The sequence below is a fragment of the Suncus etruscus genome, chromosome 1, assembly GCF_024139225.1.
Source record: "Suncus etruscus isolate mSunEtr1 chromosome 1, mSunEtr1.pri.cur, whole genome shotgun sequence".
NCBI classification, from domain to species: Eukaryota; Metazoa; Chordata; class Mammalia; order Eulipotyphla; family Soricidae; genus Suncus; species Suncus etruscus.
Genome location: NC_064848.1, coordinates 73,855,421 through 74,126,507, shown reverse-complemented (window position 1 = coordinate 74,126,507; position 271,087 = coordinate 73,855,421). Strand labels below are relative to the sequence as shown.

Sequence of the window (271,087 nt, the reverse complement as noted above, 5' to 3'; positions counted from 1 at the left end):
TCATCAGTATTTACTTTTAATAGTACATCTCCTTATTGTTACATGTTTATATCTCTTTTATCTCCTCTAAACTCAGTACACTTTTGAGTTAGGAAATTGAATATGTGAGAAATTTAATAAGGCAAGAATTTTATATGACACTGCACACATAAAATACCTCTCAACTCAAGATTCTCACTGTTTAAATAAAAAGACAACTAAAAAGTCAAATCTATAAATATTAATAATCCTATGAAAGCTTTATATATTCACCTTAATACATAACACCTATGAGTATTCACAGAAAATGGTACCATACATATTTGTTATCACTATGCCTTCTGGAAAATAAAAGTTAGTGTGCCACCTTTTCAGAGAATGAATATACAACTAATAGGCTCAAAATCTGAGACCAGCCAGGAAAAAAACATAGTTCAATAATTTTGTAACTGAAAGGTCATTCCAGTCAACTGCAGAAACATACATATGAACATTTATAATATATCTGCACACAGGCATATGGCATAAAGCCAACATTAATTGTTCTGATTCTCATCACAATTATTATTATCATCATTGTTTTTATAATACTGTCTGAGGACTACAAATATGTCATTAGAATAAAAAAACAAATCCCAGAATTTATAAGCTTTATTTGTTATTTGAAGAGGGCAGCAACATGAACAATGCACCAAAGAGCAAATTACTTAACATGGATCATTATTGACTAAGAATTAAAATGAGGCGCTTCTTCATGGTGGAAGGAGCTAGAAAAAAATTAGGTCCAGTTGTCTTCAAAAATAAATACTACTTATCACACATAAAATGATGTATGATAGAAATAATAAAGACAAAGAAAACTGATCAAATAAGTTATATTTTGTAAGAACAATAAATATTAGAATGATTAAATTTTTAGGAATGCAATATGTTGCATAACCATTGTTTTACCCTCATTGCATTCCATTAAGTTTAGAAGATTGTTGGTTGGTTATGCTGAGTGCATCCTTTCATTAGCCTTAGAGCACAAATAATAAGTTGATTTTCAAACTGCAAATGTTTTCTTTTTAATCATGCTTTTGCCAGAGTGAAGTTTAAGTTCAAGAGTTGTTATTAGTTTAAAAATCTGTTTTAGCAACACAAATCACTATGGTTTCTAAGCACCCTATTGCCTCCAAACTGTGGTTAACATGTGCACCCAGAGACTTGGGTGCTGAGCCAAGTCTTAAATATAAATGAGAAAGAGAAAAAAGTTTAATGACTATAGATAGAAAAATAAATACTGTGAATTCCCTGGTTTAAAACTTTTTGTTATTTTTAAAGCCATATAGACAAATAATGTGAATATAGCTTTGACAGATTTATTCTTAAATTGCCAATTCTTAAATTTATTTATTTATTTAAGATTATTCTTATATGACAAAAACATAAAGAAAATGAATATCTGCATGTATTCCAATTTTTTTTTTGGTTTTTGGGCCACACCATTGACACTCAGGGGTGACTCCTGACTATGTGCTCAGAAATTGCTCCTGGTTTGGGGGACCATAAGGGGATTGAACCGCAGTTCATCCTAACCCCCAAATTCCTCTTTTTGAAATAAGCTCATGTTTACCTCTAAAATATTCACTAAGGAGTACTGGAACTCAAATTAGACACTACATAAGTTCCAATTTTTCTTGAGTTTTAACTTTGCACTCTTTTATCATAACAACATATGGAAATTAAACCAGTTTCACATTAAGCTGCATGCAAGGCAAAACTCCCTACTGCTGCTCTTGCATGTATTCCAATTTTTAAGAAATCATAAACAAAAAGGCTTTTATTTATATTCTAAAGAGTAGGTTTTTGAAGAAATTAATAATTTTTACATTTAGGAGATTACAAATAAATATTAGTAACTATGAATTTACTTGGGAGATTTTAGAGTAACAGGTGAGTCAATAAATAAAACAGGAACCCACATAAGAAATTAAAATTAATTTTAGAGTATCTATAGTATTCTCCCCAAAATTCAAAATATGCTATACTATATTTATGATTCAATATGATACCTGACTAACACTGAAAATCTTATACCGGTAACTTTAAATTCTGATATTGCAAGGTTCCTTACGGTAACATCATTGGTTGCGATTTTGTCTACTTACTAAATTTTTATAACAAGCCTGAGAAATAGTTGCTCTAACTCCAATATTCTAAAAAGCATGGAAAATAGTGCTAAGACTACTGTAACTAAAATTCCTTTTTTTAATTTCTTGGATAACACCTGGTGATACTAAGGAGTTACTCCTTTCTGTACTCAGAAATTACTCTTGGCATTGTTATGAGGACCATATGAGAGGTTGGTGTGGAACCTGAGTTGGCGTCGTGCAACACAAGTGCCCTACCTGCTGTACTCTCTCTCTCAGCCTCCAAATTCCTCTTTCTGAAATAAGCTCAGAACCTCTAATGCAGGGGTGGCTAACACGGGGCTCTCGAGCGCATGCGGCTCCAGGCCAACATGAATGCAGCTCTTTGCCTCTTATCATTATTTTGTCTACTGTGGCTCTTTATTAAATTTGGATTTTGTTCTGCTGCTTTTGAGGAGGGACCTCTGAGGAGAGATCTTCGAGCAAGCAGTCCCGCCCCCAGGCTGCGTCATCCCGTGTCCCATCCCTCGGAAACAGCTGTACGGGCCAGTGGGGGGGGGGGGGGAGGACCTGTGTTTCACATGTTGGGTCACATCTTGCTGTTAGTTCTTAGTGTGGAGGAAGCAGCACACCCTCACTAGCACTGCAGGATTTCGACCCTCACTCAAAATGGCAAAATGCAATCTGTGTTTAATATATTATTGTTAAAATTAGATGCTTTTGTGTGTTTGTTTTGGCAGGTCACTGCGTGGTGTGGCTCTCTGACTCTCACAGTTTAAAATTGTGGCTCTTTGTGTCGAACTTGTTCGCCACCCCTGCTCTAATGTTTACTTCTAGAATAAAGATTCACTAAAGAGGACTGGAACTCTAACTATACATAAGTTCCAATATTTTCTTGAGTTTTAACTTTGCATTCTTTTATCAAAGTAGCACATGGAAATTAAACCAGTTTCACATTAAGCTTTTACTTGCCTCAAAAAGATATGATACCTCTTTTTTTCAATTTCTTCAGGGTAGTTAAGCAGTCTAGACAAACACTCCTGGGTGTTAATAGAAAAACAGTGTCCAAAAACTGAGTCCCTAGTGGACAATGTTCTTTCTGCTCCTTGTATTCCAAGTCCAGCAAGATATTACTTCACCTCTCCTTTCTACTTCCACATTATTATATCCCAGGCTCATCTGGGCACATTTTAGGACTGAAAAGCGGGACTGCAGGTTTATGACGCCTACAAAACACTAGACATCATATTGAGAAAATGGGGGAGAGAAAAGAATGATTAGGAATAACTTCTGGGAGCCACGATGTAAAATTCTACGTGGTATCTATAAAGTAGTGCTCCATGACCACATTTGATGTGAAAAATATGTATTTCATTAGCATAATTAATCAGTTTACTCTAGTATATATGATTCATGCTGTTAACTTTCAAATATATGTCTTCTGTTTTCTTCAACTGATCTCTCTGTCATAACTTTATTCATTGGCTTTTCCCCAAGAAATTTCTAAACATGGAAAGCAGAACCTATAGCATCCCGACCTTTGTCTCTTGGATAAGGAATAAATTGTAATTGCCATTGTATTTAGAGTCCTATTTAGTTCATTTTAGGATAGTGATTGGCCTTCAGTCAGAAAAGTACTATCAGGTACAATCAAAGTAATATCTAAGAGTTCACATAAATATTGAGAACCAATGAAGAAAATATTTTAAATCATGAGAAATTGAAATTGAAATGTTGAAAATTTGAAATATTGAGAACCATTGAAGAAATTATTCTTAAACCTCAAAATATTAAGTACATACTAAACACCCTAAAAATATAAACACAACAAATGTAGATAAAAATCATGGGGCTTAAGGCCTGGGAAATTCAAAAACTTTTGCTGAATGATTATATGTAGCTTCCTAATCATCAAAATCCATCTTGCCATGAATATGATATACAGTCATCAGATATATTTCTATTTAATATGCCTTAACCTTGTCTTATAATATGTCTAAGTCTTGTCCCTTATATGTACATAAAAGCCCATAGCTGAATTTTTGGCATCTAGCTTGTAGTTAAAAATGTTAGCTTTTATTATAGGAATGCAAATGTATGTGAAATTTTCCCATAAAAATAGGTATCACTTTTGAGTGCACACTATGTGTCAGAAACTTAGCTAAATTCATTACATGGATCATTTAATTCAATGCTCACAACAATCCTGTGAGTTAGGAATTATTAGTTATATCATCTTATAGATGAACAACTTAGAGAAGTCAAATAAAATAACTTGCCCAAAGTCACAAACTTTTAATTGTAGTGAGTGATATTTCAAGCTCAGCACAAACTTCAAAATTGAAATCAATCACTGTTTAATACACTACTATCTTCTAGTTTTTATTAGTTCTTAATAAACATATCAGAACTCAAAAAACTTTTAGCTATTGTACCAAAACTGATACTCCAAAATACTTAACAATGACTTTACTAATAGATTACTTATTACTTAATAAGTATTGTCAAAATTGTCTTAAGTACATTTTTTCTATTTTAATTCATTTATTTCCATGGGCTGAAACTATTAGTGCCAAATGTGGAATCAAGGTTTTTTTTCCCAAAATAATATCTTTATTTAAACACTATGACTACAAACATGTTTGAAATTAGGTTTCAGTTATAAAAAAGAACATCCCTCTTCCCAGTGCAACCTTCCCACCACCAATGCCACTCATCTTCCTCCTCGCCCCAACTCCTGCCTATATTAGAGACAGACATTCTATTTCTATCACTCACTAACATTGCCATGATAGTTATTATAGTTGTTAGTGTAGTTATTTCTCTAACTGAACCCAACACTCTTTGTGATAAACTTCATAACATGGGCTGGTCCTTTCAACTCTCATTTCTATTGTCCCTGTGCATTATTACAATAATGTCTTTAATTTTTCTTAAAACTCATAAATGAGTAAGACAGTTCTGTGTCTATCTCTCTCTCTGACTTATTTCACTCAGCATAATAGTTTTCATGTCCATCCATGTGTATAAAAATTTCATAACTTCATCTCTCCTGATGGTTGCATAATATACCATTGTGTATATGTACCATAGCTTCTTTAGCCATTTATTTATTGAAGGGCATATGGGTTGTTTTCAGATTCAGGCTATTGTAAATAGTGCTGCAATGAATATAGGTGTGTAGAAGGCATCTTTATATTGTGTTTTTGTGTTCCTAGGGTATATCCCTAGGAGTGGTATAGCTAGATCATATGGGGACTCAATTTTTAGTTTTTGAGGAATATCCATATTGTTTTCTATAAAGGCTGGACTAGACAGCATTCATTCCCAGTGAATGAGAGTTCCTTTCTTTCCACATATCCGCCAGCACTGATTGTTCTTGTTCTTTGTGATGTGTGACAGTCTCTGTGGCATGAGATGGTGCCTCATTGTTGTTTTGATTTCCATCTCCTTGATGATTAGTGATGTAGAGCATTTTTTCATGTGCCTTTTTGGGCCATTTGAATTTCTTCTTTGATAAAGGGGCAAGAAATGCAAAATGGAGCAAGGAAAGCCTCTTCTACAAGAGTTAGCACAACTTGTCAGCCACATGCAAAAAAAAAAGCTAACTCAAAACTCCATCTAACTCCATGCACAAAGGTCAAATCCAAATGGATTAAAGACCTTGATATTAAACCCAAAACCACAAGGTACATAAAATAACACGTAGGTAAGACACTCCATGATATTGAGACTAAAGGCATCTTCAAGGAGGAAACAGCACTCTCCAAACAAGTGGAAGCAGAAATAAACAGATGGGACTATATTAAGTTGAGAAGTTTCTGCACCTCAAAGGATATAATGACTAGGATACAAAGGTCACCCACAGAACAGGAGAAACTATTCACCCAATACCTATCAGGTATGGGGCTGATATCTAAGATACACAGGGTACTGACAGAACTTAACAAGAAAAATCATCTAACCTTTATCAAAAAATGGGCAGAAGACATGGATAGACATTTTCTCAAAGAAAAAATACAAACGGCCTTAAGTACATTTTAATTTAGGGCTCACAGTTTAAAAAAAAAAAAAGTCAGTAAGACTTTTGCCTTGAATGCTGTTGACCCATGTTCTATTCCTGGCAGCACATCTGGTAGGCCAACTGATGCCAAAAGTCAGCCCTGATTACAGCAGAATATAACACAAAAAGTCAGAACAAAATAAAATATTTTATTTTGACCTCATTGCAATACTAAGTCTAGGACCATCTTGTTTACAAAGGAGGAAAATAAAGCATAGAAAAGTTAATTGAATTCCACCATCATAGAGAGATTTTTATTTTTAACCTATTTATATGGTTCTAGTTCAAGATAAACTTCTATGTGGTAATTCTTTTATAAATAATATAGTAATATAATTATAGATCATTATTTTAATAATGGGCCATTGTTAAAAATTCCTCTAGTCACAAATCAAGCTCTATATATGAACATGTTTCATATTAAAATGAAGACCATAATTTCAAATTTAGAAGTTAGAATCCCTCCAGGATTGGAACCAATTGTTTTTCCAATTCAGTACAGATAAAATAACTTATATTCAGAGACAGAGCTTTTGAAAAGTGAGTGTCCTTAAAGTAAGAATCATTTCAGATCAATAAAGTGTTCACATTATAGGAAGTTAAAGGGAACTGAAGCCAGCTCAATGAATAGCAATGTAATACTTCCCATTTGATGCTTTCCCCCAGGGTATAGACCCATTGAATGAAATGGATTACCTGTACTACTAAAATTTTACTTTTTGGTCTCTCTTTTGAGCTTACATAATATGTTTTTATATTCACTGGAAAGTCAAAACAATGTTTAGAGAAGAGTAGTCTTTCATAATTCATTACACTAAAACTGCAAGTGTTGCCATAACTGTAGCAAGTTCTTGAGGATTCACTAATATTCCTTTGATAGCTACACTGTTTGTCTTTGACAAAATTTAAGTTTCTTATTTGACCATAAATTCTCAAGAGCAGATATAGTGACTGTCCTACTAATCATTTATTCCTCCAACAGAATAGCTAAAATCCAAATGAATTAATTGAAAACATTTTTGATTAATGAAAAAAGGTAACTACTTATGTTCTTTTAAATTTAAAATATTGGTGCAATGTCAGATTAATCTACACTATTATGTAAATGAATCTTCACTGAGTGTGATATTCTTATCAAGATGACATGAACGATATAATCTTTTAATTTCTTTCATCTTTGCCCATCAAATATTTTAACAATTTATTATAGAAAATATTCAATAAAAGTAAGGTGACAGACTCAATGGTCAAAGTGCCTAAATTCACTTGTCTTGCCACTTATCTGACCTCTTCAGTTTCTTTATCAGCAAAATGGATAACACAGTAATTAAAACTAGCATATCTCAAGTTTAAATGTAACCAGATACCATTTTAAATAGTGCATATGATTCAATTCATTTAACATACCCAGACAAATTTTGGGTTTGCGTGCACCAATTTATGGATCATGCTAATATAGCACAGATATGAAGCAAGAATGAAGCCAAGTGAACACTTTACCTGGTACTTTGACTCCAAAGTATGTATGTGTAACCAACCACATTCCACTGTTTCTGATAGTGTGGCCAAGTTTAAAGCCAACAAAGCATTTAGGTATCATTCCCAAGTCACTATTCAGTGACTGTTAGTTTTGATGATTATTAATGATGATAATACAATAAGTGCATGCTCCACTCAATCAACAGGGCATGGTAACTACACCCTAATTCCCCTGCAGGAAGAACTCCTTAACAAAGTAACTAGAAATATTAATTCACTTCCTGAGAAATGCTCTCTAAAACAGGGAGCAATCTCTCATTGTGAGACCTTTTCCATAGTCTGTCTGATAAGTGCATGCTGAAACAGATTCTGGCTCATTGACTAAATTTGGAACAACTCTAGAGTAGTACCTGTCTAGAAATTCTTGTAGATCTACTTAGGCCTCAATTGCAGCTGCATCACTTTCTCCCACTTGCCAATTTGACATTCTCTTCTATATAAAGTGGCTAATGTCAAAAATATTACCGTATTTTCAGGCGTATAAGACGACATTTAAAACAAAGAAAAGTAAACTGAAAATAAGTCCTCTTATACGCAGAATATATCCCGAAAAACGGCTCGATATGCTGCTAAACGAAAATCACCTGGATATTGCCACAAAACTAATTTTCCAACTCAATCTTGCACCTATCACTGCAAGGCTGCTCAGATGCCTCTCTAACTCAGCTAATCCAAGCAGAATTTTTATGCATGCAAATTAGACACTGTTCTTGAACCCGAATCTACACTGTAAAAAGCCTGCTCAGATTGGCCAGAGTCAAAGAGGAAGTCTATTACAGTATAACCTTTGAACCTTTGTTTGTTGTGATTGGCTCACTGTGGTACATACAGTTGCAGCACAGGAATGTTCTGTCTTATACAGCGATTATAGGCCTAAACCTATGTTTTAACTGTAAAATTAGGGGGTCGTCTTATACGCCGGAAAATTGAGTATAACTTTTAGTTGAACTTGACATAAAGCCCTAAGAGAAGACTCCACAATAGCTCACAGATTCCTGCGACATTCCTGGCATATTTGGTTTCTCACCCCAGATTTTACTTGAGCTCATACCAAATTCTTCCAGGGTGAGCCTGCCCTGATTTTGTCATCATGTTTCCTTCTCTGTTATATTACTACCCTGAAAAACACTTTTTTTTATTTTCCCTTTTCTATAATAAAACTGTCGTAAGTTTTTTCATTTCAAAGTTGATGATAAAATATATAAATTATTTAAACATGAAGCCAATTAATCTACACAATAATAACAATTTAAAGCATTAAACACATCAAAAGCAAGGTTTTCAAGGAAATTTAGTACAATTTAACATATCCACTTTATTTAAAAGGAGTGTTTTGTTTAGTTATTGACCACATCCACTAGTTGCTCAGGGTTTACTCCTAACTGCTGAGGTATCTATCACTCCTGGCAGAACTACAGGACCATATGTGGTGCCAGGGATAGATCTCTGGTTGTTGTCCTATCTCTTTGGATCTAAAATATCATAATTTAAAAAAAAAATTTTTGTTAACTTGGAGTCTCATTTCCAGTAATCTAGATTGGACTTCAGCATAAATATCAAGCTCTCATGTTTATAATCCAATCATCAAAGTTATTAATGAGAGATTGGTAATAGTCTTTCAAATTTTCTTCACCTCAATGTAACCATTTTGCATTTTCTGATTTACTTAAATTGAGTTTCTCAGCTCTGTGTCTATAAACATACCACCTTGATATGTTATGCAAAGAGTTATGCCTAGGTTAAGGCAATGTTTTTCAACCTTTTTGTGCAAAGACACACTTTTTTCATGAAAAAAAATCACAAGGCACACCACCATTAGAAAATGTTAAAAAAAATTTAACTCTGTGCCTATATTGACTATATATAAAGTAATTCTCTTGAATAGGAATCAAATAAAGACAAAGAAATTATTTTATAATTACTTTATTATGAAATAATAAAGTATTTTATAATTGTTCATATTTCTATTTACTTACTCAGTGCGAAGCCTGGGCCTGTTTGACTGAACACAAAGCTGATATTCTGGCAGGAATAGAAGAAAGACATACACGTAGCTCTCAGTCTCTCTCTGTCTTTAGTTTTTATAGTTTGTTATATGTGTTTCGGCTCACAAATAGACCAATCATGCCGAAGCCGCATGTTATGAATGAAATTGAAATTTTTCCCAGGGCACACCAGACAATACCTCATGGTACACTAGTGGTTAAGAGGGTGAGTTATGATTTAATACTTGAATTTGAAAACACAACAATTCACTCTTAATTCCAGTAGAATAAATATGTGGGTCAGTGTCAAGCTTTGACAGGTGATATTGTCTCATCTGAAAATTAACCAAATTGTATTTTTACCCAGGTGTGTTGGGATATTAATATTTGAGTAACTTTGAATTGGTAATATTTCAAAAATATGTCTGTGTATTTATATCTATATACAAGCACCTCACATAAGAAAATGAAGCAATTTTGCACTACTAGGCTAACTGAGCATGTGCTATGCCAATGCTTCTCAGTTATTTTTCGTCATGCCCCCCTAGGAAGAAAACATTTTTCGCACCCCCCCATGTGACTGTAAATAGTATCTTTATTTAAAAAAACTTAACCTGCAAAACAAAAATATATAAAATAATTTGAGCTGATTTTCTAATCAGAGATGATGTCCGGATTAATGGCTAAAATGAGCATGGTTTGCAATGCATAGCTTTTTGAAGCTGGGTTTGAAGCAGGACACTGAAACTCTCAGCTCCAGAGACATACAGAGACATAAACACCAGGCTTAGCTTGTTATGACAGTGTATGCCGAGGTCAAACGCACCCCCATTTACAGAGCCCAAGGGAGCGTCCCACTATTTGAGAAGCACTATGCTGTGGAAAGAGATACTAACACAGCATAAACACAAGAGAAGGAAAAGAGCAAACACAAACCACCCTCCTATGATTGCCAATTTTGAAGAGAGACACTTGTCAAGAGGAAATGTTCATGATCTTTAAGACTAATTATGTACTGGAATAAATTTAAAAGTGAAGACCACCAGGGAAAATTTTGCATTGGGTTATCTATGTATGCAAAGGGTGATGCAGAGGGTTATTTATAGTCTGAATATTTGAGACACATTATTGATATGTTAAAATTCTAACCATCAAAGGTGATAATATATGTAGAAACATCTTTGAGGATGAATTCGGTTGAGAGTGAAAACGTCACCTTTCAGAGCTCCCTCACTCCTGACATGTGAGGATACATTCAAAAGTTTGCAACCCAGGAAAGGTCTATCACCTGATTATGTTAGCGCGCTGAAATTGAATGTCTAGCCTAAAAGACATTGTAAAGTATTGTTCCATTGTTTATAATCTATTGACTGTGGCATTTCATTACAGCAGTCCAAATGAACTAAAGCAGGATTCGTTCCCCCACCCAGAACAAACCCTTTCACTCTTCTCAAAATAATGTCGTGAATCTTTTCTCCCTTTCCTTAGGAGGGAAGGGAAATGTCACAACCATTTACATGTGACTCAAGTTTTCTTAGAAGGCAGTGTTTCCCCAAGACAAAGCTTCTGAAGTCAATGAATCAGGCAAAAAAGTGAAGGAAACAATGAAAAGTATTCTTCCACAGAAACTAATAGGAGCCTCTTCTCTCACACCGTCCAGCAATCCCAGCTGTGATGACTGCCCATTCCCCCACTGTACTAACTATAACTGGTAGTTTTATTTAGTTGGCAGCTACTTTTATGATTCAGAAGTCCCCAGATTGTCTGTTAGGTGTTCCAAAGCTGCTAAACAACCTTTCTATGTTGTCTGAAACTGATAGTGTGATGGGCAAAGTGGGATGTAGATGATTCACTATGACTGATTGAGCTTTTGTTAGTTTTTAACAGCTAAGGTCATACAAGACCCTGAGTTTGGAATGAACAACTTAACAAATTTCTAGGACTTGTATTTTTTTCATTTAAAGATAAAAATGATAAAAAATAAAAGATTCATGAATCTGGCTTTGAGTTTTTTGACTTACTACATTCCGAACTCAATCCAGTTTACATGGATGAAGTAAATTATATTACCTCTGATCAAATATTAGAAAAATTTTCAATGGAACAAATTAGATATTCGTTTTAGATAGTGTAATGCTCTTCCCCAGCATTCAGATAAATGTAAATAAGTTAAGAACTAGTAATGCAAATAGGCTGTAGAGCATTTATGATGTTAAAAGTTATGAGAAAAATGAAAGATAAAACTATCTTCACTTTTTAGTTAAAATTATTTTATATGCTGTGTTTCACATTATCTTTACTGAATAATGATACCTTAATATAGGTGCATGTTTAAAGATGCTTATTTATCACAAGATTAATTAGATGGATGATATGTTAAATTGTAGAAAACAGACAAAATCTGAAGTTAAGAAAAACACATAAAATATAAATTTTATTTAAGAATGCATTAACTAAGTAACCTCAGAAGTGCTCTTAAACAAAAGGTCTAATACTCAAAAGATCTCTGTATTTTAATTATTTTCCTTATAAAATTTGGTAAATTTAAGTGAATGCTTAAGAGTTTTTTTACAATAATCTTTCCTCTCTCACTGTCTCTCTCTTTCTCTCTCTTTCTTTCTCTCTCTCTCTCTCTCATACCTTTTTGACTTTTGGATTTCATCCAGAGGTGCTCAAGTTTTACTCCTGAATCAGTACTCAGGGAGCACTTCCAGTGTGCTCAGAGAACACATTGGTATCAGGGATCAAACCTGGGTTGATCATATGCAAGGTAAGCACTCTATCCACAACATTATTTTTCCAGCTCTCATACTTCTTCTTAAGTAGAGAATGCAGACATTCATTATTGAATGGTTGGATGATTAATTTTGATCTACTATCTTCCATAAAAGATTTAAGACAACTGTTCAAAAAGACCCACAAAATGCATCAATGGACTTTCAAAGCATATAAAACACAAAATAAAATATAGTAGGGATATACCTCAAGAAGTAGAATATATGCTTAGCATGTACAAGGCTCTTACAGCAACCCTTGGAACTACAAGACAACCCCAGAATTAATGGACCTAAGCAACAATACAGTGGGAACTGTTGAACTTCCGGCTTCCAGCATAATTAAGAATCCGAACTCCTCTCTGGGATATGGAAGCTTCAGCAGGTAATATGGGGACAGCGTGGCTATATCCTGTAGGCTTTTGGGGCAAGCTTAGGGAAAGATGCGCCTCTGGCTGCCCCCCACAGCCTTCTCTCTCCTTCCTCCCGGACCCCAGGGGTACCCCAGGCCACCTGCTGCTTGGGATTCCAACCAAGTAGATCCCCTCGAGCATTTTGAGGGTAGCCCCAGCCTCCCCCATCCCCCACCCAGCACCAGAGGCGTGTACTGGGGGAGGAGACTGGCGAACTTCCCTTCCCACTAAGTCTCATTCTCAAACCACGCAGGGGCAATGTAGATTTATAGGATATCACATAGTTTTATCCACTTTGTGTTATACAGTATAGATAGTTAAATAGAATATCATAGGTGTTCATCTATGTTTACAGTATAAAGAATGTCTATGTTGTATTATTCTCTTCCCCTTTTGGCTCTACACCTACAGGCTCATTTCTAGTTCTTTACTCTCACCCCCACTGTCTATAACCCCACAAGTAACCACTTGTACCCTCAGGTCTTCACTCCTTATGAAGCAGATTAATATCCTCTCTCAAGCTAACACCAGTCAGCTCCCAAAATTAAAAAATAGACTCTCAGCCTGAGAAGAAACCCATACTCTCTTCCTATCAATTTAGTATCTACGAACTTCATCCTCCAACTCCCTTCACTGGGCACCTGTCCTAGCTACCATAATCAGTTTCCAGACATCCACTCAAAGACATTTCCTGAGATGGGATGCAGGGAGCTGTTTACAAACTCCAGATGGCCAAATCAAAGACCAAAGTGGTTTCCCAGAAACAATACCATACCCCCATGACTATTCTAAAACATAAAAGAGGCATGTGTACCTTCTTTGTATATCTTTGATGTATTCCCTTGACATCTATAACACTTTTTGAATATCGTCTTATACAATGACAATTTTGCCCACTGGTTTTGTGTTTGTTTGCTTGCTTGCTTTTTCCCCTTTGACATCTGTTCAATAAGCAATGCTGGTAGAAGAGTATCTCTGTATAGAATTCATGTTAGAACCAAGTTACAGGGACTGTTGGTCTTGCTCCCTCAGCCTCCAGATGCACCAACAATAGCTTGTGACATTGTTTCTCTTTTGCATAGGCACATTAAAATGGGAAAATATTACATATTCAAACAAGTTCTTATCTAATAGAGATGGGAACACACATTTTGTAATGCAGTTAGGCCTTATACCCTGAACATTGGCATAATGACTTGGTTCAGGCCTCCGAAGAATGGGCATTGCCCATACACCCCTGAACAATGAATACCATCAATCTAAACAACCACAATTGACTATAACATTACCAGGACACAATCCTCTACCAGGGAAGACCCTACCACTGCTCTGACATTGATTTACTCCAAAGGGTGCTCTTAACACCTGCTTGAAGGGCAGGTCTCTCTGCATCTAATGGTGAGGTGAAACTAGAGGAGGCTTCACATCAGCCTGACTTCGATGAAAGAAATGCACAGAATCCAGAATCTTTGAATACAGGAACCTGACACCAACAACAGCTAAAGTGCGGAAAAAGCATCACCCGGGTCCATGGAGAATGATTCAGAGGTTGGACAGACTAGTATGCCTGGAGCCCAGAGTCGGTCTTATGCCAATAAACTTCTGGACTGAGACCTTCTTGTAATCAGACCAAAGACTTTTTTCCAGTTTTCTGCACATTTTGCTGGGCCTATACAAATAACAGTGATTGCCATTTTCACACCTTTACTACTGTATTTGTTTTAATACATATCCTTTAAAGAAAATAAAACAGCTTAATAAACTTAAAAAAATAACTGCTGTAGAGAGCCTGTCTCGAATATAGGCAGGGGATGGGAAGGAGGGAGGAATTGGGGGTGGGAATGTTGCACTGGTGAAGGGGGTGTGCTGTTTGTGACTAAAACCCAACTACAATCATGTTTGTAATCATGGTGCTTAAATAAAGTTAAAAAAAAAAAGAAAAAATATACAATTTAGGCTGAAATACCTGTTAGGACCACACTATCAGATTGGAATCTCAGGGAGTGGCCCCCACCCTACTTTTCCCAGTAGGTTGCTGGGAATGATTGCTATTAAAAAGAAACACAAGAAGGGTGTGCAAAAATATACCTGTCTTACCTGATTTATAAGTTAACATTGAACTTCCTACTAAAGATATTAAGAGGTAATTAGAAACAATTATATATATCACAGCTAGAAATTGGGAAATATAATTTTAACATTTTTCTACATAATATCTATAACACAGTTACTTATAAAAACATGAGTAATTTGAAAGTAGAGAAAATGTTCAATCTTACTTCTAGCACATGTTGCTGTAGCAATTATAATAAAAAACAAGTGGGTACTTTAAATGCAGTTTGTTGTTTGTAATTATTCAAAGAAAGGAGAAAATATAATTCAAAATTTCAGATTTGTGATGATTCAGTCTACCTGAAAAAAAAGGGATAAGGTGATCTTTGCCTTTAATTATACTCTATTAAAATATAAAAATGTGTGATAGAGTTTGCTACCAACCAAAGTCCTATTCTTTTCAGAGATGTTTGTATGGCACATAGAACTTGTGGCTAGTCAATAATATTAATAATGAATATTAAGTTTATGTCATGTGGCAATTCAGGAATTCAAAATATATACATTCAATATGTGAAGTTTCTTCCATACAGAAACCTCAGAATCCAGTTTTACTCTTTGACCCATCCCTTTGCTGCATACACCACTTAGGTTTATGTTCCATGGATTTTCCAGAGTCGCCAGTATCTCTTCCCGCCTTTGATCAAATCACCGCCAAAAAAAAATGTATTAGGACAATTTAATCTAAGATTATGTTCCAACTGTGGCTCAATTGTTATATGGCCATAGTCGTCCACTCATCAATATGCCATGAAAAGGAAGAGAAAGGGCCCGGAGAGATAGCATTTGCCTTGCAAGCAGTCGATCCAGGACCAAAGGTGGTTGGTTCAAATCCCAGTGTCCCATATGGTTCCCCGTGCCTGCCAGGAGCTATTCTGAGCAGACAGCCAGGAGTAACCCCTGAGCACCGCTGGGTGTGGCCCAAAACCAAAGAAAAGAAAAAAAAAAAAAAGAAAAGAAAAGGAAGAGAAAGCTTGTATTTTAATAGGACTATTTTCTACATCTGTAGGCCCTTGTCTAGTAAATTCTGCCAGGAGCTTCTTTGTCTTCTCTGTGTGTGAGTATTTTTGTTCTGCTATTATTCTGTTGTTTTTGTTTATATTTTTGTCTTTTCATTATGTTAGCTTATGTTTTTATATCTTAATAGATTGACAGTGGAGAGTGATAGAATCAAAATAGAAAATTCAGTGGCTCATGCCACTTATTGGCATGCCTATTCCTTTGATTGCTAGAAAGCAAGTACAGTATGGTTGATTCTGCAAGTAACTAATCTTCTGTGAGCATGATGACTTTATTATACTATTAGTTATTATAAGCAAATGGAGGAGGTACCAAGAGTAGAGTTCTTTATTATTTTATGTAATAAATTCTTTAACTAAATAACCATAAGATACAGTTGCAGATTTGTTCATGATTGAGTTTCAGTTATAAAATATGTAGCACCGGGGCCGGGCGGTGGCGCTAAAGGTAAGGTGCCTGCCTTGCCTGCGCTAGCCTTAGACGGACCGCGGTTGGATCCCCCGGTGTCCCATATGGTCCCCCAAGCCAGGAGCAACTTCTGAGCACATAGCCAGGAGTAACCCCTGAGCGTTACCGGGTGTGGCCCAAAAACCAAAAAAAAAATATGTAGCACCCTTCCTCAGTGCACATTTTCCACCACCAATGTCTTCAGTTTCCCTCCAGCCCTCCTTCCATTGTCCTCTATCCTGCTTGGCTTTGAGGCAGAAATGTTCTCTTTCTCTCTTACTTTTTTACTTTTAGACACTGAAGCACTGCACCATTGAAGTTTGCAGAACTAAAAAGATATCACGCATTTCAACTTACTTAATTTCAGCACCCAGTTCTTGTTTAGAGTGATCATTTCCAACTATCATTGTCAATGTGATCTTCCTTCTCTAAATTAAATGCACTCCCCCACTATTTGTGGCAAGCTTTCTACCATGAACTGGTCCTCCTGGCCCTCATCACTATTGTCCTTGGATATTAATACCATAATATCTTTTTTATATTACACAAATGTGTGCGATCACAGGTTCTTATGTATTATCATGATCACTGATCTCATTAGTCACTCAGTCAGACTTATTTCTCTAGTTTGAAAACTCACTTATTAAAACAAAGATATGATTAAAAATCAAAATAGTGCATTCAAGATAAGATAATAAATTCTCAGTGTGTGTGACATGGCCTGGTCTATTGTAGTGTGGTATAGCATGTACATGTATATGTATACCTACATATATATGTGCTTCTGTAAGTGCTAAAAAAATATCCATCTCTTTCCCTCATCAGTCTTTTTATAGGGTCAAGATTATCTAGGACACTAAAGCATTTTAGAAAATATCAAGTATATCATGAAATCAAAAGATAAAATGAGGGGGCCGGGTGGTGGCGCTAAAGGTAAGGTGCCTGCCTTGCCAGCGCTAGCCTTGGACAGACCGCGGTTCGATCCCCCGGTGTCCCATATGGTCCCCCAAGCCAGGAGCAACTTCTGAGCGCATAGCCGGGAGTAACCCCTGAGCGTTACTGGGTGTGGCCCAAAAACCAAAAAAAAAACAAAAAAAAAAACAAAAAAAAAAAACAAAAAAGATAAAATGAGAAAATATTACATGAAGTCTAAAGCTCACTTCAAAGGGGTATCAACTGACTCAAATGTCTGTAGATCACAGAAGATTTTTTTCTCAAAATAAAAGCTTTTTATGCTGATCTGTTCAGGGTTTAATCTTCTAAATTACATGATATAAAGCAGCTGAAGTAGAATACCACGTGTTTTTATTATAGAGATGTTATAGATAAAATTGGCAGCTGTAGGTGGAAAAAAGTTTCCTGTTTATTTTTTTAATTCCATGATTAAAGTGATAATCCTGAAGGTCAAGAGCTGTGAAGACTTTAAGTATCAGGTTGTTCTAAAATAAAAGAAAGCAGAATCTTTACAAATGTATGAACATTGAAGCTATTTGCCATTAAATAATGTCAAATCCCAATGTGAATAGATAATAATCTATCTTCAGTGTAGTTTATATATCTATTTTAAATGGTAGCCCATGTTTACTGTAAGCATTTAAAATGTTCAATACAAGCATCACATGCTAGACACAAAGATTTAAAGCTTTTTATACAAATATCACATACTACTGTCTAGATACTATACTAAGCATATTTTCGATATTTTTCATTTCATCATCACAAGAGTTTTTCCTGTTCCTTCGATCTTCAACTTCATAAATCAACAAAGATTTAAAAGTTTCCAATGGCAGTTAACCCAAAAGTAATAACAAGTATGACTATTATAAAAAATAATATTTTGACTTTCTAAGCTGGTACACAATCAAATGTTGCTTTTCACAAATTGTAAGACAGAGAAAGCAAAGAAGGTAGATATTAAAAATATCTTAATTTAAAACACTCAACTTTTGGGTCTGGAGCAATAGCATAGCAATAGGTCATTTGCCTTGCATGTGGTTGACCCAAGACTAACGCCAGTTCAATCCCCCAGGGTCCCATATGGTCCCCCAAATCAGGAGCAATTTCTGAGCACAAAGCCAGGAGTAACCCTTGAGCCTCAAGGGGTGTGGCCCAAACAAAACAAAACAAAACAAAAACAATTAAAAAAAAAACACCTGGGGCTGGAGAGATAGCTTAGGGGTAAGGCTTTAGCCTTGCATGCAGAAAAATGGTGGTTAGAATCCCTGCATTCCACATGGTCCCCCGAGCCTGCCAGGAGCAATTTCTGAGTGTAGAGTCAGAAGTAACCCCTGAGCGCTGCTGGGTGTTACCCCAAAACCAAAAACAAACATCTAACTTTTTAAAAATTTTATTTATTTTGGGTACTGTGGTTTATAATTTGTTGTTAGCATTATTTAATACATGAACTATTCCAGCATCACAGCCTCAACCCAGATATCTGCTTTCCTCCACCATTGTCTCAGTGGCAGAAAATGAACACAATGAAAGAATATCTCAAAGTTTGTGGTTTTGGTTTTATTTTCTGCATGTCCTTAGTTTAAATTTTAATAACTTTTAATTGAATCACCAAGAGATACAGTTACAACGTTTTGATGATTACGTTTTAGTCATACAATGTGCAACACCTTTCACCAGGGCATATTTCCCACTATCAGTGTCCCCAGTTTCCCTCCCACCCTACTCTCAGCCCTCTCCTCTTGCCTGCCTCTGTGGCAGACATTTTTCCTTTCTCTGTCTCTGTCTCTGTGTCTGCTCTCTGTCTCTTTCTATCTCTCCCTCTCTGTCTTCCTTTTTATTTTACTTTTAGACACTGTAGTTTACAATATTGTTACTGAAAGGGTATCATCTATATCATTTAACTTTTTAGCTCCAAGTTCTTATCTGATATAAATAAAATTAAGTAAAGCATGTAGACGTACTATATATCATACAAGTTATTGTATGAATATTATTATTGTTATTAATTTTCTCAAGTTAATTACCTGTCTTCTGATTTTATCTCTTTAGATAGGCTATAAAATCAGGTACATTAGAATGTACTAAGTAAATGTTAGAAGTAATTTTTTCTATAAATAAAATATGTAAATTTTGGAATGTTGGCATTCCATTTATGTTTCTTTTCTTTCTTTTGTTTCTTGGGTATATATTTATTTTTTGAATTGTAAATATGTATCAAATATCAGAACAAAATAAATTATCATTTTACCTACTTCTTTTTATGTTAAAATGTGAAAATAAAGTATATCCATTTTTCAATGATAATCATTATACCTTAATATTTTTCTCCAATCTCTTCTGCTGTATTGAGTTGTTCTGCATTTGATCTTCCAGTTCACTGATTCTGTCCTTGGCTGTTGTTACCCTGCTGGAGAGGCCGTCCATTGAGTTTTTCAGTTGAGCTACGTGTTTTTCAGATCTGTTATTTTCGTTTGAAGTTTTCTGATTTCTGTCTTTGTTTTCTGTTCAGCTAGAGCTATGCTTTTTTTGATTTCCATGAGAATCTTCCATATTTCTATTCTAAACTCCTTATCTGAGAAGTTAATCGGATGGTTGGTATTTTTTTGGTCATTAGAGCTATCATTTTCACTCTCTATGTATGATGTTTGCCTGCGAGTTTTCCCCTTTGTCAAGCTTGCAGTGTGATTTTTTTTTCTGCATGTTGTGGTGGGGCTCATTAGTTAGAAAGAGTGTGCAGCCATGAAGCGAAGCGTAGCAGCCGGGCTCTTCTGGGGCCTCCAGGAGACAGTTTTTTTTAGGAGGCCCTTCCTAGCCCTATGAGGAGAGCTTCAGGAGATCAGAAAAGAGAAACACGCAAAGCTAACAGGTCCCCTCAGCTTCTCCTAGTCAGCAATCACACAGCAGGGAGGACTTCTCCACAAAGGAGTTCGCTCTTTGCCAGCGTACCTGATTACCTGTTTTCACTCTGTCTTTCTTGGCCTTTTGGCCTGAGTGGCTCCAGGAGACAGGTTTTTGTTTTTTGTTTTTTTTGTTTTTTTTTTTTTTTTTTGGGGGGGGGGGGCCTTCTTAGTCCTCTGAGGAGAGGAGAGTTTCAGGAGATCAGAGAAGAGAAACACGCAAAGCCAACAGGTCCCTTCAGCTTCTCCCAGTCACCAATCACACCTTAATAATTTTTTTTTTTTTTTGGTTTTTGGGTCACACCCAGCGGTGCTCAGGGGTTACTCCTGGCTGTCTGCTCAGAAATAGCTCCTGGCAGACACGGGGGACCATATGGGACACTGGGATTCGAACCAACCACCTTAGGTCCTGGATCGGCTGCTTGCAAGGCAAGCACCGCTGTGCTATCTCTCCGAACCCCTTAATAATTTTTTGATTTTTTTTTTTTTTCTTTTTGAGCCATCCCCAGTGACAGTCAGGGGTTACTCTTGGCCAGTGGTCGGCAACCTGCGGCTCGCGAGCCACATGTGGCTCTTTACACTTTGAATTTGGCTCTTCTGTGTGCAGGGCAGCCTCTCCAGGAGTCAGGACTTTGCTCCTAGCCTCTGTCAGTGCGCGCCCTGTGTTATCAACCCTAAACAAAGGTGTTCCCCCAACATCATCCTTTCTTAAACCTCTTCCTTTGTTTTTTTGTTTGTTTGTTTTGTCTTTTGTTTGTTTTGGGGCCACACCCGGCGGTGCTCAGGGGTTACTCCTGGCTGTCTTTATTTTGCACAAGAGTGGGCATCTTCCATGAAGGGATTCTCAACCCAGAATTTTCTTTTCCGTGGATTCTCATGTTCAGAATGCTCATGATTAAAGTTGTGAACTAATGCCCTTAAATGCTGTTTTCATGTTGATTATGATTTTCTGCATAATATAAGTGCCAATCAGAAATTTTTTGCAAGAGTGGAAACATTTCAATGCTCCTTCTCAGACACAGCTATCCCAGAATCAGATTCTTTTTTTGAACACATCCATCTTATGTCTCACTATAAAACTACTTGTGAAACTCCCCTGCAGAGAAATATTAAATTCATAGAGAAAATGAACACTGTCTGACAAATACACAAGCTTAGCTACCCATTCCTTGTCCAACTGGGGCTGTACAAAGTCAGAGTTCTGGTCTCACAGGAACTGCACTACTTCTTCCCTCTTGCCAACAAGGCTGAGAGCACCCTTCCCCTGAACAGCCACTTCACTTCTTCGTGGAGAAGTTGCTAGTAGTGGGCATCCATACTCTCACCCAGGGTGATGAATAGATTGGATTTAATCACAATTGTGAATTTCACAAATTATCTTTACTGTGTCATCTGTCACAGAGTTTAGTTCAACAGGGAGTTTTTTTTTAATCCAGTCTATCATACAATGAGTGGATACAATGTACAGGTGTGCAACTTCTGTTTCTTGTGACTACAAAAAAACACTGAGCCATGCACAGTGCATCATCTGTGCATCAGATTATTATTCTGAGTGAAATGAGTCAGAAGTAGTGGTGTAGACAGAATAATCATTTGTGGCATATAAGAATAATAAATGGCAATATGGTAATAATATCTACAGAAATAGGGATGAGGGGCAGGAGGACTAGTCCATGATAGGAAGCTTGCCATAAAAAGTGGTGAGTTCAGTTAGAATAGAGAAAGGTACATTATGACATTGATAGTTGGAACATATCACTCTGGACAAAAACTGGACGCTGAACATGGATAAGTGACATGAATGGTACCCTTTAATTAACAATATTGCAAACCACAGCATCATAAAGAAAATCTTGCAAACCTCAGTGTCATAAAGGAAAAGAGAGGTAGAGAGAAAAAAGCAAAATGCCTGCCCTGACATAGGCAGAGGACAGTGAAGGGGAAGGAAATAAGGGACATTGGTGGTGGGGGAAATGCACTGGTGAAGGGTGGTGTACATTCTATGATTGAAACTCAAGCATGAATAATTTTGTAACAAATATGCTTAAATAAAAAATTACTTTTAAAATGTTTCAGGAACTCTATTATAATTCCTTTATGATATATCATATGCCTTTAACAAAGTGCCGTTTTTGTTTTTGTGTGTATTTTAGTTTGGTTTCTTGCAGCACACACTAAAGTGTCAATAGATTTTTTTCCTTTCAGTGAAAGCACTACTTTTCTCTGGAACACTGTCCTTGCTTTTAAAGATTATTAAAAGGGTTTTCTCTTTTACTTGTTTCATCTCCATATTGTAGGATTTCAAATTTTCAGCATATTTTGGTTATCAAGAGAAAACGTTTTGAAACGTTTTGCTTCCTTATTATCAGAAATCAAAGCATTTTCCTCGAGATGGGTGTTCACTATCCAGCAATAACAAACGATCAGTGGATTCAAAAACTGTATTTCATGGTGGATGTTACTTCACATCTAAATCAGCTTAATCATAAACTACAGGGGAAAGGAAACACAATTTTTTCTATGTTAGAAGTTATTTAGTTTGAAAACAAATTATCTGTTTTTGCTTAAGATTTTGACAGAGAAACGTTGATTCACCTTCCAAGCCTGTTGAAACATCGCCAAGAAAATAATTCTGATATTGACATTACCTATTTTAAAACAGCACTTTTAAATATGAGGGAAGCTTTTCTCAAGAGGTTTAAGGATATCAGAAACAGCAAAGCAATGTTGGCCTTTTTTTTAAACCTCTGGATGCCACTGTAACAGAATTAAATTTTTCTCCCTTTAATATCGACATTGGCAACTTTGAAATATAATTGCTGAATTTAAAAAAAAAAAGAACTGTGGAGCTCAAAATTAGAATGTCTTTGTGCTAATTTAGAAAGATTGGAGAAACACAAATTTAAACTTAGTTCACAGCACAAGTGGTCTGCTTTGAAAGATCTGGAGGAGGAAGATATGTTGATTTTTAACACCTGGAATAGTAGTCCTGACTCATATAATCAACTAAAAAAGCTAGTGTTTGCTGTTCTTTCCTTGTTCGGGTCTACATATTTATGTGAACAATCATTTTCAAGCATGAATCTTATCAAGAGTAAATTGAGAAATCGTCTCATCGATGAGAACCTGGAATCGTGCCTAAAATTAAAAACAACAATATACAAACCTGACTTACTCAAACTATCCAAGGAAATGTGAGGCCAATGTTCACATTAGTGTTTGTGACTTTGTCAGTCATTGTCAGGATGTAATTTTCTCTACAATGTATGGCAAATTTTATGTAATTTAACATTATTGATAAATAATATTGTTCTAAAGTTTTTGTTTTATTAGTTGTGTTAACTGTTTCCTCCCAACCTATGTGGATACCTGCAAGCAGAATATTCTCAATAAAAACTTATTGAAACTATAAACAGTGTACCATCCCTATGTATTTTCGGTTTTAAAAATGTGGCTCTCGGGGCCATAGAGATAGCATGGAGGTAAGGTCTCTCATGCAGAAGGTCGGTGGTTCGAACCCCGGCATCCCATATGGTCCCCTGAGCCTGCAGGAGTGATTTCTGAGCATAGAGCCAGGAGTGACCCCTGAGCGCTGCCAAAAAGCCCAAAACAAACAAACAAAAACACAACAACAACAAAAATCCAAAAACCAAAAAAAAAAAAAAAATGTGGCTCACAAAATAAATTTCAATCGTAGTTTTGGTGAGATTTGGCTCAGTTGAATAAAAGGTTGCCGACCACTGCTCTTGGCTATGTGCTCAGAAATTGCTCCTGGCTTGGGGGACCATATGAGATGCTGGGGTATCAAACCGCAGTCTGTCCTGGGTCATCTGTGTACAAGGCAAACGCCCTACCGCTGCACCATAGCTCTGGCCCCAATATTTTTCTGATCTTCGATTTATTTATAATCAATATTCCTGTAATACATTCTTGATTTATTTTTAAAAATGTAGGTAATTTACTACTAAAAGCCAAAAATTTTTAGTATTTTTTAAAGTTTTGCAGATTTTAATTTTCTTTCTTTATGATGTTGCAACAATATAAGATATATTTATTAATCATAGTTTTTTTTTAAAGTAAAATCAAGTTTGTTTTTAAGAATTCTAAGGCAGGGGCAGATGTCTGGCTTCTGGTTCTCCACTGAATCCTCTCTTGATCTCGAAGCTAGCTCTTGCCGGCATGGGGTTTGGGGAGACCCCAGGCCAAATGTCTTCACCCTAGTTTGGGGTTGCTGGGAGGCTAGGCAGGCCCCCAGCCGTCCACCTCTTCTTCCCCCAGTCTCCAGGCCTTCCCTGGGTGCCAGCCCAAAAGGTCAGAAAGGTGGGTTCCAGGCAGATTACTTTATAGAGGTCTCCAGGCTATCCCCGCACAGGGAGGAGGGCGGGCAGATGTCTGGTTTCCGGTTCTCCATCTAATCCTTTCTTGATCTGGAGACTAGCTCTATCTGGCATGGGTTTTGGGGAGACTCCAGGCCGAAGGCCTTTTCCCTAGCTAGGGGGTGCTGGGAGGCTAGGCAGGCCAAGCTGGGTTGCTGGGCTGCGCTGAAGCAGTCAATGGCAACTTTTTTTTCCTCACCAGTCTACATTTTCAAAATCGCGGCGGCTACCCCCCCCCCACATACAGTATTTATTAATAGTAATAATGTGATTAATGTATGTTTTGAAATGCAGAACGTCCATCTTGTATATTGCCCTTTCTCATACCCCTACAAGCACATTTCTAGTCCTTCACTCCCTCACCTCCAACCATTATTACTCCACATTTACTCTTTTTTCTTTCAGTACTGCACAGGCCAAATCACTGACCAAAGTGATACACCGGATATAACACCCCCTCAACTATTTTAAAAGACTTAAAAGGGGCATGTATATGTCTTTTGAAAATTTTATGTGTATTTCTTAACAGCTATAACTCATAGTAAATATTCTCTTATACAGTGACTATTTTCCTCACTATTAGTCTGTTTTTCCATTTGTGATCTGTTTAATAATGAATTCTGGTAGAAGAGTCTCTCAGTTTAAAGTTTATTTGAACCAAGTTAAGGGGAGTGTTGTACTTGCTCTAGCACCCCCATATGCACAAATAACACCATGTGGCATTGTTTTTCTTTTGCATAGGCACATTAAAATGGGAAAATACTATACATACAAACAAGTTCTTATCTAATACAGATGGGAACACACATGGGAACACACAAATCTGCTAATACAATGGGACCTTACACCCTGAACATTGTCATAATGACCTGGCTCAGGCCTCAGAAGAATGGACATTCTTCATTACCCTTGAACCAGGGATGCCATCTACAAAACAACCAAAGTTGTCTATAACATCACCTGGGAGCAATCCTCTACCAGGGAAGACACTACCGCTGCTCTCACATTGACCTACTCAAAAGAAACTTCCTTTAATACCCAGAAGACTTAACACCAACAACAACAACGACCTGCTTTTAGGACTGGGCTCTATGCATTGCCCTCTAATTGTGAGGTGAAGCTTGAGGACGTCCCACAACATCCTGACTACGATGTAGGATATGCACAAATTCCAGGTTCTTTAACTACAGAATCCTGACACCACCAACAGCGACTTTGTGAAAAATAAAAGTGTATTGGCACTACAGACAATGACTTGGGTTAGAGAACCTAATATGCCTGGAACCTAGAGTTGGTCTTATGCCAGAAAACTTCAGGGGTAAGGTCTCCTTGTATTTAGGCCAAGGCTTTTCCTTTCCATGCTTCCCATATTTTGCTGAGCCTATGAAAACAACAATTGCCACTCTAACACCATTTTAGCTGTGCTCCTTGGACTCTAATCCTTAAAAAACCACTTAAACTATGGAGGTTAACTTAAACAAATATGCATGTGCATGGAACTGTTAAAAAAAATACTATGCCTTCAATGTAAAGGAGTTACATAAATTTTGTGGATTTAGATTGTTTTGTGTAGGGCTAAGAAATGTTATAATGTACTACAATCAGGGGACTTGCGGGACAAAGTAATTGTGCATGGGTTTTGTTTTATTTTTCTTAATGCTCTTTGGCTGAAAGTTCAAAATTAAGGTTCCAGCAAGGGAATTTCTTCTGAGAATTCTGTTTATGGGTGATTGTCTTCCCACTGTAACTTTACCTTGTCCTCTTTCTTTGCATCTTTGATCTCATAATAAAAAATATTAAAATATTAATTAATATTATATATTATATATTATATATAATATTATATATAATATTAATTAAAAATTAATTAATTAAAATATTTAAAAAATTCTAAGGCAGAGAAATGGAGGCCTGAGTGATAGCACTATGGCAGAGTGTTTGCTTTGTATGCTGCTGACCCAGGTCAGACCCAGGTTTGTCCCCTGGTATTCCATATGGTCCCCAGAGCCTGCCAGGAGCAATTTCTGAGTACAGAGCCAGGAGTAACCCCTGAGTACCTCCAGGTGTGACCTAAAAACCAAGCAGAGGAGTGCCTAGTGCACATCTCAAGAGAGGATATGAAGATGGCATATGCATGCAGTCACATATGCATGTGCCTGGGCTATCACCACACATGTGCACCAGATTCATTTTAATAAAATAAAATTCACTCCTTGATCTTTCAAATAGGAAATGAAATATACTCTAAAATTTTAAAAATCAAATTGGTAAACTGCATCCTGCTTAGCATTTTTTAATGAATGAATAAAAAGCATAGAATTATCATACAATAAATGTGTAACATTTAAATATTTCTTAAATCTTTTATATTTATTTGTACTTTCTTTCTTAAATATTTTTATTTCTTTCCAAATTTTTACTATGTTCTAATTAGTTATGAGATATCTTTTTGCTTACATTTTTGGAGTTTTTCCTTTTTTCCTTCCCATGTCCTTTCCTTTCTTTAGTTCTTCATTATTTTTTCAGTATCAACTTCCATGATTCAGATTATTTTATTCACAAAGATTGTGTTATTTGACCAACTATATATGTCTTTGTCTTGAATTCACTATAAGCACATCATTTGGTTGTTTTTTTTTAAAGCAACCAAAACACAACCTTGATCTATATGTTCTAATTTTCCTTTGTAATTATATTTAGCTTTTTAATTTAACTAAAGTATATTAAATAGAAAGTGTGCTTTCTCAGTGTTGATGACTTGCATACTTTCAAGAGACAGTCATTTAATAATAATAGCATTCCCCACTGTTTTTATGACTATGGACAAGAATTGTATTTTGAAATATGACCTTATATGTGTCTTTTCTTTATAATTAATTTCTAAATTCTGCATCCATTTCAATATTACTCCTATACAGAGGGAATAAGATTTTCTACTTAATTTAAAAGAAGACAGAGTATAAAATCAATTCCTAAATAGTCTTCTTAAAAATTATAGCAGAGATAATCATTGTCTTTTCCCAAAACTCAGGCTTAAAAAAAGAAATTGGGGGGTGGTGTGATTCTAAAAATTTGAAGCAACCAGAACCCAAAACTTAGAAAAATCATAAAATTTATCATGAAATGATTAGAATAAGTATTTGATTTGAGAATTAGCAAAAGCAATAGTGAAGTTGCCATTTGATATGAAAAGGAGAATTGAAGAATATTACAGCTTTTCTGCAGAAGATCTCTGAAAGTACCTTGCTCTCATTTTATTTGGGTTGGGATGAGTAGATTTATTAATTCCCACCTTTGTGTCCATTTATTAGATTAATTATTTTCCTTGAATAAAGACACAACCTATGACTTGATTCCAACCAATAGTAAGTGACAATTAAACAGTATGTCACACCCATGATTAGAATATATTTTGGCAAAGATGATTGGCTTTTAACCCAGTGACTATGTCTTAACCAGATGCTATCTTTATTGTTTTAGGAATTAAAGCAACCAAATTAGAGAAGTAGATATTAAATTGCAGGGTTCTTGGTAGACAGACTTGTGATCTCTCAAGTTAGAGGACAGCTAACACCTAACAGCCAACAGCTCCGGATCAGAAACATCAGCCCTACAGCAAGACGGAACTAAATTCTGTCAACCAGAATGCGTTTAGGAGTGAATTCTTCCCCAGTTAGGCTATCAGATGTGAAAATAAGTTTGTCAACATTTTAATTACAATTTGGTAAGATTTAATATGACTTTGCTTAGTCTTTCGCTAAGGAAAGTGAGATAATATATGCATATTAACTTGTTTATGAGACAGAATTGTGTTTTTTCTTTACCATAAACAGAAAAATTAATACAGGGTTGAGATTCTCAAGGTAGGAAAAAAGGTGGATTAGATAAATTTCCAATAGATTAAGGTAATTTTACATCAGAACATAGTCCCACTATAATCTATGAGATATGAAGCATCAAGACGATTACAGCCAAACTAAGACTAAAAGGCCTGAGAACAGCCTTCTCAAATGTTATACCCTACAGTGAGAGTTACATCTTTTTTTTTTTTTTTTTGGTTTTTCAGGCCACACCTGTTTGATGCTCAGGGGTTACTCCTGGCTAAGAGATCAGAAATTGCCCCTAACAGCTCCGAGTGTTACATCTTTAACTCTCAGAAATTTTTGCCTCCAGAGTGCTAAAATAGGCAAAAGAGCACATATCCCAAAGAAGCTTGAAATTGTATTCAGGATGGCACAGAAGGCATGACCTTAAGGTTTCAACAAAGATGCAGGTCAATCTTAGGAATTATCAATGGAAGCCAGAGTAGAGATATAAGTGCTCCCAAAAGCTTATACTACTCTATCCTCAGGACAACCTCTAGTCCTATTTGTACCCCTAGGAAAGTAAATGGGGGGAAAAGGAACTTTAAGAGGCGATGTTAAATTCAGACAAAAATTCCTTAAAGCAGCTTATTTAGGTTTTTCATTATGCATAGAAATGAAAATCTGAAAGATAAAGTTTAGTTACAGAGAAGTAAAATTGCATACTTTAAAAACTAAAACTGTTACCTATTTGGAGGCCATAAAATTTAGAAATCATAATATTTAATAGAAAAAGGAAAGTTATACATTTATGTGAGTGAAAATGAACACATAACCTTTTAAGGCTATATTTTACCTATTAGTACTACTTAATGACTTGTAGCATATGCTATATTTTTCTGTTATTGAACATTTTCTTGTTATTTGTTCAGGTTTAAAATTTATGCAAAAAGACCAATTGCAATGCATGAAGTATCTTTCATTTCAAGCTTTATTCCTAATATTTTTCCAATGTTTTATTGGAATGGCAAAATTATCCAACACTCATGAGATCTTAAAGCAGGGGCCTTTTTATTTGTGTCTTCATTCTATACCTAACATTTATCATGTTCCAACATAGAGCCAATTTAGTTTCCACAAGTCATGTGTCAACCATTATTATATTATGAGTGTTCCCTGCCTTTATTTTAACTCAGGCCCTAAAGAAATTTCTGGCTTCATGTTCTCAGACTCCTGACAACTAGATAGGGCATCTTTCTCTTGGAAGCTGTTATGCAGACTCAGGAAGAAAGTCAGAAACAAAGAAAGACTGGCAAGCCATAGATTTGCAAGACTTAAGGAGATACTCAAACAGGAAAATATTTTAGGGCAGTTTAAGATGAGAGAATATGAAAACAGTTGCATTGTATAATAAAAGTGATGAGGAAAAATTAGTAAATTTTTAATTATTACTCTTGTGTATGTTTCTCTCTTCATGCTATTAGAAAAATGCAAATAAATTAGTTATTTTTAATATAGTCTTATAACATTCATTTTAACTTTCATCCACTTATTCTAGGCACTGTTGTTAATTACTTATCAGAAATATAAAATTGTTCTTCCTAACTATATGCTAAATATGTTCAATTTCATGTTGGTTCATGATCCCTGTTATGTTAGGTCACATAAACAATGTGAATCTGTCCTGTATGAGGCTGCAAGAGATTAAATTGAATGTGGGCTATCTGAAGAATATACTCAGAATACATTAGAGGCTTTGTCTTAACCCGTAATTTTCTGGTTACTTTTTTTGAATCAAATTAAATTTCGCTTACATGTATTTAAGTGTAATTTGTATGTATATATGTGTGTTTATATGTTATACATACATTTATATAATATATATCAGTCATCTTGCTGCATAGGAGATCATCCAAAGCACTTCAGCAGCCTGAAATATAGCATATGTGCATTGGGATTCAGCTGAACTAGGCTGAGATCATTCGGACTTGGCTCTGTTCCACAGCTGGATCCAGAGCTGTGTTACACTTCCCTTAGGATCTTTGGACCAGCAGTTATCCAAAGAATGTTTTTCTCTGAATGAAAGAGGGAACTCAAGAAACCAAGCCCAACTGTGAATGCACATTTCAAGTCTTTATTTTTTTATCTTGGCACCTAAATTACTGTTAGTAGGCCAAAGTAATGGGTTAGCTAAATTCCAAGTCAAAGATTAAAAATACACACCCCATCAAGCATAAAATTATAGTACTACTACAAGAAAATTGAGACTTGGAACTAATTATTTAACAGGTACATGGTTCTAAATTATATTTTAGTACACATACATTATGCATTATATTATGAAAGAGTACATTGCAGAGCTGGAACAATAGTACACCGGGTCAGGGACTTGCCTTCCATAGAGCCAACTTGGGTTCCATCCCCAGCATCACATATAGTCCACGAGTCCACCAGGAATGATCCCTCAAGGTTGAACCAAGATAATCTTTGAGCAAAGCCAGGTGTGACCCATCCCTCCAAAAAGAGTACATTGCTACAGTTTTTGCTAATACATTCATAGTATAATGAAGAGTACCATTATCATCATATTTTCTGATATTAGGAAAAATAAAGTTAAATATAGTTTTACTACTTTATTTTCTTAAGCTGTTTCCCCTAGGTAAGTTGCTAGTATAATAAAATTTTATCATAATAAAATCATGAGTGGGTAACCTATAGATCTTGTAGTGACTTAAAGTTTTGCCCTTCCCATATACTTATAGATGCCTATAGTTCTCATTCTGGGAGATAATAGGAATAGGTTATTGGATACCTTATTCTATAGTGAAGATGATGAATTTTGAAACTGAAGAAAATACCAATGGGGGGAGGTAGAAGGGGAGACCCTGTAATAGCAAATTTAAGGTACATGATGGAGAGATAGATAAGCTAGGAAAATCACAGCTTGCTTTAGAAAACTGCAGGAAAGTATTAGGGAGACTTAAGAGGAAGATTGAATAGCTTGTACAATAGAATAGGAAATTGCATTTGCCAAAGACCATTTTCAAAACTCTACAAAAATGACTCTACCACCAAAAAGATGAAAATCTTCAGAAAGAAACTCTAGAGAGGAAGAAGACAAATGTGAGTCTCTTGGTATAAAAACAAAAATAAAATTTTAGCAAATATGACCACTATAAACAAATTAACGGAAAATATGTTTACCTGGAAAGATCAGTTCACCTTATTGTAACCAGATGGCAATCCAACTTGTAATCTTTGGCTAGAAAGAGATCATATCAGCCTCTCTCACAACAGTACCTTCATCCTTGATCATAATAGTAAGCTTACTTTATTTTGACCACTATTTTCAAAAAAGGGAGTTTTCGTTTGCCTAAAATTATAGAATCTTGGAGTGTCCATTTATTGAGTTTTGGCCTGAGGCATCACTCATAATCTGTTTTAAAATATTCAAATATGTTACTATGTCTGCTCTCTTTAAAATTTAAAGCTGGGGGCCGGGCGGTGGCGCAAGAGGTAAGGTGCCTGCCTTGCCTGCGCTAGCCTTGGACGGACCACAGTTCGATCCTCCGGCGTCCCATATGGTCCCCCAAGCCAGGAGCAACTTCTGAGCGCATAGCCAGGAGTAACCCCTGAGCGTTACCGGGTGTGGCCCAAAAACCAAAAAAAAAAAAAAAAAAAAAAATTTAAAGCTGATGAAAAAACTTGCAAAAACAAAAAGGTATCATTTCAAATACAAAGTTATTAATTTCATGCTGTTTCATCCTAATCAGTCTCAATCCTACCAACATTTTAATGGATGAAATGTTTTCCAATTCAGTTTTTGGTAGAGTTCCATGTGATCATAAGCTGCTTTTTTTCTGAGACTTCTGAAACTTGTTCTCCTCTCTCTCTCTCTCTCTCTCTCTCTCTCTCTCTCTCTCTCTCTCTCTCTCTCTCTCTCTCTCTCTCTCTCTCTCTCTCTCTCTCTCTCTCTCTTTCTCTCTCTCTCTCTCTCCCTCCTTCCCTCCCTCCCCCCCCATCTCTCTCTCTCTCTGCCTACAGTGATAAAACCATCTTGTTGGAGGAGTGCAATCAGTTTTGTTTTGCTTTTTTTTTTTTTTTTTTGTATCTCAAAAGATAGTATGCATCACTTAAAGCACAGAGAGATGGCATGGAAGACAAATATGTTAACAAAAGCTCATCCATTGCATATTAAGTATATCCAAATACATTTTTGAGTCAGCTATCTTAAGTCATGCAAATTGTTCAGTCCTTTGATCAAGGTAGAAATTTTGTCAAAGTGTATGAAGAGACTCCAGTTTGCTTTATAGAGAACATGAATTTAACTTTTCCTATGAAGAGCATTATAGAAGTGCCATCCTAAATCAAACAGATATTCACATATTTAATTATCCTTTGATAGTATTAGTATCCTGTGGTTATTGAACAGAGATCCTATGGAGAATAATGAGTTGCCAGGTAATATTTCCAATGACATTTAAACTGCAGTCAAAATAAGAATCAATTTGCATATAAAATCTCCCAAAGATATCTGCTAAATATTTTGTGATCTAATAAGAGACAGAAAATAATGATTTATACTGATTTATTTAATTAAATAATATGGACAGCATTTGTTAAGATCACATTAAATAGCAAAAAATTTAGAATTGCCATTTTTATATTCCAACAAGAAAAGAACAAAGAATTTTTTCGTTGTATATTAATAATTAATTGCTAACCCAGTGCTTAGTAAATGACTAGATGGAAATAATATTAAATGCCATATTCTGAATTTTAGGACTGTCTTTTATGCAATAGTAGCGATTTTTAAATCAATTTTAAAATGGAAAAAAAATGTGTTGACCTCAAGTTAATATATACAAATAATAAGACCAAATGGTGTCCTCTCAAATAATTGTTTAGACTCAATTGCTTGAGATCTTATGCTATGAGACTTTGAGTAAAACACACAAATAACTATGTGGATGGAATTGGTAGAGCATTTTTGGGAGCTCAATTTGAATCAGAAAACAATCAAGAAAAAGGAAACAGATCAATTTAGAGGAGCAGATTCTGTGGGATCCATATCTATCTAAAAGATCTATAGATCTAATCTATAGCTTTATCATAAACACATTAAGAATAGTACTATCGGGGGCCGGGCGGTGGCGCTGGAGGTAAGGTGCCTGCCTTGCCTGCGCTAGCCTAGGACGGACCGCGGTTCGATCCCCCGGCGTCCCATATGGCCCCCCAAGAAGCCAGGAGCAACTTCTGAGCGCATAGCCAGGAGTAACCCCTGAGCGTCACAAGGTGTGGCCCAAAAACCAAAAAAAAAAAAAAAAGAATAGTACTATCTGTTCCTGAAGACAGAAAATGGTATATTTGAAATGCTTGACATGTAAAAGTCACTTAAGCAAAAGCTCTTAAAAATGAGAAACTTTTCATTCCTGTATACCTTTTGAAAGTTTTTGCTTAGTACCTCTTTTGAAGATAGAAAGACAATTTTTCATGAGTAAAATGTGAGGTATGTATTGCCCAAGGCAAATGTCTTTAGAAAATTCTAATTTTTGTTTTGGATACAGTTATGAAACTCATGCTACACACTAAGCACTCAAAAAAGCTTTTAAAATTGTCACAGTGCATGATGGGCCAAGTCTTATTTCATAACTCATTTGGTTAAACACTAAATTGTAATGATTATTAGAGAGAAAGAGAGAGAATGAGAGAGGAGAGAGTTTCCTATTGGCCTCTCTGAGTACTACTTAAAATCCTGGCAGTATGTGATTTACAAGAGGAATCAGGAAATCCAAATATTCAGTTTATACTTTTAGTAGAAGTTGGAAAGGCCAAATATTTATCACAACTGATAACTAACTACTCCTTCAACAATTAGAATGATGGCACTAAAATGTTCCTCTTTATAGCTGAAAAGTGAATGACTATTTCTAATTTATAGACAGGTAATAATCCAGTTAGATGTGGGTTTCCTTGGTATAGATGATCATATGTTGCAAAAGAGAAGACATTTTCTTTAAAGTTTCTCACACAGCTCGTTCATCAAGACTATCTTCTTCCAAAAACATGTATCTCCTTGTTTATCTCTCTCTTTTGTTTCCACTTTGGAGAAGTCTGGATCCTTTCTTGAACACAAGCTTCCTTCTTTCTCCCTGCTCACATCTTTCTAAATACCGTATTTTCTTTTTTTTTTTTAATGCATAATTTTTTTTATTTAAACACCTTGATTACATAATGATTGTGTTTGGGTTTCAGTCATAAAAGGAACACCACCCATCACCAGTGCAACATTCCCATCACCCAAGTCCCAAATCTCCCTCCTCCCCACCCAACCCCCGCCTGTACCCTAAACAGGCTCTCCATTTCCCTTATACATTCTCAATATTAGGACAGTTCAAAATGTAGTTATTTCTCTAACTTAACTCATCACTCTTTGTGGTGAGCTTCCTGAGGTGAGCTGGAACTTCCAGCTCTTTTCTCTTTTGTGTCTGAAAATTATTATTACAAGGATGTCTTTCATTTTTCTTAAAACCCATAGATGAGTGAGACCATTCTGCGTTTTTCTCTCTCTCTCTCTGACTTATTTCACTCAGCATAATAGATTCCATGTACATCCATGTATAGGAAAATTTCATGACTTCATCTCTCCTGACAGCTGCATAATATTCCATTGTGTATATGTACCACAGTTTCTTTAGCCATTCGTCTGTTGAAGGGCATCTTGGTTGTTTCCAGAGTCTTGCTATGGTAAGTAGAGCTGCAATGAATATAGGTGTAAGGAAGGGGTTTTTGTATTGTATTTTTGTGTTCCTAGGGTATATTCCTAGGAGTGGTATAGCTGGATCGTATGGGAGCTCGATTTCCAGTTTTTGGAGGAATCTCCATATCGCTTTCCATAAAGGTTGAACTAGACAGCATTCCCACCAGCAGTAAATACCGTATTTTCTAAAGAAAAGTCAACTGAAAATAAGTCCTCTTATACGCAGAATATATCCTGAAAAACATCTCAATATGCCGCTAAACAAAAATCACCTGGATATTGCCACGAAACAAATTTTCCAACACGATCTTGCACCTATCACTACAAGGCTGCTCGGATGCCTCTCTAACTCAGCCAATCCAAGCAGAATTTTTATGCATGCAAATTAGACAATGTTCTGGACCAGAATCTACACTGTAAAAAGCCTGCTCAGATTGGCCAGAGTCAGAGAGGAAGTCTATTACAGTATAACCTTTGAACCTTTGCTTGTTGTGATTGGCTCACTGTGGTACATACAGTTGCAGCACAAGAATGTTCTGTTTTCTACAGTGAATATAGGCCTAAACCTATGTTTTAACTGCAAAATTAGGGGGTCGTCTTATACGCCCAGTCGTCTTATACGCCGGCAAATATGGTAAATCTCAATAGAAAATGATCTTGCTTCACCAAAATAAAAAAACTAACACAGCCCAAACCTAAACATCTGAAATTGATAGGATCGCTTCATTTTTTTATTTCTTCTCTTCATTCCATTTGTTTACTTTCTCCTTGATCCTCAGGTTGCTCAAAATTCCTTTCCTAAGATCCTACGTAGTCACTTCGACAGCTCCAAATTCTTTTATAACACAAAATAAATTTTCTTTTTCTCCTCCTCCCACCAAATTTTCAGCAAGATATTAAGTTTACAACAATCAGAGCAAAATAATTTATACTATATGTGTGATGGATAGTTCCATAACCATGAGAGTTATTTGCATTTCTAAAATAAGATGCTTACTGCCCAAACTAATGCCTCATTAGTAGAACACAGGATAATGTTACAAGGTATAAAGTCAACATGGGTTTTGTCTTTTTAATTGGAGGAAATAAGAAAAAGAGTAATTAGGCTTCAGATATATGATCCCACAGAGTCTGCTCCTCTAATATGATCTGGCTTTTTTTTTTACTTGATTCTTTCCTTATTCAAATTAAGTTCCCACAACTTCTCTACCAACTCCTTCCCCATAGTTATTTGTATGTTTTACTCAAAGTCTCATAGTACAGGATCTCAAGTAATAGAGTCTAAATAATTATTTGAGAGGATACATTTGGTCTTATTATTAGTATATATTAACTTGAGGTGAACACTTTTTTTTATTTTAAAATGGATTTGCAAAATCATTACTATTGCATAAAGGACAGAGCTCAGATAGGGAATGTGGCATTTAATTTTATTGCCATCTAGAAACAAAGGTAAATTTATAAAAAGTTGAAATCTGTCAGCATATAAGCAAATTAAAACAAAACGAAAAAGGATTTTTTCAAACTATTAGAAATATGTGAGTGAGTAGATAGCACATAAGAAGCCTCCCAATGTCCAGGGAGCTTGAAAGTGTTCAGAGTCCACAAACTACCATGGAGACAGTTGCCAGAAGCTTGTCACCACAGTCTTCTTACAAAAGAGGAAGTTTGAGCTGCAGGCTGTGCTGAGAATAGATGCCTAGATTCAGACTCTGCACCAACTCTCATTGCAGACCTGCTGAATGTCTCAGTTTTTAATCCAGAATTGGTCCCAGGCAACACAGCTGTGCACAAATACACATTTTAAATGGCGGTATTTGGATTTCATTTTGTTTATTTGACATTCCAACACAGGTATTGAGATCAGTAGTTATTTCAAATCAAGTAATAAAAAAATTCTTCATCTTCCCTGGGCTGGGCAATTTTGAAATTCAGCACCTCATTCTACCATCTATGCAGCTGCAGTGAACTTAGAATTTCAGATCCCAGCTGCCACCCACTACTTGATGGCTTTATACAAATAATTCAACTTTTCTTAAATTCAATTTCCTATCCCACAGAATGGGAATGGGAATACTAACCTGATCATGCTTTTGTGACTTGACAGTTATGTTGTTTCTCATGTGGATTATTATGACAGCCTCAAAGCTGGTATATCATCTACCTATAACATCTCATCTATTATCAACAGAGCAGCTAGTAAGATCCTGTTTAAAACTTCACTCCTTCTGCTTCAAACCACTTCCTCAGTGCTTCTCATTCCTTTTAGAATTGAAGTCAGCATTATGAATTGGCTTATATCATCTTCTCACTGATCATTTTCTCTCTGACTTACATACCTGCCACCACTTTGATCATTTGGGAACAAACTCTCACTAGTCTTCAACCATACCAGAAACACCTCTCTCTACACTACAGTCTCATACTTCTCAAAGACCTTTGCAATTGCTCTTTGCTCTGCTTGAAAACTCTTGTCTTGAGCATTCAAGTGACTCCCCTCTCCCACTTTCAGCTCTTTATTTATCATCTTAGAAAGGTTTTCCCTGGCTCCCCTCTCAAAAATGGCAATCTCCTCTCCTCTTACTACTTTATTCTGTGCTGCTTATCTTATTCATGTCAGCATCAACTAACATATAATAGATTAATTGACTCATATTTTTTTGTTATCTGTCTCTGCGACTAGAACATAACCTAAATATTCTCATTTAATTCACTTATTCACTGTGATTTTGGAGGAAGAAAATTCGACTTCTCTTAAGCTTATGTATGTAATGCCTGGCATACTCAAGATTAGAAAAGAGAATGTAGCAGCAAAGGACAAGGAAATTGGAGTCTTATCAAAAAGTCCAACAAAAGAAATTGCAGGACTTTTTCTCTCTCTCTCTTTTTTTTAACCATTTATTCAGTATTTGCCGACTGACACTAATGTCTTCTCATGTCCTGAATCTACCTGGCACCATGGATCATCCTCCTTCTTATAATGACCAACTAAGTCAGGGACTTGTGAGAAGTGTAACAAATAAACGTGCAGCAACCTTAGTGTAAGAGTAAACATCAGACACATCTGTTCTTCATCCCCAGTTACTTTCTTAGTACTTTGATTTGGACATTTATGTAATACCAAATATGAAAGTAGTCACTCTTTGATTCGGGTCCTTATCTGGAATATTCTACTTCTCCATGCACATTCACACACACAAACTCACCCCCTTACTTCACAACTCATCTAATCTGGACCAATGCACCACAGAATCAAGCACTTTTCTTATTCAGATCTCCATAGTGGGGTCCTCTCAAGAAGGGAGAATTTCAAGTTGGCTAGATTAGTTTATTTCCATGCTTACAACTCTCTGGCGCCTCCTTTTCATTTAGCTGTTCACTCCAGTGTTTTTCACTATTCCCATTCAGTCTCTCTGGTGCCCCGGTCTTGCAAGAGCTAATTTGAATGTCAGGTAAGTTTTATCCTGCTCTGCCTTGAAAGGTGTGGTCTGAGTAAAACAGCATTCCATTTGCAACAGTCTTGGGGGAGGGGGGTCATTAGCTTCTTTTCATCCCAAGGACTTAAAGAAGGATGGGAACTTTAACTCAAGAATCAAAACAAATCTCCAGAGCTAAATGCTAACGTATTTGCATAACAATCTAGCTGATTCACACAGCAGGGCAAGGTCACGTGAAATCAATTGCCAAGGGCACGCGTGGTTCAGAGCAATGGTATTGGAATTCAGACGTGCTGATCCCTCATGCTTGTTGGGTCTCATAGGTGGGCTTTCCCCCTCTCCTAAATCTTAGTAAGACTAATAAATTATTTAAATGTAGTGTCCGTGGGAACCCACTGACAGTCCTTTAATTTTCTTTTCCTTTTGATTCTTGATCATTCAGACCACGGAGAATAAAAAGTAAATCCTAACCTACTTGACCTCATTGTATTTACCATATAAATAAAATAATTTACTAGAAACAGTAGTCTGAAGGGCTCTTGATCTAACTAGGAAACACCTATGAAACTCTCAAAGTCTTCTCTCCAGTTACCCCCATCCTTCTATTTTCTTGTTCAGACAATTGCTTCAAATGTAGTCTTTTATTTGAACACTAATACTAATAATAACAATAATAACAACAACAACAACAACAACAACAACAATAGGGGATGATTTAATATCCGAAAAGGCCCTGTGGCCAGAGAAGGAAGCTGAGATTTAAAGTCTGATGGATTCTGGCTAGAATCCCCTTGCCTAGAAAGAAGCCCCCTTTAAAGCGACACGCCCAAGAGAAGCTGTCAAAAATCCCAGCGGCTTTCCCCCCCCTCGCCGCATGCACCACTGGATTCGGTTCCTCCGACGCAACTCGGAAGACGAATTGTGCCTGGTTCCGCCGGCGTCCTCGCCCTCTTCGGAGGAGAGGAATTGTGCCAACTCCGACGCCTAAGAGGACTTGGAGGGGCGCGGGAAGTACCACCCGGGAGCCTCCATCATCAGTGGGCGTTTAGCGCAGCCAAGCGACGGGCTGGCGCCAGGGCTCAGCAACAGGGAGGCGCCGGCTAAGGCGGGGAGAACTTTGCGCTCCGAGCAGAACCACCCTTTGCTGGCCAGTCGCATCGCCCCTCCAAGGAAGCCGGCGGCGGCGACTGGGAGAGGCAAGAGGACGAAAGGAAGAAGCAAGAGGGGAAGTAGCGGGGGGACTAAAGCAAATTGCAGCCAGCACTGGGGGAAAGCCTCTGAGAGCTTGGCCCACGGAGGAGCGGAGAGCTTTGGGCTTCTTTTGCGCTCGCAGGGCGTGAATCTCTTCTTCTCTCAGCAAGACCCCCAAGGAAAGAAAGAAGTGGGGCTCGCCTGGGAGGCAAAGGAGAAGACTCCATCCAAGTGAGCGCATCGCCTGCCTCTCCGAGCTCCGGCTGGTTTCTCTCCGCCCAGCCTCCTCCGCGGGACCCGACGCAGCGCAGTGCCCGAGCCGCCCTGCAGATGGGGTGGGCAGGGAACGGGCGCCTAGGACGCGGGTGACAGGCGCCGGCCCGCCCGCCTGCCGGGCTCAGTGCGGGGGGACCGGGCGGGCAGAGGATGTGAAGCACCGGGACAGTGAGTGAGAGCGGGCTCTGAGATCGCCGAGGGAGCGCAAGGGTTCCAAGTTGGATGGCCCGCAGCCGGCTCCAGCTCCAGCTCCCGGGACCGCTCCCCCGCGTCTAGCGGAGCTCCGCGCGGGACCTGGGGGGCGGAGACCTTAGGCTGCGGCTGCAGGCGGACCAGCCGGGCGGGCGCAGGAGGGGGCGCGCTTTCTCCCTGCGGGTCTCAGTAATGAGGAGACTGAGTTTGTGGTGGCTGCTGAGCAGGGTCTGTCTGCTGCTGCCGCCGCCGCCCTGCGCCCTGGTGCTGGCCGGAGTGCCCGGCTCCTCCTCGCACCCGCAGCCCGGCCAGATCCTCAAGCGCATCGGGCACGCGGTGAGGGTGGGCGCGGTGCACTTGCAGCCCTGGACCACGGCCCCCAGCCCCGCCAACCGCTCTCCGGACGGCAGCCGGGCTGGCGTGCAGCGAGATGAACCCGACCCGGGATCTTGGCGGCCCCCGGTGCCCTCTCCGGGCGCACGCTGGTTGGGAAGCGCCCTCCACGGCAGCAGGGGCCCTCCAGGCGTCCGGAAAGCTGGGGAGGGCGCCGCGGCAGAGACCCTGTGGCCACGGGACGCCCTCCTGTTCGCTGTGGACAACCTGAACCGCGTGGAGGGGCTGCTGCCCTACAACCTGTCTTTGGAAGTCGTGATGGCCATCGAGGCGGGCCTGGGCGACCTGCCGCTCCTGCCCTTTTCCTCGCCTAGCTCGCAGTGGAGCAGTGACCCTTTCTCCTTTCTGCAAAGCTTGTGCCACACCGTCGTGGTGCAAGGGGTCTCGGCCCTCCTCGCCTTCCCCCAGAGTCAGGGCGAGATGATGGAGCTCGACTTGGTCAGCTCCGTCCTGCATATCCCAGTCATCAGCATCGTGCGCCACGAGTTTCCGCGCGAGAGTCAGGTAAGTGAAGTCTGGAGCGTGCAGTGGAGACGGGACGCCTGGGGAGGTGGGAGGGTAGTCCTTAGCCAGAGAGGAAGATACTGGGGGCACGTCCGGAGGGACTCAGGGCGTTCTAACTTTCATAAGAGTCATAGATAGAAAAGATAGTCATAGATAGATAGATAGATAGATAGATAGATAGATAGATAGATAGATAGATAGATAGATAGATAGATAGATAGATAGATAGATAGATAGATAGATAGATAGATAGATAGATAGGTAGATAGAAAGACCCCAGTAAAAGTCAAATATGTCAAGATATAAAAATGGCAAATAACTGATGGAAGAATGAAAAGGAACAGGCAGAATAAGTGAGGGGGGTTTGCTTTGTGTCCGGCGGGCTCTGGGAAATCTAGTAGATTTCTGACGTCCAAGTTCAGTGTCTTGGGGAGCTCTCTAGGTTCTGAAGACTAATATAGGAAATGAGGGAGACGAATCTCTGGCTTCCCTGGAGTCCTTTCCCTTGAGTTACTCGGAGCCTGTGGCGCAAGAGAGCTACATCTGCTCTCTGACTTTAGCTGTGCCTGAGCCTTAGTATAAGAAAACACTTCCCTCTGTCTGCTTTTGAGTGATTAAGACATTTGCAGCGTGCACAGAAGTAATATATAAAGAAAAGTGGTTATTTAGACTTGGGTAGTGGAATGCATTAGAAAGCTTATTTAGTAGCATAAAAATGGATGGGGGAGGGGAATTCACTGAAGATAGTTTCTTTATCCACACCTGCTTTTTTTTATGTAATATGGGTTTAGAGACTAGCTACATGTAGCTGCTAGGTTCTGTTTCAATTATTTACAACTAGAGAAATTAAAAATCAGTTTCCTGTGGGTTAAAAAAAATGCATCTACTTTCCAAAAAGTTATCTATGAACTTGTGTGCTAACAATAATGATAGTACCTAAGAAAAAGGCAGAGTTATTTTAGTGATAGATAGGATTTTTCTGTATGTTGTGCATTATTTTTTTCATCAAAATATTAAACGTCATCAAGCCTTGCACAAAGTATTTCGAAACTAGAGCATTATTGGTATTGATTGGCCCTATTTGGTTTGGTTTGGCTTGGTTTGGAGGGCACACTCTGTGGTGCTTAAGGGTTACTCCTGACTGCACTCAAGAATCATATCTGACAGGCTTAGGGGACCAGATCATATGCTGAGGATCCAATCTGAGTCGACCACGTGTAAGGCAAATATCCTACCCGCTGTACTATCACTATACCCTCACCCATTTTATAGATTGAAAAACTAAGAAAAATCTCAGAACTTGATCAGCATTGGTCAATGTACAAATAAAAAATCCAGACATTAGGGAATATCTATTTGTGTCATTTTATTCTGTCCCTTTAGCTGGAAAAATATTTCTAATCAAGTGGATGAAGAAAGATTAGAAATATATATATATATATATATATGTATATGTATATAACCTAAAAAGACTAAAGGTAAATGCAATTGAAATGTTTGCTAGAACCTATGAACAGAATATCAGGAGAATCCTTAAGATTTCTTATTCTAGGAAAAATGACTTATGTTTCTAGTTAGAAAGGGAGAACCCATGCTACTTTCAGCAGCCATCTATAAGATTTCTATTCAATGTTGAACTCTGGAAATTTGATCTGCAGAGTGCAGGCTAATTAACTTTTATCTGAAATATTCCCATCACCTGAATCTGAATGACTGTAGGTAGCAGATGGGAAAGCATGAAAAATACAGGTGTATGATGATGCCAATGACCAGAGTGTTTTCAAAATGAAATTGCACTCACAGGATGCACCATTATAAATATGTATGAAGAATCAGATCTAACAAGATGCAAGAGTCAGCATCACTTGCTTCTCATCATTGCTTCTTTATTACCTAATACTTCATAAGGTGCCAATAGTGTTCACAATCTCCAGACTCCTTTCCATTTGTAGATTGGTTGGCAAGAGTCTTAAATAGCAAGAATTCTACCATCCCCAAATTAGTGTTCCTTAGTTAAAAGGGAAATTGTCTGTTTCATGATAAATTTGTATAACACAAAGTGTATGATATCAAGGAACTAGTAATAGCATAATCATACAGAATCATACAGAATTAGTAGATTTTTTTAAGGCCTTAGGAGCCCTAAGCACATAACGTCTTAACCAAGGACAACATTTACAAGCTCATAATAAAATAAGTACTCTGCCAAGCACATTTATTTCTGTAGTTTTATTCAGAAATGTATTTTAAATCATTGTTGTCATTGTTACTTTTGTAGCACATATCTTGAAAGGAAGATATTATATTAAGCCAAATCTAATTTGCCCAACTGAGAACATTTTCTTTCATTTCCATTTGTATTTCAAATTCAGACATTTCAAACTTGTCTTACTTTTAGTTATGTTATCGAAATATTATGTCTAATTCCCATAGTTAAGAATGTACAACTCAAAGCCAAGTCATAGCATTCATATCTTCTTTTCTGGAAAGATCTTGTTTTAATACACTAATATAATTTTTTAGCCAACTTTTAAAATGTCAAAGTAATTTCACACATTAAATAAAGCTGCTTTAATTTTAGCCACTGTACTCCCTGGATTCCACTGCCCAATGACCTAATTTATTGAATGTGCCAGCAGTACCAATAGAACCATTCTTTCACTTGCTTTGAGCTGCTGATTTCTTTCATATAAAAACTATAATTAATTAACAAGGATCTGACAAGATCTTGCCACAACTCCTTAATAGAAATAGATACTAATAAAATAATCAAACCTCTAAGAAAAGAAAGCATTGTAGGTTTAATTCTATCTATCAAATATTTAAAACAACCATGGAAGATCATCAGTTGAAAGAAATCAATTACTTTCATGGAAGGAACATTCTTAAAAGTAGCATAGTCAAATGTCTCTCTTTGGAACCATGTGAAATAGATACTAATAAAATAATCAAACCTCTAAGTAAAGAAAGCATTCTAGGTTTAATTCTATCGGTTATTTAAAACAATCATGGAAGATCATCAGTTGGAAGAACCCAATTATTTTCATGGAAGGAACATTCTTAAAAGTAGCATAGTCAAATGTCTCCCTTTGGAACCATGTGTATTAACACTATAATAAAAAGTTTAGTAGAATATTTTACATAGGGTCAAGTTACATTTCCATCCTACCAAAAGTAAAATCTAAATCAATACATTTAGATGATAATTTCAAAGTTCTAGACTCCTATAGTCTTCTAATATTATGCTTCAAATGTATCTTTTTAAGTTTGCTTTATTACATTTAGTTCTTACAGTTTTTTTCTCTGCCTTCCTTAAACTACATTTTTAAGGGGCTTTGTATATTTTTTCCAATGTAAACTCCTTAAAATGTATGGTAATAATTTTCGAAGACAATATAGAGAAGGACCAAGAGGACTGGTCCATGGTAGGAAGCTTGCCATAAAGAGTGGGGCAATTGCAGTTAAGGGAGAGAAGGGACCACTTTAACACTGATAGTTGGAAATGATCACTCCAGCCAAGAATTGGGTATTGAAAGAAGATAAAGTGATATGCATATGCATGATACCCCTTCAGTAAGAAAATGCAAACCAGGGAGAGAGAGAGAGAGAGAGACAGAGACAGAGACAGAGACAGAGAGACAGAGAGACAGAGAGAGACAGAGAGAGACAGAGAGAGAGACAGAGAAACAGAGAGAGACAGAGAGACAGAGAGAGACAGAGAGACAGAGAGAGAAGAAAGAAAAGAGGCAGTCAGGAGCAGTCAGCGAGGAGAGCAGGTGTAAGTATGACAGAACAACTGGGGTCATTGGTAGTGAGACCCTAGTGAAGGTGTTGAACATGGTATGACTGAAACTTTGAACAGATTTGTAACTGTGTATGTCACAGTGGTTCAGTTAAAGAATTTATTTAAATATATTCATGTGGGACCAGAGAGATAGCTGGAGGTAGTGCATTTGCCTTGCATGCAGAAGGATGGTGGTTCGAATCCCAGCATCTCATATGGTCCCCCGAGCCTGCCAGGAGTAATTTCTGAGCATAGAGCCAGGAGTAATCCCTGTGTGTAGCTGGATGTGACCCAAAAACCAAAATAAATAAATATATATATTCATGTAAAATATATATAAGTATATGTGAATATATAAATATATATGTATATATTTAAATATACCTTATTTGATATATTATTTATTATTTAAATATATAATGAGGTAGTAGCAAGTAGTAACAAGTGTATATTTTTGTAAAGGGCTTATTTTTGTAGGGGCATATTTTGTATCAGGACTAGAGAGATTGTACAAAGGGTAAGACATGAAGGTAGCTGGCACTGGTTTGAACCCCAACACCACAAATCGTTATTTCCCAAGCACCACCAGCAGTCATTTCTAAATCTAGAACCAACAGAAAGACCTGAGTAAGGTTGGGTGTAATCCAAAACCAAAAAAGAATTTTTTTTTAATAAAGAAAGGTAGATCTCATGCAGATACTACATTGGTTCTTATTAAAATTCCACATTAGTTACACTGGGCAAAGTTGATGAAGTAAGATATTTTACTTAGACTCAAAACCATACAATTAAATTGCTTCTATTTTAACTCTTGAAATGTTGAATGTATCAATCATGATTTGCCTGACTCATGAACTATATATATGTTAAATTATTGGTATATATCTGCTGCCATGGAAATTTGAGTTTGGGGAGCTCTATTGTCTCTGACAATATATGAGAACTTGCTAGAATTTTGCTAGTGTAACACCACTTTGCTCTGGTACAGGTGACATAAAATTGATACCACCACTACATAACTTAGGTGTCTCATCAGGGGACAAGTAGACAAGTAAAGGACATTTATTTTTAATACATCTGCCTCAAATGAGTTCATTTTCCTTGACCTTCTCCATGCAAGCACTAGTCTCTTTCCTCTGTAGGAAATGTTTTCTCTGACTTATGATAAATGGTTGATAGTGGTACCTAATTGTTGCTGACTTGAAGATAAATGATTTCAAATTAAATATCAGGTGATACAAAACTTTTGTTTGGGGTGATCTTGAAGAACAGAGACCTAGGTTTAATTTGGAAGTTTTTATTTTCGATTTTAGGGATTTCTTTTTATAATACCTATTATTTGAATAGAGCAGAAAAGCAGACAACATTCAGTGATCAATTAATCTGTCTCAAGTTTTTCTGCCTGTTATAATAAAACATAAAGAATATTTTATCTTAATCTTCTTTGTTATATCTTATAGCTAAGTTATAATTTAGTTGACTAATCTAAGTTTTGAATCATATGGAGACTTCTTTTTTTGTTCATTTATTTGGGCCACATCCAATGGCGCTTAGGGGTTACTTCTGGATCTGTGCTCAAAAATCGTTCCTGGCTCAGAGGACCATATGGGATGCATGGGATCAAACTCTCATCCATCCTGGGTCAGCCACATGCAAGGCAAATATCCTAACACTGTTTTACCACTCCAGCCTCCTGGAGACCATTTTCAATGTATATTTCTTTAGTGTTTTTCCCCCTGATTCTTAATACTGAAAAAAGGCCATTTTTTGTGATATTCCATTATTTCCATTTATTTGTGATAATGGATTTTGTTTTCCTAAATACTTTCAGAATTCTAACCACATTGTTTAACAGATCACAGCATAATGGAAAAGTATATTAAGTAGTAGTCAAAGACTTCTGTCCAACTTTGTCTCTTACTCCCAATAAAATCTCAGACAAGTGTTTGTATTTCTAAACCTCTCTGATACTGTGAACCGGAAGTTGTTCTGTGAATCAAATCAGAAGTTGTGCTTTGATAAGAATTAGTCCTTAGAGATCGCTCAAAGGATTCAAAGACAAACTTTGCATATGGGAGTCCCGATTTTAACATCAGCACTACCTGTCTCTTACTGGCCTCTAATTACTTCACTAGAAGTAGCCCCCCCCCCAGCACAACCATGTAACCCCAAGAATCAAAATAAGTGTCTCATTGCCATAGTAATAGCATGTGATTCAGTATAAAGTATCTTTATACTCCACTTTACTCTCTACCCTCTTTTTCATTTTTTTTTTCTTAAAAACTAACAATAGGGGCCAGAGAAATAGCACAGTAGTAGGGCATTTGCCTTGCACCCAGCCAACAGAGCTGGATTTGATTCCCAGCATCCCATATGGTCCCCTAAACCTGCCAGGAGCGATTTCTGAGCACAGAGACAGGAATAGTCCCTGAGTTCAGCTGGGTGTGGCCCAAAACAAAAAAGCAATAATCAGTTATGCATATTCCAAAATAAATCCAAATTAACTATGCTTCTGAGTCAGTTTTACACTTATCTATAATGAGAAATTATATTATTTCTGTACCAATGGCAACTTCTTACCAATGTTACATGTTGCACAGCTGCTAGTCAGAGGTGCTGTGTTAGAAAATTCACAAAGATTCCCAGATTTTTCCAGAGGTGTTGGTCTCTTACAATTGTAGGTTTATCCTGTATGCAAATTTAGCGAAAATCACTTTTTTTTTTTTGGTTTTTGGGTCACACCCGGCAGTGCTCAGGAGTTACTTCTGGCTGTCTGCTCAGAAATAGCTCCTGGCAGGCATGGGGAACTATATGGGACACCAACCACCTTTGGTCCTGGATCGGCTGCTTGCAAGGCAAATGCCACTGTGCTATCTCTCCGGGCCCCTAAGCGTAAATCACTTTAATCTATTGCTATATGATCCTGATGCTCACCCTCACTCCGTTTACTATTCAACTAAGCACACTGCTTGACTCCTCGTATATTTTTTTCAGAAGCAAGCTTGTAAAATCACCCCACGCACCATATTTCCAACCCCAGGTGAATATGTCTGAATCAGGGTTGCTCCTGAAATAGTCCAGACCACACTGGGGATGGGGGTGAAACACAGATAGTCTGGCAGTCTTTTACCTAATATCTCCACCAAACTGCCTGCCAGATTGTTTTTATTGAGTCCAAGGACCACTCCTAGGTGGGGCAGCTATCCTGAGCTATCCCGCCCAGGGACATATAAGACAGTCTTTGTTTTGGAATAAATCCAAGTTGTAAACAAACATACAAAGGAACCAGGGATGATCTTTGTTTTTGGTAAAATAAGGTGTAACCTAATACAAGCCTTTGTTTTGTTTTGTTTTGTTTTGTTTTGTTTTTGGGCCACACCCGATGCCGCTCAGGGGCTACTCCTCACTATATGCTCAGAAATCTCCCCTGGCTTGGGTGACATATGTAATGCCAGTGGATCGAACCCAGCAAGTCAGACGCCTTACCACTAGCATCACGACTCCGGCCCTGCCTTTTTGGTTTTCTGCACTTCACCTTTGAACTCAATGATTTGGTCCTCAGCAACTGCTATTCTTGTGATCTCTTTCAGTGAACTTTTCATTTCACCTACCAAGTTTTTCAGTTCTGTCATTTCTCTTTGTATTTTTCTCATTTCTGCTTTCGTATTTTATTGGCAGTACATTTATTGTTTCTTTGAGCTAGTTGAATGTCCTAAGCATTTCTACCCAAAAGCCCATTTTAGAGAGATTATTTAGGGGTTTACTGTTGATTGGATCCTCATGATTACATTCTTCACCCACAAGTATGGTGTTTTGTACTGCTTGGTCATGGTTGCTTTTGTGTTCTCAAGATGCAGGTTTTTTTTTTTGTTTTGTTTTGTTTTGTTTTGTTTTTTTAATATCACCATCAGAGCCTTCTCCATTTCCAGGGAGGTCTCTTTATGTGGGTGGCCACTGATCTGTGGAGTGGTTGGCTACAAGTCCTTTTGTTCTGGCAAATCAGATTGCTCCCATAAGCCTGTCTTGATGATGAACGTATTATGTTTGTCCTACTAACATAAATTCCTTATCTCATTATACATAAGTAACAAACAATTTACAGATCAGGTATTTGAAAACTATTGAAAGTCTTACACATGTATGTGGGATTCCCTAGTGTGGTTCTGCTTGTTTTGTTGGTCCTATTAATAGGAAATGAACATATTTTTGTTTTCTCATCAACGTCCCTAGCTCAAACCACACTTATATACTTATGTAGAGGAACTATACAGCACCAGAAATATGTTATTCCTATAAAGACAAGGCAAGAAGGAAGAAAGAACATCTCAGCATTTGCTTTGTTGTTTTTTGTGTGAATTCATGAGAAAAAAAATAAAGGAGATATTTAGACACCTTGTCTATATTTCTCAAATTTTTTAGAAAATGTGGGAGAAAAGAGCAATGATGAAAAGTTGAACAAAGAGTAATTTGGCTATCTGGCCCCAAGTTTGCACACTGCCCTTTTGTCCCAACCAAATTTAACAGCTAAATAAAACTCTCACATCTGAATATATAAGACTGAGATACTTTCAGGAGAAACCATTATCTATTTCCTAATATTAATCATCTTCTCCTTAGGGTAGCAGATGGTTAATATTCACTTGAGCTGGTATTGTATCAGTTGAAGTAATTCCAACACTGTGAAATATTTGGTTCAGCAGAGGTATTCTATTTATAAAGCTGAGATATCAAGTGTTCAAGTGGTAAATTAATATAAGTTATTTTTTTCTGATTGAATTATGCCACATTTTATACGAGACATAAACTTGAGGTTTGAGAGATAATTCATATGTATATAGTAGTGTTTTGTTTTCAAGGATAGAGTATGGTGCTCATATAATCTTAATATTATTGAGGTTTATGGCTATATATAAAACTACATATATATGTGTATATATGTATACAGATACATACATATTTATTTATATGTAGCACTGGGGAAATAGCACTAAGACCTTTCATAACCTAGGTCCTGAATTCAAACTCCAACACCAAATTTTGCTGCTAGATTGACCTTTGTGACCACAGAAAGAAAGGAATGCTGGGACAGGACTGAGGTATGGAAATGGAGAGACCTTCAAAATTAAATAAAAGTAGCATAAGAACTAAAGTCTTCTACCATACTCTCCAGAGTATTTCTTGGTAAATATGTATCATTTATACTGGTGGAGCTGAAGAGGGCAAGACAGTTGACTTATATGTGGTCCACCTGGCTTCGGTCCCCAGCATTTTCATATGGTCCCCAGACCCCTCCCAAAATTGATCCTGAGTACAAAGGCAGAATGAAGCTCTGAGAACAATCAGGAGTTGTAAGAATAAAAAACAAACACAATTTGATTAGATTAAAATCATATTTAAAGGATTAGTTCTAATTCCCAACCCTAAGGAAAAAAATGAAGATAAACTCTACTAAATTGAAGCTCACTTAGTTTCAATGTACTCAAGTACACTTCAAGTGAGGAGTGTATAATATTGTTTAGCAAATAAATGATCTTGAAGGCCCAGTTTCAACAAATTGTTCCTTTGTCTAGGTAAAAATAATTGAATCTTTTGGACAATTAGGTCACAAATTAGTGTTCCACTTTAATAGTATTGGTAAGAAATTTACCAACCTTAGCTTATCTGACATCCTAATTTCTCATAGAAAGCCTTTATGATCTACATTTAAGGAGTAATAGAATATAAATTACGTCTTTATTTAATAAAGAAATATAATGATGTCCAGTTTCGATATGTATGACTTGTTAGGTTAGATGCTTGGGCATTTGTTTATTTAGAATTTATAATTTCTTTATTTTTATTTTTAAAATTTAAAATTTGTGATTTGCAAAGTTATCACAGCTGAGTTTTAGACATACAATGTTTTAGTACACTACCAGTGTCAACCTCTCTCCACCAATTTCCCAGAATCTATCCCATTCCAACACCCTCTTCTCCAGCATGCCATCACAATAGCTCCTTTTAAAGTTCGGTTCTTAAAGTTTGGATCATGGTTTCATTGTTGATTATGCAACGGCTTTAGTTCTATTCTTTCTTAATACCACCAATACACCTGAGTCCCCTTTGCCCCATCCCTTGTTATATCACATCTGTTTTTCTCCTCCTCCACTCAATTTCTTTCTTTCTCACTATTCATCTGAGGCCAAGAGTGTTCTAGAAAACACCTATTTAAACCATTGACTATTTTTGTAGTTATTCTTAATGGGGGAGTTTAGTCCATTGACATTTAATGAGATTATTGACAGAGAAGGTTTTGTGCTATTATATTGTTTGGGTTTTTTGTTGTTGTTGTTACAATTGGGTGTTTGGGTTGAGTAATTGATCTCTAAGTGGTTCATTTAGAGTCAGTTTGGTTAGTTCAAATGTGAGGTGTTTTTTTTTTGTTTGTTTGTTTTGTGTTTTTTTTTGGTCTGAGAATGTTTCTAGTCCTCCCTCCCATGTAAATGAGAGTTTTGCAGGGTAGTGAACTCTAGGTTGGAGGTTTCTTTAATTCAGTAATTTAAATATGTCATTCCACTGTCTTGTCTGAATTGTTTCTAATGGAAGGTATAGTTTGATTCTTATGGTCTTTCCTTTGTACTTGAGGTGTTTTTTCTTCTTTATTACTTTGAAGAATTCATCTCTCTATTTTTTTGGCACTTGGATTGCTATATGTCTAGGTGTTGATCTTGTAGGGTCTATTTTATTTGGAACTCTTCGCCTCTTAGATTTGTACAGGTGTCTCTTTCCATAGAGTGAGGGAAATTCCTTGATATTATTTTCCTCACTACTTATTCTTCCCCTTCCCCTTTCTCTTTATCCTTTCCTTCTGGTATTCCTGTAAGTTGTAGATTATTTCTTTTGTCTTTGTTCATTAAGTATCTTACATTTTCTTTCAATGTTCTGTCTCTCATTTCTTTATTGACTACATTCTTGCTGGCTTGCATTTTGTCTTCAAGTTCATCCATGCAATTCTCTATGTGTATAATTATGCTACTGTGTCTTGCTAGCATATTCTTTAGTTCCCTTAGTTCCATTTGTATGGACTCTCTCATCTACTGAGAGTTCTTTTTTGAATTGTATGAATTGTTCATCTATGGATTTCTTAATCTCTTGCTTAGTGATTTGTTGAATCCCATTGCTAAGAGATTAAATGCTGATTTTAGGTCCTCATCTATGAAGTTTGTGCATTTTGGAGTACTTGGGAATCTGCGTGGATTCCTCTCCATGTCCCCCAGCTGCTGGTGTCTTTCTTAGTTTCCCATTGTTCTTTGCATAGGGTGGGTTGGGTGCTGGAGTTTCAGGGTGTTTTTATCAAGTGGTTCTGTTTAATTGTGTAGGAGGTGCTTGGAGGTAGATTTGTTTTAGAACTTATTTATTCTACATAAGCAAGGTTACCCAAAAATGGTAGAGATGTTGTAGTTTAGTGTTGGGTTTTACCTTTGACTTAGGGGCTATATATTTTCTAAGGGAGAAAGAAGGTGGGCCTAGTCTGCCTAGGATTGCCTGGTATATCCTGAAATGTCGTCTTGTGGGGCAGCGGGACTATGGCCAGAGTGCATATGTGCAGATACCACTGAACTATCCTGATCAGAAGGCTGGGCTTCTGACTGGAAGAGGCTGAGGTGCAATTGGGGAAGAGGCCATTTACACGTAGTCTGATTTTAAAACCTGTTTTAACTTTGCTTCTCAGCCACACTAAAAGAAAATAGGGTCTTCAAAATTGGGGTGATGAGAGCTTATGGGGATCACACACAGCTTACCTTTGCTAGAGGGAAGAGAGCTTCTGACTGGCAGTGGCTGGAGGATCAGTTGGGTTGTACGGTTATTCTAAATATTACATATAAGTGATATAATTCTGTTTTTATCCTTCTTCTGGTTTACTTTATTACCTTCCAGTTCCATCCATGTTGCAGCTAATTGAATGATTGCTTCATTCTTTAAAGATATGTACTATTCCATTGTGTGTGTGTGTGTATATATATATATATATATATATATATATATATATATATATATATATATATGTATGTATGTACTACATCTTCATAATCCACTCATCTGTTCTTGGACTTCTAGGTTGATTCCAGCTCTTAGCTATTATACTGAATGCTGCGATGAGTAGCAGTGTGCATATGCCTTTTTGAATAAATGTTTTTATTTCATGGGGATACATACCCAGTAGTGGAATTGCTGGATCATATAGCAGCACGATTTTGAGTTTACTAAGAACCCTCCCATACTATTTTCCATTGGGAGTGGACCAGGCAGCATTCCACCAGCAGTGGATGAGAGTTTCTTTTTCACCACATCCCAGACAACACAGATTATTCCCAATATTTTTGATGAAGATGTAAGTATACTTTATTGATTCTAAGTCTTTTTCTACTACCACTGTTTGGGCAAGTGAAAGAAGAAAGAGGCTAAATATGAGGGAGAAGAACATGCATGGGTCTAAGCTAAGGTATAAGAGTTGGCTTATTTTGATGTGGTAGGCTATTATTTTGAGGTGGAACGCTCCTCTTATCAGAATTCTCTGAATCTGTGTCTGTGATATCCAGGACTCTGTAATACCAACTACTTAAGCATCATGAGATATGGAGGTTATATTGTATTATCCCAGGAGACTTATGATGCTGATAAAAAGAATGATACAAAACCAGATGAGAAGATGATAAGGTTATATGATACAAACAAAAAATAGGAGTAATACATAAAGGGATCATATTCCAAGGAATACAAGTAGCTTCTAGAAGCTAAAACACACAAACACTTACACACATACACACAAAGACAAATATTATTTCATTAGAAGTTTTGGAAGGCTAGTCAATCTCTCATGCACTGCAAGAAGCAATTGGCATACTCTGGGGGCAGTAGATAAGGCATTTGCTTTGCATGCAGTCGACCTGGGATGACCCGGGTTTCATCCCCTGCATCCTGTATGATTCTCCAAGCCTGCTAGGAAGTATTTTTGAGTGCAGAGCCAGGAGTAACCCAAAAAAGGAAGGAAGGATGGAAGGAAGGAAGGAAGGAAGGAAGGAAGGAAGGAAGGAAGGAAGGAAGGAAGGAAGGAAGGAAGGAAGGAAGGAAGGAAGGAAGGAAGGAAGGAAGGAAGGAAGGAAGGAAGGAAGGAAGGAAGGAAGGAAGGAAGGAAGGAAAAAAAGGAAGGAAGGAAGTCCTATAACACTTTGACTTTATTTTTTTAATTTTTTTAATTTTAATTATGTGAACAATGATGCAAAGAAAGAGGACAAGGTAAAGTTACAGTGGAAGGACAATCACCCAAAAACAAAATTCTCAGAAGAAATCCCCCTGCTGGCACCTTAATTTTAAACTTACAATCAAAGAAAGATAAAACAGAACCCATGTACAATTACTTTGTCCCTCAAGACCCCAGATTGTAGAACATTATAAATTTTCATAGCGGTACACAAAGCAATCTAAAGCCATAAAATTTATGTAACTCCTTAAACTTGAAGACATAGTAGTTTTTTACATTTCCATGCATATTCATATTAGTTTAAGTTAACCTTAACAGTTTAAGTGTTTTTTTTTAAGTTTTAGAATCAAAGGAGCACAGTAAAAACGGTATTAGAGTGGCAATTATTATTTGCATAGGCCCACCAAAGTATGGGGGACATGGGAAGGAAAAGCCTTGGCCTAAATACAAGGAGACCCTATCCCTAAAGTTTCCTGACATAAAACCAATTCTAGGCTCCGGAAAACTAGTTTGTCCAATCCAGGTCATTGTTTGTAGTGCCAATACTGTTTTATTTTAACACTTTGACTTTAAACAGTTTTCAAACAAGACTTCCAAATGTTTTAAACTACTGATCATGATAATTTGTTAATACTTCTGCTCACAAGACTTAGACATGGTAAAGAGGTAAATAAAAGTAGGGTGTAATGCAGGTGTTGTGGTTGAATTTATTGTGCAGTCAGTCACCTAGTGCTCTGGAAAAATTTAAAAGCAATACATTTTGTGTCTTTACAGAGATCACTACATACTTATAAGCATCATCCAACTGATATTTTAGACTTCTTGGAAGAGAAGGGAGTTGTTTTAAAAAAGATAATCAACTTGTGGATGAAAATTTTTAGAATTTTTGCCTCTAGAATAGACTATATATATTATTAATGGAACTGATTTAAGGAGCATGTTAGTTTAATGTTTAAAAGACAAATGTACTATTATGTTAAGACTTATAGCAAAAAGACTTTTTAGGCAAATTTTTATTGAGTTCTGACTGTTAAAACTGATCTAATGTGAGGCACTTTATAAATGCATGTTTCTCTCTGAATATGAAAATAAATCATATTCACCACTAACCCTTAGGGTCCACAGATATTCTTTAATAGAATTTTTATGTATTTTGTTTTCTTGGAGCTCATGGTTTAAATATTTTAGAAATAGTTGGGGCCACAATTAGCATTAGTGTCACTTCAGCTGAGCACTATTTATAAAAGAACAAGAAAAAAGATAACAGAAAATATTTGGCCATTTTCTTTTTCACAGTAAAAGGTTGGCAAGACTTTTGAGATGATGGTATTTCTGTATTAAATATGAGATTCTGAGACCAGAGAAGTAGTACAGAATAAAAGTGCTTGCACTCAGAAAACCCAGGTTGGTGCCCTGGTAATGCCTATGCTCTCCAAGCAATTCTAGAAGTCATCCCTGAGCCTACAATCAAGAGTAAACCCAAAATACTGCTGAGCATGGCCCACACACTGATTGTTCATATTTGCTGTCAAGTTTATATGTTCATCATTTACCAAGTGACTGAATCTAGAGTTGCAAACAATAACTTAATCTGAATCATTTAATCATTTAGTAGCATTCTCAGGAATGAGGCAGGGGCTTCATCTGCTCTGCTCTCAAGAGTAGTCATAATGATCTTTCTTTCACTAAACCCTTTAGTGCTTGTACAGCCTGCATATAACCTAGTGATGTTTTTAGTGTTGAAGGCATCAGCTCAAAGTCAAAGAAGATAGGCTAGGAATTTCTAGATTAAAATGAGAAATGTTATTTCCACGAACAAGGTTAGGATACTTAGTGTGTCTTTCAATAATAGAATCATTCTGGCTCAGTTGTAGAATTTTATTTTATTTATTTTTTTCTTTTCAAATAACCATAGATACTCAAAGAGCAATTTAATTCAATCAGCAATTTTTTATGCAGATGGTGAATTTAATAAAGGCAAACAATGGTCAGTTATTGTGGTGGTGTTATAAGGAATTCATTTGAATGATATTATATGTTGTGCTAATCATTTACAGAAATGCTTCAGTGTATACCTGAAAATAAATGATAAATCCATTCCTGAATTAATTATAGCTATATGCCATCCACTGGTTGCAGTCACACAGAGCCATCTAGTGGTCTTAAAAATACAAGTTTAAGTTAAATCATGCTAAGATTCCAATCTCCTGAAATTGGAAAGGACAACAAATAACTTTTAGTTTATTTTCTGATAGAAGATTAGAATTAATTCAGTGGAGAAGAAAACTTGTTCTGCCTTCAAAGACTGTTCAATAATCTTTTCTGCTGCCTTAACTCTAATTGCAGTTACAAAACTTGAACTACTCAAATGTGCAGAGAAAGAGGTTAACAAGGAAATGGGAATCATAATTCTTATTATCTTTAAAATATATAGTGGTTTAATAGTTTAGTAGCTGCATTTGCCATCACTGTAGTCTCATAATACAATACAAAGATTATAGCCATTTTATTCCAGATAATTTTGAAAGTCAATAAAATACCGTAACAGAAAATAAAATCACTTATAAATATATAATCCAGGGATTTAGACTTATGTCTATTATTAAATTTGGACCATGCCATTTAATAATTTTTAATTTTGTAAATACATGTTTTATATATGTGTGTGTTATGTATCTAAAGGCATTATAAAACATGACATGATTTCAATAGTTCCTTTATTTTTAATGACTCAAAAATTTCCCGTTAAATGCTTGTTTTATGACTTGTTATACATATATTACTTCATATTTATATTTATTTATATATTATTATGTTGTATATAATTTTTATATTTATATATTACATATATTAGTTTAATCCAGGTATTTTATTAAAAAATTTAATAAAGTCAATCATAATGAAGCCTTAGCAGACTTATCCTCCTAAAATCCTTATAGTGCTGTGGAAGACATCTGCTTGATATTATCATGGTTTTTCTTTTTTCTGTTCTTTCACTGTTTATTACTGTTTATGCTTCAGGATTTTGACTTTTGATGCTAATAATTATGATGGAATCAATGTGTTGTCCAATGTGAAAGCTCTATATGAATCTTAATTTTAAATTATTTTAAGCCATATAAAAATGCCATTTTATTTCTTGAGAATTATAATACCAGTTTGAGTTCTCAATTGCTAACTACAGCTTGTAGTGACAACAAAATATTGTGCCTCATTAAGAAGTTTCTATCGAACAGATGTCTTGTTGTCAAAGGGTATACAGTAGTAAGGAACAAAACTCACTTCATGGAGCTCAAAGAAAGAATTTATTTTTGAAAATTATAAGAAAACAATAAGATGCAAAATTTAGAAGATACAATTGGACTATAGCACTGAAAACTTTTCAAGAATAAAGTTACTCACTTTATTATTCTTTCCTCGGTAGCTCCTTTTTTTCCACTCAGTAGACATTTTGTGATTTCTCACTTTACATCTTCTTTTTCCTCCTTTCTGGATATCAGCATCTTCAGCATCATAGCAGCATTATATCAGCATCACCTTTTTGACATAACTTTTTTTTGTGGTGTTGGGGTGAAGAACACATGCAGTAATCCTTGGGCTTACCTCTGACATGAGGCACAGAGTTACTCCTAGCGGTGCTCCCTATGCAGTGCCAGGGATCTAACAAGGATTGGCTGTGTATAGACAACCTGTACTATCTCTTTGGCCCAAACTTATATAACTTATATAACTATGATTATAATTTTAAAAGATAGCATATAGCCTTGGTGCCATGTGACTTACAACTCATCCATGTTTCTTATATCTTGATTGACATTTTCCAGACAGCTAGCTGACTGACTTCCATTGTTTTATCTTCCACTCAAGTTGTATATCCTCCTTTAATCCAACACCAGTGACCAGATTACCCCAGGTAACTGCCTAATATAAAACTTAGAATATCCTTAAGTTAAATAGCAAAGTTCATTCTACTTACAATCTAGCAAGTAAAACAATAACAGATGTAAACAAATCATTCTCTGGTATGATTGTAGAATCAAGTAGAGGAGAGAAAATTATAGCAGAGCACAGAATTAGAGAATGACTATGGTTAATCAGTAACATCTATCAAACAGGAAAGTACATGAAAAGTGAATCATGCAAATACTTGAAGAAAGAACATTATAAGCAAAGAAGACAAAGTTACAACCCCTTGAGGGTAGGGATGTTTATACTAATAAATATATGCTGGTGGCCTCCAACCACCACCGGATTGCCACTGTAATGCCTAGCCAAGCACAGAACTGTAGGCCCTGGCAGAACATCATTTGACATCACCCTATATTAAAACAAAAAGTATATGACTTTTTTCATTGCTAAATGAAAAAATATTAAAAAGTACATCTATATTAAATATCTATATAGAAAAACATACATAGCCAAGTTGTCACAATCTGTGGATGATTTAAGCTCTAATTCAGATTGATTTTTCCATTGAAACAGTGTTTTCTGTGACTGTTAAGACCTCAGACCAGGACACAAAAAGCTCTTTGACCCATAGTATAGTAAAATTCTGACATTAATGGTTCTATTGATACTAAAAGCTATATGAACAGCCTCTTTTTATTTCAAACCCAGAGGAGGAAAAACAAGGAAGAAAAGCATGTCCTGACTCTATCTTTAGTTTTTGACTCTAAAAATCATCTTTATTGCCTTGGAAAAACTCTGAGCCTCAGTTTCCTTCATTATAGTCACTCACTGAGCTAGTTTTGAATGCCCACTGTGATTATGTTATAATTATGCAAGTTTCAATGAGTTGATATTAGTAAAATGCTTTGTAGATTCAAATTTAAAAAATTAGTATTTCTGGGCTTGAGCAGTGGCTCAAGGGTTAAGGCATGTGCCTTGCCTAAGCTAGTCTAGGACAAACTACAGTTCGATTCCCAGCGTCCTTTATGGTCCCCAAAGCCAGGAGTGATTTCTGAGCAAATAGCCAGGAATAACCCCTGAGCATCACCTGCTGTGGCTCAGAAAAAAACAAAAACAAAAACAAAAACAAAAGTATTTCTATTAGGACATCTTTTTCTTGAGAAAACTAGTTCCCTTTGGTGAAGGGATGGGTATTGGAACATTGTATGACTGAAACTTACCCATCAACAACTCTTTATACTTTTGTGTCACATGGTAATTCAATTAAAAAATTTAAATACTAGTTCCAGTTTTGGAAAGCCAGGAAACATCATTTCTAATTTGGCTGTAGGAATAACAGCTTTATTCTGTTCTCATGCAATGAACTATGTGGCCATATGATTTCTTTGAAATTGCCAGCAACTGGAGAAGGATGGAGAGTAGAATTTTATGCTTCTCAAAGAAGACTTTAAAATAATTTCTTTTTTTTAATTAATATCTTTATTTAAACACCTTGATTACAAACATGATTATGGTTGGGTTTCAGTCATGTAAAGAATACCCCCCTTCACCAGTGCAACATTCCCATCACCAATGTCCCAAATCTCCCTCCTTCCCACCCCACCCTCACCTGTACTCTAGACAGGCTTTCTATTTTCTTCGTTCATTCTCATTGTTAGGATAGTTCTCAATGTAGTTATTTCTATAACTACACTCATCACTCTTTGTGGGGAGCTTTAGGAAGTGATCTGGAACTTCCAGCCCTCCTCTCTTTTGTCTCTGAAAATTATTGCTAAAATGTCTTTCATTTTTTTTTTTTTTTGGTTTTTGGGCCACACCCGGTGACGCTCAGGGGTTACTCCTGGCTATGTGCTCAGAAGTTGCTCCTGGCTTGGGGGACCATATGGGACACCGGGGGATCGAACCGTGGTCTGTCCAAGGCTAGCGCAGGCAAGGCAGGCACCTTACCTTTAGCACCACCGCCCGGCCCCGTCTTTCATTTTTTTTTAAACCCATATATGAGTGAGACTATTCTGCATCTTCCTCTCCTTCTGACTTAATTCACTCAGCATAATAGATTCCATGGACATCCATGTATAGGAAAATTTCATGACTTCATTTCTCCTAATGGCTGCATAATATTCCATTGTGTATATGTACCACAGTTTCTTTAGCCATTCGTCTGTTGAAGGGCATCTTGGTTGTTTCCAGAGCCTGGCTATTGTGAATAGTGCTGAAATAAATATAGGTGTGAGGAAGAGGTTTTTGTATTGTATTCTTATGTTCCTAGGGTATATCCCTAGGAGTGGAATAGCTGGGTCAAATGGGAGCTCAATTTCCAGATTTTGAAGGAACCTCCATATCGCTTTCCATAAAGGCTGTACTAGACGGCATTCCCACCAGCACTGGATAAGAGTTCCTTTCTCTCCACATCCCCGCCAGCACTGCTTGTTCTCATTCTTTGTGATGCATGCCAATCTCTGTGGTGTAAGGTGATACCTCATAGTTGTTTTGATTTGCATCTCCCTGATGATTAGTGATGTGGAGCATTTTTTCATGTGCCTTTTGGCCATTTGTATTTCTTTTTTTTTTTTTTTTTTGTCAAATTGCCTATCCAATTCTTCTTCCCATTTTTTGATGGGATTAGATGTTTTTTTCTTGTAAAGTTCTGTCAGTGCCTTGTATATTTTGGAGATTAGCCCCTTATCTGATGGGTATTGGGTGAATAGTTTCTCCCACTCAGTGGGTGGCTCTTGTATCCTGGGCACTATTTCCTTTGAGGTGCAGAAGCTTCTCAGCTTAATATATTCCCATCTGTTAATCTTTGCTTTCACTTGTTTGGAGAGTGCAGTTTCCTTCTTGAAGATGCCTTTAGTCTCAGTGTCCTGGAGTGTTTTACCTATGTGTTGTTCTCTATAACTTATGGTATTGTGGGTGCCCCTGCCTGCAGGGACACCAGTTAAGAAGTGGTTATTCTTTCTTGGAGGGAGATCACGCAAACACAGACAAAGACAGACATGGAGACAGATAAAAGTGGGAAAAGGATTCCAGCCAAATCCGAATCCAATTCCATTTATTGAAACTCAAGGCCCGGCTTATATACTTTTTGTTGGCACAGTTCTGCTCATTAATATGTCGATAGGAAATAGATACATAGAAAAAGCCATATTGCCCAGATAACAAGACCTCATCAGCAAGTAGGATGGAATGTACAGATAATGGGATCCATCTTCATTAGGCTGGGGTGCACTGATAATGGAACCCATGTCAGGCAGGTCGGAATGTACAGATAACGGGGACCTCATAATTTAGACTCAGTTTCCCAGGACCAAAATTCTGTGCCTTCTTTGTTTCTGTACAAGCCTTAAATCTTAAATGTTTACATTTATTTCTCAAGGCTGCCTGCTTTTAGCATAGTTCTTTGCTTGTTGCTCTCCTGTGCCTTACAAGCCTTAAATCTTAAATGTTTACATTTATTTTCAAGGCTGCCTGCTTTTAGCAAAGTTCTGTGCCTGTTACAAGGCCCTGCTTTTTAGCTAGGTTTTCTGCCTTTTCTTAAGGGCTCCTATCATGGTATCAGGTTTGATAGCAAGGTCTTTAATTCATTTGGATTTTACCTTCCTACAGGATGTTAGCTGGGGTTTTGTTTTTGTTTTGTTTCTTTCTTTCTTTCTTTTTTTTGGTTTTTGAGCCACACCCAGTGATACTCAGAGGTTACTCCTGGCTTTGCGCTCAGAAATTGCTCTGGCTTGGGGGACCTTATGGGACGCCAGGAGATAGAACCGTGATCCGCCCTAGGCTAGCGCATGTAAGGCAGACGCCTTATCACTTGCACCACTGCTCTGACCCCTTTAAAAATTTTTCTTAGCATAGGGGTCGAAGTGGAATGTTGAGTAGGATGTTAATTAACATGAGAGAACTTTGGGAATTAAATTTAAAGGTTATTACATGCTTATATATATAGTTAACATTTTGAGATTGCATTATTACAAAATGCCATAAATGGATGGATTCTTAGAAAATAACTGATAATTAAATTCCCCTTTAATCTTTGTTTTTTCAAGTTTGCTTTTAACATTTGCTGCTGAGCATCTATTATTACTAGATCTTTTCTTCCCTATCTGGATTTAGTTCTAGCCAAGGCCAGGATAATGGGTAATGGGTATGATCCCTTTCAGACAAAGTAATACTAGGAAAGGTCATGTATAAATACACAGACTAAACATTGATCTCACCATTTCTGCCTACAATATTCCTACAATATTTCAAAACCTCCTACCTGGCATCTGCTCCAATTTGTGACTTCGATATTATATTCTTCAGAGTACCAGCTGCTTGTTATGGAGAAAAGTGCCAATGCTTATTGTAAAGAAATGACAATTTCATAGCATTACCTTTTTGAAAAAAGAAAAGTCTTTATTTCAGTTTAATCAACTAGGAGACAGGAAATAAGACTCAAGTCTGTCTCCTTGTCAGTTGATCTATAATAATACCTTTATTTTTTTTTGTCAGTGCCTAGTTTTGGCTTATAAATTTATTTGGCAAGACTTCTTGCTTCAAAAACAACTATAATGACAAAGCAGGAACTTCAATCCTCAGGGACCAAAGTCCTGTTACAACTTATTCAGTTTTATGATCCACAAGTCCCTACATCTGATCCCAAGTAGCCATCTAGATAACTTTTTCTATAAGTTTGGTTGTTACTTTCTATCTCTCTACCATGATATACTTTATTTCCTTGGACAGGTTCCATGGAACCTCAGTCTATGGAAAACTGATATTCTCTATGAGTTATTAATACTGCTAGCAGGTTCGATTGCTTGCTGCCAATGCAATAGAGCCAAAATTGGTTAGAAAAATTAGAGATTTTAATTGTGTGATTATTTAATTGTGTGATCAAAGACCAGACTCACATCTGTCTCTACAATCTTGGGACTGAAATAGGTCAGATAAAAAGGCAAAAATGGGCAATATACAAAAATGTTGTTTTGGATGAAGTTGGTCTGTGGTTTTTTTAATTAGTGTGTATAAGGAAATAAGCTAGTTCTTTAAGCTATGGGACTTCTTTTTTTTTTTTTTTAATAGGTAAAGGGCTAGTCTTTTATTTTATGTTTAACAAAGGTTTGGAGGTACTGAGATTTAAGGTATTTTGGTGCAGGCATTCTAACTTTTAGAAACAATGTGTGTAGTAGAAGCAGTCCGCTTAGATCCTATTTAAATTTAGTTTGGTTAGGTTTTTTTGCTTGTTTGTTTTGTGTTTTTGTTCATATTTGAGGTCATACCAAGGAGTATTCAGGGCTTACTCCTGGCTCTGCTTTCAGGGACCATATCTGCTCTGGCAATAATACAAGTTTTGACTCAGTGTTTTCATAAAGAGAACTAACTAATAAGATAGCCTGTTTAAACCACTTTTTTACAACTTTCTTGCACATAATTACTCTGGTTTAATCTCTGGCATTGTTCCTCTGAGCACCACCAAGAATGACTCCTAAATATTGCCAGGAATAGCCCTAAGAGTACTTCTTTATCAGCTATTATTATTAATTTTAATTACCTTATTTTATAACATAAACATATTTAAAAATCTTCTGGGGTTAAGATAGATGGATGAGTGGTTTTAGGGAGACACTGAAACAGTAGTGGAAGAAAGTGCAAACTTTGGTGTTGGAATATTTTATGCATGAAACCCTATCATTAAAAGCATTGTAAAGTGGGGGCCGGAGAGACAGCATGGAGGTAAGGCATTTGCCTTGCATGCAGAAGGATGGTCGTTCGAATCCCGGCATCCCATATGGTCCCCCATACCTGCCAGGGGCGATTTCTGAGCATAGAGCCAGGAGTAACCCCTGAGCACTGCCAGGTGTGACCCAGGCACCAAACCAAAACAAAACAAAACAAAAGCATTGTAAATTGGGACTAAAGCAATGGTACAGGGGATTGGGCATTTGCCTTGCATGTGGAGAACCTAGTTTAATTCCAGACATCCTATTTGGTCCCTCAAGCCTGCCAGGACTGATTCCTGAGTGCAGAGCCAGGAGTTACCTGGGAGTGTTTCCCTTCCCAAAAGGGCAAAATAAATAAATTAATAAATAAGTAGAGAGAGGGCATTAAAAATCATGGTACTTAAAAATGATTTTTAAATAATTTTTAAAATTACTTTTTATTGTTACAGTGAAAAAAGTATCCTAGCCATAAATGGAGGTTAACTAAGAAAATAAATGCACAATGAAAGTAAAACTAGTTATTCTAGCTAGGTAGAATTACCTGTGCCCTTTTTCAAAGGGAACATTTCCAAGTCTGAGAAAAGTGTTAAAGAGTTGCTGACACCAAACTGAGGTTTCTCCTTGAATTAACAGAAGGATTAAATGCTAATTGAAAAGGGATTAACTTTCTCACTGTGTGATTTAGTGTTCCTTAATGTCAAGTCCCTGAACACCAAAAGTTCTTTCTTGAACCACCCACACTCTGCCAAACTCCAACCTATAGGATGAATTCCAAGCAGCTACGTGTGGCATTCAAGACCTTTAGTTACTTGAGTCTTACTGGTAACTTTTCTCATTTACTCTTAACACTCATCTTAACCCTTTGCACTCTGCTCAGCAGTGCCTCAATGTACATACTGTTCCAAGCCTAGAAGCCTGTTCTGTTCACATTGCCCCTTTCTTTGTATCTACCTGAAATTCCTAGTCAACTGACCTTTGTTCAAACTTTACTTGTATATAGAGAACTGTCCACTTCTTCTTAATGCAAATATTTACTTAAATGACTGTATGAGTTTCTACTCCCTACATTACTCTTTATTGATAGATCCCACAGCATTTAGTGGAGCTCATCAGGCCTGGATCCCTAGGTACATCATAGTGTTGGTAAAATCATTTATCTTTAGCCAGACAGGCAAGAATCAAGAATGTTTATTCAAGGATACTTTGGTAAGAGAGTTACACATTAGAGAGACCTCAAAGAAGGAGTTTCTGTCTAGTATACTTTTGGGAAACTCTTTATTAGTGTTTTTAAAGAAATGCTATTTTATGAAGATCATGAGTTTGGGATTTCATGTTAAGGGTTTCAGCAGTAACTAAACAAAGAACCTGTGTTTGGGGGTCTGAAGTGCCTTTTGACTGTTGTTAGCTAATTAAACTCGGGAGAATCTGTGCAAGTTCAATTTTTTCCTCCTTGAAATATAAACTCTAGTGGCCCAGAATCTGTAACAGTTTTACCTTCATGTAAACTGGGGTCCTTCACAGGGTCTGAGCTAAGTCATATGTGTCAGTTGGAGAACTGGCTATGTCACAGCAGTGCAGTTATTTGTTAACTTGCATGCCTCCTCCACAAACTGAGACCCAGAACCTAACAGAAACTTGGTGATTATTAATTAAACTGAATTCATGATCTAATTGCATCCCTTCCAGTGTATCAAAACTAGGTGAAATCTGTGAAAACATACCATCTGTTAAGGTGGGCCATGTGAAGCTGAAAGCTTACCACCTGTCAAAGAGGCTACTTATTCACTCTGGGTAGAGTTTATGACCACTCACAGTTTACTGTAAGATATATATATATATATATATATATATATATATATATATGTGTGTGTGTGTGTGTGTGTGTGTGTATGTATATATATACATATATATAAAAGTAAATTACCATGAAGAAATTTATTTATCTATTTATTTATTTTAAGAAATAGGAGAACCCACTTAAAGTACTTTGTTAATTCTTTCATATATCCTTTATTGTCTCAAAATTGGTTTTCAACTTCAAAACCACAGTGAGAAAACTGGCATTTTTCTTATGTCGCTGAGTCAGTTTCCCCCTCACCATTTCAGCAAATTTCACTATATTGTGCTGCCAATGTATAAAATGTAAAAAAAAAAAAAAATACTTAGTTGTAAAATTAGTAAACTGATGAAAAAGTAAAATAGTATTATTAGCAAGAAAATTTTTGAAGTATATTTTATATTGTTACCTATTTTGAGTAAAATAGGAAATCGGGCCCGGAGAGATAGCACAGCAGTGTTTGCCTTGCAAGCAGCCGATCCAGGACCAAAGGTGGTTGGTTCGAATCCCGGTGTCCCATATGGTCCCCCGTGCCTGCCAGGAGCTATTTCTGAGCAGTCAGCCAGGAGTAACCCCTGAGCATCGCCAGGTGTGGCCCAAAAACCAAAAAAAAAAAAAAAAAATAGCAGGAAATCAGAAGAGTTTATTTAGATCTGGTTAAAATTAGCCAGTTCTATTTCTAGCATACATTGTAGTCACTATCTTTCTTTATCATGTATGTAGCAGTTCCTCAAATAACATCATTTTATTGTAACAAGTTTGTTATAATATCTGATAAGGGAAACAAAATTCTGCTGAACATGAATAAGCACAATTGAGGGCCTGTTTTTGCTAGCCCTTATTTTGCTTAAAGGTACAAGTTTCTAAGAACTATCATTTATCGTAAGAGAGAACTTAGTGTAATTTCTTAGACTTCTAACCCTCTGGAGTGGTGGTCATTTGTGCTTTAACACCCACTAGGTCGCCTTTCAAACTGTAGCATTCCATTCAAATCAGTACTTTGAGCATAGAAATGTATTGAACATAGTTATAACTTTGCAGATAATGCTGACATCAAATTTAAGGATTATATGATCCTATTTCCTATAATGTGATTTCAATTTGTATCCATAAACTTACTGAAACGAAGTCACATTGGATACTTTTTGTTAGCTCTGGGAGAGCACACCCAAAAGTAAGTGCTCAAGGCTTACTTTTGTCTCACACCTGGTAGTGTTCAGGGACCATTTGGGATGCTGGGGATCGAACGGGTAGGACACATAAAAGGCAAGAACTCTACCTGCTATACTATCACTCTAGTCATACATAATTTTAAGTATGAATTTTTCAGCTTCACTAGGTCTCAATAGCTCATCTACATTTTCTAAAAGGTACTCCCCCAGATAATTCATATATTCATAATACATACTGAGAATCAATGACCTGGGCTAGAGGTCTCAAATTCATATGCCTTATAGAGGCCAAGAAAATAATGGAAATGTGAAAAATAGCCCCAAATATTACAATAGGGGATATTAAAAGCGCTAAGTAACCAAAAAGTTTCTGACCTTTCTTAAGGAGGCAGCCAGCCACTATTCAAGATCATAACACTACAATGAACTATTTATTACTCAAGGGGATGTTGCCAGATATTCTGAATTTTCAAGATTCTGACTTTTTTTTTAAATACAAACTTTTCCTTAAATATGGACAACACAACACCCTTTTTCAGAGATACACTTGATATGTAATATATTTTTATGGAAATATATTCAACAAATAAAAGTAAGATAATGTATATAATGGGATATGTGATATGCCTAATAAGATTTCATCCCATTGCATTAATTGAGAACTCTGGTAAAAGACATTCTGGTAAAAAAAAATATCTGTTATAGATGATAATCTGTGGCCCACTGATTATCTACACTGAGTCTACAAAGTCTTATTTTTGGAGTAGGAAATTTTTTAAACATATGTTGCAGAAAAGTATTAACCAGAAATACCTTAACAATTAGAAAAAACCTAGTTCATAAAGGCCAGCACTATCAATGACTCACAGTTCCTTTATGACACATCTACAAAGAACTTGAATAAATACTTATGGAGAAATGGCCACAGCAAAAGCAGGTGTTGTCAGTAAAGTCAGGACTGGTAATGACTGCACAAGTATAGCTTGCTGTGGACATTGAGGTTCTGAAGTTTCACTGAGGTAGCCATCAAACAGCACTCAAGACCAACTTGATCTTCATAGCCTGGGAGTTAGTCCCTAGACTCATATTTTCAGGGAATTCTGTTTCTCAAGCTGAACTGAGGTTATGCTCTATGGAAAAGAAATCTGTTCTAGTCATAGATTGAGTTTCAGATTCCTTGCAGAATTAATATCAGGACATTGTTCGTGAAATTGAAAAATTTTGTTGTTACTATTGCTATTTTTAATGAAGCACAATGATTTTCATTACTGTTAATGATAAAGTTCCATGCATATAATGTTCTAATATCATACTTGTATCTGATTGCCCTCAAAACATCCCAAGATTCCCTCCCATCCACTCCCCACCCCACTCCCTTGATAGGCAATTTTCAGATTCTGTTACCTTTAGTCATTTGTTATTTCCTCACTGTGTTTTTTTTTTAATTCTTCATATGAGAAAAATCATTCTGTATTTATCCCACTCCTAACTGACTTCACTCGGGTTCCATCCACAGAGAAAAATTGCATGAATATTTTTTTCTTTTAATTGAGTCGCATTCGTGGGGGGGGCAGAGGTGAGTGTGTGTGTATTTTGTATATTGTCCAGCCGTATGGCTGAAAAATGAAATGGGCTGCTGGTGGTCAAATAGCTTCTTGATCAGGACTACTTCTGTTTTTATAACCTATCCTATTGTCTGATCTATGTGACTAGGTCCATTTGACTTTAAGGAGGGTAGGTAATCAGGAGGGATGAAAAGAATGGGGAATAGTGCCAGCTCAGATGGCCAGAAGTGGGTTCAGGTGGACTCTTAGTGGTCCTCAGGTTCCCCCCTTCCCTCCGTACTCCAGCGGGGAGGTGCATGGGGAGGAGGGCAGGCAGACATCTGGCTCCCGGTTTCCTCTTTGATTCTGGAGAACAGCTCTTGCCAGGTATGGGGTTTAGGGAGGCCCCATACCAGAGCCTTTCTCCCTAACCTGAGGAGTGCCGGGAGGCTTGGCAGGCCCCCAGCCGTCCTTGTTTTTTTTCCCTGACTCCAGGCCTTCCCTGGGTGCCAGCTCAGATGGCCAGAAGTGGGTTCAGGTGGACTCTTAGTGGCCCTCAGACTCCCCCCTCCCTCCATACTCCAGGGGGGAGGTGCATGGGGAGGAGGGCGGGCAGACATCTGGCTTCCGATTTCGTCCTTGATTCTGGAGACCAGCTCTTGCCAGGTATAGCGTTTTTCTTCCCTGGACTTCAGTTTTTCCCTGGACACTGGTCTAGGTGGACTCTATAGGGGTCAACAGGCTTTTCCCCTATCTCTCCCTACACTAATGGGAATGCACTCTGGGAGGAGGGCAGGCTGTTCTAGCACTGGTTTATATTGGGACAGTCAGTGGAAGTTTTTTCTCTTTCTTTTCATATTGATAATATTGTGTGCATATATTCTATATATCCATAATATCCATCTTGTATTGGGACCTTAATACTGCCCTACAAAGCTCATTTCTAATATTTTACTGCCTCAGTCCCAACCCTTATTTCCCCCCATCCTCCCATATAGGTGCAGCTAATGACATGAAGCTCACCACATAGAATGATAAGTGCAGTTAGAGAAATAACTATACTGAAAATTATCATAACAATGTGAATGAATGAGGGAAAAAGAAAGCCTGTCTTGAGTACAGGTGTGGGTGGGAGAGTAGGCAGATCTGGGAAATTGGTGGTGGGAATCCTGCACTGGTGAAGGGGGCTGTTCTTTACATGACTGTAATCATACAACTACAATTATATTTGTAATCACGGTGTTTAAATAAAGATAATTACATTTGAAAAAAAAGAAAAGAATGGGGAACCAAAGCGAAATTTTATTTTAAAAAAGAAAATGGGAACAAAACTAAAGATGTCCCTACTGTATGGAGACAAACCATATTAAGTTAAGAAAACAAAAGGTTGGGCCCGGAGAGATAGCACAACGGCGTTTGCCTTGCAAGCAGCTGACCCAGGACCAAAGTTGGTTGGTTCAAATCCCGGTGTCCCATGTGGTCCCCGGTGCCTGCCAGGAGCTATTTCTGAGCAGACAGCCAGGAGTAACCCCTGAGCATCGCCGGGTGTGGCCCGAAAACAAAACAAACAAATAAAAATAAAAAAGGTTGAAAGTAGAGGAAAAGCCTGATAAAGAGACCTAAGCCAGATATTTGCTTAAGAAAACCAAGGGTGCAAGGGTGTTTGCAGTTCTGTCAAATTTTAATGATTATATTGAGAAATGTGGCGTCCACATGGCCATGTGTGCCTGGCTCCATGTCATTTTGTGCAGGCTATTTCTAAGGCTGTTTCCTTATTTCTGAAACATTCTCATGGATGGCCATACCAAGAATGCTGGGTTTGTGTCAAGTCTAGACTCCAATATATTTTTATGTACATTTCTTTAGTTGTTTATCTTTTTGTAGACATTTGGTTTGTTTCTAGTTTAGAGCTGAGTAATAATTCATTTTATAATATACTCTCTATTTTTTTATTCACTCTATTTTTATTCACCTAATTTCTTTATTCACTTAAGACACTTGGGTTGTTTCCAGATCTTGGTTATTATGAATAGTACTACAATGAATATAGGAGCATGCATACCTTTTCAAAGTTAATAGCAACTTTCTAAAAGAAAATGAAAAGCAAAAAAAAAAAAAAAAAAGAAAAAGAAAAAGAAAAGAAAAGAAAAAGAAAGAAAATGAAAAGCATCTAAGAAAGTAGAGGGCCTTAAATCACCTGGGGTGGGTGCTATATGTGGATCTTTTCTTAAACATCTGTGTCATGTGGTTGGTTCTCTGTGAAGACAAGTGCCCTTGTAAAGATTTTGTCAAGGAAGAGAACTTGGAACACTGGTGGTCTCTTCATTCTAAGGGTCTTTGGTTCTGATGAGTTCTAGCTTTATTTTTTTCAACTGGCAAATTTTTAGGCTGACAGCAATAATTTCCTGCTAAGTCATTTCTTCTCCCTCCCTCTTGTTTTTATGGTTTTCTTTTGTTTGTTTGTTTTGTTGTTGTTGTTTTTATGGTTTTCTATTCATTGCTGAGTCTCCTCTCTTTTCCCACACCTGACATCCCACTTCATAAAACAAGAGAGTAAGAGAAAATTGGCTGATGAACATAATCCATTCCAGATGTGCCCATAAGTGAATCTTACAAAGTTTCATCATAAATAGAGATAATGGGATATTGAGAACTACTCTCAGTGTTTGAGACATTGATTATGTGAAATAGTTTATATGTAATGCACTAGCAACATTAACATTCAGCAGTAACAGATTATAAAGTGTTCTTGGATCTCAGCACTGGGTTTCTTCCCTCTAGTATGGATTCTTCCCTCTACTATGGTTATAAATGCAAGGGAAGTTGGTTAAAAATATGGCCTATTGAATTCTTGTTCTGGAAAAAAATAGTAATATTCTTGGTCTTTTCTTTTTGTTTTAATTTCAGTGTACTCTATTATTCATGGACTGTTTTCTTAAGAAATATTTATATAATATTAATGTAACAGTAATAATTTCACAGTTTAAACATACATTCTCTCCAAAATTTTATGTCCTCATTTTTTCATTTTTATATGGAAAGTTAATTTTTTCTGCCCTCATAGTTTAAATCCCCATTACAGTATTAACTCAAAATTTTAAGGAATAAGTGAACTTCTGAAATTGTAAATAGGCAATTGATTTTCTATCTAGTTCACACACTTCCATCATGTCTTGACTCTTGTAAGTATTCACAGACTTCAAACAAATCTTTTTTGTTGAGTTACTTTGCCTAAAACTTAAATAAAAATTAAAAAATATTTTCTAATAAAATTTAAACTACAACAAAAATTAGAAATAAACTGGTACGACCTCTATTCAGAACCAATTACTTTTTACTTGCTTAGATTTTCCCCTACATTTATATAAAGCATTATGTAATTTATTTCAGAAACTTTGATGTAACATTGACAATGTTTTCCTTTGCCAGAGGAAACACATCAGCAGTATTTTATTAACTGCCTAGAATATTAACATTAAAATTTTTTTCAATTGTTTTTAACTTTTTGCAATTTTTGTGATAAATTGTTCCATGGCAAAATTAATATTTTTAATTTTTTTATTTTAGATCATTTTTGTAGAGATTCTATGAAAAAGGAAAATAAATGCTAGTTAATTGGAATAGATTAAGGATCTTTTTCATGTGAGCTATATGACTGACCTATTTTTTATTATTATATATTCTAGCATATCTTATTTCTCTTACAAAAAAATGAACACTTGACAGCAGATAACATTCTTTTTGGGGGGTGACTGCACCCTGTGATGCTCAGGTGGTACTCCTGGTTCTGAATTCAGAAATCACTCCTGGCAGGTTCGGGGAACCATTTGAGATGACGGGGATCAAACCCAGATCAGCCACATATAAGGCAAATGCCCTGCCCTCTGTACTATCACTCCAGCCCCCAGATAACACTCTTTATAAAATAAATTTAGTTATCATCTTCCTGCCTTTGAATCAAAACTAGAAGCTTATGTCTGTGATAAATATATTTATTTTTTGAAGGTTACAATTTTTCTTTTCTTACTTTTTGAATGCTTGTCCATTTTTAATGAAAACATTTTGCCAGTTACATCTAAGTACAGTTAATTTTGTTGATTTTGCCAAAAATAAGATGATTTTATCAAACTGAGAAAAGTTTTAACACAAAATATTTTCTTCATATATGTCTTTGATATATTTGTCTTATCCAATCGGGGTTCTAGTCTGTTTTATAGGTACAGCAAATGTACCTAGGCTGATGCTATTTGCTTTTATCCCTCATATTTTATTGGCCATTTCATTCAGATTCCAAACCAGGACAAGTTTAAGAGCATAAATGGGAGTTATAAGTGCTTACATGCGTTGGTGGCATAAAATAGGCACTGTCTTAAGTCCACACTGAAATATGGAGTCACCTACCCTTTCTCTTTTCATTTCTTACAGTTCTCCTTTTGTTTATATCCCAAAGGGTTTCTTAATTTTCTCCTTCATAACATTAATTCAGTGTTTTGCAATGTCAAACATGTCTTGTGTTTCTAACACCTATTTGGAATCTTTTATTGGACTGTTAGCCTCCCTGTTTCTTTTCAAATAGCACTACTCCTTTTAATTCTACCCCATTATTATTCATCTCAACGTGTTCTAGTATTCTATTGTGAATTACTCATGTTTATTTCACAAAGGTCATGCGAACCTGCTTATTGTTAAAATGTCAAAATTTTTTGAAAATTTTTTCTAATTTTTGACTTTTAAAATAAACTGTTTTCAGGTTTATTCTTTTAGTTTTTTTTTTTTAACCATTCTAGAGTTTTTGTAAAGGGCACAAGTTATTTTGGGTTTTTAATTGGGTAAATAAGTAACTTATTCTTGAACAATAAGAAACCTATCCATGCTATATATACATATATAAGTATGTATAAATATGCATACATGTATATAATTACTTTATTTAAGCACCTTGGTTAAAAATTGTTTGTGCTTGAGTTTCACTCATACAATGCATACTCCCTTCATCATCAGTGCACAGTTCCTGCCACCAATGTCCCCAGTTTCTCTCCCACACTTACCCACTTTCACCCTTTCCTGCCTCCAGAGCAAGCATCTCTCTCTCTCTCTCTCTCTCTCTCTCTCTCTCTCTCTCTCTCTCTCTGTCTCTCTCTCTCTCTCTCTCTCTCTCTTCCTCCTACTCTTTTCTCTCCTCTTCTCTATTTTTGACACTGTGGTACGTGGTATACAATCAAAACCATTGCTAATAGTATCACTATTAGCATTTGGGTATCACTCAAATCACTTTATCCTCTTCTAGCATCCAGTTTTTGTCAGTTCTACCTGCCATTGTCACAGTAGATGGATTATTCACTGCCCTAACTGCATTCACCACTCCTTGTGGTGAGCTTTTACCATGGACTGTTCTATCCATAACTTCTTGACAACAAATAGGCTGCTCAAGTTATGAATGCCTTAACTTTTGAGTCACTTACCATAATTGAATCTATTCTTAAAAATACAATTAGATATTAAGTCATTGTGAACTTTACCCAAAACAAAATTTCAGTCCCCCCCCCCAAGTGTGGGAAACAAAAAACCTACTAAACTGTGATTAAGGGACTGAAAAGTCATACATGCTAGGCATCCCCCATTGCAATGCAATGCAGTATTGTTTGATCCAACATTGCTTGGGTTTCTCCCAAAGGAACTGGCAGGGGCATGCGCCATCAGAGATCAAACTTGGGCTGACCTTTTCAAATTCCAGTAGTCATCAAACATATGGTATTGCTGACTGAGCTGGTATCTGATTCTCCCCTGCTGATTTGTTTTCTAATATGAACTATTGAATTTTAGTTTTCAACTCTGGCTCAAAATACACACTATATTCTATAGGAGACTTTCTGATTCAGAAAATTAGGAAAGATATCGGTTTATTTGGGTTTATTTGTGTAAATATTTTTCCAGGTGTGTCTGAAAGTACCTTCTTGGCCAAACATTGCTAGGGTTGGGATCCAATTGCTGATTTTCATATTGACTCTAGCAATTGCTGATTCTGCTGTCTTAAGTGGTGTTTTACTTGCACTCCTCTTAGATGTAATTTCTGTTTCTGGTAGAGAAGGCAACTGATTGAATATCTATGAATATTGAATAACTATAACTAAAATTTTTATGAAATCAAAGAGCAATAATGAGCCTCTTCATTGCATTGTAAGAAGTAGAAGTATGATCATTATTAAAGGAATTAAGTCAGATGATCCAGATGACATGAGTTTGAATCATAATTTACTGGTTAAATAAAATTAGTTTTAAGTCACTGAATTTCGCTATGCATTAGTTTTCTTATAGGTTAGTTAATAGAATCTAGCTCATTGAGTTTTAAGAATGGTTAAATGACATATAGAGAGGTTTTTGTTTGGTTGATTTTGAATTGGGGGCCACATCCAATGGTACTCAGGGATTACTTCTGGCTCTCTATCACTTCTGGAAAGGCTCAGGGGACTAGATATACAGGGTTCCATACATTGAACTACATATACATCTCTCCATCCCCAAATTTATTTTTGTTGTTGTTTTTTGTTTGTTTATAATGCCTGTTTTTGTTGATGGGAAGAAGAGAAAAATGTAAACACATTAAGTGCTGAAGAAATCATAGCTACTGTTACTTTCAAATACATATTCATTTTCACCCTTCTGATATCACAGTACTTTCTGTAATTTTAATTCTAGCAGCAAGTACATTGCTAACCGATGTTTTTGTCATGTTGAGCTTTCATAGTTTAATTTTATTTGATATTTTAGTGAAAAGTTTGGGATTACTGAACCCAAGTCAGCCACATGCAAGGAAAGTGTCCTACTCACTGTCTGATCTCTTCCTCTACTCTACGATCTTAACTGTCTGAATGATTAAAGAAACCATCAGGTACTTGAATGTGTAATTCTGGGCCACTCAAGAGAGAAACACTGCTTCAATTATTAGAGGAAAAAAATTTAAGTACATAAGGGCTTGGATAACTAAAAGGATAATAACAGCTTTGTAGTATCATGAAGATAGTAAGTTCTAGAATCAATTATGTTTTGTAACTGAGGCTATGATAGAAAGAGGCTTGATATGTTAATACTTAGAAGCTTAAAGGAAGACTTTACTGAAGCAGAAATGCAAATGTCTGGGAAAAAGATATTCTATTCATCTGATGCTGTCTCTGAGGTCCAAGAGGGGACCTTAAGAAACTCCCATTCACACATCACAAAGAATGAGAATAACAGTGTTGGCGGGGATGTGGAGAGAAAGGAACTCTTATCCACTGCTGGTGGGAATGCCGTCTAGTTCAACCTTTATGGAAAGTGATATGGAGATTCCTCCAAAAACTGGAAATTAAACTCCCATACGATCCAGCTATACCACTCCTAGGAATATACCCTAGGAACACAAAAATACAATACAAAAACCTCTTCCTTACACCTATATTCATTGTAGCACTATTTACCATAGCAAGACTATGGAAACAACCAAGATGCCCTTCAACAGACGAATGGCTAAAGAAACTGTGGTACATATACACAATGGAATATTATGCAGCTGTCAGGAAAGATGAAGTCATGAAATTTTCCTATACATGATGTACACGGAATCTATTATGCTGAGTGAAATAAGTCAGAGAGAGAGAGAAAAAAACGCAGAATGGACTCACTCATCTATGGGTTTTAAGAAAAATGAAAGACATTCTTGCAATAATAATTTTCAGACACAAAAGAGAAAAGAGCTGGAAGTTCCAGCTCACCTCAGGAAGCTCACCACAAAGAGTGATGAGTTTAGTTAGGGAAATAACTACATTTTAAACTGTCCTAATAATGAGAATGTATGAGGGAAATGTAGAGTCTGTTTAGAGTAGAGGCGGGGGTTGGGTGGGGAGGAGGGAGATTTGGGACATTGGTGATGGGAATGTTGTACTGGTGATGGGTGGTGTTCTTTACATGACTGAAACCCAAACACAATCATGTATGTAATCAAGGTGTTTAAAAAAAAACTCAAAAAAAATCACAAAAAAAAAATAAATGTAGTTAAATCAAATTAAAAAATAAAAAGAAACTCCCATTCTGGTGAAGTGTGATGTTCTTTGCATGACTGAAACCCAACTACAATCATATTTGTAATCAAGATGTTTAAATAAAGATATTAAAAAAAGAAACTCCCATTCATATGTGATTGATTGGTTAATGTTTATTTCTGTAAGGATGCCTGATAAGTGTTGGGGGTAGTACAACAGGCAGATTACTTGCCCTGACACCTTATATGATCCCTTGAGTCCATCAGGAGAGTTCCCTGAATGCAAACTAAATAAACCCTGAGTACCACCATTTCTAACACAAAAAGCAAGAAGAGGTAGAGGAAAAGGAGGATTAGAAGGAAGAAGAACAACAGAAACATCAATAACAACATTTCAAGAGTGATATTTAAAGGAACTGTAAATTGACAGAAAACACAAAAAAGAGACTAGTTAAAAATTATATTCCATGTTAGCTGAAGTTGCTCTCCAGAACAAGTGGAGACTAGACCTAGGCTCGGGGGGGGGGGGGGGGGGGGGCGGACGACAATGTTTCTATGCTAACAAGTCAGAAATCACCCATGAGACACTGACAGGTGAAATCTAGTTTGGAGGAGTTGGAAAGGAGACAGAAAGACTGCCACCTGGTATGAACAGTGAGTGGTTCAATAACCCAGGAAAACATCCCTTATTAAGATGTTCCAGTATGTGCCCATAAGTAGGGACATGGATGAGGAAACACAAGTAGAGTCAAAGATTTGATAAGAAGAGGAGGAAATGTTGTGACCTGAATTCTGAAGGAGGGACGCCATTTTGTAAAGGCCACATGGCAGGGCTTCTCAGGTTCTGAGCAGGCAGAAATGCCATTTTGTGAGAATGACATTGTATAAACTAAATGCTAAGTCTTCACAAGCCTGTTTCCATAGACCCCACCCCAAACTACCTGGCCGTACCAGGTAGCCTATCAGGAAAGAACAAGGGAGCAGTAGGAAGATATCCCTAGAAAATAGCCAATCATTTTAGAGATCATCAGAAAGCTGGAACCTCCCTATATCCTATAAAATCTTCTTCATGACCTTGGGCAGGGCTCATCTCCTTTGGGAGATGGCCTTGGCAGGCCAGTGTGGGAGTTTTGTTGGCAGATGGATTAAAGTATTAAACTTAAAAAAAAAAAAATTTCAGGACAGGAGCAATATCATGGCAGGTAGGGCATTTGCCTTTCAAGTGGCTGATCCAGGCTTGATCCCTGGCATCCCATATAAAGACAGAGTATTGTATAGCAGGTTGGGTGATTGCCTTGCATGCAGACAACCTGAGTTATATTTCTGGCATCTTATTTGCTCCTAAAGCACTGCCAGGAATAATTCTTCAGTGTAGAGCCAGAAGGAACAGTGAACACTGACAGGTGTGGCCCTACTGCCCCTCAGAAGCACATCCCCCCTGTAACCCAGTCTTTCAGTCTTTATGCCTTGGTAGTTTACCAAAATGTCTTTGATGAATTGGAAAGATGATTCATAGAGTATTAGTTTTATATTCCAATGCAGAAAACAGAAATCTTAACTTGGAACATAAAGATAAAAGCTCCAAGACAATTTGCCCCAAGTATCAAAAAAATTTTAGTAATAATTGTAAGTTCAGTGTACTATCACTCTATGGCAGGCATCATGTGTGATCACATTTAACTCTTAAAACTCATATAGCTATTTTTCCCCTCATATAACTGGTGAGCAGGTTATTTACTTAAAGCCTCTTATATAAGGACCTTATTTATTTGTTTGTTTAGTTAACCAGTAAAAGCTACAGCGAGGAAATCAAGATCAATTTTTGTGCTCCAATACTAAGTGTTGCCTTCCCGTAGTGGTGAAGAACAATGTTGATACTATGGTTCTTTCATATTCTAACTGATGTGCTGTCAATTATTATGTCCTTTTGTTCCATCTTTAATTATGCTTTATTTTTTTAATGAAGATTGATTATTTCACAACATTTAGCTTTATATTTTAGGCATGTGTGCATAACTACTGAAATTTGTTGAGACTGGGCAATTTTCCAATTCATTTAAATTAAACAGATATTTTAATCAGAAAATTTAAAGTTAAGAAATTATTAATGTGAATTATTTACTTTTGCCATCTTTTATCATTCACATTGCTTGGTACATGGTTTGGTTACCAATTGATTTTATGCCACAAAATGCCACTTCAATTGGCAAAATTTCTTTCGGGGTAATTTATGACCCAACTGTGACATTTTGGTAATTTCTTCTTTAGGAAAGCAACTTGGATGAACCAACTATATAATGACCCCCAGATAAAAATCTTTAAGTTACAATCTAGATCTGCAGAATGAACATTTGGAAAGTATCCAACTATGCTATTCTCCAGAATCATTGAAACCACTATTTATATATCAAATTATTGCTTTTGACAAGTGGAATTACCAAATGATTGAATTGGGATGTCAGTCATATGCCAGATCTCAATATAGCCACTGATTACTAATATTTGCGCATATTTGACCATTCTCCGTATAAAATCAATGATCTTTTCTTGATTTGTAATTATGTTTGAAACAAAAAATTTCTATAAAGAGTTCTCTTAGAAAATTTAGTTCTAATAGTTCTAATTTATTATTATTTATTATTTAAGATATTTTGGTAGTTGAGAATTTGATCCTTAATTATCATGTTTCTTAGTTTGCATTCACCTATCCCCTATTCTGCCCAGACTCCCAATTCTCATTTATTCATAAATACTTCTTCAATTTTAAAGACTGCTAGGATTTCATAGAATCACTTTAGTATACCTTCTTCTTTCCCCCTGTTCTCAATACAAGGATTCATTTCAAGTTACATAAAATAAAGAATTTTATGAAAAGCAATTTTAAATAGTAATAGTAAAAGCTATAGGATAGATAAAGGATAAGTTTAAAATTGAGGCTTCTAAATAAGATCTTCTGAATGGGAGCCAGAGAGATAGCACAGCAGTAGAGCATTTGCCTTGCATGTGGCTGACCTGGAATGGACCTGGGTTCGATTTTCTGCATCCCATATGGTCCCCTTAGCCTGCCAGGAGCGATTTCTGAGCGCAAAGCCAGGAGTAACTCCTGAGTACTGCCAGGTGTGGCCCCAAAAGCCAAAAAGCCAAAAAAAATTGTATAAATGGCCCCTTTGACCACCATATTAATAGATTATTAAAAAATATAAATACCATTCCTATTCTCTAGCAGAGGCTTTTGTATCTGAAAGCAGATTAAATATATCATGAAGCTGAATTACAGTGTAATTCCCTTTGAGTCTTAAGTGCATGGTATGAGCCCCTTTTTATGTCTGTATAATAAAAGCAATCACTCCTATTTGATGAGGGCTTTACAACTTACAAGGTAATTTTAGTTCATGGCTTCTTATACACATGATAACTTACAAACACTCTAGCAGGAAATCATTACTTTACCAAACTATCAAAGAAGCTTCAGGTAGCTTTTACAAGTACTAAAATGAAATTTTCTAATTTTAAAACAGTTCTCTATCTTCAAAATCAATTCATTTAGAGGTTCTTCTTCTGAGCACATAGATAGACATAAAAGCTAGTATGGCACCAACTTTGGAATACAGAGGTCCTGACTCTTCTCAGGATCAACAAGCACAGCTGTCTCAACAAAAAAGAATATTCTACTGAAGATTCCGTAAGCAGAATTGTGCTATTTCATTAGGTAATATATCTTTAAAATTGCCTTTAGATTATTCCTTTGGCATCTTAAAATGCTATCTTTTGTCATTTGAAACTGCTGCGATGAATAAGTTATGAATCTTTTTTCTTTACAGAAAAGATCATTTGAATTTTCTGAGACCTATTTGACCATAAATAGGTATTATCATATCTGTCCTTAGTTTCCTATACTCAGGTCCAGCTTCTACAAGTCTTTTTTTTTTCTTGGTTTTTCGGGCCACACCCATTTGATGCTTAGGGGCTACTCCTGGCTAAGCGTTCAGAATTGCCCCTGGCTTGTGGGGACCATATGGGACGCTGGGGGATCAAACCAAGGTCGTGATCTTTCCTTGGCTAGCGTGTGCAAGGCAGACACCTTACCTCTAGTGCCAGCTCGCTGGCCCCAGCTTCTACAAGTCTTAAGCAATCCACCTTCCTAAGGAAAAAATCTATTTAAAAGAAAAAAAACTTAGGCATAATTCAGTTTATGGCTGGAAATATATGAATGAGTACATATAAAAATATATATTAATATATTTATTTTATATTTATAACATATTTATGATATATTTGGTTAATTATTAATTATTAATGTTATATTATTGTAATTAATATTATAATTTTATCATTAATTATTATTAATGATATAATTATTGTAATTATGATTATATTATATTAAATAATGATGTGTAATGTATGTATAAGTATATGATATATTTTATATTTCTTTATTTAAAATAAATATAATCTCTATATATGAGTGAATCCAGGTCATGTTCAAACTGGGCTGTTCCATAGACTCACATCTTTCTTGAGTGAGCTGTAAACCAATTTGTGAAAGATCATTAGTACACTGATACATGCATCAGAAAGCATCTCATTAGGAGATGGCAGGCCATTAGGAAAGGGCAGGCCATGCCCATGCCTTGTCAAAGCCATGCCTGATGCCTCCATTGCTCAGCATCACTGTTTTCCCAATGGCCCTGCCTCATCGCCCATCTAAAATTCTCTTCAGGTATCCCAATATGACAAAACTTCAGGTACACCAGGGCTTGTCTGAGTGAGTGTATGTATCTTCACCCTGCCACTTCCTTCTCTCACTCACTACCATTGTCATGAGAGCTATGAGTGTAGTTATAACTCTAACTGAACTCACCACTCTTTGTGGTAAGCTTTATACTGTGGGTTGGTCCTTCCAGCCCTCATCTCTATAGTCTCCGTGTATTATTACAACAATAACTTTTGTATTTCTCAATCCCATAGATGAATGAGACTATTCTGTGTCTTTCTCTTCTGATTTATTTTACTCAGCATAATAGTTTCCACATTCATCCATGTATAGGAAAATTTCATGACTTCATTTTTTCTGATGGCTACATAGTATCCCATTGTGTATGTGTACTACAGTTTCTTTAAGCCATTCATCTGCTATCAGGTATCTGTGTTGTTTCCAGATTCTGGCTATTGTAAATAGCACTGCAATGAATATATGTGTGCAAAGGGTATTTTTGTATTGGGTCATTGTGTTCCTAGAGTATATCCCTAGGAGTAGTATAGCTGGATCATATGGGAGCTCAATTTCCATTTATCCATTTCTTCCAGGTTCTCATATTTTGTGGCATAGAGTTTCTTAAAGTAGTCTCTTGATTACCCTTTGGATCTCTGTATTATCTGTAGTGATCTCTGCCTTTTCATTTCTAATCTGCTTTATTAAGTTTCTCTCTCTCCCTTTCATTGTGAGTTTTAGTAGTTGTTTTTCAATCTTTTTTAAATTTTCAAAGAACCAACTTTTGCTTTTGTTGGTCTTTCAGATTGTTTTTTAGGTTTCCACTTCATTAATTTCTGCTTTAAGCTTTGTTATTTCCTTCTGCCTACTTATTTTAGGTTCATTTTGTTGATCATTTTCTAATTTTTTAAGCAGTATCATTAAGCTATTTATGTAGGCCCCTTCTTCCTCAGCAAGAAGCTATAAATATTTCTCTTAGTACAACTTTTGTTGTGTCCCATAAATTCTGATAATTTGTGTCTTCATTGGCATTTCTTTCTAGAAATTTTTTGATTTCCTCTTTTGTTTCATCTCTGACCCACTGGTTGTTCAGTAGTGAGCTGTTTAATTTTCAAGTGTTAAAGTTTTTCTTCTGTGTCCCTATGTAGTTCACTTTAATTTCAGTGCCTAGTGATCTGAGAAGGTAGTTTGCATGATTTCTATCCTTTTAATTTTATGGAGGTACATTTTATGAGCCAGCATGTGGTCTATTTTGGAGATTGACCCATGTGCATTGGAGATGAATGTGTATCCAGTTTTCTGGGATGGAGTGCCCATATTTATCTACAAGTCCACTTTCTTCCATTTATCCTTTTAGAGCTAGTATGTTCTTGTTAAGTTTCACTCTGGTTACCCATCAAAAAGGTGACAGGGTTTTGTTGAGGTCTTCATGATTATTGTGTTGCTATCAATGTCTTCTTTTAGATTTGTCAATAATTTTTAAAAATAATTAGCTGGTCCCTCATTGGGTGCGTTTATTTTTAGGAATGTGATTTTTTTCCTGCTGTACATATCCCTTGATTATTACAAAATGTCCATCTTTGTCCCTTATCACTTTTTTTAGTTTAAAGTTTGTGTCTGATATTAATATGGCCACTTCTGCTTTTTTTTTAGGGGGTGAGAAGGGGTCACACCCGGCAGTACTCAGGGGTTACTCCTGGCTCTACACTCAGAAATCAACCCTGGCAGGCTCGGGGGAGTATATGGGATGCCGGGATTCGAACCAATGTCCTTCCGCATGCAAGGCAAATGCCTTACCACTGTGCTATCTCTCTGGCCCTCACTCCTGCTCTTTTTAAGAAAGTTGTTTGCTTGGATGATTGTTCTTCAGCCTTTGATTTTGAGTTGATGTCTGTTCTGACTCTTCAGATATGTTTCTTATAGGCAGCAGAAGGTTGTATTCAGCTTTTTGATCCATTTTGCCACTCTGTATCTCTTAACTGGTGCTTCTAGTCCAGTGACGTTGAGAGAGATAATTATCATGGGATTTAGTGTCATCTTTGTGTAGGAGTTTGGTGTGTCTTTTATCTGCCTTGTCTTAAAGACCTTTCAGTTTTTCTTTTAATGCTGGTTTTGAGTCTGTAAAATTTCTGAGCTGTTTTTTTTTTTTAATCCATAAAGCTATGTATACTTCCTTCAAACCTGAAAGTGAGTCAGGCTGGGTGCAGTATTTTAGGCTAAGCATTCATTTCATTGAGTTTTGTCACTATATCCCACCACTGCCTTCTGGCCTTGAGGATTTCTTGCAACAGGCCTGCTGTTTATCTTAAGGATACTCCTTTGAATGTAATTTTCTTTTTGATCTTGCTGTTTTCGGTATTCTATCCCTACCTGTGGGATTTGTTATTGTGATTAGGATGTGTCCTGGGGTGCATTTCTTTGGGTCTTATTTTTTTAGCTCGTATTCTTTGGGCATAAAGGATTTGGTTGCGTGCACTCTTTAGCTTTGGGAGTTTCTCTGTAATCATGTCCTTGACTGTTGATTCTTTCTGGGGATTTCCTTCCTGGGTCTCTGGGACTCCCAGGATTCTTGTGCTGTTTCTGGTTGAGTTTATCAAAGACTTCTATTTTGATATGTTCATATTCTTTAGGAATTTTTTCCATTGTGTGATCATTTGTTTAAAGACTCTTTTCCATAATTTTTTGTTGTATGGAGTTTTTATGAGCTTTATGTTCCAGCTCATTGATTCTATCCTCAACTGCTGTTACTCTGTTGGTTAGACTTTTCATTGAGGTTTTCATTTCTTCTACCAATTTTTTCAGTTCTGTTTTTCAGTTTGGAGTTTTCTGATTTCTATTTTCTATCCTTTTCATTCTTGTTATGGTTCATTCAGCTTGGTCTATGATTTCTTTGAGTTCTATGAACATCCTTCATATTTCTTCTCTAAATTTCTTATCTGAAAGGTTAAATAGGTGGTTGGCACTTTTTGCATTATTAGAGCTGCCATCTTCATTCTCTATCCATAGTCTTGGCCTGCATTGTTTCCCCCTTTGTCATACTTGTTGTGAGATATTTTTTTCTGTGTGTTGTGCTAGGGTTCATTGACTGTGAGTTGTGCACAGCCATGGAATGAAGCAGAGTGGCCAGGCTCCTCTTGGGTGGTGACAGCTTACCTCCAATCACATAGCTTCCACAGAAACATCTAGGTGGGATTGATCCCAAAAGCCACAGCCTCTGGTCAGGCAACAGCTGCTTGCAATGGCATTCATCAGCAATCAGGCCCCTTTCAAAATATTTTAGAGGCATTTACGATAGTTAAACTTTTAATCTCTTGATATTTTCAGTATGAAATTTATTAAATATGTCCTGTGACATATTTGTATGTTGAGGATTTACTGAGAAACTTTTTGTGACAATCTTTAAATTTACTTTAAAAACCTTTAATAAACATCTGTAAGATTTTAGTATAGATGTTATCATTTTGAAGTTAAGTGATTATTCATCTGTCAGGCTAATACAAAAGTACATAGGACAAATCCTTATCTCTCTGTTTATCCTTCTTGTTTTTGTTTTGGGTTCATATTTTTCTATATTTAGGGCTTATTCCTATCTTTGTAATCAGGAATCACTCCTGGGAGGGCTTGAGGGATGATACACATTGTGCAGAGATAGAACCTAAATATAACAGCCATGTGCAAGGAAGCTACTTTTTTCTCTGTACTACAACTTGAATTACATTATTTTCCTTTTTCTGAAGATCTGCTTTTGAATAGATGAAAACTTTAGTTCTGTATTTTCAAATTAAAATATCTATTGTTAATTGCAACTGAATCATGGATTAATCTCAACAGTATCATGGTAGCTAGCATATAGGTAATATCTAAGATATATCAGTAATATCAATGATTTTTAATTTACTGAAGGGCTAAGACACAGTTCTACATCTCTATTCTCACAGAAGTTGATGATGAAACAGATGATGATTTAGCATTACTGGCACATTGGTCTCTATTACTAATGTAGCAAGATATGTTTTAACTGGTTCTATAAAGTCATTTCAAAAGCGACATTATTTTTTGTAAAGATATTAAAAGACACATGATTTCCATACATCTCCACCATTGTAGAAGCCAATGTACACAAGAAATAATGCCAAATCTCTGAAAATTAAAATATCCAATTATCTATTTAAGCATAAAAATGAGATTGTGTTAGTCACTTAGTGATCTTTGAACTAGTATTAGGCTAAATCACTGGCATCACCTCAGAGACCTTTAGAGTGAAAAATATTATATTCTTATCAGTTCTTTTTTAGACTCTATTCATTTAGTAACATTATTCTCATTTTCTTTTATCTACATCTGTTACATTTTCAATACCTGGAAATACCACCTATTCCCCATTTTTCACATTGAAAAACTTCCTTATTTCTTCACTAGTAATCATCAAGATGTAATAGGTCATATCAAGGAAAAAATCCTTGCCAAAGAACTATAAAAAGAGATAAGAGAAATTTCTAACTTCATGCACTGCAACTGAAGAAACTTGAGTTCACAAATTACACTTGAAAAAGCCTCCCTTGCCAGGAGGCTCCAAGCATTTTAAGAGTTGGATGCAAGTTTACTACCTAATAGTCCCAGATTTTTAAGATGGGTTGCCTGAACACTAAAGGATAAAAACAGATGTCTTGATATGGACTAAAGAATGTAGGCACATTATTTGCAATGTTAGCATAAAAAAGCAAAAAATCAAAATCAGACAAACAAAAGAGAAATGTCTTAAAAGTGCCAATGATATGCATGCAAGATAAAACCTAATCTTTTTGTTTGTTTGTTTGTTTCTGGGCCACACCGGGTGACGCTCAGGGGTTACTCCTGGCTATGCGCTCAGAAGTTGCTCCTGGCTTGGGGGACCATATGGGACACCGGGGGATCGAACCGTGGTCCGTCCAAGGCTAGCGCAGGCAAGGCAGGCACCTTACCTCTAGTGCCACCGCCCGGCCCCAGACCTAATCTTAAATAATAATAATAATCTAGTCCTAAAGAAGAGTAGCCAAATGGCTTTGTCTAGGATTGGTCTTTGAGTTTTGTCATTTAACCTTATTAAACATGAACAACTATTGGTGGTAATAAATTAAGCTAACCACTGTGTCCCCTTTAGGTTCATTAACAATTACCACAGACAAACAGTGAAGAAATTCTGCTGATGTAGTTATAATCCTGGGGCTACTTATGGCCATTGTGCATAATGCTACACTCCATAAGACAAAATATACTGCTGGGAAATTTTTTGCAGCATTTTTAACATACTACTTCCACAGTTGACATTTCAACATCATGATTGTTTACTCTCTTGGGAGATAATGGCATCTTTTGCAAATTTCAGGGACTGTTGAATAATTGCTGTTGGGATGTTTCTTGCTTCTCGTTTGCTGATTTAGTCCCACTGGCTCATTACAAGTTTTGTTATTCCTTTTCTAAAATCCGAGATTCATCAGCAAGTGAAAACAAAAAAAGCAGGGTTAGGGTGAAAATGGGGAGATCAATCCTCTTAGACTTGAGAAACTATAAAATGTGGTCATTTGGCAACACATTCATTCTTTCTCGGGGTGCAGCACTCTACACATTTAGGTGAGTCATGAGGTGAAGAATAAAATCTGTATCCAAGTTACAAATTGATGCTTCCTTGCCTATCTAGAAATTAAATGAGCTGTTGCTTAAAAAGAACCTATGATGACTTCGTGGTAATCTCATGCTACATAGACATTAAATGATGTTTTCCTAATAGCCTGCACTAAAAAGAGAGGTGCATTTCCTGAGATAGCTTGGTCTGTCACATGTTATAATAAATAGAGTAACACCAGTCTTTCTAGCAATGTACTTGCTTAATTTGATTACAGTGCTATTAAATAATTCTTATCAAAATTGTAACTAATAAACACCTAACTAGAATAGGTCACAAAAGAATAAAGTTAGCATTATTCATAGCATTTCTTCTTAGGGTTGTCATGAAAGATGTCACATTTATATAAATTTCATACTACAGTCATTCAGAAAGTTTTAAGTCTACCTGACTGAGATTCATTTGTCCCTTCTCTACATTTTGGTAATCAACAGTAAAGATAAATTATATTCATAAGTAAAAAGATCAAAAGGAAGAATTAACTATCAAATTGTTCATGAGGAACATCTACAGTCCTTTGAAAAGAAGGCTCTAATAAGATTGGGTAGGGTAAAGAGAAAAGAGTAAAATACAAATTTATTAAATTCTTCCTATCTTGGATCTGATATATCATCCATAAGAAAATCTCCCTCATGTATGAGAGTTGTTCACTTGGACATGTATGTTGTTGATACCTTTTATGCTCACATATCTTAACATTGTAATTATGGATGGATTCACTTGGGTTCACTTTGCCTTAATTTAAAAACTACAGGTATTTATGAAAGTATGACCTCTAGAATCTGATTGTTTCTTAATTTGGGGAGCCATACTCAGTAGTGTTCAGAGGTTACTCCTGGTTATGTGCTCAGAAATTGCTCCTGGCTTAGGAGACCATATAGGATGCCGGGGATCGAACCTCCGTCCATCCTGGGTCACCACTGTGCCATCACTCCAGCCCCTAGAATCTGATTTTGAGTTTCTGTGTTTGGGCCACACCCAGCGTTACTCCTGGTTACTCCTGGCTGTCTGCTCAAAAATAGCTCCTGGCAGGCATGGGGGACCATATGGGACACCAGGATTCGAACCAACCACCTATGGTCCTGGATGGGCTGCTTGCAAGGCAAACGCTGCTGTGCTATCTCTCCGGGCCCTGATTTTGAGTTTCATCTTAACTTCTTAATTTAGTTTAAACCTCTTTTAAATGGGGTGTTAGTAGTGTCATAGAATTATGATAAGGATTAATTGATGAAATATTTGAACACTGCCTATCAAAAATAACTATTCCATGTATTATTTATTATTATTTTTAATCTTATTGTCTTTTATTAGTAGATCTTACCCTTATGAACACTAAGCTCTATGAGAACAAAAGACATATCTGCCTTACTCATTCTAAAAAAAATTATCAGTCTGATATGTTATAATGCCTAGAACATGGTAATAAATTAAGAGGAAAAAATCTATCTAAAATTGCCTTGACAGGGTTCAGAGAGATAGATAGCACAGTGGTAGGGCATTTGCCTTGCAAGCAGCCAATCTAGGATGGATGGTGGTTCAAATTCCAGCATTCTTTTTTTTTTTTTTTTTTTTTTTTTGGTTTTTGGGCCACACCCGGTGACGCTCAGGGGTTACTCCTGGCTATGCGCTCAGAAGTTGCTCCTGGCTTGGGGGACCATATGGGACACCGGGGGATCGAACCAAGGTCCGTCCTAGGCTAGCGCTGGCAAGGCAGGCACCTTACCTCTAGCGCCACCGCCCGGCCCCAAATTCCAGCATTCTATATGGTCCTCCATGCTTGCCAGGAGCAATTTTTGAGCGCAGAGCCAGGAGTAATTTCTGAGCGCCGCTGGGTGTGACCCAATTCACCCCGCCCAAATTACCTTAATAATAGAATCTGTAAACTCATCTCTGAACTGAATTTATCATTGTGAAGAGATAGGAGGTGGGATTTTTTTAAAGGGGGACCCTTAGACAATGATGGAAGGAAATAGACCTTGGTCATGGTGGGTTTGAGTTGGTTTTGGAATGTTGTGTGCATGTAATTGTGTCACTCTTAATAGTAAAAATCATGGTGACTGACATAAAAATAAAATAAAATATATTGCCCTAAAGTCCTAGTTACTGTGGAAATGAATGTAATCTTAAATAGTGTAGGATTAAATTAAGCCTCTATATAATATTACATAACTTAAATAGACTAACTCTCATCTATTAGGACATTCTATATGACTGTTAGGATATTCTATATGAATATTTTATGAAACATTATTTAATCCAAAGTGATATCCAGTTTTACAGTAAAGAATTTTAACATAATGAGTTTATATATAATAGCTAAAATAGTTCATCTTTTAATAGGAACCAAAGCAACAGAATAACTGATATGATGATAATGGTTTCTAATGTTTCATAAATATGATCACTTGCTATTATTATACTTGTTTTAAAAGAACTTCTTTGTTTTATATTTAAACAAGAGATAAAGCTAAAGAGTGATGAAGGAAGTAAATTTTCAAATAAAGAAATTTTAAGCTCAAGAGAGATCAAATACTAGACAGATTTTTTTAAAGTGAGATAAAAATCAAAGGGAGTTTAAGACTAGCTTAGACAGAGAGAGAGAAAAGAAATATTTCCATATATTAGTATTTTTAGACATTCTACTAGAATTAGTTCTGACAGGTGTTTTATCAGTAAAAATTATATGTATATATATATACAGAAAGAGAGAGAGAGAGAGAGAGAGAGAGAGAGAGAGAGAGAGAGAGAATCCAGGAGATGGGTCAAAGGGTTAAAAAGCATGTCTTATGTGTGGAACCCTGAGTTTCATCTTCTAGTACTAAATGGTTTCCAGAGTCTCATTGGGTTCCCCCTTGCCAAAAAAATTAGTTTTGAAGCTATTTTAGAAGAAACATAAATTTTAACATCTCATAAGCATTCTGAGGCAATGAGTTAGTTAGGTAACAAATACCATTAAACATTATTTTATTGCATGGCGGGCATAGTTTCTGGATCTTCGAGCAACAGTCAACAAACTCAACAAACCATTAAGACCTATTATTTTTTATTATCTTTCTATTATTTTTTATTATTGAATAGTGCTCTAGAAATAATTTTTTCTATACAAAAATGATAGATTCAAAGGTGGGTGATATAATACAAAACATAAGTACTGATTTGCTAATGTAAATAGCAACCCTGAAATTTGACCTGAGTGTTGACAAAGAATCTTCTATCTGGAAGGAAATTATTTCCACTTAGCAATAGATTGTATAAGCAGCAGACACAAGACTTAAGCCTAGTATCTTTGAGATAACTTTGTGGTGTAAATATAGAAAAATAGCTGGGTAACTTAGGACACAGGTAAATATTTTGCTTTATTTGCAGTGGGAAGCTAGTGGAGTGTTTTAAGCAAAGGAATAGCTGTAAATTTAATTTTTATTTTAATGATTCCTCTGCCTATTGTATATAACCTAATTGTTGACAGTCAGAGGCAGTGACAAGTAGACTAATAAATAAGGTGGCTGTCACATTAGTTCAGTTGAAAAATTATGGAGACTTGCTTTCAAACCAGTGAGATGATAAAAGTGATATATATCTTTTGGAGTGAATTATTTTGACCATAGAATTCATAGATAGTCTTCAAGTGATTGGGAGGTACTTATGAAACAATGAGGTAAAGGAGGAAAATAGAAGAGATAGCCTGAATGGGTTTGAATAATTGATGTGGGTGATGATCACTAGTGGAGGGATTTGATTATGTGATTATAGTGTTAGGGTCCAGAATCGAAGGACGAGACTACACAAATGAAATAAAGCAAAGCAAGACTTTTTTATCAGCTACAAGCAAGCTGGCTGTCCAGAGACTCCTCCCAGAGAAGGTGACCCCTGCCAAGGTCACAGGCCAGTATGTATAGAGAGGGGATAAGGAAGTTCTAGCTTCTGATGATCTTTTAGACAATTGACTGTTGTCTAGGAGGGTACCTTTCTATCATTCCCTCATGTCTTTTTCAGATAGGCTACCTGGTATGGCTAGGTGTCTAGAGGTGGTGTTCATGGAAACTTAGACTTGAGAAAAAGAAGCCTAAAATATCTACAACATTTTGTCCAGACCTAGAGATCCACATAAGAGAAGGATTTGGAGTAAGAGGGAATATATTAACTGAAGTAAGAGGTAACACTTTCAAGTGTCTAAGAGGAGAATAAAATGTATGTCTAATTAGAAGGTGACAGATATGTTATTGCTATTTTAAAAATAGAACACTCTTATTTAATATGATTTGGTGGATCTTTTTTATTTGGGTTTGGGAAGGACTTGTTTTTTTCTTATAAATAAAGGCCATACTATTTTCAGAACCTCAAAATAATTATCCAATAATACCAGATAAATATATTCTACTTTCAGAACCAGAGAAATAATATAGTACTTGAGAACATTTTTTCAGTAAGATCTCTGACACCAATGTGGTTCCATTGAGCATCACAAGGAGCAACCTCCTAAACACAGACAAAAGTAGTCCCTGTGCACATGTCCCTGAGCACCATGTAATCCACAACATTCCAACCCAATTATTTTTTTTACTCTAAGGACTGATGTAAATCTATATCAAGAGAGCCATTAATAAACATGTTACTTGTTAGGAAATTAAGGATATAGGTGGTCCTTAATTTAGTAAAGAAATTTTGAAATGAAGAAAATAAATGGAGATGCAAGAGCAAAGTCCTGGGAAACATCAAATTTAGAAAAATGATAGATTCTGAAGAGTTAATGTGATGCAACAAGAAAACAAGGCCTTTGGGATGGAATAGATTAGAGAATAAAGTGTTTCAAGGAGAGACAATTGTAATGGTCCTCAGAGGTATGTCAGATGTAAAACAAAAATTGCCTTTGGTTTCAGCAATATTTTGTCATACAAACTGCTTTTTCTAGAAGTCATTTCCAGAATAGTGAAGATGAATGACTAATTGGAGAAGAATTATGGTTACTGAGGAAGTAAAGATTTTAAGAATTTATATCTTCATACAGGTGCTAAGGACAAGAAGTAAAATCTGGAATTATTGCTGGAGGAGCACAGTGGAAGTGATTAAAGATAACTGTATGCTAATAAGAGATCACAGAAAAAAGAAAACAATTACTAATGCAAATTCCAGAGAAAAATCATTAGCGGGGTGAGAGGCAAATGAACATATTTCCCATTGTTTCTCTAATTAAAGTTGCCCTACACTTCAGAAAATCATTCTGGACCTCCCTAGCTTCAAGTGGTGACAATCTGCACTTTATTTCCTTAAGGAAGAGTGAGGACCTTTGCTCTTCTGCCTTATTCACTAAGGGGCAAAGTAGACTAATTCTGGCCAAGGAGAGGGCAGGGTTTGTACTAGAGGCTAGTTATTCATTTTACCCTCTCCTCATCAGTCATGGTCTGGATTTCACTATACAGAAGCTGGTTTACTTGCTTCTCTAGTAAAATGCTAATCTCTTACACAAAGTATTTTTAGAAAGTTTGAAAATCCTGATAAAAATTGGGGTTTTGGGGTTGTTGTTTTTTTGTTTGTTTGTTTGTTTCTTTTGGAGGGGCTACCCCCGGTCACACTCAGGGGTTACTCCTGGCTATGCGCTCAAAAATTGCTCCTGACTTGGAGGACCATATGGGATGCTGGGGGATTGACCGCTCATCAACCTGGGTCAGCCCGTGCCCTACTGCTGCGATGGCTCTGGCCCCACTTTTTATTTTTACACTCTTCTTTCCCTTAACATCTTCTTCCTTGTCTTTTCCTTGCACTTTGATCAGTGAGATTTCAAAGATACTTTTCTAATTCCATAATGGTTCCTCCTGTGGGGAATGGGCTCTAACTCAGTAAAACATATGCCTCACATGTATATATGTATAAGGCCATGAGTTCTATTCTTGATACCTCCCTCCCCCCCAAAAAAATAACAGCAAAAACTGAAAAGTAACCTCAAAAATTGATATTTGTGTCTATTGTACCACATTGTAAATGCATCGGTGTTGCGCACTTAAATTCAACATGAATAATTTATAGGGCTCAATAAATATTTCCCCTACAACCATCTTTAGTATAAAGAAAATGACTGGCACGAATTGAGCTTCCTGTATCATGATTCACTTGTATTTCTAAACAGTGCCCCAGGCATATATGTGTGGGAGCAGATCTGTCAATCTTCTCAGCATCCAGGTGTCACTTTTCTGATTGACATCAAAGAAGATTTGTGTCATCTGGAAAGAAAAGATTTTTATGGAAAAGTAGATAATAATTACTCTCGCCTCTAGAGAAATACCACATTAGTCAAATAGGAAGGAAAATGACTCAAAGAATAAATATGCATCTCAGTTAAAGGTCAGTCTCTTCTGACAAGAGCCAAACTAAACACCATCAATTCTTTCAATCAACAAATTTGGGTTAGGAGGCTCTTTTTAGGAGGCCTATTACTAAAGATTTTTCTAGGAAAGAAAATTCTCAGTCCCCAAAATAGCCCAGTGAAGAAGAGAGATCTCTGAGTGAACTGATATTGACTATATCGTATAATATATGTGTATGTTTAATAAAAATGTATGCAATAAAAGGTAATGTATGGTGTGGGGGGCTACCATTGGGGTACCAAAAGAGGGAAGAGCTGTGAATAATATAGCTGCAGGGTCAGACAAGTCAAGAAAATTTCTCTGGAGAAAGGAAGGCTTACACAATCTTGAAAGCTGATTGGAAGTTAATTATGTAAAGGAAAATTGAAAGTTTTCTCTGCAAAGAAAATGGCCTATCATCACTGTGGAGGCCAGAAAGCTTTGAGCACTAGGGAATTTCAAGTTTTGGGAGAATATTTCCAAAATAAAGAAAACCAAGGTGTGTGTAGACAATTATATAAACAAGAAGACATCACTACTGTGTTTTAAAAGAGATTTTCTTTTTTGAAATGCTATAAAACAAAAAGTTTTAAGTCTATTCTGCTATGCTTTTCTTGATCTGGAAAGAGTGTAGGAAATGGAGTATCTGAACTGACCAACCTAATCCAGGAAACAGTAAAAAGAGCTCAAAATTGGGGCACAGCAGTGTTTGCCTTGCAAGCAGCCGATCCAGGACCAAAGGTGGTTGGTTCAAATCCCGGTGTCCCATATGGTCCCCCGTGCCTGCCAGGAGATTATTTCTGAGCAGACAGCCAGGAGTAACCCCCGAGCAATGCCGGGTGTGGCCCAAAAACCAAAAAAAAAAAAAAAAAAAAGAGCTCAAAATCAACAATATAAAGGTGAATTTAGGCCATTTTATGTAAAGATTGGGTTTATAAATGTTTTTATTTTTCTATTTTTAGTTACTTTATTAAAACAGCATTGTTACAGAATTGTTCATGATGAAGTTTCAGTTTCAGTCAGAAAATGTACACCACCCTTCACTAGTATACATTTTCTGCCACCAGTGTCCCCAATTTCCCTCCCACCCTCTTCCCCCTAATTACTGCTTTTGTTTTGGCCCATAGATTTTGGTTATTTGTTTCTTTATTATCATTAGTGTCAAGGAATCTCTTTATTTCTTCCTTAATTTCCTCTTTGATCCAACTGTTGTTGAGAGTCAACATGGAGATCAGGACCTATGGATGTTGAAGCAGCTTGGGCGAAGATTTTGGAGGTAGCACTGACTGCATTTGATAGGACCCTCTGGTCCCTTTCTCTGCAGACAGATCTGAGATGAGGTGAAAGACAGCAGGGAGATCAGTACCTATCACGGAACTCAGAAGCAGCTTGGGGGAACACTTTGGAGGCAGCTCTGGCTGCTTTGATTAGAGGGTCCCTCTCTCTGCAAAAAAAACCTGAGAAGGGACTAGAAACAGCAGGGGGATAAGGACCAATGGTGAGACATAAAAGCAACTGTGGCTGTAATTCACTTCTATTTTTAATACATCATGGTCTGAGAAAGACATCAATGCCAATACAATAATGGTGGGAGAATTCAACACTGCCCCATCACCTCTAACTAGATCAACCAGGCTAAAACCAAGGATATACTGGCTTTAAAGGAAGAAGTGAAAGAGAGTGGCTCAGTAGACACATATAGGGGTTTTCATTCTGTGAAAGCTGAATAACCATTTTTCTCTAAGACACATGGGACATTCTCCAAATACTGGTCCATAAAACATACCTCCATAAAATCAAGAGGATAGAATTATATTAGCTATCTTCTCAGACCATGATGTATTAAAAATAGAAATGAATTACAGACATGGAGAAATAACTTTAACAATAGGAAATTAAACATCTCACTACTGAACAACTAATGGAACAGAGACAAAATAAAAAAGAAAATCAAAATATTTCTGTAAACAAATGAGAATAGAGGGTCCAGAGCGATATGATGCACTGAACCTATCATGTGGTCCCTGAGTACAGAAAGAGAAGTAAGTACTGAGCTCAGCCAATTGTGGCCAAAAAACTTAAAATTTTTCAGGAAGTAAAATAAAATGTAGACATTCATAAATATAAAATATAATCATACTCACTAAAGACTGTGATATAACAGACTATCTCAATTAAACTACTTGCCTTCAAAAAAGAGAAAGATAAATGCTTTTAATTCATTCTTACTCCTTAAATTATGGAATTCCATAATCTGAACAAGTGTTAGATGATCTTTAATTTTTTTATTTAATATTAGGTAACTTACTTTATAACTTTTAATTTACTTTTCTACATTTTTAAATTTTTTAACACTAGAAATACCAATGTATATATCAAATAATGTAAGTGAAATAATGCTATTTTAGTAATTTAATTTTAATTAGTGGATCTCAAGTTATTAAATAGATGCAAAAGTAGAAATTTACTAAAATACAGTTTAATAGAATGGTATTACTATTTCTAGTGCTGAATTGGTCAATGTCAGCTAGCAAACAATGAATGTGAAATAATTTAAATTATTTCCAAATGAATGAGGCAACCAATATGTAGTTACACTGATTTTATATTTACAAAATTATTTGTAATATGTTACAAATAATATCATTTGGGTTACTAAACATAAATATATGTATATATTAATGCTTCTTGCATCACAATAAGTTGATTTACTATTCAAGTATATAAACCATGTACTTATATTAATAAAATATAACTGTAGGACTGAGAAAAAGGTTTATGTCAGCTGTGGTGACAGTTTAGAGGGCATTTATAAATAGAAACGGTCAGCATTTAGCTGAGTTTTTATTCTTGACATTATTAACCAAATTAACATGTGACATAAGCCATCTCTTAATAATAGTGTCAAGCTGCATTGACATAAAGTAATCTAATTTCCATAGGAAATTTAACTTGCATGCCAGAAAGTTTAATTATACTATGTACATCTCAAGTTCCCATTATAAGAAAATATGGATAGTTTGCCACTTTGAGTGTTGGTAACAATAGGTGGAATACTTTCACAAATTTTAATTATGTTGTAAATTATCTGCCCACTGATACATATAAATGTATATGTACATTTATTCAAACATCATATGACCAGAGCCTGGGTAGCAAAATAGAAACTAAAAGCAATTTTAAATCGGCCTCTTTTTCTAAAAAGTTCATGAAGTATAATAATCGACCTTTGTGAAATGAAGGTGAAATATTATATATAAAATTTTAAAAATGTAACTGATACATTAAAGTGACCCTAAGCAACAAAGACAACATGGGAAAAAAAGGTGACTTTACTGCAAGGCCTTCAAGATGACTTCAAATAATTGAAGAATTTGGATAAAGCTGAAGCTCTACTTTTGTTCTTAACAAGCATAGAGCAGAAACTTAAAGCACAGGATTTCAAGTCCTATACATTTGGATTTTGGATCCAAATTCTATTACTTAGCAGCTGCACAATCTTGGAAAAATTACTGTCTTCTGGAGCCTCAATTTTGTCGCCTATTCAAGGAAGCTAATTATTGTAGTAAGATCATGAGGCTATTGTGAGGCTAAAATAAGTCTCTGAATATAACACTAGGAGCATCAGTAGGTATTAGATCTTTATGTATATTATTATTAGATTATAATTTCTGGGCATGGACTAGGCTTTATGTTTGCCATGATTCTAAATGCAAACATGAAATTTATTTTAAAGCATGGGTTTCTGAGAGAATAAGCTTTAATTTTCAGAAATAAAAGGCTTCTTTCTACATAATAATGGTCAAATGAGGCGTGAGATATTGACTACCAAAAATCCTCCTGCAATCTTTGGCTGAGAAGCCACAGCAGCAGAGTGGTGGTTCTGAACCCGTTGAACACGATTAGTAATAAGCAGTAATCCTTGTGAAAGAAAATGTAATTTCGTCGTTTTTATAAATACTGAAATATTGTGTTTATTTGGCTTTCTGAACTTTGGTCCAAAAGGCAAAAATTGGTTGCTTTTGCTTGCTAAGGAAAAGTTGCAAGAAATCCATCTTTTCTCCCTTTTTAAAGCAGACCTGGCATTGTTACCTACCTCTTATCTTTTGTTAGGGAATGTCTCCCAAGTGTCTGGCAGGTTCTTTTCTGCTGTTTATTCCTGTTTGAGAGGAGGTAGGGTTCTCATTTTACACACTCTATGTCTTCATAGTGACTGTGCAAAGCATCAATTCAGAATCCTTTTCATGTCACAAAAACAGTCCTGCTTTTGAAATTTTTAGTGATCTAGAAAAGAGCTAAATCTGTTCTCAGTGAGCACAGATGGATAGAAGCACAATATTTTGGTAACACAGAATTGGCACAAAAATTTCCTGAATTTGTAAATGATCCTGGAACAAGTTACCAAAGAAAGAAGGATTGAGGGCTACTATGGGATATGCTGCTGTAAATATAATGTCTCCCAAATAAATTATCTCTCTCTGAATGTAATAGAGGCATAACTTTCCTGTTATAAACCATATCTGTAAAAGGTTATCAGTTGGAAGGACTATTGTGTGAAAATAGTCAAGAGAATGATAAAGGAACAAGAAAAAATTGGACTGCAATCGCTTTTGCAAACTCTTCCAACACTATGACTTATCTCTAAAGCAAAATCTAACTGTGCTTACATTCTGTGCCAAGTACTTTCATACATTATCATAGTTTCAGATTTAATCCTCAGAATGGATCTGTAAGGTAGGAGGTAGTAGTATCCTGTTTTAGAGGTGAAAAATGTATGACTCAAAAATACTAATGACAGAGTTAGAATTAAGTCATAGAACTGTCTACTGACTACTAAGTCCTATTAATTACACTTCCATGTGCCTCATAAAATGGGAGAAAAACTTTATTATCTTATCTTACGGACAAGTACTGCTTAGGATGTAAACAAGAATATTGTATATTGCAAGAGAGAATAATGAAGAATCACATGATATAGAAGAAAATGAGTTAAAAAATTTATCCAGAACTAGAAAGACAGTTGAAGATTGATGAATAGTCAGAATGAGACACTTTATTTTATTTTATTTTTATATTTTTTATTTATTGATTAAAATGCATCACATAATTGACATAACTGATCATAATACAGTTGTTTCAGGAAGACCAAAAGCAACATGATTAAAAAAATAGAAAATTGAAAGAAAACCAAAAGGGATGGGAGAGAAAGGAAAGAAAATATTCAGTGGCAAGTACATTTTTGAAAATTATTGAATCACCAATGAACTCATTAAATCACTAGCAGACAGTTTAATAAGCTCTTTTTTTTTTAAGTATGAAAGTTAAAAAAGTACAGTAAAAATGGTATGAGTAGCAATTGTTGTTCGCATAGGCCCAGCAAAATATGGGGGAAATGGAAGGGAAAACCTTTGGCCTAAGTACAAGGTGATCTTACCCCTGAAATTTTCTGGCATAAGACCAACTCAGGGCTCCAAGATATGAGGCTGTTCAGCCCCCAATTTGTTCTCTGTGGTCCTGGTAAAAATTTTTCACGGATATGCTGTTGTTGGTATCAGGTTTCTGTAGTTAAAGATTCTGGCTTCTGTGCATCTTCTTCATCGAAATCAGGATGATGTTGAGTGTCCTCTAGTTTCACCTCACCATTAGCAGACAATGCGGAGAGCCCTGCCCTGCAAGCAGGTTGTTGCTGTTATTACGTCTACTGGTTATTAAGAGAACCCTCTTTAAAGTAAGTCCATGCCAGGCCAGCAGTAGGGTCTTGCTTGGTAGAGGTTTGATTCCTGGTGATGTTATAGACAATTGTGGATGTTTCTGTAGGTATCTATGGTTCAGGGGTGTATGGGCAATGCCTGTTCCTATGAGGCCTGAGGTAAGTCATTATGACCATGTTCAGGGTGTAAGGCCCCCACTGCATTACAAAATTTGTGTTCCCATTTCTATTAGTTAAGAACTTGTTTGCATATGTAATATTTTCCCATTTTAATGTGCCTATGCAAAAGGAGGACAATGCCACAAGGTATTATTGGTACATATGGGGACCGAGGGAACAAGTCCAACAATTCCAGTAACTTGGCTCTAACATGAACTCTAAACAGAAAGGCTCTTCTGACAGAATTTCCTATTGAACAAATTGCAAACAAAACAAAACAAAACAAAACAAAAAACAATGGGTGAAATTGTCACTGTATAGGAGAATATTCAATATGAGTTATAGCTGTTATGGGAATACACTTAAGATACTGAAAAGAGATATGTCCCTTTTATCTCTTTGGAAATAGTCGGGAGGACTGTTAAGTCTGGAACATGACTTTGGTCTGTGAGTTGGCCTTCTGGAGTCTTCAAAACTGCCCCCAGCAGTCCCATATCAGGAAATGTCTTTGAGTGGGGACTTCTCAAAAATCGAGTAAGGGAGCAAGCACATGTACACAATGAAGGGAGATGGAGGAAAGGAAGCCCTTGAAAATAGATCAATAGCAATAGAGTATTGGTTTCTTCTAAGTCTGAGACTCTATTTTTCCACTTTGGGAGTCATTCGGCAGCTGTCTTGAGTAGGGATAATGATCTGCTTGTGAGGAGCCAAGAACTGATGGTAAAAAGGGGTAAATGTGGGGTAATAGGTGGTGGGATGAGTGGGTAAAGTACTAGAAATGCGCCTAAAGATGGTGACCGAAAGGGGGAAGGACAGTATATTTTATTCTGTATAATGCAAAGTGGATTAAACTTTATGCTAGCCTATAAATCCATATAAACTTTACGTGCCGGGGCTATCACCCCCTCGCAGTTTGAGAATGAGGATCAGCTGGAAGGAAAGTTGCCATCGACTTCCTCAAGCACTCCCCCCTGGGTGCAGGGTGGGGACTGGGGAGGCCTGCGGTCCCCTTTAAGCTCCTCCCCGGCACCCATCTTGCTGGCACCCTGAACAGGCAGCCAGGGATAGCCCTGGGGTGCGGGAGGAATGAGAGAGAAGGCTGTGGGGGCAGCCGGAGCCCCACCTCCCTGTCTCCCCTAAGCATGGCCAAAAGGCCTGCAGAATGTAACCATGCTGCTTCCCATGCTGCCTGCTGAAGCTTCCAGCTCCCAGAGAGGATTTTGGGTCCTTAATTATGCTGGAAGCCGGAAGTTCACCAGTCCCCTCCCCAATTCACCCCTCTGGTGCAGGGTGGGGACTAAAGGAAGCCTGGGTCCCCTTTAAACTCCTCCCTGGAACCCATCTTGTTGGCACCCTGGGCAGGCAGACAGGGATAGCCCTGGGGTTTGGGATGAAGAAGAGAGAAGGCTGTGGGGAGACATTTTTTAAAACAAATTTTTTGTTTTTGGTTTTGGGCCACACCCAGCAGTGCTCAGAGGTTACTCCCGGCTCTATGCTCAGAAATTGCTCCTGACAGACCCAGGTCAGCCCTGTGCAAGACAAATGCCTTACTGCTGTGCTATCTCTCTGGTCCCTAAAATAAACTAATTGGATCACCATGAGACATAGTTGCAATGTTGTTCAACACCCATCTTTTTACCAGTGTACATTTCCTGCAACTAATGTCCTGATTACCTCTTCCTCTTCTCTCCCCTGCCAACCTCTATGACAGACATTCTCCTTTTCTTTCTCTCTCTCTCTCTCCAAAATGAGACATTTACTTAAATATATGTTTGTATAAACCATTAATCTGTTTATTAGCATAAAATAATAATTTTATGCACATCTTATTTTTTCTAAAGTTCCAATTTATGCATGTACAGTATAATTTGTGACTTAATCTCCTGATGTAATTATTATATTTGTCCTGAGACACTTTTCAACTATAGTATTACTGTGCCTTATTAGTTTCATTTACAGGAATAATGTAACTTATATTACATTTTGAATACTTACCTGTATATTTTCTGCCCCTTATTCACACTTTTTTGTTTTGTTTTGTTTTGTTTTTGGGTCACACCCGGCAGAGCTCAGGGGTTACTCCTGGCTCTATGCTCAGAAATGGCTCCTAGCAAGCTCAGGGGACCATATGGGATGCCGGGATTCGAACCACCAACTTTCTGCATGCAAGGCAAATGCCTTACCTCCATGCTATCTCTCCGGCCTTCTTTACCCACTCTTTAGTGACTTGGAAATTTCTTACAAAGCACATAGTATAGTGCTTAGTATAGAAGATTAAAATTATCTTTCTTTTTTTTTTTTGTTTTGTTTTTGTTTTTGTTTTTGGGTCACACCCGGCGGTGCTCAGGGATTACTCCTGGTTGTCTGCTCAGAAATAGCTCCTGGCAGGCACAGGGGACCATATGGACATCGGGATTCGAACCAACCACCTTTGGTCCAGGATTGGCTGCTTGCAAGGCAAACGCCGCTGTGCTATCTCTCCGGGCCCTAAAATTATCTTTCTTAAGGCCAGAGACCCAGAACATAGGATTTGCATGCTGAGGGCCCATATTGAATCCTGGTATTGCATTGTCTTCTGAGTATTGTAGAGAACCAAAAGTAACAGCGCTACCAGGTGTTGACTCAAAAATGCCTTCCAGAATAAAAATAGAATTTTTGGGGGGGAGGGGAAGATGTTAGAAAATATACCGGAAATCTAAGCCCATGGCCTCATACATATGAGACATGTGCTCTCCCACTGAGGTACATACCTGGCATCAAAAATGTTTTTTTGATTGAAGGACTGGCAGTCCTCAAACTTTTTAAACAAGGGGCCAGTTCACTGTTCTTCAGTAAAATAAAAAACTATGAGCAAATTCCCAGGCACAGTGCACATATCTTTTTTTGAAGTGAAGAAACAAAATGAAAACAAATATAATATGTAGCCCACAGACTATAGTTTGAGGACCACTAGTAGACAAATATTTTATTTCTTTATTGATTAGTAAATGTCCTTTATACTTTGTGAATGTATAGTATATTTTAATTAAAAGTATTACAAACATTCTATATTATCATATTACTTTAATTTTTTTCACTAAAATGATAGATGTTGGTCCAGAGTTAGTACAGAGTTTGATACAATTGCCTTGTATGCAACTGACTCTAGTTGAATACTTAGCACTACTTATGGTCCCCCAAGCACTTCCAGGAGTGACTCCTGAGCATTTTCTGGGTGTGGCCCAAAACCCCATCCCACATGGACAGACTCTTAATACTAAAGGTACGTTGTTATATAACATAAATCTTTTTAATATTTTTAAGAATTATCTTTTCGTTTATGAAAATATTTACTATTTTGTATCTCTTCTAATGGTATGTTATACCTTTAAGTGGTCTGAAATTTGTTTACCTATTTAGTTTATTTTTTATTTTCAGCATTACTGAGAATTGAACTCAGGGTGTCATCCACATAAATATGCAAGACAGTAAGAATTTTACCATCAAGCTACATTCTCAGTTCCCTGAAATATATTGTATGATGGAATTAAAATTTTTTATTTGGATTGGAAAAATAGTGCCAGTGGTTAAGACATCCCAGTTCAATCTCTGGCACTCTGTGGTTCCACCCCACTTCCGATCTCTCCGCATCTCCAGGTGTAGCCCCAGAAACTCCTGAGAACTGCCCAAGTGGCCCATATAATCCCCAACAACAGTGCCTAAGCAGTACAAATTATCAGACCCTAAAGCTGAAAACTGCTAGCTGAACACTTCTTGAGAGATTCCCAGCCAAAATGAATATGTATGCTGTTTTCCCAAGTAATCTCTTTTCTCAATGCTTATATATATTTCTTTTATACTCATTTAAAATTTGCAACATTTAATTTACTCATTCAATCAATGTATTTATTTACTTATTCAATCAATATGCCATACATATTAATATCTGTCCTAATTATTCACCTCATACTTATAATTTTATTAACACTTCCATATTTTATAAAACAATTATAATTGTTTTTATAAACTTGCATATTCTGATATGTTTTGTTGTCTTTTTTTTTTTTTTTTGGTTTTTGGGCCACACCTGGCTTTGCTCAGGGGTTACTCCTGGCTGTCTACTCAGAAATAGCTCCTGGCAGGCACTGGGGACCATATGAGACACCGGAGTTCGAACCAACCACCTTTGGTCCTGGATCGGCTGCTTGCAAGCCAAACGCCACTGTGCTATCTCTCCGAGCCCGTTTTGTTGTCTTTTAAGATGAGGCCCACTATATTTTTCTTTCTCAGAACTCTTGCTTGATGTTTCAGTGAATTGATTTTTAACATATTAACTATAGTGATACAGAGCAGGTGAAGTAATTTTCTATGCATCACTGAAAAATTATTTGGGATCTTGGCATGCCTTAAATGCTGACAACTGGGTATATCTCAGCTGATCTGCCCTTGGTTTGTAGTGATACCTTTCAATAATTGCATTTCAACCTTGCCTTTATTTTTCTGTAAAATTACAAGTCACATAAAATTACAAACATTCATAATTGGGTTTCATACATACAATCTTTCAACACTAATTCTTTCATCATTGTTTACTTCCCTACACTATTGCCTGTGCCCCACCCTAACGATTTGCCTTCGACCCACAAATCTGCTTCTAAGAGAGTTTTTTAAATAAGTTTTTGCACTTTAGCTTACAGTACTATTGCTGTCATAGTTTCATATATTTAACACTACCACATTTTATCACCATCTCCTCCTACTTGAACTCTTTCCTCCATCATAATCCTTGCCTCTCCTATTCTCCAGTCCCTCAAATGGCATGTTTCTACCAAATATCCATTTTCATGTTATTTGTTTTCAATGTCTTCATTATTCTTCCATTATGTTTCATTATATACTGATTTTGAGAGAGTTTATTCTGAGTTGCTCTTTCTCCCTCTGACTAATTTCACTCATAATACTGTCCAGGTCACTTCATGAGCAGAACATTTTATGATTTCATTTTTTCTTATTGCTAAGTAATATTTCATTGTGAATATGTACCCCCAAAATAACAAATGCTGGGTCCTTTCTTAACAACTGAGGCAGAACTCTCTATTTTTGAGAAACTGGACATTAGAGTTATTTAGGATTTGGTAGGTGAGTGCTGGAGGAGGCATAGACAGGAAACAGATTTCTTATGTCTGCTCTTTCTTATCCCACCTCTACCTGGAGATTGTCTAATGGCCTCCAACCTGCATGCATCCCAGGACCAGAGCTAGGAAAAATGACTTTAAATAAAAATGCTTTTTATTTTTTGTAAAGTTTAGTCAGTGTCAGATATATTTGATATTAACCATTTATCAGATGAGTGTTGGGTAAATAATTTCTTGCAATCTGTGAGCAGTCTTTGTATTCTTGTTATCATTTCCTTTAAGATGCAGAAATGTCTTAGTTTAATGTAGTCCCATTTTTTTTAAATTTTGTTTCCACTTGCTTGGTCAATAGTATTTCAACCTTAAAGATGCCTTTAGCTTCAATGTCATGAAGAGTTCTACCTATTTTTTCCTCTATTTACCTTATGGTTTCAGTTCTGATATCCAGAACTTCATTCATTTTGATTTGACTTTTGTGCATGGCATTTAGAAAGAGATCTGAGGGTTGTTTCGGGTTTTTTTTTTCAACTTTATTTTTTTTATTATAAATATTTAACTACCATGATTACAAGCATGTTTGTAGTTGGGTTTCAGTCATAAACAGAATACGCCCCCTTCACCAGTGCAACATTACCACCACCAGTGTCCCCTTCCTCCCCTACCCTTACCTGTATTTGTGACAGGCATTATATTTCTCTCATTCTTTAAAATTGTCATGCTAGCTGTTAGTGTAGTTATTTCCCTAACAGTGTTCACCACTCTTTGTGGTGAGCTTCCAATTGTGAGTTGGTCCTTCTGGCCCTTCCATCCCTTAACTCTATTGTCTCTGGACCTTATTATAGTTATGCCTTTAATTTTTTTTAAAACCCATAGATAAGTGAGACTATTCTGTGTCTATCGCTCTCCCTCTGACTTATTTCACTCAACATAATAGATTCTGTGTACATCCATGTATAGGAAAATTTCATGACTTCATGTTTCCTGACTGCTGCATAATATTTCATTGTGTCTATGTACCACAGTTTTTTTCTTTCTTTTTCTTTTTTTTTTTTTTTTTTTTGGTTTTTGGGTCACAACTGGCAGCGCTCCTGGCTCTGTGCTCAGAAATTACCCCTGGCAGGCACGGGGGACCATATGGAATGCCAGGATTCAAACCAATGACCTTCTGCATGAAAGGCAAACGCCTTACCTCCATGCTATCTCTCCAGCCCTGTACCACAGTTTCTTTAGCCATTCATCTGTTGAAGGACATCTAGGTTGTTTCCTGAGTGGTTTTTTTGTTTGTTTGTTTTTGCATGCAACCTGACCAGTTTTCCCAACTCCACTGTTGAAAGGCCTTTCCTAGCTCCATTTCATATCTTTGTTACTTTATTGAGGATTAACCTGAGGTTCTGCCATATACCTGAGGATCTATGTCAGGATATTCAACTCTATTTCACTGAGCTGAATGCCTTCTTTATAACAATACCATGCTATTTTAGTTAATAATTCTTTGTAGTACAGTTTGAAGTTGGAAAAAGTGATGCCTACCATCTTCTTTCTTTCCAAGAACTGCTTTTAGGGATAGGGCAAGTTATTGTTTAATATGAATTTCATGAATATTTCATTTATTTATTTGAAAAATGTCATGGATATTCTTGTAAGGATGGCATTGAACCTGTACAAATACGATTGTAGTTGGGTTTCAGTCATGTAAAGAACACCCCCCTTCACCAGTGCAACATTCCCATCACCAATGCCTCAAATCTCCCACCTCCCTACCCCATCCCGCCTTTATTTGAGACAGGCTTTCTACTTTCCTCATTAATTCATATTGTTATGTTAGTTGTCAGTGTAGTTATTTCTCTAACTGCACTCACCATTCTTTTTTTTGAATAATTCTTATTTTGACCAAAGTGGATTACAAATCTTTTATAGTAATATTTTAGGTACATAGTGACATTGAATCTGGGGCATTCCCACCACCAATGTTGTCCTCCTTCCACCCCTGTTCCCAGCATGCATCGCATATCCCCCTCCTTTGCCCCCCCACCCCACTAGTATAAGTGGTCTCCTCTGTGTCTAGCTTGTTGTAGATTGGGTATCGATTTGTTGTCAGTGGCTTTGAATTTGGAGTTTAAGTCTGATTATTTTTTATTTCTACTCAATGTTCATATGGCTGTTTGGTCTTGGTACCCTCCATTATTTCCCTCCGCAATTTATGAGGCAGAACAAGATAGTTCAAGTTATGTGGTTCTGTTTGAAGGGAAAAAAAAAAAGCAGGGGCGAAAATCAAATAAGCAAAAAACGGGAGGAGTCCTTCTAGAAGCTATAAATATCAATTTAAGAGAAGAGAAAAAGAAAGAAAAACAAAACAATACAGAAAAAATAAAAAAACTATCTCTTTTCTTTTGTATTATTTGCATATAGCAAAGTCATATTGTTACTTTTGTAGCCTGCTACTTTACTATACAAATATAGGAGTTTTTTGCAGCATCTTTAAGATTTTTCATATATAATATTATGTTATTCATAAATAGAGCTTCACTTCTTTTTTGCCATTCTGGATGTTTTTAATATATTCTTCTTGTCTATTTACTATGGCAAATACTTTCAGTACTATAATGAAGAGAAGTGGTAAGAGTTGGTAACCTTGTATTTTGTCTGATCTAGAAGGAAAGAATTGTTTTTCTCAATCCAGAATGTTTTCTGTGGACTTTGACTATGTTGAGGAAAGTTCCTTCAATTCCCATTGTCTTGAGACCTTTTTTTTATCATGAGTGGGTACTGGATTTTATGAAGTGCTTTTACTATGTCTATTGATACAATATATGTTTTTTATTTTTCTTTTATTGATATGGTGTTTTATATTGATTGACTTGTTTATGGTATATCACAATTTATCTTGGAATAAATCCCATTAGATCATGGTGTATTATCTTTTTGATAAGCTGGTAGATTCTATTTGCGGTATTTTGTTGAAGATTCTTGCATCTTTGTTCACTGAGAATATCAACCTAGAATTCTCTTTTTCTCTGTGGTGTCTCTTTCTGCTTTTGATATCAGGAAGATGATTGCTTTCTAGAAACTGTTTAGTAGTGTTTCTGTTTTTTTCAATTTCCTAGAAAAGTCTGAAAATCAATCTGGCTATTCTTGATCAAACTTTTATTCTATGATTTGTTTTTTTTTTATTTCAACCTTCAAAATAACGTAGAAATAAATTATTATGGGAACAAAGACCTTAGAAATTTATGAAGCTGGGACCAGAGAGGAAATACAGAAGTTTAAATGCATGTTTTATATGTAATTGATGTCCCCAGCACTACATGGTCACCAAGCATCACAGGATGTAGCTCTAGAGGTCCCAATCAATGCCAAAGTGACCCACCTCGTTCCCAATACCACACAACCCAAAATAGCACTGCATCCTTGGTCTCTTGCTCTGACCAACCAGCCAGTTATCTGAGAATTGCCAGGAGGTAGCCCCAATTTGAGTTCCTCTGGGAGCCATCTCCCCAAAATAAACAAATATCAGTGGAGTGGAGTGGAGTGGAGTGGAGTGGAGTGGAGTGGAGTGGATCACTCTGTTCACAGGGAAATTCAAAGCTTGAATTCAATGTATAGGAATTTATACATATATATCCAAGAAGTAACTCTCCAGAAGTGCTCAGGAGCCAGGAACCACTTTTGTGTCATGCAGCCAGATCATACAGTCCTGATGCCTTAATGCTCAGAGACAGTGATGTGGTGCAACTTGAACTGGTGGTGTTTGGGGGTCATATAATACTAAGGATTGAGCTCAGAACCTCATGTATGCAAGGTGTACAATTTGCCACTTTTTTTGTTTGTTTGTTTCTGGGTCACACTCAACTGTGCTCAGGGGCTGCTCCTGTTCTCTGTGCTCAGAAATCACCCGTGGCAAGCATGGGGACCCTATGGGGTTAGACCCAGATTAGACCACCATTCGTCCTGGCTTGGCTGCGTGCAAGGCAAACGCCCTACCGCTGTGCTATCTCTCCAGCCCTTTTGCCACTCCTAACCTTTCTCCCCAGCCTAATAAAAATCTTTTTAAAACTCTAAAATTATCTATTTAATTTGGCATGTATGATTTTGTGTATACAGCTAAGTATAATAATGTATAATTCATAAGGAAAGTACAGTAAGTCATATATAATAAAAAGTATACTCATTTAGGGCAATGAGAATTATCAGAACTATTTAATTTTGTACTTTCTCTTATTCTCCTTGCACACTAAGCTGGTTTATTTTAATTTATATAAATGGAATGCATTTATGATGCAGTTTCATTTTCTCTGCATGGTAGCACTAGCTTCTTGACTCTGGCTGTTCTGTCACTGAAACTCTTATTCAGAAAGTTATGTGAGAATTTGTTTTAAATTTGCCTTCTTCTTGATTTGGATTTGCTCTTTCACAAATAGCAAACTATAAGTTACACAGTTTTGTTCATGTTATAGGTTCGTTTTCTATAGTGCAATAGATATCGTAAATATTTTTGTTTCAGCTTTTGATAAAATATTTACTCTCAAGTTTGAGTTTTACTGTTTTAGGTCCTCCCTCATATGCTCTGTCTTGTGAGAGAGCATCCACACATTTATCATCAAATATATAGACTTAGGGAGATACTAAATTTGAGGCTACTACAGAAATGGTTTGTCACAGCTTGTTTCTAATCAATCAGTGCTTGTTTGAGGAAGTGTGTCCTTTAAGTCTCTGAGAGAATTGACTTCAATATCTAAATTTCTTTTTCTTTTTAATTTGTGGTTTGGGGCCATACCCAGTGACACTCGGGGGTTATTCCTGGCTATGCTCTCAGAAATCACTCCTGGCTTGGGGGACCATATGGGATGCCAGGGATCAAACCAAGGTCCCTCTGAGGTCAGCTGCGTGCAAAGCAAAAGCCCTACCACTGTGCCACCGCTCCAGCTCCTAATATTTAAATTTTTTATAAAAGTTTTGTAGGAATGAATATGATTCCCTGTATTAAGTCAATATATACTTAAGGCTTCATTTTCTCCTGTCACTATTATCAAAGACATGCTCACCTTTCTATTAGACAAAAGGAAAACATGTTCATTCCTTTAGAAAAGGCTCCTTACAGAGTGATCTAGTGAGTCCCTCTGTAGGAAGTATGTGAATAGTTCTTTCTTTGTTCAACTAGGCACAAATGATTAAACCTTAAAGCTTTGCTAGAAATAATATTCTCCATCCTTAGGTGAAAAAGTTATGATCATGACCCAAGAAATGGAGCTTTGTTATGAAAATTCCATTTGGCAAATAGTATCTTTGGTTAACAGAATTGTGCTGGAAGAAACAATTGAGATATGGTCTTTAGGTTTAAAATGTATTCAGTCTAGTGTGGGAGTTAAACATTTACCCTATAGTTAAACTATGACCGGCTTTGTATAAAAAGGTTGAATACTTTAATGAATTACTTGAATACTTTTGTTTGCTTAGCACTGGGAGGAAAAAAGTCATACAAAGTCTAATTTACCATGCAAGAAATCTATAAAAAAAATACTATGAGAAAACAAAAAACAACAATAGCAAGTTGATTAAATAAAATCAACAGAAAGAGTAAGCATAACATAAACAGTAAACAAAACATAGCCTAGGTTCTGGAAATCTACATGGAAGAATTGCGTCATGAAGAATGAACATAAAAACAGGCAAATATATTCCCAGTTGAAGACATTAGCAAATTAAACTTTTGTAAGTATAAGGATAATTCTCTGAAAAAGGCAGACAAAATGTTTAGTATGGCTTGTGTTAGAGTACATATTTGGAGAAGTGGAGGCAAAATTAACAATTACAAATGGCCTTGTAAGCAACACCTTGATTTTGAGATTAGTCCTATGAGTGATTCAGGTGTTGTGATGCAGAAGAATAATACAGTTGTTTTGTAATTTTTTTTTAAAATCTGGCAAAAGACTAGAGAGCTAAGGCCAAGAAAACAATTGGGAATAATTTGTTTCTTATTCTCCAGTAGGTCTTATCTTCCCTTTTGGAAGAGGAGTAAGGGTAGAGAAGAAATAAAAGCGAAAAAGAAAAGGAAGAAAATTAAATAAGGAAGCTTATACTTTGTGAAAAAATCATATACAAATCAAAAAGTATTAATTTTCACTCTCCCTGTGACTTACTGAAAATTAATGATCCTCCAAAACCTTTTTATACTCTAACATATTAATTAATACTATGCAAGCCCTGATCAAAAGTTCAATTTGAAAGGAGAGTCTTTTATTGTTGTTTTAAATACACAGTGATTTACAAAGTTATTCACAATAGAGTTTCAGTCATACAATGTTTGAACACCAGAGCCACCAAAAGTGTCAACTTCCCTTGATCAATATCTCCAGGCTAATAAGTTATTATCCTACCTACCTTCATGGTTGTTCTCATATAGTTCGTTTGGTCCTTAAAACTTAGGAGTACTTGGGGCCAGAGAGATAGCATGGAGGTAAGGCATTTGCCTTTCATGCAGAAGATCATTGGTTCAAATCCCATATGGTCCCCCTTGCCTGCCAGGAGTGATTTCTGAGTGGGAGCCAAGAGTAACCCAAAAACAAAAACAAAAACAAAAACAAACAAAAAAAAAAAAAACACTTGGAGTACTCATTCTTTATTCTACTTCTATCCAAAATACCTTTAATCTTTCAAAGAATGCAAAGCTCAACTCAGATTATAGCTTTTTTTTATTAAAATATGTTGATCTGTACACAAAACATCAACTATATTGATCAGCATAATTTAGCCTGTATGGAGTGAGAAAATAATAATAGGAAAACAACGCAATAACTAGATATGACCACTATGAATGAAGAAATCAGTTAAATGAAACTTTGAATTTCTAACCTAACATTGTGTTTGTAAGTTCCTCAATTTTGAATATTAATTGAAGTGACTAGAATATGATTTTATTCTGTACACATTAGTTTATAAATGATGGAAGGTAAAAATACATTTTCACTACTGTAGATATTCTTTTGAAATCCTCCATGTAAAACAGGATTTAGCATATAAAATTCCATTTATTACATATTTTCAGGGGGCAAGTGGTAGCCATTTTTTATTTTCACAAGTGTGAAACATTATTGATACTGTGTTAGTCCTTCTCATTTATCTACATGTATTATTGACTTGAAAGTTTGGCAAGTTCTCACAAATAGTTGAGTCTAATAATTTCCATTGGCAAATTGTTCAATTTGGCCAATATTTCTTATGCACCTAGCATCTATAAGGTATTATGTTACAAAACGTTTGCAGGATATGTTAAAAATAAATGTGTAAAATGTTTGTAGAAAGGAATTTGCTGGTCCATTCCAGCTGCACAGATTGTGCAGTCTCTAGAAAAAAATTTTATCTATATTTCATTTTCATTATTTATGTTCATAATAATATATATTTCTAGCTTTGTTTCTGTTTTTGTCTGTGGAGAGCTAAAGTTCAATCCAGACTTTTACACAATGCAAAATATGTATTTTACCACTGAGCTTCATCCCTGGCTATATTTTTGCTTTTTATCTTTTACTGCGAAAATAAAAATCTTCTGGAGCTTTTTCTTTGAAAAAAATTACTACTAGCCTTTGGTAAAAAATAAATTTACTTAACATAACTTTTCAAATATCAGGGTATACCTGTATATATTACTAATGACTACAAAGGTCTTAATTCATTCTGTTTTGTTAAAAAACAACAACAACAACAGGAATTTCTTTTTCATAGTTCTAGCTTCTAGAAATCTAAAATCAGTATGCTGGTTGGTTGAGGATACTCTAATAAACAGATTGCCAACTTCTAATTATAACCTTTTATCGTGAAAGAGGCAGGCAATTCCTTTAAGCCTTTTATAACTACATGAATCTCTTTTCGTGGGGTTAATAATCTGATAGCTTCCCAAAGGCCTTGACCCTCATATTATCACATTAAATATTAATATTTCAACGTATGGGACCCTCATTCACTGCTCTTGAGAATGTTGAGAATGTCCTTTTGAGAAAACAATATGAATATTTATTAAAAATAATACTAGGAATTGAGCTTCTATATGAGTAAGCAATCTACCCCATTCGCATCTACCCCAAGGGCACAAATCCACTGTTTAAAAAAAATTCACAATAGCTCAAATCTGGATGCTATACAAATTACCATGAAAAAAAATGACTGAATTATAGTACATGTGCACAATGGGATACTATTTGGCTATAAGAAAATATGAAATCATGTGATTTTCTGCCAAATGGATAGACCTGGATTGTACCATGCTCAATCACATTTTATCGGAGGAGAGGAACAGATACAAACTGTTCTCTCTCATATGCAGAATATAATAAAAACATAGTAGAGTAAAACAACTACCCAAAGGCAGCAAATACTGAGAACTGGTCTCTTGGATTGGACTCAGACCACAGGGGAGGAAACGTAGGGACAGGATGTGGGGAGGATAACGAGACAACAATTGAGGAGGGGTGGTTATCTGAGGGATAGTGTTGAGCTGAAATGTGTCAGGCATGAAACCCTATTAGTGACAATATTATAAACTAATGTGTGTGTGTGTGTGTGTGTGTGTGTGTGTGTGTGTGTGTTTGGTTTGGGGACTAAACCCAGCGATGCTCGGGCAAGGCTCCTGAAAGACTTGGGGATGCCGGAAACCGAACCCAGTCGATCCTGGGTCAGCTGTGTGCAAGGCAAACACCCTGCCACTGTGCTATCACTGTTCTCCCCGCCCAAATGGGGGGTGGGTTTTTTTGTTTTTTTATTTGGTTGGTTTTTGGACCACACCTGGTGATACTCAGGGGTTACTCCTGGCTCTGTGCTCAGAAATCGCTTTTGGCTTGGGGAACTATATGGGACGCCAGGGAATCGAACCGCAGTCCATCCTAAGCTAGTGCGTGCCAGGCAGATGCCTTACAGCTTGTGCCACCACTCTGGCCCCAGAAAAAAATAGTTTTTAAATTGCCTGTCATAGAGACAAGCTAAGGCTGGGTGTAATGAGAAGAAAATTGGCGACAGTGGTGGAGGGAAGTTTACACTGGTGGTTGAACTGACGTTGGAACATCATTGTATGCCTTAAACTCAACCATGAACAAATTTGTGAATCACAGTGCCTTAAAAATAAATTAATTGGAAAATATTTTAACATATGTATTGTAGCAGAATGCGAAGTATTAATACACATAGATTAGAAGCATTTCTTCAGTAGCTACAAATTTAAGAAACTATGATGCATCCATTTTTTCCATACCATCTTAATACAATACTCTTTATACCATGTTTTCCAGGAAAGCAAATGTAATTTTTCCATCTCTACTTAGGTAAATCTAAAAAATAAATTCATAATAGTAATTGTTAGAAATTGTATACATAGTGCCCGGAGAGATAGCACAGCGGTGTTTGCCTTGCAAGCAGCCGATCCAGGACCAAAGGTGGTTGGTTCGAATCCCGGTGTTCCATATGGTCCCCTGGGCCTGCCAGGAGCTATTTCTGAGCAGACAGCCAGGAGAAACCCCTGAGCACCGCCGGGTGTGACTCAAAAACCAAAAAAAAAAAAAAAATGTATACATAAAAAGGAACTGTCTGTATAAAGCTTAAAAAATTTAAGATCAAGTGCATAATATGAGACCATTCTTTATTCTTGTGTGGTACCCTTAACTAAAATAATAGAAATAAATTGTAAGAAGCCAATAGTTCCTTTAGATATGAAACATGATTTTCCAAATTGTGGGACTGTAAACCCATATACATTTGACTATCACCGGGGAAAGGCTTGCATCTTATAAGAAAGCAAAAGTACCCTGTTATAATCTTTGGCAAATGCTTTCTAATTCTTCTTTTTCATATCTTTAAATACAGAATCCCCTTCACCTACAACTGAGTTTAGAAAATCCATTAAGTTCTGATGCTGATGTCACTGTCTCAATCCTGACAATGAACAACTGGTACAATTTTAGCTTGTTGCTGTGCCAGGAAGACTGGAACATCACCGATTTCCTCCTCCTTACCCAGAACAATTCCAAATTTCACCTTGGGTCTATCATCAACATCACTGCCAACCTATCCTCCACTGAGGACCTCTTAAACTTCCTTCAAGTCCAACTTGAGAGCATAAAGAACAGTACATCTACCATTGTGATGTTTGGCTGCAACATGGAAAGTATTCGTCGGATCTTTGAAATAACCACCCAGTTCGGGGTGATTCCCCCTGAGCTGCGTTGGGTTTTGGGAGATTCTCAGAATGTTGAAGAACTGAGGACAGAAGGTCTGCCCTTAGGGCTCATTGCTCATGGAAAAACTACACAGTCTGTCTTTGAGTACTATGTACAAGATGCCATGGAATTGGTTGCAAGAGCTGTAGCCACGGCCACCATGATCCAACCAGAACTCGCTCTCATTCCCAGCACTATGAACTGCATGGATGTGAAAGCAGCAAATCTTACATCAGGACAATACTTATCAAGGTAGGATGCAAATTTGGGTCTTATCTCCATTCAGAGCACTGTGGCAGGGAGTGTAGTTTCCTACCTATCTATTTGGCAGACATATTAATTCTGAATAGCTTTATATTCTAATAATATTTTTGGGATAAAATATAGGTTCTAATGGCACATCTTACTCATATGCCCAATGCTTTTAAAAACTTTTATTTAGTCCCTTCCTAACTGTTTGTTTGGGGGCTTGTTTTATTTTTAGAATTCCAGGATTCATTTCTTAATTGCAAAGTAAAATCATATTGACTAACATTGAAATAAGATACCATAAAATTATATGTGAGAGTACCTAACACTGTGCCTGGTTCTTAATAGATGAGAAACAGACATTTCTGTCCCTGCCCATTCTCTCCAATATCAACAGACTAGGACAAATCTCTCTAAATCTATAAAAAGTTAACCAAGGAGTAAATAGAATTTTCTTTCTCTTTCTAGGTCTTGCTGCTTAAGACAATCTAGAGTAATGGTTAAAGGTACAGACCTTGAGGAATCAGTCTCTGAGAGTTTGGATTTTACCTCTACCATTTACAACCTACATCTATTGTTCAAATAATTTAACTTCTCTGAGCATTACTTTCCTTATGTAAAGTGCATATGAATTAATAGATAGATGAGTGGATTGAAAGAGCGGTGGATGGATAGGTGGATGGATGTAAAGATGTTCTGTATAACAGGCACTTATCAGACACTGACTGAAGTTGGCATAGGACAAAGTAAAGGGGGAGTTTAATTCTACCTTACATTATCTGTTGAGTGGTTGCTAAATAAAATTTTTCTAAAAGTTTCTCTTTTCCTTTTGGATAAAAGTTAAGTTTAGTGAATAACCTCTGCCCTTGTGGCCGACTATTTCCATTTGTTTATTCCACAAACGGTGAAAGTTATAAGAATGTGAAGTTCAGAACACAGCAGCAATTCACAATGTATAAGGGTCAGTGACAATGTTTTTTATCTCCATGGATGTGTTGGAGAATGAATTCAAAGAACTTCAGGAAACACACAGAAGAGTCTTAAAGTCCCAGGGGAATACAGTAAAAGAGAAAGTTTCAAAGTGTTCAGGAAAGGGTCAAGGGAAGTGAGCAAAACCCTGAAGGAATCTTTATAATGAATAACTGAATAGCTGCCTTAAGCCATAAAACATCTGTGGATTTTTCATCATATATATTTATCTTGTTGAATACAGACTTTTAGAAAGTGTGTTATTCTCAGCCCATAAGTCACATCTGCATACAGTAATTTCCTTAATTGTTCCTAAATTTTGTGTGGTTGACCCCACTCCCTCACTGCATAATGAAAGTATTGAAGATAATGAGCCATGAATAGTAAGTGTCAGAGTTATGCAAGCTTTCATTTCTCACACAGTCATTTTCAGTTTGGGCTGACAGAATTGTTAACATTTTTAAATGTTAATGAAATCACCCAAAACATGGATTTTGCAATATAGGCTACAGATTAGAGAGAACATTCCTCGTGGCAGATTACAAAGATGTGATTATAGATATAAGGAATTTTATTTTCTTGGGCTCTTCATGCCAGAGAAAATGTTCATCATAACACAGTGTAAAAATTTTTACTTGGGATTTAAGGTATAGCATTACTTTTACAATTTATTTGCATGTTGTTTTATTAAATATTATTTTGGACAACTATATCTGATATGTTTTAGTAAAACTCTATAATTCTTTATGTTTTTGCTTTTTGGGCCATACCCTGTGACACTCAGGGGTTACTCCTGGCTATGCGCTCAGAAGTCACTCCTGAATTGAGCTCTCAGATGATCCAGCTATACCACTCCTAGGGTATCCTAAGAACTCAAAAACGCAGTACAAACACCTTCTTCACCCTATATTAATTGCAGTACTATTTACAGTAGCCATACTCTGGAAACAACCAAGATGCCCTTCAAAAATGAATGGCTAAAGAAACTGTGTTATATATACACAATGGAATATTATGCAGCTGTCAGAAGTGATGAAGTCATAAACTTTTCTTATACATGGATGTACATGGAATCTATTATTCTGAGTGAAATAAGGCAAAGGAAGAGAGACACAGAATAGTGTAGAAAATAGAAAAATAAAAGACATTATTGAAATAATTCCCAGAGATGAGGGCCAAAAGGACTGGCTCACCATATGAAGCTCGCCACAAAAAGTGGTGAGTGCAGTTAGAGAAATAACTGCACACTGAGGACTATCATAACAATGTCAATATGTAAGAGAAGTAGAAAACCTGTCTCAAATACAGGTGGGGGGGAGGGGAGAGAGTGAAGGGGGCAGTGGTGATAAGAGTGTTGCACTGGTGAAGGGGGGTGTTATTTTTATGATTGAAAGCCAACTACAATCATGTTTGTAAACACGGTGTTTAAATCAAGATATTAAAATTAAAAGAAAAAGTCGCTCCTGGCTTGGGTTGACCATATGGAATGCCAGGGAACAAACCAAGGTCTGTCCTGGATCAGTCACAAGCAAGGCAAGCACCCTACCACTGCACTATTGCTCCAGCCCCATAATTTATTTTGAGTGTCTTGTACAACAGTGGCCACTAGTGGTCACACAAAGCATAGACTTATATTCTGTAATTTTGGAGCAGACAACCTAGAAAATAAGGCTAAAAATTAAATAATTACAAAACAATGAGATACAGAATTCCTAAAATTAGAACTTCGCAGAGAAGGAATGATAAACTTCTCAGGTACATATTGGAAAAAGAGAAACAAAAGCATTGGGAAAATATCCAAATGATAATGGGATATTGGTAATTGAATAGTTTTCTTCTTTGATCAAATCCACAAATATAGAAATGACATATGCAAATTTACCTACTTAAAAGAGAGTCTTGTACAGTTGAAACTTATATTGTCAATGAAAGGATGTGGTATGCTTAGAAAAGTAATTTAAAAAAAAGAAAATGTAATTAACTTGATAACATGTCACATAGGGACAATTATAAAGCTAAGAAATTTATACCTTATAATCATAATGAATGTCACTTGAATGGTAAAACATCAGCAGTGACATATTTATATCAAAATCCAAGTAATCAAAGTAAATAGCATAAACCACACAAGTTATGCTTGTCACTGGAATAGAAAACAGTTTTATTTCTAAAAAACTGAAATAGAGGTTATAAATATATAAATATAGCTTATGCTTATATGTAATTTTATTTCTGTAATTCCATTTAGTATTCCAACACTTCGGTGAAAGTGAGTAAGAATTTAAGGACCTACTGGTAATTGCTATTCCAAGGGTTTGCCCTTATGTGAAGGCTTAGGAAACAATCAATCTTGCACTCAGGAAAAAAAAAATGTAGAGTTAAACAGAGCCTGGTAAGGTATAGATCTATTCTTTAACAATTCCAGGAGCCGAAGCGGTGGCGTGGAGCAGTAAGGCACCTGCCTTGCCAGCGCTAGTCTAAGACGGACCTCGGTTTGATCCCCCAGCAGCCAATATGATCACCCAAGCCATGAGTGATTTCTGAGCGCATAGCCGGGAGTAACCCCTGAGCGTCACTGGGTGTGGCCAAAAACAAAACAAAAAAAAAAACAAAACAAAAATTCTAAGAGTCAAGTCATTGATAGAGCCTTGTTCTTATAAACTTAAGTATTATCCTTAATACTTAATTAATGATAGTCCTGCTAGTTTATTAAGTTTTCAGGTTAGCTGAAAAATCTTCCTTTTCCATTTTGAACAGTTTATAGAATTCATTTCTCTATGTAGACATTGATTACTTCATTTATTCATGCACATTGATTGATTACAGTTTATAAAGACTAGGTCATGTTCTTCTTAAGACTAGAAGCATAGAAGGCATTGCCCTAATCTCTGGAATCAGATACTCCCTATTATTCTCTTACGAGGAGACTAGATGTTCCTCTAATCGTCCATATTTTAAAACCATTTTCATTGACCTGATTATTTGATTATCATTTTATAATTACAACAGTACCAATTTTTTAGTGATGATCCTTTGTCTTTAGCTGGCATTTCATAAGTTGACCTTGAAGAAGTTACAAAACACAAGTGATTCTTTTCCTTCTAAACTATGCTCATCTATATGCTTATAAAAATGAATGACCAGCAAGATTTACTGGCCTTTTATTAATTGTAAATGAACTTCATCTAATAATTCTGGAACTATTATATGCTAAGTTGTAAAAGACTTGGAAAGTTTCCAAATTAAAAGAAAAAGAAAGGAATATCTATTTTTAAAAACCTCAAGATCTATATTGATAATAACCCTCAAGTCATTGCTGGAGATTAGCAATATCCCAGAATATCCTAATGTCACATGATAAAATTCTAATTCTGGATACTTCCTTCTGCCATCACAAAAATTTGCTGGTGCCATGCCCCTGCCAAAGGTATTTAGTCTCTGGAAATTTTAATTTTCTTCAATATAAGGACTCATAATTTGAAATGTAAAATGGCCTGCATAAGGTAATTCAGTTAGTGCTTTATAAGAAAAAAGATAAGCCAGTTCATCTCAATTCATATTACAGGACTTTTCAGAATTAATATAAATCTTCCATAATTTGGATCACATTATATTCATTCAGCCCAGAACTATATAAATCAGGAGACATGATTACTCCTTGTATTCTGTTTCTGAGGAACTGTACATAGCAGTTATCTAAAACAAATGCAGTATTTCTGCAGGTCAGAGTAATAGCTCAACCAAGTGCATGCTTTGTATATAGGAGGCCCAAGTTTAATCCCCAGCACTAAATATATTTCCCTTTGAGTATCACAAGAACTAGTCTCTGAGCCTTGCCAGGTGGGGTTTTCCCTGTAACCTTCCTGCAAAATAGAAATGCAGTTGCATTGAACATCAAAACCAAATGTTGGATGTTAATACTATTAGTTCCCTAGATCACGAGTATGATGCCATTGTTATGGAGGTGACTTACTTTGCCTCTCTTTTTGCACATATGTTAAGTTACCTTGCTAATTTATAGAGTTATGGTATGGAGTCAGTACTGATAAGACACATGTCTTGCCATTATGAATCATAAAGACTAATACAGAAGGCCCATATTTTTAAGTATTTTCAGTAAGAATTCCTATCATTGAATTAATTTCACTAAAATACTTAGAACTTGCCTTTCTCTGTCACTTAAATCATGCCAAGAGCCAACTGTGAAAGTTCCACTAAGCCATGGGACCTCAAACAAGGAAAATTAGAAAAATGTGTCTCTGTGGGACTCTATTTTGATGAAAATGGCTTTAATTTGCTGAATCTAGCATCCAGGAAGTTTTAAGCTGTGGAATTTTTTCAAATCGGGAGAGCTTCCAATTTTTTATTTGTCTAAGAGGAAATTGTGTTCTTTGTTGACATTTTTACTTTACTTTCCATAAAATTTGCAAGTGTGTCCGTAAAAGGGATGGGTTCGAATTGAAGGCAGTACTGAAGCTTCAGTTTGAATTCCAGATCTAGCTCTTAGGCTGCTTCAGTTCCCAGAAGTGTTAGTTCCTCTAACTCATCAGATGTATGATGTTCTAGTCACTGAATAATGTCCCATTGCCATAGCATTATCCATTGAATATGTGAAAGGTTAGTGACACCTGGAGCAGTGCTTGAATAAGATCTAAAAGCTAGGACAAATTAAATTCAGTACTATGCAAAATAACCTGAAACAATCCAGAACAAGATAAGAGACCTTAACTGTGGGGTCTCAAGATCCTAACCAAAAATCAAAAATAAATGAAAACAATCTAAATGTATGCAACAGATCTGTCAACAGATTTACTATATGAGAGAATAATAAAAAAAGGAGATAAATGAGGCCATAGAGATATTATTAAGGTAAGATGTAAATTCCTTGCATATATTCTACTCCAGTTCAATCTTAAGATCCACAGTGAGATTGAAGAATTGCTAGGTATGACACCCAAACACCTCTAGAGTGGCCCAGGTCAACCAAAATACTACAAGACTCCAACAGCACCACATCCTTGAACCATTGCCTGGTTGAATCAACAGGAGTGACCCCTGAGCACCCTGAATACCACCTGCGAGGTCTCTCTAAGTGGAGAGAGAGGCTGGAGAGTTAATAGAGTGAATAGGCTCTTGCCTTACACATAGCCAATTCAGGTTCAATCCCTGGCACCATATATGCTACCCCAAGCTACACCAGGAGAGATTCCTGAGCACAAAATAAGGAGTAAACCCTGACATGCCAGATGTAGCCATAAAACTAAACTAAACAAAAACCATTAGAAAGGTCAGAGCAATAATATAGTGGGTAGATGCTTGCCTTGAATGCAACCACCCTGGTTCAATCATAGCACCACAATGGTCCCTCAAGCCTTACCAGGAGGGAATTCTGAGTGCAAAGTCAACATTAAGTTCTGAGCATCACTGAGTGTTGCCCCAAAACAAAGACAAATAAAAAAAGAAAAGAAAAGAAAAAAGAAATTGCCAGTTTACTGGCAATCCAATAAGGTGGAAATAAAATAAGTACTATATCAATATGAACCTTTCACACACACCAGTAAAAGACCAAATTATGCATTCAAATAAGATGCATCACACAAATTTCTATATTTTACCTCTTGGCAGTAAAAATCCAAAGAAAAGAAGTTTTTATTTTCATTTTATTGTGAAGTTTTCCTTGTAAATAGCTGGATTTTGTAGACATTGGAAAAAATATAGAATTTAATGAATAATATCTATGTGTGTATGCACATTTAATGTGCTATTAAATTGCTGTTGCCCGTTAACTGATAGAAGTCTGTCAAAAAGATGTGCCATCTAAGTTATTCTAAAAGAATCACAATCAGTGATTAAAATACGTGGAACCCTCAGCTCTGCAGATTGAAATTTAGCAATCTCCTATTCCTATTAAATTTCTTATCATCAGAGATTTTCCCATTGAACTCGCTTCTATCTTCGATACCATCTATTATGCAGGGGGAAATGTATTGGAATTTTAATGCTTTGGACAATCTCTAAATTGGAAATGCAAATAGTGCCTGTGTGATTGAACCCCATTCTTCTGACAAAGTGATGAAAAGCTCTTTAAGAGATACAGGAGCTATAGACATGTGTTTAATTGCATTTACCCCACAGGCACTACTGAGCCGTTTCTCTGGCCAGGCACTGTGTTGTGCCTCAGATCCAAAATGACTCAGTGTGGTAACATGCTTGGATGAACACTGAAGACTCTTTCAGCTTAACAGCCTGCAGGGTGGTAAAGGAGAGCAGTGGGAGAGGGAGATTTTGTTCATTTTTAACAGCAACTCTATGGAAGAAACTGCACTTAGAATGTGAAGAATGTCAAAATCCATGCTTTTGAGAGTCTTATAGACTTCAGAAATCAAACATGGAGTTAATTAGCTGCCAACTGCTTATCCTTTAGGGTACTAAGGAGGATTGGAGAGGAAAATTAAGGACAGTTAAGTCGTTTTATGTGTAGCTCATGAAATCACCTACATTTAATGTTTAAATTGGAAACCTGTACCATACATAAAGAACAAAGGTAAACCAATGCCGTCTGACATTGAGTTTGGGTAAACTCTGTGGCTAAGATGGCAAATTCATGTATCAGAAAAATGAGACAGGTATCACAGAAGATGGTGTCAGTGAAACAGGACACAAAGTGAAAGCTGAAGTGGTAACCGCTGGTCACAATAGACCAGTTATATCAGAGTTACTTTTTTAAGGATGAGATGAAATATAAAAGATATATTGAAATAAAAGATATCTTTTTAAAAAAAGGAAGTAAATAGAGGTTGCCCCAGAATGGCAACAACAACAAAAAATGAATTGAGGGCGGTCAAGTTGATTTAAGATACAATCTCTTCTTAACAGGATAGAATATTGATTTCCTTTGTACAAAGTCTTCCAAAAGGAAGGGAAGAAGAGAAGGTAGTTTAGAAGAGAGAATTCCAAAAAAATAAAACAAGAGAAAGAACATAAAAGAAGTGATGAGAAGAGCCGGGGGTTAAGTTCTTGCTCTGTCCATGGTTGACACCAGTTCAATCCCTGGAATCACATATGATTCCCCAAGCAGCTATAAGAGTGAGCCCAGAGTAAGGAACCTGAAGTAAACCTGGAACACAGTTGGGTATAGACCAAAAAAAATGAACAAATAAAATGATTTATTTAAAGAATGATGAGAAAGCCATATGTTAAGCCGCCTGCCAACAACTATAAAAATTTCTCTAAAAGCAAGAAGTAATCTAGGGGCCAAAGCAATAGCACGTGGTAAGGTATATGCTTTGCTCAAGGCTGACCAGGACTAACCGAGGTTCTATCTCCCGGCATCTCATATGGTTCCCCAAGCCAGGATCGATTTATGAGTGCATAGCCAGGAGTAACCCTTGAGCGTCACCATGTGTGGCCCAAAAACCAAATAAATAAATAAAAATAAAAGCAAGAAGTAATCTAGAAACCGAGGATGATTCAGAAAATGAGAATGGTTTAGGGGAAATAAAGGATGAAAAAAGGTCTTGACAGATTAAGAAAAATGTTCCAAACCAGAGAGTTAGTATATGGGTTAATTTGCCTGCCATGCACAAGGTCAATGATGTTTCCTGCCCTGGCATCACATATAGTCCCACACCACCAGGTGTGACCCCTGAGCACTGCTGGGTATGGCCTAAACAGAAAGCAATAATAATTATAATAAATTACACATGAATTAAAATCAGCATGTGAAAGAAATATAGTTCAAATATTTGAAGTTGTGATAAAATTAGAAGGTTGTGTAAAGATAAGTCTTGGGTGTAAATTTTCTAAAAGACACAAGGTTATTCGAAGAGAATGTTTTGGGGATCTTCATAGTTAAAGAGAGGTGTGAAAAATATGAGGAATATGTAAGGAATATGTAAGTCTGAGTTTATTACATAGAAGTATATAAAATTAAATATATTTGAGTTTATGATAGTTCTCAGTGTAATTATTTCTGTGACTGCACTAAATGATCCCTGTGGTAAGCTTCATGTCAGGAGCTGGACCCTACCGTCCTCCACTATTTTGTCTCTGAGAATCATTACACAAATGTTTTTCATTTTTCTCAAAACCCATAGATGAGTGAGACCATTATGAATTTATCTCTCTCCCTCTGACTTATTTCACTTAGCATAATAGATTCCATATGCATCCATGTATAGGAAAATGTCATGACTTCATCTCTTCTGATGGCTGCATATGTACCATAGTCTCTTTAACCATTCATCTATAGGGGCATCTAGGCTGTTTCCAGAGTCTGACTATTGTAAACAATGCTGCAATGGATATAAGTGTGAGAAAGAGATTTTTGTATTGCATTTTTGTGTTCCTAAGATATATCCCTAGGAGTGGTATAGCTGGATCATATGGGAGCTCAACTTCCAGCTTTTGGAGAAATCTCCATATCGCTTTCCACAAAGGTTGACCAGACGGCATTCCCACCAGCAGTGAAGTGAATAAGAGTTCCTTTCTCTTCACATCCCCACCAGTCACTGCTTGTGACTGAATGAGGGAAGTAGAAAGCCTGTCTAGAGTACAGGCTGGTGTGGGTGGGGAGGAAGGACACTTGGGATGTTGGTCATGGGAATGTTGCACTGGTGAAAAGCTTATATATATATACATATATGTATATATACACACATATGTATATATATACATATATTAAAAAATCAAAAAGAAAAAAAGAAAAGATAAGGCCTCCCAATTCTTACCACAGACTGTGTTCTTTACATTGACTTATAGAAAGAGGAGGTACAGTAAATGCACCCCATATACACCTCAACCCAGGCCGTTTTGCCTGGTCTGTATTGTGAATTGGGGGACAAAAAGAAAAAAAAAGAAAAAAAATGAGCTTATGGCACATCCAAAAGTGTAGCACATTGGAGGATGTGCATTATTGCATTGAAAAAATTATTACATGATTGTTTATGAATCACAGGGAAAAAAGATTGACTTTCCAAACATCTGTGGGTCTCCCTTTAAAGTTTTTCTGTTTTTATTGCATTTTACAATACCATTAATGGAGTTTCATGAAGACAATGTTTTGATATATGTTGTGTTACTACTATTCAGCAGGCTTACACCAATACCCCGTGGTCCCGCCCACCCACCTTGGTAGACTCATTTACTGAGGCCAATTCTCTAGTCTCTTTAAATTCTTGTTTTCAGTGATGTGTGGGTAGTGGAGCTACAAGCAGTCTATTCGGGGCTTACTTCTGGCTCTCTGCTCAGGAATATGGAATGTGGTTCCAGGGATCACATTATGTTAGCCATATGCAAAGCAAGAGTCTTAACTCTCTACAATCTCTTCATTTCCCTTTTTTTTAAATTCTTAAACTTTGAATTTCTCCTACCAAAAAAAGAATAGAAAACCTTAAGAAAATTTCCCTTTGTCTGGACTTGAGAGATAGTACAGAGTTGGGCATTTGCATTGCATAGAGCCTGATCCAGTTCATTCAAAGCCTCCAAATATAGTGGACTCCAGAGTTCCACACGTAGCCCCTGAGTGCTGCTAGATGTGTCCCATCCCCTTACTCTCAAAATAATATTGCTATATCTGATACTAATATTTATATAATACTGATTTTTATATTTTTCTTTTATTATATCAGTAGTCGATAAATTTGAAGCAAAAATGAAGGTGGTTTATGTAAAATTGAATGTTTCTATATGTATGCATTTTTTTTAAAATTCAATGCAAAGGCACAAGAATTAGGTAGTGGTCGTAGTGGTGGTGATGATGTTAGGAGGGAAGATGAAAGAGAATGTCATAACAATAACAGCAAATGATTTTTTAATCAGGCAAAAGGAAAAAATCAAAATAACTTTTCATAGGCTAAAAAGTTTTATGAAGCTTTATGGAGGATGAGAAAAATCTATCACTCCTCAGGGGAGAAATTTTTTAATGATGAGATGATTTTGGTAAAGAAATTTAGGTCATTTTTCAAGATAGAGGAGAATGAGGATACAGATTGTTTTAATGATACAGTGAATGTTCCCAAAGGGCACTTTACAGAGCAAAATAGATATTCCCATATACAGATATGATTAATGGAAGACAACAACTGGAGATAAAGCAACGATAAGAAGGCAATTTTAAATGAAGTATAGAACAAGAGAAGTAGATATAGGACAGCTGATGGGGGGGGGGTGTCAAAGTAGAATTGGATGCTGAAGATATAGTAAAGCAGGTAGGGCAGTAACCTTGCATTTTACCTGGTTCCCCAAATCTTCCAGGAGTAATTCCTATGTGCAGAGCCAGAAATAACACCTGAGCATTGCCAGATGTGACCCCAAAAGAGAACAAAATAAAAATACCCAAGAATAGGGGACCGAGAGATAGCACAGTGGTAGGGCATTTGCCTTGCATGGGATGGACCTGGGTGCGATTCCTGGCATCCCATAGGGTCCCCCGTGCCTGCCAGGAGCGATTTCTGAGGACAGAGCCGTGAGTAACCCCTAAGCGCTGCCAGGTGTGGCCCCCCAAAAGAAATCAAAGAATATAGGATCATATAGGGTGCTTTCGATTGAATCCCAGTCAGGCTCATACAAGGTAAGTTCCTTACTCATTAACTTTCCTGTTCCTAGATTTTTGGCCATTTTATCATTTCTGCAAGCATCTAGAGCAGTTCCTAAGTGTCATAGTATTGTGAAGGGAATAAGGGATTGAATGGATGATGATGTGTTATTTTGTTTCATATTTCGTTCATTTTTTAAATGAGTAAGAAAATCATTTGATTAGTATGTCAAATTCTGTGTGCAAATGTGCTTTCTAAAATATATCTTAAATATATTAAGCACTGATCCTGCTTATACTGTGAACCATTTCAGAAACATTTTGTTACATAATTTTCAAAATTTACAATTTATCTCAGCTCCTAGGCAAATCAACACATTCTTAATTAGTGACTTAATTGGAAGCTTTTTACTAAAGTAATAAGTTACCTTAATGCAAATTAACTAATGAGCTTCATTCTTTCAGGCAGAGTGGTACCTTGGGATATTTGCTCATACAAAAAGAAAAACACAGTGTATGCCTAAAAGTTTTGTCCAGCACTTAGGGTTTGCGAGGTGCAGTGATAAACTAGATTCCCATACTTTGAGATTCAGTTCCTTTTTTATATCATGGCAAAGATATATTATTTGTCTATGTGGTCTCCTGGTTACTGTCTGTTCCTTCCTCTACATAAATATTTTACCTATTTCCAGATCGATATTACTTCTCGTGAAGGCTTCTGGTTTTATCATTACTCAGAAATCTTCATGGTTTTCCCTTTTAAATAAAATCCAATCTCATAAAGTGGATATTGTAGTCTTTTTGTAATCTAGTTAACATTCACTTTTTTATATTTTTTTCATCTTTTCCTATCTTGGTCTCCAAGAAGATTGTTGTGCGGATTAGCTTTTAACCATCTATGATACTTTCTAAGGTACCTTTTTGCCTTTCCTCTGAACATTTCTGAATCTAGAAAATTGATTTGATTTTATGTCTGGGGTAAAGCAGTCTTATGATCAGCTCAGGGTGTAGCAATAGCCTTGATCCCAGTAATGTAGACCTAAATATCTATTTTAAAATTTAAAAGATTAATTTGATCCTTTTTATATTCATATTGTTCAATAGATGTACATTGGGCTGATGTTCAATTCAAGTCTCTAGGTCTTATGTATATAACATTCCATCAATTTGGGTTTCAGACACCCTTTGTATGGTGAACTGTATGCATGTGAACTGAAAACAACTCTACATATGACCCTCTTTAAATCACTTTATTTTAAGACTATATACATTTTGATTATGTCATTCTCTACATTTCTATAGCTATTACTTTAGTTCTGACTGCCTGAGTCCTCTAATAAAATAAATGGAGAGAAAGGAAGCAAGAAAAGGAGGGAAGAAGCATTATTCCTTATTTGTGAGACTGCTCAGTCTTTCTTCCTTCAAAACCCTTTCCTATATTTCCAGTGGGATATTTCCTGGGTAGAAATAAGATGCTTTTATTTTTCACCACTGGAATTTTGTAATTTTGTAATATTTTCAAATTTTGAAAATTTCTGCAGCTTGCACACTGCTTTCTTTTGCATATGCATCTCCCTGGCTGACACCATGGGTTTCTTTCCTAGCTAATTGTAATTGCTTCAGAATTCAATTCTAATATCTCCTCACCTAAGAATCATTTTTTTTCACTGCTATAGTAAAATGTACAAATACCATTGTTCTCTGTTCCCAAGACACCCAAGTTTATTATGTCAGCTTAGAATTGCCTACTCATTGTACTTTCTCCCCTTTACTAGACTTTGAGCTCCATTTGGGGGGGGGGGGCACACCCAACAGTGTGCAGGAGTTATTCCTGGTTCTGCACTCAGAAATTGCTGCTGGCAGGTTGAGGGGACCATATGGGATGCTGCAGATCAAACCTGGGTCCATCCCACGTCAGCCACATGCAAGGCAAACACTCTATCGCTGTGCTATTGCTCCAGCCCCAGACTTTGAGCTCCTTGAAAACAATGAATTTCACTTCTGGAACTCTATCCTTAAGAACTATGCCACATCCCCTCCTCCTCGGTGGTGGGAATGTTACACTGGTGAAGGGGGGTGTTCTGTTTATGACTGAAGCCCAACTACAATTATGCTTGCAATCATGATGCTTAAATAAAGGTTTTATATATATATATAAAGAATTGTGCCACCTATTTGTATCAGTTTATCTTACCAATAAAAGTATTCTTCATAATTCGTTTTCTTGTTCATCCAGGGAAAGTCCAGAACAAAACTTAAAAAGAAATTGTAGAATTTTATTTCCTATATTTCAGCCAAAATAAGATTTCAACCTTTGATCTTTTAGCTTATAGAGCGAGCATTTAAGTCTTGTTGCTATTGTTGCTACAATATAAAGAAGACATAGAAAAAGTAACTATAATTAAAATCTCTCAATGACATTTTAACGTACCTACAAATTTACTTCAAAACTAAAAATAATTTACTAATTTTCTAATGATTTACTAATAATTTACTAATTTACTCTAAAACTGAAAATAAAATAGAAAAAATAATAATGGAAGTTCTCTGAGAACTATTATCCTGATATTTATTACATAGTAACGCAAACAGTAGAACTTCGGGTTTGGGAAAGTTGAAGGTATTTTGATATTAGATAATTTGCCTTTCTGTGACAAATGGATGCCCTAAGGATAACTAAGTATTGATCTCCAGTGATGACTGCTCATGAATATTATTTAATGCTGTTAATGAAAAATAGGTGTTCATGGAATGTATCAATATAATCTCAGAAAGATTTCTGAAGATTTTTGCATACTTTATGTGTGTTTTAAGGATGTTAATTATCTATTTACTGTGTGGTCATCTTTTCAGGTTCAATTTATTTAAAATTTTATAATTATGATTCAGCAGATATTCTTCAAATAATGAAGGTCTATTCTTTCTATTATTTTGCTTTCCTGGTTCCTAAATTGATCAAGAGACATTAACTTTGTTTACTACTAATCATTTTATTCCTGAGGCTATGTCAGCAAGTGTGTGTATGTTAACAAATCTACAGAAAGGCTATTTAGAAATACAATTATAGTCTCTCTTCCCTTATAGTTTCTAAGTAACTATTAATTGATTAATCTGTATATTTAATGATTTGACTCCCTACATCTCTAAAGAAGCAGAACTGTTTTAAGTCTAAGATAATTAAAGTTTCATTACTTGTAACAAAATGGAATTACTTTTAAGTATAGAGACCCACTAGAAATGTAACATGAATAATTACAAGTACATTCACTTTACCAAAATGAAGTTGCATTGCATTTAGTTATAATAGCATCTACCAAGGTGCCTTGCATATATACTGTAATGAAAAGTAATACATTCTTCATGCTTTCTCCTTTTTTCTACATCACTTTTATAGTAACATCACTTCTTATTATTTGTATTTGCCTTTTTAATTGCAGCAGGCAATAGCTGAACATGATTTGCTGAAAGCCTAAGTTTTATATCCTGATATTCTGTGATTTCTTAATAAATATCATTCCATTCTTTATTCCAATTGAATTATTTTTATTTGAAATGTGTTAAAAAAAACACTGAATGTCGGAGCCAGAGAGATAGCATGGAGGTAGAGCGTTTGCCTTCCATGCAGAAGGACGGTGGTTCGAATCCCGGCATCCCATGTGGTCCCCCGAGCCTGCCAGGCATGATTTCTGAGAGTAGAGCCAGGAGTAATCCCTGAACACTGCCGGGTGTGACCTCCAAAACAAACAAACAAACAAACAAAAAACAACACTGAATGTCATAATACAATAGTCAGTGTCTCCAACTAGAAATGTTCTAGTAAAAGACTTGAGGATTTTTTTATTTTAAAAAATGGGGGTGGGGTGGTGGAGCAAGCAGTATGGCTTTTGCCTTGCTTGTGGTAACTTAGGATGGACCGATATTCGGTCCTCCAGGGTCCCATATGGTTCCCCAAGCCAGGAAGGGAGGAAGGGAGGGGGGGAGGGAGGGAGGAAGGAAGGAAGGGAGGGGGGAGGGAGGAAGGAAGGAAGGAAGGAAGGAAGGAAGGAAGGAAGGAAGGAAGGAAGGAAGGAAGGAAGGAAGGAAGGAAGGAAGGAAGGAAGGAAGGAAGGAAGGAAGGAAGGAAGGAAGGAAGGAAGGAAGGAAGGAAGGAAAATCTCAAAAAACAATAAATAATAGCTATATATCTGGACTGTTTGTTATGCATAATGTGTGATAGTTGCTTTACATATGTAACTTCCAGTCATTAAAATGGAGGCAACATTATTTCCCCCATATTGCTAATGGCAAAACTGAAGATTTAGAGTTTACTAAATTAACCAAGGACAATGTCAGAAGGTGCTAGACAAATATTTAGACAGAGATGTTTCTTATATCAAACCCTGGCCTTTTATCCTGACATAAGATCTTAATTGAGAGTTCAGAGGTGTCACAAGTTTATAGAATACCTCCTGTTATTTTATATTCCCAGACTAAAAAAAGAGGATCTAACCAAATATTTTCCAGTCTCGACTATATTGGCAGATGCAGGACATTTCTCTGGTTCACAGGGTTACGGATCGTTATATTCCATTGGTAATTTTCCTTGCTTGGACTTCTGGCAGAAATGCTCTCTAGAGCCAGAGCCAATGTTTTTCTCTAAACACTTAGAAAGGGAAGGTTGCCTGAGGCTATCCTGAGAGTTTCAGGTCTATTTATCATCTTTTCCTTTGTTCCATGGATGATATCCAACATGCAGCTTTGACTGGCCTCATGGGGACAAAAATGGTGATTGTTTCCACTGTACTAAGAGAGATGTCGTTAACAAGATTTGACTCTTCTCAAAAATTATGAATGCATTCTAAACAATTATAAAAGTATATGCATCTTTATTGCATTTTCCTTGTACCAAGAAAAAAAATAACTTGTTAAAATTTAATTAAAATTAAATGTAGAAAATAGTAGAAATGACACATGTTAAAGATAGAAATCCCATTGCTTAGAAAGCTTTAAAATATGGAATTAAGAGTGTGCAACAGGAAGCAACAAATCGATTAGGAGTAAGACCTAGAGTCAAACACCAAGCTAGGGCATTAGACCATGGAAATGTTACTGCATTTTCTCAAGGAAATAAAACTCTGGGAAGTGTCCCGCATATTAGTTTCTACAAAAATTATAGATGATTTCTTTTCTAAAGAAAATAAGTTATTTTTGGTGTGAAAGATGAGCACTGCCTTAGCCTCACCTTTCTTTCTTTGTGCCTCTTCTTCTCTTTGTTAGGTTTCTAGCCAACACCACTTTCAGAGGCCTCAGTGGTTCCATCCGAGTAAAAGGTTCCACTATCATCAGCTCAGAAAATAATTTTTTCATCTGGAATCTACAACATAACCCCATGGGACAGCCAATGTGGACTCGCTTGGGTAGTTGGCAGGGAGGAAAGATTGTCATGGACTATGGAATATGGCCAGAGCAAGCCCAGAGGCACAAAACCCACTTCCAGCACTCAAGTAAGCTGCATCTAAGAGTGGTTACATTGATAGAACATCCATTTGTCTTCACACGGGAGGTTGATGATGAAGGCTTGTGCCCCGCTGGTCAACTCTGTCTAGACCCCTTAACTAATGACTCTACAATATTGGACAGCCTTTTTAGCAGCCTCCATAGCAGTAATGACACTGTGCCCATCCAATTCAAGAAGTGCTGTTATGGATATTGCATTGATCTGCTGGAAAAGCTAGCAGAAGACATGAACTTTGACTTTGACCTCTACATTGTTGGAGATGGAAAATATGGCGCTTGGAAAAATGGCCACTGGACTGGGCTGGTTGGTGATCTCCTGGGTGGATCAGCTCACATGGCAGTCACTTCCTTCAGCATTAATACCGCACGAAGCCAGGTGATAGATTTCACTAGTCCTTTTTTCTCCACAAGCTTGGGCATCTTAGTGAGGACACGAGACACAGCAGCTCCCATTGGAGCCTTCATGTGGCCACTCCATTGGACAATGTGGCTGGGGATTTTTGTGGCTCTGCACATCACTGCCATCTTCCTCACTCTCTATGAATGGAAGAGCCCCTTTGGTATGACTCCCAAAGGTCGGAATAGAAGTAAAGTCTTCTCCTTCTCTTCAGCCTTGAATGTCTGTTATGCCCTCTTGTTTGGTAGAACAGCAGCCATTAAACCCCCTAAGTGCTGGACTGGAAGATTTCTGATGAATCTTTGGGCCATTTTCTGTATGTTTTGCCTTTCCACATACACAGCCAACTTAGCTGCTGTCATGGTAGGTGAGAAGATCTATGAAGAGCTTTCTGGAATACATGACCCTAAGGTAATCCTTCTTTTATTCTCACTTTTCTTAATTGTCTGTTATAATTTAATATGTTGTAACTTATGCTATAATATGTCTTTATTCTTGCATCTAATAGGACAATATGTTCCATCATATTTAAAAAAGTACATTTTGATATAACAATCTTTGAATTCTCAGGTATCTGAGATGAGAGTATAACTCAAGTATTAAGAAAAGGATAAGATATATAATGGGCTAAAATATAAGATGATGAGTTCAATTTTATACATGGAATTTAAAAATAGAGTTTGGATATCCAGCTGAAGTCTAGATTGCATTTTCAAAGCCAGAGCTTAGGCATGAACTAAAGCTAGTGGGACTCCTGGGTGAAAAGTGACATTATTGAAGCTCTCAAGGAATATAAAGAAGGTGTTAAGGGTGGAAGTGCTGGGGAAAAGCAACAGCATAACTAACTCACCAGGTACTGATATATAGGACATGCTGAAAAGAAGGAAAGATCACAAGGAGATAAAAGTGCCCTACAGCAAAGTCATGCAGACCCTTGAACGCCACTCTGTAGACTAAAATTTAACTTTCTAAGATGAGTGCTGGTAGTGGGTTTTATGCCTCTGGGCTTGCTCTGGACACATTCCATAGTCCATGACAATCTAAAATTAACAATATACTACCTCCATGCTTCATTTCTTCCCAGTGCTTTTGAGATGGCAAAAGTTCATCAGTGACTAATTCAAAACATGAGAATTAAAGTTGAGGGTATGTGTGCATGCCTGCACACATGTGTGTCTATGTGTATACTTAATTTTGATAAAAATAGGGTTTTGTAGTTTGCCTTTTCTTCCTCCTCCCCCCATCCCATAGTTTGCCTTTTCTTAGTAATTTTCTACCTCTATTTTTATTTTACAAATTCACTTGATAGCATTTTGTTTCTGATTGTTAAAAACATTGTTTATAAAATAAACATTGTGAAAATAGAGGTTTCTGGTCTCCTGTGGGTCTATTGAAACATTTTATTTTCTGCTGTATAGGCAAAAATAGTCTAAATCTAAATGAGAAGTGATACAGATGGAATCTGAAGACTCTTCCACCCTTGCTCAAATCTTTCATCTTTTTGTTTCCCTTGGCTTGCTCAAATACTGTATATCAGCCCGGCTCCCATTGGACCAGGGGCCATTATCATCCCATTTTCCATAGTCCTATCTCAGTTATTAACTTAAGATTTTTTTTTGCACCACCACATTAATGCTTTTAATTGTCTGCCTTTTTCCCTTCTCAAACTCTTTTTATTTATTGTGAGATAATCTCCCATGTTTTCCATTATAAATATATTACCCAAATTTGATGATAATAATCCCCAGACTTCCTAGAAGTATTATTTAAGAAGAGTTATTCTAGAAATTTATATATCTATCTCTTTCTTAGGGCTCCATCTAACCAACCACCCCAATCTGCAACAAAAGGGATTCCCAATATTTCTTTCCTCATTTTCCTTAAAATAACTTCTCTATCACATATATTTTACTTCATGACATTTTTTATTGTTTATGTAACTATTTCATGCTCAAAATTTTACATTCACAGAAATTAGATCAATATTTTCATCTAAACACCCTAAATAAAATAGTTCTAAAGGAAATAAGTTTGGATAAAATCCTATTGTCTTTTTTAAGTCTATATATGTACACAGTCCATCAGTTGAGTGCTGACTGCACAATTATCTATAATTGAGATCTTAGATAACTGAGTAATGGCTCCTTTTTTCTTCTTGGTTATTATTGTTTAGCCTGCTGGCTATACATTTTGCACAATTAATAGCATTACTAAGAGTTAACTGTATAAACATTTGATCACCATTTCAGAGTTGAGATTCAATGGCTTCAACCAACCACTTTGAATCAAATAAAAAAATGCAAAAGCTATGCAGGGATTTATGATTCACTATGTGTGGCAGTCAGGCAGGTTGGAATACTATTTTTCTCTTAGGCTGTAAGGGGTTGGAGGGAAGAAATAATCTTGTTGCTGGCTGCTCCTACAGATAACCCTAAGGGAGAGAGATTGACCTGCTGTGCAAATGAAATTGAAGATGGTCTACCCTCAGTTAGCTGAACTATTTTTGCTGAAGTAATTTATTTTACACTATAAGTAATATATGTAGCTTCTCACAGGCTCCCACCAACTCTTCTTGGAAACAAGCACCAGGCTTCAAAGCCGGTATTCTCTTGAAGCATGCAACCATGAAAGTAAGAATTTATGACTGATATATTTAATAGAGCTTATCTGGAAATTTCTATGACATAAAACTAGCTCTACTCATTATAGGCAATGTAGAAAATAGAGAAAAGTAGACAGATGGAAGCAAGCACCCATTGCTTCATTATGTGAAGTAATTTCTTTTTGGCATTTTGGAGATGATGGACAGATAGGTGGATAGAAATTGCAATGTTATTTTTAAGCAGTGATGTTTTCATCTGAGCCTATGATCTAAGGAATAGCTATAGTGTTCTTAGGACATTCTAGCCATTGATATCTGATTTTATGAAATATAAGACAAGATAAGAAAATCACTTCATAAATTTAAGGTATACTGAAAAATAAATGGAAGCTCCACTTTTCACAGGACAAATTGGCTGAAAGGATCATCATTCACAACAAGCTACTTGTTGGTTATTAAGAACTTTTCTTAATTTTTCCTTTTCCAGTTTCTTACATAAAATTCTACCTTTGCTTTAGCTTTATGTGTCTGACCTATGTATTTTAAAGTGTCTTTGAGTTAAAAGGAAGCTAATGTCATTTTTGTATAAGCTTACGGTGCAGCTGCTTTAGAGAAATATTCCTAGTAAACATTCAAGTAAATACAAAATGTAAATAGATCTGCTATGAGGGCAAGAACAAACTTTAACCAAAAATATTAAAGGCAATGATACTTGCACTCACTTTCTCGCAGGAAATTATAAGCATTTGCTTCAAATAATAAAAAGCTTTATTGATACTCCTATAACAGCATGTGGCTGACTAATAAAAAACATAATTCCTATAATAAAATCTGATCTTGAAGAAGGGAGGACTGTCAAAATGCCAAGACAAATAAGACACTGAAAATGAAGTTTGAACTGAAGGGAAAGAAAATGGAAGTACACCTAAGTTCATTCATTCTTTCATTCACAAAATGTCAGCAATTTCAATTCTGAACACCAGGCTGAATGGCTGGAAATTTAGTAGTGAGAGAAATAGACCATATCCTTGCAGTAAGTACGGTAACAGAAATAAATCAAAGGAGCAACTAATTTAGCTAATGAATGATACCACGAGAAATTACTCTAAAGGAAAATACATCAGAACCCTCATTGGAGAGATCCTCATTGGAGATCTAATTTGACTGGAACATTAGAGAAGAACTCCCCTAAGCAAAGAAACTTTACCAAAATTTGAATATGAATAAGTTAAGCAGAAAATGGAAGGGCTGTTCAGAGAGGAGTCATCAGAGTGATGTGGCTACATGCTCAGAATATACAGGTCTTCTGAGGGAAAGGTATTTTACGACTTCTCCATCATGACCTACAAGATCAGAAAACCAGAAAAAGTGAAACAAGAATGGGATCTAGGAAGCCAGGGATTTAGCTCGGTGATATAGCATGTGCTTCACTTGTCTTAGTGTCTGGATTTAATTCCAGGCACCCAACAAGCCAACAACAAAACCAGAAACTGACGGGTAACAAGGTACTGTTTTGATGAACTATCTACATAGAAAAATTCTCAAAAGAAAAGAAAACCTGGGGAGGGAGCGATAGCGCAACGGTAGGACGTCTGCCTTTCACTTTGCTGATCCAAAACGGACCTCAGTTTGATCCCCGCGTCCCATATGGTCCCCCAACCCAGGAGCGATTTTTGAGCGCATAGCCAAGAGTAACCCTTGAGCGTCACCAGGTGAAACCCAAAAACCAAAAAAAGAAAGAATAGAAAAATAAACAAAGAAAACCTAAATAACACTGTAGTTTAGAAGAAATGCTCTTTTCACAATCTTCATGTATAGCTAGACTGGGAAAGAACAGCAGGAGAAATATTCCATTCACTCTCACAACAAAAATTTATAGTGGAACAGCAACATATTCTCTAAAAAAAAACTTCAGTAAACTAAAATAATTTTAACGAAAAAGTACAAAAGATTGCTTGGATGAGAGCATAAAATGGAAAAAGGGTACTTAACAAATATTTTGGGGAAAACTAGATTACAGAGAATAAAACTGATCACAACCTCACATGCACAAAATTTAACTCAATGGATTAAAGTTTCAGATATTAAACCCCAAAATAAAAATACTTTGAAGAAGATATAGGTAAAATAATTCCATAATATCAGTTTCTATGAAATGAAAAATAAACAAATGGGATTACATGCAACTAATATTCATCTAAACAGCAAGTGAAACTATTATTTAAATAAAAAGATATCCTACTAAATAAGAGAAAACACACATTTGTACACCATATTTTTTGTAAACCATACATTTTACATTGAATTAATAGCCAAGGTATTTGAGAAACTCACAAAATATAATAATGTAAAACAACAACTTTAAAAAGAAATGGGGAGGGGAAGAATGAATTCAATCCTCAGCTGAATTCCCCAATTATGCATATGTACCCTGAACACAAATATAGTCCACAATTTCCCCAAAAAAATCATAGAAAAATTAAGTACATATTTCCTCAAAGAAGATTTGCAGACAGCTGGTTAGTAGGCACATGAAAAAAACGCTTAGCATTACAGATTACCAGGTAAATGCAAAATAAATACAAGAATAATTATGAGAATGGCCTACATTAAAAATACCAGGGGCCAGAGAGACAGCACAGCAGAAGGCATTTGCCTTGCATGCAGTGGACCCCGGAGGGACTAGGTTCGATTCCTAGGATCCCATATGGTCCCCCAGCCTGCCAGGGGCAATTTCTGAGAGCAGAGCCAGGAATAACCTCTGAGCACTGCAGGGTATGGCCAACAACCAACCAGTCAATAAATAAATAAAGTTAAAAAATTCCAGAAGCTTACATAGTTGCAGGGATGTAGTAAAAAAGAAACTTGGAGGTCGGAGTGATAGCACTGCCTTAAATGCAGCTGACTCAGATTTAATCCCTTTATTCCATATGGTGCCCCCTGAGCCTGTCTGGTGATTTCTGAATGCAGAGCGAGGACTAACTCCTGAGCACCACTAGGTGTGGTCCAAAAACAAACAAACAAACAAACAAACAACAAAAAGAAAGAAACTTTCACATTGAATGGTAATTCAAGTCAATTCAGCTACTCATATAGTAGGGATATCTCAATATATCCAAAATATAGTTACAATAATATCCAACAGTGGATACCAGAAAAATCCTATGTCTACTATCGATCCACAGAACACAGAAACAATAGCTCAAGGGGCCAGAGTGATAGCCCAGCAGTAGGGCATTGCCTTTCACAGGGCTGATCCAGAATGGACCTTGGTTCCATCCCCGGAGTCCCATATGGTCCACCAAGCCAGGAGCAATTTCTGAGCACATAGCCAGGAATAATCCATGAGAGTCACTGGGTGTGGCCAAAAACAAAAAAATATTAGCTCAAAAGATGTATTTATGCACCCATTTTTACTGTAGTATAATTTGTAAAAATTAAGATATGGAAGCAGCTAATGGACAAATGATAGATGAGTAGATAAAGGAATTGTGGTGTATAATAAAGAAGTACTTAGTCATGTTAAAAGACAAAATCTTATCATAACAAAGATGAAACTGTAGAAATTGATACTAAGTGAAAAATGTCAAGAGAAAGACAAATCCCAGAAAATCTTTTTCTTTGTAATTTTATTAATAATAGGATTTCATGTATATCACTATTTGACAGCACACCATCCCCATGTGTCTTCTTTCTATTACAATTGTCCTGGTTCCTGTTTACCCTCCTCCCTTCATCTCTTCTTTGTGGTAAGCTTCCTACTCAAGATTTCTTGTTTCTTTTGCCTGTGGGTATTTATTATTCACCTATTTTGTTTCTTTCTTTATTTTATTTTGTTTTATTTTATTTTATGTTATTTTTGGTGTTTTGGGTCACACCCGGCAGCACTCAAGGGTTACTCCTGGCTCTATGCTCAGAAATCGCTCCAGGCAGGCCCTGGGGCCATATAGGATGCGAGGATTTGAACCACTGTCCTTATGCATGCAAGGCAAACACCCTACCTCCATACTATGTCTCCGGCCCCCCTATTTTGTTTGTTTATATCTCACATATGAGAGTTTGTTCTTTGTCTCTCCCTTTCATTCTGATTAATTTCACTCAAAATAATACTTTCCAGTTTCATACGCATAACAGCAAATTGCAAAATTTCCTATTTCTTAAATCGTCAGTCTTCTTCCTCCTCCACTTCCTCCTCCTTCTTCTTCTCCTCCTTCTCCTCTTTCTTTTCCTCCTCCTCCTCCTCTTCTTCTTCTTCTTCCTCTTCTTTATTTCTTCCTCTTATTCTCTTCCTCCGCCTCTCCCGTCTTCCTCTCCTCCTTCTCTTCTTCCTCTGCTCATCTTCTTTTTATTATATTTTCTTCTCCTTTATCTGATTCTCCTTTTTATTTTCCTCTTCCTTTTCCCCCATCTCCTCTTCTCCTCTCCATCTCCTCCACCCCCTCCTCCTTCATCTTTTTCTCCTCCTCCTATTCTTTTTCTTTTTCTCTTCCTCCTTTTCCTCCTCCTATTCCCTTACTCCTCGTCCTGCTTCTTCCTTCCACCTCCTTTCCTTCCTCTTCCTCCTCCTTTTTATTCTTATTCATTTATTCGTTGTCATCTTTTCTCCTCCTCCTCTTCCTCATTTTCTCTTCTTCAGCTTCTTTGGCCTCTTCTTCCTCTTCTTTCTTCTCCTCTTTTTTTCTCTGTCTTTTCCTTTATTCTGCTTAGTCACTGTGGTTTACAATATTTTTTGAAATAATATTATGAATATCAAGCTCCATTCCTTGAGCTGCACAGTCAACAAGATATCTAGACACAGAGGTCTGATTTTACCATCCAAGACAAATCAGAAGTCTTCCATACACCACGAAAGCAACAAGGGGAGAGTAAATGATCATGCAAGGAGTCTAGAGTTAATCCCATGACAGTATACTTCAGGGGTGGAGAAACCCTGTATCTCCTAAGCCAAGGGAATTCCCTCTATAATATCCCCAATAGTTACTGTGCCTATGCAGGGGGAAAAAAAAGGGGGGGGGGGGAAGCACAAAACAATCATTTTTCAAAATATTGATTGATTGATTGATCTATTTTTGACGTCTTTATTTTGGTGTAGAGATTGAAGTTGATGTCTCCAATATTATTTTATTTTATCTTATCTTTCTCTTTCTTTTTGCACTCTGGCATGAGTTGATTTCAGAACCGAGACTGTTGTGTGGTGCTTGTCTTTATTGCTATGGTGCTCACTGGATATTTAATTTGATATTTCTTTCTGTATTGTGGTGGTATTTCAATTGCCTTTTTCACATCATCTCTCAAACTGAGGTTGGAAGCCTTGGGACTCCACCCATTTTCAGCGTATTTGAATTCTTTTTTTTCTCTTATTTTGTACCCCAATCTATTGCTTTTCTTTCCTTCAAACAAAACCACATACCTCGATTTATCTAGCTCTGCCTCTTAAATAGAGGGGGAAACAAGGGAGGGTTCCAGGACCAAACAGATATTGATCACTAATAGTAAGCCAGACAAAGAGGGGTCCACCTACTCTAGCAGCCCGGGGGGTGATGGTGGGGTATATGGGTTGTACAAAGGAAACTGGGACAGGGGTAGGACATATTTGGTGATGGGTTTTCCCCTGATTCAATATTAATAAGTACCTAAAATACTGCTGTGAAAGATATGTAAGCCATTATGAAAAAAATTTTGTGTTTTAATCAGAAACTTTCTTTGACTTACATGTATTATTATATTATATTATATTATATTATATTAATTAGATTATATGTTGTGTTACTATATTATGTTATGTTAGTTTACCTCATGTTAATCAATTTTGTTTCTTGAATAATAAATTCTTACAATAAAAATAATGTTATGAATATCATATATCTCCCTTCAGCACCCAGTTCTCATTCAGAGTAATTATTTCCAACTATCATTGTCATAGTGATCTATTTTCTGCCCTAACTGCACACTCCCACTCTTTGTGGTAAGATTTCTACCATAGATTTGTCCTCTTGGCCCATATCTCTGTTGTCATTGGGTATTATTACTATACTATCTTTTTTTATATTCCATAAATGAGTGCAACCACTTTGTGTCTATCCCACTCCCTATGGCTCATTTCACTCAGCATACTACTCTCTGTATCTACCCAAGTATAAGCATATTTCATGACTTAATTTTTCCATTTGGTAGATGTACCATAGATTCTTTACCCACTGTCAATTCTCAGGCATATTGGTTGTTTTTAGATTCTGGCTATTGTGAATAGTGCTGCAATGAACATAGCAGTGCAGATGACTTTTCAAGCATTGTGTTTTGGGGCCCCTAGGGTGTATTCTCTGGGGTGGTAGTTCTTTTTCTATTCGAAGCTTAATTTCTAGTTTTTTGAGGAATGCTCATATTGTATTCCAGATAGGCTGGACCAGTTGGCATTCCAACTATCACTGAATGAGAGTCTCTTTCTCCCCACAACCACCCCAGCACTGGTTTTTCTTATTATTTTTGGTGTGTCAGTATCTGTAGTGTGAGATGTATCTCATTTTTGTTTTGATTTGCATCTCACAGATAATTATTGATATGGAACATTTTTTCATGTACCTTTTGGTCATCTGTCTTTTTCTTTAAGAAAATTTCTGTTCATTTCTTCTCAACAGATATTAAAATTCTAATGAATTTTTTTCTTATTAAGATCTGCCAGTGCCTTATTCCAATACCATACTATTTTAGTGACTACTGTTTTATAGTACAGTTTAAATTGGGGAAAATTAATTCCTCCCATCTTTTGTTTATAAAGGATGCTTTACCTATTTCTAGATGCTTAGTGCTCTTTAAAAATTTCAGGTGTGTCTGATCCACTTCTTTAAAAAAAAATGTCTGGTTATTTTATAAGAATTGCATTAAATCTGTATTGTACCTTTGGAAGTATTGACATTTTAATGATATTAATCCCCAATCCATGTGCAGAGTATATATTTCCATTTCCCTGTGTTCTATTTCTTGAAACAGTGTCTTATATTCTTCTTTATATGGGTCTTTCACCTCTTTAGTTAAGTTGACTCCAAGGCACTTGATTTTCTAAGGCACAATGTGAATGGGATTGATTCTTTTCATATCTTTTTCTTCTCTTCATTATTTGTGTATAGAATAGCTATGGATTTTTGCATATTAACTTTGTAGCTGGCCATTTTACTATGCAGGTCTATTGTTTCTAGAAGCTTTTGGTGGAGTCTTTAGGATTTTCTAGATACAGTGTCATCTGCAAACAGCAAAAGCTTCACTTCTTCCTTTCCTTGTGGATGTCTTTTTCTTGCCTAATTGCTATGGCAAGTAATTCAGTACTATAGTGAATAGAAGTGATGAAAGGGGGGCATCCTGGCCTTGTGCCAGATCTTCATGGAAAGCTTTTAATTTTTCCCTCTTGAGTAATGCTTGTAATGGGTTTGTGATAAGTGGCTTTGACAATATTGGGTAAAGTTCATTCAATTATCATCTGTTAGAGCTTTCATCATGAATGAGTACTGGACCTTGTCAAATGCTTTCTCAGCATTTATTGATATGATCATATATGTATTTTCTTTTATTGAAATCGTGTATTATATTGATTGACTTGTGTATGTTAAATAGTCCTTACATCCCTGTAATGACTCCTTCTTGGTCCTGGTGTATAAACTTCTTGATGAGTTGTTGGATTGTATGTGCTAGAATATTGTTGATTATCTTTGCATCTGTGTTCACCAAGGATATGAGTCTTTAGTTCTCTCTTTTATTTTGTGATATTTTTGTCTGCTTTTGATATCAGCTTCATAGAAACTATTTGGGACTTTCACCTCATTTTTTGATGGGGTTAGATTTTTTTCTTGCTAAACCCTACCAGTGCCTTATATATCTCAGATATTAATCCCTTCTCAGAATGGTATTATGTGAATAATTTCTCCCAATCCATGGGTGCTTTGTATCCTGCTAAAACACATTTTATAATTTTATAGGAACAACTTGGATTTTTCCATTAATAATTTCTTAATTCCTTTTTCTCTGACTATAGTTTACATTTGTATTATTTATTTTATGAAAATTTTAAAATATAATATGACACAATTATAATGTTATTGTTCATTTATATATGGAAGTTAAGATACTGCTTATAAAAGTATTCATTTTATCAACTTGCAATTGATTTAGAATTTTTCAGAATTTTAGTTTAGCTTTATATAGCTCTATTCATTTATTACTTATTATGTAGGTATCAACAGATCTATTATAAATAAATTTTAAAAAGACATCTCCCATATGTCAGATAAAAAGAGGCATAGTAAGCAAACAACAAATGATCAAAGTCATCAGAACTGGAGATTTTGTCTATAGAAATCCCAGTGTTGCCTGGGAGAAGTATTTGAGATCACACAAATTTTGTCAGTTTTCTAAAACTGTTGAATTTTTCACTTTAAGAAGTGAATTGGAATATGAATTATATGTCACTGAAGCTACTTTAAGAAACAAAAGGCTCAAATAGTATTGGTGCAGTTAGGGAAATAATTTCACTAATGATTATCATGACAATCTTAATGAGTGAGAGAAGTAAAATGCCTGTCTCAAGTACAGGCAAGGGTTGGGAAGGAGGGAGGGGGACATTGCTCCTGGGAATGTTGCACTGGTGAAAGGGGATGTTCTTTTTTTTTTTTTTAATTTTTATTTTGATCATAATGGCTTACATATCTTTCACAGTAGTATTTTAGGTACATATCAACATTGAGTCAGGGAAATACCCATCAACACATTTGTCCTCCCCCTATCTCAGTTCACCTTCTGCAACCCATATACCCCACCATCACACCCCGGACTGCTACAGTAGGTGGTCCCCTCTTTGTCCAGCTCACTATTAGTGATCATATATCTGTTTGGTCCTGGTACCCTCCCCTGTCTCCCCCTCTGTTTAAGAAGCTGAGCTAGATAAATTTAGTTATGTGGTTTTGTTTGAAGGAAAGAAAATCAATAGATTGGGGTACAAAATAAGAAGAAAAAAAGAAGAAGAAGAAGTCAAATATGCTGAAAACAGGTGGAGTCCTTCCAGAGGATTTCAACCTCAGTTTGAGAGATGATGTGAAAAAGGCAATTGAAATACCACCACAAAAAGAAATATCAAATTAAATATCCAGTGAGCACCATAGCAATAAAGACAAGCACCACACAACAGTCTCGGTTCTGAAATCAACTCATGCCAGAGTGCAAAAAGAAAGAGAAAGATAAGATAAAATAAAATAATATTGGAGACATCAACTTCAATCTCTACACTAATATAAAGACGTCAAAAAATCGATCAATCGATAAATATGTGGAAAAATTATTGTTTTGTGCTTTTTTTTTTCTTTTTCCCCCTGCATAGGCACAGTAACTATTGGGGTTATTATAAAGAGAATTCCCTTGGCCTAGGAGATACAGGGTTTCTCCCCCCTGAAGTGTACTGTCATGGGATTAACTATAGAGTCCTTGCATGATCATTTACTCTCCCCTCGGTGTTTTCGTGGTGTATGGAAGACTTCTGCTTCGTCATGGATGGTAAAAATCAGACCTCTGTCTCTAGAGATCTTGGTGACTGTGCAGCTCAAGGAATGGAGCCTATGATGAAGTCTTTCTTTGTGGTTCTAGCAGTTCTGCTTCTTCAGTGTCGTTTTAATCCATCTTCTGTAGTTGGTGGTCTTGGTCATTTTGTTGCTCCTAGGGTGGAGCCTGGGATAAAGTCTTTCGTTATGTTTCCGGAAGACCCGTTCAGTTGCGATTGTCTCAGTCAGACCTCTGGAATTGGAGCTCTTGTTTATTGAACAGATCATAGACCAAAAGCTAGGCTAGAGTTTTTTGTTGCTGTTGTTGTTGGTCCCTGGATGTGTATTGTCCCGTCCTGGTTGTAACATCCAGTCAACTGTATATAGCAATCTTGGCTTTTGCACAGATCAAAGGGTGACATGCTTGTTATCTGATTTTGTGTTATCGAGGGGGTGTTCTTTTAATGACTGAAACCCAACTACAATCATGCTTGTGAAAAAATAAATAAAAATTATATACCTCCCAAAAAAAGAAACAAAGGGGTATTATACTAAATTGGATAAGGTATATTTAAAGATATCAGATGCTCACTTTGCTCTTTTATAAGTAGAAAGCATTATTACAATTCTTTGGGATTTTTTTTATTGATTTGCTGCTGAATCCTCTAAGATATGTATGTGTGTCCGCAAAATAGTAATAATAATAGTTATAATAAATAACAATCTAATACTCATTGACTACTTTACATGCCAGATGCTGCTACAAATGACTTTAATTTAATACCACACCTACCAAGTAGACATGGCTACTAACATATTGCAGGTTGGCTAGCACATTGTCTGACACCTATGGAGCACAAAACAAAAATAAAAATAGTACAAAATCATACCAAATTTTAATATCAATTTAATATATTTATCTTGAAAAATCTTCTCTCACTTCAATATAAGCTAAGTGAGTGGCAAGTTTTTCCATTTCATTTCTTTATTTAGTCACCATGAAATTACAAAGTTAGTTATGTGGCTTTCAGGAATACAATGTACGAACACCACTACCTTCATTAGTGTCCTCTTCCTACACCATTGCCTTCCTACCCCCTTTTGTTTCCCACCAATATGCTTTTGATGTAACTTTTGTAAAACTTGTAGGCAGATTTCTTGCCTACTGGTAGTGAATTTATTGTCAGTTCCATGTGATTTTAAATTTCTTTCCTAACATTATAATGCTTCTTTTTTAACTTCATCTTGATTTATGTTATCTTACATTTTCCATTAGCTTGAAACTGCCTTAAGTCTTTTCAAGAAGGGAGCAAGGAAAACATTAAATATTCTTAAGATAATAAACATTAACAACAATACGAAAAAGAAGCAAGCTTAAAATGTTAAATCAAAAATGTTATTAGAAACAATGCTGTGATGCTATTTTTGTTGTTTTTTTTTGGGGGGGGTACCATACAGGATTTACTCTTGACTCTGCACTCAGAAATCACTCTTGTCATGGCTCTAGGGACCATAAGGGGATGTTAAGAATTGAAACCAGGTCAGCTATATGCAATTCAAACATTCTACCTACTGTGCAATTTATCCAGCCCTGCGATGCTATTTTTACCTATAAAATAAGGAATATGTTATTGATAGTTCTCAATCTTATTGGAGGTACATAAAGTCTAGCCCTTGCATGCATTATATTGGGATGGTAAATGGATATAATATGTTCAGAAAATATTTTAGTCTTTTGTATCAAGAGCTTTAAAAGGGTTCATGTCCTTTCACCCTAACTTCAAGTCTAGGAATCTATCCAAGGAAAGAAACTTAATATATGAGCATTTTATTACAAGGATTCATTATAGTCTTACTCAAATTAGAAAAAAAAAACTTGGAAGTCATTTTCATGAATAAAAATAGCACAATAAATACATTTTCTTATTCTTCGGTTCTTTAAAAATGTAGCAATAGTAGCAATAGACTTTATTTCTAATTTTGTAATGGACATATAAAGAAAAGTACCCAGAATAAAATATAAATATCACATCATATTACAGTACTTACATCTGAGTAGGGTCATTACAAGAAAATTTATATTTCTACTCCCTCTTTTCTCTTGTTCATCTATTTATACAATAAGAAATTTTAAAACAAGTCAAGTGTGAATTAGATTGGTTTAGACATGAGACAATAATCACAACAGCAATGTTATTTGTCTGCAGCCTTTCAAGTGCAGGGAGAGTAACTTCCTCTGAGCTGCACTTTACATCTTCAAGATATTATGCATTCCATGAGGCTTCCAGAACTAAATCATTCCATCTCAAATAGTCTCTTTATAAGATTTAACAATATCTGAAAATGTCATGTTTTATTTTTTTTATTTTTATTACAGTTTAGATAATATAGTTAGAATAGTGTTAAAGTATATGCTACTGACAGATGCACTCTGGGAACTGTGGTGGAGAGAGGTTGACATTGGTGGTGGGATTGGCCCTGGTATGTTGAATGTCTAAAAACTCCACTATGAAGAACTTTGAAAATCAACAGTGTTTCAATAAAATATTTTAAAAAATAGATCGTATGAGGGCTGGAGTTTGCCTTGCAAGTGCCTACCCAGGACCAACAATGGTTAGAATCCAGGCATCCCATATGGTCCCCCATGCATGCCAGGAGCGATTTCTGAGCAGAGAGCCAGGAGTAACCTTTGAGCGCCTCCTGTGTGCTCCCCCCCAAAAAAAAGCAAAACAAAACAATAGAGTATATGCTATTGAGGTAAAAAGTCATTGCACCTCATCACCACCAAATTGCCCAAGATTCTTCTTTATTTGTTTTGTGTATTTTATATTTGGGTTGGGTGGTTTTGGGGCTTGAATCACACTCAGTAGTGCTCAGTAGTGTTTACCTCTGGGTCCATGTTCAGGCATTATTCCTGTAAACACAAATGTACTGTCAGGGATCTAATCTTACTGGAAGTGCATTAAGACTAGCGTCTGCATCTATCAGGAAGATAAGTCAATACAGTACATTCAGAAATATCCTATGTGGTGTTAGGGATTGAATCCTGTCTTCCATATCCAAGTCTGGAGAAATAATATAGGTGAATGTTAAGGTACTTTCCTTTTATAAAATTTGCTGATCCCTGGAATTAAATATGGTCCCCTGAGCCTCACTAGGAGAGATCCCTAATCAGAAAACCATGAACAAACCATGTGTGACCCAAAAGCCAAAAAAACAAGCAAAACCCTGAACTATCTCTACAGCCCCCTTTTCTATTTGTTTACTTTTAATTGTGTCTCTGTATCTTGCTCACCACTGGGTTCTCACAGTGCTGGGTGAACAGTAAATATTCAATAAATTTTTTAATTAAAGGATGAAAAAAGTGGTAGAGCATTCTGCAAAGATTACTTTTAAATCAATATATTTGATCAGATCATTGAAAACCATCACACTAGATACTATGGAATAACTATGAGGAAAGGCCCAGTGTAAGGCATGTGACACAAAGGGCAAAGTTCTGGACAGCTCAGACCCTGATGTAAGCCTCAGTCAGTCATAAGTTAGTTGCATGTTTAAAAAGTCTCATAGACTCTCATCACATTCTCAGTTTTCATTTGAAACGATTACAGAAGATAACTGAATTTTATCTACTACAAAATTATAGTCAAGTCTATGGAAATGCAGTTTAGATCTATTTTATAACCTGTATTTTCGGAGCCCAGTTATATGGCACTTGCTCATGTCTGAGTATCAACTAAGTAATGAACTTCGACATGAGGCCAAGTAGGTTTAAATTAAATATATGCCCAAGTGTGTTCCAAATTAAAGACTGACTTAAAGCATTTATAGAGTCAAATTCTAGAGCCCTTAGAGTCAGATTATAAATTTAGAGAGTCAGATTATCAAAGAAAATCCATCTGTATGTTAGAGCCACCAGCAAGAGAAGTAAGATCCTTGAGGTATCAGAGTTATATCTCAATGGGCTGGAACACATCCTCTGCATGAAGAAAACCTAGGTTTGATTCCTGGTACCACATTGTCCCCTGAACACCAATCTGCAAGTAGTGCCTGAGCACTAAATGGAACTGAATATGGAGCACTAACTAGAACTAAATATAAGCACCACCAAGATGTGGCTCAAACACACCCACAAGTATGAGTGAAGTGGGAAGGAGGGAAAAGGAGAGAATATAAGAGCTTTAAATGACAGCATGAAAGAATATTGCTGGGCCAGCCTGATGACTCTGGGTTTAGGCTGTGGACCTGATCAAATATGTGATCCAAAAATATTCAATTCCCTGGGGTGGTGAAATCACACATTAGGTCCATGACACAGTAGAAATAGAAAAATTGAAAATTTTATCTAAGAATTTAAAGCCATCAAGACTTCACTAATTCAGGAAATAAATTATGGAAAACTGAATAAATTAGCAAGTGATCAGTTTTTTTCACCTAGTTTCAAAATAATTTTGAGATGATGCTTTCTACAATTTTTAAAATAACTATGGCTTTATTACTTTCAAATAGTACCGTAATTCATACTGGCTGCAGCAAAGTGTTTTCAATTAGACACCCTGCTGGATTTGCTTTAATGAATGTCTAAGATCACTTCCTTTATTTGAATACAAATAGAGAATATGCCTAACATTTGAAAAGCCTTCTCTTAAATTAGTAGAAAATTGGCTTACAATCTTGTTTACATTATTAACCTGTTTAGCAAGCACTATCCTTTTTAATTTATGTTTTATTAAAGCACCATGATTTACAGTTATTTATAACTAAGTTTTAGACATACAATATTACAGCACCAAAAACTACCACCAATATAAACTTCCCTTCACCATTGATCCCAGGTTTTTTCTATTCCTACCTCTTCTAGCCTCTCATTTTGAAAGACATCTTTTTTAAGTCTGCTTTACAACATTTGGGTCTCGTGAATATAGTGTTGACTCTGTGGTTTGGATATTTAGCTCTGTCCTTCCTTATCATTAAAAATGTTCCTGAAATTTCTGGACCTTTGCTCCCAGTTATTTGTCCTTTGTCTTTCTCCCCCTCCATTTATTTCCTGTCTTGTCTTCCTTATGCTCTGAAGCCAAGAGTGATATAGGCAGCCCCCTTTAACCACTAATTGCATTCCCTCATGAAATTATTCTAAATATCACATATATCGGGACCAGAACAATAGCACAGTGGCAGGGCATTTGCCTTGCACATGGCCAACCCAGGATGGACCCTTGTTCTATCCCCGGCCCGGCATCCCATATGGTCCACAGAGCCTGCCAGGAGTGATTTCTGAGTGAAGAGCCAGGAGTAATCCTTGAGCGCACTAAATGTGGCCCAACAACAAAACAAAACAAAAAATAGTAAATAACACATATGATCCTGTGTTTACCCTTATTTTTTGGCTTACATCATTTAGCATATTTTCCAGTTCCAAGTATTTTCATTATATAGTTTATGCTCTATATTTATATATAATATATATCATAAAATATCTCAAATATTCACATTTTATATAGTTCTGAAAAAGTTTTCAGTAGTCTTAACTGATAACCAAGAGTCACACACACACACTTTTACATAATTATAAAAGATAGTGTTGGTCGCCATCTCGCCACCTCAGCCTAGGCAGTCCTGGGAGACCATGAGTCAGGGGTACCAGGGACTAGAGGGGCACCATGCTTGCCCGGGAAGGCAGGGAGGAAGCGTGGGAGTCGCCATCTCTCCACTTTGGCCAAGACGGCTCTGGGGACACTGAGTGTAAGAACCAGGAAACAGACAGGAACCAACTTCCAGGCCTGGGAATGCCCCCGTCCCCCGCTGAACCCGCAAAAGGCTCAGACTTGCCTAACTTATACCATATAGATCTATTCAGCCCAGACCAACACCCAATTACCTCAAATAATCCACAGCCTGTAAAACATTATAACAAAACATTGTACCAGCTAGTAATATCCCTATCATACTTAGACAAGCCACCTGGATAGGAAAAATAAACTCCAAATCAAATATATCCTCAAGCACCTCTAATATCTAATACCATTAGTACAGCAGACCACTGTATTAAACAACCTGTAATCTCAACTTTTAAAATTACCAAATACAAAGAAATATGGGCAAACTAAGAAAGATTCTAGCAGCTGAGGACATGGAGAGAAACACTATCAAGTTACGAAGTCCACCAAAATGCATGTGCCCAAATAGATGAAAATTTTAAAATGGCAATGTATAATATATAAAAGATAGTGTTGGTTAAAGGAACACATAATCATTGTCAGGGACAACTAAACTTCCCCAGGACACTCATACATAGTGTGAAAATTCTTAATTTTCCTACCCTCTGCCTCTATCCTACTAGACCCATCTTTACCACACAATCATTTAAAGCCATTTTCCCTAGTGACAGCAAACATCTGGAAACAACCCAAGTATCCAAAATGGATGAGTAAAAAAATGTATATATTTACAATGGAACACTTCTCAGCTTTAAAATAAGACAAAAACCGTGCAGTTGCCACTACATGTTTACCATGCCAAATGAAGTCAGCAAGAGAAAGACAGATTCAGAATAATGTTTCTTCTGTATAAGATATAAAGAAGTATAGTTTAAGCTAGAGCAATAGTGCAGTAGATAGGACACTTGCTTCACATGCCATAGACCCAGCTACATTCATGGCACCCCAGATGGCTCCCCAAGTCTACCAAGAGTAAGCCCTTAGAGCAGTTCCAGGCGTAAGTCTTGAGCACTGCCAGTTGTGGCTCAAAAACAAACTAACCAAAATAGCATATTAGGCATTTAACAAAAGGCCAATAATCTACAGAATTGATACCATAGTAGTGAGATGGGCAGAAGATATTTTAGGAAGGGATGAAGGCAGGAGTGAGGAGAACCTTTAGACAATTATGGATGCAAACAGACACTCTGGTTGGCAATGGAATGTTGGGCTATTGCATTCCTGAATCCTTGTCATTGGGAGTATATAAAATTATAAATCAAGGTTGACTAAAATATTTAAATCAAAAAATAAAATCCATCTCAAGGTAGATGGTAACTAATAAATGACACCATGATGCAAAGCAAAAAAAACACCATGAGTTGGGCAGACTTAAGTTTGTTGCATCTTAGTTTTGATAGTTTGTCCTCTATTGCATCTCATTTTCATGGTCAATAAATATCTGTGCCTGAAGAAGATATAGGCAACCTTAAAACTTTTTTAATCTAAACTACATATTTAGTTCCATGAGCAATGAGAAGTAAGGTGAAGATTGAATATTTATGATTTTGCTCCCTGAACTTGACATTTTGATTCTCATTCAAATGAGGAAATAATCTGATCTGACTCCACTGGTCTATCTAACAACAGTTCAAGAAACATCAGTTCAACTCTATTATGAGCTCAGTCTGAGAAATTCAGCCAGTTAGGCTCTCAGTTTTCATGATTCAAAATGCAAGGCTAGGAAGATAGTACAGTGAGCAAGGCACTTACTTGCCTTACACAGCTTGTCCCCAGCTCTGCATACAGTCACTAGAGTACCACTATGAGTAATCTCTGAACACAGTCAGGAGAAAGTCCTACCTGATCATATCTGAGTATGGCCCAAAGACAAAACGGTGGAAAAAAATGCAACCAATCATATATATGTATATGTAAAGATATTATTTATAACTACATTTCAGGAAAATATTATACCATAACCATTAATATTTTTTAAACTCAAGAGATCATTACTATGACATTTTATAAGGAAGATGCTGCCTAAGACAAGTTAAATGACAGAAAAATCCTAACAATAGCAACCAAATTATATTTGAGTTAGAATTTCTCTCACGCATGATCTGAAGACTTAGAGTTCATGGAAATGAACCTACTGGCATATAAGAAAGTTCATGAATATAGGTAAATAAGTAACTCCTATGCCTTACACTTTAAAATAAAAATCGATTAACATCCTGAATCTTGTATGAACTGCTTAACTTCATGTTAAGAGCAAAGAGTAATTAAGAGCCAAAAATTTTTTTATATATAATAATGATGACACTGACATGTATCCAATATTTGATGTTCCAGAGACTATACTATACATACAGACTTTTTCAGCACCTGAGTGATAAGAATACATCTAAAAGGATAAGCATGAAGTATATTATTTGACCAAATTTCTATAGGCAGTAAATGGTAGAGTGAGGAATTCTACCCAAGTATTTTAACTGTGACTTGTTCCTACTCAGTGTTTCATTTTTATATGCAGTAAAATTTATGTGAACCAGCCTCTCCCCACCCCTGAACTTAATCTGGGAAAGCTTCTCACACACAAAGATAATTCAAGGGCAGAGACTGATGCTGAGGCTGCAACATTTGAATTGTGCACACGTAGAGGATTCAGCATGAAACAGAATTGGGGAGGAAGAAACAAGAAGGCTATGCAGAAAGATAGCTTTTCTCTTCATCCCTTACCACCATCATCAGTACTGTTCTCCCCAGGGAAGTGTTGCAGTAAGGTACTATCTTGGTACTATCTAAAGGAAGGAGTTATATGTCTCTTTCATGCCTTCCATCGAATTGGGGAGGAAGAAACAAGAAGGCTATGCAGAAAGATAGCTTTTCTCTTCTTCATCCCTTACCACCATCATCAGTACTGTTCTCCCCAGGGAAGTGTTGCTGTAAGGATATGCCCTTCTTGGTACTATCTAAAGGAAGGAGTTATGTGTCTCTTTCATGCCTTCCATCCATCCATGTGGTGGGACACTATTACAGTGTCAGGTGCTGTTTCTTGGTATCTTTTCCTAAGGAAAGGTAGCTTCTAGGATCTCTTCACTTGCAGCTAGAAATCTCTAAATGAAGCAATAGTATTTGGGTATAATACTTAATCATTCTAATGAATCACTTCCAACTAATCACTCACTGTTACAATTCTCAAAAATTGTTCCGCAACTCTCTCAGAACTCTTCACCTCATGTTCATTTTGTTTAAAGAGAATAGAGCCATCTCTGCACATCATTTATACTATTGAATTACCAGATATAATCCACAAACATTAAGAGTGAAAAGATTTGAGTAGGGTACATTCTTTCATTGGAATATAATGTTGCTGATTTAAAAAACTAACCAGTTGTATTTTTTGAAGTTAAAAATCATATAAGCTACACATAAATTAAGGTAATATGTAATAATATCCTACTGATATGTTCAGTTTTACTGACTTGCCACTCACGTAAGAGCATTGTTTGCTACCGGAAGAGATGGATATTAGAGAAACCTCAAATCTTTCTTTCTGCTGAAGGTTCTAAAATTCTCACAACAGCCATTTCTTTGTATTAAGAAATTTTCCTCCAGAAGCCTCCCTTTATATACTGCAAACATTTCAAAAGAAGATAAATGTTCCCTGAAACTAGTGAGACTTCTGTTATTTTCCTATATGGGTTATTAATTTCTGCTACATGAACTGCTTTCATAGAGAACAAGAAAAATATGTACTACTGGGCAGTTTGATTAATTTTAGAAAATGAAACCAGCTCTCAGATTTGTGGAGGAAGAGATCACAGGAGAAGGCAGCCAGCACAGCTTCCTGCCAAAATTCACCTACTGTCATGTCACTGCTATTTGAGACAACTTCTCCTTCGTGCTCAGACATAGCTCTTCCTTCACTTTCTTCCAACTAGGATTAGAAACTAATTTTTTCTCACACATAGAGAGTTTAAGATGGGCTGTTCTACATCCTTTCTCCTCAAACGTGTGACTCAAATTTTTTTAGCATCTATAGGAACTTGTGGGAAATATATCATCTTGAGCCTAATCTATTTTTTATCTATTTAACCTGTCTACATTTATTTATTTGGTTGGTTGTTTGGTTGGTCAGTTGGCTGGTTGGTTGGTTGGTTAGTTGGTTGGTTGGTTGGTTGGTTGTTGATTGGTTGGTTGGTTGGTTGGTTGGTTGGATGGTTGGTTGGTTGGGGGACCATACCTAATGATGTTCAGGGATTACTTCTTGATCTGCATTTAGGAATTATTCCTGGAGCTGTTTAAAGGACCATGCTGGGAATTGCACCCAGCTCAGCTTGCACAAGACAAGTTCCTTACCTGAGTACTATCACTCCACACCTCCAAATCTACATTTTTACTAGATTTCTGGGTATTTCATTTGTACAGCACAATTGGAGCAGCCTTGCTCTGGATCAGTTTCCACAGGATCTAGATTCAGGTTGTTTTGCTCCTGGCCCCACTCTTACCTTTTACTCTCAAATTAGTGACATTTGGAAGAATAAAAATTTACCTCCAACTTATATTTGAAATTTTACCCTATTAATAACTTTCATGTTCCTGAGGCTTTCATACTTAGAAACTGCTTACCTCTGCCAGCATCTGGAAGATGATATGATTCAAAACTCTAGTTTGCCAGTTAGACATATTTTATAATAGACAAAAAATACAGTTTTGTTTGTCATTGTTCGTCATTTGTTTGTCATAATTCTATCTACAATCAAATTGATCTCTATTATTTCCATGTCTTCTAGTGAGGAACTAACTCTAATCTGAGTTCTAAACAACTCCATCTCTGGTCTTCATTTTTGGTCTACTCAACTTCGTCTACTACAATGAAGTTTCTTTGTTTAACTTTATAATTCTTTTTTACTCTGACTCTTTTCTCAATCAAGATAATTATCAGTTTATTAACTTTATTTGACCTTTATTAACCTACTATAGCTCATCCTTCTCTTTCCATGTTGTAAGTCAGTTGACAAATGATTGGATGCTGAAAGAATGAAAGTATTATATATGTTACATATAAAAATTTGTTCTGACTTATATATTTTCACTTTATTCTTTTAGAAAATGACTTTCTAGCTTCACAATGTAACAATAATAACAAACTATTGAAAAACAACTTAATTGAGTCACAATTGCTTTCTCTCTGGCACCTCAGTTTATCTGGGAGTCTATACCATTGCAAAGTAGAAAAATAGGGGCTGGAGAGTTAGCATGGAGGCAGGGCATTTGCCTTATATACAGAAAAATGGTGGTTCAAATCCCAGCATCCCATTTGGTCCCCGAAGCCTGTCAGGAGTGATTTCTGAGCATAGAACCAGGAGTAACCCCTGAGCACTGCTGGGTGTGACCCACAAAAAAACAAACAAAAAAAAGGCAAAGTAGAAGAAAAAATATTTTAATATGACAAAATTCTGAGGCTCATGGAAGTAAAGGGATTTTTCTAAAAGTTAAGCTGCTACTTTAATATAAGCTTTCTAATTTTAGATTCATCTCAACTTTCAATGAAATGTGCTGCCTCAGATTAAAACTATTAAAAACTTGGTCAACATTGATTCAAGTATGGTTGCAGCTCTCAAAATTTAGTTTAGCATTTTGGATATATCATTTGAGAAAAATACCAGTACAATTAAATTTATAATATGTTCATTTAATTACTTCTCAATATATGTTTAATACTTATTTTTAAATATAAAATTTTATATTTTACAAGGATAAACTTTTATATTTTAAATGGTTTAAACTTTCAGGGAGTTGAATATTTTGCAAGTCAAATATAGAATAAACAGCCAATCTACTAAGAGCCAAACATAATTCCAGGAATACAGAATATATTTTGCTTTGTGTCATGTTCCAAATGACTAATAGTCAGCAAGGGATTTCAGGGTTATAATTTTAGCCCAAGGTTCTAGTAACTACATGAAATACTTGAGTGGTTTATGATCTCATATGGTGAAATTATAGCTACCCATGGGCAAAAGTTGTTGAAATGTGTTCAGCCATTGAGTACCATAACAGGCCAGTCCTCTCTAGCAATTATAGAAAAAACTATATTAAATGCCTCATCATAATGACTAATGATTCTAGATATAGGAATTGTGCTTCAGAATAAGAGTGGAAGACATGTCATTTATCCATCTATTTCATCCAAAGGTATTCGTAACTGCATGTTTGCCACCAAGGTAGAAACTGGAGTTACAACAGATAAATCAGTTTCCTAATGCTCTTCTCAATAATCATCTATTTAACAAAGAAATCAAACACCAATTGACACAACTATGAGAAAAAAAAGTTGTAATGATGCACAGAATATTATGCCAATATATATTTTAGCATGTGTTTATTTTATTTTCCTTTCTCTCCATTTTCTTTTTTATTGTTGATGTTGTGACAACTGGGTGTCACATCCATATATGGCTATGATGCCCTTTGTAACCATAAGGTTACATATCAGACTGTGATGCTTTCAAACTCAGTTGTTGTTTATACTTCTTTAGTAATATGGTACTTACATACTGGTTCATCATGTTACGTGCTCAAAATATTATCTAGAACTTGGGAGTTCTCTTTATATTTTAGATGGTTCAGACATTTGGGAACTTAATGTTTTGCAGGTCAAATATAGAATCAACAGCCAATCAACTGAGAGCCAAACATAAGTTCAGGAATGCATAATGTATTTAGTTGAAACACACGCATTCAGTTTTTAGTACTCATTGAGTATCACTGCTCAGTCACACACATGCTTACCAAGGGTCACATTTCCTGGTCATGGTAATTGCACATTTTTATAGTTGCAATCATTACTGGAGGTCACACAAGCCACACACACACACACACACACTTTTTAGAGTTTGCACATGCACTTGGCAATGTAGTTCTTACAATGGCAGACAGCATAGCTACCAGGTTCAAAGAATAGAGGTGACAGAATGTAAAGGGAAGATAGGGCAGCACCAAAGTTTGAATTTAATAGCCTATACTTGCAAAGCTTATGTTCTAAATCTCTAAATTATTCCTCTGGGCTCCCAAATTTGCTAGTATATTAACAAGAGCTTAGCAAACTGGGAAGAGGGGACTGCACAATCATAAGAGACCATCTTGAAGAAGTAAACACAGCTGAAATCAGAATGATGAGTCAGAATTTTGAAGGAAAGCAAGGAAAAGTTACCCTTAGCAAGCAAATAGAAAAAGAATGAAGAAGCATCTTCCACAAAATGGAAGTAGGGAAAAAGGACAGAATTGGAAAATTAAGTAGACTAGAAATTTATCTATATATGCATTTAATTGTGTATATGCATTAAATATATTGTGCATACTTTATATAAAAGATATGAATATCACAACATAATATGCGATAATTTTATACTATGTGTCCAATATGATATTAAAATATACATATATGTATCAATGCACATATATAAATATATGCACGCCACAACAGAATTTGCAATAAGGAAAAACCAAGCCACTTCTTGTAAAATGTCTCCAGTCACAATAGGATAATTCAAGATTCAAGTATCACAGAGATATTTTCAAAGGCTAACTAATTAGGATAACAAAATCAGATAAGGTCTGAAAACATTGTGTTGAATGGAGTCATAGATAAAAGAGTCTAAAAGTGACTAATGGGCAATTCAGAGTGAAACATTTACCTAGTGAAGTTCTTATTCATTTTGGAAAAGAATATGGAATCTAAATATCATCACCAAGTAGAAAAGCCCAGAGTTAGTGGCTATACATGTCACTTCTCATTATATTTTGTTTTCACTTTAAACAAGTAATTATATTAACTTAGTTTGTGCCCTTTCAGAATTTACACAATATTTTGTCTGCTTAACATCTAGGTAATAACTTTGAGTAAGATTAGATATAAATAACTTACCTAAACTCATATACATCAGGTGGGGAAGAGGGAGATTTGGGACATTGGTGATGGGAATGTTGCACTGGTGAAGGGGAGTGTTCTTTACATGACTGAAACCCAACTACAATCATATTTGTAATCAAGGTGTTTAAATTAAAATATTAATTAAAAAATCACTAGAAATGGGAATTGAGACCATGGAATAAATGTAAAAGAATTTGAAACACTGGTGAAGGTATTATATTGAAGGTATTGCATATTGTATATATGCAACTATAAAATAATGGCTTTGATAATATTAGAAATTATGACACCATAGTTAAAAATAAAAATAAAGTAAATAAGATTATTTTAAAAACTCATATACACCAAATAAAAATATGCAAAAAGATTGTTTCAAAATATCAAAGTACGTCAATAGTAGGTGAGAAGGAAGAACAAGTTAAAGATGCAACTCAATGGAAGAAAGCCCTAAAAGTGTTCTCTATAAAGTTACCTAAACATAGAGTTGTTTTGGAAGGTAATGATTAATAGTTCTGTGCCCTGAAATTTGTTTTCTGAGAAAGTTACATTCTTTAGAAAAAGTCTCAAGAGTGTGTGTGTCCTCTAAAAAGAGTACAATTGGGGCCAGAAAGATAGCATAGCAGTGGGGCATTTGCCTTGCATGGGACTGAAAGAGTAAAATTAAAACAATCAAAAACTTTTTTAAGTTTCATTAATACAGTTCAAAATCTATGGAAGAGTTTTGGGTAGTTGGAAAGGGGAAATAGTTCAGCAGGCTGAAGAAAAAGCTTTGCGTGCAGAATGCCCAGGTTCAGTCTCCTGTACCACATCACCCAGGCACAACCTGAAGTAATTCCCCCAAATACAAAATTTGTTTATTCAAATATATATGTATATAAGAGGTCTTATGTATGTTGTCCCTTTAAAATTATCATACATTTTTCAAAGGTAAACTAAATATTTCCTCTTCTAAAAAGCTAAGTGTAAACCAAACATTACAAGGAAACTCTGAAAATAATGGAATATTCAACTGTTTTTGTACCTAATACTAAATGTAGTTCTATAAAAAAAAGAATCTAACCTATGGGAATTGTAATTATTTTACAATCTTCTGGTGTCATTTCTGAAAGAAGAATTGAATGCCAATTCAATGATTGACGTCTTAGAATTTTTGTGTATCAATAATTGTTGGAGTAAAAATGAACGCCATTTTCCTAATACAATGACTTAAAAATAAATGAAGACGTTTGTGCAAATGTTTTATTTTTGAAAATCACCTTGGGCTGAGTCAAACCATGGAAAATTTTAGCTCAGAGAAAAATTTTCCCTCCCCACTTCTAAAAAAATCACAAGAATGTGAAAAGGGATTATAATGGAAGCTGTCTTGCAACATTAACTGCTGTGTTCATTCCCTTAAAAGCCATAATTCATGGCTGTTCTACAGCCTTTTTTTCTTTCAGCAATTACGTGTATTAGGGGGAAGTTTGAATATATAAAAATGCTAAAATGCTAATAGAAAACTAAGTATCATAAAGATACGTTTACATTACCAGTTTGTAATGAAAAAAATTATAAAAGCTACTAACCTGCTTAAGTCCCAAGTGTCCCTGGGCGAAGGAAATGACTCATGAAAAGCCTGAATACCACAACTGCAGGGTGTTGCAGAGGGTTTCCTGCAGGGACCCCTGAGCAACCCATTGACTGACAGTTGCTGCTTTACTGGACAGTGTTTTCTGGAGAGGAGGATGCTGGAATTTATTGGTTTTGTAGGGATTATAATGCAAAATCAAATTTTATTAGTAGATAAACTATTACGTAGGATACTTCTAGTCTGTTCCTCCTTCTTTCATTTTCTTTTCTCTATTGATGAGACTTATGGAGTGGCATGGAAAACAGCTCCTTATTGTTGCTCTATGTTTCTTAGAGCACCTTGTATTACTGGTATTGTACTGGTATTTCCAGTACTTAGTACAGATCCTGGCACTTTGAAAATACTTGCTGGAAAAAAAAATGGAAATATCTGTAACTGCTGTTTCGAGTCAGAAATCTCTTGTTTGAATCCTATTTGAGGAAAGGGGTAAATAGGTGTTATCAAGTAGAATTTATGGGACTACTGGAGCTACATTCAATGTTACTGGAGGTGGGGCATGCAGTGCTAGGGATGTAATTAGTTAAATGCTCATGTAAGATGTACACTTGATCACTATCTCTCCAGCCCATTTTGTCTAATTCTTGTCTGCTACACAGCTGGGCTTTGTAACCTGTACATGTTACATAAATTTTAAGAAGGAGAAATGAACAATAATATCTACTTGGTACTGTACTTAGAAAGTTATGAAATGAAGTATTAAAAAAAAACGAACTCTGAGCACAGTGGCTGATCTGTATCTAAGTTCCCTAAATGTGTTTTTAAATCTAAATACTCCAGTTGAAAATGACTAGATGAATGAGGAAGGGAGGATAGACTTTGTCTTATATAAGATCTAAGGATTCACTCCACTTATTTTTTCACATACTTGTAACAGAACTTGGGATGAAACACATCCTTGACTTTGCCAAGAGAATGACAACCACCACTATTGCATTTGAGATTTACACTTTGACATACATCCTTAAAATAATGTCTTCTGGGGGCCAGTGAATTGGCGCTAGAGGTAAGGTGTCTCTGCCTTGCAAGCGCTAGCCAAGGAAGGACCGCGGTTCGATCCCCCAGCGTCCCATATGGTCCCCCCAAGCCAGGGGCAATTTCTGAGTGCTTAGCCAGGAGTAACCCCTGAGCATCAAACTGGTGTGGCAAAAAAAAACAACCAATAAATAAATAAATAAATAAATAAATAATAATGTCTTCTGAACATTTTAAAATAGGAATCTTAGAAGTGCAGAAGTCACAGAAAAAAAATATTTCATTTTTTTCGAATTTGCAGACTTATACTAACCTCCTTTCAAGTAACATACATTTTAAAACTGAAAGGATAACACACAAATGATGAACTTACGGTGCCCTTCATTATGATGTTAATAAATCAACCAGCATTTTTTTTCCTCTGTGCTTTCAATCTGTAGAAGATATAAAACAGACACAAGACATACAATCTTTGTACTCAAAAAATCTATATCCAGTTAATATTAAAATGCTGCAATAAAATGAACAGTGGAATTATGTTTGCCATAAGGTACCCAGTGAGGATTTTAATATCCCTGATCACTCTATAAAAATTAGCCTCCCCATCTGACTTTATCTCAGCATAACAAATGTTCTTTAATTTATCACTATAATTATCTGGTATGTGTTTTGTTAATTGCTTTTCTTTATAGAAGTAAAGTTCCTTTCTATGTTATTCAGGGGGATTATCAACTGGTACACATTATATATAATATGCCTATGCTTAATCCTTTGGTCTTGCGTCCTTCACCTGACTCAGGAATACTAAATTAGGTGATAGATGAATCCAAATTAGAAGTATGCTTGAGTGTTTTAGCAAGAAATCATTCATCTTCTCTGGTCTTACCAATTAATTTAATTCTAATATTATTGAGGCATAATGATTTTTTGAATAGGATTCAAAGCAATTCATACTCCCTTGAGAAATATGCTCTAGTAAGCAACGAATTATACTATACTGTAATTAGTAAAATAATAAAATAATATGTAAAATGAAAACGGGGCTTACGCGAGATAGCTGACTCTTTCTTGGGAATATCAGTGAGGGCCTCCAAAAACAGATGTACTAAATCCTAACTTTCTTAATTAATCTTTTGAATCACAGTGAATTACAAAGTTATTCATAATTTACAATATTCAAGTGCCAACCCCTTCATCAGTACCCACTTCCCTCTACCAATGACCCCAGTTTCCTTCCTATCACTCCCTCAAACCTGCCTCTCTCCTTTTTTCTCCTTTTTTCCTTTTAGTCACTATGGTTTTCAATACTGTAATTGACATGGTACTATTCATACACTTTACCGTCTTTCAGAACCCAGTTTTCATCCAGAGTGACCACTTCTTCCTATTATTGTCCTAGTCACTCTTTCCCTGATTTATATTCCTCTCCCCACAGTTCCAACTTCCTATTAAGGATCAGTTCTCCTGTCCTTCATTTCTACAGTCTTGGACATTATTTATTCCCCTATTATATTTATTTTATTATACAAATAAGTGAGATCATTATTGCCATTTGAGTCATTCAAATCCCTTGCCGTTTGACTCATTCCACTCAGTCTGATACTCTACAGATTCATGTATCAGCAAATGTTATGACTTCATTTTTTTCTAATGGCAATGTAGTATTACATTGTGTATATGTATGATAGCTTCTTTATCCAGTCATCTGTTTGTGATCACTTGAAATCAGCCATGAATACACAAGGTACATAAAGAAAAACATAGACAGAACTCTCTATGACATTGAAGCTAATGGCATCTTTAAGAATGAAAATTCCACTGACCATGCAAGTGAATAGGACTGCATTAAATTAAAAAAAAAATTGCACTTCAAAGCAAAAGAAGACCAGAATACAAAGATAGCCCACACACTGGGAGATATTATTTGCTCACTCATCTGATAAAGAGTTAATACCAAAAATACGTAAAGAACTGGACAAATTTTATTAGAAAAATCTAATGCCATCAATAAATGGGGAGAAAAATAAACAGAAAATTACTCTCAAAGAAATATAAATGGCAAAAAAGTACATGAAAAAATTCTCTACATCACTAATCAGGGAAATGTAAAAAACTATAATAGCAATGAGATATCGCCTCATACTAAAGAGACTGGCACCATTAACAAAGAACATCAATAACTGGTGTTGGAATTTTTACAGGGGACGTTATTAACTGCTGGTGAGAATGATATAGACAATTTTCACAAGTGTAGGAATTATGGGGCTAGAAAGTACAGCAGGTAAGACACTTGCCTTGCATACGGCCAGCCCCAATTCAGTCCTAAGCATCCTATATGGTCCTCGAGCCCCATCATGAGTAATTTCTGAGTGCAGATCCAAAAATATCTATCTCCTGAGCATTCCTGGCTGTAGCCCCAAAACAAAAAAACTAGGAACTGAGCTTCCATATAACACAGCAGTTCCACTACTATATTTTCTAAGGGCCCAAAAACAACATTGCAGAGAAGACTACAATATTCACAATATTCAATCTGGATTTTAAAGGAAAAGCAGAAAGATGGAGATTCCATGCAGAACTAATAATAGCAGATGAAGATGCAAACAAGATAAAATGTATACAAGTACTACCCACCAGTCTCCCAGCTACCTGGTTTCCCAAGAAGTTTTGCAACATGTTTCTCTATCACATCTTTAAGCCACTGTGCTCGGTTCAAGCCTCTGGCTTCACCATTTTTCAGGTCATGTAATCTTCCGTTTTCTCTTCCAACACCTATCAGGGCAGGGATTGCTCCTAGAATTCTGCTTATAACTGCTTGTATCCTAAACAATTTGGCCATGTCTACCCATAAATACCTTATAATGCCAACATGTACCAAGCCCACAGGCTTGGGGACAGCTCAGATTGCTGCCTAAGACTTCATGTGATTAATCTTATTTCTAAATCTATCTACTTATTCCACATAATTTCCCTTGCAAAACTATAAGAGTAGTATGATATCATAGAAATTTAACTTACACTCAGAGGAGAAGGAGGCCAACATATCATTGAAAGTTGTCATATAATTCACGCTGGGTCTCAAAATCACAAACCAAAAATAGTAAAGAGTCACCAAGAGAGAGCTAGTTATTGATGTTCTTTGTTAATAGAGCTAGCAGGGACGAAAAGAGTTGCATATCTCATTTTTTGCTTTATAAGAGGCACCTGACCATAAGATGCACATAGTTTTTAGATGCTCTCCTCCCCTGCACTCAGGTTTCAGCTCCAGGCAGAATTTGTTGGGTGGGGTGCTCCTAAGGTATGAAAAATATGGTATATCCTAATTTCTCAGAGAGCTCCAAAATAGGAAAGTTAAAATGATATGCCCTTACAGCAGAGTAGACATAATGGGAAGAAAGTCATGTCGAAACCCACCAAGTTCAAGAACTGAAGATAATGTCACAGAAATACCACCTACACCAACCAATTCTATTATGTCTCAGTTAATGACTTGAGACACCATGATGAGGATATATAATAAGCTCAAAGAAACAATAATACAGGTACTCAGTAACGCATAAGTAAGTATTTGAACAGAGTAGCTGAGGGAAACATAGGTGAAAGACAAGATGAGTTGCCAAAAACCTAGAAAACAATGGAACACAGAAAAAAGTTTGAAAATAAAGTACACCAGAAAACTAATGGATGAACTCAAGATGAATAAGGGCATACAACAACAACAACAACAACAACAACAACAAATAATAATAATAATAATAATAATAATAAAATGTGTGTAGCAAGAGAATTTGCCAAGTTCAGCAGACCTAGGCCGTACTCACTTGTATCTGCAAGTTGTTGTGTGATCTAGGTGTCTTCAATAGCTACAAAGTGCTAAGGAATTAAACTAAAGTGCTAAAGGACATTATTTACATGATGATGCCCTGAATCTGATCCCTATCACTGCGTGACTCCCTTATATCACCAGGAGAAACCCCCAAGTACTGATTTAGGAGTAGCCTCTGAACATTGCCAGATGTGAATCAAACCTTATGCAAAGGTCCTTATGTCCTCTTATGCAAATATATATATAATTATATATACATATATGTAATATGGTTTTGTTCCATATCTCCAGGCATGCTCTTAATGGCGCTAACAGAAGGACTTTATATAGCAAAGCAGAAAGATATAATAAATGTTTCCAAGACTGCTTTTATTTTGCATACTAACTAACATTTTACTAACCAAGGTATGTCACACGACTGAGAACATAATCAAAGAGGCAGGACACTCCAGGTGACATGATAAAGATTGTGAATTGGAGTGGGATGGGTGAAGATAAAACAGCCTTTAATATAATCTATAGGTAGTACCCACCTAACTTTGATATAGTCTTTAGTTTCCTGTACTATAAATGGATAATATAACTCCTCTCCCTGACATTCCAGGATTTGAGGAAAGGTGGACAATTTATATAGAATATTCTTCTAAAAGTTTTTAACTGTTGTTTTTATAAATAACAAAAAGTGTACTGTGGAAAGCTAAAAAATTGACATCACTCTGTGGATGGCTAGCATATCAACTAGCCATACATTTAAAGTTACATATATTGGGGCCGGGTAGGTGGCGCTGGAGGTAAGGTGCCTGCCTTGCAAGCGCTAGCCAAGGAAGGATCGCGGTTCGATCCCCCGGCGTCCCATATGGTCCCCCCAAGCCAGGGGCGATTTCTGAGCACATAGCCAGGAGTAACCCCTGAGCGTCAAATGGGTGTGGCCCAAAAACCAAAAAAAAAAAAAAATAAAGTTACATATATTTGTTTGTTTGCTTCATTGTTAACAACGAAAGGATAATTAAACACCAAATTTAGACTGTAACTAAAGGAAAGTTAACTTAAGATATATATATATATATATATGAAATTATATATAAAGTTAATGTAAGATATATATATAAAGTTGGGATAGAGGGAGGACAACACCGCTGGTGGGAATGGCCCTGATCCATTGTCACTATATATCTTAAATATTATTGTGAAAGATTCATAATTCACTTTGATCCAATAAAAATTATTTTAAAAAGATGTACATATAAAGATATATATAAAGTTAACAACATATGTAATTCCTTATAATGATTAAAAGGTAAGTAATAGCTACTTCAAAGTAGACAGTGATATTAAGGAGATAAATAGATATTATACTGCTCTATGATAGAAAACTTACTTGCATTTTACAGTAGAATATATGTATGTACTACTTGTGGCATTAAATAAATGAAAAATTTTGTAATGTAAAACCAGTTATGTTCTTTGAAAATTTCGACTCCAGTAGCTTAGATATTGATCCAGATTTTAGTGTTTCCTATTTTATATTAACCTTATCTATTCTTCATGCTTTATTTTTTTATTCACATGACTCATGATCTCAAGGGTCCATGATACTAGGTTCTGGTCGGAACTTTGCTCTCATCAAGTCTTTGACCTTGTATGAGTCATTTAACCTTGGTTGACTCTCATTCCTTCATCTACAAGTTAACAGTTATGAATTAAAGGGTTCTAAATCATCAGTCTAGCATATTATAATTCCAGAAAGAAATCATTTGTAAATGAATCTGTTGATCTGAATATTATCAGACAGAAAATAAACAAAGTTGAAGGAGGAAAGGCTCAATTCTGGTTTTAAGAAGTAAAAACATTTTAGGGGGCAGAGAAATAGTTTAAAGTTTGCACATATAATTTGCATATGGGAGGCCCAATACATCACTGCCAGCACATGGTTCCCCAAGCTCTACAGGGAGCAACCCCTAGGGACAAAAGTCACCTCTGAGCACTGCAGAATTTTTGACCAAAATGCAAAGAACAAAAGAAAGTAAGCACATCTTGAATAAGTTGTTTTCCCTATATACTTATTACTAATAGAAATATTATTTTAATATATATTGATACAGAAATATATTAAGACAATCAGGTGGCTTCTTAAATTTTTTTAAAATAAAGAGATAAATTTAGCTTGTCTTTAAAATACATGTTATTGTGCTTTTTAAAAATTTTTATTGAGACTGTTATGAATTACAAATCTTTCACAGTTGTATTATAGGCATATAGTAACAATGAATTAGGGCCATTCCCACCACCAGTTTGACCTACCTCCACCATAGTTCCCTGAATGTATCCCATACCTCCACTCCTAGCCCCCTGGACTACTGGTTTAACAGGTCCATTTTGTGTTTAGCTTGTTATAGTTTGGATCTCTCGATTCTATTATTGTTGACTTTGGCTTGGGTATTTAGATCTGACCATTATAAAATGCATGTTTTTAAAGGGCATCATAAATCATAAAGTCCATGAATTTTTGGGATCTGAGTCAACTTTCCTGTCTCCCTTTCTCTTAAGGGTAGGTTCATTAATTAAGTGCTTCTTCAGCATTTACTTCTATTCCCTAATTATTAGAGACAATAGTGAATCTGCTCTTGCAGTTTGCAACGGGACATTTTCTGAGCATGAATTTATAAAAGCCTATTTCATGCTCCTGTTTGTTTGCCTTGAGGAGTATTCAAAACAGTAGAATCAGGATCTATATTCAGGTTAATTTCCAGAAGCAACATACAAGCTCAGTACATTAAATATGTGTGTGACATTCTTCCACTTAACTGTCTCAGCCAAATTGTTTAATCTTGCTGATCCTCATTTTCTTCATATGCAAACTTTATGAATCATTTCAGCGTTGGTGTTCTTTTTTTTTATTTTTTGATTGCTGCATGAAAATTTTCTTAAATTTTCTAAGGAAGGAGAAAGGAACTGCCTTTTCAACTCAGCTGACTGCTGTCTTCTGCTGCTTGGCTCACAAAGCAAAATGCTCTTTTCGTTGTGATGCTCTTGTGATTCATTTAGCGCCGGAAAATGTGCTGAACTGAAAAGAAAGATAAGCAAACACTAGCTCAGAACTAAACTGGGAGATGGGGCTCAAGTGGAAAAGCTGGGAGCTGTGCTACAAGCAGTCTTCCCTGGGGGCGGGGAGGGAATTGGAGGCATCTTCTCGCCAGGATGCTTTTTTGCAGAATAGATCTTGAATCCTTGAGGGCTGGGCTGCTCCATCATTGTGGCTCACTCACTGATTCCCTGAGCACTTCAAAGTGAAGACGGATGGACTGTTCAGCCATGGCAAACAAAATTATTAGTTTTGTTTGTTCAGCTCAACTCATCCCCAAGGGCTAGCTCAGGAGAAAAATAGAGCAAGAGGAAAGGATTTCTCTTCTTAGTGTTACTCAGTTGTTTCCTGTTTTGCTCCAGCAACCAGCCTCATGCCCCTCCTAAGACTGTTTGCCTCATGTATAATGTGACTGCTGACCTTTACGCAGAACCTCCTTATTGGTATTTTGGTACCCAACCCACCCAGAACCAAGGCCAACTTAAACATGCTTTAATAGTTCATTTTTTTCCTTGAGTTATATAATGAAATAAAAGCTGGCTTTTTAAAAAGCTCCTATGCCACAAGGATTTGGGTAGAGTTGTGCCAAAAAGCTTACATCACTAGATTGCATATAAATTTCTAGCTGTTTTCATTCATTTGCATTTAATCAGCCCAGAATTGCTGACTTTCGGTTCAGCAAGGACCTTACCGCCTGCTCAGTCTTCAAGGTACAGTACAGCTGGTGATGGGCAATGAGTCAAGTGAGAAGTTTGATTGCCACAGTCCATGGCTAATTTTTCACCTTGAAGTTTGGCTGGATAGCAAGTCAATTATAATGAACAAAAAAGCCAGGTTTATTCTGACGTGGTACACTTAAAGAAATACTCCCTTTGTTAAGAGGCTTTGATTGTAGCCTCACCCCAATTCTGACAATATTGGAATAACCTCTGAAAGAGCATTATGATTCCTAAAAATTCCACTGAGGAAAGGTAATATATGTTGGATGCTAGAGTTAGCTCATACGCACTATATAACAATTAACTCCAACAGTATGGCCTGAAGATTCTGGGGAGATTATTTCATGTCCTGGGCTTCATTTTCGCAATTGTCAAACTAAAGTTATCATCAAAGCTATATCAATATGGCATGGCTAAAAGAAAGTGATCAATGTGGAAGACCATGGAAATAATCATTACCATAAATGATAGCTACTAGCATTAACAGATTGTTAGAGGCTAATTAAGTTAACACAGTTGACTGATGGACTTCATGTGCAATGACTAAACTTTTTCAGTTAGCTATTTTGCAGTTCAGGAAATAGGATTTCAGAATAGTTAAGGAAATAACTGGTAAAGTTCAAACCTTTTGTGTTGTGTACAGAACTACAAGAATGTACTATTCTCCTTAAAATACTATATCAGGATTATAGTGATCTAGTTCATAAATAACAATAAGGCATGTAGTTGGCTCCAGCAGTTTGAACTCAAGGTCTTAAGCTTTCCTGGTAAATGATTTAAGTTATTAAATGACCTTCCTTAGGTCATCCTGACCACCCAAAAGCTGGGGAAAATAGAAGGAACATAAACATCAAAACCATGTGACAGGCTGCCTGCTCTCTCATTCATTCACTGGCTCTGTAGCTTAGAAATTTAGTTAGTGACATTCTAGACACTCTGCCTCAGGATTCTCATCTTTATAATAGATGATAGAATCATGCTGATGGGATTATTTTAAAATTTAATGTTTTAAATATTTAAACCATACCTACTAAACCACATCATTATCACTACTAATTATTATTATAGCTAATCTATATTGTTTATTCATTATGTTTAAGGCACAGAACCCACAAGAACCCTCTTGTGTCTTCTGAATGCAATAATAAACATGTTTTGTGACCAGAACAGAACAAATGTTGTGGTTTTATTACTGCTGTGATTATAACTGTGGTAAACACTTTCTAAATAATGAAAGGGTAGCTTTCCTGTATTTCCTGTAGTGTTCCTGTATTAAGCTGGAACTGACTGTTTGGATTTAATTTACCATTAAAATGGATAGAAGAATACCTGACTTATCTATAGTTGCTAAAAGAAGAATCTTTCCAGAAGGCATGATAATGAAAGATTAATTTTTAAATTCTCAGGTTTCTGGATTCAGTTCTTATTTCTGCCTCTTACTGTCTGTATGGCCTTAAGAAAGTTGCTTGACCACTTCAAACTTCCATTCTTGATCTTTGTAACAGGGATAATGATTATATAGACTGTACAAAATGTTCCTGCAAGGACTAAACAAAGTGTTAAACTTAAGGTTTTGTAACTAGTGCCCGAAATATGGACATTTAATCAGGATTTGCTGTTCTTGTTGTGTTTTATTTTATTCTAATTTCTACTTTAATTCATATATTTACAATTTGTTAAAGTTTATGGTTTGGTTTCAGATAGCATTATAAAGCAACAAAAAAAATAATAGAAAGAATCAATAACTCCAGAGAGAGCAGATACAGAAAGCAAAATGGAGGAAAGGCCAGGGTGATGAAATCACTCAGCTATAGACTGTGTTACTTGCCAGTAGTTCTGATAACCTCAGACCTATGGAGGCTGCAGCAACAGCACCTGCCCTGCGGATACTGGAGTTAGCCCTAAGCCATCACACTAAGGATTCCATTTGAAATTTTGTGAACTTAGCTTTTCTACTCCTGATACTAGAGAGAAGCAAAAATAAAATGTGCTAGGTAGAGCCTCCTGTTGGAGAATTGATAGTCAAGAAAGCTAGCTAAGAATGTCATCAAAATAAAATCTATATCAGGAAAGGGCCTGATTTTTTAAATTTATCAAACCTTCCTCTCTTCATTCACTTTCAAAGACAGTGTCTCATGAGACCATGGCTGATTTAGAACAGAGGAAAAATTTAAATATAGAAGTCAAGGAGCTAGTTAGGTCAATATTGTCTATACCAAAAGCTGATAACACTTTCTGTAATATATTAGGCTTTGTGAAATCATGGTGATTTTTTTTTACCTTTTTTGTTTTATAGCCGTACTTCTATAGACTGGTTTTGTTACTTAGTTCTCAGTCCTTAACACCACCTGTGAACCTGAATCCCCTCCCCACCATTATTTCTCATCTGCCTTTCTCCTCCTCCTTTCCCCCACTCTATTTCTTTTCCTTCTCCTTATATTCTGTGGCCAAGGATGATCTATCACCACTTTCCTCACCTTTACCATTGCATTCCTTCATCCAGTTATTCTAATTAACACATATAAGTGATCTCATCCTGTGCTTTTCCTTCCTTTGGATATTTTCCAAAGGAAAATCCATGTTGCATCCATGATGCAGCTAATTTCATGATTTAATCATTGCTTATAGCTATATAGTATTTTATGGTGTATCTATATATACACCATATATATGCAATATATATATAGCATCTTCATGCTCTACCTGTTGTTGGGCAACTGGGTTAGTTAAAAAAAAATCTTAGCTATTATACTGAGTGCTGCAATGAATAATGGTGTATTTATGTCCTTTTGAATGAATGTTTTTCTGTCCTTAGAATAGATTACCAAGTGGAACAAAATAGGAATAATATAAGCAAGGGGAAGAATCGCTATGTAAACAATATTCAATTCATACTAGAACAATATTGGGAAATTAGAAATATTTAGAAACATTATTTCCAGTCTCATTCTTCTATAGTTGAGCAGAATAACAGCTCTACGAATACATGACTCTGCTACTAGGACCAGGCCACTCTATGCTCCCTTAGTTATAATCAGCAGTGTACCCTTTTAAAGAAGTGTCCTAGTTTCCAATATAACTTAAAAAGCCACATCTATAGTAGCCAAAATTATTTTTAAATTGTAACACAAATAGGTACAAATCATTTAAAGTTATATCCAAAACTTGGACATACCATAGCGCAAGTTAATAAAGGCAGAATGTTTTCTAAAATAAGAGTCAAATTAAAATCTTAATTTATGGCTTTATGCTAGTATTCAGCATGCTGATATTCCCTGAATCTCAATTCTTCAGATTTAATCATTTAAACTAAAAAGAGAATTCTCATTATATTTTAATTTGTTCACATATAGTATATTGAAAATAGTAGCTGTTATGGGCTGGAGTGATAGTACAGCTAAGTAGAGCGTTTGCCTTGCATACAAACGACCCAGGACAGACTTGGGTTTGATCCCTGGCATCCTTTATGGTCCGCTGAGGCCGCCAGGAATGATTTCTGAGCACAGAGCCAGAAGTAACCCTGACTGTCACCTGGTGTGGCCAAAAACAAAAAACAAACAAAAAAATGGTAGCTGTTATTTGCTTATTCATATTGTTAAAATAGGTTCAAATGCACAGATTTGTTAAGTTCATACACAAAGTCATCCAATTCATGAAAAAATGTGATATTTAACATAGGAGACATTCAAGCAGAGACTAACACTTAAATAAAGTCATACCATAAGTTTGGTTCATGAACTAAGATATCAGCATCAACCAAGATCATGTTAGACATGTAGATCTTCAAACTCTAACTTAAGCCTGATGGATCAGAAACTACATTTTGAAGCACTCCATTCGAGATATGTAGCTTTCCTAGAAAGGAAAAGCATTAGTCAAAAAGTTACTGTAGTTGCAAATGTTGATAATCTGGGAAGAGTTCAGTTTTATATTAACACCAAGCAATTCACATACAAATAGATAGTTTAACCTTACATACCTCCCCAAGGATTTAAGAAGTTGGCAGAAAATAAGTAGAATAGGAAGAACTAGTGAAACTGTAAAGAAATTCCTTCTCTGGGACTTCCCAGTAATGGTTATAATGCAGTTCAATTGCTTTAGCTCTTTGTACACTTTTTCCTCCCTCCTTGATATAGACCTTTAATGACCCTCACTGTTTGAATTACATATCACATAGTTACAGAGGGTGAAGTTTGCTAGTCCCTCAATTGCATTAAATACTTTTTAAATCCCTTTTCTGGGTCATTTATCCTGTGGCTGCTCGGGAAATGTTGTTGGAATTGTTTTTCATTATACTCTTACAGAAATAAAAAAAAAAGGTAAGAATTAAAGAAAACAATTTTAAGAAAAAAAGAAGCAAAATATGAGATAGGAAAAAAGTGTCATATTTGGGGGGTTATAAATAGGATCAAGTGGTGTATCAGGACCTACCTTCAATCTCTGGCACTGCTGATGGTAGTCCTAAAACAAAGTTTCAGATTTGTCTTTTGTGTAGCTTAAGAGAATTTAAAGACAAACTTAATAACTTACATGCTATATAGCATTTATCAAGAGTCTTACATGAGCCAAGCACTGCCTTTTTGAATGATGAGGGAAAATATGATGCTAAAAATAGTAACAACAGCTAACATCTGTTGAAGATTTATGAGCATATTGGTAAGATAGTCATGGATCCTGCCCTGGAGTCTTATAAGCTAGCAGAAAAAAGTAGGCAATAACAAATAATTCCAAATATTATCATTGCTATATGGAACAACAGGACACAGAGGATGGTGTGACAGTTAGCCTAATCTAGCTAGTCTAAAGGTTAGTGAAGGCTTCTTTGAGGAGTGACATTTAATTAGCTACCAAAATGAAACAGAGGATTGAGAAGAAAGAGTATTCTAGGCAGAGGAAAGACTGTGAGCAAGATTATTGATCAAACAAAAAGTACATATGCGGTCAGAGGCAGTGCCTTGCATCTTCAAAGACCCAAATTCAATCTCTAGCACTACATGATCCTTCAAGCACTGCCAATGATGTACCTTGGGACCCTTCAGCCCTGGTGGGCCTTTTTGGACAATATTGCTCACTGAACATTTAACTATCTGATCAGGGTGGCCAAGTATCAGAAGGAGTGTGACCTTTGGTCTCATGAACACTGTTCAAGAAATTCCACTGACCTCCAGCCTCCTGGAAAAAAAAAACTACATATTGAAAAACTGAAAGAATTGGCTAAAGTTAAGAGAACCAGCTGGGCAGTAAAAATAGGAGAGGAAAAGATTGCAACAAGTACATGCTAAACTTTAGAGACCACTTGAGTTTGAACTTAATTTCTGGAGCAATGAGAGCTAATGCTAGGTGTTGAGCAAGGAATAGCTTGAAAGGAATAGCAGGAAATTTCAACTCTGAGATGATAACTGCCTGGATTAATATTAATTAATAGAATGTGTAAAGGGTAAAAATGATAGTGATGTGAGTAATGTGGCAATGTTGGTACAACATCTCTAAGTTATAGATGTCGGGTTAAATGTAAAAGCATTCTCTAATAGACTCTGTTTACTGATATCAAAATGTCAAAGGAAAGGTGCATTGTCAAAACTATTCCTTTCACAGACAATAGAATTATACAATGCCTCCCATGACAATATACTCCAAGGACGGAGAACCCCCATATTTCTTAGGCCAAGTGAATTCCTTTTCGAATGACCCCAATATTTACTGTGCCAGGGCAGGAGGGAAAAAACAAAAATACAAAAAGCACAAAACCTTGGTTATTTTTTATATATTATTATTTTATCTTCATTTATTATTATTATTATTATTATTATTTACCTATCTATTTTTGGTCGATTTCTCTGTTTGGGTGTGATTATTGAAATTGTTGTCCCCAGTTATACTTATTTTTTTCTATTCCTTTCTTTTCTTTCTTTATGTGCTATGCCATGTTTCTTATTTCAAGACCATGGCGTGGTTTTTTTTGTTTTTTTTGTTTTGTTTTGTTTTTGTTTGTTTGTTTTTCTTTGTTTTTTTTGTTTGTTTTTTGTGGTGCTTATCGATATAGCTGGAGTCCTCACTGGATATTTGACACTTCTCTTGGTACTGGTGGAGTGTTTCACCTTCTTTTTCTCCTTCATCTCTCAAATCGTTGATGAGAGCCCCTACAAGGATTCCGCCCATTTTTGGCATATTAGACTCTTACCCCAGTTTATTACTTTTCTCTTTTTCAAACAAAACCATGCATCTTGAACTAGCTAGTCCTGCCTCCAGTTAGAGGGGGAAATAAGGGAGACATCAAGAGCAAACAGGTGCAAGACTACTAAGTAGTAGGTTAGATACAGAGGGGACCACATATTCTAGCCGCCCTGGGGGTGAGGGAAGAGGAAATGGGAGGGAGGACAATAATGGAGGTGTAGGGAGGACAATTTGGTGATGGGAATCCCCCCTGATTTTATGTAAATATATACCTAAAATAATATTGTCAACAATATGTAAGCCACTATGATCAAAATAAAAATTATATTAAAAAAAAGAATTATACAAGGCCTATGTGGGGAGCCATAAGTGAAAAACAGTGGAAAGGAGAAACAAACCCAATTCTCCTCAGGAAATCTATGCTTTGAACTGATTCCCATCTCCTTCTACTGTCTTGCAAAGGAATTTTATACTCATTAACTCAGCAAAGAGAACCAGATTTTGCCTAGAAATTGTTTATGGCCATTAAAAATATTTTGAAGGAAAATGAACTTCAGAAAGGGATTTTTATTATAAATATAAAAATTAATTACTAACCTAAGATCCTTTTACAAAAGGAAGGTTTGTTTAGGGGGCATTGGTAGTGGGAAGGTTTCATTGGTGAAGAGGGATGTTCTTTTTTTTATAAATGAAACCCAACTACAAACATGTTTGTAATCATGGTGCTTAAATAAAGATATAATGAAAAAAAAAAAGGAAGCCTAAGTTGAAAGCTGTATTTTGTTGGGTCATGCTCTATAGTTCTCAGGGTCTACTCCTGGCTCTGTACTTAGAAAGCACTCCTGCTGATGTTCAAGGAACTTCATGTAATGCCAGGACACTCAACCAGGTCAGCTGTCTGCAAAGTGACTGCCTTATCCATCTATCTCCCATACTATCATTCTGGTCCTAGGTGAAGAAGTGAGATGGCAGTGAAAAATGCTTTCATCTCTCTCTCTATCTGTCTCTTTCTCTCTGTCTGTCTCTTTCTCTGTGAGAAATGCTTTCATATCTCTCTCAGTGAGAAATGATTTCATCTCTCTCCCCTTTCTCCCTCTCTCTCTCTCTCTCTTTCTTTCTCTCTCTCTCTCTCTCTCTCTCTCCTGGAAGAGAAATTTTTGAGTCATTTATCACATATATCTTTAAGCAACTGAGATGTGTAAGGCACTGAAATGTAGTGATTAATTAAATATTTGACATAGCATCACCAGTTCAATGAAAAAGCTGGAAGTCTAGACATTAGACTGTTGCAATTAAATTTTAAAAATGTGATTCTGGTAATTTCTACAAAAGAAAGATATGAAATTATCAGAAAAGGTCTAGCATAGATTACAAATAAGGGGAGTAGCAACAGAATAGGATAACTAAAAGTTGTACCGGTGAAAAGAAAGGATGGAAAATTAACGTCAAAACTAATTAATTCAACCAACATTCATAGAGTACCTGCCAAGTGCCATTATAGTTAACTGTCATATAAAAATGAATGAGGCTTAGTATGCATGTCGGGGAAAAGAACATGAGCTGAATCTTCTAATTGCAAAGATGTGATTGTTACCTTTCCCTAAGTTTAGTATTTTAATCCATAAAATAGGAATCATGAACCTGCAGAATTATTATGAAAATTAGAAAAGGTTAAGTAAGTCCCTTAGCTCACTGTCTGGCATATATAGCAAATTTGGTAATGACTAGACCAAGAGTCAGTATGACATAGTGTCAGAAGCACTATTCATAGTGGTCAAAAGCTCAATTTCCATGAGATCAATACCTGAATAACAAATTTAATAATTATTAGCTCTGTGACCTTGAGTAAATGACAAAGTTGCTAATCTTCAGTTTCTTTATGAAAGGAGATAAATTGAAATATTTTTTAATTTGAGGTAATTGGAGAAAATGTATGAGAAAGGTAACAGATAATTTATTTTATTGTATTTGTACAATATGTTATATTGACATTGATAAATAAGCAGCAAATTATTTCTTGTTGTTTTTCTGGGTTGGAGGGTGAAGTATCAGATACTATAGATAGAAAGTTTTGAGCTAGGCCTTGAAAAATGAGTAGGTGTTGACCAAACAGAATACCTATTAAGGTCAGAGGGCTGGGATTTTGCTATTATAAAATTGACATATAGAGAAAATTTTCTTAAAAAATAACTAGTATGAAGGCCGGAGAGATAGCACAGTGATAAGGCATTTGCCTTAGACGCAGAAGGACAGTGGTTCAAATCCCAGCATCTCATATGGTCCCCCGAGCCTGCCAAGAGAAATTTCTGAGCATAGAGCCAGGAGTAACTCCTGCGCACTGCCGGGTGTGACCCAAAAAACAACAAAACAAAACAAGAAAAACCCTAGTGTGTTCTTGCTAATAAGCATTTCTTTCCAGAGACTTTCATAAACTAAAAGGCAGGATATGTGAAATCAGATAGACTTGTATTCTCTCTCTTCCCAACTACTGTGTGATCTTAGGCCAATTACTCTATTTTTCAGAGCTGTAATTTACTAATATTTTAAAAGAAGTAATAATAGTATTAATAGTAATAATACTAATAGTAGTAATAGTAATAATAGTAATACTAGTGGCTTCCTTGTATTGTTATTATGAGGCTTCAATAAGATTAAGGCAAGCAAAGCACTACATACAATGTTGTGTACTACATACAGGAGTAGTACATGTTAGCTGTTGTTATTCTTAATGTTGACTAAAGTCATGCTGACATAAAACACTAGAACTTGTCGAGTATGTGGAACAATCATATTAAGTATAGGAATATGTTCTATCACCTTCTTAAGAGCGAGGTATCCAAAAATATAATCATCAACAGTCAGGTGAAGTTCTATGTGGCAATGATTGAAGGTATTAACCTTTATGTCTAGAGTAAACTTTGAATAAATTGATGTGATTTATTTTCCTGATTATGAAATAATGCTTCTACTATTTACATGAGACATATTTCTTTAGATAATCTATAAATAAATATATCTGTAGTTCACCATCATTGGAAATTATTGTTAAGTATTGCTAATACCTTGAAAGATCCCTAGGTATTTGCTAACATAAATGTGTGTATGTATATATATATATATATATATGGGGGATCAAAGCACTTAAATACATATTTACTTTCCATCATGCCATACAAAACTTTTCTCTCCAATTTTTATAAGATAATTTGTCTTATTTATTAAATATGCTTTACACAACATTCTATAAAGATATACAATACAATGAGCTTAACTGTAAACATATTGTTAGGCTTTTTTGATCTACAAATGCTACATGTTACTTTATTCAGTGACTTATTAATTTTTGAGGTTGTAAATAGCTAGAAAACCTAATCTGATTATCAAAATAATACTCTATACTTTATCTCTTGGAAGAAATTTGCAAAAATATTTACATAAAATAACATAATATACATATTTACATAAATGCAGTTTCAGGAGCTTTATAAACTTCATGTAGCTTATTCATGGATCCTTGTCCACAGAGCATCAGGTCGGAACCAATAATTTTAAATATATTAGCTGAAGTTAAAAAATAAAAGGCAAACATTTTGCCATAACAATTGAAGACGCCTATAATTTCTCAAATTCTGCTGATTGCAGGGTGTTTGTTTTCATATTATAACTAAATCCTGTTCATTTAATGTAAAGGTTAATAGCATAACTGCATTATCTTTTTGTTGTTGCTGCTGTTGTTTTTTTTGGGGGGGGGGCCACACCCAGTGATGCTCAGGGCTTACTCCTGGCTATGCACTCAGAAATCGCTCCTGGCTTGGGGAATCATATGGGACGCTGGAATCGAATCGTGGTCCGTCCTAAGCTAGTGCCAGGAAGACGGACGCATTACCTCTGGCGCCACCTCTCGGGCCCCCAGCATTATCAATTTTTTATAACATTGAGGAATTACAATGATTTGTGATCTGTACCCTAAGTGGCACCAAGGTTCTGCTGGACCCTCAAGACTTTGCACCTTCATCAAGTATGACTTTACTAACTCTACATTTACCATCATTCTCCTCTGTATACCCTAATTGTCTTATATACTTGTCCATAGCAAATATACAGCATGACTCAGCAGTGGATAAAGCAGTTATGCAAAGGAAAGAGCTTATTTTATAATAACACTAATAATAAGTTTGGTAAACTCAAAGTATAACACAAAGGCATAATAAACATCAAAAGGAGCCACACCTTTTGGGTAAGGTGTACTGTAATGTCAGAAAGCAAGTTTTTTGATTTGACCTTTGTGGGGGTTTTTATAGGTCAAGAGAGCCAGTATTTCATTTACCTTCTTATGTACTTAGTCTGATAGGTAATTTATGAGAACAGGACTGGTTTTACATGCAATTGATATTTTCTGAAGAGTACTAATAGGTTCTCAGTGTAAAGTCGAAGCTTAGTTCTTATCTTCTGTTATAGTTTCCATCTGTTTATGACTGAGGATATGAAAGAGATCAACATATGACTAAATAGTTCTACATACTTTCTCATGCTTTGTGTGTTTGAAAAATGCTACATCATCATTGAGATCACAAAGAATAATGAAAAGAAATGTGTGACAACAATTCTAAAGCTGATTTTATTAAAGTATTTTTTCCCCTCCTTCCTAGCTGCACCATCCTTCACAAGGCTTCCGCTTTGGAACTGTCCGAGAAAGCAGTGCTGAAGATTATGTGAGGCAAAGTTTCCCAGAGATGCATGAGTATATGAGAAGGTACAATGTACCAGCGACCACTGATGGATTAGAGTATCTGAAGTGAGTCCCAACTTTTTGAGTCCAAAAAGTTCTCAATGCAAGGGAAATTATTAAGCTGAAATTCTATTTATTGTTGTTACTTTTTCAAAGACTGGTAAATATATCCACTCATTATTTAGCATTATTCTACAATGTCTGAGATCCAGGAGGTAGTATGGAATAGACTGTATTTAATTATGTGACCTAGATTACTAGTTACCTGCATAGTCCCAAATTGGCAGTAGCTTTGCTCAACGTGCCAGTGGGGTCATTACTGTAGCAGATGGTGGAGGAAGTAAATGTTGGCTGTAACATCACTTGAAAAAACAATGGTCCAGAAATGATAAAACACTCACGGAATATGGCCAGAGGATAAAGTGTCCCAAAGCAACTCTTTCCTTTGTAAGGAACCTCTAAGCCCACAGACTGTCTCCTCTTACTATTAGGAAGTGAAATTTATCTTAGAGATTTCCTGTAGAAAGGAAATAAGATTTAAAAAAAAAAAAAAGCAATGATTCCCTTCATCTTCATCATAATTTATGAGAAGCAATCAGGAGGAATCACATTGCCATGGCATATTATCAGAGCCTATAATTCAGTATGAATCAGAAGGCAAAGGAGGTTGGTGCAGTTACAGGTTGTGGGGAGGGGAACAAATAAATGGTTCCTGATAAGCACCAGAGCATGAAGATAAGTAGTTCTCTCCTTCCCACTTAATGGTCTCAGGACAGTGATACACACATTCAAACCTCCACAGTTCAAATCTTGCATATATGGAAACTTGTTTCTTATGGCAATCTCAACAATCTTCCTAGTGGAGAGCAGGACCTGCCATCTGAAATTCTTCTGTAAAAGAGAGAAAAGTATTTTCACAGGACATAAGGGCTCTATGATTATAAAGAGCTCATAGTAATAGACCACTAAAGCAATTTTATCGCTATTTAACTAGAGTCTAGAGAGGAAATCTTGTGCCCTCAGATTTGCAAAGTTATAAATGATGTGCCAGTACTAGGAAAGGACAATTTTTCCTTGGCAAACACATTAAAAACTTCTGAGTTTAGTGTTTAGACACACAGTTTACTGCTCTTTTACTTCCTAGATCCTATTCTGTATTCTCTCCTTAAGGCAAATTCATGGTTGAAAGAAAGGAAAAAATGGGAGGTAAATGACAATAGCTCCCAGCTAGATGATGAACACTAAAAGGCTGGCCTCTTCTGGCTAGTCATGCCTTATAGTTTATTGTATCAGTTTCCCATAGGAACAACCCAAATCAGGGCTGGGTCCAGAGCAATAGCACAGCAGGTAGGGCATTTGCCCTGCATGATGCTGACCTGGGTTCAATCTCCAGCATCCCATATAGTCCCCTGAGCCTGCCAGGAATGATTCCTGAGTGCAAAGACAGAAGTATCCCCTGATCTCTGCTGGGTGTGGACCAAAAATAAAACAAAATAAAAACAAACAACAAAATAACCCAAAAAAAATGAGAGTTGGGTCCTGTTTAGTCAGGAGAGAAGTAGATATACAATAAGATTCTAAAGAAATTTGTTCATGACAGTGCAGAGTTACTCGTGGCAGGATCAGAACAGAACCAGGTCTCTAGAATCCAACCACTCTTGCAAGCTAATCTAAGAAAACTAGCTTCCACATTCCAGTTAGTTCCTGAGAGCTCCTAAGGAGTGAAGAAATTCAGACACACTAAACCTATTGCATCAGATTCTGCATTTAACATACCCCCTGGGTATTTAACTGCTGAGAGTAAAATCTGAATATAAGTAAGGCTTCATTTCTCATCTGTTGGCTTCTTTCTCTACCTCTGGCCTTGTTATTCCCTATGCTCTTAGCTACTACTCCAAGCAATCAAATTCCAAATTAACCACACCTCCCACTGACATCCCAGAACCTGATAAGCACAACCCTGGAAGTTTAATACAACTCCTGTGTTAAGAAGCTGCCCTTCTGTCTCATCAAAATTCCCCTTATGCCGGTCCCTAATCTCTATGGTGACATTTTTTTGATAAAAAATATCTCCTTCTTTTAGTAGGGTTACATATGACTTTATAAAGTGTCAACGTATGCTCAAAACATGATTATGTAACAAGAAAATCAACTGAAGGCCCTACCAATTCTAAATCATTTCAGTCTAGAAGCAAAACCACTTACACTTAAACTTTACCTGTGGTTCAGGGCCACCTGGATATCTTGCTAGTTACTTTTTACCATCCTTTGCAATATATATATTATATATATATATATATATATATATATATATATATATATATATATATATATATATATATATATATATATATATATATATATGGCGCAATTAATTGCACTTTGCAGCTCAAAATCACATTAAATCACAAGATATGCTGGTTAGAAAAACTGAAGCCTGGTTTTTTTTTCTATTAACCAGTCTTTGTAGAAGATTAAAAAATGGATAATTTCTTATTACCCTCTTTAGCTTACCTTCTTTTAGTTCCCAAAGTACATTCTACGAGTCTGGCCATACAACTTTGGTGAAACATCTCTGAGTTTGATTGTGGTTTCAGAATTCAATTAATTCTGAGCTCCTAGAAGAAAATTCTTATCTCCAAATTTTTGTGAAGTTTCCTATAACAGTGAAACTTTCTCATTTGGAACAATCAGAGGTCATTTTTCATTTTGGTTAAAACTAAATATAAGTCCCATTGTAACTTAAATCCAATATCTATATAAAGGGAAACACATTTTGAATAAGCTATTTCACTTTCTGAAAGAATAGAAAGAAACAACATAATGGCATCCAAAAAGGAATTTGTGTACTTTTGTAACCCAGACAATGTCAACCACATATATATATACCCGGTGATTTTAGAGTTTTATAGGTTTCTGTATTTTTCATTTAGACCATTGATAGACTCTGGCTATGTCCTCCTCTGAATTTAAAGGTTTTTCCTCTTGAATGGCCTCTGTTTCATTTTTGATTTGAGAAGACAAATGAGTCCAGAAGAATCAAGAAGGTTTTCTCTGTTGGTTAGCCTTCCCTGCAGATTAAAAAACTTTCTTAGATGAACTAATGTCTTATATCTTTGTGAAAAGATTTAGATAGCTGAAAACAAGAGTTGTTGCTCTCTCTTTAAATAGTTTTCTTTGAAACTCCAACTTAGTAATTCTATCTAAGAGGGAGCTCAGCCAAAGAACCATCAATGGTATGTCTCTTGTCCTATATTTGAAAAATGAAGAAAATATTTAACGGATGCCCAAGGCATCTATTGACATCTTGAACCCACTCTGGCTAATTTCCTGATGTAATCTAGAGACACCTGTCTTAAATTATTCTTTTTCTGAATGGTCTCTTGAAATGGACATAAAATATAACCTTTAGATATTGTTTAGTAGATCAGATCACTAAGATATAATAGCATCTTCACTTTCCATTTACTGAATGCTAGTTCATGGACTTCAAAGAGAAATAACTTCTTTTTTATCCTAGGATCCCTATATATTTTGCCTATGTTTCCTAATATGTATTCCCAAATATGAATTAATCACTGCTCTGAAAAGTATGCTACTGGACATGACAGAAAGAATTGAGAATTTCCGTATGCTGGTTAATAGGACCACCTAATTCTAACCATATATAAAGCAAGTTCTTCAATGTTCTGAGATACATTATCCTCATGTTAAAATAGGACAGCACACCTATATTCAATGCAGCGCTATTTACAATAGCCAGAATCTGGAAACAATCCAGAGGCCATACAGCACATGAATGGCTAAAGAAACTGTGGTACATATACACAATGCAATACTATGCAGCCATCAGAAGAGATAAAGTCATGAAATTTTTCTATATATGGATGTACATGGAAACTATTATGCTGGAAATAAGTCAGAGAGAGAGATAGTCACAGAATAGTCTGACTCATCTGTGGGATTTATGAAAAATAAAAAGACTTATTGTAATAATACCCAGAGACAATAAAGATGAAGGACCGTCCATGATATGAAGCTTACCAAAAGAGTAGTAGTGAGTGCAGTTAGAGAAATAACTGCACTAACAACTATCATGACAATGGTAATAAGTGAGAGAAATAGAATGCCTGTCTCAAATACAGGCAGGGGTGGGGGAGGAGGGAGATGGTGGGCATTTGTGGTGGAAAAGTTGCACTGGTGAAGGGAGGTGTTCTTTTTTTATAACTGAAACTCAACAACAAACATGTTTGTAATCATGGTGCTTAGATAAAGATTATTAAAAAAAATTAGAAATAGGATAGCACTACCCACACAATAATTATAATAAGTGACAAAATATATGAGAACAAAGGATACAATGCCAGTACACAAAGTTTGTTTAAAGTAAAAGAAAGAAACCTTTTTGTTACTGTACCCCTTACTCCCTCATTTAATTCAGAGTCCCTTCTAGCTTTCTTGCTGTACCTGGAAGTAAAGAAAAGGCTGGTAGATTAACCCATTAGAAAGACATCATGTTCTTCAATGAGGGTGTCTATTTCCCAAGGTCTGTTTTCCTACAGGTCAAGGAGATGCCAGCAAGGCTGAATCAGCAGCTGCTAGCTTGCACTGTCCTCAGTGTTCAGGTTTCTGTCCTCTAAACAAAAGCTAGCTGTCAGCCTTATTGCTTCCTGTCCATTAATAAATCTTTTTTTTTTTTTTGCCTTTTCTCTTCTTGGTCTTAAATATAGGCATGATCCAGAGAAACTAGACGCCTTCATCATGGACAAAGCCCTTCTGGATTATGAAGTGTCAATAGATGCTGACTGTAAACTTCTAACTGTGGGGAAGCCATTTGCCATAGAAGGTATGAATCAGTCACTCTTGATTCACTTTTGCTCAGACTGTGGCCAGTTTGCTAACCTAGCAAGTCATAAATGCCAAACACAGAGGTAAGGAGCCATTCATCTTCCCTTGTTTTCATTTCTAACTCCAAACTACTTAGTGTTTAGTTGCTAAATAACCTATTTTAAGCTAATACATGAAACTGTATTACCCAGTTGTTAGAAAAAAACACCTTGAAATCAGTGTGAGATCAGATATCTGCAATATCTGAAAGCAGTATGTTATCAGATATCTGAGAGTAATAGTCCAGTGAAGAAATGAAGAAACTAATTTTAATCTATATTCTCTGTTGGCCATATCCTACAAAGATTCAAATCCAAAAAACATGAAAGATTGCTTTACTATAGGAAGGTCCCCAGTGTTAATCTTATACAATGTACTTATTTTTCCCCTTTCCTTTTTTTATTGCTATAATGATGGTTGGTAGCTACACACATGCTTGGTTGTGACTTTCCCTGGGAGTTATACATCTATCTGGTTATGGTTTTTGCACACACACTTGCCAGGGGTCAGACTGTTTTGTGGTGCTCTCATACTTGTTCACCTGTTATCATCTGGCCATGTTACTCATACAGCTTTAATTGTGATGCTTGCTATGAGTAACACACTTTTAGTTATAATACTCACATACATCTGGCTACTAAGTACCAGAAATCACACTCTGTTACTCCTGGGATTCCAAACACTGTAGTCACTGGTCCCATGCTCAGTGCATATGTGTAGAACGAGAAATCAAATTAGCAACCTCATGTTTACAAAGCAGGCACTTTTGCCACTGAGCCATTCCTAAATCTCTTGACTTATTTTATACTCAAGAAAGCCCAAGGGGACCAGAGCAATAGCACAGTGGGTAGGGTGTTTGCCTTGCATATGGACAACCCGGAATAGATCCTCTGCATTTTTTATAGTCCCCTGAGCCTGCCAGGAATGATTTCTTAGTGCAGAGACAGGAGTAACCCCTGAGCACTGCTGGGTGTGGCTCAAAAATCAGACAAACAAAAAGTCCAGGTACATTGCATTACTTTTTTGTAATGGTGCAATTGGATAAAAATAAAGGAATAAGAACTCATGTCTCGGGCCCGAAGAGATAGCACAGCGGTGTTTGCCTTGCAAGCAGCTGATACAGGACCAAAGGTGGTTGGTTCGAATCCCGGTGTCCCATATGGTTCCCCGTGCCTGCCAGGAGCTATTTCTGAACAGACAGCCAGGAGTAACCCCTGAGCACCGCCAGGTGTGACCCAAAAACCAAAACAAACAAACTAACAAAAAAAAAGAATTCATGTCTCATGGATTTTCCATGACTATTTCTTCCACTAATTGAAAATTAAGTAGAAAAATATATATTCTGGGGCTGGAGCAGTGGCACAGCAGTAGGGTGTTTGCCTTGCAATCAGCTGACCTAGGATGGACTGCAGTTCAATCCCTCAGCATCCCATATGGTCCCCCAAGCCAAGAAAGATTTCGGAGTGCACAGCCAGGAATAATCCCTGACTGTCACCGGGTGATGCCCCCCCCAAACCCCCCCGCAAAATATATATATATATATTTCTATAGCCTAGTAATCTTAAGAGTCCCAAATAAATCTTGGTTGGGGCCTCAAATTTGCCTTTCTCCTCACTAGCAGGAAATTTTTTACTTCCAACTTGATCAACCTATCAATCAAACTTGAGGACCAAAGGTTTGTTTTTGTCAGTAGTGCCTCTCAGTGAAAGTTTGAAGCAGTAAATTTTTTATAACCCAGTCTCCTGTTCCCTGTCTCTGACAGTGCATGTTGGATCTCTAGACAGTCATGCACACTTGTCAGAAAAGCATGCCTAGCTGGGAACAACCTCAGGGGGTGCCCAAGTCCTATTTCTAGAAAAATAAACATTCCTGCATGTTTATATACTAGTGTATCATATTCTTCTGATTCCAATTTCCCAACATCTGCTATTGGTTTCTGTCTCCCCTCAACATCAGCAAAAAATTTAACTCCATCTTGTCTTTGTTTTTATGATGAATGAGAACTTAATAGCTGATGCTAGTCACACCTTCTTCCTTAATTAATTTCTTCTTTAGACAAATTGACCTCCACCTGAACCAGGCCTGATTTAGGAAAGGAGAGAGTGAGGTAGAGGTCTTCTGTTACATCTGAAGTAGGAGATAATGAAGGCACAAAAAGAAAAAGCTTTAGAAAACTAAAAAAACATTGTATAAACTTATTTTGTTGTAGCAATGGAAAAAAAGTCCCTTTTGTGTGTGGTGTCTGGGGATATGGAAGATATGTCACTTTTTTTTCTGTCCTAAATGCTTTGCATGACAGGTTTCTTCAACCATGAGCAGCTACTAACAATGATTCATTTACTGCAGGAAGAACAAGGGGCACCTTTGTCTTCAGGGGGTAACCCTATCTTGTCAAATAGCCCTGGTGAGAGAGCTTTTTTGCCTTCCTTAGCTCCCATTGCCAGATGCCACACAATTAACTTCCCACCGGTTTCCTGTTTACATTTCCATCTGTGATCCTGAGAGTCTCATGCAGTTCCCATTCTCTCTAGACTCTTACATTGTTTTCAAAAGAAGAAAAACACAAAATGGCAAAATGGCGCATGGAATTGCTCTTTCTGCAAGCAAGCAGATAAACTACAGATGGGGATGGGGAGGATGTTTTCGAGATTGTTGGTTTATTTGTTTTTTGTTGTTGTTCCCCAAACAACACTCGGGGTTACTTCTGGTTCTGCACTCAGACATCACTCCTAGAGGTGCTTGGGGGACCATATGGGGTGCTGGAAATTGTACCCTGTTCAGTTGTAGCCTAGGCCAATGCCCTACCCTTGTTACTATTGTTGCAACCCTATAGGCTTATATGAGAAATCAGAAAACTCCATTCATTAAAAACCCTAGTAACAAGTTTGCAACCTAAAATCAGAAATTGTTGAGACAAAAAGGAAATTTTACATATATTAAAAATAGCAACATAGTAATATTACTTAATTACTTAATTACTATTTTTTAAAAAAAAGATATTTTCACAGATGTTAAAGAAATACTTATTTTATTTTATTTTATTTTATTTTTTTTTTTTGGGGGCCACACCCGGCATTGCTCAGGGGTTACTCCTGGCTGTCTGCTCAGAAATTGCTCCTGGCAGGCACGGGGGACCATATGGGACACCGGGATTCGAACCAACCACCTTTGGTCCTGGATCGGCTGCTTGCAAGGCAAACACCGCTGTGCTATCTCTCCGGGCCCAGAAATACTTATTTTAATCAGATTTATTAAATCATGCTTTCCTTTACATTTAGATTGCTTGAAGCTGAAAGTGTAGATTTTTATTAATCAGTCTATAAGAATAAATATATCTGGCCCGGAAAAATAGCACAGCGGCGTTTGCCTTGCAAGCAACTGATCCAGGACCAAAGGTGGTTGGTTCGAATCCCAGTGTCCCATATGGTCCCCCGTGCCTGCCAGGAGCTATTTCTGAGCAGATAGCCAGGAGTAACCCCTGAGCAATGCTGGGTGTGGCCCAAAAACAAAAAAAAAAAAAAAGAAGAAGAAGAAGAAATATATCATCAAAGTAATTTGTAACTATTAATTTGTTTAGTTTTCAGGAATGTTTCATGTGCTTATGAGTATTCCTTTGCTGCACTATCTAGTACAATGGTAGGACTCTGTATGGTCACTATGTAATTCATGATGTCTATTAAAATACTAAAGTTACCAATCAAATTACCTTGGAGCCAGTATATAATTTTCCAATTTTTGCTTGCATGACTTCAAAAAGTTAGACAGGAGAAAAAATAATTCATTGATTCATCATATTGACTACATTTGTTCTCTCTCTATATTTTTTTTTTTGGTTTTTTTGGGCCACACCCGTTTGATGCTCAGGGGTTACTCCTGGCTAAGCACTCAGAAATTGCCCCTGGCTTGGAGGGACTATATGGGACGCCAGGGGATCAAAACGTGGTCCTTCCTTGGCTAGCGCTTGCAAGGCAGACACCTTACCTCTAGCGCCACCTCATCAGCCCATTGTTCTCTATATTTTATATGCATTAACTCACTGTGATTACTAACGGCTCCTCCCAATTGTGCCATGCTTCATTTATTTAGGCTTAAATATCAAAACAAGCAAATGAAAGACAGTATCTCCATGCTGAATTTAAAGCATTTAATGAGTATTCAGGATGGCAAATCTAAACTACTAACTATTCAAGAATACGTGAAAGTCTTTGTTTATATTGAATACCATACACCAGGGGCACAAAAATCTATTGTGTGTTCTGAGGGAAAAAAAGGAAGTGTTGAGATAAATGAATACTCTTTCTAAATTTATGTGTTTGAGTTAAAAGACAAAAAAAAGGTCAAAAGAGAAAACAAATGAAACTATACAGTAATGATTTGTGTTCTTCCCTCAAAGACCTTTGCTTATTTTTTAGTTTGCTCTTATTTTCTTCTAATTATTTAATACAGGCTTGAAGAACTAACTTTGAAATTTGCATTAGAACAAAGTTTTGGAGACTGGAAAGATAGTACAAGTAGGACATTTAGTTGCAGGCAGTTAATTAGGGTTCAACCCCTGGCATCCCATATGGTACCTCCATGCACCACCAGGAATGACACCTTGTGAGGCTAAAAAACAAGAGAGAGAGAGAGAGAGAGAGAGAGAGAGAGAGAGAGAGAGAGAGAGAGAGAGAGAGAGAGATGATACTATCTACACTAGAAGTGTTAATGTGTGGGGCCGGTGTGGTGGCGCTAGAGGTAAGGTGTCTGCCTTGCAAGCGCTAGCCAAGGAAGGACCGTGGTTCGATCCCCCAGCGTCCCATATGGTCCCCCCAAGCCAGGGGCAATTTCTGAGCGCTTAGCCAGGAGTAACCTCAGCATCAAATGGGTGTGGCCCGAAAAACCAAAAAAAAAAAAAAAAAAAAGAAAAGTTAATGTGTTCTTCAAATTTCTCACCTTGTACCTCTTCAACAAAATAGTACATGTATAGCAAGTTTAGGCATGTATAGTAGATCATTTATTTCAGAATCCTGAATTAATGCAAATTCACTATAAAATTATCCCAGGATAAATATTATTTACATAATTTAGTTTTTTACACCTACTTCTCCCTCCATTTTGATGTGCTGAGGGTAAAAGAAACCCTTTTTAATGTCTCCCTTATATCATAACTATAGCAACATGTCCTCAAACATTTGCCCAGAATGACTAAATATGGTATACCAAGAACAGAGTGCAAAACTGAATCTTTTTCTGAAAGCTTTTTAACCCTATTTTAGAGATCTTACTTTCAAAATAGGTACTTCTCAACCACATTTCACAAAGAGTCCTTTCAGTCTGTGAATTTCTAGTTACACATTTGCTAGCCAAAATATATTTCCACCTCTCTTAGCTGAGTAATGCTGATTTATCCATGGAGAAAGATGAGGATTCTATTCTGAAAATTGTTCTCTTGGGCTATTAAGCTGTATCCAATTTCCAGGGTGCCTGATGCCTTCATCTTTAGGGTTGAAGAATTCCATTTGGCTTCATCCATCAACTACAAAAAGTAAACCCAGTCCTTATTGCAAAGCCATATCTCTAATGATAATGAAAGCAACTCAAGCTGATAAGTTGAGTCAGCAATTCAAAAATAAGAATTCTTTGGCCAATGAACATAATCAAATTTGAAAAGCAACTAATAAAGAGAAGGACTGAAATGAAATCTTCAAGATTTTATTATTTCATATTTCTGAAAATAATGGATTTCTGTTTTACCTAGCAATGTTCTTTTCTGATTGCAGTATGATCTCCTCCCTATTTATACCCTTCTTTCATAAGTATACTTTGTTATAATTAACTAATACTAATTATCAATGCCAAAAAATATTAAATGTCAATAGTCAATAATTAGATAAGACATTAAAAGAGGTTATAATCTGTTTTTAACAGGCAACTAAAAATTAACTTTGACAGGATGGAATGATTTAATACTTATTCTCTGTGTGGCATATTTTACATGCATTTTCAACATTGTTTCTTCCTATGGTTACTTGAATACTTTTGTTGTAATGTCAAAATTCTACTCTAAGAATATTCAGATTTACCTAATATTAACTTCATTTTTGTTTTCTATATATAGATTTTTATTTAAGCACCATGATTACAAGCATATTCATAGTTGGGTTTCATTAATAAAAGGAATACACCCTACTTCATTTTTCTAAGCTTTCTTTTCTTTTTTTTTTTTTTTTTTTTTTTTTTTTTTAATATTAAAATGTTTGAAAATTTATTTGAAAAGTCTTTCTTTTTTTTTTTTTAATTTTTTTTTATTTAAACACCTTGATTACATACATGATTGTGTTTGGGTTTCAGTCATAAAAGGAACACCACCCATCACCAGTGCAACATTCCCATCACCCAAGTCCCAAATCACCCTCCTCCCCACCCAACCCCCGCCTGTACCCTAAACAGGCTCTACATTTCCCTCATACATTCTCAATATTAGGACAGTTCAAAATGTAGTTATTTCTCTAACTAAACTCATCACTCTTTGTGGTGAGCTTCCTGAGGTGAGCTGGAACTTCCAGCTCTTTTCTCTTTTGTGTCTGAAAATTATTATTACAAGGGTGTCTTTCATTTTTCTTAAAACCCATAGATGAGTGAGACCATTCTGCGTTTTTCTCTCTCTCTCTGACTTATTTCACTCAGCATAATAGATTCCATGTACATCCATGTATAGGAAAATTTCATGACTTCATCTCTCCTGACAGCTGCATAATATTCCATTGTGTATATGTACCACAGTTTCTTTAGCCATTCGTCTGTTGAAGGGCATCTTGGTTGTTTCCAGAGTCTTGCTATGGTAAATAGAGCTGCAATGAATATAGGTGTAAGGAAGGGGTTTTTGTATTGTATTTTTGTGTTCCTAGGGTATATTCCTAGGAGTGGTATAGCTGGATCGTATGGGAGCTCGATTTCCAGTTTTTGGAGGAATCTCCATATCGCTTTCCATAAAGGTTGAACTAGACAGCATTCCCACCAGCAGTGGATAAGAGTTCCTTTCTCTCCACATCCCCGCCAACACTGTTTATTCTCATTCTTTGTGATGTGTGCCATTCTCTGGGGTGTGAGGTGGTATCTCATCGTTGTTTTGATTTGCATCTCCCTGATGATTAGTGATGTGGAACATTTTTTCATGTGTCTTTTGGCCATGCGTATTTCTTCTTTGTCAAAGTGTCTGTTCATTTCTTCTCCCCATTTTTTGATGGGGTTAGATGTTTTTTTCTTGTAAAGTTCTGTCAGTGCCTTGTATATTTTGGAGATTAGCCCCTTATCTGATGGGTATTGGGTGAATAGTTTCTCCCACTCAGTGGGTGGCTCTTGTATCCTGGGCACTATTTCCTTTGAGGTGCAGAAGCTTCTCAGCTTAATATATTCCCATCTGTTAATCTCTGTTTTCACTTGCTTGGAGAGTGCAGTTTCCTCCTTGAAGATGCCTGTAATGTCCTGTAGTGTTTTGCCTATGTGCTGTTCTATATATCTTATGGTTTTGGGGCTGATATCGAGGTCTTTAATCCATTTGGATTTTACCTTTGTACATGATGTTAGCTGGGGGTCTAAGTTTAATTTTTTGCAAGTGGCTATCCAATTGTGCCAACACCACTTGTTGAAGAGGCTTTCCCTGCTCCATTTAGGATTTCCTGCTCCTTTATCAAAAATTAGATGGTTGTACGTCTGGGGAACATTTTCTGAGTATTCAAGCCTATTCCACTGATCTGAGGACCTATCCTTATTCCAATACCATGCTGTTTTGATAACTGTTGCTTTGTAGTACAGTTTAAAGTTGGGAAAAGTAATTCCTCCCATATTCTTTTTCCCAATGATTGCTTTAGCTATTCGAGGGTGTTTATTGTTCCAAATGAATTTCAAAAGTGTCTGATCCACTTCTTTGAAGAATGTCATGGGTATCTTTAGAGGGATGGCATTAAATCTGTATAATGCCTTGGGGAGTATTGACATTTTGATGATGTTAATCCTGCCAATCCATGAGCAGGGTATGTGTTTCCATTTCCGTGTGTCCTCTCTTATTTCTTGGAGCAGAGTTTTATAGTTTTCTTTGTATAGGTCCTTCACATATTTAGTCAAGTTGATTCCAAGATATTTGAGTTTGTGTGGTACTATTGTGAATGGGGTTGTTTTCTTAATGTCCATTTCTTCTTTATTACTGTTGGTGTATAGAAAGGCCATTGATTTTTGTGTGTTAATTTTGTAGCCTGCCACCTTGCTATATGAGTCTATTGTTTCTAGAAGCTTTTTGATAGAGTCTTTAGGGTTTTCTAAGTAGAGTATCATGTCATCTGCAAACAGTGAGAGCTTGACTTCTTCCTTTCCTATCTGGATTCCCTTGATATCCTTTTCTTGCCTAATCGCTATAGCAAGTACTTCCAGTGCTATGTTGAATAGGAGTGGTGAGAGAGGACAGCCTTGTCTTGTGCCAGAATTTAGAGGGAAGGCTTTCAGTTTTTCTCCATTGAGGATAATATTTGCCACTGGCTTGTGGTAGATGGCCTTCACTATATTGAGAAAGGTTCCCTCCATTCCCATCTTGCTGAGAGTTTTGATCAAGAATGGGTGTTGGACCTTATCAAATGCTTTCTCTGCATCTATTGATATGATCATGTGGTTTTTATTTTTCTTGTTATTGATGTTGTGTATTATGTTGATAGATTTACGGATGTTAAACCAGCCTTGCATTCCTGGGATGAAACCTACTTGATCGTAGTGGATGATCTTCTTAATGAGGCATTGAATCCTATTTGCCAGGATTTTGTTGAGGATCTTTGCATCTGCATTCATCAGTGATATTGGTCTGTAATTTTCTTTTTTGGTAGCGTCTCTGTCTGGTTTAGGTATCAAGGTGATGTTGGCTTCATAAAAGCTATTTGGAAGTGTTTCTGTTTGTTCAATTTCATGAAAGAGTCTTGCCAAGATTGGCAGTAGTTCCTCTTGGAAAGTTTGATAGAATTCATTAGTGAATCCATCTGGACCTGGGCTTTTGTTTTTCGGCAGACATTTGATTACTGTTTTAATTTCATCAATGGTGATGGGGGTGTTTAGATATGCTACATCCTCTTCCTTCAACCGTGGAAGATTATAAGAGTCCAAGAATTTATCCATTTCTTCCAGGTTCTCATTTTTAGTGGCGTAGAGTTTTTCAAAGTAGTTTCTGATTACCCTTTGAATCTCTGTCATATCAGTAGTGATCTCTCCTTTTTCATTCCTGATACGAGTTATCAAGTTTCTCTCTCTCTCTTTCTTTGTTAGGTTTGCCAGTGGTCTATCAATCTTGTTTATTTTTTCAAAGAACCAACTTCTGCTTTCGTTGATCTTTCGGATTGTTTTTTGAGTTTCCACTTCGTTGATTTCTGCTCTCAGCTTTGTTATTTCCTTCTGTCTTCCTGTTCTTGGGTCCTTTTGTTGAGCATTTTCTAGTTCTTTTAGCTGTGTCATTAAGCTACTCAGGTAAGCTCCTTCTTCCTTCCTGATGTGTGCTTGCAAAGCTATAAATTTTCCTCTCAGTACTGCTTTTGCTGTGTCCCATAAGTTCTGAGAGTTTGTGTCTTTATTGTCATTTGTTTCCAGGAACCTTTTTATTTCCTCCTTGATTTCATCTCGGACCCACTGGTTATTGAGCATGAGGCTGTTTAGCTTCCAGGTGTTAAAGTGTTTCTTCTGAGTCCCTTTGGAGTTCACAAATAATTTCAGAGCCTTGTGGTCAGCGAAGGTAGTCTGCAAAATTTCTATCCTCTTGATCTTATGGAGGTATGTTTTATGTGCCAGCATGTAGTCTATCCTGGAGAATGTCCCATGTACATTGGAGAAGAATGTGTATCCAGGTTTCTGGGGATGGAGTGTCCTATATATATCCACTAGGCCTCTTTCTTCCATTTCTCTCCTCAGGTCTAGTATATTCTTGTTGGGTTTCAGTCTGGTTGACCTGTCCAGTGTTGACAAAGCCGTGTTTAGGTCCCCCACAATTATTGTGTTGTTGTTGATATTATTTTTCAGATTTGTCAGCAGTTGTATTAAATATTTTGCTGGCCCCTCATTCGGTGCATATATGTTTAGGAGAGTGAATTCTTCCTGCTCTACGTACCCCTTGATTAATATAAAATGTCCGTCTTTGTCCCTTACAACCTTCCTGAGTATAAAGTTTGCATTATCTGATATTAGTATGGCCACTCCAGCTTTTTTATGGGTGTTGTTTGCTTGGATAACTTTTCTCCAGCCTTTTATTTTGAGTCTATGTTTGTTCTGACTATTCAGGTGCGTTTCTTGTAGGCAGCAGAAGGTTGGATTGAGTTTTTTGATCCATTTAGCCACTCTGTGTCTCTTAACTGGTGCATTTAGTCCATTGACGTTGAGAGAAAGAATTGTCCTGGGATTTAACGCCATCTTTATTTCAAAATTTGGTGTGTCTTTTGGGTAGTCTTGTCTTAGATTAGGTCTTTCAGTTTTTCTCTTAAGACTGGTTTTGTGTCTGTGAAGTTTCTGAGCTGTTTTTTGTCTGTGAAACCATGTATTCTTCCATCAAACCGGAAAGTGAGTTTTGCTGGGTATAGTATTCTGGGTGAAGCATTCATTTCATTCAGTCTTGTCACAATATCCCACCACTGCTTTCTGGCATTGAGCGTTTCTGGTGACAGGTCTGCTGTAAATCTCAGGGAAGCTTGCTTGAACATGATTTCCCCTTTTGATCTTGCTGTTTTCAGAATTCTGTCTCTATCTGTGGGATTTGTCATTGTGACTAGGATGTGTCCTGGGGTGGTTTTTCTGGGGTCTCTTTTGGTTGGTACTCTTCGGGCATGCAGGATTTGATCACATATATTCTTTAGCTCTGGAAGTTTCTCTTTAATGATGTTCTTGACCATTGATTCTTCCTGGAAATTTTCTTCCTGGGTCTCTGGGACTCCAATGATTCTTAAGTTGTTTCTGTTGATCTTATCATAGACTTCTATTTTCGTCTGTTCCCATTCTTTGACTAATTTTTCCATTGTCTGCTCATTTGCTTTAAGTTTTTTGTCCAATCTCTCCTGCTGTATGGAATTGTTATGTATCTCATCTTCCACAGCACCAAGTCTATTCTCAGCTTCTGATACCCTGTCCCAGAGCTTATCCATTTTGTCATTCACTTCGTTTACTGAGTTTTTCAGGCCTGTTAGTTGACATGTTATTTCAGTTTGGAGTTTTGTCATTTCTGCCTTCATATTTTCTTGGTTCTTATTAGTGTTCTGTTCAACTCGATCCATGGTTTCTTGGAGTCTGTTGAGCACCTTCCATATTGCTAGTCTAAAGTCCTTATCTGAGAGGTTGATTAGTTGTTCAGTCATTATCTGGTCCTCAGAATTGTCATCTTCATTCTCTATGTCTGATGCTGGCCTGCGCTGTTTCCCCATTGTCACATTTGTATTGTGGGTTTTTCTACGTGTTGTAGTGGTATTCATTGTCTATATGATGTAGGCAGCACACTCCTCTGGCTCCTCCCTTTCTGGATGGGCTGACTTGCCTCTAAGGGAGGGGAGTCCTCCGTGGATGAAGCCTCACACTGGGTCAAATCTTGGGCCCGAGCATGTAACAGAGAAGACAGTCCAGAGAGAAATGTTTGCTTCTGTGATATAGCGCCGTTCTTAGTGTGATTTTTCCTTCTTGTTGCAATGGAGTTCTTTCCTTAGAAAGAGTGCACGGCCGCGTAGCGAAGCGGAGCGGCCGTGCTCCTCTGAGCCTCTTTTTGCCCCACTCGCAAGAGTTTCACGCAAGAGGACAGTAGACAGACATAGACAGGTCACACTCACAGTCTTTCACAGCTGAGCCCCACTGGGCCGGTGTACTTTCGCGGATCTAAGCTTTCTTTTCATGAGATTTATCAACCAAATATACCATTATGAAAAACTCATCTACAATGCCTGCCTCACTCTTTCATATAGTAGTAATCATGCATTCCTTTGATTTCCATGCATTTTTGTTTTGTTTTGTTTTGTTTTGGGGCCACACCCTGTGATGCTCAGGGGTTACTCCTGGCTATGCACTCAGAAATCTCCCCTGGCTTGAGGGTCTGTATAGGATGCCAGGGGATTGAACCGGGGTCCGTTCTATGTCAGCCTCTTGCAAGGCAAATGCCCTACTGAAGTGCCACAGCTCCAACCCCATGAATTCCATGCATTATTTTTTATCAATCTTCTACAATGCACCTAGTTATTTCAGATTTTGTATTCTAAATTTATGTCTCACCCATTTATTTTCCCAAGAAAAGTTCTGAAACTTTTTACCAAGGTGTATTGTTATTTATATATGTCTGCCCTGTTCGAAGAAACCATGCAATTATGGATAGCCTTTATTGTCTATTTGAACTTGGTGACCTCCAGAGCATCTGGCACAGAAAATGTGTTCAACATATGTTTGTTGAAAAGTTGAATAAGCATACATGCTTTTTGAGTGAAAAATTTTTTTCTGATATTATCATTCCAACATAGTTTAGAATTATTGGCTTCAAAGGAATTTTTTTAATCTGGTTAAAAAGGATTCTAGGGCCGGAGAGATAGCATGGAGGTAAGGAATTGGCCTTTCATGCAGAAGGTCATTGGTTCGAATCCCTGCATTCCATATAGTCCCCCGAGCCTGCCAGGAGTGATTTCTGAGCATAGAGCCAGGAGTAACCCCTGAGTGCTGCCGGGTGTGACCCAAAAACCAAAAAAAAAAAAAAAAAAAAAAAGATTCGATTCTTGATTGTTATTTTATATTAGACAGAGATATATTTTATATTATATATCACAAGTGATTAGAAAGTTTATAAATAGAGGGAGGAGAAAGATGGGGGTTATTGGTGGTGGGAATGTTGCACTGGTGAAGGGGGATGTTCTTTTTATGACTGGAACCCAACTACAATCATGTTTGTAATCATGGTGCTTAAAGATATTATTAAAAAAAGAAAAGTTTAAAAATAAATCTTGTAATGAATAAAAAAAATTTTGTCTGTGATAAAACAACTCATAATGTAGATATCATCACTTTTTACTTAATTTGGGGAGGAAAGAGAGGTATATCATATCAATCAACATACAGTAGGAATAAAGTCTGTATTAAAAGGAAAGTAATAGGTTAAATATTTCCTTGACATGTTCACATAATAGCAAATGTAGCATGAAAGACATTGGTTTTAGATTCAAATAAATCTGCTTGTGTGATCTTGCGAGGTTTATTTTTTCATTCTTTAAGTAATTAATGTTTTTGTAAATTCATGTAGTGATTAGACACATACGAAACAATATCTGGCACAGACAAGGGCTCTATACTTTCTTATCCTTCTTTTTGATATCTTAGATTATATTTTATATTTTTAATAATTTTTTATTTCCTTAAAGATACATAATCTACCAAGTTAATGATATTTGAGTTTTAGGCATATCCTGGTTTTTAAATTATAATCCCATAATAAATTAGTTGAATTGTAAGACACAGTCTATTATAATGGGTCAAAATTTACAAATAGGCTAAAGTATAATAAATTTATAATAGAGTACTTGGTATATAATAAACCTAAAAACATTTTAAAAATCATTGTTGAAAAGTATTGCCTCAAGGGGAAAACATGATTTGCTCGCAGTACCACAACCTCCCTTTATATTATGTTCATGTATGCTCCAGTTCTTCTGCCTAATGGCACTTATATCAATTAATAAAATATTTCTCAGATAAAGGACTTTAATATCTATCTTCCTAATATAGTATATACTCCATGACAGCAGAAGTCTAACTTGCTTACTGCTAAAACAAAGCACCTGTTTACACAGTAAATATTTGTTGAGTGAATGAGTGAATAAATGCATGATGAGTTTGTAAGTCAGTTATTATTATACATGTGACTAATTATGCACCTGACTTGTAAATAACTACTGAATAAATATCTATACAACTAAATTGTCCATTACACTCATTCATTATTATAAAACTTTCCAAAGGAAACTGATTACTTCGTTATAGTTACTTATTATGAAGGATGCTATTTAATGATAACATCAGCGAAAGAGCAGGTTGTCTTCATGAAATCTTTTATTTTCATTCTTGCTTTTCAAGCCAAAACTACTAGATAGAAATGGGCACTCAGAATAGCTCTTTGAATGGAAAATTTTAATTCTCTTGACATTGTCATCATTTCTTTGACTCACCATTGTTAAGGAAAAAATAGAACTATCAAGGAGAAAAAAAAACATACAGCTCTTTAAAACTCAAACATTTTTCTGCATTGTTTATTTATTGGTCATGCATATATCTCAAGCATTGTTTTTATAAAAGGTTTTGTGTATATGCGATTTTAAAAGTTAAGAACAAAAACAAATGATCATAGAAATAAATTACCAAGATAGAATAATTATAGCTATTTGTTCCCACTAAGTATCTTTGGATTTTTGACAGGCTTTATCTCTGAGAAAGAAACTAACTATATTTTTTATTTATCTTCCTCAATCATCTTGAGGACAAAACATCTTTTTTGTTTTTGTTGCTGCTATCTCAAATAGCGAAAAACAAAATGTAATTAGCCTCTTTCACTTGGCTCATCAAAGAGATTAATAGTGTAAAGTTACAGTTTGGAAAGAAAGTAGAATCATTCAGAGGAAGGATACAGAGTCCAAGTTGACTGATAAAACTCTTTAAAACAAATTACATGCATTTCTGAGTTCCTTCCCTCATCCTTTTCTCTGCCTCTTATACTTGAGTAACACTATCCCAGATCTCTCTTTGATATATCATCTTATTTTCTTTCATTTTTTTAATTTTTTGTTTAACTTTTTTAGTACCATAGTTTACAATACTGTAAATGTAGGATTGCATGCATAAATCATTCCAGTATTGAACCGTCCACCAGAGTGTCAATTTCCCCCACCATTATCTCCCTTTCCCCTACTGTGTTAAACTTTCTGCTAAAAATGTTCTTAATTTCTGGTTGCCTTTGGACATTTATTTTTCCTCTACATTTCTTTATATAGTACATATGAGGGAGGATCATTCTGTGATTTTCCTTTCCTTCTAACTTTATTTAACATAATACTCTTCACATCTATCTACGTGGTGCCAGCACATTTCACAATTTAATTTTTTTCTTTTTATATAATTATTTCAGCACCATGATTACATACATGTTTGTAGTTGGGTTTCAGTTATAAAAAAAAAAGAACACCCCCTTCACTAGTGCGACATTTCCACTATCAATGCTCCCCATCCCCATCCTCCTCACCCTAATTTTTTCTTATAGTAAAGTAGTATTCCATTGTGTTTTCCAGAGTTTCTTTATCCAGCCATCAATTCTTGGATTATTGGATTATTTCCAGATGTTTTTATTCTTTTTTTTTTTTTTTGATTTTTGGGCCACACCCAGTAATGCTCAGGGGTTACTCCTGGCTATGTGCTCAGAAGTTGCTCCTGGCTTGGGGGACCATATGGGACACCGGGGGATCGAACCGCGGTCCGTCCATGGCTAGCACAGGCAAGGCAGGCACCTTACCTTTAGCGCCACCGCCCGGCCCCATGTTTTTATTCTTTTAAAATATACTTTTATTGTCTTAGAGGAGCTGGAGTATATGTTGCTTGGCATGTGCAAGTTTTTACCTCTGGATGACTCCCCAGAACCACTAGAGCTCAAGCATCCAACAACACAGTGCTGAGGGCCAAGCATAATCTATCAGGTCCACACCACTGGGCTAAGAATCCCCACATACTATGTATGTTTCTATTTACCTAGATGATCGATATACACTTATACCACATGTATACATAACCTTAATTTACATATCAATATGAATGGGGACATATATCTAAGTCATATGCCTATATGACTTATCAATCAAAGGACATGAACATGTGTTTTGCCCAAATTTCATCCCCTAGCACTTGCACAGGTTCCTGAGCACCGTTGGATTAGCTCCCAAATACTTCAGGGTGTGATCCCAAATATTTTTAATTATGTTTTTACATTTACATAATGAATTTACACTGAAATAATCTGGAACTAACCTTTTCACTCAATATTTCATTATCTATTTTATTGCGCAAGCTAGAAGCATAAACTTCTAATTTATGTTTCATATTTGTAATAGTCCAGTTGTGTAAATATCCCAAAATTTATGTAACCTCTTGTCAAAGAATCTGAGTTGTTTCCAATGTCTGCGACTATGAACATTGACTATAAGTTTCATACATATCTCCTGATGAAGTTATGGAGCTATTTTTTTTTTTTTTTTTTTTTGGTTTTTTGGGCCACACCCGGCGGTGCTCAGGGGTTACTCCTGGCTATCTGCTCAGAAATAGCTCCTGGCAGGCACGGGGGACCATATGGGACACCGGGATTCGAACCAACCACCTTTGGTCCTGGATCGGCTGCTTGCAAGGCAAACACCGCTGTGCTATCTCTCCGGGCCCTGGAGCTATTCTTTGAAGTAGATTATCTGGCCTTACATTGTATAAATGTTCAGGCTATACAAGTTATTAACAGATTCTTTTCCAGTGTGAAAGTTATTGACTCACATTGTTCTCAATTACCAGACCTCTGTTTTTGACAACTGGAATTAGTTATTATAAGTTTTTGACAATTGGAATTAGTTATCACAGCTTATTGTTGATGCTTTAATTCTGTCACTATTTTGTATGTTAATGGGGTTTTTGTCATTTTATTAAAAGGAATAAATGTAAAAAAGGTCATGTTGACCAAGATAAGGATGTGTGGTAAATCAGATATAATGATTAATTTGCCTTTGTTTATAAGACAAAAGGTTTTGAGAAGAGGTGAGTAAGGAATCTCAATGATGGGCACTTAGAAACGTCTTAATAAGAAGGGCAGGTGGCCATGGATTATATCACTGCCATCTTAACCCAGACTATTCCTTTCTAGACTCATCTCATATACTCAACCTTGGATGTTATGAGGGTTTTGTTTGTTTGTTTGTTTGTTTTGTTTTTGGGCCACATCTGTGATGCTCAGGGGTTACTCCTGGCAATGGGCTCAGAAATTGCTCCTGGCTTGGGGGACTATATGGGACACCGGGAGATTATGGGACGCCGGGGGATCGAAGCTTGGTCCGTCCTAGGTCAACCATGTGCAAGGCAAATGCCCTATAGCAGCGCCACTGCTCCAGCCCCAACCTTGGATGTTTTTTAAAACTTTTGGAGGAAAGGTGGTGAAAGCTTGCCATACCCTTGTTGCAGGTCTGATGGGCATTAGCCCTATTTACTGTTTGTCTCTTAGGATCTTTCAAGTGAAAAAAAAAATCCTCAGAGATTATTTTTTCTCCTAGGATACGGTATTGGTCTCCCACCCAACTCGCCACTGACCTCCAATATATCAGACCTAATCAGTCAATACAAGTCACATGGATTTATGGATGTGCTGCATGACAAGTGGTACAAAGTGGTTCCTTGTGGCAAGAGAAGTTTTGCTGTTACTGAGGTAAGGAAAAAAAAAGCTTCTGTAATGATGACCCTTTGTATAGAATCACAATTCTCTGCTTTGAAGAATATAAAATCCTATTATCAATGTGTCCTGGTCAATGACCCAAGCTAGTATGACCCATCTACTTGAATGCTGAATATTTGGATTATCCCACATTCCTTTTGATTATCCTAAGTTCAGTGAAGAAAGTTTTTTTCCTTAGGAATTTGCAGTGAGACATATTCTAGATATAATGTGATGCTATTTTGATGAGTCAATATACAAAATTTCGACTTTTCCTTACAATGCTCTGTTTTCAAGTGCAGAAAAAATGCTATTTTTATTTTGTTTTTTAATGCCAATGCCAGTTTTATTTTGAAAGGAAGTGATGACTTAATACATGGAACAAAAGTTAGTGAAATACAGGGAAGACTTTCACACTAGGGTCTTTCTTAGCTTCACTGACACCTACAGGTAATTTTGTAATTTTTTTAATATAAATCTTTATTTAAGCACCATGATTACAAGCATGATTGTAGTTGGGTTTCAGTCATAAACAAAATACTCCCCTTCACCAGTGCAACGTTCCCACCATCAGTGCCCCCTCACCCCTTGCCAACCCCTACCTGTATCTGAGACAGGCATGCCATTTTGAATTATAGCAATAAAATATGTGAGACTGATAGTAACAGTTTTTGGCTGAACCATAAATTTCTGGTCATGATGTGGACTTAAAAATAACCTTCCAAGGGACTAAGCAATAGTGCAGTGAGTAGAGCACTTGCTTTGCATGTTTTTATACAAGAATTTAATTCCTGGCATCATACATGGTTCCAGACCCCACACCCAGAAGTCATCCTGAGAGTAGAGCCAGGAATAAATGTTGAGCACACTGAGTATAGCCCAGAAGCCAAAATAACAAGAACAACAACAGCAACAACAACAATAACAAAAGAATCCTTAAGGGCAGAAGATAAAATATAGTGAGTACCTTGCACACAGCCAACCTAAGTTCAGTCCCAAGCACCCCATAGGGTCTCCCAAGCCTGCCAGAATTGATCCTTGAGCACAGAAGCATGTGTGAACCCTGATCGTTGCTGGATGTGGTCCCAAAACCAAAACTAAATAAATAAATAATCTGTAAAATCTAATCAATACTAACTTCTCATCATCCCAGTAATAATTCTTGGTTTAGAAAAATAAACATAACTGAACTTTAGATATACCTTAACCAATTATTCATAGGTTATAGAACCACAGTTTAAAACAAAACTGAAAATAACCTCTTTTGTTTTGAGTTTTACATGGAAAGTACATGCTAATCCTATTGAGCTCTCTTTCACCAAGTCCCTTATTTTATAGATGAAAAACTAATACCCATAGATACTAAACGACTTGCCCAAGGCACACAAATCGACAGGATCTGCTTTTTTTTTTTTTAATAATGCCATTTTACAATGTAATTAGAGAGTGAGCCAGAAATTGAATGACTAAGATAGGAAACATAAGGTGTAGCACAGAGTCACAGTCTTGGCTATTTAAAAAAAGACAAACCAGTATAAGGTCAGGCTGACATTTAAAAACAATAATGGTTCAGATGACTTCTATTTGCCAACTTCCAGATTAGTACTTCAACACATATTCTTCTTCTAAGCTCTTTGGAACCATCCTTCTACGTACCTATTTGACATCTCTACTTTAATATCCTCCCGGCAGATTTCACATTTAACTTGACAGAAAGCTGAATCCTTGATCTTGTCTCCTAAATCTACTTTTTCCTCCTGTGCTTCACATCTTGATAATTGCACAAACCTGGCAGGGATCCTTCATGCCTCCCACTTCTCACCTTCTGCATCCATCAACAAGCTCTATCTTTTCCTTTTACCAAACATATCCCAAATATACTCATTTGCTGCCCTCTCTATCGCTATCATTCTGGTCCAAGTGATCATCCTTCACCTGAACCACTGTAAATGTCCCTGATTGGTCTGTCTATTTTTATTTCTCCCTTATCTCCATTGATTTAAACATGGCCAGACACTTCTGTAGCATGGGCTCCTGTTTATTAGGGCACAAGGTGAAATGCTGAATATGATATATAGTCCTCTTTGGGATGCAGGACACTGCTGCCTACTTTAACCTCACCTCAGACCACTATCCTGTTGGCTCATCACAGCCCATTATAATGGTGATTTTAGCTAAACATATCAGTGGCTTCCCTAACTTTGGAGTCACTCCATGTGCCATTGTTTTTTCATTTTCAAATGTCCTTTCCCCTACTTTTACCCTGTTGCCCATGAAGTATATTTGGTTTATTCCTACTCATGATAAATTCTTTTCTTCAGAGCCTGCTTGTAGCTCCTAATCTAATCTAAATCCTTTCTCTTTATAATATCATTTTAAACCTCAAATTATTTCATAGCACTTTATCATAACTTTAAACCTCAAATTATTTCACAGCACTTTATTGTAATTTTAAACCTCAAATTATTTCATTGCTCTTTATCATATTTATCAATTTTTATCTACTTTAAAAAATGTTTAATAGGATTATTATTTGTATTATATTTCATCAGTCAGAGTTTTTTAAGTTATTTCCACTGTAGCTGCTGGTTCCCAAGAAATATTTGTGCTACTCTAAGTATATTGGTATGTAAAACAAGTCAGGATTTGGAAAAGATAAATAGCACAGAGGATAATATGATTGTCTTGCATATGGTAGACCCTTGTTCATTTCCTGCATAATACAGTTCCCCAGGCACTGACAAGAGTACAGGAGTAGCACAGAGTTCTACAGTACCACCAGACATGGCTCAAATCCCCTCCCCCAATCAAAAATTTACTGATATAATTAAGAAATTTGCTTCAAAACAAACTTTAAGGGGGCCAGAGTGATGGCGCAGTGGTAGGGCTTGCACGCAGCTGACCCAGGACAGACCACGGTTCAATCCCCGGGCTCCACATGGTCCTCCAAGCCAGGAACAATTTCTAAACGCATAGCAGGAGTAACCCCTGAACGTTACTGGGTGTGGCCCAAAATACTAAAAAAACAAAAACAAACAAACAAAAAGAAAACAACTTTTAGAATTATTCACAACCCTCACATTATACTACAAGACTTCATATTAGGATCATCATCCACAGTTTAAGAAGCTAACTATTAGATTGTATAAAATAGACTTTTTGAGCTGGGAGAAAAGTCTTTGTTTATCATGGTGTTCCCAATGCCTGGTCAGAGTAGGCAATGAGAAGCAATTATGAAATAAATGTTTCTGAAAATATGGCAAAATTCCTGAAAAATTGGGAAGTCAATGGTAAGAACATAAAGCAAAAGTCATATTTTTAGTATACTAAATTTAGTATACTAAATTCCTGTCTGCCCAGAATTCAGAACTTACCCTTTTTTGGAAATAGGATCTCTGAACAAGTAATTAAGATGAGGTGATATTGGATAAATGCGGGGCCTAAATGCAATGGCTGTGTATATAGACTCTGGGGGAGGAGGGCATGTGACAGCTACCAACCAAAGAATGCTAAGGATTGGCAGCTGTGATTGGAGACAAAAGAGAAGCTTGAGTTCAGATTCTGCCTCAGAGTTTCCAGGGGGAGGGAACCTGTGGATACTGATGGTGGGAAGTATAGACTGGTGATGGAATGAGTGTTGGAATATTGTCTGACTAAAATTCAATTTTTTTTTAATTTGAAAGAAAAAATTGTGAAAGGAAAAAATTCTATTGATTCAAATCACCCACTTTTTGATCATTTGTTTCAGTTTCCTATGGTTGTTATTATTATAGGTAGATGATGACAGGATTAAATATGGTTTCCTCAGTTAGAAAACAAAACTATGAGGATTCTTTTTATTATAGGAAGAAGGATTCAGGCAATGCTCCCAATGAGACTCAGCCCAGATATATGAGCCTATCAATTCAGAGTTCTAGACTTGTGGTGCTAGGAGTCCCAGAGCCAGAAGTGGGGGCTTAGCCAGCAGTGGTGGTCTCAAAGAAAATTCTGTGGCAAAGATATAGCTCAGTGGTCTTGGAGTACAGGTTTTGCTTATAAGAGACCTGGGTTTGATCCCTGGCACCACATCATGTCCCAAGCACTTCCAGTAGTATTCCTGAGCACCACTCGGAGTGCCCCTCCAAAGAAGAGAAAATAAAAAGTGTTTTCTGGGGCCGGAGAGATAGCATGAAGGTAGAGCATTTGCCTTGCATGTAGAAGGACGGTGGTTCAAATCCTGGCATCCCATATGGTCCTCCGAGCCTGCCAAGAGCGATTTCTTTTTTTTTTTTATTTAAACAACATTATTACATACATGATTGTGTTTGGGTTTCAGTCATGTAAAGAACACCACCCATCACCAGTGCAATATTCCCATCACCAATGTCCCAAATCTCCCTCCTCCCCACCCAACCCCCGCCTGTACTCTAGACAGGCTTTCTATTTTCCTCGTACATTCTCATTATTAGGATAGTTCAAAACGTAGTTATTTCTTTAACTAAACTCATCCCTGTTTGTGGTGAGCTTCATGAGGTGAGCTGTAACTTCCAGCTCTTTTCTTTTGTGTCTGAAAGTTATTATTGCAAGAATGTCTTTCATTTTTCTTAAAACCCATAGATGAGTGAGACCATTCTGCATCTTTCTCTCTCTCTCTCTGACTTATTTCACTCAGCATAATAGATTCCATGTACATCCATGTATAGGAAAATTTCATGACTTCATCTCTCCTGACAGCAGGAACATAAAAATACAATACAAAAATCCCTTCCTTACACCTATATTCATTGCAGCACTATTTACCATAGCAAGACTCTGGAAACAGCCAAGATACCCTTCAATGGAAGAGCGACTTCTGAGCATAGAGCCAGGAGTAACCTCTGAGCGCTGCCGGATGTGATCCAAAAACAAAAACAACAACAACAAAAAAAGTAAAAAAAAAAAAAAGTGTTTTCTTTAACTAAGCAAAGATAAAGAAAAGACAAAACCCTATAAAAAATAAATCGATTAACCACAAAAGAAAACTGAGGCAAACCAGTCAATGACCTTGGCAACTAATTTACCTCTAATATCAAACCCGGAGAGATAGCATGGAGGTGGGGCATTTGCCTTGCATGCAGAAGGATAGTGGTTCAAATCCCAGCATCCCATATGGTCCCCTGAGCCTACCAGGAGCTATTTCTGAACTTAGAGCCAGGAATAACCCCTGAGCATGGCTGGATGTGACCCAAAAACAAAAAACAAACAAACAAACAAACAAACCTCTAATATCCTAACAGTCCTAACCAGAATGAGTATAATATGAGTTGAAATATGTTATTTTTACAAGGGGTGTAGGAAAAGAATAGAAATTATGCCTCACCCAAGACTTACTCCTAGCAGTGTTCAAGGTAGTATAGATTGCCAGGGATCAAACATCTCTCAGGTTTTGGAGTTTGCTTTTGTGTTTTCAATCAAAAAAAGAGAAGGAAGTCAGTCTTGAGTTCTAAATGTTTTAATAATTCTTTTTTTAAAGTGTATTAAATAACTGAATTGACATGATTTGTAAGATGAAAAAATATTTCTCCTTTGACTAAATCCTGTATTGATGCCTTATAAAGGTCAAGAGGCTGGGGACCAGAGAGATAGCACAGTGGTAGGGCATTTGCCTTGCATTAGGCCGACTTGGGAGAGACCTGGTTTGATTCCCAACATCCCATATGGACCCCTGCCTGCCAAGTGCGATTTCTGAGCACAAAGCCAGGAGGGACCCTTGAGTACCGCTGGGTAAGGCCCAAAATCAGTCAATCAATCATCAAATAAAGTTTAAAAAAAGTTAAGATGATGTTATTGGAGGTGATTTAATGGAAGCCATTGGAGAGGCACTAAATATATGATTAATTATCTCCACTTCTGAGTAATATACCTGAACTGTTTCACAGATGTATACCATCTGAATAAAGGGACCTTTCTGTTCAACTGTATTGATAATCCATTTACTAAAGTGCCACACACTCTTCTAAATATTTTTAATTTATCACAGAACAAGAGCAACAAAAATTGACAGAGATCCCTGTCTCTGATGTGTTTGTATTATCATGGAAAGAGACAATACACAATAATTATACCTGTTGACATAAAAACAGTACTTTCAAGGTGAGACGCAGAAGGTTGATATTCATCATTATGAAAGGTCTTGTTGAGAAGATTGGTAAACAAAGAGGACATGGGAACAATCAAGTTCTGTTTCTTGTCATATGACAGAAGTTTTACTAGAGACTTTAGTTAATTGGTTCTGCTACAACTCCAGGCAGCAGACGTTTTATCTTTATTTGAAGAAATTTGCATGATTTTTCATAAAGTATATGTTCTGGGACTTACACCAAGCTTAATTAATTCAGTCAAAAAGAAAAAACAAACCAATTGCTTAAATTGTGCAGAATAACAATGACTTGTTTTATAAACATTTGCCATAGTTGTGAAGACTGGTTAACTGAAGCCAAAATAGTAGAACAAACAAACAAACAAACAAAAACATGATCCAAGTTAAGTGATTCAGAACTCTCAGTAAGACATGAGGAGCTTCACAGTCATTTCCTAAAAACCAGTAACACTGAATGTCTTCCATCTCTCTAATAGCATATACACCTCTTGATTGTTGCCATTTCTGGAGCCTATAAGACCCAGATATTAATGGGAAGGACCCACCTAATTGGCAGGGAAACCCTCTAAGGGCGGGAAATCCTCTAAGTGTGTTATGCTCTGAAGATACAGAACCTACCTCCACCTGAACACCTAAAAGGGAAAATATTTTGAGACTAACCAATTTGCCAATGCAGATCCGTAGATTGATAGCACAAAGTACAAAAAATTTGAAGAGCATATTTCTGGACTTTTATACTGGCCCAACCTGTTAACAACTAATTAGCTAACTACTCCTAATCTTTTCTCTCTTTGTGGGCAAGAGATAGCATGTGAGAAAGGCTCTTGTCCAGGTTCAATCTCCAGCACCACATATTTTACCCTGAGCATAGAGCCATGAATATGCCCTGAAACCACCAGGTGTGGATCATAAACAAAGCAAAGCAAAACAATGTTTTCCATCTTCAATAAATGGGTTTTGATAAACTCCCTCCCCAGTTTTGTTCTAAGCTAAAAACCATTTATGGAAAAAGATAAGACATACTATATAGTAAATAATAGAAATAGCAATAGTAAAAGGAAGAGAAAAACTGTGGCTGTCAGAGAAGCTTTTCCTACTTAATTTTTTTTAAGAAGGCAGTAAACAACTAGTCATAGAAAATCCCAACAAAATTACCAAAATACCAACTACAGTGGATGGTGTTACTTTGCACATTCCCAATACAGGTTCAATCCCTAGCACCATATGTGGCCCTGGAGCATCACCAAACATGATATCTAAAGTGTAGAGCCAAGAGTAAACCCTGAGCACTGCTGGAAGTGGCCCCAAAACAACAAAATACCAACCTACTGTATAGGAATGTTATGTAAATGTTCCTAAATAATCTTGTTTTCTATAGATCTGGTTTCCCTATCTAGACAAAGCCCTACCTAGTTACAAACTCACAGCAGCCAGTTGCTCCAGCTAGCCTTCTCTTCAGGCCAAGGATTCTCCCCTCCCCTACACTACCTTAAAGATATCCATGACCTTTCAACTTGTTTATAATAGATAGAGAAGGAATGAAAAGTCAAGTACTTTTCAGGGAAAGACCATCTACATTCTAACCTTTACTTCAATTATTCTACCTCTTCATTCCAGAAAAGAATAAAAACGAACAACCTAGGACCATCCACTTCCCACAGAACATCTTTTGCTCCTATTTCCTTGAAGCACTCTTTACCCATGGACCATCTCTTTGCCTCCTTTCAATCAATTTACTCAATATTTGAGGTGGCTGGAGCTTCATAAATTCTCATATATCTTGTGAAAGTATGTTCCAGCCACAGCATCACTGCCTCTTCTTTGATGATTTCCTGGGGTACATAAATGCCTTTAGATGTCTTTTTGTGGCTCTTTTCAGATGTGAGTAGCCCTTTTCAGAAGTCTGATGATGGGTTTTATTATATTTCATTGACAAAAATAGTGTCATCTACTGAAATTTAAGCCAAGCCATGGTAAAGAAATGCAATCCCAGCATGACATAAGACCAACTATAATTCATTCCCTAAGAAAGGACTGCTTTCATGGAGCAGCTTCCCCTGCCTAAAACATATTTAAAGTGGAGTGAAGACATAGCAAAAGCAAAATTTTGGGGGGAAATTATAGACAGAAGAAGATTCTGAATATGTTACCAACTTCCTCTTCATTATTCTAGATGGGAGAATAGTTTCCCTTCTCATTCTTCCCATCTTCAATTATATATACATAATTTATATTTATATTTATAACTGGTGTTCGTATTTATTATACTCAAGATACATTCCAGCTTGGATATGATGGATCTGGTTCCTTATTACATTGCTCTGAGATTTGAGTATTTGATATTTTATACAATACTGCCTAATAGTTTTTGTATTTACTTCTGAATGTGAACCTTACCAGCTATGTGCCATGTTATTTGGCTATATTAAGTCTTAGTTTTCTGTCAATGAGGATTTATAATATCTACTTTATGGCATATGGTAAAGATGAAAAGATTAAGTGCTTTAAAATATCCTGAAACAGGGGCCGGAGAGATAGCACAGTGGTAGGGTGTTTGCCTTGCAAGCAGCCGACCCAGGATGGATGGTGGTTCGAATTCAGCACCCCATATGGTCCCCTCCCTGCCTTACAAGAGCAATTTCTAAGTGCAGAGCCAGAAGTAATCCCTGAGTGCTGCTGGGTGTTGCCCAAAATCATATATATATCCTAAAACATATTAATCAAAACCATTTATGCTTGTATTCATCATTTTAGAATTGTATAGATTTTAGCAAAAGCCCTAAACTGTCCATTTTATTCATACAAAGCATACCCAAAAAATTTTTACTGCAGTTTAATCAAACCTTATTTAAGGAAAAGACTCGATTTATTTGACTGGAAGCAGTTGGATTAGAAGCTTCTTACCTGGATTACATTCAGGTACATTAAGACAACTCTGGGCCTAATTCCCAGTTTAATTGGATTTGGAAAAAGTGAGGTTGGGAGAAAAAGGAAAATATATTGGAAAAAGAACATTCATTAGACCTTGAGAGATGTGCATATGTGTGTAATATTCACATGTGTGTAGAAATGTGAGGATTAGTCCATTCTCAGGACATGTTATAAATATACATAGAGCTGTTTTTCCAGGCACGGTGGTGTGTACTATGGAATATTCTCGTTTATGCAATGACAAATGTATATAGTATGAACTCCTATGCACATTTAAATAGCAATACATAGTCTTGTATCTTGACAGGCGAATTTGTCCAGTCTTCTGTTCTTTAGTTGAGCCTGATCTCCTCTGAAAAAGGCCCTCTGTCCTCTATATCCCCTGTTACTTATTCCATATTTAGGCTTGTACCCTTAATTTCTTTCAAAAAAAAGGTAATCAGGAGAAATTGTGCCTATTATACTATACTTGTCATCAAGTATAAGTGGCAGCACAGCTAGGCTGTATTAATAGAGAAAAATAGCTAGTTCTGAAATCAACTTGCCTTGTGTCAATCATTAACCCTCCTTAGCTTCAACTTCTTTATCCTTTTTATGAATCACAATGAGAACCTTTCCACTTCCTTTCCTACCCTACATCTCTCTTCTGGAAGAGAAGTGCAGGGCAAAACACAGTAATAGAAATATATTTGAACCATATCCACCTTTTGCAATATATCTCTTTAGGAAATATTCACTGGCTTTTGGTTTGTTTTTAAATCCAGCCTAACCTCTCCTTAGCTAGACACAATCCTAATCTATGCCTGCTAATTAAAGATAGAGTCATTAAATATCCATTCATTTAAAAAATAAATCCGAGTTTGGCTTATGAATTATGTGGGCATCTAGTAACAAGACAAGAAAAATGCCTCTCCTCAGCTCCCAGCCCAACTCGTGCCTTCTATTTCCTTCAGTTGGGCCCTATTATTCTGTCCACTGGGAAAACCTTGATCTATTTCCCTCCCATCTCTTGGCAAGCCCAGAGCAGCCTAGCTGCAGTTTCTCTGGTGGGTAAACTCATTTTTTTTTAATTCCAGGACATTATCAGCTCCCCAGAGTCACCTAGGAAATTGCAGGTCCAATTCCACAGCCCAGACTCCAGCAATTTTCAGAGAGGAATTTTAAATTGACTTCAGATGTTTCCCTACAGTCTTTGCAGAGCAACTGTGCCTGTGTCCACAGTAGAATCATTGTTGATCTATTCCACTGGGGAAAATGTGTGGTAGGCTTTAAATTTTTCTGCATTTTTCTTTGACTCAGCAAAAAAGGGCAATTTTTTTTCTAAGTCACTGAATGGATTTAAGAGCTCTGGAGCGACATTTTTGTGAAATCTGTTATTTGCAAACTAAGGCACAGCAAGCAACAGATCACAGTTTAGCAAACTCCCAAAATTCTTCAAGGAATTACTAAAATATATAACTTTGTTGAAAGTCTCCATTAAATAATGGGCTGAATAATGTACATTTTAGACCAGTGGGATTAGTCAAAAAGGAAGAAGAAACATGAAAGCTGGCAGAGAATAGCAGACAACTTTAACAAAATTATTCACAGAAGTTTGGCTTAAGGAAACAAACAATATATATATATGTATGTATATATATACATACATATATATTTTCTTTTTAATGCCATAGAAATAGTAGAGTGGATAGAGCTATTGTCTTGCACACAGGTTCAGTCCCCAGCATCTCATATAGTCCCCCAAGCATACCAGGAATGATTCCTGAGGGCAGGGCTGGAGTCACCTTAGAGAGCATCATCATGTGTGGTCCCAAAACAAAACAAACAAATAAAAACAGTACAGTTTTCCAGGGAAGTTAATGTAAAAGCACCAATATCACACATAGGCTCAAGTGGAGGGAATGAAAAGAATCCATTCTTAAATGGAGAAGAATAATAGGAGAGAATTTTCTGACAAGAGCTATGCCTTTGTTTAATCGCAGTGGCCTGGCTGGGAGAAAGTAGGGAGTAAATACCAGACCTCAGTCTCTGCCCACCCTCCATTTTTCTCCATATCCCTTATCAAGGAAGCCTGAAAATGTGTCTATAGATGCCTTCCCTAGGCCACAAAACTGGATGGCAAGAAGAAAGAATGGATGCCAATACTTCCCAGGTAGTTTGGTCAGGATTGATAATTCTATGGCAGTATCAGAAAGCAGGGGGGACAGAGTTCCCTTTTTGCATGAACCACAACAATCCAATGCCAACCAACTCCACCGCTTTACCTTACCAAACTCCCAAGCTACCCAATTTGGTTTAGATCTATAAATCCTGAACCATCTGAATATCTTGGAATGTTAGCTAGTAGTACCACAGGAAGTCTTATAGGAAAATTACATAATAATATATCTACCCAGCTCAATGAGCTTAACTATTAGTGGGAAGGTTCAGCTAGTATCAAGCCACAAATCCTTAATAAATCCTTAAACACTGAAAAAAGTGATACCTAGGAGAGATATAATAGTCATTTCAATTTGACTGTGTTGATCCAAGATTTGGTAATTCCATTTGCCTTTGTGCTATAACAATCTATATAGTAAGTTTGTGCTTCAAAGGTAGTGATGTGGATAACCAAAGATACTGGTGAAGGGAAGATCACACTGGTGGTAGGATTAGTGGTTGAACACTTAATGCCTGGAATGACTGTATTATGAAGAACTTGGTAAATCATAACATTATAATCAAAATTAGGGGGGTATGGACAGAAAAAGATAGTGAACACAGGAGGGTAGAATAATATCCAATGGTGAGAATGGCCCTGACTCACCATATATCTGAAATTCAACCATGAAGGGCTTTGTAGATCACAATGGTTTCAATAAAATAAATTAAGAAAAAAGAAGAATATCCAGCATATCCCCATGGCAGTTAGGTTAGAGCAAAGTATTCACAGGCCAATCAATCAACATCTTCCCCCACAGAAAGAGAGGTCACCCAGCTGTACACTGGAGCACCCTGGTTCTTGGGAGCCAGGTCATCCTGACCATATAGTTACTCCAAGAAGGCAGTTTTTCCATCTTTGGGGTGATGACTTAAGCTTCTTCTTCAAGCCTTGGTTTAATTCCTATATAGCTGGGTTGCTATATAATTCTTTAACATGGAGCATAGGCCTCGTGTCACTGAGTGCTAAAGGAAACAAATACACACTAACAAAATATAGAATGTGACAGTAAGACAATTGAAAGGCCTTAATTATGGATTAGAGAACAGAAGTAAATTTTGAAGCAGCCTAAAAGTATATTAAACTTTTTGGTATTTGAGGCTTTCTTACTATCAAAGTAACTGCCCAGTAGGATACTTTGTCCCACCCCATACCTGATGTGATTTTCAATTTGACCCTCATCTCATCTCTGAACTTTTGAAGCAGCCTAAAAGTATATTAAACTTTTTGGTATTTGAGGCTTTCTTACTATCAAAGTAACTGCCCAGTAGGATACTTTGTCCCACCCCATACCTGATGTGATTTTCAATTTGACCCTCATCTCATCTCTGAACTGAAGAGACCCAAAGTCGGTCTCTTGTTAATTTCTGAATCATGGCCCTTCTCAATGCTGAACTTTAATCCAATAAGTAAATGGGGTCACAGTTCAAGGATGGAGTGAAGATTCCTTCTTACATTCATTAGTAATTTTTTAAAGGCTGAAATTTGAACTGCTTACTGTTAGGAGCCCTCTAAAGATAGCTAGAAATGTAAAAATGACCAAAGTTTCATAACCACGTCCAATGGAAAGTGTCACAATATCATGAGTACAAATTGTTTGACCTCTCTGTGATTCCTCCTCCTATAAAAAATTGTGATAACACAATTGCATATTTTTGACTTGGTATATGGAAAAGAGATATTATACCTAGATGTTCTTTACACATAGGAGATAGAAAGGATTAATAATCATCATCTGAGTGACCAAATGAGTGACCTTCAGCTGATTATTGTGTGAATGAAGAATAAGCAATGTTAGAGAACATGGTAATTTTCAGCAAGTTTATGGACAGGTTTCCAAACTCATTTGTCCTATTTCCCCCTATAAAAAGAAAAATCACATGACCTGAAAGTTAATATGGTATGGTAATTGCCTTGCATGCACTTGACCCAGATTTGATCTATAACGACCAAAGAGTTTTCTGAACACTTCCAGGATTAATTCCTAAATACAGAACCAGGAGTTATACCTTTGTATAGCTGGTTATGCCCCCCACACACACCATAAAATGAACAAGCACTCAAGCATGGAATTATGTCTTGTTTAGACAAAAACAAAAATAGAAATTCTTTCCCAGGTGCCATGAGATTTCTTTTACATAGCTCACTGGATTGTTGGAGCCCTCCCGTCAGGGAGGCAGTTATAACCACACTAAGAAATCCATGATGCTTTCTTATATAATTAGCTAAAGGTTCTAGAGTCTGAGAAATATATAGACAATGAACTGGCTTACCACTAACTCTGGAATCTGTTAACTTAACCATATCCCAGACTGTGAAAATGTACATCTAGTATGAAAAACAGTTGAGGCATGTTTGAGGAAATGGGCTCATGGATGATCCCTTATTTCTCCTAGACATTGTGGGGAAGGCATGGGAAAGGGCTTGACAATTATACCGTGGTAGTCAAAGAGATCACACAAGTTAAATTCAATGTCGGTCAATTTTTCTGTGCAGTTTATCTAAGAATCCAAAGGGAATGGTACAGGACAGGAGAGGGTGAGTTTTAGTGCAGTCTTTTTTCTGCTCTTGACAAGTAGGTCACATCTCTACAGCCTTCTGCCCCTTTCTCATCTTTACCCCTTCCTTTTTCAATTTAAAATGTCACTGTCTGCTATTCAACTTGATGAAAGTTATGGTGAGTCAAGGAGAGTTAATGACTGTAGATTACTTTAAATTGAAAACCCTTATATGTCGAGAGACACCTTGACAGCTGAGTGCTTCCTTGGAATAACCTAAGTAATTATGTTTAATATTTAAGCCAAGCATAAGGTCAAATGGAATGTATCCAGATAGCACTTTTCTGGAAACCCAAAGAAACACAAAGTTTTACGTGCGTTTTTTTCTATGAAGTGGAATAGAATGACACTTAAAGGAAACCTAAGAAATGCTTCTCCTCCTTCCTTTACTGAAACATTCATCCATCAGCCAAGTCAGAGATGAATACAGAGTTCACAGGCAAAGGAGAGATGGGATTTTTAAATAACTCTATATATACCATGCTTCTTGCACAAGAAAAGCAGTAGAAGATAGCAAGTAGACATCAAGCGACACTGTAAGCCATGACACTCACAAGGTCAAGCTGATATCAAAGGATTCCCGGAGAAAGCTAATTCCCTCCATATTTGGTGAAATAACTCGCCAGAGCTATGAGCTAAGAAATGAAATGATAGTTATTATGTTGATCAATATATCATAATTATTATGTAATTTATTATATTATGATATGTAACTTATAATGAACTTATTTATTGCTTATTAATTATTTTATTAATTTTAGTATTATTTATTATAAGCAATGCACTTTGGCTTTACTCTACAAAAACAGTATAGCAGCCTATCGTGTTTGATGCCAGTCTCTGCTGAGGACCAGCCCTGGTGGACATGGTCAAAGTAGAGGTGCCATGGAGGATTAAGAAAAAATATAGGGGCCGGAAAGATAGCATGGAGGTAAGGCATTTGCCTTTCATGCAGAAGGTCATCAGTTCGAATCCCGGCATCCCATATGGTCCCACGAGCCTGCCAGGAGTAACCCCTGAGCGTTGCCGGGTGTGACCCAAAAACCAATATATATAATATATATATAGAAATAAGAAGAAAAGAGTGGGATAAGGGGGGACTAACAGCCTCATGGAGTAAGAACTCTAATTATCCTTTATATTTTGTATTTGTTGACACAAGAATCATATGAGGGAAAACAATATTCTTTGATTGTGTGCAGATCCTTTTTAAAAACTAAATAAATTTTTGACTTATTTCATAGGGATAAACAATTTATTCATCAGAAGGTCTTAGTGAATCCAGACAAATATTTTGCTGAAGGCTTGTCTAAAGGGATTATCTCTTGGCTGGTAACAAGGAGACCAACAGAGATCACAAGACCAATGGCTTTCCGCATCAGTGCCAGCTTTCTGGATTTTGGGGTCCTGTTTTCTGAGCATTTTCCTTCATTTTGTCTATATTAACCCTTAGACTCCAATATTCACCATGTCTTTTAAGTTGTTCTCTTCCCAGGAGATTCTAAAATGATGAGAACCCCCTGCATTTAGGCATAAATTGACCAACAATTAAATTATAAACCCTAAATGTTCCCTGTGTTCTTCCAATCCAGATTCTATAAAAGAACATAGATATCTTTTCTTGTTTCTGTATGGAGAGACTAATTGGAACTACTGAGTGAAATTCAGCTCCAGGACAGATTTCCTGAGGTCACACTCCTATGTCCCTTCCTGTGTGTCTCTGCCTACCACTTCCACTCTCTCTACTACTTCCGTCTTGGGCACCTCCAGAGATTATTGTTAAGTAGTGAGACACATTTAATGAGCTAAGTTTGTGGAGAACACTACACTTAACAATGTTCCCTCTTCCTTCTCTGAATCAGAGATGTGAGCATAGGAAAAAATGGATAATAAACATATAAAAAAAAAAACTTACAATTAGTGCATTCTCCATTTCAGACTCATCTCCAAAAATGCAAAATATCTGACACCAAGTGTCTTATAATTCCACATGAACTACAATGAAGTGATTTTTGTTTACATATTTTAACTAAAAACTTTTTCAGAGAATATGAGAAATAATTATTCTGGAATTTTGTGATGTGCTGAATTATTTAACCACCTTTAATGGTCTGCTATTACTCCTTTCCTTCAATTCCTTTCCTTCAACTCAGCTTCTAGGTTTAAGTGGGAAAGCAAGATATTGGTACCCATCATTAGGAAGTGTTTAGAAAAGATTTTTAAAGAAATGGCAACTATTTTCTTTAAGTGTGGTCAATGGTATTTCAAAGTCAATTTGCTGAGGAGGCCAGCTAGGGATGTACTATTCTCTAGTCCCTCCTCACCATGTCTTCTCAAGTCCCTCCTCGCCATGCTAGTCAGAACTGGCTCTCTGTTTACTATGAATGACAAAAGTTTGTACCCTGCTGTATGGAAAGTTAATTCCCTCACTCTTGTTAACAGCTCTTGGGGCCAGTTCCAGAAATGTTAATGAGCTACTCCAAGTGGCTTGCTTTTGGTGTTGATAGGGGTGTGGAGATTTGGGGGAAGATCTTGAGATGCTAGGGCTCAAATGAGGCGTGCCACATGTAAAGTATGTGTTCATCGCCGAATCATCTCAACTCCATCTTCCTTACATATCCCAAACCACATACTAGTTCTGGTTTTCTCCTGGTTAAATTCAATGAACTCCTGGTTATTTATGAAACATTCACAAAACAACTAAAACCTATAAAAAATATTCAAATTGATTAGGACTGTTGTGAGCAACAGTTTTCCTTCACTACTTTTTTAGATTTCCACACTGAAATTTGTGGGAAATCGCAAGAAACAAGCCTCCGCCCTAATTGTTCCAAGTGCTAAATAGTTGCCTCCGGGCACTGAAAATTTCTGCTTGAATGAAATGTGTGTCTACGTATGCATAGTGCCATCTAGTGGTATTGATGGGGAGTATCACAAAAAAAAATCAGAAAAGCCAACTAGCTTTCACTGAGCCAGAGAATTTCTTTTTATTTTTTGTTTGTTTGTTTGTTTGTTTTTGGGGTCACAGACGGGGCGTTCAGGGGTTACTCCTGGCTTTGCGCGCAGAAATCGCTCCTGGCAGGCTCGGGGGACCATATGGGATGCCAGGAATCGAACCGGAGTCTTTCCGGGGTTGGCCGCTTGCAAGGCAAACGCCCTACCACTGTGCTATCACTCTGGCCCCCAGGAGAATTTTATTCTTTTTTATTATTATTATTATTTAAACACCATAATTACAAACATGTTTGTAGTTAGGTTTCAGTTATAAAAAAAAAAAAAAGGACAATCCCCCTTCATCAGTGCAATCTTCCCACCACCAAAGCCCCCAATCTCACTCCTGCCTGTATTCAAGACAGGCATACCACTTCTCTCACTCACTACCACTGTCATGATAGTTGTTAATGTAGTTATTTCTCTAACTCTAATTACACTGTTGTTGTAAGCTCTATATTATGTGGCTGTTCCTTCCAGCCCACATCTATTGTCTCTGGGTGTTATTACAATGTCTTTTATTTTTCTTAAAATCCCGTAGATGAGTGAGATCATTTTGTGTCTATCTCCCTCTGATATATTTTACTCAACATAAGAGTTTCCATGTCCATCCATGTATAGGAAAATTTCATGGCTTCATTTTTTCTGATGGCTGCATAATATTCTTATTCTTTTAAAAAAAATCTTCATTTAAGCACCATGATTACAAACATGTTTGTAGTTGGGTTTCTGTCATAAAAATAACACCCCCCCCCCTTCACCAGAGTAATTCTATTCTTATAGAAATTGTACCAACATTTCCTAAATGGTGTCCAAGTTGTCCAAAGATACTTCCTCTCTAGCCATGAAATTATTTTGTAGCTTCCACACAGGATGCAGAAGAAAACTTTGTGGGGAAAACCCTAGATCCCTTACTGGGTACCCCCTCATTACACTTTGATAGGGTGGCTGATATGCTGAGAAAGTCTAGGTATTCACATTTAGAGCCTCCTCTTAGGGGGCTTCCTACAGCCTTCAACCCAGCAAGTTGTCATCTATGATGTTATGGTCAATTTGTAAAGATATGTTGAAGTCCTGTGGCCTTAACTCATAGCCCTCAGGAAACAACCTGGTTTGGAAATCTCACTATCCAAGTGACTAGTTAAAATCAGATGCAGGGCCAGGATAATTCCTTCAACTAACATGAATGGTTCTCGTATAAGACCACTACCATAGGTATGAATGAGCACAGGAGAGCAACATATGACTATGAAGGTCAAAGTCATGTGCATATGCTGTTAGCCAAGGAACGACAAAAATTGCCAACAAGCCCCATGGAAGCCCAACAAGCCCATGGAAGCTAGTTACAAATAAGCATGGAGAGATTCCTCTTTAGACTTTAGAAGAAATAGGACACCGCTGGAATCTTGATTTTAGGTTTCTAAGTCTCCAGAACCAGGAGACAATCCATTTGTTTAAGCCATCCATTTGTGATGTGTTTCATTGGGGTAGTCCTCAAAGAGAACAGAGAATTACCTATCATCTTTACTGCTTTTCAGATGTTCACAGACTGCACAGACATCATTGGTTGCTAGCTGCTCTCCCAGCTACTGGTCTCCACCCCACTCAGGTCACCCAGGTCTTTCCAGGGCCAGAGACATAGCACAGTGGTAGGGCATTTGCCTTGCACGCAGCCGACCTAGGATGGACAGTGGTTCGAATCCCGGCAATTCATATGGTTACCCAGGCCTGCCAGGAGCGATTTCTGAGCGCAGATCCAGGAGTAACTCTTTTTTTGGGGGGGAGGGGGTCACATCTGGCAGCACTCAGGGACTACTTCTGGCTCTACACTCAGAAATCACTCCTGGCAGGCTCAAGGGACCACATGGGATGCCAGGGATTCAAACCAACCGCCTTCTGAATGAAAGGCAAATGCCTTACCTCCATGCTATCTCTCTGGCCCCAAGAGTAACTCTTGAGCAGTGCTGGGTGTGACCCCAAAACCACACACACACAAAAAAAATGACAGAATAACTGTTGCTTTCCAGGAGTAAAATCTAAATAGAGCTAGGTCAGACCAAAGTTTCATCTGATTATAATCCTTCTTCAAGTTCCCCTTCTTGATATGCTCCTCCTGCTCCAGTGCCTTTTGCACATGAAGTTCTTTCTTCCTGAAACATGTATCCCTGTCCACAAAGTCCAGTTAACTTCTTTTCCTTAAAATTTTAATTTAGTCCTGGAGCCCAGAGTCGGTCTTATTCCCGAGAACTTCAGGGATTAGGTTTCTTTGTATTTAGGACAAGGCTTCTTTTTTCCATTTTACCCATATTTTGCTGGGCCTATGCAAACAACAACAATTGCCACTCTCACACCGTTATTGCTATATTTTTTAACTCATTCCTTTCTAAGAAAAAATAAAGAAGAGTTTACTAAACTTTCTGCTGGTGCTTCAATTAATTCATTGTGAGTCAATAGCTTTCAAAAATACTCTTTCCTTTCTCTTCCATCTCTTTTGTTTTTCTTTCAATTTTCTATTTTTTAAAAAACATGTTGCTTTTGGTCTTCCTAAAAAATGTATTTTTATCAGCTATGTCAACTATGTAATCCTTTTTTTTTAAATAAATTAATTTAAAAAATTTTAATTTAGTCATTTCTTAAGTTATAGAAATTTTACTTGTATTCCTAAAAACGTCCCTGGCATCACAAATCCCAATTGTGTTACAAAAATCTCAATTTTGTGACACAAAATCTCAACTATAAGATCCCAGGTGTTCTTTACATAATCTCTTAAAAAAAAGAGAGAGAAACGGATTGGAAAGTATCTGCTTTAGGTCATTATTGTATCCCTCATATAAGCCTCATATCTCTATAAGTATCTATAGGGCAAGAATTGAGTGTATCTGCCTGAGTATATAAGTAGAGTGCATTACAGTATTCCAGGCATGCCTACAAGTAGTTAATAATCATTACATTTACTGTATTTGTACCTATGTTGCTAGGTGTTGAGCCTAATTTTTTGTTTTCTATTTCATTTAGTCTGAGAAGGATGCTCTGAGTTAGCAATCACAATCTTTGTTTTATGGGTGAGCAAACATTGACTCGGATACATAATTATACCCATAACAAAACTTTGACTGAAAATCATATTATACAGAACACCCCTTAGACACCATCTCAGAATTACAAAAGAAAATCAAGCATAATAAATCTTGTTCTTTTTTTTTTTTTTGAATAAACAGGATAAACATAGAGGATTGACCAGGAGGTGCTACATCCTTAAGTCATACTTCTTACTATAGATATCTTGATAACAAAAACTGTATATTTGTCAAGGGATTGTGTCTTATTCTTCTCAGAAAGCATCATTACCTGAGAAGATTTAGCACTAGTAGATACTCCATATGTATTTGTTTTAAATGGATTTAAATAAGATTGGTCACATCCAAGATAGATAAAACAAAGCAAGCTACAGTCAAATATTTGCGGTGGAGAAAGAAAATAAAGGAGTAGGTAGGGGAAAAGGGATGGAAATGGTATCAAATATATCAAATCTTGGGGTTGTAGAAATAATCCAATAGGTTAGGCACTTGCCTTGCATGTGACCAACCTGGGTTCAATGCTCAACATCCCATATGGTCCCCAAGCATTGCAGAAGTAATTCCTGAGAGCATAGTCAGTAATCCCTGAGCATTATCTTGTTAAATTCTGTCAGTACTGTGTATATCTTAGATATTAGCTCCTTGTCTGATGGATATTCGGTGAATAATTTCTCCCATTCTGTGGGTGAATTTTGTATCGTAGGCACTATTTCCTCTGAGGATGTATCAGCTTGATATAGTCCCATCTGTTTATCTTTGTTTTCACTTTCTACTTGTTTGGAGCATGCTGCTTCCTCCTTGAAGATGCCTATAGTCTCAATGTCATGAAGTATTTTACCTACATGTTGTTCAATGTACCTTATAGTTTGGGTCTGATATCAAGGTCTTTAATCCAATTGTAGTTGGCCTTTGTGTATGATGTTAGATGGAGGCCTGAGTTCACTTTTTTGCAAGTGGTTGACCAGTCCCAACACCAATTGTTGAAGAGGTTTTCCTTGCTCCATTTTGCATTTCTCACCCCTTTATCAATGATTGATTGCATGTCAGGGAGCATGTTATTTTTAAATATATTTTTAATTCTAGAAGTCACAAAATTTGAACTTATAATAATATGACTCTGCTATATCATTCCTGTCTTGCAAGTAAAAATGTTGATGCTCAAGAAATTTTAACCCAGGACTCTGTGGTTAAAATATATGTGTCTATATAATGGCTAACCTTGATACACATAGATGTTAAATGTTTGACTGTATAAAGAAAAGTAAGGGAATATGGCTAATGATTCTGGAAAAACTCGAAGTTCCTAGAGTAACCAGTGATATCACTTTAAAGCCCTTTTCTGAACTAATTTAGAAAGATGTTTTTATAAGTCACATATCTCATGACTTTTGTCATTTCTGTGAGTTTTATTTTCTAATATAGTTCACTTTGGAAGTGATCATCTCATAGTAGTTTTTAATCTCAAAACTCTTGAATAAGAACAGAAGACTTTCAAAACAGAAATATTGCCAAGCTTCTGATTTCTTCTAGTACAGTCAACCATTTTTAGTTACTTGCTGCTGTGAATCTCCCACTGTCCAGATGTGTCCACTTTGACAAAGAGAAAAGGCAACAAACTGTGTTTTGCATGGAAATGACTAAAATTAGTGACTGGAGATCACAGAAGCTGTGCCATTAGTTCCTATAACAACGTGGAACTACAGAATTTATGAAATGCAGAACCATGGGGATCTCAGCTTCACATTAGCTAAAACTGTCACTCCTTCACAACATACGATGCTCTACAAGACAAGAAGGAAAGTAACTCTGGTTGGATGCTCTACTCTTTATGTCAAGTGATATCCTGTTTCTGGTATTGTCTGACATTCATTAGCTAACTCTTGTGACATGACACTCTTCCTTCGCTTACATTTCCATATACAACCCCTCTTCATTTGGTCATAACAACATGCAATAGAGTAGATGTTGTACTTTTTTTTTTTTCTTTTTTTTTTTTTTTTTGGTTTTTGGGCCACACCCGTTTGACACTCAGGGGTTACTCCTGGCTATGTGCTCAGAAATCGCCCCTGGCTTGGGGGGACCATATGGGACGCTGGGGGATCGAACCGCGGTCCGTTCCTTGGCTAGCGCTTGTAAGGCAGACACCTTACCTCTAGCGCCACCTTCCCGGCCCCCAGATGTTGTACTTTTTATCTCATGAGTATACTGAGGTGCAGACACTAAGGATTCACAATAACTAGGGACAGGTCAAGAACTAGAATTTCTTTTACTAAATCCTTATACTCTCCCCCACAACATTCACCACTTTTCAATAAATACACTTAGAGGACCTCATTTACTAGTGTCCACACTAGCAAAAAGAACTCCCTTTCTAAAAAAAAAAGCTATCATCAACTTAGAGGAAGTCAGTCATCAAGGAATGAGGCCAGGGAAAGGGGAAGAGAGTAGGAGGGAAACTGGGGACATTGATGTTGGGAAATGTGTACTGGTGAAAGGTGGTGTACATTGTATGAATGAAAATAAGTAATGAACAATTTTATTACTGTGATGCTTAAATAAAGAACAAAGAAGAAAGATGTTGGTAAAAAAAAATAAAAGAAAGAAAAAATGTTGGTAAAGTCTTAGAGTAGTGAGGAACATGTTTAATTTTAGTACCTAGGCTGCCAGGAATCTTAGAAAACTTTCTCTTCCCAGCAAGGTAAATAACAATGGTAAGTAGTAAAAAGTGGTAATAAATTAGTAATAAAACTATTCATGACAATGACATTTATCATATTGGCTAATGTCAACTTTAATCCTCATATGACAGAAAATATTGATTATTTGTTTCATTTTGCAAATAGAAAAACTGTTATCTAGCACCTTGGCCAAGGACTATTTAAATTTGAATTTTGTATTTTCTTGCTCTAAATTAATTCTACCCTACCATGCCTCTTTCAGATCTAGTTAATTCAGTCAGTTGGGGTGACAAGTTTAGTCATTAAATTTTTAACCTTCAACCCATACTCTTTCTCTTCAGTTATCTAGAGATCATGATTAGGAATCCTGTGACTTTGTAGTGCCTGCTCCTCATGTTACCCAAAAACTTAGTGGCGGGGCTAAAGAAAAGAGAATATGTCATCATTATCATTTTTTCCCCTCTGTAGTGACTTCGCATGTGCATGGGATCATTCTTTTGCTGAGTCACATATAGCCAGTTTTTTTTTTTTAATATTTTATTAAAACCTTACAAAGTAGGGGTTGGAGAGATAGCATGAAGGTAAGGCATTTGCCTCACATGCAGAAGGTCAGTGGTTCGAATCCCGGTATCCCATATGGTCCCTCGAGCCTTCCAGGGGCGATTTCTGAGCGTTAGGGCCAGGAGTAACTCCTGAGCGCTGCCGGGTGTGACCCAAAAACCAAAAAAAAAAAAAAAACTTACAAAGTTCTTTAAAATTGGTTTTCAGACATACAAAATTTCAGGGATAATCCCACCAGCAGTGTCAACCTACCTCCACTTCAGCCTGCCAGCATAATAGGCCCATTTTAAGTTTTGATTGTTAAAGTTTGGGTGTCATGATTTTATTGTTATTGATTCTGGCTTGGATATTTGTTATGTCCTTTCTTAACACCACCAATTCACCTGAGACTACTTGACCCCTGGCCTCATTATCTCATTTGTGTTTCTCCTCCTTCACTCAGTTTCTTTTCTTCTCTTTGTTATACTCTGGGGTCAAGAGTGTTCAAGACAACTCCCATTTAAACCATTGCATTTTTTCATGCAGTTATTCTAAATACCACATATTAGTGATATCATTCTGCACTTACTCTTCTTCTGGCTTCACTTAATATCTTTCAATTCTATCTACGTTGCATCAAATTGTATGACTGCATTATTTCTTATAGCTATGTAGTAAGTATACCACTGTATTTATGAACAACATCTTCATGATCCACTTGCTTGTTGCTGGACATCTAAATTGGTTCCAACTCTTATCTATTATACTGAGTGCTGCTATGAATAGTGATGTATATACATCCTTTAGGATCTGTGTTTTTCTGTCCTGGGGATTTGCACCCAAAAGTGGTATTTCTGAGTCATATGGGAGATCTATTATTAGTTTACTGAAAACCCTCTATACTGTTTTCCATAGGGATTGGACCAGGCAAGCATTCCTATCAGCAGTGGATGAGAGTTGCTTTTTCACCACATCCCCACCAACACAAATTGTTCCCAGTATTTTCATATGTGTCATCCTCACTGGTGTATGATATCTCATTGTTGTCTTGATTTGGATTTTCCTAATTGATGGTGAGCATTTTTTTTTTCATATAATCCCAGCATTTCTTAAATGAGGGTGTATTTGCCCCTTTCATTTTGATTCAGTGACCTAGAATTCTCCTGGGTACCTTTGAAATAGATTGCTCTCTCTGACCAAATTAATTTCTTCAATATTTGCAGTAACTTATCTGTCCCTAAGAGAAGAAATATGAGAGCAATTTTCACCAGAAAGGACAAATCCAACTAAGGTAAAGGGAGATTAGAGTTAGACAGCAAAAAGGCCACTATCACTGAGCACAGGCAGCTCTGCAGGGCACCTCCAGGTTCAGTCCAACAGAGAGAGTGACCTAGCATGAAATGACAGATTCCAGGTTAATAGGGTGACAGAACTTTTACTCCTGCAACTTGAATCTTCTTGAGAAATACCCCTCAATAAAGTATTTATTTTTCAGAAGGTATTTGCGTGTAAAAGACTGTTAGAGAGTCAGAGAAATAGCACAGTGGTAAGGCATTTGCCTTGCGTGAGGAAAGACGGTGGTTCGAATTCCGGCATTCCATATGGTCCCCTGTGCCTGCCAGGGGCGATTTCTGAGTGTAGAGCCGGGATTAACTCCTGAGTGCTGCTGGGTGTGACCAAAAACCAAAAAAAAAAAAAAAAAAAAAAAAAAAGGACTGTCAGAAATGCTGAGGCACTGGGCAGATAGATTCTTTTGTGTGTGGTGGCAGATTTTTATTAAAAGCCTGGAATCCAACCCCCATGTCCTTATTAGATAGAACAGTGATCAGTAGTGAAAGTATCAGTCCAATCCTCATTTCCTATTCCATGGAATTTAGGAAAATATTTCTATATGTTATATATTGTGTCTTAACATTTGTAACATAAATACATTGCATGATTACATATAGTGCATACCACGTGCAATCTATTGTAGATTATATAATCAAACATAGCATGTATGTATGTTATCCCTTTTTGTCTGAACTCTGACCTGAACAATAGGAATAAGTAGTAGTCAGGGAGTACAATAGGCTATCACTAAGTCATATTAACATATGACTTACTACTATAGGTCAGACACTGACTATTCTGGGACCAGTGCTGTGAGTCGCAGAGGATACAGCCCTTTGCTCTTTAAGTCCCTTTCTAAGGAAAAAAATATAATGTGAAACATTAAAAAGCTAAAATAATAGACAAGAGAATTGAGGGTGGGTATGATGGCAACACATAAAAGGCAATGACCGCAAGCAAGAACTCAGCCTCTCCCTCTCTACCTATATTCTATCCATATCTTTACCTACCTATCTCACCTACCTACCTACCTACCTACCTACCTATCTACCTATCTACCTACCTACCTACACACACACACACACACACACACACACACACACACACACACACAACTTTCTCTCAGTTCTTCCCTCCTCCTCCCTCATTTTGGGGTCCAATAGTGGAAGTACTACAACTGAGCTCCACATGCACCCTAACTCGGATCCTCAACTCTCTGCCTTCTACCCCACCCCCACAGTCTTTGAGTGTAACCGTCGCTGCTCGAGTAACCGCATCCAGTACCCAAGTCTTGTAACTGTTCCCTCCTCAAACCGTGTGTGTGAAGCCATCATCCACGATGGGGAATGAGGGCAGTTTCCCCCAAGATATAAGCCACCCTTTTAGCCAACAGGAAATTAAAAGGTTGAGCCAGAGCTTCAAGAAGTTGGATTTGGACAACTCTGGGGCTCTGAGCACCAAGGAGTTCCTGTCCATACCTGAGCTGAGGAACAACCCGTTGGTGAAGCGAGTGATTGACATCTTTGACGTGGACGGCAACGGAGAAGTGGACTTCCAGGAGTTCATCCAGGGAACCTCCCAGTTCTGTGTCAAGGGTGAAGAGGAGCAGAAGATGAAGTTTGCTTTCAGCATCTATGACCTTGATAACGACGGCTACATCTCCAACGGGGAGCTCTTCCAGGTGCTGAAGATGATGGTGGGAAGCAACCTGAAAAGTTGGCAGCTCCAACAGCTTGTGGACAAAACTATCATCATTCTGGATCAAGACGGAGACGGGAAAATATCCTTTGAGGAGTTCAGCAGCGTGGTGCGGGAGCTGGAGATCCATAAGAAGTTGGTAATAGTTTCGTGAACTCTAGTAGAGTCCCCAATGAATTTTTTATTTCCTACTGTCATTCAGGTTCAGCATTCCCTTGGATTTGGAGGCACTTCTCTTTCTGTAGACACTTTTCCTTACATGAAATTCCTGAGCAACTAAATCTGCTTCTGTCTGTTATTTGACTGATTTTCTCTTTCTGATTTCTGGGTAACTTCCTGAATGAGGGAAAGCACATTAGTACAATAAAGGAGCTTGGTGGTGAGGAAAGAAAGGGACTTACTATAAATGTCTATTTCTTTGTGTTCATTCAGAGACAAATACTATAAAGAGTAAAGAACTTTAAAAGTTCCAAAGACATGTGTTTCTTGGCTTTTGCTTATAGTTTTATATGTGAGACCATTGAATGATTCATGTCTGAACTTTTCACTGAAAAAGTAGCAGTTTTATATGTGAGACCATTAAATGATTCAGGTCTGGAATTGTTGCTGAAGGCTTAGCATCTACTTGTTCGGGTATATTTGACCAAATCATTCCCTTCCAATTGTAGTCAAAAAGTTAATATATTGCTCTTACTGAGCTTATTAGGGTGTGGGGGGAATGTGTAGCCACACTCAGCCTTTAATTCTGGATGCCTGACCAGGGATAATTCTTTGTGATACTCAGGACCATATGTGGTACCAGACATAAAATCAGGATCTGTCACATGCAAAGCAAGTTGTTTAGCCACTGTCAGCCCCTGAACATATTGTACTCCCTTCTTGTCCCTTTTTTCAGCTATAGCCCACTTCTCCGGATGCAAACCAGATCCCTGATAATGTCTTAAGAATTCAGAATCTGTTGAGTTTCATCTATTGAAAAGGCACTGGCCTAGGAGATCTTGCAAAAACACCAAGTGTTCACTATTAGCCTCAGAGGCAGTGGATTTTCAGAACAGAAAAAGTTATGTGTCTTCCCAGATTTCTCTCACTTCCCCTACTTAAAGTCCCCTTCCCCTCTGGGATAATCATCCTTCACATGAGGCAGAGGCAGTGAAGGTTAGATCTGCAGTGAATTTTGGAATATTGCTGCTCTTTTTTTTTTTTTTTTTTTTTTGCGGTTTTTGGGTCACACCCGGCAGTGCTCAGGGGTTATTCCTGGCTCCAGGCTCAGAAATTGCTCCTGGCAGGCATGGGGGACCATATGGGATGCCGGGATTCGAACCGATGACCTCCAGCATGAAAGGCAAATGCCTTACCTCCATGCTATCTCTCCGGCCCCATATTGTTGCTCTGAATGTTCAAAAAGACACCCAAGTTGAGAAAATCAGTCTGTCCTAACTAAGCTCAGTTTTAAAACCAGACCCAATCCCCAACAGAATTTTTCTCTGGCAGAGCAATATTTATCCCAAATTTTCTCCCTCCCTAATAAACCTTTGCTCAAGTGCTATATTGGAAACTATTCACACTGGCCATTAGCCAGCTCTGTGCATCTTGCCAGCTTCCTGTGTAGTGATGATGTCATGTCCCTATCTTGAAATGGGCCACCAAGAGAGTAATTTCTCGTGGCAAAAAGCCAGCACTTATGGTTGATTTGGCTTGAGTTGGATTGGATGGGTTGGTTTGGTTTCATTCAGCCCAGTTGCCACTATTGCAGCAGGAGATACACAGCTCTCTGTAAACTGATTGTCACCAAACCACCTAAAACAGCTTTAATAAAAAATCCTGGGGAGCTTCTCAAAAGCTGTTCGCAGCTCCCAGGACATATCCATCCTGTTTCTCACAATGGACTCATTAAAAGCAACTGGATATTTATGTAATTCTAATCCAGAAAGCAAAGTGTGGGGTTCTCCACCTACCTTCATCTGCAAACATAGGTCAATAACAAATTGGCAGAGGAAGCTTAAGGCCATACTTGACTGTTCAGACATTACTCCTGGATTTGTGCTTTAGAGATCACTGCTATATATGAGGTGCCTGGGACTGAAGTGGAATCATCTTCATGCAAAGCAACCACCCCATACTTTTTGGTACTATCTTTCTTCCCTCAATAGACCTATTGAATAGAGAAGCTCATTCTAGCCAACCAACTCTAGCTCATTCTAATTTGTGTAGGCAAATTTGCAAGACAAAAGGGAGTTTTAAAAAACATTATCTATTCCAGAATGTGCAAATTAAAATGTGAAAATTAAAAATGTATGACCAAGGATTTGAAGCATTTGGATTATATGTTCCACATTAACAGGAAGAGGGAAAATAATTCAGTCTCAAGTGGCTGGATATAACTCTATTAGCCATATTAAGTTACAATATAGTGACCCAAGTCTTTGTGGCAGTGACCTTGAACTGATAATCTTATTTCTAACTTTAGCTCTGAAAGGTTCTGATAGTGCAGCTGTTGGGAAGAAAGATTACATTCACTTCCCAGTTAGATTGCTTTGTGGTGTTTTGTTTCTCTCGGTTAATTGCTGGATGCCCACAAATCAAGTTCTGTACAACTCTTTGGGGTGGAATAATAGTTAACAGTATTGAACGAGACTGCCTTGTTGGGGGTGGCTAGCCAAGGTTTATAAAAACAATGTATTGAGAGACTCTTAGGAAGAAGGAAAGTTTATTAGAGAAGTAGGATGCTAATAAACAGGCAACTTGGCCTTTACTGCAGAGTAGAAGAGCCAGTGTTATCCATTGCCAGGGGATTTTGTACTCTTTGTCATATAAGTACTATCCTCTCCACCAAAGGTAAACCAGACATGCCATATCAGTGAAACAAACTCAGGCTCAGGCCTGGGATGGCTCCTTCTAATCACTCAACTGCTACCTGGTCCAGTATTTGCTGAATAGCTGTAAATTACTATTAGACTGTCTGGTCATGGAAGAGAAAAATGCTGTGACAAATATGGATATGCAAATGCAGGTTTTTCTCCATTTTGGGAGCCTAAGAAATGTGTGGCTTGTTTCTCTTAATAGTTGTCCTGCTAGTTCCCTGCATCCTGTCTTATGCCTGAGAAGAAGAAATTTGCTAAGCAGTTTATTTCATAACTGTGCGATTTCTTGGCCTTAAAATGGAGAATTTGCTCTCCAAATGCTCATCATACCCTATAATACACACATCATTTAATCATCTTAATAACACTGGGAGGTGTGTCTACCATCATCTTAGTTTTACAACGATGCTTAAGGACTCAGACTCAGCTCCAAGGTCACCCTACTGGTTAAGAGGCAAGGCAAGGACATAAAACCTGACCCCAAATTCTGATTTTTTTTCTACCTTGCTGCATTGCCTCATATTTTTATGGTGCCTATATTAACCTGCTTTAAATTATTTCTGATAGTCTTATTCATAAAACTATGATTTATAATAAGAATTTGGTATGCATCCCAGCTTCTGGCACTGAATTATTATTACTCTTGGAATTTCCTAAGTGATTAAGGAGATAAATGTCTTTTGTTATGTTAATGAGATGGCTTTTGAAAAGTCTCTGAGGTGGCAGATGGGCTTGCCAGAAGTTCCATCTCTTCTCTCACTTCCAGATATGAGAGGGTCTGAAGGTTGCATTGGTCACCTATCGCCATGGATTTCAACAATATTGACTTTGTGAGAAAACCTCCATGCAAAGGGAAGAAAAAGGTTTAGAGTTTCTAGGTTGGTGAATTTGTGGAGGTGTTTGGAAAGAGTCCCCCAAATCCCCATCCCAGGGTCTGGAAACTCTATTCTTTTCCCAGACTTGACCCTAAGCTTTCCTTCCAATTGTTCTATTTCTAAAATATATTCATTAGGTCAAAAGCTATTAGCCTAGTAATTGAAACTTTTCTGTGAGCTTTTCAAGTTAATTATTCAAATGCAAGAAGAAAGCCATGAAAGCCTCTGATTAATAGCCAGTTGATCAGAAGTACCTGTAATAAACCTGGGCTTAATCTGAGACTGGGCGGGGAGTGTCAGGAGATGACAGTATTTAGATTTAACTAGTAGCAACAGGCAATATGCTTGGAGACTATAGAGATTCAACACAATATGGTATTATGAATCTTATATTAATGGACTGTGTCTGCTGTCAACCATATGCTACAATCCCTAATCCACTAGATATGTGTGTGTATTATAGCAAAACTACCACATCAGCTCATTCCTTTAAACTCTATCATGCTTCAAAGGCATTCTCAATAAAAAAAAATTACATGCTTTTTAATTACAAGTTCTCTTCACCTTTTCTATTTATTTTTTTCTGCGAGGGTGTTGATAATGTTTTTAGTTTGACTACTATGACTTATCTCTTTTGCATATTTTGAAACGGGAAAAATTTAGATGTGTTTAAAGATGATATGATAGAGAAGTCCTGTCCCTAAAACTGAAAATCATGACCCTCCACCATCATATTGGCTACCCATAGTGGCTGACTGTATAAATAGGCATAAATCCTGTGTTATCTTATGAAGCCATTAGCTGATTCTTAGTAAGAAAATAGCCCACTATACCAACCTAAGGATACAACCTGATAGCTCACAGCCTAAATCTAACTCATAAAAGGTCTCTTTCTCAGCAATGTGTTTCTATTCTTTGAGATTTAACTGACATACAACTTTGTTTAAGAATAAATATACATGGTGTATATGGAACAATAGTATAGTGGCTAAGGCACTTGCCTTGCATGTGACTGATCTAACCTTGATCTGAGCATCCTATAAGATTCCCCATGCCTGGGCCCGGAGAGATAGCACAGTGGCATTTGCCTTGCAAGCAGCCAATCCAGGACCAAAGGTGGTTGGTTCGAATCCCGGTGTCCCATATGGTCCCCCGTGCCTGCCAGGAGCTATTTCTGAGCAGACAGCCAGGAGTAACCCCTGAGCACCGCCGGGTGTGGCCAAAGAAAAACAAACAAAAAAAAATTCCCCACGCCTGTCAAGAATGATTCCTGAATGCAGAGTCAGGAGAAAATCCTGAACATCACTAGGAGAAGCAGAAAAACAAACAACAAAAAGAAAATGGTATACAGAATAATAAATTAACTTATTTCAAAATACCCTATTTTGTTATTAGTTCTGCATGGTGTCTAGTCTCAATAATGTTTTTTATTTATTTGGGGGCCACAACTGATAGTGATCAGGGCTTATTCCTGCCTCTCCACTCAGGAATCACTTCTGTTGGACTTACGGGTCCATTTGAAATACTGGGAATTAAGCCTAGTTCCGCTGCATGGAAGGCAAATGTCCTACCCACTTATTGGTCCTATTACTCCACACTATGTTCTGTACTTCAGCCCCCTCAACAATGTTTTGTTTTGTTTTGTTTTGTTTTGCCAAGATATAAAAACACTAAAGATTCTAAATGAAATCAAAATTAGGATAGTAGAAACTTTCTATTGTGCCATTTGCCTCTGAAGCATGATGTGGACATTAAAAATCTCAATGAGAAGGAAATAATGTGTTCTACTCTTAGCTCAAAAGACACTCAAGATGAACCACCTAGCTCATTACTCTTCAGAAATTTAGCAACTTATAAGCCATTTACCTTTAACAACTGCTATCATCTAATGACTGAAACAACAGAGGCACTGGTGATACAAGTATAATCAGAAAATTTCATGTTGCTGCACAATAAAATCTTAGTGAAACAAAGTTAACAGGAAAAGTCAATAGGGTAAAAATCACTGATAACATGTTAAGGAATGGATTAATATACTGGAGAGGTAGTACAGTGGGTAGAGCACTTGCCTTGCCCCTGACTTGACCTTGATTCAATCGCTGGCACTCCAGGAGTGATCCCTGCAAGCAGAACCAGGAATAAGCCCTGAGAACCACCCAGTGTAGCAAAAAAAAAAAAAAGGGGGGGGGGGTTAATTGCTTTTTCAAACATTGAAAAACTTCATTGTCTGTCTGATTGTGCAAAAGATAAAAACATATGACTCATAAAAACAAAAATAGTCCTTTAAAAATAGCATCAAACGGGTGTGTCTGAAAAAGCCAGAAAAAAAATCTCTTAGATTAGAGCTGGAGCTATTGTAAGAGTAGGTAGAGCCTTGGCCTTCAACACAGCCAACCCAGAATCAATCCCGGGCACTATATATGGTTCCCTAAATCCACTAGAAGTGATTCCTGAAAGCAGAGCCAGGATTAAGCCTTGAGCACCATTGTTTGTGGCCTAAAAGCGAACAGGCAATTGCAAATAGCCTTTCTTACTAAAGAAATTAAAAAAAAAAAAGTCTTTGTTGGACTACACCCTGTGGCACTCATGGGTTATCCTACCTATGTGCTCAGAAATCGCTCCTGGATTCGGGAGCATATGGAATGCTGGGGATAGAAACAAGGTCCGTCCTGGATCAGCCACTTGCAAGGCAAATGCCCTACCGCTGTGCTATCGAGCCAGTTCCCAAAAAACAGATTCTAGAATCATGAAAAACAGTTGAATTGTTGAGTGCCATGCATTAGGATATCCTTGACAGTATTAAAATTATTTTCCATACTTTGGGAGGTTCCAGATCACAGAATATCAAAACAGTATATTTTCTAACTTAACAATTCTGTTCAATGCTGCAATATATATCCCAGGGAGAAATTAAAATTATTCCTTAGTTATGTGTAAAAAAGAATTAATCATAGCAGTATTTGTCATATCTCTGTAAAAAAATACATATGGTCTAATTCAGAAAAATAATTAAAAAGTTTAAAGTACCTTTATAATAAAAGGGTTAAGAGAATTCATCTCAAATTAATTTTTTAATCTTTTTTCTGGCATTTTAGTTATCAACTGAGATTTTGAAAAGATGGTGCCATGGAGCAATGTAGCAACTGAGGCATCATATTCAGTCTTTTAGATGCTTTCCTGTGCCTAGAAGGGGCAAGGAGCTAAGAAATTCCCCCAGAATTGCAAACATCTTCTGGGCTTCTGGGCAAGGCCATGATGATAAGTTCCTAAAAGAAGCATTATTGGGGCCCGGAGAGATAGCACAGCGGCGTTTGCCTTGCAAGCAGCCGATCCAGGACCAAAGGTGGTTGGTTCGAATCCCGTGTCTCATATGGTCCCCCGTGCCTGCCAGGAGCTATTTCTGAGCAGACAGCCAGGAGTAACCCCTGAGCACCGCTGGGTGTGGCCCAAAAAAACAAAACAAAACAAAAAAACAAACAAAAAAAGAAGTATTATTTATTTGGCTGATGCTGGACCTCACTGAGATTGGCAAGTTATCTCCTTGTTTTTCTTTTGTTATATCTGATCATTCTTTTGGTATTTCTTTTTATATTTTTTCGTTTTTGGTTTTTGATTTTTGGGTCACACCGGCAGCACTCAGGGGCTACTCTGGGCTCTACACTCAGAAATCACCCCTCGCAGGTTCAAGGAACCATATGGGATGCCGGGATTCAAACAATCATCCTTCTGCATACAAGGCAAACGTTCTACCTCCATGCTATCTCTCCGGCCCCCTTTTGGTATTTCTTAAAGAGAAAATTTTAGCTTCTATAAATGAGCTTTTTTTTTTTTGGTAGGAAAGAGTAATTTTAATTATATGTTGACCTAAATCCCAATCCCTCTAGAAAGAGAGATATTTCTCCTAGAATTTTTGCTCTTTGTTCTTCTAAAGACAACTGTCTCGGGGATTCTTCTTTTAGTCTCCCCCAACATACATATACAAACACACACACACACACACACACACACACACACACAAATGGACAACACACATTTTATAGAGCTGTTTATCTCTGAACAAAATAGTCAAGTAGCAAGATTGAAAATAGTAGAAATCATTTCTTCAAAATTAGGAATAGCATTTGCTAGTCCAGAAGTAGTACAGTGGGTAGAATGCTTGCCTTGCACATGTCCAGCCTGGGTTTAATTCTTGGCACCATATACAATCCCCTAAACCCTGCCAAGAATGTTCCTGAGGATAGAAATAGGATTAAGCTCTGGGTGTGCTCCTAACTACTGGGTGTGCTTTCCCCAAAGGAAAAAAAATAGTATTACTGAAACCCAACTACAAACATGTTTTTAATCATGGTGTTTAAATAAAGATATGATTTTAGAAAAAATAAAGAAAAGAAATAGTATTTGCTCCCACTACTTTCTGCTTTCTAATACACCATCAATATTTCTAAGGCTCTATTGCCTTTCCTTTCTTCATCTTACTAAAATCATCATTCCTCTCCCACTCCCAGATCTTTTATTAAAGGAAAAAAAAAACCTTGACACTATTTGAAGAACCAGGATTTGATTTACAGACTCAAAGAGGAAATTATGCAAAGTTTCATCCACTGGATCACTGGAAAACAAAATTATTTTCTCTGATGCTAGTCATGTGGCTCTGGGGGAAAATACTTGAGAGGTACTGGAAAACTTGAAAACAATCATGACCAAGTTTATTCTTCAGAAATGTAGAAATGTGCACTTATTTAGACAAAATTGCTTTTACATAAAATTAAGTAATTGTATAACTTAATGAACACCTACTATTTATCAACTTCTGGGAACTCAGAAAAAGGTAAAGTCATTCTCAGTCATAGAAATACTGAAAGGACAGGCCCTACCTATTTAGTCTGTGTTCTACATAAGAAATAACCTCTCTCTAGGTTTACATCTATATCTCCTTTAAGCAGTCTTATCAGTCAGATTCATTGACTGCAAGCAACAGATTAATTTAAGCAAGAAAAGTTGTATAACTGAAAGAAAGCTCAGAGATAGACTTTTAAAGTAAGAAGAATAAGTAAGGAGACTTCAAGGAGTCCCAAGACTCCAGAGACTAGTATAGAAGGGACTGGGAAACTGTGTCTTTAGGGTGCTAACACTATGAAGGACTCAACTACCACTTTTAATGCCAAATGCATCTGATCAAAACCAGCTTCCATTGAATCATATGTGTTTGTCTTCTCAACCAGGATAAGGAAGCTGGAGAATATCTGAGAGATTTAGAACATCTACCTTGTTAAGTATAATGTTGCCAGTTCAATTTCTAGTGCCACCGTATGCACCTGCCAGATCCTGCAAACAGCTATTGGAGCTTGGCCACTCTGTTGTCTAAGATTATAGGCACACTGTAAGACATTTCTAACCACACCACAACCTATGGGAAAAAACACATCTAAAGGGTATGAACCCTAATGAATACCATTATAAGTGATACATAAGTATGGGGGAAATGTGCAAGCACCATCACCAGAAAGCTCAACCCAGGTGAAGTGCATGTGTGAGCATCACAATGAAAGGAGTTAAACCTTGGTGAATACTCATGTGTATACCACAACCATATAAAATCCTGAATAATCATGTGATTATTAACTTATTATTATTAAGTTATTATTATTAACTTAAACATGTGAATGCTGTAGGCATCTTGTATCTCAGCAATTCTAGTGGGACAGAGTCCTTCACATAGGAAAACAAGTAACACGAGTGGATGAATATGAAATATGAAATAATGATACCACACACAGTGTATGGGGGGTCAACACACTTCTGGCAGGAGTGCACAAATTTAATCTTTAGACAAGGGAGTATATAAAGGATAAAGATAAAGAGACAATCATATGATAGGAATGCCCATTTTTTTCTTTCAAAGTACAAAGAACTATCAATGTACATTGTTTGATTTTAAAACAAATACACATAGCTTTAGGTGGTTTGTAACCTTAGAATAGAATAGGTTTCAGTGGCCCTAGGTGTCATTACTGATGTAAATTAAGGGATAGCAGGAATCCTAGTTTTCTCCTAATAACAAATATCCTTAACCTGAGGGAATAGTATTCTAGCTAGGGGCTAAGACCCACTTAGCTATGATCTGGTAATAGAGAAAAAAACCTATGAAAGGGGTACAGAATTATGCCTAGTCAAATAGCCTAATTCTACACTGGCCAAATCTGTTTGTTAGCAGGTATTCAAAGTGACAGGGAATATCCCTGAGGCAAAGTCATTCTGCTGTGGTGCTCAAAGGCAAGGAGAGAAGACCATTGTCTTGAAGATGCTATGTTTTGACTTGGTCTTAGGAAGTAAATAGGTTGAACAAAGACAGGTAGCTGGCTAGACTTTGAGTTGCAAATATACTTCCAGCGGGGAAACTTTGGTGGTCTTTGGTGCTGAAATTTTTTTATGACTGCAGGAGTACTGAGGCCGAATTTCTGTAGTTTCGCAAGGGAGACAATGTCAAATAAAAGGAAGAGAGAAATATGTCACAGCCATGTCAGAAATATAGCCAGTAATTCATTCAGGGGTTATGATTGACTTCCACTGGCGGGCCTCTGGCTGAATTATTTCTTGGGAGAAATCAGGCACTGCACCAGAAAAGCCAATAGACACATCTGGAGTGTGCTTCCCTTAATAATGGAGACATCCATGTTACGTGCAGTGACATGTGAATATCACTTCCAGTAATCACCACAATGGAAAAGAGAGAAAGAAATTTGAAGAGGAAAAAGAAATAATCACTCCTGCACCTATTCTCACAGTGTGGTCCAACAACAAAAACAAAATAAGAAAAACAGAACCAAAACATAAAAACAAAACAAAAAGAACCCTGGTTGTGAAAAGGGAAATCAGCCCCCCCCCCACCAACCTTGGTGGGTGCCCCGCCCTTTAGGGAAGTTGTCACTGCTTTGGCCCCACCCTTAAGGAAGTCGTCACTGCCTCGGCCCCACCTCTACCCCTACCTCACGAATCATTGGTGTTATCGTAGCGGAAGTCCAGCCCTCAAGGACTCTTCTTCCCCTCCCACTTCCCATCCTATATAAGGGGGTGACGAGGGACCCACGAGGTCTTTGGTCCCCTTTCTATTCTGGGGGAACTTTGACCCTGGCCATTTGACTGGTCAGTATTAAAGCACTTTTTCAAAGCATCTGCTGGAACTCATCAGCCTCTTCATTTCTCTGCGCCGGGAAATGAAAGAAAGAAAGAAAGAGAGAGAGAGAGAGGGAGGGAGGGAGGGAGGGAGGGAGGGAGGGAGGGAGGGAAGGAGGGAGGGAGGGAGGGAGGGAGGGAGGGAAGGAAGGAAGGAAGGAAGGAAGGAAGGAAGGAAGGAAGGAAGGAAGGAAGGAAGGAAGGAAGGAAGGAAAAGAAAGAAAGAAAGAAAGAAAGAAAGAAAGAAAGAAAGAAAGAAAGAAAGAAAGAAAGAAAGAAAGAAAGAAGAGGAAGGAAGGAAGAGAGGGGAAGGAAGGAAGGAGGGAGGGAGAGAGGGAAAAAGAGAGAAAGAGAGAGGGAATGAGAGAGGGAGAGAAAGAGAGAGAGGGGGAGGGAGGGAGTTGAAGGGCAGGTGAGCACACAGACTGTACATCGTAGGAAAGAATCCTCAGCAAATAAGATCAATTAGCATCCTACACAAGCCAGCTAAATGTTTCATCGCCAATTTTTCACTTTATCTGTTATAAATGTATTTTTTCCCTGGTTCTCATATTTGCTCCCCAGATGAATGAACTCTGTTATTTTGAAGCCTTGATGGCAAGTTTTTCTAGACTTTCTGAGTCTTGGTTTTCTAATCTATCAATTAAGAATATCCATCTCTATCTTTCTTCCTCACAGAATTATTCTGAAAAATTTCCTGAAATATAAACTTACATGGAGGGGGGGGATATATAAGCTTACTAATAAAAAGTCCAGCTTTCTTACAACAACCGAACTTAAAAATCTACCTTTCAAGGAAGCAAACTGGAGGAATGGGAGGTAATCTCAGGAAACTGGTGAAAGGGAAGTTGACATTAGTGACAGGAATTGGTGCTGAAATACTCTGTACCTAAAACTTAATTATAAATAACTGTAAGTCATAATGCTTCAATAAAAGCAAAAAATATAAAGCCTATCTTTCAAATACATTCATATACATTTATTCAAACACATAAAGCTTGTATAATTTTTTAATTTTATTTTATTAAAATAATTGTGCTCCGGGGCCGGGCGGTGGCGCAAGAGGTAAGGTGCCTGCCTTGCCTGCGCTAGCCTTGGACGGACCACAGTTCGATCCCCCCGGCGTCCCATATGGTCCCCCAAGCCAGAAGCAACTTCTGAGCGCATAGCCAGGAGTAACCCCTGAGCATTACCGGGTGTGGCCCAAAAACAAAACAAAAATTAAAAAAAATAAAAAATAATAATTGTGATCCAGAGTACTTCATAGTTGAATTTCAGATATATAGTAAGTCAAGGCCTTCCCACCACCACACCAATGTCAACCAGCCTCCACCAATAAACCCATCCTATACCAGTACTCTTTGTCCTCTGTGCTCGTATATTTAATAAATGCTAGCTGATGCTCTAGATAATCAGTATTTGCAGTAAATTAAATGGGAAAACTCCCTTACTTCTTGAAAATTATGTTCAAATAGGCAATAAAGGTATGTTGAGAGGATCTTTCCAGTAGCAAAGAGATCAGGGTACCAGTTAGGAAGCTATTTTGATATAGTGATCTACACCAGGTTGATTGGTGAAAGTGTTCAGAAATTCAGATTCTGGACAAATTTTGATGTAGGTTCCACCATTTTTTTTTTGGGTCACACCCGGCATTGCTCAGGGGTTACTCCTGGCTGTCTGCTCAGAAATAGCTCCTGGCAGGCACGGGGGACCATATGGGACACCAGGATTCTAACCAATCACCTTTGGTCCTGGATCGGCCGTTTGCAAGGCAAACGCCGCTGTGCTATCTCTCCGGGCCCGGTTCCACCATATTTATAGATACATTTGGTATGGGACACTAGAGAAAGAGAATCCAAGGGCTACTCAAAGATTTTTAGCCTGTGTAATTGTAAAGAGAAAAAAAATTTTGAGATGGATAGGACTATGTAAGAAGTAGCTTTGCATTTAAAAACTTTTTTATTAAACCATTGTAATTTACAAAGTTATTCATAATTAGATTTTATATATACAATGTTTTAAGACCAGTTCCACCACCAGTGTCAACCTCCCCCCACCAATGTTCCCACAATCCATCTCATGCCACCAACCCCTACCCTCCACACTGCCATCATAACAGGCCTGTTTTTCATTTGGGTTGTTAAATCTTGTGTCTCATGAGTTCATTGTTGTTGACTCTAGCTTAGATATTTAGTTCTGTCCTTTCTTAACACCATCAATGCACCTGAGACCACTTGGCCTCTGTCCCTGTCCTTTAATTTGTCTTTCTCTTCCTCCACTTAATTTCTTCCTTTCTCACTATAATCTGGGGTCTAGAGTGTTCTTGACAATCTCCATTTAAACCATTGCATTTTTTCATAGGCTCTAGCATTTTTAGTATATAACTTCCACCTTTGTGCTGGAGGGTACCACTTATATTCTTAAAGAAGAGGATTATTCAGATGCTGGGCTCTATCTTCTGAGGTAGTCTTTTCTTGGCCTTCAAAGTAGTCAGGTTTAATGAACAAACAAATGTTCTTAAAAAATGCTTCATTAGACATTTGTGTCATTGTATGAATATCTGAGTATAATTACATAAATCTATGAGATATAAACTAATACACACTTAAGACGTATGTTCTTTTTTTTTTTTTTTTTTTTTTTTTTGGTTTTTGGGCAACACCCGGCGGTGCTCAGGGTTTACTCCTGGCTATCTGCTCAGAAATAGCTCCTGGCAGGCACGGGGGACCATATGGGACACCGGGATTCGAACCAACCACCTTTGGTCCTGGATCGGCTGCTTGCAAGGCAAACACCACTGTGCTATCTCTCCGGGCCCAAGACGTATGTTCTAATCTATTGGCTCTACCACTGTACATATGATCTGCCATCAACCAAAATGATAAGCAATTTCTGGCTGACTGTAGCTGTAATCTATCCAATGAAACTGCAGAATAGGCAGTGGAATGAAGGAAACAAAAAGCTAAATGTTTCTTGTATTCTCTTTGCTCTAATGTTTTGTAACTCTGAGATACGTGAAGACTGGTGGAATTTCTGAATATGTTTCTGCAGATGACACTTGCAGCAACCTCATTATTTTTGTCAGTATCACTTGAATTCATTTAGAGTTGACAATAAATGAATATTCATTGTTCCTTTTCATTCTGAGACCAATGATAAGAGTCAAGTTGTGTCAGTACCATTTGATTAAAAATGTTTTCATTTGATAATGTGGGGCAGATGCATGTATCAAATGCATAGCACATTTACAAGGTGTGGTCCTTGTAAGAACAACTGAATTAAGTCCACAGCCACACTTCTTATCACTCAGACTCAGACACAATTTAAACACTTCACTGGTGCTCACAGACAGAGTATAGTGGATTTTGAATTCATGGGATGATTTTGAATGATTTTTTTTTTCAAAGTATTACAGGGCACAGACAGTAAGAGTTAAGATGTGTTTGCTTTAAAGGCCATGTGTGTGTGCTTTGGCAATATATTGGTTCCCCAATTTATTTGTTTATGTGATCTTAGAAAGGCCATGGATTCCTATAGAATGTTTTCTCAAATGTAAAATGTAATAATAATTGTTTAGAGGGTTGCTTTAAGATGATAGATAATATGCATAAATGATGTTTAGCACTTTTTGTTTAGTTTTATTTTGGGGTGACTGCAGACTACTGGTCTGCTAGTGACTGCAGACTACCCTTAACTCCTTGCTCAAGGGTCACTCTTATCAGTGCCAGGAATCTGAAACAGTACTCCTACATGCAAAGCTTGTGCTTCACCCTGTCAAATCGCTCTCCAGACTTGCACACAACTTTTTAAATTAGGAAATACTTCCCAGGGCCAGAGTAAACGTACAATGAGTAAAATGCTTGCCTTCCATATGATTGATTTGGATTTGATCCCCAGCCCCCCCAGAGAACCACTGATAATAATCTCTGAGCACAGACCTGTGATGAAGCCCTGAGCACCCTTGGATGTGGTCCCCTCAAAAATAAAGCAGTTTTTTCCTTTTGTTGTTGTTGTTGTTCATTGTTCATTGCACTCTTGACTGTTGTCAAGCTCACGGAGGTTGCACTGGTTGCAGTGCCACACACTTGGCTGTGATATTTTGTGATATTTTTGTAATATTTTGATGTGATGCTCACACTTATTCTGCTGTAATGTTCACCAGGACACCATTTTTCACAATTCTGCTGTGGTTGCCTATGTGGTTGCATGTTTTTGCTGGGGAATGTCACACTTTCTAGCCATAATGCTTTCACATTGTTAGTTATGCTCACTGAGGATCACATGCTCTCATTTCAGAAATTGCACATGCTGTTAAGGTCAGTGCCAAGAGTTGCAGGCAGCAGAATTACAGGGTTGTACTCAGCAAATGTGGCCCAACGGAGCACTCATCTTTTCAGACCAGATTTATCTTTCTTTAGGGCTGGTCTTCTGCCTACATTCTCAGGTGCTTGGCTTAGATATCCTGTCTTGTGTCCCTGAGTCCTAGGACACATGCCTCCTCTATACCCTGAGTCACTTCTAGTCTTTTCTTTTTCAGTGGGATTCTAGCACTATCATTGACCCAGGGCTACTGCCTAAAACACCATCAGGAAGAGAGAGATACCATGGCTCAGTTTGAACTCTCCAAGCTCTGCAACTGAACCTTTCAGTCCCAAATCCCAACCCAAATTGATGTTCCATGTCTCGTGCCTGGCTGGCTGTTGCTCTACAATTGGGAGTAGAGAGAGATGGGGAGGATAATAGGAAGACCCCTTCAGAATGAGTAAAGACCATTCACGTTAGAGTCAAATAAAATGGTTTAAAAGTGTAGTACCATGAGTGAAATAAGTCAGAGGGAGAGAGATAGACGGAGAATAGTCTCCCTCATCTATGGGTTTTAAGAAAAATAAAAGACATTTTTATAATAATTCCCAGAGACAATAGAGAGGAGGGCTAGAAGGTCCAGCTCACAACACGAAGCTCACCAAAAAGAGTGATGAGTACAGTTAGAAAAATAACTACAATGAGAACTATCATAACAATGTGAATGCATGAGGGAAGTGGGAAGCCTGTCTCGAGTGCAGGTGGGGGTGGGGTGGGGAGAAGGGAGATTTGGGACATTGGTGATGGGAATGTTGCACAGGTGAAGGGGGGTGTTCTTTACATAACTGAAACCCAACTACAATCATATTTGTAACCAAGGTGTTTAAATGAAGATATTGATTAAAAAAAAAAAAGAAAAAAAAAGTATAGTATCAGATGACAACTCCACCCAAGATCAGAACTCAAACGTCCTAGCAGTGAGAACTTCAATTTAAGTCCTTAGACTTTAAATCTTCTAGTCTACCAATGAAAATAGTAATGTCCCCTATTCTGTAATGAATAGTAAGCATGCCATTCCATAAAAAGTGCTCAACACTGTGTCCTTTACATATTTTATGTCAAAAAATAAATGATTGCTGATAATAGTAAAGATGAAAACAATGACTAAAATCCTCAGGCAAAGGGCACCAAAGGCTCCTTAGCATAGGCATCTATGGACTTTCAGTGTTGTTAATTCTCCTTTTTCCTTCCTTTGTGCTCAATCCCCAAGGCACAGAAGTCTCTTTCATGTCCATATCCATCTCTGTACCTTCAGCTCAGAACACTTTTACTTGTTCCCAGCTGGACCTCACATTCCACTTTCATTATTTTATATTGATCACATGAACTAGTCTCTCCACAAAACCCAGGAAGTATGGATAAATGTAGCCTGACTTGCTTTTTTCCTAGACTCAAGCTTTTTAATGGCAAGCAATTTTTTGTTTAAAGCTATTACAATAGTTATAGTATTTATTTTATCTGTAGATAAATTTTCCTATCCCCCATCACCAATGTGTCCATGACCCTTTATCTATCACCACTAGTGTGATCTGCTGCCCTTTTAGCTACCCACCAATGTTTGTTAGTAAATTTTGTATTCCAAGGCCAGAGGTATGTCATTGATGTAATCTGTTACTTGGTTTTGTATCTATATACTCTACAAATGAGCAAGAATATCAGTATTTATTGTTATTTCTTTTATTTATGTTGCTTAACATTATACCCTCCAGTTCCATACAATTGCAGCAAACTGATTTTGGCTGCATAGTATATTTTACTGTACTTGTAGCTGCATAGTATTCCACTGCATACATATTCTTTATTCACTTACAGTTTGATGGGCATTTGGGTTATTTCCTCTATCGTGACCATGGCACCAATGAACTAGAAAATCTTTTCAAATGAATGCTTTGTGTCTGAGTGAGTGGACATCAAGAAGTGGAATCACTGAGTCATATGGGAGTTCTGTTCTATCAATTTGCAAGATGCCTGCTTCAATTATTTAATTACTGTAGCTATAACTGGAACAGATTTGCTGTTATCAAAAATATCCCAGGCTTTTGCGTTTAGCCAATATAAATTTAGAGATAAGCTTTATCACCTCAATGATTCTGGTATTTTGTAGTTTTCTCAACTATAAAGTGAGGTTATAATGATAAGTTAAGCCAAAGATAGTACAGCATTCAGGATGCTGACCTTGCACTCTGCCAACTATGGTTTTATTCTCAGTACTGCATATGGTCCTGAGCATAAGCCAGGAGTAACCCCTGAGCACTGTTAGGTATAATCCAAAAGCAAAAACAACAAAAAGCAAGCAATCAAATGCCTAATAGGTAAGTAGTAAGTATTTGAAATAATAAGTACTTCTCTTTCTACTCCAAGATTGTCTAACTTTGTAATGTAGTCCAATTACTTAGCTTTTTGAGTCTCTAGTACCTCATGTATAAAATGGGACATTTATTAATCAGGATTTCTTAATGTTTTTCCACTTCTGGCCTCCTTTCATCCACACAATATGTACTGCCAGAACCACGTTGGATGCATTATATAGTTGGCTTTGGATTAATTTTGGTCCTTGCACATTCAGAAACCTCTTACTATTGCCAACTATTTTTCAACCCCCGTTTTCAATTTTGCCACCCCTTGTGGGGTCATGAACCACAATTTAAGAAAATAGAACTAGATACACCTCACATTTCCTGCCAGATCTAAATTTGGAAATTGTCCAACTCATCATTTTTTCTCTTAAATCTCCCTAAGAGAGTTTCTCCCCTGTAGGTAAATATTGACTGCTTTAAAATATTAAGTTATTATATTAATGTCCCCCAGTCAAAAAACATTTATTGAATGATTCTCTTAAAAGTAGAAATAAATATTGCTCCCTCTTTATCTGTTTTTCTGTAAAAGACTGTGAGATGGTCCAGATGTTCAGTACAGTTCCAAGGACCATTCTTACCGTTTAATTCCATGTAGCCAGCACACAGGAATATGCCTGAAGTTGCTAGAAATATGTATTCTAGATTCCCTTTAGAGTGCAGAGACTTATGAAACACTGGTCTAGTGTTTCTAGTGTTCACACTAGTGAACGTGTGATCGAGTAGCAACAATGTCGTCATGGCTTTTTCTTTCCTGTTTGGTCACAGACCCTGCAGATGGGCATCAAACACTTTTCTGGACTCTTCGTGCTGCTCTGTGCTGGATTTGGTCTGTCTATATTGACCACCATTGGTGAACACATAGTGTACAGGCTGCTGCTCCCACGAATCAAGAACAAATCCAAGCTGCAGTACTGGCTCCATACCAGTCAGGTGAGTGACTCAGGTGTCTTGCCATCAACTTTCTTCCATGTCAGAGTCCTGGGAAAGGGAGAATGCAGAGCCCATGTCAGACTGGAAAATGACAAATTACAATGAGAACTCAGGTGATGTAGACACCCTCAGTAGAAAATGACATTTGCTCAGTGCCATAAATTCCCTTTTGCTACAATTACCTTTGAACTTTGGTTGTTCTATAATGTTCAAAATTCCTTTCACAGAATCAGTTTTGCTCACGATGGAAAGAACAGAATTGACACATTATTTTTAACCAGTTTCACATAAGAGTGACAGTCTGGGAAGTTGGGAGATAGAGGAGGAGTTAGGGTGTATGTGCTAAAGCCAATCTTTGGCACTGCATGGCCTCCTAAGAATAGCTGGGTACAGGGGCTGGCGGCGCTAGAGGTAAGGTGTCTGCCTTGCAAGCGCTAGCCAAGGAAGGATCGCAGTTCGATCCCCCAGCGTCCCATATGGTCCCCCCAAGCCAGGGGCAATTTTTGAGCGCTTAGCCAGGAGTAACCCCTGAGCATCAAACGGGTGTGGCCTGAAAAAAAAATAGCTGGGTACAGCTCTGTAGACCCTGAGAACTGTAGGGGTGGTCTTGGTGGTCCCCAACACCACAGGACTCAGGGAGCACTGTATCCGAAGTCTTTGCATTAAATCATGGATCCAGTAGGCTTAGTGTCACCAGGAGTGAGTCCCATAGCCCCTAAATGTCTCTTGCAAATAATAACCCCCAAAAAGTGACAATTTAAAAATTATATAAAAAATATATTCTATAGATTTCTTCCTTCTTTCTGCTTTTTTTTTTCATTTTTTTCTTTCTTTTTTTTTATCCTTTCTTTTTTCCCCCCCAAACTAAAAGCTATGAAATAAGCTTTAAAACCCTATCACTTGATTGATAAACCTCCTGGTCCCTTTTTCGGATAGATTTTTTAATTGGTCCTGGCTTTCCCAAGGCCAAGTCATGCAAACTAGAAATTCACTTGTAGGAAAACATTAGATGGACCATTCACGCAGGCACATACATCAGCACATCTCTCCCTGAGGAAATTGGCAAAGAAAAAGGTCAAAATAGACTCAGAAGGGGCTGAAATGATAGCACAGTGGTGCAGGGGTGGGGGTGGGGTGCCTTGCACATAGTCAACCCTGTTTTGATCCCCATATCACATATGGTCTCCAGAGCCTGCCAGGAGTTTCTCCTGAGTGCAGAGTCAGGAGTATCCCTGAGCACCACCAGGTGTGGTCCCAAACAAACAAATAAAAAAATAGACTCAGAAAGCTTTCTCATGCTGCAGGGACTGGAAGGCACTATAACTTCAAGAGACCTTGGTGAGGCTTAAGCCCAGAGGAACCTCCTGATCTCTTTTAATGAGTCTGTCTGCCTCCAGAGCACTAGCACTCACACCTACCTCCCAGCTAAGCAAGGCTGCCAGGTCAGCCTCTTCTGCCCTTGCCTTTTTAGTCAGCTCCCACTTTATTTCATTTTTTCTAGAGAGATACCAGTCACTGATTTTCTTACATTTGAACCCTCTTCCTACTTTATCCTAGAAAGTATCTGGTTTTCAAAATCCAACTGTGCTCACTACCTGTCTTCTCTACTACGTATCAAAAGTTTTAAGGTCATTCTCAAATTCTTATTTCCTTCTTTGGACTGCTCATAAATAGAAACTGAAGAGGAATATTTTGGAATGTTGGTTTGTTTGTGGAAAAAAGATGAGATCCCACAAATACTCGGGGCATATTCATGGTCACATCAGGTCATGGCAAGAATCAAACTAGAGACCTTACGCATGCTAGACTTGTGTTGTGACTCTGAGCTATCTCCCTGGCCCCCAAACTGAAGGCTCTGACTTGTCTTTACCAATTTTTTTTTTGTGCGTGTGTGTGGTTTTTGGGTCACACCCGGCAGTGCTCAGGAGTTATTCCTGGATCCAGGCTCAGAAATCACTCCTGGCAGGCACGGGGGACCATATGGGACGCCGGGATTCGAACCCATGACCTCCTGCGTGAAAGGCAAACACCTTACCTCCATGCTATCTCTCCAGCCCCACCAATTTAATTGTAAAAACTCTTCTCTGTTTCAGGAATCTTCTTCTACCCAGAGCATTTCTGAGTTTCCTTGTAAATTACCTTTTTGCTCCTCTAGGGAGAATAATAATCAAGAATTATTGTTCTCCTGAGATTTTCAGCTGAATACTGATGTGTTTTCTAACATCCCTGGGAATTCGATTAAAGACTCACTTTGTAGTGACAAGATAATGCTGTTCAATCTTGGGCAGTATTTGTCCTGGTGCCCTGAGTTTCTAATAATTCTCCATGTGGATCTGTTCTTTTTACCAGAGGTTACATAGAGCACTGAATGCCTCATTTGTAGAGGAAAAGCCACCGCGTTTCAAAACCAAACGTGTGGAAAAGAGGTAAGAAATCAAAGCAGGGGTCTATATAACTGTTAAAAATTAAATTCAGAGCCAGAGTGATAGTACAGTGGATAGGGTATTTGCTTTGCATGCAGCTGAACCAAGTTCAATCCCTGGCATCCCATATAGTCTCCTGAGCCTCCCATAAATAATTTCTGTGTGCAGAGCTCGAGTAACCCATGAATGCTGCCAAGTGTGGCCCAAAAGAAAAAAAAATAAGTATAGAAGAATCTAGAGAGATGAGGATAGTAGTTAGGGCACTTGCCTTGCAAATAGCTGACCTGGGTTCAAACCCCCAGTACCCTTTATTGTCTCTAAAGCTTGATCAGGAGTAATTCCTAAGCACAGAGTCAGGAATAAGTCCTGAGCACCAGTGGTCGTGGCCCCAAAATACTTCCCAATAAAATGAAGTTTAAATATAGACTAAGTTTAAATAATACAGTTCACAACAGGATTCTGTCTTGATAAACAAAGCCTATTAAATGCATGTGATATCAACTAGAAATAGAAACAACAAAATAAAGTTATCGATGGACACTAAAAGGCAGCATGGGCAGTACATGTCATTGTTTAAAGTAGGAGAGTCTAAAATCATGGTATCCAGACCCAAATCCTGATTCTGACCCTGGTAATACGTGCAACCTTGGATTTGTTATTTGTTTAACCTTCCTGTATATCAATTTTCTTATTATGAATTTGAGGTTCCTAGAATTGCAGTAAGAATTAAATGAGAGGGCCAGAGAAATAAATAGTACAGCCAATAAAGTATTTTCCTAGCACACAGCAGAATGGTGATGACCAATGATTCTGAGTACCGAGTCAGAATAATCCCTGAACACAGCCAGATGCAGCCCCTGAATTCCCAAGAAAAAATTAAATGAGATGATATATGCAGAACCCCTGAAATTATGGGTAATCTGTAAGAAATATTAGGAATTTATTTTCAATGGAATATTTGTAAGATATTTCATGACCATAGCAGCCAATTAATTTCATGCAATATTGCTTTTTGAGCTTCTTTCCATTTCCTCCTCCTTTCTAGGACTCCTAGGAATATTTGAAATATGCAACAGATATGTTCTGCTTAATTCATTTCCTGGCACTCTTACTACAAACTCCCCATAAAAGAGCATCTCATTAACAGGAAGTAACAAGCATTAAATGCATAGCTGACATTTGAAAATTGAAACTGCTCCTTTTCCACATCCAGCTTGTGGATTCTTGACATGCTGGCTAAAGATGTCAAAAACACTTGGTCTGGCTTCTGGCCAGCCTCCCTGGTTCTTCATATGCCCAGAGGTCTCTGTGTAGGGCATTATCAGCAAGTAACTCTGTCATCCATGGCAGCTCCTCTACTCCCAGCTTCATTTTCTGGGTAATTTGGAAATCTGACATTCATATTTCTTATTAAAAAGAGAGGAAAAGGGAAAGGGAGTGAAAACATGATTCATTTTCACAGCTTGTACCACCTCTGGGATTGCTGCAGTCGGCCTTGCTCTAGTTTGCCTCTAGCTTGTCAGAACCATTTCCATGAGCTCTTAAAGCATCTCTTTGCGGTTGGGGAGCTCCCTACCCCTGCAATTCCTCTGTCTGGGACTGCCTGTATCATATTGCAGGCCTGTTAGCTCAAGCTATAGACTAATCAAGGCACAGCTGTTCTATGTCATGTTACATTTGGTTTTTTTTCTATAATTATTTTTAACTTAAGTGTTGTTCAACCAGAGGAACACAAGAAGACATAGCAGAAAAGACCTTATCCCATAATGAGAGCACATGTGTTTTCCAGCTATAACGGAAACAAGAAGCCCTGGGATCCCAATTCCAACTGTGATGTGATTCCTATTTACAGCTCTCTTGCTTAAACTGAGAACCAAATAGGTCTTTCACTCAACTTACCACTTAAAAAATTACCTTCTGGAATCCTATTACTTCAGAAAGATCTAAGATAGAATATACCCTCTTGGACCCACAATTCCTATGAGAGCATTTACTCACAGATTTCCTATAAAGAATCTAAACTTATAATATTGATTAAAACATTACATTATGGGGGCCAGAGTGGTAAAGCATCTGCCTTGCACGTGGCTGACCTAGAATGGACCATGGTTTGATCCCCCGGCATCCCATATGGTCCCCCAAGCCAGGAGCAATTTCTGAGCACATAGCCAGGAGTAACCCCTGAGCATCACCAGGTGTGACCTCCCCAAAAAACAAACAAAAAAAAAAAAACATAAAAAAGAAAGAAAACATTACATTATGGTAGAGGTATCTTCTAGATTCTCTCTTCTGCCTCTATTCCTTGGTAACCTCAATTGTGTATTCATAGTCCAAGGAGTTGGGGTCATTAGATACTGTTCATTCCTTTATTTTTTATATCCCACATAAAAGTAAGATCCTCTAGTATTTTTCCTCACTCTGATTAAGTTTTTTCAACAAGACCTGCTCTAGCTCTATCCAAGTTGCGACAAAAATACACAATTTCTTTTTTTAACATAGCTAAGAAACATTCCATCGTGTTTATCTCACAACTTCTTGGTCCACTTATCAGTCAGTGGGCTCTTGGTTGTTTCCATATCTTAGATATCGCAAACAGCACTGCAATGAACATGGATGCATATACATCTCTTTGAACTAATGTTTTTTGCTTTCTTGGGATAGATGCCAAGGATTAGAATCACTGAACCATATTTTTAATTTTTAAGATCTCTCTGTACCATTTTCTATAGATACTAAACCAATTTACATTTCCAGCAACAGTGAATAAGATTACCTTTTCAACATATCTCCATCAACACTGGCTGTTTCTGGTTGCAAAGTCACTTTTTGGAGGGACATGGGTAGAAGGGAAAGAAATAAAGGATTCTGGCAACTTTTGCAATTCTAGGACAAATAGTGTCTGTCCAAAGGGATAGTATAGTGGATAGCCTACTGGGTTTGACCCCCCCCACCATCCCATGTGGTCCCCTAAGCCCACCAGGATTGATACCTGAGTGCAGAGCCCAAGAGTAATCCATGAGCACTGCCAGTGTGGCCCCAAAACAAAATAAAACAAAAATAGAACACCCTACTAGTCCCGTTCTGTTTTTATCTTTACCTATGAATCAAAATTTCATCATGCCTCCTCTTCCTCTACTCCCTGCAAGTCCCTTTCTTTCTTCTAGCAAGTCAGAATCCAGGAATAAAATCTTGTTTGTAGAAACAAAATCCTTCCCCACTGCCTCACCCCCTAACCCTTTGTGTGTCTGGCAAGTGCTCTCCTGTCTGCAGCCATCTCTCTGAATGGAGGGATGCAAGCTTGAAGAGGATTGAAAATCAATTTCTGCTGGACTTTTATTATCTCTGCAAGAACCTTAGGCTTTCTCAAGTGGTTTTTTTTATCTTGCTTTATTTATTTATTTATTTATTTTGGTTTTTGGGCCACACCCGGCGGTGCTCAGGGGTTACTCCTGGCTGTCTGCTCAGAAATAGTTCCTGGCAGGCACGGGGGACCATATGGGACACCGGGATTCGAACTAACCACCTTTGGTCCTGGATCGGCTGCTTGCAAGGCAAACACCTTGCTGTGCTATCTCACCGGGCCCACTTTATTTTTTTTTAAGCTTCAGACCTCACTGACATTCCCAAACCACATAAAGTCATTCCCATAATGGGCAACTTTCTCCCCTGGAACCTGCAACTTCTATGCTTTTATTCTGAACTCAGTTGATAAATATCAGAATGGTTCTGTGGGACAAAGAAGGAGCAATACTTGTGTTACTTATCAGCTGTTTCCTGCTCCGAGTTCAACAGGTGAATAAAGAGGTTTCACTTTGATTAAAACTGTATCTTAAAAGTCATGGAGCATTTTAAGACAGGACTGATTTCTGGGCATCACCCACCAGAATGGAATAGAAAGACATATAATGTTCCTCATCAACACACATGATTTATCCAACCTAGTTTCAGGACAACATAAGAGAGGAGGAAACCTGGCACTCCAGTGGAAGAGAATAGTGTCAATGTCAGCTCTTTTGGTCTCCATAATACTGCAGCAAGCAATTTTTTCATAACTTGGTTGCTTCATCTGTGAATGCATTCCCGGTTCCCTCATACTTACACAGACAATAGCTCACCAAGCACACTGATGATACAGAAAAGGAGGTAAATCTAAAGCTCTCCTTTGAGAGGCTAAGGAGATAGAAGAGTGGGCAAGACATGTACCTTGCATGCAACTCTCTAAGGTTTCAGCCCCGGCACCACATAAGGTCCCCTGTAATAAGGTCCCAGGAGTAATTCCTGAGTATAGTGTCATGAGTAACATCTGACTGAGTGCAGGTAGGCATGGCCCCTCAAACCCCCCAAAAATAAAATACAGCATTTTAAAATAAAGATACTTGTTTTAGGGCCAGAGAGATAGCATGGAGGTAAGGTGTTTGCCTTGCATGCAGAAGGATGGTGGTTCGAATCCCGGCATCCCATATGGTTCCCAAGCCTGCCAGGGGCAATTTCTGAGCCTTGAGCCAGGAGTATCCCCTGAGCACTGTCAGGTGTGACCCGAAAACCAAAATAAAAAAAAAAAGATACTTGTTTTATAAAAGTCAGGTGTGCATTTTAATGGCAGAAACCCAATTACGAACATGTTTGTAACCATGGTATTTAAATAAAGAAATTATAAAAAAGGGGGGGGGGCAAAAGAAATATATATATATCTGGTTTAGGGTTTCAATACTGTGCAGAGTCTTCCTAAGAATATTAAATAGCTTTCAATTTGAATATATTTAAAGTGTATTTAAACTTGTATTTCTATATACTTAAATATATTTAAATATATATATGTTAGTCCAGAGAGATAGTACATCAGGTAGGGAGCTTGTCATGCACATGGCGATCCTGAATTAGATCCCTGGAACCCCATATGGTTACTTAAGCCCCAATAGAAGTGATCCTAGGAACAAAGCCAGAAGATCTGAGCACTTCTAAGGTGTGGCCCCAAGCAACAAAATCCAAATATATAACCTCTTCCACTACTCCAGTATAGATAGTAAAAGCATGTCATTATGGTGATAAGGTATCAAATTAAAAAAAATGAATAAAAATAAAGTGCTGCTTTGTTCCCAGGTCCAACTTGGGACCGCATCAGCTTACCGTGTGGAATACTTCCAATCTGAATCATGACAACCCACGCAAGTACATCTTCAGCGAAGAGGGAGGACAAAACCAGCTGGGCATCCAGTCCCCCCAAGACATCCCTCTTCCACCCAGAAGGAGAGAGCTCCCTGCCTCCCTAACCACCAATGGGAAAGCAGACTCCCTGAGTGGGGGGCAAAACTCAGTGATGCAGGAACTCTCGGAGCTGGAGAAACAGATCCAGGTGATCCGGCAGGAGCTGCAGCTGGCTGTGAGCAGAAAATCGGAGCTGGAGGAATATCAGAGGACAAACTGGACTTGCGAGTCCTAGGTGATTTGCTCCTCGAGGCCATCCCTGGCATTCCTCTGAGCCCTGGACACTTTGTAATGTTCTTTTGTAACCACCGAAGTGTGGGCAGGTAAAGACAAGGTCTTTAGAAGTTCAGCTGCCCTCTTCCACCTGAAAAGCAGCTGTAGCTCTTCCCACGCACGCTCCCTAGGTCTCCAGGGTAGGGGCTCTCATCAAGGCAGGCTCCTTAGTTGGGAAGCAGTCAGCTCCTTGTAAAGAATCTGTGATGAATCAGCCAAGCCCAGCTCCTGTTAACCTTTTCACCAGGTGCCACAGTAATATTTCTGGTTTTTAGCCCTTTCTCTGCACTATCAACGACAAGAGATAAAATTGTGACTCATACCCAGGTCTTTCTGGGTGGTTAGTTTTCATCTTAGCGTCGAACAAGGTGATGCAGGGTTGTGACTTCTAATACAACTCCCCACTTTGATTTGTTCCAGTATTCTGAATGCAGTAAGAACAAGGTAAGGGCGAGAGAAACTTAGGAAAGATGTGGAACTTGGCTAATTAACCCAACTCACAGGCTTCTCAACAGGCCACTGAGCTAGGAAATCAGGACAGAACCAGGCGTTGAGTAGATCCTGGATTTCCAGGTCCATCCTGATACACATATTAAAGGAATGTGTTTTCAAGCCATTCTGAAGGGGGACAGGGTTGTAGTGCATGGCAACAGAGAATTAGGAGAGGGGAGATAACAGTGGACACTGTGCTTTTAGAATACAGTCTCTGAAAAAGTTGTACAACATTTTGGCTAGAATGAATAGAATGATACTTTTCATCCAACTGAGCATTGCCACTATTCTGTGTGCCTTTTATAAAGGAAAAGATGCAAGAGGAAAACAAAGCAAGAATGTGACCTTAGGAGGAAACCTGAGTCTCTCTAATTGTCGGAGAGGAGAAGGGAGCTGGCACTGTGGTTTATGGCAAAGCCTCTGTCCACCACACTAGGCCATTTTCAGATCAGTAGTCACCTCAATCTGCACTATAGACATCCCAGAAGTGACCCTCATGCTTCAGCAGTTAGCAACATGCCCTGTTTTATTTTTCATATCTGTATCAATAACTATTAAGCCAATCTTCCAGCAGCACATGTCCCATTTCTGAAGAGCCAAGAATAGGTTTGCTCCAGCAGCCATCCCCAGGATCCTTCTAAAGATTTATCAGGGGGAACCTGATACCCCTCTGCCTTGGCATCCTGTTCACAGTGGACAACCACTTAGATACATAGAAGGATAAAGGAATAAGGAGATAAAGAACTAACATTTCCAATATTTGTGTGGACTCGAATTATTTAGGGGCTCATTAGAATGATGATTGCTAAGACACTTCCCCAGAGACTAAGGACAGCCTACAAATGTGCCCAGAAACCTACTGTGACCCAAAACTCCCAGGTGACTGATGCATAATACAAAAAGCTGTTCTAGAAGTTGAGCTGGCCCCAGCATGGAGAAAAGTCAAAACAAGCATTTTTGATAGATTTCTAAACTTCAGCACATACCTGCTGATAAACTTTCTATTTTCTCCATACACACAAAACCTTCATTCCCCTCCCAGGACACCTGTGAGGCCTAGAGTTCTCAGTTTGTCAATCACTGGCTTTATCTTTTCATTATTTATTGTTCTGCCCTAATTTGAATGCCTACAGTGCACTCACAAAACTGTGCCAAGTACTGTGGCCTGAAACAGCTGCAAAGAATTGGAAAAACCTCTTCAATTGGAAATTACTCCCTCTGCTCTTGGATGACATTCCTGCATTTCTACTAAGAACTACACACTTCCCCCCTGGGAAATCTAGCACCTTAAGTTGCAATTAGAAAACTCTTAAGCAATTAGTTCATTGTTTGAGAAAAAGTGGGTGCCGTGCATAATGTAAGTATAGAGATACTGATGAGGAAGGTAAGAGGGTTCTAAAGTTAGACTTCATCAGTCCTAACTACTGATTAAATGACTCACCCACAAGATACAGGTAAGCTCTGGAAACAGAGAGGACAATTCTGCTTTGAAAGACCTTCCCTTCCATGTTGTCACCCCAGGCCCAGAAGTAGGTTTGCAACTGCCTTTGGAAATCTTTGCTTCTTAGTTCTCATCCATTTGCAACAGCTACAAATGCAGTAGACTCTGCTGTCATGCTCTGCACACCCCAAACCTCTGCATAGCCCAAAGGCTGATGTAAAGGTGTACCTCAACTCACATAACAGCCATGCTCCTAATGTTGTACATGGACAGTTTTATAACTCAGCTCAGTCCGAATAAACTTGAGGAGCTGGCTATTTAAAGGAACCCAGAGGTGAATTCTTTTGTAAAGTAAAGAATCCTTTTGTAATGCAATTAATTATCCCTTAATGTAGCCGTTTTGTAAGTTTGGATTTTTGTATATCGCGTTTACCTTAAGCTTATCTACTGAGGCATTCTGAGCAGGTAACACACCAGATGGCCCTGCCTATACACAAAGATGTCCAGTGCATGGCTCCTTGGGTACTTTCTGAGGAATGACTGGGCCAAAATCATGGCCAGAAAGGCAGCAAGATACAGCAGGGGCTGAAAGCAGGCTCATCACCATTTATATTGCTTGAAATGCCTCCATGTTCTGGATAAAGAAAAACAAAAATACTTGCTTGTGAAGAAATGAAGCAGTCTTCATGTTAAATAGAAATGGTTATTTTTATTGGTAGTAACTGAACAGTGTTTTGCAATTTGTGAAACAGTGTGTTGTGTTTCGTAAAAAAAAAAAAAAAAAAAAAGGTTTCATGAAGTGGTTTCATTCTGTTCTGTTCCACCTCTTTTCTCTCTACTCCCTTTAGACTCCAAACACAAAGTTATGGTATCTTTGGGTAAAGGGTGGTATTTTGATAAAGAAGAAAGAGATAATAGATGCTTCTTTAGCTCCTCTTTTATGAGGCTGGAAGGTTTTCATGTCTTTTCTAAGCCCTGGAGTTGGCAAACCTGAAAATGAGACCATCTGACTGTCACACATCCCAGCCCTGTTTCAGGCAGGAACTCCTGGCACAGAAGCACCCAGTTCAGTATGACTGGGTAAGTTGAAAACGAGAGGGCTACTTGGTTTATGTAAATACTAGTAATAAGGACCCCAGTTTGTGAATATCTAAAGGTAGAAGAGCAAAGGAATGCCTCCAACAATGAATGCCAACTTAGAAGAATAATTGGGCCAGACCACTGGGAGGCAGCCACAGGGTTGAGTTTTTCAATGTGCCCGGAGGTGACTCTCCATTATTCATGGATCTTGCTGCTGCACAAATTCTCTGTGCTTGATGCTGCTTCTGTGCCAGGCAGAATGAATCAGTGGCATAGAGGCACTAGACTTTTCAGTGTTGGTACTGAGTCTGTTAAGTACTTCTTTGGGCTATGATAGAGAATGAAGAAGAAAATAACTACTTTAGAGCCTCTCTTTCTTCCAGCTCCTATTTTCATAAGCAAACCAGAAAAGTCAACTCATTAGTGTTCAGATGCTATGCATTCTAATTTAAAAAGCACTTCACTATCAGTAACTGTCCAGTTATTCCTTTCTTTACCTGTCCATACCATTTATCAAATTCAGGATTCCCATTTTAGTTTAGTTACTAATCGTTTTTATGAAAAATAACATACTTATCAGTATTTTCTTAAGGTTTGTAAAGTGTTTGCATTGTGTTTTCATTTCAATGTGTTTGCAATCGCTCCGCTCTGGAAGAACTGAAATGCTGTCTTGTGAGCATGACGTGAACAGGCTGTTTTGCTCCAGCCACTTTTCTTGTACAACCACATGGATGGACTAGATGTCCTCAGATGTTTTCCATCTTCAGTTTCTATGACTGTGGAATAAATGTTCAGATAGAAACTTCACTTTTGGGTGTGCTATTGGCATTGTCTATGGGATTAGAATGTTTGTATGGTACTAATTCTTTTCTAACAGGCTTCTATGGTGCTATCATTTATGCTTGTGTCCTTGGCATAATCCAAAGTAGCAAAGCTATCCTGAGAAAACTCAGCACTAGCATCAGAAGTAGAACAAAATGGCTGCATCTGAGAGATACCATCTCAATGCTAAGATCTCTGAAAACTACCTTTATTCAATAACTTTAAATATTTTTGAGAAACTTTTTGTATTATTTTATTAATAACATCTTTAAACGCCATGATTACAAAAATGAGTATAGTTGGATTTCAGTCACAAAAAAGCACACTTTCAGTGTTCTTCACCAGAACAACATTCTTCACCAGTGCAACATTCCCCCCACCAATGCCTCCATCTCTCTCCTCCCACAACCTCTGCCTGTATTTGAGACAGGCACTCATTCTCTCACTCATTAATTTTTTGTATTTTTATGTCATATGTTGGAGACAGAAAATTAGTTATGATTGACACAGTCTCTGGCATGAGGAACCTTGTAATTTACACTCATTATAGCCCTGCAACAGACAATATTATAATAGGTAACACTTATTGAACACTTCATAAAACATGATTTTATATAATCTGTATAATAATCCCCTAAAATAAGCATTGTATTTTTAGTCTAGAGAAGTTACTTCTAATTTACAGATGAAAAAAAAAACCCTAAGCATCAGAAAGATTATGTAAATTGTCCATGGTCACTACAATGGTATTAGCACTTGTACAACCATACTAAGAATAGTCATACTACATGGATTATGTATTACTGTTTTTCTTGTACCATAAGACCCCGCCCAGTGCATCTTATAGAGTGAATGCTGCTTGAGTTCAGGGAAGGAGAGCATCCAAAAAGTGCGTGGTGGGGCCAGAGAGATAGCATAGCAGTAAGGCGTTTGCCTTAGACACAGAAGGACAGTAGTTTGAATCCCAGCATCCCATATGGTCCTCCATAAGCCATATACCAAGACTGATTTCTAAGCATAAAGCCAGGAGTAAACCCTGGTTGCTGCTAGGTGTGACAAAAAAAATCAAAAAGTTTGTGGTGTGTTATATGGTCAGGTGCGTCTCATAGAGTGAAAAATACAGCACATAATACATAGTATTCTAATCATAGTCTTACAACCTTCTCTTCTTCCTCAAAACCCCCATTAGTCTTTCTGTGGAAGTCATCCATGATCCACATTGCCTTCCGCATATGCCTCAGTCTGACCTCCATTTTTACAAAACAGAAATAGAAGGCAGTTACCAAACTGCACCTACACTGAAAACAACACTGATTTTGGAATCTCACAGAAAATGTTGCAACATCTTTTTTTGATTCCTAGTCCATTCAATAACAAGTATGAATGCAATTGCAAATCACTCTGCTGTCTCATAGTCTCAGGCAGCTTACAACCCAGGCATTTTTAGCTGCTTGCAAATGTTTATGGATCTGCTAGTTGAATGCATTTTTTTCTCACCTATTTGAGGTAGTGGGGAGAAAGCATAAACTAACTGGCAAGTCAAATGTGATGTGCACTCTGACAAATGCACATAGGTATTATGAGAACAGGGAAGATGTGTATGTTTGCACATAATTAAATCATTAAATAGCTATCTGGCATCTTTACATGTGCAAAGCTTCAAACTTAAGAAGTGATAGCAATTAATTAATTTAAGAATCTGGAGGCCAGAGTAATAGCACAGAGGATAGGGCATTCGCCTTACCTGGGTATGTGGTCGACCTGGGTTTGATTCTCAGCATCCCATATGATTCCCCATGCAGCACCAGAAGTAATTCCTGAGCACAGAGCCAGGAATAAGCTCTGATTTTATCACTGGGTGTGGCCTCCAAACAAAACAAAATTAAACAAAAATAAAATAAAATTTAGGTATTTTAAGTGGTTCTCTGCAGAAACATGAAGAAGGTGAGAGGAAAGTTACCAGAACTATGAAGAGAAAAGGGGAAAAAAATCACTGTGCTAAATTAAATTTGTATCCCAAAGACTACAGAAACATTAAAGGTTTTAAACCAAAGAGGGATCACATTGAAAATGGGTTGTCGGAGCAAGAGTGATATACAGCAGATAGGGCATTTTCTTTGTACATAACCCAGATTTGATCCTTGGCATCCCTATGATCCCCTGAGCCAACCAGCTGTGAAACCTGAGTGTAGAGCCAGGAGTAATCCCTGAGTCGGTCAGGGTCAGGTCCAAAAACCAAAAAGACAGGAAGGAAGGAAGGAAGGAAGGAAGGAAGGAAGGAAGGAAGGAAGGAAGGAAGGAAGGAAGGAAGGAAGGAAGGAAGGAAGGAAGGAAGGAAGGAAGGAAGGAAGGAAGGAAGGAAGGAAGGAAGGAAGGAAGGAAGGAAGGAAGGAAGGAAGGAAGGAAGGAAGGAAGAGCAAGAGAGGGAAGGAAAGTGAAATGGGTTGTTATTGACATACATTTTGTTTACTTATTGAGCAATAAGCAAATGAAGTTAATTGTTTTGATGTTTGGGGATCATGAGGTTTGTATCATGACTTTGCCATATACCATTTAAATTTCATACAGACTTAAGTAAACAAGACCTAGATTTTGGAAACTCAACTTCTACTTTGTCTAAAAAATGGGAAGAAAGTGTAGATCATTTTTCTTTAGGGGACTAAACTAGTTCTATAGTATCAATAATGAAAGTTAAATTTGATAGCATTTAATAGACATTAGACACTAAGCTAGATCTATTTTATATATTGACTCATGCTTAATACAATCCAGTATGTAGTTACTATTATTTTACAGTGTGGATTAATAGGTGGTAGAACTACACATATCCAAGTTTTATTTAATAACTAATACATAATACACAGCAATTGGAATCACAAGAGACAAGGAGAAATACATAAATGTATTAAGATTTCTGACTAAAATTCTATTCAAAATGTTACATGATCTCTCACTATATAGGGGAAGAAGAGTTTCTGGCACATTCCTGTTTAAATTGTTATCAAGGATATATACAATGTTTATATAAGTCTTTAAAAAGAAAGTACTTTTATGATATTCCTGATAACATTCTATGAGTACACATCTCCACTTGAGATAAAAAGAAACAGTGGAATCCTGATAATCATTTTAAAATATATGCCTGAGTGTTGTGACCCTAAATTATATTTCTTCATCTAAGAATGTGTAAAGTATTGCTCAAATCTTACATCCTATCTTTCCCATCATTCTTTTCCAAGGTCTTAATAACTTGAATCCTCAGAATATATTGTTATTTTTCAAATGTGACTATAGGTTGGTTCTACTTGTCTACAACTTCACCCACAAAGACTAAAAATATAATAAGAGAAATAATGTCTATTCAAGGTTACATATTAGAATTCCTACTTTTATCACAAGTAAAATTTTAAACGCATTTTTCTTTTGTTAGAAGCATGGAATTAAATTGACTTGTTCATACAGACCTTTACTGAGGAGTGTGCCAAGGTCCCTGGCTGAGTACTGGGGTAGGTAATTAGACTAAAACACTGTCCTTTTTACATTATAACTTTGCTAATTATTAAGTTGCTAAAAAGAAGACCTTAATGTCTAATGTTTGGCAGAAGTTTTAGCTCCAGTTTGTGGTGGAACAACTACAGAGCTAGAAGGTTAAGTTATTGCCATACCAGGAGTTTCCTGTTAGAGAAATGCAGTCCAACATACACACAGTCCTCAAATTTTCTACTTATTCTCCATGTAACTATCCTGTCAGAGAGACTTTTCTGATAGAAGTTGGTCAAAATTTTCCACAGTCCCACCGCTGCTTGGATTTCTCTATAAAATGTTCTTAAGAAAAACCTTAATAAGTAAAATCTTGCTTGCTTTTGCTTAGGATGCATACCCAGCAGTGCTTGGGGGCATCATCTCAGAGCATGAGTCATCTCTCAAGCCATTACTTTCAAGAAATTCTCTTTAAAGTTTCTGTGGATCTAAGATTTTTGGCATCACACCAATGGTGCTCTGGATTACATCAAGTTGCTTAAAATTGTTCCATGCAGTGCTAGGAATTAAATTTAGGTCCCTATATAAAAAGCATTTACTAACCATTTGAGCTATCTTCCCAGCCCTAGGGACTCTTAACTTAAGGGGTGGGTGGAGGGGGAATAGAATTATGAAGTTTCAAAATTCCTTTATGTATCTGAAGATTAAAAACTATGAATAATCTGCATCCCCAGTGATAACATAACATGTAGGAGGCATTTGCCTTGCACACAGCTGACCTGTGTTGGATCCTCAGCCTCCCATATTTTTAAATTTTTAAATGCATAAATCCCACATGGTCTCCCAAGCACTGCCAGGAATAACCCCTGTTCACAGAGCCAAGAGTAACTCCTGAGCACTGCAAGGTGCAGCCAAAAACAAACATTAAAAAATGATGAATAATATACCCACAAACACAAATTTTGGTGTGCCCATCTTTTGAGCTCTTGTAGTGAGAGAAACCAAATTGCCCCCAAATAACCACCTTTTCCTATTAATAATCTGAAAATAACTATCCATCTCAACTGAAGAAGTTTCCTTTTGAATTTTTTTTTTGGTTTTTGGGCCACAGGGGTTACTCCTGGCTGTCTGCTCAGAAATAGCTCCTGGCAGGCACCGGGGACCAAATGGGATACTGGGATTCGAACCAACCACCTTTGGTCCTGGATTGGCTGCTTGCAAGGCAAACACTGCTGTGCTATCTCTCCGGGCCCTCCTTTTTGAATTTTAACATTTCCAAAAGTTCCAGTGATTTCTTTTACTACATTCCATAAGCCCCACAGTTCCCAATACTAAGACAGCCTGCTTTTTTAGTTTTATTGTCACAGATAATATTCAAACGCAATCTGCCTGGTTGAAAATGCCCTTGGAAGCTTCCCCTAAGGGGAGAGAATTTTGGCCAGCAGTTTCTCTCAACCCAGGGAACAGCCAGAGGACATCTCCAAATTATTCGCAAATGGCCTGAATCACCCAGCACCTACAAACCGAATTAGGAGAGGTTAGTAAGAAAGACTCAAGATGACAGTTGCCATTCAAGAGCGTTTATTCAGGAAAAAGCTGGGTCTTTTATCCCCTAGCAATTAGGGGAGGTTTCACGAAAAGCAGGAAGCATCACTTAGCCAATCACATTTGGCCAGGTATATACACAATATCCAATGATAACATTTCTTCCTCACAAGAAAAATACGGCTAACTTGTTTTTCTGGGGTACTAGGCAGGAAGCTGGATTGCAACAGTGGGGGAGGAACAGATCATAGGACTTCCTTATCTAAGCAGGACATCTGGTTTCAGTTACAGGAACTAGCTTCAAAAGGCAAATGTTATAAACAACTTTAAGGTCAAAGAGGGAGTGGAGAAACATAGCAATACATTGTAAAGATGTTTTGTTCAGAAGTAGAAGAGGGTTCAAATCCCCAGGGCAAATAACAAATGGAACATGCATAGAGCAAGTTCCTGTTGCAAGAACCAAATTTAAACATGCTGCTTTTCCTGTTAGCTCAGGGGCAAAAAACCGCAACTGCCAGCAAAGCAAGAAGATGGCTGGTGGGTGTAAGCTTCTTCACAGAAACGGTGGGTGCTTGGTCGCCCACATCTCCCCCTTCTCTATTAAATAAAAGGCACAACTTGTAGGGTGGAGGGTCTGTGTTAGGCTACCTGATGTGCTCCCGGACCTGGCCATGTCGCCACGATTGGTCAACATGTTGCTCCCAGGATCCGGCATCAGGCTAGCCCCGTGTGACGCGTCTCCACAGCCTAGAACAGAAAGATCTGAAACATCTTTGTTTGTTGGCCAAGCACTCAATCTCCTCAAAGTTGAGGGGGGTAAAATCGGGGGTGTTGTCATCTGTAGCGGTCAGCTGATGATAGTGCACCTGGACGGTGCTCTTGGTTGCTTCATCAACTTGATGTTTAACAAAGGCAGTCATTTTGCGGAAAGCCCAAGGGCCAAAAGAAATGAGCAGCATGAAGCCAATGAAGGGTCCCAATAAAGTTGGGAGCAAGGTACTAACCCATGGGGTGGTAGAAAACCAATTTTGATACCAAATTTCACTTCTGTCTATTTCTGTCTGTCTTTCCTCTAGGCTTTTTTCAATCCTTTTGATGTTATCTCTAACTAGGCCAGTTTGATCTTTAAATACACAGCATTCTTCCTTTAAAGCAACACAAACTCCCCCTACTTTCAAAAAGGCAAGGTCTAAGCCATGACGGTTTTGCAACACCTTCATAAAAGGGGGGAACAGGGGACAGAGATAGCCTTTTTGACAGTAATGAAGTCCCAGGAAGAAGAAGGGTTTCGGTACCCCAGTAATAGGAGGCGCCGAAGGCAAGGGCGCAGAGATCAACATGAAGTACAGGCCAGGAGGTGGTAGTGGAGAGAATACTGGTGGAGTTGGCGATGTCTCCAGCCTCATTGATGATTTGCCAGGTGTAGTTGAAAACAGCATACTGAGGGGAGCGTGACTGGGCCGCTGCACTAGGTGAAGTCGTCGGCAGGTGGCAGTGAAGGAGCAGGAATAGCAGGGAGAGGATCCACGGAGGCGAAAGCGGGAGCAGCAGCGGGGGCATTGTTGCTGGCGGCAGTGCCGACAGGAGCATTGCCAGGGTTCGAGCGTGCTGAATCATTGCAGGACGGGGCAGGGTTCACCAAGGTGGAATCTGAAACAAGAGAGGGAGAAGGTTCCTCAGGGGCAGAGCCCCTGGGTGGGTTATAGAGCTTGACCAGGCGGTCGGGGAGCCAGCGGGTTTCACCCATGGCGGTGTTATGAACACAGGCATGTCCCTTACCCCAGATCAAAACGGGGTGGGGGCCAAGCCAGGCCCCTGTGCGGACATCCTTCCATAAGACTTGCGAAAAGTCATCTTTAGAGGATGGATGCCACAGTCTGTCGGCGGCAGACTTGCCTTGGAGATCCAAGGTAAGAAAGTTGAGCACAAAAAGGGCATGGTTGAGCAAAAGGCAATGTTGGCCTTTGCGAGCATACAGGGAATCACTATCAGAGTAGAGTTTATGGAGCATGTTTTTAAGGGTTTGATGGGTGCGCTCAATAATGCCTTGGCCTTGAGGGTTGAAGGGGATGCCAAACTTGTGGGAAATACCAAATTTAGCACAAAAATCTTGCAGTTTATGGCTGGTGTAGGCTGGGCCATTATCAGACTTGATAGCATGAGGGGTGCCCAGGACAGTAAAGCAGTGCAGAAGATGGGCAATGGCATCACGGGCAGCCTCTCCAGTGTGGAGGGAGGCACAAATGAAACCACTGAAGGTATCAACAGAAACATGAATGTACTTAAGAGTACCGAATGGGGCGAAATGAGTAACATCCATTTGCCAGATGGCCCCAGGGATAAGTCCCCTGGGGTTAACTCCCAGGTGAGGTTCAGGTAGTAAGGAGAGACAGGCTTTACAGTTTTTAACGATAGATCTAGCCTGTTCCCTGGTGATGGAGAATTTCATTTGCAGGGTTTGTGCATTGAGGTGGTGTAATTTGTGAGCTTGAGAAGCCTGATCAAAGGCGGAAGTAAAGGAAGGTGACATAGCGAGGAGGAAAAAAACATGAGAGCGTGTGGCTGCATCCGCAGCAGCGTTGCCCTGAGAAAGGGGGCCTGGAAGGTCCGTGTGCGCTCTAATATGAGAAATAAAGAATGGGTGCTGACGGGCAAGGATGAGTCGTTGGATATCCGAGAACAGTTGAAAGGCAGTGGTAGAAGGTTTGATAAAGGGCACTGTTTCCAAAAGTGGAATAGAAGAGACAATATAAGAGCTGTCAGTATATAGGTTAAAAGGATCAGGCGTGGTTTGAAAGACGTGAAGAACGGCAGAGAGCTCTACCAGTTGAGCAGAGGTATGAGGTGTTTGTATGGTGGTTGCAGAGCCATTAACAGAGATGGCAGCGGACCCATTGGAGCTGCCATCGGAAAAGATAAGAAGAGCGTTAGAAAGGGGAGAAGTGCGAGTGATTTTGGGAAAGAAAACAGGATGTAGCCTAAGAAAATGAATAAGCTTATGGGGGGGGGGGGGTAATGATTGTCAATGATGCCAGGAAAGCAGGTGGCAAAAATGGCCCATTCTTGTTGGTTTTCTAGGAGCCATTGCAATTCTGTGGAAGAGTAGGGAATTACAGCGCGGTCCGGAGACTTGCCAAAAAGTTTAAGAAAAATAGAGCAGCCCTGTTGTAGCAAGTGAACAACCAGGTGGTGGTAAGTGGCTAGGACCTTGGAAGGTGTTGCAGGGAGATGAACCCAAAAGAGGGGTGCTGTTTGCCAAAGAACCGCAGTAGGGGTAAAAGCGGTGGAGCAAACAATGAGAGAAAGGGGCTTGGCGCTATCAAAAGAAGAAAGGAATTGATTTTGAATGGCAGAATGGACAATATCTAATGTACAAATGGCCTCAGGGGTGAGGGAACGAGGACTGGTAGGGGCAGTATCTCCTTTGAGAATGTCGAAAAGGGGTTTGAGGTCCCCCCTGGAGACCTTAAGATAGGGGTGTAACCAGGTAATGTCACCTAGAAGGCATTGGAAATCGTGATAAGTTTTAAGGTGAGCAGTGCGGAGTTGTACTTTCTGAGTTTTAACACCAGAGGGCAGCAACTCAAAGCCGAGGAAAAGATGCAGAGGCTGGAGTTGAATTTTATCTCTGGAGATAGAGAAACCTTTGCTTTGGAGAGCGGATACCAGGTGTGTGGCGGCCTTGGTAAGCAAGGAAGCGTCAGCGGCGATGAGCAGCAAGTCATCCATATAGTGATAAAAGCACACAGAGGGGTACAGGGAGCGAAAAGGATCTACAATAGAGGCAACAAAGACTTGGCAGAGGGTTGGACTGTTTGCCATTCCTTGCGGAAGTACTTTCCACTGAAATCTAGGGTTAGGGCCAGCACAATTGGTGACCGGAAGAGAAAAGGCAAAGCGTTTGCAATCATCGGGGTGCAATGGAATGGAAAAAAAAACAGTCCTTTAGATCCATAACAATTTTGGAGCAAGAAGCAGGAATGGCCGTAGGGACAGGGAGGCCAGGTTGTGTGGCTCCCATGGGGACCATAGTTTTATTAATCTGTCTAAGATCATGTAGCAGACGCCAAGTGCCAGATTTCTTTTTAATAACAAAAATAGGGGCATTCCACGGAGACGTGGAAGGTTCAATGTTGCCAGCTTGTAGCTGTTCTTGTACTAAAGAGGTGGCGGCCGCAAGCTTTTCAGCAGAAAGAGGCCATTGGGGGACCCAAACAGGGTCATCAGAGTGCCAGGAGATTTTAAGAGCAGGGGGCTGAGAAGGAATGGTGGGAACCGATGAGGAGGTAGGAGGAGGAAGAGTAAATTGCGAATAAACAGAGGAGGCAGAGGGAGGGCGATGAAAGCCCAGGCCCTGCCTGGCAGGATTAGGGCGAGCCTGGATGGGTTTGGAAATGCCCTGGAGATGTTTGCCAAGGCCACGGGTGGGAATGTAGCCTTGTTGGAGCATTTGTTGGATAGCTGCTTTATTTTTGCATTTAATGACAAGGATGCCCATTTGTTCCATGAGGTCCCTGCCCCAGATTTAATGGGGAGGTCAGGGATAATATAGGGGCGAACAAGGCCAGTGTCTCCATCCTCATCTTGCCAAACAAGTTTATTAGCACTAACCAGAACTTGTATGACAGAGCCTGCCACCCCTGTGACATTGTCAAAGGAGGTGGCCGTAGGCCAGTCCTCGGGCCAATCCAGAGGGGAAAAACAAGTAGTATCAGCTCCGGTATCCAAAAGGCCCGTGAAGGGGCGTCCCTGAATGGTGAGTGTAAGGATGGATGAAGGTCGTGCCTGACACATGGCTTTGACCCAAAAGATGTCAGAGGAACCTGGGTGAGTGGCGCCACGCTGTCCAGGGACAACTTGCACAGGATGGAAAGGGGCAGTGGCAAGTAAAATAATCTCTCCAGTATAGTCATTGTCCACAACAGATGGCTGGATAATCAAACCCTTGATGGTCATGGAGGCCCTGCCAATAACCATAAAGAAGTGCCCCGGTGGTGGAGGCCCAAAAATACCAGTGGGGATTTTATAAATGCCATGTTTGGGGGTTAATAAGTGGGGGGAGGAGGCGCACAAGTCCACTCCTGCGAAGCCTGCGGTGGCCCTGATAAGGGAGGTTGCTGGGGGGTGGGGAGGGTGGATGGCTGGTGCGGGCGCTGTTGATAAAAAACCTGTTGGTTCAGGGGCGCAGAGGGTGCGGTGCCGCTGGTGTCCCCTGAAGCTGGCACAAAGTTGATGGGCCGAGAGTGGGAGCGCAGGGTCCGGGGGCGACCCCTGTCCCCGTTTCCCTGCTGGGCATTGCGGGGGGGGGGGCATGAGGCTGAAGGGGGTTGCCCTCAATGTCGGTGGTGGAGCGGCAGTCCGCGGCCCAGTGGCGGCCACGGCGGCAGTGCGGGCAAAGGGAGGGGCGGGCGGAAGCGGAGCCAGCCTGCATGGGTGGGGCTCGGCGCTGTGGGCATTGAGCTGCGAAATGACCTGGTTGAGCACAGTGGAAGCAGTGCTTGCCTTTAGATTGGCCCTGAAAAGCAACCAGGGCACTGGCCACCTGGTGAGCGAAAGGGTTGGCTTCACGACAAAGAGTGATCATGTCATGTAGAGACTTGCCTGCCATGCGGCCTTTCAGAAGGGTGCGGCATGTTTGATTGGCATTTTCATATGCTAATTGCTTAATGAGAGGGTTTTCAGTGTCAGAGGAAGGAAAGCCTGATACTTGTTCCACAGCTTCTAAAAGGCGTGAGATGAAAAGGTGGTAGGGCTCATCCTGACCCTGCAGGATTTGGGCTAACGGCTGTGAGGGGCCATCTTTGCGCGGCAAAGCGCGCCAGGCCTTCATGGCCGCAAGAGATGTGCTGCCCAAAATGGCGGGCGGGAGTTGCTGTTGGGCCTGAACATCATCGAAAGGTTCAGAGCCAAAAGCTGACAGAAATAGTGTTTGTCGCCCTTGGCGAGGTCCTTGCAATTAGTAGTAAAATCAGCTTCCCAAAGTAAAAAGAGCTCTGGTTTAAGTGCGCTACGTGTAACAAGTCTCCATTCAAAGGGCAGCATGGAGCCGCCGTAGCTCATGCTTTCAAGGCAGGAGATTGTGTACGGGGCTTGGACGCCGTAGTCCCTAACTGCTTTCATAAATTCCTGAAGGTCCTTGCGGGTTAAAGCCTGATATTCAAGGTACTGTTGTAGAATGGGGGGGGGGAGGTGCATTAGATGCAAGGAGCAAGACAAGATTTGAGCAGGAAGGATGTGAAGAGAAAGGAGCAGGATCCAAAGGAGGAGCAGTGGTTGCCGGCCCGGAGGCACCAAGGTCTGAAGGGGACGGAGGGCGCGTAGAGCAGGCGGGGGAAGGTTCTCGAGTGGGAGGCGGATTTTTGCCCTTCTTGGGGCGAGCGCCCCCGCGGGCGGAAAATGGCGGAGGGGGAGGGAGGGTGGGGAAAGGGTCGGAGGGGGGGCAGGTGGATCTGCAGGCTGAGGCGGACGAGGTTTGACTATCATGGGGAATTGAAAATGAGAGGAAGGGGAGGAGAAGTTAGCAAGGCGTTCGAGGGCAGCAGGGAGATTTTCAAGAGGGGCTAGGCGTTCAAGAGTATCAGAGAGCTTTTGAACAGTGATCTGAAGTTGAGATAGAGAGGGTTGGGGTTCAAGAGGGTGGGGATTGAGAGGGGCAAGGGTAATGGAAGAGGGGGTGCGGCTGGTAAGAAGCTGCCTGTTCGTCCAAAAAGGCTGCGTCTTCAGGACGGAGTGTATCCTCATATGGAGGCGCTGACGCTTTAAGGGCAGAAAGGGAGGGATACAACGAGCGCGAGGTTGGAGCAGGAGGAGAGGACGGAGAAAGAGAAGCCAGGGGTTTGGGGCAGGAGGAAGGTGGGTCTGGGTTAAGAAGGGCAGGTGGAATATCGGGCGGAAGAGAATGAGAAGGCAAGGACAGGTCCACAGAGGAGCCAGAACGGGAAGTGCAGCGAGAATGCTCATGGGAGGCATAATCAAGAGCTTGTTGAGCCTGGGAAACAACGGCGCGACTAGTAGGAGAGAAGGGGACATCAACAATAATGCCTTGAAGCAGTTGCCAATATTGCATGACGAGTTTGCGGTGGGGTTCATCGTGTTGCTTGTAACAAAACGCCTCAAGCTCATTGCCAATCTGACACCAAGTGGAGTTGGCGATGCGAGGGGCAGTAATAGTAAACCACGGACATATGTCGTGGAGGAGCGCAAAAAATTCACATAAATCTTTTTTGGAAACCTCTATGTGTCTAGCCTTAAGCTCAGACTGAATATCTTTGATGAATTTAGCTTCAGTACTTAATGCTTGTCCCATAGTTAGAGAATATATAGGGCTCCAAGGGCCAATTGAGGAGCTGATGGGTCGACAATTGATGTGCACGTGCAAATGAAGGCTAACTACTACCCAGCGTCAACCCTGATGGGGTCTTACCCGACGTCTTATGGGCAAGCTCTGGACTCGCCGCCTCCGCCGACCGGTGAAGGATGATAGTTCGAGACACTTGCGTTGGGCGCCACTTGAAAATGCCCTTGGAAGCTTCCCCTAAGGGGAAAGAATTCCGGCCAGCAGTTTCTCTCAACCCAGGGAACAGCCAGAGGACATCTCCAAATTATTCGCAAATGGCCTGAATCACCCAGCACCTACAAACCGAATTAGGAGAGGTTAGTAAGAAAGACTCAAGATGACAGTTGCCATTCAAGAGCGTTTATTCAGGAAAAAGCTGGGTCTTTTATCCCCTAGCAATTAGGGGAGGTTTCACGAAAAGCAGGAAGCATCACTTAGCCAATCACATTTGGCCAGGTATATACACAATATCCAATGATAACATTTCTTCCTCACAAGAAAAATACGGCTAACTTGTTTTTCTGGGGTACTAGGCAGGAAGCTGGATTGCAACAGTGGGGGAGGAACAGATCATAGGACTTCCTTATCTAAGCAGGACATCTGGTTTCAGTTACAGGAACTAGCTTCAAAAGGCAAATGTTATAAACAACTTTAAGGTCAAAGAGGGAGTGGAGAAACATAGCAATACATTGTAAAGATGTTTTGTTCAGAAGTAGAAGAGGGTTCAAATCCCCAGGGCAAATAACAAATGGAACATGCATAGAGCAAGTTCCTGTTGCAAGAACCAAATTTAAACATGCTGTTTTTCCTGTTAGCTCAGGGGCAAAAAACCGCAACTGCCAGCAAAGCAAGAAGATGGCTGGTGGGTGTAAGCTTCTTCACAGAAATGGTGGGTGCTTGGTCGCCCACACCTGGTGCTCAAGTAATCCACTTGTTCAAAAACCAATAGTTACGCATAGATTTTTCCATATAAGAAAAGACCAGTGAGGGGAAAGTGTCCTATAATTAAATGCAATTCCATCATGTGTCCAGAGCAGCCCTGAGTTGTGTATGTTGAGTATATATATGGAAAGAGGATTAAAG

General features: G+C 37.4%; 2 protein-coding genes and 1 non-coding gene across 3 annotated transcripts; all 3 read left to right on the top strand.

The window, feature by feature from the left end:
* The first annotated feature begins 40,092 nt into the window (after nt 1-40,092).
* Nucleotides 40,093-254,921, top strand: GRIN3A (glutamate ionotropic receptor NMDA type subunit 3A). The gene is made up of 9 exons (XM_049770011.1): nt 40,093-41,250; nt 113,994-114,598; nt 131,355-132,402; nt 178,802-178,947; nt 183,612-183,727; nt 201,069-201,220; nt 245,743-245,907; nt 248,257-248,333; nt 253,431-254,921. Exons 1-9 carry the CDS (start codon nt 40,546-40,548, stop codon nt 253,768-253,770), a joined length of 3,354 nt encoding a protein of 1,117 aa, XP_049625968.1. The 5' UTR covers nt 40,093-40,545; the 3' UTR covers nt 253,771-254,921.
* Nucleotides 124,277-124,409, top strand: LOC126031406 (small nucleolar RNA SNORA51). The gene has a single exon (XR_007503294.1). It is a non-coding gene; the product is annotated as a small nucleolar RNA SNORA51 (small nucleolar RNA).
* PPP3R2 (protein phosphatase 3 regulatory subunit B, beta) lies at nt 226,991-227,503 on the top strand. The gene has a single exon (XM_049776123.1). The coding sequence runs from the start codon at nt 226,991-226,993 to the stop codon at nt 227,501-227,503; it is 513 nt and encodes a 170-aa protein (XP_049632080.1).
* Nucleotides 254,922-271,087: the final 16,166 nt, after the last annotated feature.

Coding starts and splice junctions, on each gene's coding strand:
- GRIN3A (XM_049770011.1), top strand. CDS start 40,546: ATGAGGAGACTGAGTTTGTGGTGGCTGCTGAGCAGGGTCTGTCTGCTG. Junction 183,728..201,068: donor GAAGCCATTTGCCATAGAAG/GTATGAATCAGT, acceptor TTTTTCTCCTAG/GATACGGTATTGGTCTCCCA. Junction 248,334..253,430: donor ACCAAACGTGTGGAAAAGAG/GTAAGAAATCAA, acceptor CTTTGTTCCCAG/GTCCAACTTGGGACCGCATC.
- PPP3R2 (XM_049776123.1), top strand. CDS start 226,991: ATGGGGAATGAGGGCAGTTTCCCCCAAGATATAAGCCACCCTTTTAGC.